This window comes from Apiospora phragmitis, assembly GCF_038363925.1.
Source record: "Apiospora phragmitis strain CBS 135458 chromosome Unknown utg000005l:1.0-4161743.0:1.0-4166827.0, whole genome shotgun sequence".
Classification (NCBI taxonomy): Eukaryota; Fungi; Ascomycota; class Sordariomycetes; order Amphisphaeriales; family Apiosporaceae; genus Apiospora; species Apiospora phragmitis.
Window position 1 is genome coordinate 2,345,715 of NW_027117403.1, and position 222,745 is coordinate 2,568,459.

The following is a 222,745-nucleotide window of genomic DNA, read 5'->3' on the forward strand; positions in this document are numbered from 1 at the left end:
TATTAAAGCCTTCGTTATTAATTAATTTTAGATTTATTCTTTAAATAATTAAAGCTTTTAAGCGGTATTTTTTAAATATTTTTTAAATCCTTAAGTAATTTTTTTTAAATAAATAACCGTTTTATTAAATAAGGTATTAAAAGCTTTATTTAGTTTTTTTATTAATAATTTTTTAATTTTTAATTTCGTATTCGTATTAATTTATTTTAATTTTTAATTATATATCGATCGGGGTATTTTTAAACGTTAACTTAAGTAATAAGGTATAAAATATAAGGTGTATTTATATTATTTTAAATAATAATAATTAATAATTAGTTTTTAAAATAACTTTTACGATTTTAAATAGTTTAATCTTTTTAAAATCTAATTTATTACTTAATTATTTAATTTTAATATTTCATTATAAAAGATATATTCTTTCTCTTTTTTTTAAGGTTAATCCTTTAACCTAGTTTAATCGGCGTATCTTTTTATTTATTATTAAAAAAAGGTAAGGTCTTATAATAAAATAATTTAAAGTTTAATTTATCCGCTCGGTTTATTTATTTATTTAAAGGTAGTAAGCTGTAAATAGTTTATATTTAACGCCGAGTTATATTATAAGTGATTTTTAAAAATTTACGATAAATAGCTTATTTTTATCGAAGATAATCGTTTCGAGTAGTTCGTATTAATTAACGATCGTTTAAAGGAATATATAAATTAAGTTATTAGTATTACTAAATTCTTTATATAATAAGAAATAAGTATATTTTATAAATTTATTTATAATTATTAAAATATTATCGTAATTAATTTTAATTAAGGGTTTTTTAAATAAGGGTAGTTTAATTACGAAATTAAACATAATCGTTTTTTACGCTTTATTTAATAATAAAATCGGTTATAATTCTTTATATAATTAATACTTAATTATTTTTATTTTATTATAAAAGTTATATTAATTAATTACTTTAATTACGATTAATTTAAAGTTTTTATGATTAAGTTAAATATTAATTCGTTTTTAAGTTTTAAATAATCCTTAATATTTATATATAAAGTATTTATAAAGTTTTTTAATAAAGTTTTCGCGGTATTATTTAAAAATATAAATCTTATTTCGGTAAAAGATAAGACCGTCTCGGTTCTTAAGGTAATCTTTAATATAATTAACGAAGTCGAGAGTTTAATTAAGTTATCGAAACTTAGTAACTTGATTGTTATTATGTTAAACGTGGCTTATAATATTTAGTTATTGCGATAATACGAGGTTATTGTCTTAGTTATAGGTTAAAATAGTTCGCGTCTCGGGTAGGATTTTTTTTAATAGTTTAATTATCGGCTTAATACGTCGGCGCGACTATTCTTATTATTTTTATAATAAATAATAGTAAGGTTAAATTTTAAAAAGAATTTAAATTATAATATTTATTTTTTATTTAGTTTTTTAATAATAATAAATATTATAAGGTTTTTATAATTAGTATAAATTCTTATTAGTTTTTTTATTTCGTTAAAATAATATCTTTATTTTTTATAAGTTTTAATAATAGTTATTAACTTTTTATTTTAGATTTAATAATTAAATTTTAATTTATTAAGTTTTTTTTTTAAAAAAAATTGCGATAAAATACGACTTTTTATTATCGTTTTATTAATTTAATTACTTTTTAATCGTATAGTTTAATACGTCGGTCTCGATTTTAAAAAGTTTAATAAAATTTATTACGCGAAATATTAGTTCGTTAAAAATTCGCTCCTTAATATCGTAAAATATTTCGGCTTTTTTATTTATTTATTAAAACGGCTCGTCCTTTTTTATTAAGTTCGTTAAAAGTGTCGTTATTTTATTAAATCCGGGGATAAAAATCTATTAATAATTAGCTAGTTTTAAAAAAGATTTACTTTTTATAGCGCTTATAAGCGTAAGCTATTTTTTAATTATTAAAATTTTCGAAGGTTTTATTCGAATCTTTTTAAAAAATACTATATATTTTACGAATAGAATTAATCGTTAATAAAATTCGCTCTTTTTTAAATTAATTAATAAATTAGCGTTTTATAATTCTTAAAGTATTAGTTTTACGTACTTTTTATATTACTCCTTATTTTTAAAATAAATTAAGATATTATTAAAATATATTATAATAAACTCATTAAGGTATTCGCGTAAAATATAATTAATTATTATTTAAAAACTAGCCTGTACGTTAATTAAATTAAACGGTATAGCTTAATACTCGAAATATTTATACTTAGTTTAAAACGTGGTTTTTTATTCTTAATCTAGATTAAGTTATATATATTAAGGAAATTAAGTACTATAAAGATCTTAACGTTTAATAGTTTATTTTATAGGTCGTCGATCAAGGGTAAAGGGTACCGGTTTTTAATAATAATTTCGTTAAGTTTTTAATAATCGATATATATACGTTATTTAAGTTTCTCGTTTTTACTCTTTTTTAAGACGAAGAGGATAAGGAAGCTTGCTAGTAATATAAATAGTTATATAATTCATTTTTTAAGGTTTTTCGTAATATACTTTTTAAGGCTTGTTTATATTCTTAATTAAGTTTATATATAGGTATAAATAAGGGTTCTTTTTTATTTTTAAAGGGTATCTTATAATTTTACCGTATATAAAACGATAAACCTATTTTTAATTTCTTATTAAAAAGAGTTTCGAATTATCGATATTTCTTAAATATAATCTTTATAATACTTAGCTTAAGTTCTTTAATAATAATATATATTTTAAATACTTTAAATTTACTAAAAAGCTATTTTTTAAACCGTTATTTATTAATTAAACTTTTTCTAATATATTTTATTAAAGTTAACTTATTTTTTAATTAATTTTAAAATTATTTACTCGTAATTAAAGTATTTTTAATATTATATCGTATTTTATAACGTTTATAATATTATACGTGATTCGTTTATAACGTTTTTTAATATTAATTAAAAGGTTCGCGACTTTTTTTATACGTTTTTATTATCGTACGTTATAAGTTTTTTATTAACTGTTTTAAGTCGATATAAGGCGTTTTTTTCTTATTATTCTAATACTAAGCTATTAATAATTCGTAATAAAATATAATTACTTTATATTTTATTATTTAATAGTATTAAATAAGCTTTCGTACGTACGTATAAGTGAGTTCCGAGTTTAATTGTAATTATATTAATATATTCTTTTATTTATATCTATTTTTAATATAAGCTATAAGGGGATTATATACCTCTTCTAATAAAATAAAAAAAGGGTTCGTACGCGTAAGTACGTAGTACCCTTTTTAAAGTAGTATAAATAGCTTTAGTTTTAATTGTTTTAATATTAGCAGTTTTTTATTTTAGCGATAGAATTAGTTTATTCCCCTTTTTAAATACGGGCCTTTCTTTCTCGAGGGTTTCGTACGGATGGGTTGCGCTAATCCGATATTCGGTGCCTGCTTAAGCCGTATAAGTAATGCTATACTTTTTTAACGTTACTTTTATTAAGTAATAAGTCTTTTTAATTAATTATTTTAATCGTTTAATAATAATAACGATAATAAGGGAAGTTATTATACGTTAACGTATATTATTTCTCGTTATAAATTAAAAAAAACGGTTTAAAAGTAATAATAATAATAAAGGTGCCGTTATATATCGCGATACGTTATACCTTATCGGGGACGTGTAAGTCTAGCTTTTCGATATACGCTTCTATATATATAATAAGGCTATTTATCGAGATTATTTACTTAAGGGCCTTGTTTAAGGATACCTTAGTAAGGGCGTTTGCCGGGTTATCTTTACTATCGATGTAATAAATATATGAGATCTCTTTTTTTATACGATTCTCGGAGGGATATAATATTAATTATAAGCTTTTTTTTATTTATTATACCTAGCTTAATTAAATAATTATAAAAAGACTTCGAATTTATGTAAAGAGTTATTAGTATATTTTAAAATCCTAAGGTTCGTATAATTCTTTTAAGCGTAGTACATAGTGTAATACCGTTATTTATATCGGAAATCGTGTCGTATAGTTCGTTAATTAATACGCTCCGTATAACTCTTTTATATTTCGTTAAGCGTTAATAAATAATATTATTTTAAATTTTAAACTAGTTTTTTATACGATTTATTTCTTAGCTTAATAAAATTAAGTTTTTAAATTAAGAAATTAAGTCTTCGTTACTTATAAACAAGCCGTCGGTAAAAATATATATCTTCGTATAATAAAGGTTAAGCGAGATATATTTTAAGCCGCGTATCGAGTTCTAGATTTATTAATTAATATGCTTATTTAAGTTCTTAATATCCTTATTTTTTAATGTTTATATTTAAGCGGCGATAAATAAGTCGTACGCTATATATGCTTTTCTTACCTATTAAGAGACATATTACTAGTTTTTATTAATAGTTTTTAAATTAATAAGCTTTAATTAATTAGCTTATCCCTTTTATTTAAAAAAGATATCGTACGATTTTAATCGAATCTTGCCTCCGTTAAATTTTATTAGCGTACTTTCGGTCAGGATATTTTTCGGCTTTATATAGAATCGTTACTTTACTAACTTTTCTCTTTTTTAAAAAAAAGGGGGCTATAGCGAAGCTAAACGTATCGTCAGTTTATATTATTATAATATCGAAAGTATTCGGTTTATTCGTAATAAATAATAAGTAGGCGTTATGTATTAAAACTATTATTTTTAAATTTTATATATAATAATTATAATACGTTTTAAATTAATAAAGTTTCGACTTTATTAATTCATATAAGGGTAATACGATTTAAAATAACGTCTTTTCTAAATATTAAATCTTTAGTTTATTAATAAACGTGCGTAAAATAGTCGGTTTAATTTATTATATAATTAAATATATATTTATATAATATCGCGTAACTTACTTTATACGTTAAAGTTTCGGATTAAAATCGGTTCGAAGGTTAGTAAGAGTTTCTAGCTTATCCTTTAGATTATTAGTAACGAAGTTAAAATAGCCTCCTTTTTTATATCTTCGTAGCCCTATATTACGAGCCTAGACTTCTCGTATAGCTTCGTAGTTTTACCCTTAATCTCTCGTACGAGCCGTGTTTTGAAAATTTTCCGGCTAATATGCTTACCCGGGTCGAATCGAATAAGTTCGAAAACTCTTCGTATAACGAAATTATTAATCTCCTCCGCGTCGAACTCTTAAAATAGATATCCGGACGAGGTAATAACGCCGTTTTATCGGAGCTTAATTATTAAGTCGTAATTCTTTTATTCATTTTTAATAAAAAATATAACGGTTAAAACGTTCCGGAGTAAATATTTTCTAGGTCGTCTCCGGCCACGTTATACGAGAGTTACCGTAATTTCCTCGGCTATCGGTTTAATATCTAAGGTATTTACCGGCTATTCCGGATCTAGTTATATATTCGGCTCGTCGTGCGGTTCTCCGGCCTCTTCTTGATAATACGGCTTAATTTAAGTTACTCGAAAGGCTTTCGAGCTATTCAAAATATTTACTCGAATTATATAGTCTTCGATAATTATTATCTTATATAGTCCGGTTTATTCTTTTTTTTATTAAATTAAAACTTTATTTCGAAGCGAGAGTATTAAAATATTATAGATAACCGGTTTATTCCGAGTATTTAAAGCTTAATAAATATCGATATCTGTATTATTTTCTAGAGTATCTTTATTACTTTCCGTACAGCTTTTTTTCGTGCCTAGATCTTTAGTAACGGTAATAAGTTCTCGTTAATATAAAAATATATTCCGAATACGAGTAAAGTAAATATTAAGCCGTCGGGGCTAGCCGTATTATTTAAAGCTTTAATAACTATTTAAAGCACTGTTTTAATATTTATTTAATAACCGAGATCCTTTTATAGAATATTAAAGGCCCTACGTAGCGGAACGTGCGCTTATTTAGCTTTACTTATTACTTAATAAGCTTTAATAAGTATTTATTTATAAATAATTCTTATTATTTATATATAGTTTCGAAATTCTATTTAAAAGTGCGTACTTAAATTATACGAGATATAATTAAAGGGTCTTTAATATATATATATTTAATATTTATAAAGGATTTTTCAAGTGTTTTATACGTTAAGCGAATATAGGAATATAATCGTTTAAATAAACGTATTCGAATCGATTACGTAAAATATGTTTTATTTATTAATATAAATAATGTTTATAATAATCTCGTAATTAAAGTCGTATTTATTTTATAACGAGAATTTAAATCTTTATAACGCCGGATCGTGCGATTAGTATTAAAAATAAAATTTATAAATCTCGTCGAGATAATAGCGGGGTCGACGTTATCGTAGCCGGCGTTCTTTAGGAACGTATAAAGCTTTTTTATACGAGGGTGTTTAAACCGTCGGTAGAGGTGTTAAAGTTATTTTTTAATGAAATATAACGTTGTTTTATACCGCCGGTATTAAAGAATAGGTGTCTTTATTTCTTAATTATAAGTAATATTTCGCCGTTTTTTTATACGATAAAATTAAAGATATTATTATAATATGTTTTAAGCCGGTTAATATTATATAACGAGAATAAGAAAAAGTTTATAATATCTAAGATATAATACTTAATTACCTTTAATTAGTTTCGTACGTTAATTATTTTAATTAATAAAATAAGCTTTAAACTTTCGAACTTAATTTCGGCGTTCCTCGAGGTTTTATTAATTTATGCGTCTAGGTTCTCTTATATGTAAGCCTTTATTTAAGGCTTTTTAACTATTGAAAGTAAGGTGGCGCTAGTATTTTAAAGCTCTTTTAATAAGTTTAGTTATATAAGTTATTAAAGTTAAATTAATTAACTTATATAATAACTTTTAAAGAATAAATATCTTTATTAATAAGTTAATAATAAAACGCGGCGTCTATTAAGTAAGTAATATTTTATCGTGCGTTTTCTAGATTAAAGTAATCGTACTCCTTTTCGTTGTTTTTTAGCTCCTCTCTATTACGATCGGCGGGTTAGTCCCTTGCGAGGTAGCACTTAAGGCGTAGAATTAAACAGAAATGACCCGAAGAGTCATTTCGAAGCTTTTGCTTTATAGCTCAGTGGTTAGTCCACACGTATTATAACACTCTCTTTTCTTTTTTTAATCTCGGACGAAATCCTTATATTTATTTTAAATAAAGAGATCTTATTTAACATTATTATACGTTTAAAAGTATTAAGTTATTATATAAGTTCGTTTTTTAATTAAATAATTTATTAATTAATAGCTTTACTTATAATAGATTTAATAAGTTCTTTATTTAAACTACCGGTTCTTATACGATAGCCTAGGTCGAAACGTGTTCATAGGTCGCTAATTTTTATCCTATCCTAGTCGTCAGCTATTATATAGTAATTTATTACTATAATCTAGTCGGTTTCTTTTCCTGCGGTTATTTATAAATCGTTTATTAATTAAGTACGTATTTATAGCCGGGTTTCGATATAGTTTTTTCGTTAAATATCGTTTTAAGAGCCTCTAGTTCGTTATTATATTTAGCGATACGCGAAGGTCCGAAAATAGCGCTTTACATATTAGCTTTTAATTAATAAGAGCTGGTGTAAGCTCTTAGAACTCCTCGGCAGGCTCGTACGACTAAGGTATAGAGAGCGATCTCTCCTTTAAATCCCTTTCCGAGGGCTCGTTATACGAATTAGAGCTTATCTAGCAGGATTTCTAGGACCTCGATAGGTTACTTCTCGGCGTTTTTACTTTTTACTCGTACGAAAGAAGTTATTATTTAATCCGTGAAATATTATTATATTAAAGTACGAGTTTATAAGGTGGTATATTTCGTCTTATCTCTTTTTAAGTTCGATATAATTAAAATAAAATACCTCTATACAGCTAGAAAAAATATCCGAGAAGATCGTATAATACTAGTTTTTTAATATATTTAATTATTAATATATTTTAATAAACATCCGTACTTTATTATAAAAAGTATCGTATAATTTACCGGTATAATTCTTTTTTTTCTTTTATACCTTTAAAAAAGTAACGACTTTATTTTAATCGATTTTATCGTTATAAATAGCTCAGCTTAAAGGGATATCGTATTTTATAACGTATGCTAAACTAGATAATCTTACGATCTAGTCCGGCGGTACCGGAGTCGGAGAAGAAAAAAGACGATATTTTATAACGCTTAAATACTTATAAATCTAGGGTTAAATATCGGGCTTAAAATATCTCGTAATATCGCGAACGATTACTTCGTATAAAGACCGGGTATCTCTCGCTTAGGCGGCGGTTATTCGATTACCTATTCTCGGGAAAAGTATAAAACATCCTCTTTTTAGATTTTCGAGGTCGGTTTTATTAAACTTACGAGTTTAGCTTTAAAGGATCCGTTCGTTAATATATTAACTCCGTGTTTTCTAAAATAATTAAAAGGCTTTTTTTAAAACGTACGGTTAATTTAACCGAACTAGTGCTCGGTTTATCCTTTGAATTCGATAATAAATAACTTTTAAAAAGAGGTCTTTTTTATTTTTAATATATAATATTTTAAGAAATATTATATAAAATATATCGTAAATAGTTTAGGTATTATTCCTTTAAAAAATACGTTTAAAGGTTCGAGTTCTTAAAAAGCGAGGTTAACGTTTTTTTTTTCTAAACTATTAAAAAATCCCGGTATTTTAAAAAACTTTTTCGTATATAAATAGTTCGAGGTTTAAGGTTATCGGTTTATTTAAGTTCGATACGTCCGGGCTTAGTCTCGATTCGCCGACCGTAATTAACTCTATTTTAATAAGGGTTATTATTTTATAAATCTTATAATAAGGTTATTTAAATATATAATTATATATAGCTTAATTAATCTCGCGTATAATTTAAAACCTAGTCTCTTCCTTATAATGTATACTCGAGAAAAGGGGTTCCTCCTCGTACGGTTAATTTAATTCGGCTCTTCCTTCGAATCTTTAATAGGCGGAAATTCTTGGGGCTCTTTAGCACGGCTCGCCTTTACGTCGATAGGGGCGTAAAATCGTTTCTTTACTCTTATTAATTTATAATCGCTACGAGTAATTATTAATTAATATTAAATAAGCTTTCGTATATATATATATAAATAAGTTCCGAGTTTAATCGAGGTTATATTACTATATTATTTTATTTATATCTATTTTTAATACAAGCTACGAGGGGTATCGTATACACCTCTTAATAAAATAAAAAAAGGGTTCGTACGCGCAGGTACGTAATACCCTTTTTAAAGTAGTATAAAGAGCTTTAATTCTAAATGTTCTAATAAATAGCGCTCGAATAATAATTTTTTTAATTTTCATTATTAATACGATATAATTATAAATTTTTTAATTATTCGTTATTAAATATAAAGACTTATTTTAATCCGCTTATTATTATTTTTTATAATAAGCGGCGTTTATTTTTTAAACGTTATTTTTATAAGTAATTAATAATTTTTTACGCTTAATTATTATATCGTTACTATCGTTTTTTTCGTTTTGTATAAAATAATTTTTAATATATTAGCGGAAATGTTTTTATATTTTTCCTTATATAAAATACTATCTTTAATATTTAAGATTCGAGTTTTTTAAATAGTTCGAAAGTTTATTAAGTTCGCTAAAATTTATAAACGTTTTATAAGTTTTTTAATATAATAAAGGGTTTTTTTATAAGGTATATATTTATATATTTTAAAAGTATTAAGTGCTTTTTTTTAAACGTTTATAAGCTCGCGATTTTTTAAGCGTATTTAAGGTATTAGTTTTTAAAATATTTCTTTTAATCTTATCTTTTTAAGTAATATTATCGTAATTACCGTAAGTTTTTTTATATTAATAAATATACGCGTCGTTTATTAAGAATTAATAGTTAAAAATCTTTTCGATAATATAATCCGGGTATAGTTACGTAGTAAGTCGTTTACTAGTCCACCGAGGAAACTATTCGTACTCGAGTTTTTCCGCGAGGTGCTTTATATAAGCGTCGTGTATATACGAGATCTATAAGAGCGTGAAGTATTTTTCGTATATAAGAGAGATTTAAAGGTCGGTTTTTATAACGTAATTACCGTGAATTCTTAAATTAAAACCGGCCGTAATAAGTACTTAGTATAAATGTTTCAAATCGAGGTAAGAGATATTAAAAATAGTTAATTATTCGTTAGTTTTTAAGTTTTTAAATTTAACGATCTCGTTTATTAACTCGTTTATTAATATACCGATTAAACGTTCGAGGTTTATTAATTATTTTAATTAGTTTATAATATTATTCGTCGAGTTATTATTATATAAGAAAGGCTGTTCTTTTCGTATTATTATAACGCTTCGGCTATAATTACTTTTAGCATTAAAAGCTTTAAGGAATTATTCGGTTCCTTCTTTATTTATTAAATATAAGGTATATTCGTCGTCGTAATAAGCTATTTAAAATAAGCTATATTATTTTATAATAGCGTTATTATTTTTAATAATTATTATAAAGGCGTCCTTTACTTTAATAACGTTAATATATTATTCGTTTAAAACTTTTCGAAAGTGCTTCTTTAAGGCTCGATATTTTTAAGCGTAATAGTCTCGCTTTTAATAATTATAATAAATAATATACTACTTTTTATTATATTTATTATATTTAGTAGCGTCGAGGTTTATAGGTTTATTATAGTAATTATACGTCGTAGTGTTCTTAAGTGGCATGCTATTATAGTAACGTAGTTATCTTATATTAGCTTAAATCCGATTAGCCTACCGTTATTACTCGCCTTACTTCTCGCGGCGTCGTTTGTATATACGAGTATTAATCTTAATAGTAAGTTTTATATATAAGAGGAAATTATTAAGGGTATTAAGCCGGCTAAGTTTTTTTTAACGTTTTTTTTAACGTTTTTTTAACGTTTTTTTAACGTTTTTTTAACGTTTTTTTAACGTTTTTTTAACGTTTTTTTAACGTTTTTTTTAGTTTTTAATAATATATTATAATTCTTATAGTTTTAATATAATTTAGTCGAATTATAATATATTAAAACTTCGGCGGTATAAAAAGCGGGTAATTTATTTTATTTAAGCGTTTTAAATGTTTTTCTTTATTTATCGTTTTTTATCGAGGTTTTAAAAAAGTAATTTAAAAGCTTATTTAAAGCCGTCGTAACTTTTAAAAATTCGTTATACTTTCGTATAATATAGTTTAATTTATTAATCGTTTTTTATAAGTTCGTTTAAATAAAGTTTAAATTAAGCGAGTATTTTATTTTTAAAAAATAAGGTAGTATAAATAACTCGCTAAGTAACGTTTTAAAACGTTCTTTTATAGAATTATTAATAAGTTTTAATTTAAATAAAGAGTTTTTAAAAGGTTTCGCTCGTTTCGTTAAAAGGTGTTAATATATTAATTTTTATACCTTTTTTAAATACGATAAGGGTTTAAATAATATTAATAATTATATAAAAGAGGCGTATTTTTTCGCGTAACTTATTAATATTATAAAGTATTTATTTTAAAGTGCTTTTAGTGAAAAGTTCGTTACGCTCTTTTTTAAGTTTAACGTAATAATAATAATAATTAGCGTTTTTTTACTAAGTTTTTTAATTCGTTTAATTAATATTTACGGTTTAAGGTTATTATTATTATCGTTATTATCGATATTTATAATAAGGTCTCGTTAAAAAATATTAAAGGTGGCGATGAGGATCTTTCTTTATCGGATAATATTATTAAGGTTAAGTATAAATATAATCCTTATAAAATTATTATTTAAGGTTTAAATAGTAATTTATAAAAATAAAAATAATTAAAATATAATAAACGTTATTTAAGTTTTAAAAAAACTTAATAAAACGTATTAAGGTTTATATTTATAGTATAAAAGAATATTTAAATGTATAATAACAATAACGCTTTTACTAATATAATATATAATAGCCGGGTTATAATATAATAATAAAGGCTTAAATAAAAAAATTTATATAATAAATTTATTAACACTATTTATTTTATTAATAAATTAATATTTAAACTAATTATTAAAATAAAAAGTATTTATATAAAATATATAAAGAATTATTCGTTATTATATATATAATCTTTTCTTTATTAATATCCCTTAGTTTTTAAAGATCTCGGGGATCTCGCGAGATCTTATCGAGCCGGCTCTTTAAATCTCGTTAAGATCTCGAGAGCTACTAACCTTTAATTATTTTATTTTTATATAATTTATAATAGTTATTTATTTTTATTTATTTTTATTTAATTAGTTTTAATATATTATTATTATAATATTAATTATCGAGGTTTTATAATAATATAATAAAGTTTATTATTATTAATAAAACGTAAGTATTAATTAAACTTTTATAAGGTTTATAAACGCCTCGAGTTATTATTAACTTATATTAAAAGATATAAATCTTAATTATATAATTAAACTAAGTTATAATACTTATTTAGTAATTAAATTAACTTTTAATAATTAAATTAATAATAAAATAAGCTTAAACTAAATTTAATACTTTAATAAGTATATTAAAACGCGGATAAAAAGCCTTTATTATTACGACTTAACTTAATTATATAACTAAGGCCCACTTATAACACGGCGCTACGATAACCCGAGGCATATATAAAACTCAGCATTAGCGCTTACGACCTACTAGTAATAACGGACCCACCTATTAGGGGCACGACGATAGTTATTAAAGGAGATAAGTAAACAACGAACAGATAGATCGGGATAAATAGATCTAGACAGGCAGATCTGAATAGATAAACCCGGACAGATGTTACGAACTGGCCTAACTGCGCGGCCAGGACCCACCCACGGCACGGCTTTATAATACCCCGAATGTACCCAAGCCTCAAACACCAGCCCAAGACCTACCAGTTAGCGCTTACGACCCACCTCGACGATAGTACCAGGTGGATAAGATAGAATGGGTAGCTAAAATAGGGTAATTATTTTAGGTCACGTAGAGATAAAATAAAAGAGCTATAGGATCACGACGCTCCTAGTGATCCTGGAGTTATAGGATCACGACGCTCTTAGTGATCCCAGGACTAGGGGATTACGGAAATAAAAGTGATTTAAAGGGATCGGTAAAAGAGAGATTAAATATATAATTACGAACGTTTCCTATATATTTTATATAAATATTATTTATTTTAATAATTAATTTAAATATTAATTTAATATATTAATAAAGTATATTATTTTAACGAATTTATTATACTTTTTATTAAGTTTTATAATTAGTTTAAAAATATTACTTATTATATTAAACGGACGTACTTGTTTATACGTTTAAATATTTTCTCGTTTTAATTAATATAAACCTTAATACGTTTATAAGGTTTTTTTTTAAACCCCGATAACTGTTCGTTATATTTTAATTGCTCTTATTTTTATAAATTATTACTTAAACCTTTAAGTAATATCTTATAAGAGTATTATAATACCTTAAAATTTTAATAATAACGGAGCTCCCGTTTAAAATAATATAAATAACTTAACCGGAAGACCGGACGTTTTTTAGCTCGTTTAGTAATTATAAGAACGAATTAATTAATTAATTAATAATAACGAGCAGCTTATTAATTAAGTAGCTTTGATATTATTATAAAGATACCGACGCTTTAAATATAAGCTTACCGCGTTATAAACTTACGACGGTAAAAAAAGGACCGTCTATAAATTCTTAACCTAAATAAAAGCGTACCTACGCTTTTATATTAAAGATTTTAACTCGGAAGCCGATCGAATCCTCTACGCCGCAGGATACTTTAAAAGGGACGTTCTCGTATAGTTTAAACCTATTATAAAAGATTATTTTAATAACCCTTTCGATAAAGAATAAGATATTTAAATACGCCGTATCTTTTATTATTATTTTATTTTTAAAAAAAAGCTATAAACTATTTTTAAAAATCCCGATAAAGCTCGGACTATAAAAAAATAACTTATATAATTAAAATAGAAAGGATTAGTTTCCGTATACGCCGCGAAGTTTAAATAAATCTTTTCGCGAACGGAATAAAGTAATAATAACGCCTTAATAATACTCTTTTATATAAAACTACGAAAAAACGTGAAAAATAAAATTAGTTAGGAAAATCGCCCCGATTAATTCGATAAATACGTAAAAAGAGTAATTAAGATTAATAACCGCTTATATAAACGATATTTAAAAAAGTCGGGTAACCGAGCCCCATAACTAAATAATAAACCCCGGGCTAATAGCGGACGACCTATTTAACGTACTTAAAAAAAGACATCCTATAGGTTACACAGCGGACCTATAAACCTCGACGCCACCTAAAGAGACGGTAAGGGTAAGCGTAAGAAGGACGTCACCTGTTATAACTATAAGAAGGACGGACACTTCGCACGGGACTATAAAAGCCCTAAGAAGACGTTTCGGCGCGTCCCTAACGGACGCCACGTTAATACTACTAAGGTAGAGGAAGCCCTAGTAATTATTAAAAGAAATAGCGCTAATAACACGCCCGACGTGTTACACGGTAGCCTATTTTAGATAGCTTGCTACGACGATAGGTACCCCGTCTACCTAGTAAATAAGGAAGGAACCGGATAGTTCCCTAAGGCCCTAAAAAAGGGAGGCCGCCCGATACGAATACTTACTATAACTAAGAGAGAACCTATAAGAAATACCGACCTCGTACTTTACGAATCGGAGGATAAGAACTCTTATTTAAAAGGATATAAATAATTAGTTAATATATTTATAAACGAGTTAGTAATAAAAGTGGCGAAACTACGAGACTTAAAAATCGACGGATAGCTTACTATTTTTAGTATTCTATCCCCTAAGTTTAAAAAATTATAATAAATATTTATTATTTATAATCTCAAATAAAGAGTATATAGTAATTATTTTATAAGAGATAACCCCCGAGTGTTTTTTATTTACGAGGTTTACTTTATTTTATTATAGATTTTTTACGTATATAACGCTTATACGGAATATTTTATAAAAAAACTAAAAAACGATTAGTTTTTTTAAAAAATTAATAAAAAACCTATTACGCGCCCTTATTTAAACTACTTAATCGGGAAAGTTAAAATTATTATCCCCGATTTATAACGAGCGTACTTATTAATATAAAAAGACCCCCGGTAACTAAGAAAATATTACTTAAAAGGGTAATATTAAATAATATACGACGAGGACCGGTATTTCGATTATGTATAGGAAAAATCCCGAGCCCTCCGATAATTATAAACGTTGCGAGAATAACGATCCTTTACCACGATTGATATTTACGAAATATATAATCCGCGTTTTTAAGAGAACGAAGAACTCCGGAACCGAGTATTTTAAAATACGAATAAACGACTACTCCGGGTAACCGATATTATTAATAGCCGTATTAATAACGACGGCGAAGTTATTTTAATTTAATAGAAATAAGTTAATAATTTCGTAAAATTATAAATAGAATTAAAGTTTATTAAAAAACCCGAGTCCTAAATACGAGAACTAGTTATAACGATTAGATTTAATATACCACCCTTTATTTATAAGCGAGCTACGTTGTACGAATAGATTCGACGTTATTAAAAACTAGTTAAAGAACGAGTTAAGTTTTAATAACAGTTAAGAAATAAATGCCGCCGAATATAGAAGGACGATATTAAGCGGAATAAAATAAGTCTTTATATATTATAACGAATAAATAAGATATTTATAAGTATATCGTATTATTAATAAACGTTAAAAGAGTTATTATTAAAACGTTATTAAATAACGGAGCGTAAAGAAATTATATCTTATTAAGAATCGTTAATAGTTTAGAATTAAATTAATAATAAAAAAACGCCCTATACCGATTTAAAACTATTAATAAAGGATTTATAACTTACGAAAATAAAGAAATACGAAAAGAAATCGCGAACCTTTCGATTAATATCGGAAAACGTTATAAACGAATTACGTATAATATTACGGAAGTATTAAAATACGATATAATATTAAAAATACCTTAATTACGGGTAAATAATTTTAAAATTAATTAAAAAATAGGTTAATTTTAATAAAATATATTAAAAAGAGGTTTAGCCGTTAAGTAGCGTTTTAAAAAAGACTTTTAAATAAACTTAAAATATTTAAAGTATATATTATTATTAAAAAACTTAAATTAAACGTTATAACGATTATATTAAGAAAATATCGGTAATTTATAAACCTTTTTAATAAGAAACTAAAAACGGGTTTACCGTTTTATATACGATAAAATTACGAAATACCCTTTAAAAAAAGGAAGGAACCATAGTTCATACCGATATATAAGCTTAATTAAAAATACGAAAAAGTTTTAAAAAAGTATATTAAAGAAAACCTCGAAAAGGGAGTTATACGACTATCCACTTCACCAGCAGGATACCCCATTCTTTTCGTTCCCCGAAAAAGCAAAAACAGGAAAAAAAAAATAGCGACTATACGTCGACTACCGGAAACTTAACGAAATTACTATTAAAAACCGATACCTACTTCCCTTAATTAACGATTTACGTAATAAGTTATATAAAGCAGTAATCTTTATTATACTCGACCTATTTAATATATATAACCTAATCCGTATTAAAAAAAGAAAAGAGTAAAAAACGGTATTTTAAATTAAATACGAGTATTTTAAATATTAAGCTATACCTTTTAAACTTATTAATATACCCGCGAATTTTTAAAATATAATTAATTATATTTTACGAAAATACCTCGATAAATTCGTAATAATTTACTTAAATAATATCTTTATTTACTCCGAAAATAAAAAATAATATAAAAAATACGTTAAAATAATATTTTAAAAATTATAAGACGTAAAATTTCTAATTAACTTAAAAAAAACGAGTTTTATAAGAAATTAGTCATTTTTATAAAATATATAATATCTTTAAAAAAAATCTAAATAAAACCTTCTAAAATATTAATAATACGAAAATAGCTTAGGCCTATAAACGTTATAAAAATTAAATCCTTTTTAAAATTAATTAATTATTACCGGATCTTTATTCCCGGATTTAATAAAATAGCGATACTTTTTATATACTTAATACGAAAAGATATATTATTTTAATAAACGGATAAAAAAGAATCGGCCTTTTAAACTATTAAGAATAAAATTCTTAGCGAATTAATACTTCGCGTAATAAATCCTAATAAACCTTTTAAAATCGAGACCGACGTATTAAACTATATAATCGGAAAATAATTAAGCTAACGAAACGATAATAAAAAGCCGCACCTTATCGTATTTTTTTCGAAAAAATTAAATAAACTAGAACTTAATTATTAAATTTACGACAAAAAGTTAATAATTATTATTAAAGCTTTTAAAAAATAGAGGTATTATTTAAATAATATAAAAAAACTAATAAAAGTTTATATAAATTATAAAAACCTTACTACGTTTATTATTAATAAAAAATTAAATAAATAATAAATATAATGGTTAAAGTTTTTATCAAAATTTAACTTCATTATCATCTACCGGAAAAGTAGCGACAACGGCAGGGCCGACGCCTTAAGCCGAAGACCAAACCATTAGCAGGACGTGCCACTAGAGACACGCACGATCTTCACCCATAACAAGGATAAAAACCTAATACTATCGCGACATATCTAAGCTACCTATAAGGTATAGCTCCACGAAGAATAGATTAAGAAATTTAAGGAATACACCCCTAAAAACACCGACTTCGTAAGCTAGGATAAACTTAGGTACCACTATAATAAAACCGATATCCCCGAGTAGTACCGAAAAGAGTTTATTAAAAAGTTTTATGCGCACCCCGCTTATAAATACTAAGGAATTTTTAAAACCTAGAAACGAATTAATAAGTAATTCGATTATAAGAATTTTAAAAAATAAATAACTAAAGTAATTAATAAGTACAACCTCTATAATAAAGCTAAGGCCGTATAATACTAGCCGTATAAGGAACTATAACTTATACCACCGCTAAATAAAGCTTAAAAAATAATCGCATTAAACTTTATTATTAAGCTACTACTATCCGAAGAACTAATAACTAAGGTTAAATATAATAACATATTAATTATTATTAATAAACTTACTAAATACACTTACTTCTTACCCTATAAAAAAATAAATAATACGGATAACCTAATATACACCTTTTTTAAAATTATCGTTAATTAATACGGATTACCGGAAATAATTATCTCCGACCGAAATAAGTTATTTACCGCCAAATTCTAAAAATCCCTCATAATACAACTTAAAATTAAATATAAATTATTTATAGCCTACCACCCGTAAACCGATAAATAAACCGAGCGTATAAACTAAACGCTTAAATAATACCTACGATACTATATTAACTATAAATAAAATAATTAAGTATAATTATTACCTATAATATAATTCGTATATAACGGTATAAATAACGAGACCACGTATATATCACTATTTAAAACGAACTATAAATTTAACCCCGACATCACTCGAACACCATTAAAAGGAGAGCTAGCACCGATAGCGACTATTTAAGTCGAAAAACTAAAAAAACTCTAAATATCGCTATAAAAAGACCTTACTTTTTTTTAAAATTAAATAAAAAAATATACCGACAAAAAATAAATAAAGGGACTTATCTTAAAAAAGGGAGGAAAAGTTTACCTCCTCCAACGAAACATTAAAACTAAACGATTTAGTAATAAACTAGACTTTAAAAAGATTAAACTATTTAAAATCGTAAAAATTATTTTAAAAACTAATTATAAATTATCGCTACTTAAAATAATACGGATACACCCTATTTTTTATACCTTACTACTTAAACTAATATTAATAAATATAAAAATCGAAATATAACTAAAAATCGAAATAAATTAATACGAGTATAAAATCAATAAAATACTCGATAAAAAAAAAGACGGACGAAGTTAAAAATACCTCGTTTAATAAAAAGGTTACCCACCGGAAAATAACACCTAAAAACCTAAAAAACACCTAAAAAATACTACTAAAGAACTTTAGAAGTTTAAGCGGCAGGAGCCCCAAAGGAAAGCAATAACGGGCCTAGATCCCTAAAATCTGCCAAGCCTAAAGAGGACCAGTTAACGTCGCCAGGAACCCCTATATACTAAAGGTTACCTATTAAACAACCTTCGTAATTTTTTAAAGCAAGAAAAATATCGTTCTCTTTATTTAACTCCTCCATACCGCGACTAAACAAATCCGCACCCCGCTCTTTTACTTTCCAACGAATCTTCCGAATCCGAGATAACCGACCAGCCGCCTCGGCGAGCTAAAACTATAATTTAGCTAGCTCAGAATAAAGCGACAATAACTTCTCGCTTACCTCCTCCTCATCCGCGTCAAACTTACGTTACTAAGCTAGGATCTTCTCTAAAAAAAAAGGCCACTAAAGAACTATCACACTAACGACTATAGCTCATATACTCCTCGTAACGCGAAGAGCGGTCCGTAATACGATAATTTAGTTTTTTATTCTTAAAATAATAAAAGTAAAGCATATCGGTAGGACGACCGTTAAGGGCAATATAATTATAAAAAGAAAAGCGCTCCCGGGCTTTAAAAATAGATTTTTTAATACGACCTAATATTATAATAAATAAATATTATAATAAAAATAAATAAAAAAGAACTTATAAAAATCTTAATATAACGGTAATTATAAATACTTATATTAATTAACCGCTTTAAGGATAAAGTAAATAAAAAAAGGGAGATAATATTATAAACTAGCCCAACTACGCGGCCAGAACCTACCCACGGCACGGCTCTACAATACCCCAATACACCCAAGCCTTATACACTAGCCCAAAACCTACTAATTAGCGCTTATAACCCACCTCGATAATAATATTAAGTAAATAAAATAAAATAAGTAGTTAAAATAAAGTAACTATTCTAAGTCACGTAAAAATAAAATAAAGGAGCTATAAGATCACAACGCTCTTAATAATCCTAGAGCTACAAGATCACGACGCTCCTAATAATCCCAAAACTAAGAGATTACGGAAATAAGAGTGATCTAAAAAGATCGGTAAAAAAGAGATTAAATATATAACTATAAACGTTTCCTATATATTTTATATAAATACTCTTTATTTTAATAATTAATTTAAGTATTAATTTAATATATTAATAAAGCATATTAATTTAACGAACCTATTATACCTTTTATTAAGTTCTACGATTAGTTTAAAAATATTACTTATTATATTAAACGGACGTACTCGTTTACACGTTTAAATACTTTCTCATCTTAGTTAACATAAACCCTAGCACGTTTACGAGGTTTCTTTTAGACCCCGATAGCCGTTCGTTATAATAGACAGGCTAGGCTAGACGACCAACCTTGGTCACGTAACGATAAGGTACGAGACGCAGCTCATTAGGGAAGCCTTAAGCAGCTCAGCGGTGCTTAGGCGAGCAATACTAATCATAATTAATTAAGCTTAATAATGCTTACTCGATTATTATTAAATAATAATAAGCAGGACTATTATTAAAAAAAGAGAGACTAAGTATATAACGATAAATAATTCCTTATATATTTTATATAAATACTTTTTATTTTAATAATTAATTTAAATATTAATTTAAGTATTAATTTAACTTATTAATAAAGCTAATAACTTTAATAACTTTATTATTTAAATCTTTTTATTAAACTAGTTTTATTATTATTTTATAAATTAAGTATTATTACTTATTACATTAATAAAGCGTTTCTTTTATTATATATTTAAATACTCTCTTATATTATTAATATTAACTTAAATAACGTTTATTATATTTATCGCCTTTTAATTATAAACGATTATGAAAACTATATTTCGGTTAAATTCGAGGAATATTATAAGAATAATAGTATTATTACACTTAATATACCTCTTTACTTTTATTTATTTATTTTAACCTTTAATTATAGTATTTTATTCGTTATTAAAGCGTATTTATTTAAAAGAAATCGAGTTATTTATTAAAGCGTTAGTAAATTATATTATAAAGTTAAAAAATTTTATTACTTTTAAAGCCGCGTATTTTATTATTTTTATAAAAAATAATATTAAATTTAAATTGAACGCATTTAATTTAATATTTTATTACTTAGACGAGATAATTAATAAGTTAAATAAACGGTTTTAAACGCTTATACTTAGCTCGTCGCGTTTAAAAACAACTAGTACTTATAACTTTTAAACGTCCTTTAACTTTTAATAAACGACTAAATTTTTTTTTATTAAAAGTAAGATTTTTATTTATTAAAAAAGTTCCTCGATATTAATTTTAAATATTATAAATTAAATATCGAAAAATATATATATAATAATATATAAAATAACTTTTATAAAAGATTAAGTATATACTTTATAAAAGGTTAATTTAAGACTTTTTAAACGTTAAAAAGTTAAAAAATCGCACGTTTAACTTAAAAAAACCCTTATTATATAAGAATCTCAAGACCTATAAAACGAGAAGAGAAAAAAAAAGCGTTTAATAACTAATAAATATAAAATAAAGGGTTCGTTAAAGTAAAGGGCGACCGGTAAAAGGCGCTATAATATCTACGGCGAGATAAGTTATAATATGCGAATATATAAAAAGGATATAAAATTAAGTAGCGAGTTAAATAAAGAATAATTTTAATTAATTTAAAGCGTTAAAGCTAAATTAATTTATATAAAAGTAATAAAATATAAAAAAAGTAGCCGATTTAATAATATAATTAATTTAGTAATAAACTATATTAATATTAAAAAAAATTAAAAAAATTATAAATAAAATATTAAAATAAATTTCGTTAATATTTATCTTAGCTTATTTTTTATATAATTTAAAAAGATTATCCTTTTTTTTTAATTTCTAACTTTAAAAATAAAAAAGATAAAAAATATCGTTTTAATTATTACTTTTAATTAAATAAGATTCTTATTCTTAAATTTTATTATCGTAACGGTATTATATTAAATGCTTCTAGATCTCGAAAATCGCACCTTAAAAGAGCTGTCCCAGGGTTTTAAGGTGTCCCAGGGTTTTGAGACTCACTGAATTCCAATTTAGTGAGCTCGCCAGTTGGTCTAAGCTCACTAGTACTACCACACCCTTGAACCTACCAAAGGGAGGGGTGTGCATGTCGTTGGCCATCACCTACCCAAGTGCTGCGCAGTATAACCGACGCACATACATCCTTATTCTTGTCGAGAAGCACGCATTTTCAGAGGTCGGGGAACTGCATTTGTTGCGGAAAAAAAAAGAAATCCAAGAATGATGTGATGAAGCTCTATAGACAAGAACCTGGCCGAGCCAAAGCCACGGTTCAGATGAAGAATATGTACCAGAATTCTGAAGAGAGCTTCATTAAAGTCTGTTTTTATACAACAGGTGTTAAGTCGGCTACCATCATTACCACTCTGAGGCACGCCCTTTGCGTACGCTTGAAGAATACCCATTTTCACGATTACCAAATACCAAAAAATATCAACTCGCTCTTTCTTCTTGGAACGCCGGTACCTTGGCAACTCCTGCTATGCCAATGCACAAAAATGCTCGAACTCAGATCGGAAATGCAAAATCATCTGGGGTTCTCCCTCTAGGTGTTTGCTTAATTACCACGTAAAGGACTCCTCCACAAAGTCAACTACGGATCGGCCGTTCTGTACTTCCCTGACAGCTTCGCGAACGTCGTCTGCCAAGGCGCCCGGGCCACATACCGTGACAGCCATGGCTCCGATCTGTTGCTCGACCTCTTTCTTGATGATGGTCATAATGTTGGGTCGACCGGAGAAGACCTTGACCGTACTGGACGGGCTCTGGATTTGGTTCGGGTTCTTCGGCCTCGTGACGAAAACTTGCATATTTAGAATGTCTCTCCTATTGTCCATTCTCAAGATCTCGTTCATCCACGGGCGGATCCATTCGAGCGCTTCGAATTCGCGTATGACCCAGACCAGCGTGATGCGCCGCGTTGCAATCGTGCCCTCATTGTAGCCATCAATGATGGGCTTGAGGTACGAAAGCTGATGTGTTATGCCGGTGGAGCCACAGAAAAGTACCGCATGTCCGTACGAATCGAGCTGGTGATGTCCAGCATAAGGCCCTTCCATGGCAGCCTTCATTGTCACTTCTTGGCCGTCCGCCAGACTGGCTTTATCAAATAGTGCGCGAGTGAAGCCGGTATGGGCGCCGATGATAAAGGACACGGCCGTGGTGCCCCGTTCAATGTCCTCTCGGGTGATGATATCATCCTTCTCAAGACTGTTCGGGCTGACTCGAGGGTAATGGGCGACATACGCAACCGAGAACGGGTGGTTTTCCCAAGGTTTGACATCGCGGAAGCGTAAATACGCATGTGTTCCTGGCCTGATCTCGGCGTGACGCGGCAAGAACAACGTCACGCGAGTGGCCTCACATGGCAAGGCAGAAACTGTTGCCTCAGTAAAGCCATTCTTGGACCAGTTGTAATAAACAAGTCGGAGCATACGGGCGAAACGATCCGCAAACCAAAGAAGGAAGATAGCCACCATCCACGGCAGCTGAGGCAGGCCTCCGGGGATCTCCGCAGTAGCGCAGTGCACCCACGTGCATATGAAGATGATTAGTGCCAGGATGATGTGGAGGTTGAGGAACGTCTCATAAAAGGCGTGTCGAAGTGGCGAGAGAGACAAGACAACCAGAATGCAAAGGGCGATGGTCCCACAGGTGCCGGAGGCGATAAAGCTGTCATGGTTGATCTTAAAGCCCACACTTTCCCACCCACCATCGGCAACCTGAACAATAGCCCAGGAAATCGTATGAATAACCGTTTCAAAGACGACCATTCGGCCCATCCATCGGTGGAGAAGATTGTACGTATCGAAGCTTACGCAGAGCATCGCGATAAGAGGGTTGTTGCGGCCGGCCATAATGATCAGAGGGACCATATTGACAGCGGCCAGAGTGCCTGAACGGCCACGCAGCTCGGCACAGAAGGAGTACTTGTTCGCGTTGTTCCAGTTCAACACGAACATGTAGACGAAGTTGCTGGCGAAATAGAGCCCCAGCAGAATGGTATGGAATCGCGACGGTAGCGTGCCAATGCTGATGGCGGACGACAGTCTGATTTCGCGGTTATGTCGCTTGTTCCAGAGGGGTGCATAGATGAGATGGTTCTTGAGACTCGGCATCCAGCTCCATTGCGAGGACTTCCAGTACCCTTGTTTGTCGGCTGGTGATGACATGGCCGAGACCTGTCGTAGCCAGGTCCAAGCTATTGCGAGAAGGCGTATCGTCAGCATCACCAATGCCAGTATACCCAAGGTCCACCATAACATGTCCTTGAAGAGCATGTTTACCGGCTGGTTCACGCCAGTGAGTCCATTGTGATAGGGTGAGATGGTGGGATTAGATCCCGCGTTTTCTGTGGCCGTAGCCATTGCGGTATCACGCAAAGTCAATATCGGCCCAGGAATTTGTATGTCCGGAGTAGCGATCCGGCGGCGCATTATCGACATGGTCTCGTTTTTTCCCCGGGGGGTGTCGTAAAGTAAGATGGTCCTCGAGCTCAAAGGGACGAACGCCTCCGAGGAATTCGGGGGACAAGGAGAATCTATACTGAAGAGAGATGGATTTGGACTAGTCCAGGGCTCATTCAAATTAGGGAAGGAAGGGCACAGTCGTCTTGGTGACCTCAGGTTATGAATGCATTGTGTGTTGCGGCGGAGATAACAGACAATGACTTGGGAAGACTCCCTTTGTGATCAGAAGCCGGGCTTTGTTTCCTCAGGTGGCGAGGTGCTGCTTGGCCGGACAAAGGATGCAGATTGCTTCGCCCTCGCTCGAACCCGGCTTAGAGTTGCGTCTCTCTCGTATTGTAGTAAGATGTTGCACTGGGAACGGGCCCGATGGTTGCCAAACAGGGCAACTGTGGGGTGGCTGATGGACGGACGGATTGGAGTCAGGCGCTCTTAATGAAAAAGAGGGAGAGGAATCTGACGTGCGAATCGGGTTGTCTGATCGGTAAATAATTTGTTGCCTGCGTGTGTCTGTATGTACGTGTCTGTAGTCGTGTGTATGTATGCAGTGTTTATTTGTGTTGATGTGATATATGGGGTGGCTGCCGGCAGTGTGTTGTTTGGTTGGCACTCTAATTACTGAGAAGAAATGACCCAGTAAAAAAGAGGATTGGTTGGGCGAAGGTGCAGCGAGCTCAGCAGGCCTCAAGAATGACTGCCTTCTTGTGTTGCAATTGCCAAGATGCCTCAAGGGAGGAGGGAAAAGAAAGAGTGGCTGCAAAGAAGCAATCTCGACTCAGAACAAGCGTGAGCCGAACGAACGTTAGGGAGAGCGAGACAAATGACGATCTACTTCGGGCCCAAACTTCGCCAGGATTTATGGTCCTAGCAGGGGAAAGCAGGTGTTTTTGGCTATCACCAAGGAATCGTTTAGTTGCTCCAGTAATCACAATAATAGAAGAAGAAGAATAAGAACAATGCAATGCTACTGTCCAATCTCGTCCCACCGAAAGAATGGCCAGAGGAAGAGGGAGAAACCGAAGAACACAGAGAACCGCGATTACGACGATCCCGAGCCGCAGCAACGGGACCAGTAGAGTTTATGAGAAAAAGGCGCCGGCCACAGATACAACCCCTGGTGGCCTAATACATGACATCCATAGCGTGGACCTGCACTTACATGTGCGCCCCTTGACGCGGACCCCATAACGATAAGTGGTTAAAAGGCCAGCGGCGATGCTGTCCAGGCACGCAGGCCTGTTGATTGTTCGATTCTAATGTACGTAAGCCTTGGTAACAGGGTAATTCTCTGCTTTTGGCGGATTTGCTCAGGTTAGCCGGGGATTGGCAAGGATGTCCTGATGGCCAATCAACCCGCAGTTTCCGTATGCACCTGTAGTAATTCCCCCCCGAAGAGAGCCATGCTTGTCAGGAGAGGCAGCCGCGGTAGAAATGATAGGCTCTGAGCCCCTGGTCGGCTCAGCTACGGTCCACCTGAAGGGATGCAGCGCCCTGAAGGCGATCCTAGTGGCCGGACGAAGCGTTGGCGCTACTTATGCAGGGGGGCGGCGGCGCTGGCGGCGGGCGGGACCTGCTTGGACGGGTGACGGTTGGCCGCCGTATTTCGTCTGGTTTTTTCGAATTGCCAGGGCAGGGGATCCCCTGGCTGGTTCTAGGCCTGCGGCCTGCCTGCTGTTTTTTGCTCACCTTGCTCTCTTCACTTTATCACACTTGCGAGAAGGATCCCACAGCAAGAGTCCGAGTTCCCACTTCTGGCTTCGCGAATCTATACGTGGTTTAAATCCATTGATAATACCGAATCATATTTTTTCCGTCAACGATGGAAGAGAAGGTCAATGGGTCCTTGGCTTCGAAATCGTATGTGCATCGACGTACTGTAGAAGTTGTGGCTGCTTTGGTTCCGGAAAATGCAAACTGGTATTAATCACGGTGTAGGAAAACCGGACACCTGCGAGACACAGCATGCCAACTGACGAATACAACAACAGCCATCATCATCATCGCGTCGTCGTCGTCTTGCATTGCGGTTGATAACCTGAGGTCAACGCAGACGGCATCTACGATCCGCCGTTACCTTCGACTACCATTTAAACATCACGGTAGGTGAACTATGTATAGCCTGGTCCCTCCCCGTGTTGTCGGGTCGAATACCACACCATAGTTCGTTTGATTGGGAGACATGGGTTAGGAATGGGGGGAGGTTCTCTTTTCAGACGGTCCAACTTCAGCCACACCCAACCTAGTCGCATCCTGGACGCAAATACTCTGAAGCGGGTCGTACCCAGATGACGTCGGCCTGCAATTATTCTATCTGCGGCACACCAAATCTCCATCTCGGCCGACGGCTATGCGCAACTTGGGGGACTTCGGACCCAACCGTCAAGCATATCTATCAGTCCACATTGTACGTTTGGGAACACGAGCCTGATCGCTGGTATTGCCCTTTGGGCTCTGGTCGATTCCATTCCATGGGCAGCGTGAACCACTGGCCCCTACCCACACAACCCTGTCACGTGGCGCAACCTCTTTGTCAGATCTCGCCAATATGGGATGCCCATGTCAGCCTCTTTCTCTCTCTTTCCCCTTAATAGCATTATCACGCGAGAAATACGGAACTTCAGCCACCGCCCGCCCCTCCTGATCTCCGGAAATTCCCATCGTCGCCAACTTCTTATTAAGTGTAATCAGTATCCTCCGGCTATGCAATGCATTGATCTTTATGTAGGTCCGGCTTTGGGCCACTACTCGCTGGAGTCTTCCAACCCTTGGTTATTCGTGATTGTGTGTGTGTGGGAAACCTCGGATATCTGTTGACTCAAGTGACTTAGGGGACATCATGTGTCAAGCAATCGGACGTTTTTAAGCATCCGATTGTGTGTGTCCCCGAGCTCACTGGGGCTTTAGGACTTTTATATAAACAACCGGCCCGCCAACCTGATGCAGCTATGCCCTCCTCGAATATGGGAGGAGCCAATAATGCGGTCACTTGCGCCCACCACAATATATTGTTTCCCACGAGGCACCGGAGTATCCAGACCAGAATATATTACCTTGGACTCCAGAGTGGGCGATTGCAGGGACATGACAGCGGCAGTGCCAAGGTCTCGGCAGACAGGCCTGGGTGGCAGAAACGACAAGCAATGCATCCCTCAGTAATCACTGGACTTGCCGACCCCGGACATACCTGATACATATCTTCGAAATTCGAACCACGCATTCATCGCGCTTGGACCGAACGCGTACAGATGGTGAGTATGTAGTATGTCGTGAAATCAGGTTGGCGAGGATTCTCGAGACGCAGGCCCAACCATTATTACCATCCTGTCCGAGTCATGCCTTTTAGAATTGAATCGAAGTAAAGAAGAGCATACTACATACATACTAACACACATACTGGTATTCCACGAACATTAAAGACGCTTACTTATTAGAGGAATACATATACGGCAGCATCGCTCAATATTTACTGAATTGAATGGGTGATCTCGATCGATCTGCTTAAAACGCTTTACCCCAAAGGTTCCCCTGTCCGTCCAGGCAGGATAAAATACACCACACACAAACCCTCCCGCAGTCACCTTCAATAGAAAAACCAACTAGGCTTAAACATCAACTTAATCAATCCCCTCCACTGATACGGCTTGAAAGATGTACAGCAACACGGGAGCGCAATTTGATGCCAATAGGCGGGAATGCATGCATGCCTAGAACCCAGTGTAATCCTCTTGGTACGAGATCTTTCTCATCTCGCCTAGACGGGCTCGGGCAGCCGACAGCGAGTTCTCGAGTTGCAGGATCTCGACCTAGACGTGACGGAGCAGCTGTTAGTAACGGTAAAATCGCATATAATAAATAACCTTGCCAAAAGAAAACATACCTGTTGCTCCATTTCCCGAACCTTGAACTCGTGCGCGCCGAGCTTGGAATAATCCACCTGCTCCTCATCCTGGCTGCGGTCCTTGATGAGGGCCTGGACCTGGCGGACCAGGGAGCGGCACGCGGCGCCGACGGCCTTGCTGGCCTCCTCGAGGCTCTCCTGGCTCTTGCTCATGAAGCCGGCCTTGACGCGGCTGGCGGCGACGAGCTGGGCGGTCGAGGCCGCCACGTCGTTGGACGCCACGATGAGCTGCTCGGGGCTGTTGCGGCTCGACAGGACGCCGTCGGCCGTCTCAATGAGCGTGTTGGTCGACGTGGCCACGGCCTTGGCGGCCGAAATCAAGCCCTCGGTCCACCGGTTGTTCTTCTTGTAGAAAGCCGTCGCTGTCGAAGAACCACGTCCGGCCTGCACAATCTCCTGCTGCGTCGCAGTAGCCGCCTTGATGAGCCGGCCGATGGCGTCCGTGATCGCCAAGGCAGCATCAAGAATGGTGTCGTTGACCTTGAGCTCGTAGGTCGAGTATCCATCGCGAGGTTTGTTCCTCAGCTTGGTAAGTCGAGCTGCCGCTGCCGCAATGGCGTCTGCAGCTTTGCTAAGCTCGGAGTCCACCAGATCAGCGATATCTCCCTTGTTGTTGGTAAGTCGGCCAGCGAGGGGCGCGAAAGTCTCAACGAGCTTGTTTAGCTTCTGCAGGTTCATCTGGACATCATTATTGCTGTTGATGACAACATCCGTCTTCTGTATAGGATCCATGCCCTCCAGGCGGAAGCTCTGCAGGCCACGGAAGAACTTAACAGTAGAGAGGGCGGCCTGGCGAGCACCATTCATCAGAGCGTCGCCCTTCTTCTCTTCGGATGCTAGTCTGGTAAGACCCTTGGTATTGCTGCATACATCCGCTGCTGCCCCGGCGTACACGTTGATTGCTTTAATCAGATCAGCGTGTGTTGCGTTGGGGCCGTCCGCAATGAAGTTATTGAAGGCTGTGGCAAACTCCATAGCGCTCGCTGACGCCTTTTCAATCTGCGACAAGACATAAGACGGGGAAGCATTCTGGTTGCCCGCTTGCATAGTGGAATCCAGCTCGTATAGAGCATCATCAACACGTGAAACACCGGCTTGCAGCACAGAGTCAATGATTTCGTTGATCTTGTCCAGGTTGGCCATGATAAGCGCGTCAAGTTGTCCATCGAGGACTTGGTCGGTATCGCCCTGGTTGAGTTTGAGTTCGTTCAGCTCGATCAAAGTCTGGTCCATACCCGCCTTGTAGACCTCAAGCTCCTCCTCCTTTTCGCGGAGTAGCGCCTCGAGGTCGGAGTCGCCATCCCGCAGCTTGTTCGAAGCTTCATCCAAAGCTCGCTGCTTCATGCGCAAGGCTTCCTCGAGATCCGACATCTCCCGGTTATACTTGGCCAGCATGGTAGAGAGCTCGTTGCCCTTTTGTCGTTCAAGGTTGTCAGCGCGGTCATTGGCCATACGCAGCTCTCTCTTGAGCTTCTCGAGCTCGTCTTTGTTGCTTCCAGTGAGACGGTCCTTGTCATGCATGGCGCGGTCTCTTTCCCGGATCATGTCTGCCAGCTCCAAGTTCTTGGTCTTGATTTCACGCTCCAGCTTCTCCCGCTTATCGATAGCTTCCTGGGCAGATGCGGCTTTCAGCTGAACGGTTTTGAATTTCTGGAGGAGATCCAAATGCTCTTGACGCAGCTGCGAGTACAGCTTCGCTAGAGCCTCATACTTGGTTCTCCATGTGTTGACTTGCTCCTGGAGTGCGCGGATCTGGTCGTCCTTGCTGCTAATCTGTTGGCCGTAGCTGTTCTGGATCTGGGCCAGCTCGTTCTCCAGGCCCTTGACACGCTGGTCGTACTGCTGGAGCATGAGTTGGTCACGCTCATACTGTGCGCGCGCATTCAGGTTTTCTTGCTCGAGCTCGGCTAGTCTGCCTTGGGTCTGCCATTGAGCTTGCTGTTGCATCAAAGCCTCCTGCTCTCTCTGTTGTTGCTCTGCCAGACGTCGCTGTTGCTCCTCGAAATCTCGCTGGGCTTGCATCTGCGCCTGCTGCTGTGCGTAGTATGCATGTTGCTGTTGTTCCTGCAGCACCCTTTGCTGCTCTTCATACTCCTTATTCTGCCTATCCAGTTCGCCCTGCCAGAACTCAGCAATCTCGGCCGGTTCTTCCGTTTTAGGCTGTACAGGCGGCGTCGGCTGTCTCTCAATCTCTTGTTTCGGTCTTGCTGGCAGAGATGGCGCTGAATCGTCTTCGGCCAGCAGGTTCGGGGGGTCTTGCGGCAGCTTAGGGATCGTGATGAGGCTGGTCAAGTATCGCAGGTTCGAGCACTCGTAATAAAATTTGACTAATCGGTAATGCTGAGCGTTATAGCGCTCACGAAGCGGTTCCAAAGCGTCGTTGTCGCCCGTCGTGGAATGCATAGCGCGCAACATGCTGGTAATGAATTTGTAGATGCCGTAGCTCTCCTGCACCAGAGCCACCAATGCTGAGATTCTGCACTCGTTGTTGCCCACATTCCGGAAATGCGAGAAGATGAGCTTCTGGAACTGTTCAATCTTGTCTTGGAGAGCCATCAGGTCGGTGATGGCCTCGTAGCCTTCATTGGGGTCGTTGATAACCTTCAAGCTGACATACTCTTCGTACTCGAACGTGCCGTTAAACTCCGGGTGCTGCTGGTGGAAAGATAGTTTTGCCAGGAGAAAGTAGACGTATTCTCGAATCAACGGGCCGTATCCTTGAACGCCCTCGCCGCCCATTCCTCGGTTCAGGCTGTCTATCCAACCACGATTTGCCATGGCTTCTCGGAGCGCTATGGGGTGTCCCTCCTGAAGGATCCTGTGGATGGTGATCAAAGCCTTGAACGTCTGGACCTTGTCGGCCATAATCGGTTGCCTATCATCCGTGATACACCAGTCAGCCATGGCTGCTGTCTATTTCGGCAGGAGGCATTTACATACACTTTCATGCCAGCCCAGAAGGACTGGGAGCTCTTGTGGTCCCATGTGTAAACAATGCAACTACGCACATGCTTTCGCTTCGGGGCGGTCTCGTCATTGCTGGTGGCTTTCTTGATGTTGATAGCCAGTTCGGCTTCGGACCTGTACAAGTTGCCAGGGTCAGCGGAGGACATTCTGATGGGGCCACGCATATACAGAGTCGGAGTCGAAAGAGACAGGTATAGTGGCCATGCAGCGAGGTGAGCGAGCTGGTAGCCATACTGGGGGTTATACGCACTTCGTGTGACCTAGGCTACGACTAGCCATGGTGGACGAGGATAGACGGTTGCACGGCAGGTGTTGCCAGGATTGTTACAATTCTCGGCTGCCCACTGTCGCTTCGGAACCCGAGACAACTTGAGGAGAGTTGAGCAAGACGACAAAAAGCGCTGAGGTTTGCTCTGTAACGTGCTCGCAAAGCTACAGCGTCTCTCAAGAAAGGGCCCAATTCATCCCACCCCTCGATAACCGGTAAGGGAGATGCGCCTATATGTAAATGGAATGTAAAGTAACGATTTAAGTAGACAAATAACAGCGGTTGGATTTGGTTGTCTGTGTTACAAGGCAACGTCAGCGTCGCTGCGAATGTGAATCTGGGACAAGACGACGAACCGGTATTGATTGGCTAATGGAAGCTTCGTCTTCGTGATGCGCATGCGCCGAGCAGTTTTGGGAGGCAACACTGACGCAGCCCGACAAGCCCAATTGTAAGTAGCCGGCCTTGGCAGAGTTCGTCCACCCACTTGCCAAATTTACCCCTTATTGGGTCCCATGCGACCATTATTAGGCCTCTACATTCATTTTGCTAGAGCTGCTGGCTGGCTGGCTGGAGCTCCAGCACGCGGAAGGAGGGGGAGTACGCAGGCACTTACCTAACCCGGCTTACTGCATGGCGCCCCCGCTATGTACAATTGATAATGGGTGGTACATCAATCTGAAGCTCCAGTTGAGCAGCTCCGGAATTGGTGGCAGAAATTCATTGATCAATGACGGGATTGGAGCTCTATCGTGAACGCCATACATAGCTGGATTATACGGCACCTCTACTCCATGGCATTCTGTTGACCACATGAACCTTCCCTCACCCGACGACAGCTGATGCTCCATCCCGAGATTTGAGCCTCTTGGCTCCTCGAAACAACCCATCCAACCGACCCGTAACTATTCACACAAAACCCGCCACCACAAGGGCGACGAGCGAAGAACGAAGCAACCGACAAGATGCGCGCGACACCGGGCCTCCTGTACAAAGGCTTCTTTAGCCGCAGCTTGGACGAGTTAAAGCGCCTGTCCAACATCGCGCTGAAGATGGAGGGGATCAAGGGCCCCTCGGGACCCCTGCCGATGCACTCGTTCGACGGCCCGGAGGGCGTGGCCGACTGCAAGCTCATGTGCGACGTGGACATCGGCGGCTACTCCAAAGCGTCGCTGGACTGGGTGCCGCCGGCGCAGCACTCCCCTCCTCCTCTCCCCCTCGACCCTGCGGCCAGCCCCCGCCGGCACATGACGCCCGCGCACGCGCGCTTCCACGGCAGCATCTCGACGGCGCTGCCGCCGCACCGCCCGGACATCCAGCGGTCCGGGTTCGCGGCGTGGCGGACGCTGGACCGCCCGCCGACGGTGTTCGGGCGGGCCGTCTGGGACATCGACATGTACACGTACCTGGCCCTCCGCGTCAAGTCGGACGGGCGCAGCTACTTCGTCAACGTGCAGACCGAGTCGGTGGTGCCCTCGGACCTGCACCAGCACCGCCTGTTTGCGCGGCGGCCCGGCGAGTGGGAGACGGTCCTCGTCAAGTGGAACGACTTCGTGCGCACCAACCACGGCTTCGTCGTCGAGCCCCAGACCGAGATGCTGCGCCAGAAGGTCAAGAGCGTCGGCATCGGCCTGACGGACCGTGTGCCGGGTCCCTTCGAGCTGTGCATCCAGAGCATGTGGGCGACCAACGATCCCAATGAGGCGGACAGCCACGAAGAAGAATCTCAGACTGCAAATGCAGCCGAAGGGAAATTGAAGAATAAGTCTGGAAAGAACATAAAATGGAGCGAAGACTGAAGAAACATGGTGTCGGTAAACATCATATATCACAGCAAATAAGCAGGCCCCCTTTGGAGGACGTATCTTTAGGATGTATACACCAATTCAAAGGGTGTAAAACTGCGGCTAAAACATATCTGGTACTGGGTACCATGTATTCATAATATCGTCTGCAACATGTCCATCACAAGAAGTACATCGATAAGACGGGAGGCTCTCGGGCCCTGTACGCTACCGTGCAGTTGACAGGATAGTTCACATGAGCTTCTTGCGTAATAATATATCTCAAATCTCCCTCAATCTTTCAAAAGCGCGGCATCTCTTCTGAGGACCAAGTATGCCGCGGCAAGGTCATTCGCCAGCTGGTTCTCACCAGAGATCTTCATAATAGTGGCTCTCTTAGCCATCATTTCACACTGCTTGTTGATATCCTCCATGCTGGAGTAGTGATTGAATGCCTTCTCAATCGCTTCGGACGCCTTCGTCATGTATTCCCTCCTCTTGTGGGACTTGGCTGGCATTGTGCCTGCCATCCCCATGTATGCATCGCCAAGGAACGAGTATAGCTTGGCCGTCATGGCCGAATTCTCGCACTCGAGGCTTCGGGGTAGGACCGCCATCAGAAGCTGGATAGCTGGCTCAAAGTCGCCCAGCGAATTGATTATATTGGCGACTGCTCCGATGGCCGGCCAGAGGTACGGGATCAGGCGGGCGCGCCATGCAACATTGGCGGCTCGGATGGCTATGGTGAAGCCCTTCTGCGGGCGGCCACAGCGGTCTAGGAGTTCGGCTTTTATGAGCAAAAGTCGTACCCGGAGGGCGATATCCTTGTGCTCGTCTCGCAATTCGGAAACCAGACCCTCGACTTTGGCGAAAGCTTCTTCGAGGTTGCCCCGTCGGATAAGACACTCGATGTGCAAGCTATCAATAACGAAAGCTAAATCCGGCTCGAGATCTTCGTCTTTTGATTGCAAGAGCTGAGAAAGTAGGCGCTCTGCTCCATCTAGGTTATTACGATGCAGGTCGCGGCGAAGTTTGATGATACCCTGAATTTGTGCCAGTACTGATTGGCCTTCCAGGCCCTAAGGGAATTGGTGTTCATCTTCTCCAACTTTTCCAAAGCTTCATCATATTTGCCCTTCAGTGCAAGCATGGAGGCTTGGCGGCAAGTCACTTTCAGCTCGTCGTCGAAGATCGTATGCCTTGCATGGCATCGGAGGAAGATCTCGCAAGTGGTTGACGATAGATAGGAGATCCCGAGTCTGTCCCATAGCGCAATACTAAGGGCGAGTTGGTTTCCCATTGAGCTTTTCATGTTCCTTTCGATTAGGATTTGAGAGCTGCGGACCATATGCTCAAGAGCCGTGGCAATGCTCTCGCCATTAGACAGTGTCATCTTCGCCTCGCTCACGAGTGCTGAGCTCCAAAGCGTCCACATGCCCGTCTCCTTTGCTTTGCTTCTAAGGAATGCCAATGACTCCTTTCCTGTACCTAACATGCTGTTCGACTCGAGCTCTCGAGTTACCTCGGGATGTGCCCGGCCAAAGTGGAAGAGCCAATTCAATGCAAAGTTCAAGCAGGTAATGTCTCGGTTCTCGCGGGCTGTAGAGACCGTCTCGAGCATAGCGGATACAGCCTCCTTGTGACACCCGAAGTCTGCCTGCAGGACAGCAAGATTCATCAAGGCGTACTGGTAGAATAGTCGATCCCGATGTTGCATTGTGTAATCGAAGTATTTATGCAAATAGTCAAAGGATGTCGAATAATCCCCTGCCCGCCAAGCATCTAGGTAACTAGAGAAGATCTTAGTCGGTATCCTGAGGTGTAGAATATGCATGAAGACCAACCTAAGGTAATGCGACAAACTCGGCACCATGTAACTGTCGTTTAGTAAGTCGTGGAATTGGCGATATATCTCCTGGGGGATACGATTGCCATATTCTAAACGTATTAGTAACCAACTACAGCACACCCTAGATCATATCTTACTTTGCATCTGCTCAATCTGGAACTCCAGAAGTTTTTCTATGTCATCGGTGCTGACAGGCAATGTAGAGCTTGGGTCGTCCCGGAGCATATCGCCATAAGCAACAGAAGCAACGGCTTCCACATCACATCCCCACGTCATTTCGCCTTCTAGGAGTACATTGTCGAAACTCAGTCGCTGGAAACTAGGGGTTTTTTTCCGGTAAAAAGCGGCCGTGGTTTGGCGGTACTTGACGAAGTCCTTCCACAGGTCGAGAGCATCATGGAACCGAAGCCTTGTGAACTCTAGCTGTGCTCTCCGTATGAATGCCCCGAATGGGGAGTTTCGAGAAAGTAGTATGACCTCCGGGCTGGGGGTGTGACTCCTAGTTCCGTATTGCGCCGGAGTTCCTCTTTGGTCTTGACCAGCAGCTCAGACCGCCGCTCGAAGAACTCATGGAGGGCATCCAGCGAATTGATCTTCCATAGCTTGTCGAGGAAAACATACCACAGGCTGCGACCAGGCATTCCTGAGGCCGCTGTGTGGGGGCTCAGGACTTTTTCAAAATCCGCAATAGAGATGACCAGGCTGACCGTACGCTCGGCTTTTTCCCACCGACTTGCTCCATTGGCGGGCTGACCTGAGATCTCGCGGTCGATCAAGTGTGAAGTGATAAAGGAGAGCACATCGACGATAGAAGATGTGGGGACTGCCTTGTCGATGTGCAGCTCAATCAGAGCAAGAAGACCTATTTTGGCCGGCGTTAGAAACCGCGACATCTTGTTGACTTTCTGCAGCAAATGGCAAGCAGAACTCCGAGGTGGCTGGTAAGTAACAGGAGTTTAACATGACATGTTCCATCCGCATGTTCATGAACAACAGCCACTTGCGCCTACAAGGGTAGTAGTGCAAATAGTAGGTCAACGATTGGCACACTTGACCAATTGCTGTTGCATACGTCTGCTTCAGCCTCCACGATGAAGACTAAACTGTTCACCGCTGCTACACAAGGCAAAAAGTCTCTGAATTATCAGAACAAAAAAACAACAGTCGGGATTGTGCAATCGCCATCTGGTTGAGGTTAGATGGTATGTAGTTGCTTTAAACTGATGCACAAAGCGCGTTCTTCCTTAACGCGAGATGGTAATATGCTTCCTTAAATGCATAGACTATCACGTGAGTAACCGTTGCCATTGAGATTAAAGCACATATCTACACACATTTCGCTTAACTGAATAGCAACTCCCATGACTTTACTGGCGTATCGAAATATCTCTTTTATGAATGATCCCATCTAAAGAAATAAAATGCACTATGGACAGCACCTTAACATGGTCACCAAGACTCGGTCTTTCCTCCTCACCACCATTAGGCGTTGAAGCCAATAGCACAGTGCATTGTCTGTTAGCAAATTGTTGGCTCGTTCCTAGGCAGTCATGGGGTACGCACGGTATGGCCCCCCATACGGCCTCCTACTAGACCTACCACGAGAACACCACTGCAAGAACGTTATCCTTGTAATCTTTTCATGTATTATTACTGGTGGGCTCTACTTCTTGCAGGCTTCATACAGCCCATACGCTTGATACATACATAGCTACGTTCCCTCGGCAGACTCTATGTGGCAAGACAGTCCCAGGGCAACGTGTCACGTGGTATCGGCCCAGAAGCAGCCCAAAGCGACCCCTGAAATTCCAGCATCCATCCGACTCACACCTCCAACCCTTTGCTAGCTAACAAACAACTGTATGAGCCCTGGTGAAGGAGATCGCTGATGCCAGTCAGGTCTAGATTTCATCAACACCCTCCAGCACGGCGCAGGCCTGGTCAGATCGGCTATCCTTGACGTGACGTTTTGACAGCAGATCCTTTAGCGCAGCATTGAAGTAATCAAGTCGTAGATTATGTACTGCGTCGAACCGAGGTCTTCCCTTCTGTCGAGCTGTCAGCCTGTTGTTGTTCAAGTATGTCCAAGGAGGCCACCCTACACTTACCAGGAGCTTTTGGTCGTATATCTGGTAGCCAGCATGGGTACCGCGAATCTAGTCGTGGCGAGATCTGTGAGTAATGCATCTTTTATCACTGTGTGGAAGCCACAAACCTTGATGACCCGTGTCTTCCAATAGTCCTCACCAGTTTCCAAGGAGATCTCCTTTGAATGCATCTGCTCTTGTCAGCGACCCTCAGGAGAAGTTTCCGAGAAGACTCACCTCAGATACACTGTTGTCCTTGACAACTCGAAACTAACATGCCGCCAGTCAGTATAGAAGGCCAGCGAACTTGGTTTTTGGGTTGATTTCCACTTACCTTTTTGACTTTGAGCAGAGCTACTCCATACTTGTCATAGTGCTTGCACCAGATAGGGTACACGGCCTGAGGCAAAATGATCTCAAGAGGGCCATCCTGCTCATCGGGCTCTTCAGTGCTATCCTCCACGGTGTAGCGACGGGTGGTGGTCAAGTCCGGCTGTCGTTGGTTGCAGAGGAAGTCACGCCACGCACTGCCCTTCTCCATACGAATCGGAGTCTGGTGGCCGCAGTAGCTGCGCCACGGGCAATTTCCATCGTCCTCTGGCAGGCAAAGCTCGTAGTTATTGCTGCTAATATCAACCCGGGTTCTCCAGCCATAGGTCAAGCCACATGAGTTGCCGGGAAGCTGCTGCCATTCCTTCTGTGCCCGGGTGTTCTTGCCCCAGATCTTGGCAATCTTCAACAGGGGGTTAAGGAGAGCCGCTGTCTCACGAAGAAGATCTCTGCTTGCTTCCAGGAGGGAGCTGTTCGTACCAACGTACTTCTCCATCAAGCGAGACCTCTTCTCTAGATGATGCCATGCGCTCTTTGTTTCCTCGTAGTGCTTGTGGAACCCTACGCGAACATCTTCAATGCCTGCAGGGAAGTACGCACGGCGCAGTACCTCGTAGCCCGGACCAAAGTCTTCACCATAGTGTCTTGAGATGATATCGACCCATGGTACCAGCTTGTTAGTCGTCTTCTCCATGAGCGGTAGGAAACCTGTAATACGTTCTTCGCTCACAGCTTGGCAATGGACTGGCCAGGCGGAGCCGAAGACGACTTTCCAGTGCCAGAAGCTACTGATGTGCTTCGTGAGAAAGCCATGCCAAAAACGTGTCTCGATCAATAAGAGAACAATGTCCAACTGACGGTCCGAGAACGGAACATCTTTGGTCATGGCAATCCACTCGGGGATCTGCTCGTCAATATCTGACATGAAGCGGATGAGGTCCTCAAAAGCTGGCGCCAGTTAGTTGAGTGCCAATGTGCTCAAGTAGATGTTGCGATATGATATGGAAACTTACCAGACATAGGATATGAGGTTTCCCTCCTGCCATTGGATATATCATCAGCAAGCGACAGCATATCATCCGTATCAAGGCCATGTTCTATGGTGATGCTTGCAACCAGCGCCAGCAAGTGCTCCTTCTCAGTGGCATCCATCATCGCAGTTTAGGTTACGATGGCTTTCTGGAGTCAGGAAGGATGACAGCAACTACTCAAGCTGTGGGATAAGTCAAGTAATGTGTCTTGATGGGGGACGACGCGGCGAGGGTGGTTAAGTAGGTAGCGCTAACTCAAGGGGGTACTTCAAAACAACAACCCAAGGACAATCACCATCGACTTACAACCTACTTTAGGTATCAACTGCACAACTGCCCTTCCTGCTCATCCGAGGCTGGATTCCCTATTGCCGAAGATGCTGATTGTCCTATTGACAATCCTCCACACATTGCAGTCCCCAAGCTTCAGCTGCTCTTAGCTGTCTGAAAACACTTCTTCATTTCACTAACACATCACTTACTCACTTGACCGACACCTCTCAAACATCTTTTCAGTTCAACTGATTTTTCCACCCTTCAGTTAAACTAATTGCACACTTCACACCTCAAGTTTCCATCTCATCCCATCACCACCACCCTGAGTTCATCTCGGTTTTGATCTCATCAATTGCTGTTGTATTTGTTGCCTCCACGTCCTTTCTACTGTTCATTCTACGCACTTGATACCATCAACATCAGTCCACTGGAACCAACAATGGCTGACCATTGGAACCAACCTGCTACTGCTGCTGCTGGACAGCAGCAGGATGATCTGAGACGAATCCAGTCCATCTGGGATTCACTGGAGCTACAGCTCAGCCTGTTCAGTCAGGTCATCGCCCTTGGCCCTGGTGTTTATGAATCTTGGAGCCCGGTCATGCGAGATTTCTTCAAGCTGAAGATGGAGTGAGTGATGATGCCGCCTCATCCACCCAGTCTTGTAATTTCATATAATGCTAACCTAATTTGTTTTCTTCTTTCCAGAGCAAGATATAGCTGCGAAGCTCTTTACCTCTCTGACTCTGGAAGTCATGGACGTGTCTTCCTTGCTCCTAGCATTGCCCTTAGCACTGAGCGGATGAGCATTTGCGCCCCTCGCCACCAAGGCGAATTGCCTGTTTTTGTTGCACACGGAGGAGCTGTGCAGGCTTCAGGAGCTGGAACGCAACAGACCGCCCAGAAGCAGTCTCTCGACCCTGAGACTGTACAGCAGATGATCCAGCAGTCTGTTCAACAGGCTGTCCAGCAGGTTATGCAACAGTCGCTTCACCATCTATCGCTCTCTCCCCAGAAGTCGACCAACGGCTACGACAGTCCCAACAATCAAGATGGCTCGCCGAAGAAACGGAAGCTTGAGCTGTCCCCGATGAAGAAGAAGATTAGAACACCCGCCAAGAACAACAACCCACACACGCCTCCTACCATGACGCATGGCCAAGGCTAGATGCCCGAGTCTGCCAATGGTAGCACTGGATATCGAGGCGAGGATGACGATGGTCACAGTGATGGTGGCTTCGTTGATACCGGGTCGAAGTATCGTAAGAAGGCCTACGCATCTGGTGGCCCTCGCCCTGCGAACTCTTTCATGCTGTACCGCAAGCATGTGCACGCAGAAGTCACCGCCCAGAACCCTGGCGTGAAGAATGCCCAGATCTGTACGTATTTGAACCTGCACACATACCCATAGGGACTTGAACAAAGCTTACTGATCCATGAACAGCTCAGATCATTGGTCTGCAGTGGCGCAACCTACCTGAGGAGGAGAAGGATGTCTGGAGGGCCTGTCAAGAAGAGGCCGCCGCCCAGCACAGTATCATGTATCCCAACTACAAGTACACCCCCAAGCAGAAGTGCGAGAAGGAGAACGACACGCCGAGCAAGGGCAAGGGTCCCTCGAAGAAGCAGCAAGACCATGCCACCTCTCAGTCCTCCTACGAACTCCCGCCGTCTCCCTCGTGGAATAAAACCTCGTTTGGAGATGTCGAGCCTGAGCCGATCAACCCGATATTGGACCAAATGGCATCAACAGGATCGAGTGAGACCTTCTTCGACCAAGCCATGGCCGCAGAGGCCCCCGTCGGTCATCCAGCCAGCACTGGCACCAGCAATAGTATTGGCGAAGCAGCCGAGGGAACCAACCAGGACCTTGCTAACGTCGCCTACGATGATTCCGCCAATGTTGCTGCGTACAATGTAGCAATCTACAATGAACCGGCCACTTACGGTGCTGGTTATGACGGCTTCAGCAATGAGTACTTCGAGATGGGCGACTGGGATTTTAGCGTCGACATTGATGCTGCCATGCGAGATTTCGATTTCAGCCTGTCGATGTAACTGGCGGATCAGTGAGTGGTGTATAGAGGAAGAAGCTTTCGGCATCTCTGTGACGGTGCGATAGTTGAACAGGAGGAACTTTCAGCATTTTTGTGACAGTGCGATAAGTTGAATAGGAGGGAGCTTTCAGCATTTTTGTAACAGTGCGATAGTTGAATAAACAGGGTCATGATGACTGGTCCGAGTCCGTTATAATATCTTTCTGTACGGCCATACGTAGAGTGTTATTCCCCTGTTGCCCTGATCCTTCACGAGGAGCTCTGCCGAATATCGAGTGCATGTAAGTTCGAGTAGTGGGGCTCGGTCAACTAGTCGTTCCCCCATTCACATTTTCATCTTGTAAACCCGCCAACAATCTGTAATAATTATTTCAAGAAAGGCCTTGCTATCGTAATATGATTTAAGGGCGAAGGAAAGTTCTGGCAAAGGCTATTCTGTACCGCCACGTACAGTCATCCAAATCAACAAAAGTTTTGCGTTAGTCAAGAGGGAAAATGGCGGGGTCTATCATCGGCGACGACTTCGCGGCCCGCAAGCGCAAGATCCTGGCCCAGCTCGCGGTGCCCGACGCCGAGTACACGGACGCGTCGCCCAAGGGCACCGTGGACGCGGGCATCCGGGACCTGATCGACGAGCTCAACGGGCTGGACGGGTTCGTCACCACCAGCAGTTGCGGGGGGCGGGTGAGCGTCTTCGTCGAGGGGGTCAAGAAGCAGAAAGCCCAGAAAGCTGATGATGCTGATGCCGAAGACGACGACGACGCGATGAAAGCCCGCGAGGAGGCTGCCAGGAGAGATGGCGATGACGGGGAGGCGGCAGCAACAGCGCCGGCGGCGAGGCCGGCCGGGACGACCTTGGCGGCGATAGGGGGCAAGGGCGGCGGTGGGAACTGGCTCTTTGTGTCTCATGACCCGGTGGTCATCACGGAGGCAAATGGCGACCAGATGGATCTGAAGGAGGTCCTTGGACTGAAGAACAGCCCCGAAGAGGTAGAGAGCGAGGGATCAGCGTTGAAAGAAGACACTTCTTCCTCAATGGCTTGCGCGAGACTCATCCACTTCAAATTCGAACCCATGGTAAGTAAACACCCGTAGAACCCAGCAGATGATAGCATTAGTGCGGAAGCTGTTGTATATGGACTTTATCTCCTTGTCAACCTACAAACACAGCTGGTTTCCTACGGTTGTCACTCTGATGGCATTCGTTTCATACCGCATTCTCATAGGAATGAAAGGATTCGCTAACCCGGCATTAGATCCTGCACGTCCTCGCCGCATCGCCAGCGCATGCCCAGCTCCTCCTACGCTGCGGTCTCCAAGCCGGATTCCGCGAGAGCGGCGCAATCAACTTGACCACAACAGCATCAGCGGGGTCAGAGACGACGCCCACGCCGATGGTGGCGATCCGCTGTATGGGGCTGACCTTCGAGTCTCTGGTGGGAATGAAAGAGGGCGATAGAGTTCAGTGCACCGTGACGCCTGCGTACCTGCGGACGCTGGTGGATATCGGCAACGAGCGGTTCGCGGAGAACACGCGGCGGATCCAGCGGTTCCGGAGCGCCGTGCTGGAGGCCGTGGCTGCTCCCCCGGCATCTGGCCCAAGGTTGAAAGGAGATGGGTCAGTATGGGAGGATGCCGAGGCGAGGCGTGAGAGAAAAGAAGGCCGAAGGGTTGAAGAGGAAGGCTGCGCTGCAGAACCAGCAGCAGAGTCACGGCCAGCCCCTGGAAAACACAGTAGTAGGAGACGATGGTGACGTAGACTTGAATCTGAATACAGCTTTCACATGAAATTGATACAACGAATGCCCGGCTCTTCTCTTGGATATAATCAACACAAACTCACACACACTTACAATGAAATATGTAGCAGCCGAGATGGGCTCCATTCTCCTGAGCCCACCTCTTTCTCTCTATAAGATATTTTTACAGGAAGGCCCGGATTAATCAAGGGGGGTTGCTAGTATCGTAGCATCGTACCATCCATCACCCACCCTGCTCTGCTTTCGTTTGATGATTCCCCTCGCCTCGCCTTCCACCAACCTCTCTTTTGCCCCCAATCACCCCGTCTCGTAATAATAAAACTCATCACTGCCGGCCGGCTTCTTCATCGCACGACCCGGTCGACCCACTCCTTCTCCAGCTGGCGCACCTGCTCCCGGAAGTTCTCGACCTCCTGCCAGCAGTTGAGCGGGCGGCGGTCGTTGTCGCGCAGGCACTCGAGGACCCCCGTGCGCGCGCGCTCGACGCTGTCGGGCAGGACGCGCAGCTGTTTCCGCTTGTCCAGCCGCGCGCGCAGGGCCTCGACCTCCTTGGACACGGTGTGGCGATTCTTGCCGCCGTCCTGCTGCTGGCCGTCGCCGTCGTCGGCCGCCGTGGTGGCTTTCTCGTACGCCGCCTTGAGGGCGGCGCTCTCGGACTTTTCCAGCTTCTTCAGCTCCTCGGCCACGCGGGCTTGTACAGCGAGCTCGAGGGACTGGGCGCGGGAGACGTCGCTCTGCGGGGTCGGAAAGGCTCAATGGGTTAGTTACTCAGGCTGCCATAAGAACGAGTGCGTCTGTATCTTGTAGGCTTGGTCCCAATGTCCTTGGCTGGGGTATGGACGGGGATGTAGAAATTGGGACCCGAAGAAGGTTGTTGTTTAATTGCCCGGGTGGAGGGCACAAAGTAACGGAGTGGTTCGTACCTCGCTGTTGCCTTGAAGACGCTCGACGACATCCTGTGATACACCTACGGGACCGGAGCTGCATACATGGGTTAGTACAGGTTGCGCAACTTGTTCGGGCCATTGGGGGGAAGACGGACGCTTTCCAGACATATGCAGAAGACTGGCCATCGGCGGCCTTGGAAGAGCTCGCACCCATGATGTGTGTGCGGTCGTCAATTGGGGGTTGTCTGGGCCGGCCGGGGAGAAAGACACTCTACGTCTATTTCGCTGGGGTTTTGGTGATGCTGCTTTTTTTGGAGGCGCAGAGAGCTTCAAGTCACTCAATTGGACTGGAATGTTTCCTAGCTCTGGCGGAGCGGTTATTTCCGAGGCTCAAAGCACAGCAGCCACTGGAGTTTGGACCTTGGGATTTTACTGTGGAGCCACCGGCGGCAGCTTCTGACGCAATGAAGTTGAGTTCCGGCTAACTTAACATGACCTCAGGTACCCGTCGCCCCCGTCGATGGGACTGGACAAAGGTTGCGACTAAAATACATAGATATGTACGTAGGTATCTTGCAAGAATGCAAACACAAAACGGACGATGTATCAAGCGCATCAAATGATCTACTACTCAAGTACAACACTATCCCACATGAACCCCCGCCATGTCGTATTATTCGTGACCTCGAACCGGATCTCGTTGTCTCCCGGTCTCAGCACCGTCCCCGCGTCAAACGGGAACTCAAAGTAGCGCCACTCGCCCGCCGTCGTGCCCGCGCGGTAGAGGGACGGGTCGTTCAGCAGGCCCGGCGCGGCCCCGCTCGTCAGGTTCCCGATGACCACGTCATTCGCCCACACCCGGGAGCTGGCCCCCGTCGAGTAGCCCGCCAGGGACATGATGAGCGTGGCTTCTTCGTTACTTCTCCCTTCCCTCTGGCATGGCGCGGGTGACTGGTCCAGGGAGAACGAGATGACCCAGCTCCCCAGCTTGGACTGCCCGAAACACCAGTCCTCCGTCTGCGAGGTGCCGACGGTGAAGCGCAGGTCGGCCGGGCACTTCTCGACAAGGCCGTGCTCGTACGGCGCGCCGCCGTGCGCGAAGCCGTAGCTGGTGCGGTCGAAGTCGCCCACCTGGAAGATCCTGGTCTTGTTCGAGACCGGCCACGCCATCGTCGCGAGCTCCGTCGTCTCCCCCGCCACGACCACGACGTCCTTCCGCAGGAACTCCGTCGTCACGTCGGCCATCTCGCTGCCGTTGGACCAGACCTGCAGCCCGTAGGCGGCGGCGCGGACGTGCTGGAACTCGAACCGGCCCTCCGCGTCCGTGTAGCCCGTGTAATAGTAGTCCGAGCACATGTCCAGCGCCGTCTTGGACTGGTTGTTGTCGCCCAGGAACATGGCGGCGTGGGCGGCCGGGCGCCCGTCCGACAGCAGGAGCTGGCCCTGGACGGAGCCGCGCTGGTGGTACGCCTCGTCCTCGAACCAGGCGTACGGCCACGCTGCAAACTCGGCCTGCGCCCGCTGCGCCGCATCCTCTCGCGACCCGTCGTTGAGATACCAGAGCCAGGGGCCCCACATCTTACCCTCGGGAAACTCGTCGACGGCCGAGACCTGGAAGTGGGTGCCGTGGATCATGCTGAGCTGAACGGCGTCGCCGGTTTTCGACTCGCGGTGAATCTACATGGGTACATTAGTAGGAGTCTCTCGTTCCCAGATCAAACAGGCCTGCAGTCCTCACCATGAGCTCCTGCTTGAGATGGTTCCCATTGTAGTAGTCCTTGCCGGCGTTGATGTACCAGCTGCCAAACCGCTCGCCGTAGACGCCGTAGTACGTCTGGGTCCGGACCCAGCTCGTCAGGTCGTACTTGGTGATGTATCCGCCGCCGCCACCACCGCCAGCTCCGGGCGTCCGCCACGTCTCGTCCTGGACCTTGTTCTCGGGCAGATAGTCGCTCAGGGGCGGCAGCGCCTCGTCCCGGAGATCCGTCTTGCCGTGCGTGAAGGTCGTGTTGTCCAGCCGCCACAGCGTGCGGAACTCGCCCAGCACCGGCAGGTCGCGGTTGACGAAGTACTGGTACGCGCCCGCGAGCCCGGCGAAGATGACCCAGTGCATGTCGCCCTCGCGCGCCGCGAACTGGACGTCGAGGTAGGTCGCGCCCTGGTAGGTGCCCTCGTGGTGGATGGACGCCGAGGTCCAATTCAGGTCACTCTGCGCGCCGTCTATGGATGACTCGCAGGTCAGGATCACGAAGAGCAATCATTGTTCATACATGGTTGCTGTGGGTTCCATTGCATATCATGACAAACTGAGTGCGGGCGGGCGGACGAACTTACTGTGGTTGACATAGTGACCTACAGCATCACCGACACAGTCGTGGTCTTTGTAGTACAGCTCAACGCCGTACTGACGTCCCTGAGTCATGTTCCAGATCTCATTACCAATGACCCATGTCTCGTTCCCGAGATCCTGGAAAAAAGGGCCCGTCGGTACCAGCGAAGGTAGTGTATAAGCACGACTGCTGCTCAGTAGCAGCGCCATAGGGGCAGCAACAGACGTAGCCCGCATGCTGGTGATCTTTCCTGAGCGTTTCCCGTTTGCCGGTTATGAGTAATAAAGCCTACTTCTTTAGATAGGTGAGAAGACTATTTCTCGCGGAAGGGGGGACATCTTCTTGCTATATAGTCCTCCCCGAGCGAGGCCTTATACCGCCAAAGTCGCAACTACTGCAGCACACTACGCAAGGAACATTGCAACTATTCGTCCGGAAACAATATCCGATCTTTAGCGACGATTTGCATAGCGGCCTCAGGGCCAGGTACAGGCTTCCCCGCATTGAGCCTAAGAGGACCAAGCATGCAAAGGCCCATCATGATATGTGGAAGAAATGCCCGGCTGTATGGGACGCTACCTGATGGATGCTGGGGTTTGTGGGGCTCTGCATATTGTTCGGGATGATCAAGCCAGGATCAGAGTAGGTATGCTACCCAGTTACCATTAGTCGCTTCAGAAGTCACCGGTACTCCTTCATGCCTGCAAGATGGGATTCATTCATGGTATTATTGTCATCTTAGATACTTTCTGCGTATATGACGCTTGCATGCTCTTACATATCCACCTCTAATCTAATTTTTGAGGTTTTGTATCTACTCTCCATCAAACGCCTGTCTGTCTGAAGCATGGCAAGTAAACTCATGGTATGGTGTACACAGTCGAATGGAAAAGGCAAAGGGGGTATAGGTTGAAAACATTACACAATAAGAACATATACACGTTTCGTGTTAACCGCGGAGAGGTGGGGTCCAAACGAGGGACTGATAAATATAAACCAAAACCATGGTCATCAAGATGGCTCAGCATGGCTGCGAAGAGAGGTTGGGCCTTCGAATCCGGAAGACGACAGAGGTTTGACGTTTTGCATCTCCATATCTTGACCTTGGACTCTGGCATTGGTGTTGCCACTGGTCTTTCGCTGTCCGAGTCGCTGATCTCCCTCTTCGTGCCGATTCTTGAACCGATAATAGGTGGGCGGACGAGGCCGGCAAAGGACTACAGCCCAATTTTTCCAAGCACTGCCCTGGGTAAAAGCCCTGTACCGATCTTTCTTCAGGAACTTGTGAGAGTTGAGGAACTCTCGCGTCGTCTCGCCCCTGGCCATAAGGAACAAGTGATAGCCCATGAGAGCTGCTGGGTACAACGTTGCGATGATTCCATAGATAAACATGGCGAAGGGCACTCGGAAGTCGTCGATGGCTGTTCCAACAGATACGTTCTCTTGGGAAGCATAAACTAGAACGTGGGCGAGCGACGCCCCGATAAGGTAAACTCCAAGAAACGTAGTGGCGGTAACAAAAGTAAAAAAGTAACGATAGTTGCGACGGCCAACACAGTTGTTAAGCCAAACGCAGTGGTGGTCCTGGGTTTCGACACAGTTGTCGCATAAGCGGCAGTGATGGGTACGTGGCGGCCGCCAGATATTGCAAGTCTTGCAGTACTTAGTAGGCACCTCCATGGCTGCGGTACTGGACTCAGCCGACTTAATCAAAGTCCAGTCGTTCATGGGAGGAGCCAGGCGTAGTGGGTCTTCATCCTCAGCCGGGGGAGGGAACCGGTGCACGTTGCGCGGCAATATCTAGGTTACGTTGTCAGTTCCATGTCCCTTGAAACTACTGCTGGGGTTCAGTATACTTACTCCTGGGTCTGAAGCTGACGCATGTACGAAGGACGACATGCTGATGTAGAAAATATAGGCGAAGACAAGAGGGATTGCCGGTGATACGTTGTTCCACAGCCAGGGGGCAGAGAAGATGAAGAACAGGACGGCGGGGATCACGACGAGCGAGCCTGTAGCGATGTTGATGGGCCGATGATGGGTATTTTGTAGCCGGCCACCCAATGCGAACACCGTGTTTCCTTCGAAATATTCATGATTTCGACCAACCCTCGGATGCCTCACCTTTGTAGACGGCTTGGTAGCCCGCTCTGCAGCAGGTAAGGGAGTCAGCTGAGGCGACGACCCACCAGACGAGAGCTTCTCCGCACCCGGCATACTACGGTTGGGTGGTATGCTAGGAGTATCCCCCTTGTTAGGCAACATGAAGCCTGACCGGAAAGACCGTGGCGACTTCCCTGGTGTTGGCAGGTTCGCACCGTTCTTATAACCCTGGCTTTTGTCGACATCCAGGCTAAGATTCAAATTCTCAGCCTTTTTCCGCTGTAAAGGGCGTACACTCTCGCTGAGACTAGCAGCGGGATAGTGATCCTGAGTAGGGCTGGTGTTTGCAGTTACCCTATCGTAAGTTTCGCCCTCCGTTGCATCAGTCCCCCTTGAAGGAGGTAGTTGATGGTGCCCCTCTTCGTCGTTCGTAATTTGGCGAGACAGCTGGCTGAGTCTCGTGGGGTTTGCCGTTACTTCGTGTTGTTGTACTACGCTAGTTCGATTCTCAGCAGTAGTTTGGTAGTTGGTCAGACGTGGCTGCTGGTTGGTGGTCGTTGAGGATCGGGACGCCCCCTCGCTGTGCCTGCAGCCTGGAAGAGCTCATAGGATGAAAGAAAGCATGCGAAGTTAAAGATGGTACATGACTTCTGCTTGCGGAACTCATCGGCCTACCGCCGGCGCCAGATGCCATCATCGCACCGTTACCGATACTCCCTCTCTGATAACCCAGGCGATGTGGCCCTGATTGCGACCAACCTCCCTTGGAATTGCCGGTTCTTGCAGTATCAGGTCGAGACTCGGACGCAATCCCGCTTCGTCGATTTAGGCTCAAGGCAGCTCTCGCTTGCTCGGCAACGTGCTCATCGCCGTCTTCCGATGCGATATCTGTCATACGGGACGAGATGATGCTAGGAGGACCCGCAGGAAAGCGCGGCATGGGAGTAAGATCGTCGCCGGTTTGGGGCCATTCCGACCGCTCGCGCGGTTCGTTTGATGTCATGATGTTATTTGCAGCAGAATGAAGTTCAGGTATAGCTTCGCCAAGTAGCACAGGGAATTCAACAGCATTTGCTGCTGGCTACTGGCATGCCGCCTTGCGTGGGTGTTCAGGCGTCACACAGTAGGTCCTAGCAGGTATTCCGTCCGTAGTGTGTTGTGTCGCAGCGTTTGTAGCGGCGCCTTTTGTAGAAACTGCCAACTCATCAAAAGGGACCGAGCTTCATTCGATTCGGTCTAGGTGGTTTTGGGCGACACGAAGCGAGAGAATTAATGTGTCGTGTTGCGAACGGGACGGGTTTGTATTAGGTGGTTCGAGGTGATTGTTGGCGACCGAGTTTGAAATTGGTGGTTGGGGGCGTGTTAAGCCGTAGAGAGCGTACGTGGTTGACGGAGATGGCTGTTTCGCTCTGCGCAGCAGAAAAGAGTGTCGGGATCCTCTGGTGGTAGTAGTAGCACTGTAGTACTGTAGTACACACCGAAGCGGATGGGATGGTGGCTGATGATTAAGAACTATGAGATGGGACGGAGTGGAATGAGAGAATAGAAGAAAAAAGCAAAGGCGTGCATGAGCGAACCAAGTCCACGATGGGAAGAAATCCGGGTTGTTCTTCAGCTCATTTGGCGATGGATGGACACGGCACGAGATGCAAGGCAGGGCGTCAAGCAAAGGCAGGCTGGCAGGGAAGGTGCAGTGAGACGAGAAATCACTTTAAGGGGCACGAGCGTCTTATTGGCAGCTGTCATGGTGGTGGTTTGGTTCGCCAATGCGCAGAATCTAGCACCTACATACGCTGGGAGTAGATGCAGTGTCCATCTCAATCTGTACCACCTTAGGTACGAAGCAAGACTACGACTATAAGTACATTAAGTAGTTACGAAATGCTAGGTATGTAGTATTATTATTCGGAAATCCCAACCAACCGTCCAGCACCCGATCGACTGGGAGATACACACTTGAAACTCGAGGCCAGAAGCAAGCAAAGGCACTCCGCGACAGCGGTTTGCATCAGGGGGCCAATGTCTTTTCGGGTGGGCTCAATTTCGACATGCAGCAAACGCGCATGGGTGGATGGAATGGACCTTTCCGATCTAAGGTTAATGCACTCCAACACAGACCCCCTTCGTTTTAGTAGGAGGGACTAAGCAGCGGTAGCAGAAGACTGGACGAACATTTCCAGTGCGGCAGTGCCAGCCACAAGGCAAAAAGGTTGGAGTGTTGGGTGGGAATTGCGTCGAACAGCCACAGCCCACCACTGAAAGCCACAACTGACGGCCCTACGGGTAAGCAGCTGTCTTGTCAGCCACGAAGGAAGCAGAGATCCCCACATACAGCCGAGAAACCTAAGCCCATTGGCCAATGGTCCATAGCTTGTTGCAAATGATCGAACCACCGTCCTTTTGTGACATCCTCAGTTAACCTCTTCCTTTGACGAAACCTGCCCCAACCCGCCGCGAACCACCCCGAGACGAGACCACTATACAACTTTCATCATGGCTTCCATGATCGCTCGACGAGCTTTCTCTACCACCACTCGCCGCCTGGCTGGGGTTGACCAGAACCTGAAGGCCGAGACGAAGCGCAACCCCGAGCTCTACGTGCGTCATATCCCGTTATAATCACAGAATCACCGACCGACCGACCGGACGATTCCCCCCACAAGCGCCTTCGAGCTCACGAACGAGGGCAATTGACGGCTTGGAATTTGAACATGTTCGCTGACTGGTGGGAACAGATTCTCGGCGGTGTCATGTGCGCTGCTCTCGGTGGTGCCGGTCTTTACTTCGGTATGCATCATGCGAATTCTTAATCCCCAACTGATTTGACGGGGACGCCTACTAATATAACTGCTTTTGGGAAGGCCGAACCCCCACAAAGTCCACATCCGAGGCCCCCGTCAACATGTCCAAGGAGGCCATGCCTTGGGAGACTGGTTCCGAGGCTGGTAAATACCAATACCACCCTGGCGGCGACCCTGCCAATGCTCCCCGGGACGCTCCTAGCGCCGTCAACGTTGTCGTCGTTCCCGACGTCAATCTCCCCAAGGTAGGTCCCGTTCCAGCTTCGGGCTATTGCATTGCTTCCGGAGTCTCGATTGCCGTTGTAGTGAGAACACGGATTACTGACAAGACTTCGCAGCGACTGCACGACAAGTACAACAAATGGGGCAAGGACGGCTACTAAACTCTCAAGGCAGAGTAGTTGAGTGAGTTGGTATCCTGGCATGCGGCACTAGACGACGCGACAGCACTGTCCCTTTGTACATACATAAACATCCAAATTCAGCATTACGTCAATGGAGAGAAAGAGAGGTCCTTTAGAAGTCGAATTTAATTTCCTAGTGTCTGGTGAGGTCTGACTCTGTTTGCTGAATAGTTGCCCCTTTTTTTCCTCTGTAATCTTCGTTTTTGGAATACCAATTCCTGCATGTATGCGGAGCACTCATCGTAGTGCTAGAGAGCCCCGACGTGGCATCTTGAGAAGCTCAGATAACGCCGCCATCCGTAAAGGCGAGCGGCATCGAATGGTGGCACATTATTGGGGGATGGTTTTTTACCTGTTCATTCGAAAGTGGATGCAATGCCATATGGTGTTGTCTATAAGTGGGTAGTTACATGTATCTTAACCCTTTAATGTGATAGCATCGTACGATTGCTTAGGTATAGACGGCAATATCTTATACAAGTATGTATTGATATATATTCGCTGATGTTAACTGAAGTGAGATCTAAGCCGTGGTTTATATACGGGTGGATATATGGGCAGATCGTGCACGGGCCATTCCCGCTTACGTTTACTGTCCGCGGAAAGTCGCGACTTGATTGCCAGGCTATTATCCTCCAGTAGCTTCAACTTGCGACAGACAATATTCCGCAACGGCAGTATTTGATATATCTCATCCAATTATACATGACTGAACAATTGGAAACAAGGTCCTGATGGCGCCGAATGTAAGGACGATTTGTATTCTTGGGGCAGTGCTTGGATTAATCTAAGTGTTTGCAGTTTCGGAGCAACACTCAGACGCGACGAGGCAACCGAGCCGGATACGTCGAACACGACGACTTTGAAGGTATGCGCGTTCGGCCTATATCCAAGCCCCTTGCAGTACTGATTTTTCACTTCGCAGGACTACCCGTTCGACAATGGCGTCAAGAGTGGGTAAGCGTCGCGCCCCCTCCGCCGGCCGAAACCACCCAGAAGAGCGATATCTGGGACGTTGAATTGCCCCATGGCATGCCCAAGGACTCGCAGCTCCTGCCACAACACACTCAAGAACTTCTCCGAGCCGCAAGGTCTGGGAGATTATACAAGCGACCTGCGCCGGTTGAGGAAGAGGATGCCGATGCCGATGCTGCTCCCGAGAAGACGGAGAAGAAAGACGAAGATCAGAGTACCAAGGGTTTCCTGATCAGGGCGTGGAAACAGATTCCCCGTAATGCCGAAGGATCAACTGTGTCACACCTCGCCAAGAGGAGAAAGAATACAGTGACATTGTCTTCGAGTCTACCAGCAGGGCTTACATCCGGCCCCACGGTGACCAAGGCCACTGTTCGTCGCGTCGATGCTGCCGGCAACCCCTATACGCAAGAGGTTACCTTGGCCGAGGGGCAATCTGTGGATGGCGAAATCATCTCCACGACGGTAGTTCCAGCGCCAAACGCAAACGTGGGTCCAGATGGCACCGCGGCCCCGACACCAGTCAAGCGACGGCCTCCACCTCCTAAGAGGAAACCGAAGGGACCTGGCAGGGGACGCAAGAAGAAGTTGCCGCTTCCTGCAAGTACGCGACCGGAACCTCCGGGCTTGCCTGGCGCGGCGCCTACTGATGGCCCTAAACCAGAAAATGCGGGAGCTGATGTAAGTCACAAGATATGAGCTTTTTGTTGGTGCAGCGCAACTAATGATTCTATAGAACGTTAAGAAGGAGGGAGCGAATGACGAGCACAATGAGCACAAGAATCAAGACACGGAAATGGGCGAGGCGGATGATGATGATGAAGGTAGCGACGACGGCGAGGAGGGTGAAGATGGTGGCGACGATGAGGAAGGGGAGGCTCCGGATACTGCAAATGGCACGCCTGCAGCCCACGATAAGGAGAGCAGCGCCGACCAAGACATGAAGAACTCACCCTCTGTTGAACCGCCAGTTATCACCGCACCACCCATCGATCCCGATGCCATGGAAATATCTGCGCCTGATAAGTCGCTATCAGCCACCGGTATCCCGCCGCTGCCACCCCAATCACATCTGATGGCTTCCCGTCTGGAAGGTAGTCCGTTAAAGAATGTCTTGTCGATTCCCTCGCCTACCGAGGCTGCCCCAGTGCAACCGCCTCGTGTGAGCCCACCCGAGGTGGCGTCAACCGAGGGCGAGCCTTCACTAGCACAGCCAACGGAAACGAAATCAGATCCAATGCCAGCTCCTGTCGAATCAGTAGAGCAACCTCTAGAGCAGCCCGTAGTGCCAGCTGAGCAGCCTGGTATCCAACAGGGTGCAAGCACAGAACCCCAACCATCCGCCGATATACATATGATGGATGTCACAATGACTTTTACGGACACTGCTGCTGAGCCTGAAGCTTCTGCAGAAGCGACTGCAGAGGCTGTATCGGAAGTTGTATCGGAAACTGTGGCGGAAGCCTTACCACAACTTGCACCAGAAGCTCTACCGGAACTCGCGCCTGAGTCTGTCCCCGAGCCTGCGCCGGAAGCTGCATTAGAAGCTGCCTCTGAGATTATGCCCGAGGGCGTTTCTGACACTGTTCTTGGAGCCGTGGCTGAGGCCATACCCGAAGCCGCACCGGAAGTCATGACTGAAGCCACGTCCGAGGTTATGCCAGCAGCAGCATCAGGAATGGAAGGGATCGAGATCGAGCCGAATGCGGAAATATCGCGTGTGGCCGAGAGCGATTTAACACCACCCAACGAAACATCAACCGACCATGCTCCTGAGCAGAAATCTGTAGAACCACAGGAAGCTCCCAAACACCAAAGCCCCCCCGAGGCTTCACAAGCTCCCGAGAAACCCCAGCTTGACATTGGGTCTCTCCCATCGGTATCAGAGCAAACGATTCCAGCAGAGCCGGTACCAGCAGCTACTTCCGAGCAGTCACAGCCTGATGCTGAAGCCCAGCAGCAGGTCTCGGACCGCATTGACCCTACCCCAGAGACTCCGGCTGAGGAGCCAGTCACCTCATTACCACCACTCAACCCTGCGCAGTCATCGGATCTTACTGTGGATCCGCCGGCAACGGCGCAAGAGACAGGAACTGAGCCCGCAAGCCCCGACTTGCTAGGTGGCCTCGAAGCCGTGCTGGATCGCCATCATAGCGACTCTAAGGAGGTTCTGAGTGGCGAGCAGCGGTCGACCGAGGTTGCTGCGGAAGCGGAGCCCACAGTGACCTCAGAGGTTGCGCCAACGAATCAACCAGAGCCTGCGCCGCCAGTTGAGGCTCTGGTCGAAGTTCCGGTTGACGCTCCGGTTGATGCATCAGTCAAGGCATCGGTAGAGGCATCGGTCGAGGCTCCGGTCGAGGCTCCGGTCGAGGCTCCGGTTGAAGCTCCAGCTCAGGCTACAGCGGAAGTTATGCCGGACGTACCACTTTCATTGCCTGCAACTGAGACAGAAATCCCGCAAGTTGAGGAAGAATCAGCCGAGAAAAAGCCTGAGGCTACCATGTAGGGATGCTGTCCGCAATAGCTCTGACTGGGTGAGGATTGGGTATGTGTGAATAGGAGGGCCATGGGCAAGAGTTATAAGGTTGATATGGTTACTGGTGTGTTCTAATGGAGTCAGTCTTAAGACTCACAGCGTAAATCAATTATGTATTTTTTTTTCTCTACAGCCGCGACTCTTCAATTCAACTGACAAGACAATCTCAGTCGCCTTGGTGTCATTTGGTGTGCAGTCTACCATGCGGTCTTCTTGCTTTGAGTCAGGGGTAAACACGATAGGTAACCTTGACAACAGTAGCCTCCCCACGCCGGGTATTAGGCATATTACAGTGGTATGTATAGCGAGCGAAGTAGAGTGAGGCCAAGATCCGGGATGGTTGCAATGATAAGAGCGAAAGTATAGGTAGCTTATTGGCAATGCTTCAATACCTTACCGACGTATATACTTGGGGGGCAGTTGGTTAAACGGGGAACTCGGCGACATTTTCTTTACAAGCAGTAATGGACAGTGATGGACGGACTCTTCGGTTTTGTTACGTACAAGTCAAGTCGTTTATAAGTGTGCATTACTTTTGTGGACTGTTCATTGCTTAGAGCAGCGTGGCTCCGTCCCTGTGTTGCAGTCCGTTACCAGCAAGTCATCCCTACAGAAGCTCATTGTATATCAACTTCGGTGCATCCTTCGCCTGTCCAACTTCAGCTATTTCTCCTCTGCACGATAAGACAAACCCTATTCTCGGTGATTTTTCGACAGACTTCAAGAGGTTTTCTGTGCGGTCACCACTGAGTATGCATTTTCGCCTATGCTCGAGGCTGTCTACGCCTTTGCGAATCCGGACTACGTCGCAGCTATATATCTGGCGGTACCATAGCTTTGCTTGTGAAATATCCTTGATGGATACATCTTCTCGGCGGAACTACTCGGACGATATCTCGATGATAGCGCGTATCTGTGCTTGCAATGCATAATCGTACTTGTCGTCAACTAGCCCACAAACGTGCATTCAAGGGCTACCTAATGCTCTCTTCATCAAGTCGCTTGACTGGTTTCCCAAAACGGGTTGCGCCTTTTTCATGAGTGTAGGACGCTATTGCGAAAGCAATTGTGAACGCTCGCAGCAAAAACTATCGTCCTTTGGGCTCTCGTGCAGCCCTACGGCAATCTAAGATGTACCAACTGCCGCGTAAAGCAAGGTATTCTGCGCAGTTGTCGTTCTAGGCCGTCGAAGTAGCTCGTATGCCATATATCTCGGCAGAGGTTCTCGGCAGAGCCATAGGGTCTAGCACAACTCATTGTCCGGATCTGGAAATTACCGTCAAAGACGATAAAGGTATAGTCTGTGTGCGAGGGAACCGAAATGAACTTCGCCGTGATTCCCAATACGGAGGGAGAATGAGATCTAGACAAATCGTAATGGTGGAATATGACAGAGCTGTTGGCAGTACCTGGCCTCTCTTGATTCAAAACACCTTGCCCGACTTCTCAACCCGCCGAAGATTGACTGCTGTTCCTTAACTCTGGTAGCAATTATCCAAGATATACAAGTGCACCTGTGTTTCTCAATCGATGCTTGATGATGTGCCCTACGCCAAACATTTGGCTTTGGCAACCTTCCGATATATTTGTGTGTGTGGGTGGGGTTTCCTAGGGAGAAGGATCAATAGATGTCTCGTAAACTTCGTACGAGCATGAACAGCTGCCAGTGTCCCGTGTAGAGGCTTGTCTACCTTCTCTGTGAGACAAATATGTCGATATTGAGACTGCATTTGTGGGAATGCCAGTCCCATTGCTTTGCCCGAGCTGGGAGACCATAGGCGCCGTTGGGCTCCCAGCTGTGTAGATGCTACTTACCTTGCCTTATCGTTTGTCACTTGACTTATAGGGGCTTGGCGCGCGACTTCCCCTTGCTCGTGTCAACGTTGACGAGGCTGGCGGCAGCATGCGCGTTTTCTCGCACTTATAGAGCAGCCAACGCCCGTCTAGAGAGACTTCCTTTCGCCTCGCCACACGCGGGTTTTCTGATCAAAGTGCAGCAGAGCTTGGTAAGGGTCACCGAAGCTTCCAGTTGAAACTGCTGTCATTGGGGAACGAGGCCGGCGTTTGGAGGACGAACATGGCTATGAGTGAGAAGGAAGAGATGGAAAGACGGAAAGAGTCATCGTGTACACGTCCACATGGGAAAACCAGATTATCAGAGCGGATAAATCAAAAGATATTGCAGTAAGCCATGAACGACGATAACCATCTCTGGTTCGTCTGAAACCATATGTATTCTGGCCTCAATAACATGGATAGGCAGCATATCTTGTAGTCTTCAGGAGGTTGAAACGGCTTTGCCGCTTCGTGGCCGTCAAATAGAACAGGGGCATCTTCACTTGCTAGAATCAAGGCGCGACAGACTCTGCTGCTCAATTTCCTTCTCATATTGCTGCCCTTGGCAAAATCGCTGCAACTTCTCATTGATTCCGAGACGCAGAACAGCACGTACGTCTCGTGCAGCTGAAGGGGTCATCGCCGCAGCGTCCTGTCACTTGGCTTACCGCCACTCGGGGGCACCATACTACAACAAACTTATTCCATCGTGTTCTTATAAGCTACCGCTCAAGCAATGAAGCAAGGAACTCTCTAAGCTCAGTATCCTACAAAAAGGGCGCCAGAGGAGCCATGGGTTTTTTCGGTCATGTCATGGCCTGGTGGATGTCTCGTCTTCAACATTCAGGGGCATTGAGTTTGCATTACGATTGCTCAGTAGGTAGACGTACCGCAAGCGGTTGAGCAGCCCGGCAGGTATTGTACTGACAGGCTCAATGAAGTTGCCGCCAGTCTTAAGTTTCCATCTGTTCAAAAACACCGAAAGTCATGAACCTGATATCAGGGCAAGTCTCACCTCGTGCGTAGCTGAACATTCGAGGGTATCAAACGGTGTTCATCAGCCGATGCCAACCATCAGCTTTCCGCATAGTACGGTATGGTCATACTGACGGGGTGCATTGTAGGCACCGATATGTTTTCGTGTCGTTCCAGTATCTAGGCAGAACCAGTCACCCCCTGACCGTCGCGTAGGGCGGTTGTCCCTCAAGATAGGCCTAGACCCCTTGCCCTTGTCCAGGCCCTACGGCTCGGGACGACTTGCGTGGGGCACAACGGTCTGATCCGACTCTGATGGGACTATCCTCACCTGATGTGAGCTGCTCACGACCAGATGGGCTTTAAACTTTCGGAGATGCGAGCCGCAAGCGTCATAACCGGGGGGGCCCCATATGTCAGGCATATGCCCCCCAGGGGCCCCATGATCTCTAGAACAGGCCAGTGATACAGCTTGTCGACCTCGAAACCCGTACACTGCCATCTTGTTCGGCGTCCAACCCATCTGATGCGGCTGTGGGTTATGTATGTGCCATTTGCTGCTTGTGGCGATAATAAGTTTTGGACCATCTTACTTCTGTCACGGCGGGTGGGGAATATATGTGCGGGCAAGTGATACTTTCCCGCCCCGTGTGGGAATCGAGCAGGTCGATTTTCCGCTCTCGTTGATTTCCATTCGTGGTTGTTTGAGGCAGACCTCAGTCAGGGGTAGGCCAGGCACCTGCAGAGTTCCCTCCCTCAGCAGCTACCACATGTATATTTACTGCGATGCAGGTGGCTACCCTGACGGTAATGGAAAATCTCAATAGATGCCATCATAAACCCCAAAGAAATAATACTTTCTCGGCCGAGGGACGGGGTGTAGGGAATTATGATGGCAACGAAGGTGTCAGTCGTCATGGAGACTTGTACACAAAACGCAGAGGAGGACCCCCGATACAACCTTTGCCATGTCGTCGGCCGATGTCGTACGTCTCCAAAAGACCACAAATATTGGGTTCTTGGAAAAGGTGCTGTGGATTTAGAAGACGCGAAGAAGTCGAGATACTTATTACTGCCCGGTCATCAGAATAAGGGAGGTTTGATTATATAAGCCCAATGCTACTGCAGGACGCGGGCTGCGTAATTGTACGTAAGAAATGAGACCCTTGTCGCTGGATGTCGGGCGCATGTATTGGCGATCTGGGGGGCACAAGCAGGGAGGAGGGGCGGATGTCGGGCAGCCGGGTAGCGATTAGATGCGGCTCAAACTTAGGCTGTCGGGGGCACTTGGGGGCGGCAAAACCTGGCTATCGGTGCAGGATCAGCCTCACAACGACGGCTGTGAGCTCGAATTCAACCCAAAAATCACGACATCGAACCGGCGGCACGTCCGGCTCTGCCAGTTTGCAGTCCCCTCTTTCTTTTTTTAGTATTCTTGTTCTTCTCGAGCACGCCATCGTCACGATTGAAGGCGTGATTGTTCGGTCCTTCCTGCCCTGCACTTGCACTTGCACTTGGTCCACGCCCCTGCAGCGCAGCCATCCCCTTGTGAGTGTTGGTGTGTGTGTGACATACCGACCGACTATCTCTCTGCGTACGCATATTCTATGCACCACTATACACACTGTTACCTAGAGCGCTGCTGATCAGGCTTACGCACGCTGCTGACATTGTACAAGAAAGCACGCCTTTGGGCACGTCAACGCACGCCATGATTGGCATATGTGCTGATGCATAATAGTGACGACCTCTGCCGCTACCGAGCCTCTCTCTCCACGGTAACAGAGCGTGGCGAGACATGGCAGATTCGGCTTCAACCCACCCGTCCGGCCAGCAAGCCGCAACCAGGTATCGCGGAGAGGGAGAGGCCGGACGAGATGCAGGAGGTGTCATCCACCCCCATGTAGATAGGAGACAGAGAGTTCACTCGTCCATCTAGCTATTCCGACTCATGGGGTTGCATACTCTTTTTAAATCAAGTTCAACTCACCAGTAACAGACAACAAGCATCGGCTTGCCTGATGAGCCCATGCAGAGGTGCGATGGCGTGCTTGCCAGCCTGCCCCATTGCAGAGAGAAACTTGTCAGGGGGTGGTTCGGTGTTTGCTTGGGCGCTGGCCATAGGTGCTTCGGCCATCTGACCCAATATCGTGCCGTCTCTACCATCCATCAACCTTCCATATCGACAGACCTAGTCGGTCTGACGCCTTATGCACGGCTGTGGAGGTCGAGATAAAACAAAATGAACACATATCGACTTCGATGATGGTGCTATTCGTGATCTACAGACGAAAACATTAGAGAGCAATGCGTGTGTCTGTAAGTACGATGATATATGGCCAGCTTATGGAATCATTCCCTAGGGGTCAGTGGGTCTCTACTGGCGAGGCAAAAGTCTGACGTTTGGGAACTTGTGGGAATTCCCCGACCAGTCTACATCCTAGGTTAGATGATCAATTGCTTATTATTTTGGCCGAGGAAATGTAAATCCCATGCCTTTTTTCTACCCTTGGAGTGGTATTATATACATGAAGCCTGACGGTCCTGAAACGGCAAGCGGGCGTTGCAGTCCAAGAACGCAAAGTTTCGGTACTTCTTCAGCTTTTGCCTTAGAAAAAGAATGGGCTTTCCCCTTAACAGCCAATCAGCGACAGAGCCTTGGGCTGCAAAGGGCCTAGCGCGGATGTCGTGATCGACTCTAACACAGCAAAGCCAAAGATCTGATCTCAACAGGGGCACTACTTGGTAAGCATCATAGGCACTCGGCTCTGAGAGTTCGAGGGAGCAATCACGCAATTCTCACACCAATGCGCAGTAGGCACACTGTAGTAGACAATAGAATGTCCAGAATTTTCCCTTGGGATGGGCCCGCATTATTCTCCCAGCACGCAATTACTAATGCCACCCACTGGGCGACTGGTGTAAGTCCCCTCCAGTCTGTGGAATTACAAACCAAACCACCAACCAGGGAACCACAGGTAGGCAACTGGAGTAGGAGTCCCGGATAGAAAGTCGAACGTCTTCTTCCCAGAGGACATATCTTCTCTTCTTCCCTCCTTTCCCATACTCTTGTTTGTCTTCCCCAGACTTATACCCCAACAAGTAAACCAATCTCCGTCCCTCCTCACGCGACACTATTTTGTCGTCATACAACGCTCTCATAAGCAAATATCTCATCACATTGCCAACTGCTACTGGCTTCCATTATAAAGAAACTGGTGTGCCCTTCACACACATTGAATATTCTTGAAGGAACAGTAAAAGGCAATTTTCAACAAGTGTCGTCCTCCCAATCTCACAAACATCCCATCACACAATTCCACAATGGGATCAACACAGATGTCGTCCTTCGCCTCTTCCCCGGCAGTCAGGCCTGTCGTAGACACCAAGTCACCACCCGCCACAGACCTCGAGTCCGGCTATGCGTCGGGAGCCTCCTCCGCCTCCGGTTCTACCACCAACCTGCCCTTGATCAGCTTGACCAAGCCACACATTCGCCACCTCAACCAGCAGCTCGAGCGTATATCGGTACAGGACCGCCTCCGCTTCGTCAAGGCCCTCTTCCCCAACCTGTACCAGTCCACCGCCTTTGGCCTCTCGGGCCTCGTGACCATCGACGTGCTCTCCAAGATCCAGGCCGAGGAGCCGGAGGCCCCCTCCGTCGACCTCATCTTCCTCGACACGCTCTACCACTTCAACGAGACCTACGACCTTGTGGACCGCGTGCGTGCCCGCTACCCCAACATTAACCTGCACGTGTACAAGCCTTCGGGCGCCGAGACTGCCGCCGAATTCGAGGAGCGCTACGGCGAGAAACTGTACGATACCGCCGCGGAGCTGTACGACTGGATCGCCAAGGTGGAGCCGCAGCAGCGTGCGTACGCCGAGCTGGGCGTGGCGGCCGAACTCACGGGCCGCCGGCGCTCGCAGGGCGGTCAGCGCGACAAGATTCCCGTGCTCGAGGTGGACGAGGAGACGGGCATCGTCAAGATCAACCCCTTGGTCGACTGGTCCTTTGCCCAGGTCCGCAACTACATCGCCGAGCACAACGTCCCCTACAACGTTCTGTTGGATCAGGGTTACAAGTCCGTCGGTGACTGGCACTCGACCAGCCCCGTCAAGGAGGGCGAGGATGAGCGCGCCGGCCGCTGGAAGGGCCAGGCCAAGACCGAGTGCGGCATCCACAACAAGAAGTCCCGCTACGCCCAGTTCCTGGAGGAGCAGGAGCAGGAGCAGCTCGCCGCCGCCCTGCAAAAGGTGGAGATCGAGCAGCGTGTCGAGGTCTCTGCATAAATCAGCATTACCAGCACCACTTCTTACCTCCTTTGATGAAGTAAGGGCCGGATATAAGAACTGAAGAATCGTTTCACGACATACACGAATTCATATTTACCCAGGAAGGGTCTTTTTGGGAATATTTGCTGCAGCATTTTCAGGAGTTGGGATATCCATTGCCCAGAACGGAGTTTCGGAGCCGGCGATCAGTTAGGCAAGCGGAGGAGTTCGTCATTTTTACTCATGTTTCTTAAAATATTGGCATCGTCGAGACCCCTTTTCCTTTTCAGATGAGTACGCCATATGGTTGGTCTGCCGGCGGGTAGCGGATAGCGAGTCAGCATCTGGCACCAAGTTAACGAAAAGCTTTCTATAGATGGAACTTGACTTTTGAAATAAACATAAACATTACAACCAAACCTACCCGGTGCTTTTATTTCGCTCTGTCCAAATGTGATCGTATGACACTGTCATGATGCAATCGACCATTTGGGAACTGCCACGGAGCGGCCCGAAAGTCTAAGGAACAGGCCCATTCAGCGGTAGATTGATAATAGGTCGCACCAGGGACCTTCGTCTAGGGTTTGGGATGGGCTGCTTTGTCGTTGCTGTATCATTTCACCTCCCAGATTGATGATGTTGAACTGAGGTCCGTAACTTGTGGATGCTTGGGTACTTGATTGGCGGCGAGTCGCAGTTCGCCCGCTTCCCCCTCCGTTCTAATTCTTTCCCGCCCATGTGACCCGCTCGCTGCTCCAATTAGAACACGACCTCCTACATACTGACCTGAAGATAAAACCACCACAGCCCATGCAATCTATCATCACCACCTGTACTTCTGATCGAAGCAGTAGTTCTGGCAATGTCCTTAAGAGAAGAGCTCTGCGTGATGTCAAATATGGAAACCTCGCTGCCCGCCTGCAACGCCAGCATGTTGCGAAACTCAACAGTATATGCTGAGAAGATGAACATGATCGATCGTTTGAGAGTAGAACGAACACCTCTTTTGCTGATGGATGCGCGGCATCTTGAATTTTATATTGGCAGTGGCTATGGTGCTTACTGATTATCCACAGCCGGCTTGGTCCTTTGTTATATCTCCCCTACTCTGCTCGTGGCGACGCCGCGGCGCAAGTCCTCCCAATGCGAGATCAAGAATGTCGTCTGAGCTCTCTCAGGAACTGCCCTGCAAGTGCCCCTTCAGTTTGCTTGCCATAGTGCGCCAGACAGGCTTGCTCAACTTTGCGGTCCAACATATCCAAAGCTCATTCTGCGGGACATCATGTCTCTAAATCCGGAGCGACTTTGATCAAGCTCAACAAGCCCCTGGTAGGTCCCGTATTCTCCAGATTAGTTCTGACTGAACCCATTCAAAGTGACTCCTGGCTGGGCCGTATTTGTCGAAATAAAGAGGCAGCTTCCCGAAGTTCCATTGAATCGTCAGTCGTTGTGCCGGTGCTGCGGGCTTCAACGTATTACACAACACCAAGTGCCGAGATCATGTTCCCACTCTTGTTGGGGCTTCCTGACTAGGCAGTGTGATGGTTTCAGTCTTGCCGTCCTGATCCAGATATTTCTCGCGGATTATCGCTTGGGTCTGATCGTCTGTTTTGCTGAGCCCGTTCCAGAACGGCAGTGACAACACCTTCACCACGACCATATTCAGGGGGAGGTGGTGGGGCACGACGAACAATCAAATCATCAAAGGGGAGGAGGGCAGTTCAAATATCCAGATTAATGCCTTTTCTTCCAACAAACAGGTGGCCGACTGGTGTAGTGGGTGCAGGTGCTTCCCCTCTGTAGGCGATTTGGCTTGAATAACCTGAACAAGAAAAAGGACCTAGGTGTTTACAACCCCCTCGGCAGGCTTCGAGTTCAAATCTAACCTATACAAAACAAAGGACTTTAGCGATAGCACGTAAACGACTAATGCCACGACACACCTGGATTGTTTTTTTCTTTCTCTTTTCCCATGAATGTGGTTCTGTTTCTTTTTCTTCTTTCCCTTTCCTTCCCAAGCTCATGGGGGGGGGGAAGGGGGGGGAGGTTGCCTTGGTTGCGGGAGCACATCAAGACGCCTCGCAGGGCCAGGATGTCGCGTTGTTCTACTTGGAGTTCGTGAACACCATTTAAACAGTTGCTATCTAAGATTCTGGCCGGCTATGAAGTGAAGCTGTAAATATTAGCCAGTGGAGGAAGGCAAAACTCAGGTCCACCTCCGATTAGAACCTCATAACACAAAACATCGAGCTACCCCTATTTGTTGTATAGGGCCAACAATACATCTTTCACACCAATCCCCTGTTGCTGGTCCATGGTATCTCAACTGATCCCTTTTGAAGTTCTGGGTATGGTATCATGAACTAGCTTGAACATCAAAGCATGACGGCCGTAAGCAGCATTTCGCACATTGCCACCCTTTTGGTGGCCTTTGTTGCCGATGGGGCCGGTTGGGTGCGGCACCGAAAGGCGACCGCTCCTGCGTTCTCCGAGGCCAACCTCTGTCCTGTCTGGACTGGAACCATCCATCGAGCCCAGCAGATGACGCGAATTTTGGCTGGTGATACCCACATAGCCAAGACGATAGATGGTGCCTGGGGAGGCATGGAAATCCCGAGTCTACATGTGATAAGCTGAGCAGGGGTTGGAAGAAGAATAGAAGGCTGTATGGGTCTGTAATGATAGTTACCTAGTCACTAACGGGTGCTCCTGCCAAATAGGCTCTGGAGGCGAGAGAAAGTTGGTTGGTGATTATACCGATGTGGTTGATGGTACCCAAAGAGGCCATGTTCCTGCATCTAACACACTCGGCTTCAAAGAGGCTTCAACACGGTCCTAGAGAACCTGTTTAAGGTGGCTGCCGTGGCCGGCTAGATCTGAGGCGAGTGAAAGTATAACGACTCCTGAAGCGGTTGTAGCTGATAACGTTCACGCTGGCGATTCTCCCTGGTAAAGCTGCCGTCACGACACACAAGGGCAGCAAGGAAGAGTCTGCTTACATGCTGAATATGTGTAAGGGGGAAAGAGCGGCAGTCGAAACAGGAGGCGACCAAAACGGCATTGAAGCAGGGGAAATGTAGTCAATGGACCTCCTCGGTAAGAGTAACCGAGCCCTTTCCCCTTTCCTTGGCCTGAATAACTAGATTGACTCGGTACACTGGCACAGACGCCCTAATTCGAGGCAACACCTTGTCGAAAAAGGATCCAGCAATGCCGCTCAGCCAACGCGCGGTGTTAGTGCCGCCCGGGGACCTGTGTCAACCTGGTCATCCATGCGGCACATCGCAATCCCAGCTACTGGCCGGCACCTGAGGAGGAGCTCATGCTTTCCGGCCTCAGCATTGGTTCCTCGAATCCATCCCCATCGGCGAGCGGGACGAGCGCTCCCGACTGGTGAGAGCCTACTCCCCATTACTCCATTCCGTCCACAGAAATGCGCCCATCTCCTACTTAGTGATGGCAGGTATGCGTGTATTGGATGGTGCAGGCCATGCTGCTGCGGCATCACAGCACTGAGTTGGCTGTCGGCGACGGCCCTTCTTCGCCCGAAGATGCCTCCAAGGCGGCAGTGGACCGTGACGAACGAGCCGTATTGTCAGAGTGGGCCGCCCGAAAGACGAGGCATTTGATGGAAGAGGGTGTAAATACCCTAAGATTCAAGATTATGGACTCAGTGCTTTTGCGCTCTGTAGAGCACAACAGCGAAGTGTTATATGATATATGATCACGTATGTCCGTATTGTAGTGCAAGTCGTGGAGGTTAGAGATTGCTTTGTACTTGCGCTTTTAACGACCTGACTTGGTTTAATACCATATTGGCGGAGGCGAAGTACAGTAAATCAGAGATATTTACATATGATATGAAACAGTCTTCTTATGCTTTTCCAAAGAGAGTGCGAACCCATCAATGCGAAATTGGTAGCCGGTAGGAAGGCATGAGGTGGGAACGAGCTACCCCTATTTCCAGTCATGGTTCATTGCACTTATTTGAGGTCAATTCAAATACGTATCTTGTGTATTTCTCTGTTTGTAAATGGGGGGTTTTCTTATAAGTAAAGCCATCTGACATACCTTTGTATCAGTTCGGTCTGTATTGATCTGCAAACGAGTCTTATCTACAGCCATGGGCCTGTATTTACCCAATGCCATTTTATCCTCCTTCCCGGCTGTTGTTCTGGTCTTCCTTCTCAGACTATATAAAATTCCAGCAAGCGGCATTGTGCTAACAGTAAGCAGTGGTGGTACGAATAGTAATGCTTCACTCTCCGTATATTATTCCTTTTCACCTTCCCCTGTCCTACCCATCTACATTTTTCTACCTTGACAAGGTGTCGGACTTGTAACCTGTTACGAGACTAACTTCCGAACTACCTCTAGTAATTCACGCTGTCGTCTCGTTCCCAGCACCCTGCATTCTGCAACTTACCCGGAATCGCCTGCAAAAGTATATAGACCTATGAGAAGGCCAACTTCGTCAGCAAGCGCACTTGAGGAAGCGCCCCAAAACGCTGAGTGCCACCCGACGCGCTCAGCACTTCGCGCTACACAGGCTCGCAGCCAGCTCTCAGATGTGCGATTATTACTGGCACTGGACGTGCTTTCAGCGCCGGAGCCGACCTGAAGGAGCTGTTGTAGATCAGCCAGTCGCGCAATGGAAGGCAGCAAGTTGTTTGATGACAGTGCAATGTCATACACAATCAAATATTTTCAATGATGATAAGACCAATGTTGCCCTCATGCCCTCCGGCGGTTTCGGTGGCATCAGTCAACGGAACGGCGAAAAGCCCATCCTCGGCAACATTTGGCCTCCCGGAAGTCGCCGTTGGCGAAATCGCACTGGCGGGCTCTCTGACCGGGATCGTGGGCCGTCAACGTGCGACCGAGATGGTGTAAGCCCGAAAGAAGGGACAGCAAGAATTACCCAAGACTGCTTTACCACGTAGTCGCATAGACAAGGCCGTGAACGGGTAAAGTTAGAACTCAGCTTCCACGAGGACAGATGCAGCTCTGAGGGTGTAGAGAACTAACGTATCGTTTCCTGTTTCCAGTCCGTCTTGTCTGCATAAGGGTGTGTATAATTTGGCCAAGCTGAGCCCAAGAGAGAAGTAGGTTAAAGCGGCGTGAGCTCTAGGCCCGACCTGGCCGAAACAAGGCAGACAGTACGAAAAGAGAAAGGCATACTACTGCTTGGTAGCGCGCTATATTTGGATGGGCAGTGAGTGCCGTTGTGCCTTAGTAGCCGGAGTCGTCCCTGCTGATCACCCTGAAGTTTCTGGTCACCTGTGACGCCATAATGATTTTGTCGTACGACAATATCCTATCGTTCCTGAACGGACCGAGTGCGTCAAGGCATTTTGGCGGGGTAGAGGAGAGTTGTACATATGGCGATGGGGCCGAGCTGGATAAGCCGCCGACGGTCAGAAGTTAGAACCCATCAATGCTTTGCACTTTCTGCCATGCGCCATGCCATGCAATGCAGCAGCATATAATAGGGCTTCTTGGGGGCTCGTAATCGGCAAAGACGAAAGTTGTAGAGTCAGACACCATATACTTGTGTGTATATCTTCGGCACGTGCTGGCTGTACAGAGGCTGTAGGCTACGAAACCCGTCTCGTCTAGGGTTCTAGGTCGCATTGTCGCGAAACAGCCAACGGGCCGGGCCAACCCACGTTCAGTTGATTGATGCAAGCAACCGCCCCGTCGGCCTAGCCGTGGTGGCGCAATGGGCATCCAGGCATCGTGGTTGGGGCCCATTCCCTCGCTTTGGTCAGCGGGACAAACACTCCTACTGCTCTGCTCTTCTAATCAGCTGTCACAACACCAGCCTCGAAAGCATCGAGGAGGATTGCAGACATTTCCGGGTCAGAAAAAAACTTATTCCCAACCTAAGACCCTGAATAAGTATATAAGCCAAATACATATCCTCACCCCGCCCCGCCCTCTTTAACCTTTCTTTCCAAAACTAGGGGTCTTCTATTTCGGCTCCCAAAGTCAATTCCCTGATCATGGCTGAAGGCAACCCCGCCACGGCTCACAAGCAGCCTCCGGCGCGACCGCAGCTGGGTGGCATGCGCAGCAGCTCCTATCTGCAAGAGCACCAGCAATACCGTGGACCTGCCACCAAACCAGAGGGCCACTTCGGCATCGACACGGTCGTCGAAGACCTGCAGACCGCCAGGATATCGCCCACCAAGAGCTTCAGTCCCTTCAACGGCGTCCCGTCCAAAGACGAGCCGCCCCGCATAGTGGACGGCGGCAGCCATGACTTCACGCACCCCAATTGCGCCGCGCCCCGGGGCCAGAAGACGAGCAAGCTGATCGCGACCCTCATGTACAAGGCCAACAAGAAGACGACGCCGCTGGCCAGCAGCCAGGCCTCGGCCAGCAACGACAACCTGCCCTCGCCGCGCCTGCCCAAGTCCGACTCGGACATCCCCGCCAACATGGCCCCGACCACCAACTTCGACGACTTCCCCCTCGAGCCGCGCGCCGCGAACGAGCCCGAGCCCCTCGACCATCTCTACGGCTCCTACATCTCGCCCATGTGCATCACCTCCTTCCTGCACTTGATGTCGACCTTCCCGCTGCCCCCGGGCTCGTCCGAGATAACCTCGTCGCACAAGTGTCTGGATGACCCGGATCATCCCCTGGTGGTGGAGCTGACGCTTTCGCCCGCGCCTGCCGAAGATTTCCTGTCGCTGGCTGACCTGCGCAAGCACGAGCTCATCTACCGTTTCGAGCGCGAATGGAACATTGACGTAGCACTGCAGAGGGGCACCCTCTGGAGGCGGCACCCACGACTGGTCGTCTTTGACATGGACAGTACTCTGATTACCCAGGAAGTGATCGACCTGCTTGCGGCGACCCTGAAAGACCCGCCGGATCTGGCCCAGCGGGTCGCTGACATTACGCACCGCGCTATGCTGGGAGAACTGGAATTCGATGCCGCCTTCCGGGAACGCGTGCAGCTCCTCAAGGGCCTGCCCGTGAGCATCTTCGAGCAGCTGCGCCCCGTGCTCGACGTGACGACAGGCGTCCCCGCCCTGATCAAGGCGCTCAAGCGCCTGGGTGTCAAGACGGCGGTCCTGTCGGGCGGCTTCCTGCCCCTGACCAGCTGGCTGGCCCAGGAGCTGGGCATCGACTACGCGCACGCGAACGAGGTCGTCATCGACAACGCCGGCCGCTTCACGGGCGAGGTGCAGGGGCGGATCGTGGGCAAGGAGCGCAAGCGGGAGCTGCTGCTGGAGATCGCCGCGAAAGAAGGCATCGCCCTGAACCAGGTCGTGGCCGTCGGCGACGGCGCCAACGACCTCCTCATGATGGACGCGGCCGGGCTCGGCGTGGCCTGGAACGCGAAGCCGCGCGTGCAGATGGAGGCCTGCGCCCGGCTCAACGGCGAGAGCCTGCTCGACCTGCTCTACCTGTTCGGATTCACAAGGGAAGACCTCGAGACGCTGGCCGAATAGGAGGAGGAAGAAGCAGAAGAGAAGATTTTTATGATTAGAAACAGATCCAAACGCGCAAGATCCGGGCCGTAGGAGGTAGGTTCCATGCGGCGTGGCGTAGATAAGCATCCGCGCCAAATACTTCTCGCTCTTACAATCAAGATCGTGAAGAATGAACCCCCCTACTCTTTTTTCTGGTGACTCGAGAAGGAATACTCGCTTATGCTTTTTGGCCTCCTGCTACAGGAAAGTCCTCCTTTTCCGAGAATTGTGTACTGTACAGATTAGAGAACATCGTATAACTCCCCGACCCATCACGAAAAATATCAAGTTGATTATATACGTCTGTGATTTTGTATAGTTTCTCGACTTTCTGAGACTGCCAGGCACCTTTGTTTCTCGTTCAGAAACGGACGGCCTTCGTAATAATAGTGACTTTGATAAACGACATTCCAGGTGATACAGATAGGATCCAGAAGGATACGAGACATTGCTTGACTCACGGAAGCAGAACTACGGGTTACGTTGATATAGTGAGGTCGAAAGGCAACACTTATCTTGTAGCTGCTCGTTTATTACACCTGACTGCCGGGCTTATGTAACGAGGGGCTTTTTATACGCAGCATGGCATGGGGAAGCTTTACTCTACCCCTTTACCAAGAAACTCCCTGCTTAGCCCCTTTTCTAAATTCCTAGCGTCAGTCTTTCTTTGCTGTCTACGGACTCTGGCAAAGACTCGTCAGATTCCGTTTTGGAGTGGCTATCTTTACCTTCAACCCGATCTCTGCGTCCAAGTAAATGCACTCAAACTTGCCAAGAGAGATTCTTTCGAGAATGATTTCTCTTTATAGCAAAGCACTGGACACAGGCTCAACACAGAGCGCAGGAGATCACCTGCCCAACTGGTGGTAATGATAAGCAATTAAGGGGGGCGAGTAGCAGTATATGTTCACTTCACTTAAGAACTGCCTAATCATTCTTGTTATCACTTTCATTGGAAGCAGTCATCGGGCGCAACTCAAGCGAGCAAAAGGCTTATTTGGATTACATGGCACAAATTCACGTGATCATGCAATCAATAACAGAACAGACACGTGGGGCAAAATCAGGTGACCAAATGGCTCGGAGATTGGGATTCTTGAATATCTTGTTCATGCTGCTTCAGCGTAACAACGCCTCTATAGACCCTTAGTCCACCGTAATATGCGGAGCAGGCCTGACAAAGACTCCGTGTTGAGCAGCGGCAGCCCGTGGGAACCCAGTGCAGGAGATCCTTTGGTCTGCAAGACTACTAGCTCCCTCATCGCCACTTTGTTGCAGGCCCCTATCGTACATCCTTTTAGTACACCCTGCAAACGTGGAAGAATATCTCTTCGTAGCTGTAGGTCCAAGGCGAACTCTCAAGTCCAGCTGCACAGTTTTGTTAGCCTTCGGGGTTTCTCATTTCAGTTGGGTCAATATTAGTACGCACCCTTGCTCCTTTGTCCGCGCAATGTCGCCTGACTTGCCATGTTGCTTGCCCTATCAATATCATGTTAGAGCAACGTAGATTTTACGAAAGTATGGTACTTCGCAACTTACCTCCATGCCGCCTTCCACCACTAACCGGTCGAACTGGAAGAACTGACTGACGACGGTTTGACGCTGCATGAGTTTGAGTTAGCCAGTTTCCCAAGCCCTGCTTGCTGCTTATATTGTATCCCATCCCCTTCCCGGCCCCCGACAAGAAGTTCCCGAGCGTTGCCTAGAGCGGGATTTTGCCCCTCAGGTGCCCCTCCGAAGACGGGCGATTTCCACCTCGCAGCCATATATCGCAACCACATCCTCTTGGACCAGAGAAACCGAGCCCGGTAGAAATGGGGGGAAAAGCCGAAGGGAGAAGACCTACCTTCAGCATCTGTAGCTCCTTCAAGCCCTTCTGCATCAGCTCCTGCACCTCGCGCGGGTCCGCCACGCTCTTGTTCTCGTGGAAAGCATCGACGGTCCGACGGCGGGCGTACTCGCGGAAGTTGTAGGCCTGGAACTGGCGGCCCTGGCGTAATAATGAACGGTACTGTTTCCGAGATAGCCGTAGTTAGCGGGTGACCTTGTTTCACGAGGGCCTCCAACGCCGTGGAGCAGACGCTCGTGGCGGCGCAAGCCAGCCAATACGGCGATGATGTGAAGGCGGCGCTCTGGAGGGGACCACCACTGCACTGCACTGCTACTTACTAATGACCGAGCTTGTTGTGGGAGGTCGCCCTTCAAGGCGGAAACGATGGGGCCGTTGGTCGCCATCGCCGCTAGCAACTCGTAGGCGTTTGGTTTGTTCGTGGGGGAGAAGAGGCGCGATGGGGTTCCAAATCAACAGAACAGATACAGAGCTCTATGCGCTGAAAGCTATGTCGAAATTGGGGGGAATGATGCAAAACGCTGCCGTCAGTTGCACACCTGATGGCAAATTCCGTTGGCGATTGATAACTGTAATGGTACTCCAGTACCTAAAATTCTTAGCGTCGGCGGCCTGTCTTCGGTCGCCGCTCGTCATCGCCAAGAGTCCGGGGATAAGCGGCTATACACCGAGCTTCCCATCATTCATCGTTGTAGCGCCTTACGTACACAATACTTACCTCCGAGCATCTCGGGGCAGAATAGAAAGCCACTACTCTTGACCCTACACTCATGTTGTTTTGTCCTCTAATTAGAATGATGTTCCTTATGCGGCTGTCTACTTGGTGCCCCTGACAAACATCCATAGACAGCTCCAATAGACTGTAACGAGAACCAATAAGCCCATCATCACCACGCCTTGCCTGAGTTGGAACCAACTCCTGAAGCTGCGTAGATCTCCGGGCTGTACCTTCAAATCTGATATCGAGATTGCAAATGCAATGCCGCTCCGCGACAGGGCCTATGGCGCTATGAGTATATTGTTATAAACATGCTCTTCCTCCATGCTATGCTGGTCTGGTAGTGATATGGCGAAGCTGGACTCGCTGGCCAGCCTGGGTCGGCAACTAGGCCCAATCCCTCCAATAGAAGACATTTATGTAACAATAAAGGCTGCCTTCCTTCCCGACGTGAACGACCAGGAAACCAATCCTTTCCTCCCTCCATAGTCCCGGTTTTAGATTCTCAGTTGGTATTTGGCCTGCAGCCACTCCTACGGTGCTGTTGCCTTTTTTACCAGGTCTGCTAAAACATCCTCGAACACTATGTAGTGTTTCTCGATCTTCTTGGCCCGATATTTCGACTCGTCGCCGGGCAGGTATTCAAGATCGTCATCGTCATCGGCGATTTCACCAATCTTGGCCCATTCGGACAGGTGGACCCCCTCTCGGTGTCTCTGGAAGTTGTCGTTATAGCACTGAGGAGAACAGAAGACTGACTCAACCTTGAAAGCCTCAACGCATTCTCGGCACAGAACAGTGATACGGTTGTCTCCATCCATATCCACGTCTTCCTTTTGTAAGTCTGTGCAGTGCTCTCCCGAGGCGCACTCATGTGCCTCGTTCCAGTGCGTTTCCTGTCCATCTTGTGAGTAATAGAAGATTGCTAGGGAATGAGATACGTACTTCTCCTTTTACGCTACACTCTTCGGCTGGGCAGAAGAATGTTGCTTCCTTTCGGATCGAGTAGTTTTCCGCAAGCACGTCACATAGTGGACATGACGTGTAGTCGCCCGGAATCGTCTGTGAGCAGGCCTGACATACTTCCGAGACGTCTTCGACTGCAGCGGCGCTCAAGGCTTCCTGCTTAAGTTTTGCCTTCTTGGCCTTGTCCACTTCGTGAGCCGCTTTGGCCCTACGTAGTTCCTCTAGTTTCTTCTGAAGAGCCTGTTTCTGTTCCTGGTTTCCTTTGCTGGCCTGGCGATCGCGAAGCATTTCACGGATAACGTCCGCGATGGGGGTGCTATTACGAACCATCTCAATATACTTCTGTGACTTGGCAGTACCCTCAGTATCGTTTCCGGGTTGAAAGAAAATATCAACATAAGCCTCAGCTCTCGATTGAGGAGACTTGGAAGTCTTCAGTCGTTCCAGCAAATCATCGAGGGATTTCTGGTTACCGCTCACATCCTCGCCTAGGGCATTTCTGAATTCCGGAACAAGCTCCTCAACGGGTATGCTGCGGTCGTTCAGCTTTTGTTGCAGAGCCTTGGCCTCGGCTGGTGACTTGACGGCCGACTGGAAGCTCAGATTCTTGGCTTTGTCACGGAACCATTCTCGCTTCTCGTCAGATATCCTCTGCTCAATAGTCTTGAGGTCTGTTTTGTACTCGTGGGCTTGAGTGAACAAAGTGTCGAGATCCTGAAGAAATAAGCGCCTGCCCGAGAACCATTCCTTGGTGGCCGAGTTGAGATAGCGATCGCGCATCCTGTTCAGGAGCCTCGGCCAACACTCGGTGCATTCAGCGACATGTAGCTTGTTATGGTCCGCCACACACGCTACATGTATTGCTGTAACATCTTCTGCACATGACTGCCTCTCCTTCTCTTGGGTGAGAACCTCATCCCAGGGCTCCAACATGCTGATTGGGAGTATGCTAAACTCGATTGAACACCCAGCTCAATGTTTGAGAGGCGAGACTGCCCTGGCAAACTTGTTGCAGTGCCAACCTTCGGTAGGCCGTGTTGCTCAATAAACTTGCTAGCTTCGGAGGGCTTTGAAGCAAGCCAACGCTCAACGGGGCCACCACTCGATGGGCGTTATGTAAAAGATATTGAGTTAAGAGTAAGAGCACCGAGAGGTTATCGTGCTTATACTTAACTGATAAGTAGAGATGGACATCAATTGAAAGCGGTTGTCTTGAGCTTGAGACCAGGTAGTTTGGTCTGCTAAGAAGGTTGGGATAGGGTCCAAGCTTGCGCCACACATGACCTCTAGCCACAGCAGCTTTCACGTAAAGGGAGCAGCAACCAAGAAGAACGAACCAACAACTTACAGTCCGTCGCATCCAGGACATCGCAAGAACTGATATTCTGCAGACAACATGGTAAGTGTCTCGTGTTCCCATCCCAGTCGTCCTGCGATAATTCTCTATCATGATATCATGTTTCAGCATATTCTATGCAGCCGTTTCCCCGTCTTGTCGCATCGCAAACTAACAAACCGTGTCTCGTCCCATTCTAGGCCGACAAACTTCGCACCCAGCAAGAGCTGGAGCGCCTGCAGGCCAAGTACGTCGGTACGGGCCACCCGGACACGACCTCGTGGGAATGGCGGACCAACATCGTGCGCGACACGTACAGCTCCATCGTCGGCCACCCGTCGCAGCTCGCCTACATGAGCCTGGCGCTCAACGAGCCCTCGGCCAAGCTCCGCGCCCAGCTCCTCCGCAAGATGGTCCAGCCATGCGGTCCGCCGCCTCCCCGCGAGGACCAAGAGATGTACATGGCGCCGCCGACGCCGCGAGCGCAGGAATGAGGAGGGAGCTCTTCTTGATGAAACGGATAGGATGAATAGCCCAAAGTCATGTTGGATGAATGGCTTAGCGCGAGCAACGATTATTACTACACCAATGCGGTCGTCCCCGCTGGATACAGAAGGAAGCTACACGGCAGGCGCTTACAGCGAGTAAATTGATCCGCAGCGACAGCAGCCGGATTGCGTTGCCCTGTTCAACTGCTTTGGTTACATACGAGGAGAAAGCGACGCTACTGGGGATGAAGAGGGTACGGGCACCTCCACGGCAAAATAAGCTTGTATTTGCGTTTGGCTTGAAGGAATTACGAGTGTCACATGTGGAAGAAGACAACAGTGGAAAGAAAAGGAAGTAATCGCTGTGAGGACAGCTATGTCCTGTAATAGCAGCCATGTTCTCCGGCGGGTATAAATATAACACATCAACCATTGTGTTCCTATTCCTGTAACGCCGTCCAGAAAGTCCATTCCAACGCCAAACATGATATCGCTAGTCGCAAGAAATTGCGACGTTGATATGGAAACAGTATACCCGTATAATTATGCACCACCTGCATCGTCAGCTTGTTGCTGCAGCCCAAGACTTCTGTCAAGCTTCTTCTCGAAATCGTCGGGTTTTTCTGGTCCCCAAACCGTTCTGATGAAGCCAGCAACGCTCTCCGGGGAAATTCAACCTGGCCTCTTGAGCCCACGTACCATGTCACGGTATCCTCCTCGCCGTGGTCCGACTTCTCCACCACCTTGTCGAGGTAGCCTTGACGCACAAGCTTGGCAAGGACATTGTCCGTCTTGTCCATGGGCAGGTTCTGGGAGGCGTTCATGCGTGTGAGCTGACGCTTCAGCTTCATGTCGCTCATTTCACCGCCGGCGAGGTGAATGATGGTTATCACAAACGAGTAGAAGCCAACATATTCGGCCTCTTCGCGGGCGCTCGGCGCTCGGGACGGTGCAATGATTTCCGGTGTCTTATACTGTGCTGGTATGGTCGAGACCAGGACATATTGTCTCGATGAAGTCGCACCGGTGGCTTTCCTAGCTGTAGCTTCTGCTCAGAGTAGAGCAGTCAGCTTCTATCTGGCGTCGAACAGTCTGGGGGCAATTGATGCGATGGGGCACTTACTCTGCTTCTCCTTAAGTGTGCGCTTCTCTTTAACTGGTAGTTCTTCCATCTCCATGCCAAATACTTGACGCAATTGGAGCTGAGCTCCGTCGAAAATGCTCTTGAAGGATCTCAAGTTGCTGCCCAGGACCTTTTCTCTTATACCGTCCCTCTTAATTGGTATTCTAACGTGCTCGCATGCTAGAGCGTAGCGCACTAGCTTCTTGGTGAGCTGGGCTTCGTCGCCGCCGCCTCCCATGCTGACATCGCCGTCTTCATCTTGACTCGAAGCTTCTTCGGCGTCGGACTCGATTTGGCGACGAGATCGTCGCCGGGGCTCGTCATCCTCGTCGCGACGGCGTCGCTGGGTTTGCGTCGGCATTGTAAGTCGAGCGCCTCTTGGGTGGAAACAATCAAGGTGATTTGGTAGAGCTGCTCGATGGTGCAGAAGTAAGACTGGTGACTGAAGATACACCTAACATGACTTCCCAAGAAGACTCGGGCGTAACTTACGACGTGTGCGTAAATTATGCGCAAGTATCGAGTCCTTTACACGTCGGGTACTACGGAGTACTATCAATCCCATTGGCGTGGAGGGGCAGCAACCGCGTTGCGCGTTCTACTGTCGGGTTCTTAATCGAGAAACCCTGGTCGCAGCCCCACAGCTTTTCTTATCGCTCCACCTTATCGTATAGCTTCAGCAAAAAGTCTCTGCGCATTTTGACTCTTCATGGGCAGAGGTCTTATAGACTTGGAACTAGTCAGGAGCGTTGTTGAATGCATTCCTATTTCTTTATACTCGATTATGTTCCTTAGTTGGTCTTCATGATATCACGAAACGTCTCCAGGGGTGCGATTTGCCTGGGGTGCCGGCTACGGCTTCTCAGTCAAACCACCCGACCTCGATATCCCCATGCCATAACACAATATACTGCTGCTACTGACTCAAGCCGGAGACACTTTCAAAGATGGAGCAAAAGCGGCAAGCTTCTACACCGGCCAGACAGGCATGACCAGACTCATAACGGGAAACGCGAAAGCCCCAACGAAACCGAGCTTGCGACCAGCACCCGGAACAAATCATTCTACAAGTCCGACTTCTTTACGACGTATGATCCGGGCAATGACTCCAATAATTATGATTCGAGACGGGAGTCGGAGGGAGGCCCCTTCACTTTCAAGCAGGTGAATATCAAGAAGAGACACAAGTCTCGCAACAGGCTGCTTAAAGAAGCATCGGAGAGTCTCGGCTCGGATATGCTAGGCAAGCCGGCTTATGCTATTGTCATGAAAGATTTGGGTCTATACAAGAAGACGCGTCGCGAAGGGGTCGAAAACACTGCCACTTCCCAAGAAGAGTCATCGCAGCATGAGATTAAAGCCTTGCTCGAGAACCAGGGTGAACCTGTTACTCCCGAGGAGGTTCGTGCTAATATCGATGGCCTCTGCCCAGAGTCGGAGACCTACCTTCCCGAGAAAGAGTTCCGCAGGATACAACACGAGCTCACCGAAGGCTTCCTGAAGGCCCAGCTTGCCGACTACATCGACAGCTTCAAGGCCGCATTAGAAGAAGCAACAGAGGCCGAGGCCGAAACAGAAGAAGTATCAGAGGACCAAGCTGACGAAATCGAGGCCGAGACAGAAGAAATATCAGAGAACAAACACAAAGAAACAGAGCTCCAGAGCCAGGCTACAGAAGTTCAAGACGACACGGGAGTTCAAGACGACACGGGGGTTCAAGACCACACAGGCTCGGAAGAAGCCAGCCCTCAGGGTAAGGAGGAGTTCACCGCGCCCGCTCCGACATACCCCTGGATTAGCGGAATATCACCCTGGGTGCGACTCAACTCGGAAGAGGTGGCCGCTGGTGGCCTGCCAGAGGATGCGGATCGACACCTACACGGCTATGTCTCGGAAAAGGCCTCCGGCAAAGAAAAGCTTGCTGTGCGCATCATGCGTGAGTGCTGGGGCCTGCATATCGAGGAACTCATGGGAGGGTTGGGCGAGGTAGAAGTCAAAGTGCGCAAGCTTGAGCTCACGATTCTCACGCGAGGAACGCAACGTTTCCTCAAGCTCCTCAGTGATAGATTCCTCGACCGCGGCGAGAGCATGGAGATCTTCAAAAGCAGGAACACGATCCGCTTCGTCTCCACCCGGCCCAAAGCCGAGACATTGATACATGAGCTGGATACAATTCTCCGGAATATCAGGACGCGCCACTTCCCGGTCATTCTAGTCGCTGGTCAGTACGATGTGCTCGATCCGCTCTTACTCGAGGAGGTCGGTCGTATATCCAATACGTATGTCAAACAGAGTCACAGTACGAAAAGGGTAAGTTCCAGTAGATCCTATTCTTTTGACCATGTAAACTAAACCTCATATTCTAGATAAGTATAACTTGGATTGAATCCAGAGGCCCCAAGGAGTCAGAGTATGACGTGGAGGACCTGCGGCACGTGGTGATTCGTCTTCTCTTGGCTGCCCTTAAACCAGAGGTCGCCCTGTGCAAGTTGTATGAGCCAAAACAGGAATTTCCCACGGGCAGCTTCCTAGTTGACGAGTATAACCGCGAGAAATGGAGCTGGAAGGATAAAATGGGCAGATGGGCTCGGTACATAAACCCACCTGGAACGCAGGATGTTGCGCCTCACTTGTCTGATGAACAAGACCCTCTCCCTGATCCACCCGTACAGCTCTTACTCACTGAATCGCCGGTACCACTCCCCGAACAAGACGATACTGCACTGCAAACCACGCGTAGTGTACTTGGTCGAGGGTCATGGAAAGAATCACAGATAGCCGACCTAAAGAAGGCACAAATCGATGTGCAAACACCGTCAGAACGGTTCCCTCATCAACCGGTCCGTTGGTCTCCCGAGGTGCACACTACCACCTCGGCCACTTTTGGTCACGTTCTGCTGGACGCGATGGCCTTGCCGGCACAGGCGCTCATCCGGAGCTTGAGGGAACCAAGGCCCATAAATCTTCATACTCCCGCATCTTCTCGCCCATTGTTCTGCACCCTATGCAACTTGCCGCGCTCTATGGCGGGGAGCCGTTCTCGGTAGAGCATACCATCCTGCTCCGCTTCTCGCCCTCGCCCTCCACAAACCCGGCGTTCCCTGAACACCCCGGCCCGCCCCTCGAGCTCCGGCTCGCCTTGACCGACAGCGACCAGCCGGAAATCACCGGCGTGCATTCCGTGCGCGCCATCACCGAAACCCACTTCCACGACGTCATGCTCCCCTCGTCGCCCGTCGACGTCCGCGTGCAGCAGCAGCGCGTCGCCACGCTGCAGGGCCACCCCGACGACCTGGGCACCTGGCAGCCCCTCGAGACTTTCCTCAAACGCGCCCGCCTCGACATCGCTAACGGCAAGCTCGAGATGCCGTCGCAACAGCGGTTCCAGATCCCGGCGCGCCTCTTCTACAAATCCCACCCGCCCCCCATCTCGCCAACCCTGTCCGCCAAAGCGGCTCACAAGGAACAGAGAAAGCGCGATAGGCAGGAAAAAAGGCTCCAGAACCGCAACCCCGTCAAGAAGAACGAACCCATCAGCATCCCTACACTTTCATGGGCCTCGAGCTGCACCGCGCCGTCAGCGTGCCGTTCGAGGGCCACACCTTGACGTACACAAGCATCGAGGCCGGGCAGAGCGGTGGACGTCGGGCTGAGCTGGCGATTTCGCCTACTAGGCCATCTAACAACGTTTTTGCAGCTGAAACCAGCGAGGCGTTGAATCAACCGGAAGGGCAGGCACGCATGAGTGACTTCTTGAATCTCATGTACAAAACAGCTCGGACTGCACATCTCTGGTCTGGATTTTCTGGATGACGGAAATGCATTGAAAACAACAGGTTACTAGGCAAAGGAGCGAGGCAGAGGCAAGGGGACCAGCTGTATTATTATTATGTTGAGACATTGTATATCAGGGCATGGTGTGGTGGGCTGTACGAACGCTGTACGAACACTGTAGAAACCAATTTACGACTCTAGAATAAGTGATAAAACTCCACATCCTCCTCCTCTTAGTATAACGTATAGCAGCATTACGACAATAAGCTACTACACTACGGGATCCAAAAGAGTCACGTTGGTGATCAATGCATAGGTAAGCAGCTCATAGGCAAGCAGCTATACGGCCAACAACATCAATCTTGATTCCACAGCAAATAGAACTACTTCATATAATAGCAGAAAAGGCAATTAAGTTTCAGACCACTTGTCTATTGACTCTATTTTGGTACTACAAGCACACTATGGAGAAGTTTTGTCGTGAAAAAGTCCATAACCCTTCCCTTCATATCTTTGTTCCCCATAAGTCAAATCCCAGTGATCATCGCAAGAGGCAAGAAGATTCGTGACGTTAAGTCGTGTCGTGATGGAGCATTACAAGCTGAGCCTCAGAAGGCAGAGCCAACCACAAGGAGGAAGGAATTAAATGTGTTAATACATTTATTTCTTGCCAGCCTTAGCAGCAGACTTGGTGACCTTGCCGGAACCGGCAGCGGCCTTCTCAACGGACTTGATGACACCGACAGCGACGGTTTGACGCATGTCACGGACGGCGAAACGACCCAGAGGAGGGTAGTCGGTGAAAGCCTCAACGCACATGGGCTTGGAGGGAATCATCTTGACGATGGCGGCATCACCAGACTTGACGAACTTGGGGGAGTTCTCAACCGACTTACCAGTACGGCGGTCGATCTTCTCAAGAAGCTCAGAGAACTTGCAAGCAATGTGGGCAGTGTGGCAATCGAGGACGGGAGCGTAACCGGCACCGATCTGACCAGGGTGGTTGAGGACAATGACCTGGGCGTTGAAAGAAGCGGCACCCAGAGGGGGGTCGTTCTTGGAGTCACCGGCGACGTTGCCACGACGGATCTCCTTGACGGAGACGTTCTTGACGTTGAAACCAACGTTGTCACCGGGGAAACCCTCGGGAAGCTGCTGGTGGTGCATCTCGACAGACTTGACCTCAGTGGTGACGTTGGCGGGAGCGAAGGTGACGACCATACCGGGCTTCAGAGTACCGGTCTCGATACGGCCGACGGGCACAGTTCCAATACCACCGATCTTGTAGACATCCTGGAGGGGAAGACGGAGGGGCTTGTCGGTGGGACGCTGGGGAGAGTTGATAGCGTCGATAGCCTGGAACAGGGTCTTGCCGGTCTTCTTGCCGCCAGCCTTGGTCTCCTTCTCCCATCCCTTGTACCAGGGCATGTTGGTGGAGTCCTCCAGCATGTTGTCGCCGTGGAAACCGGAGATGGGGACGAAAGCGACCTCCTTGGGGTTGTAGCCAACCTTCTTGATGAAAGAGGAGGTCTCCTTGATGATCTCCTTGTAACGGGCCTCAGACCACTTGGTGGTGTCCATCTTGTTGATGGCGACAATGAGCTGCTTGACACCGAGGGTGAAAGCGAGCAGAGCGTGCTCACGAGTCTGGCCATCCTTGGAGATACCAGCCTCGAACTCACCAGTACCGGCGGCAATGATGAGAATAGCGCAGTCGGCCTGCGAGGTACCAGTGATCATGTTCTTGATGAAATCACGGTGACCGGGAGCGTCAATGACGGTGACATTGTACTCCTCAGTCTCGAACTTCCACAGAGCAATATCGATGGTGATACCACGCTCACGCTCGGCCTTGAGCTTGTCAAGAACCCACGCATACTTGAAGGAACCCTTGCCGAGTTCGGCGGCTTCCTATTACTGGTTGTCAACATTGATGTTGCAAATCCAATTGAGGACTTTTCGGATGTTGGGCCCGTGCTCGGGTCCGTGTCAAATTTTGAAGTGAAAGTGGAGACACAGGGTTTAGTTGCCCCTCCACGATAAGAAAAATCTCAATGGAGGGGTCGACTCTGAGGGCGGGGTGAAGAGGGACAGCGACGTGTAGGCCAGCAGCGAATGATGATATGGGAATAGGCAAATGGGAAATGGTGGAGTAAAACTAACCTTCTCGAACTTCTCGATGGTACGCTTGTCGATACCTCCGCACTTGTAGATCAAGTGACCGGTGGTGGTAGACTTGCCGGAATCGACGTGTCCGATGACGACGATGTTGATATGAGCCTTCTCCTTACTGTGTGGCGATGAGGTTAGTGACCATATCATAGAGTCAAATGGCTTCTCGGTGTTGCTTACCCCATGATGGCGGTGTTGGATGATTCTCGAGAAGTGGTTTGTTGTTATTTATGCGTTGTCTGGATGCTGCGAAGGGAGTCGAGTTAGTTGAGTTGAAGACAAGATTGTGGTAATGACTCCTCAAATTGATTTGTTGATGGGAGGAAGATGGAAGGCAGAAGGTGCTTACCTTTAGATGCACAGGTTGTGATGCTTGATCAACGGTAATGTGCGACGAAGAATCGAAGGGGAGAAATTGACAAGAGCTTGAGGGAAGGGTTCTGCTTATGAAGTGTTTCTGAGAGATCGAAGCGGGGTTGCATCAGTGTGTGGCCTTGGGCAGTCAATTTTTTTCCTCTCTCTTCTCAGGTTGGCCCGCACACAGCTGGAATTGTGAAAATTCCCCTCAGCCCCTCCTTCTGAAAATTGTTTTTTTTTAAGACAGACCCACTTAGATCAGCAAGGATACCTCCCTTGGCTGCTTGGTTGCTTCCCTAGCCGCCGCCCAAGGGCCAGGTCTCAGTACTTTCTGATTGGTGATTTCTACGTAGTAAAAACAAGTACCGCACCGCCACCTAGGTCTGGATCCGTGCCACAAATGGAAGGGGAGCCAGGTACGGAGTACTTTAGGCAGCTTAACTTGATACACGAAAAAGCTCCTACTCTACCAAACATTTGCCATATCGCCTTGTGCCGGCCTGAGTCACCGGTTTGCACATTGTGTTGCGGCCCAAACCCTTGCCCACCCAAAAATTTCGGTTTTCCCCTCCATAGCCCACTCGACGTCATCTAAGGCAAGGCCTATCCGCAGCTTCAGTAGTAACCCATTATTTGAAATATGCACACACACAATGGATGAAGTCAAGGATATTTGCAACTGATATGTAGATACATGGTAGCTATGTGCGAGAGAGTCGTATCAGACTGGATTCTGACTTTCCCATCTACCAGTCCTGCCACGTACCTCATTGATCGGCGTTAAACGATTTTTCTCTCTCTCGTCTGATCACCCCTCAATCAAGTGGCCACAGCCTTGCAGGAAATAGGCCAAACACGACTAGTTGCCAATTTCTCTCTCCACCCCACTTCCTAAGGTTGGCATTGCGACAGGCACATTGCATGTCTTAGAATTTACCCAATGTACACTTCTTTTCCCCGAAGAGTGTAGTAAACTATTCAAGAGCGTTATCATCTTGACGTGATGTATGTACGCAGACAAGCAATAATGCAAAGGACTGATTCGTCATCATATGTATTAAGATTGATTGACACCCCGGCGAGATTTGGAGGCCGTGGAGTGATTGAATGTTCGGTGATATCACTTGCTGGTCTAAAGGCTTGCGCCACAGTCAGTGATGTCCAAACATTCGGTCAGTCCCTCGAGGCGCCCATCGATAGGTATGCGCTACATACATCCTACGTACTTAGGGGAATACATTATGCTGCCCTGCCCGCAAGGTTGGCGCTTGTGCTTGCCGCTCTGTGGGCCAGCCCATAGAACCCCTCACCTTGCCATGATACGGCGAAGTAAACATGTGTACCGCTGGGAAACGAATTTCCCCCAGCAGTAAATTGCCCAAAGTGGCTCAGAGACGGGTGAGATTGGTTGAAAATGTTTGTTCTCCTAGCAACCAAGACGTGCGTTACCGTGTCGAGAACCGGAGTCCTGGGACTCCTGCCGACATGCCACCAACCACATTGTGCACGCGTACCTCAAGCCGTCGCTAGGTAGGCCCATGAGATGGGTAATTTTCCCAGCTGCTGCGCTCGTGAATGCATCGGGCCGGCTTATCGTCTCCACACCCCGTGACCCAGTACGGAATCGTTGCTAGGGGCTCGAGGTGGGCATCAAGTCCAGCAGCCTGGCAGCATGACCTGACAAAGGATGAACAAGGGAAACTCCCAAATTGGCTCCCAAATTGGGAAAGACCCATCATCCATGCCAAACGTAACATCAAGGAGCAAGCATCTGGTTCGGTAGGACGGCTATCAGCTAACCCCCCACGCCAATGCGCATGTTAAGACGGTGATGAGCTGGATCATCGACGACATTCTCCGTCCATTGCAGACGGCAATTGATGCCTTGAAGCGGCACGTAGCTGGCCGGAATCCCCTTCACGTGGCTTTTCTTCACGTTGATAGCGTCGATCAAAGGCAGGAAGTCAGGAACTCTGGGTTCTTCCTACTTCTGTAAGGGTTTAGAGGGCAGAATACGGTCTGAATCACAGGGGACGGCCAGTGACATCTGCAGGGCTTCTATTTTCTTGTTAGGAATTGATGAGACTCGCCCTTTGCCCATACATTCACTAGGTAGAGTGGCTGTTAAGTCACCCTGTAAGCTTCTGTGCCCGGGTGAAGTTCTGCTCTGTCTTGCTGGCGAGAACCAACTGCAACCATGCACATGGCTGGTTCGCGGTCACTAGGATGACATGTATGTTACAGTTGTGAAGAACTAGTTGAGCTCTTCTTCAGAATTTGCCTTATCATGACATGGGATCTGTTGACATGGATTGTCAAACATGGTTTCCGACGTATGGATCCTGCGAAATGGCAAGACTCGACTGGTCTTGCGGCCGTACCCTGCCATCTCGGTACTGCATCGTATGTGAACGGCGCGAACTAGATATCAATCAGGCTAAGAAATTACAACGGCATCCAGGGTATCCTGTCACAACACATCCGCATGAAATTGCTCGCTCTCAGGGCTCCGACCACTTGTGCCAGAGTAGCAGATCCCGAACGGTAGTAGAGTACCTTACCATCAAGTATAAAAGCTGTGCATTATATACGTGGCGGACATTAACCGAGTATGGCCACTCTCGCGCTATCATGGATAGACTCATTCCTCTGAAGGGATTTGTCCGGCGTCGGTGATATTCCACGCTCTACGAGCAACGGCTGCGTAGCGATCTGGCAGTGAAAGATACTCTGTATATCGTCTAGATTCTACGTACACGGATGCATATGCTGTTCGTTATTGGCTGTGGGACCTGTCGACTACAGTAACTGTGTCAATCTGGAGTAGGAGAACTCGCTGTTGGCTCTCGCTTCTTGCTTCCTGTCGGTTATATCGTACAATACACTGCTGTCTCTCCTGTTCCTGCTCGAAAGTAAGGGAGCCTGCAGGATGTAAGAGGCGTCTCGGACTATAGTCGCTGTGAATTCTGCGAGAAAACGTTGGTCAAGACGCGATTTATACCACAGAACACGAGAGGAGTCACGTCCCTTGCTTTTGATGGGAGTTTGGCCGCCACGAGAGCACGCGTTGAACATGTTGCAGCTTTCCATTCCACTGTCACATGCGTAGTTCATGTTGGAGGCTACACATTGGCTCTCTTTGATCGGCGTACTTCCAATATCGCTGCTAATCTGTCGTCAAGACTGCCGCCACTGTTGAAGGCGGAGCAGGCCACTAGATAGTAGCAACTTGCTCTGGGCTCGGCTTCAGAATTTATAATATTCCCCTGGTGGCATGTGTTTCTGGTCGATAGCATTACATTCCTGCAGAAAGAAAAGGGTTTCAGTGATAGTCATCAGACACGATACTGAACTGGGGTCGATTTCCACGTATGCTCGTCATGTTAGAAGCAAGGTAAGATAAACCTCAGTACTTTTTCCATAATGTGCTTCTTGGCCTACCTCCTTGGGAGAGGCTGGGCCACAGTGACCTTGTGGTTGGGGAGCTCTGACTTACCTGCGATATTGAGATATGAGCATAGATCGATGGATGGTACCATATTCAAAGCAAGTCTGTTTCGCCGGCCAAGTAAATCATTTTGGCGCAGTTGAAATGGAATAGACAGGCATTTAACTTGGATTATACCCTGTGAGCCCTTTGAAGTATCTTGATTTGTGTGATCTTTAAAGAAATTCCGTTCTATTCCCGTATAAGATGCTCTTCACCTTTCCATCATCTGGGACCTGGTTATGGAAATTACCGTTGAGTTAACCACAGAACAAGTACAGCCAGCTTGACTACACGCCCCCTTTGACTTGATCCCGCCAACTGGACTACTATACTAGCCACTCTGATCACGGTCTAGCTGCCCATTATTCCCGTTTATAATATAACGAGTTAAGAAAAGGGGCCCTCGGTAGCTTTTCCTCCTACCGAGTACAAAGCTTGAGAATGCTTAGATTAGCGGGAGTTGCTTTCCATACTCCGTACCATACTTGATTAACTACATCATCAATTATGTCACTCAACCTGACATTGCCACCACGTCTTCCGTCCTTACAATTGGCTGGACGATGTGCTGTGGCATGACAATTGATATATATCGGGGCTCCAGTCACTCTCTTGATCGTTGTTCTTTCTCAAAGGAAGGCTAAGGGATTTTGCAAAGCACACCAACACATAACATCTTATCGCCGCCACCCGCATTGTAATGCATTGGGGATGTTGAATTTCTCACTTTCTAGACTGGAAAGCCCAAAACAAAACTTCCAATAGCTTTGGTTTGTTCAATGTGTACTGCTTATTTTCCCACGAGACGAAATGAACACAGGTTCCTCCCCTGGTTGATCACAATCTACTTTACGGAACACCTGTGGTCATGATGCTCAATCTCCAGCTCTGCTCACTACAGATCTTGAGTACTCAAATATGTACGGTAAAATGTGATATCCATTGTCTATTGCTAACTTCCCTTTCCCCCCTAACTTCGATTTGATGCCAGGTCTGCACAGCAGGAGACCGCCGTCGAAAATTAACCAGAAGTCGACATTGTACCCCCTCGATATCCGCCTACAATTACAACATACAAGATCGTGAATCTGGATGTGACATCTCCCTTTCTCTACTTTCAGGATGCCAAGCCAGTCCATCTTTGAGGATACCACTTCAGCAGTCATAACTTCGAATGCTGTGAATTGTGTAGTAAACCACATATACGCACCACTCAAACAAACCTACCTACGCAATTTCATGTTTCTTCCGCCTGGTTATTCCAAATAATTCTCTGAAAGTGCACCAGGTCCAATACCAGATTCCTTACAAAGTCTACAGACGAACCGGCAGTGCAAACGATGCATACAAATATTTTACTTCTCGAGTCCACCAGGCCCATTACCAAGATGACTACCTGATGAGCTTCATTGCCATAGAAGATGCCGAGCCAAGCAATTCACCTGCACGATCCTATCCTCCATACCAAAAGCTTTACTATAATATTTAGTATTCGACACTCCGAGCATGGTCACAAGCAAAGAAGCATCTACATGCCAGAGCTATGTGCATATGTCAGCCGGATTCGCCGTTGTAACAAAGAGCGAAGCGTGACTCTCTGTACCTATATGGCGCTTCAAGTAGTGGCTGCACTCAGAGCAGGAATTCTACCCGCCCTTCAACGTTGTTTCTTGTCTTGCATGAACTACGCTCGACTCTCACAGGAGTGCTCGTCAGGAGTACCGCAAGTATATCCCCAGATAAATATCAGCCATCAATAAGTGTTCAATGAGACTAATAAACATGTCTACAGTTATTCTTCAGCTCTATAAGACCACATTGAACCGAACCTCGGCAAACCACTCATAAATATCGGGAACCAATAACAGCTTCATGCCTCATACCTACGTCCATCTCGGCAATATGACCAACCGCAGGAGCAGTTCTAACATCTTACGGCTTTTGAGAGCTGCAACATCCTCGTGGAGGAAGGAAGCAACCCTTGAGATTTTATTAGTAAGGATACAATGCTGCTTTCTTACTGGACATCTGCACGTGGAGATCAGATCAGCAGAGACACCTACATGACTGCCGTCTGTGGCAGGGAGTTGGAATGTCAACCAACATGCAACGATGCCAGATATCTTGAACAGTTTCTCCAGAGCCAAGACAATGCCATCTTCCTGGCTTTCTTTAGGACAGAACGGGGCATATGGACATTGAGCAACCCGAACCCGAACCCGAACCCTGGGTTATTATGGTCTAAATCATGAACAGCATACCGAGTATTCCAGTAGGTAGTTAGAAACAGGTCATTATAAAGACCATAATGACTTCAGCCCGTCCTTAATAGTTTATCAAGTCATTAGCCTAGAGCTTCTTGTCCTCTTTTTTACAGCTCCCTTTTACTTAAACTTACTTAGTTAACAGCACAACCACTTTTGTAAGTAGCTAAGATTGACATGAATTTGTCTTTTAAAGGAAACCACCCCTTCGCTGGTTTGCACTCGTTCTCTTTTCGGCATTGGCAATGCCAAGGTTACAAAACTATTTCCATAGGTCAAATTATCCATGATGAGACCTGACTTCTCCTTTGATTGCTACCTCCAGAAGCTTCGTACAAAAGAGATTTGGTCTGCTTCTCACCGAGTAAGAGGCTTCCTCATCACTACTATAATTTCACACTGTCATACATATATAAAGTGCCACTCAACTATACACCCTTGTTGATCCGTCCTCTGAGATGATAGTAATTTGTTTATTCCCAGTTCGGTCCACCAGAGTCAATTGTGATCATTTGGTCAGGGTAAACTAAACAGATCCAGTACGCCCGTAAGAACAGCATCACCAATATAACATAAGCTGAAGCACCACAACACAGTCTTCTGCTAAGTGGTCACTGATTCAGCAATCAATGGTATTGCAAATTGCGTCAGCAAATGCATTTCGACTCATTGGCTATATAGCTTTTTATTTCCCATTTTCAACCCTTTGCCGCAGCCAATAACTACCTAATCAAGAGGATATAGAACATTCACATTCGGCATAAAGGGGTATGTGTTGGGTGGGGGGTGAAGGAGTGTATTGTCTGATCTCCTTGGCTATCCATCTCCTGAAGCCCGGATGAAGGCTGGGTCTTTATAGACCTAGTCAGAAGTGGACAGCGTGTCTATAGAAGGATCTAGATACATCTGGAGCCTGGTAGACTTGCAGAGAAGTGTGGAGAGATATCTCCCAACAGTATGTCTTTCCATTTCCACCTATCATCACTCCGAATCAGCCAATACAACCGAGTCAACGCACAATGTTATACACGAAGCAGTTCCGTCCAAAATCTCGGAGCGTTCGGTCTAATAACTCGAAGCAACTTCCGTTCAATAAATCAAAGCAGTCCACTCAGATACTTCGAGTTACAATATTCTGCAGGCCTTTTTACTGAGGATTCTCAAGCCCATGAGTGTTTCAGGAACTGATATGAAATAGCGCCTTTGATGTAGCCAAGATCGCAGACTCAACAACCAAGAGGCCTTAAAGGACCTTCGCTTTTCACAAGCCCCCCTGATTCGGATGCCATTGTACTTCCAATCAAACTTATAGTTAGCTATGGCTTTTGAACTCTCCTCGTCCCATAATGCCACGCCTCCGACTCCTCCTTCCACTACGTCACTGGCTTTAGTTATGACCCACAAGCAAGCCTTAACTGTCAGGTCCTTGCAGCCCTGTCACGACATATGTGCACGCCTTCTATGACGGCCGGTCATACAGTCCGTATCCCGTGAACAAATACCGTCTACGCATAGATATACCAAATAAGTAAAAGTTTTGTGTTCCCTAGCTGGCAAGGCATGACAGCTTCTAATGTGGTAAACGTTTAGTCACGGTCCCATGCCGCCTTTCACCATCAAAGCCCCTTTTGTGCCCGCGATGCTCATGCTAGCTGTGTTCACCGAGTTGAATGGCATGCCTGTCTTCTGTATAACTTGATACTCTTACTAAACTCCATATCCTGCACATGACATTGCAGTACCTCCTATTCAGTAAAGTCTATCACATGCTGCTAAGGACGAACTCTCTAGAGTAGAACTTTCCTGATGAGGGTGTGCCGCTCTTGAAGGTCGTTTTGAGATTAGAGTAATTCCAGTGGTATATAGTCTACAGTATAATACAGTGCAGAGGAGCGGCCTGGAATGCTGCCCTTTGTGTGTGTGTGTGTCTGTTCACAAGGCCCAGCCGGTCCCAGGTGCTCACTCGGTGAAGCTTTGGGACCGAAAGAACCCTATTGGCCCACCTGCCCCGGGCCTCATCGGCGCTTCGGGGAGCTCGCGCCCTGAAGGCGCCCCCTATCAGCCCCGGCCTTGTTGGCGCTCCGGGGGCCGCGCCCCTTGTTGGTGCTCCTGGGGCCGCGCCCGTCGGTCATAGCTCCTGCGTTAGTGTAGACGATGTCATAGTCGTGGGCAAGGTACATAGCGACCTCTTAAGATCGTGGTCCCACGGGTTAAGCACCCTAACTCAGTCATGCGATCAAACCTAAGAGTTTCTTCGATTTTCTGACTTTCTGAAATTTGTTGAAGTTACAACAACAACAACAACAACGCAATTAGTAAGTCTACGATTTCTTTTCTTCCTCTCCGTATCCCAACACACATCACCATCTCTACAAGGTAAGATTATTCCTGCCCTCCCTCGCCCACATCACCGCCTCTATCTATGTATATGCATAGGTATTAGCGGCCAGGTAAGGGTATTCGTCCTCCACTCCACGCCGCCCAAGATGGTAAGCTGGGATCGAGACGACCTTCTGTTGCGCTAGGTTGTTCAGTGGATCACTGCCTGCCTTGAGAAGAGGTGGGTTATGGGGTTTGCTGGCGGCCACACGCTGTACGAAACCATGCCCTCGCCTATCTTTAGCGACCAGTCCCTATTTGAGTCCCCTATGGTTAGCGACCCAGCTCCCCTATCCTACCGACCCAGTCCTCCCACTGCCTGTAACTTGGTTCCTTTGCTCCAGTATAAAGCTCCTCCCACTTGGAGTTCCAAGTCCCTCCTCCCCTCCATACTTCAGTCTCACTCCCCAGTGCCCTTCTCGTAAAAATTCTTTCCCCATCCCCCCAACAAACACTGGGCCACAAGACGCCAATACCAAAGATTGGTTCGACTTTTTTGTTTGCGCTCCCTTCCTCCATCAGCCCAGATTAAATACTAATCATATTGTATCTCCAGCCTCAGTGTCACAGTTGTTACGCTTCTCACATCTTTCAGGTCGCAAGTCAGTCCAAGGTAATTTTTCATTTTCCCGCAGTTGTTTCGTATCTGTCACTCAGTCGCCTGCTCTCCTGCATCGTCGTTCGAGGCGTGTTTCGTTTTCTCTGGCATTTCTCTTTCTATTCCTCGAAGCCATTCCTTTCCCATACATTACCCGCTCAGACTCCCCTGCGTTGCACCATCTTCCTTCACGGACTGGAATAGCCCACAAAGGTAATATCACGTCCCAGTCTGGCTTCCACGATCTCTTCCTCCTCTACAGACACGCCCTTCTTGTCCCATACATCATCACACGTTCGCACCTCCTTCCACCTGCGTCGTAAGGTATGCCTTGATGAGCTGGAACAGCTCACGAAGACGATATTACGTCTTAATTTGGTTCCTACATCTCTTCTCTTCTTGTACAGCCACAGCCTTTATTTTCCATATACCGTCTTACACTCATAATTCCATCTGCGTTCGCAAAATCAATCCTTCATGAGCTGGAGCAGCCCACGAAGACGATATTACGTCCCAGTCTGGATCCCATATCTCTTCTCTCCTTGCACAGGCATATTCTCCTTGTCCCATACATCATCACACATCCTCCTCCCATCTGCGGTCGCAAGATCTTCCTTCATGGGCGGCAACATCCCACGAAGGTGATAATGCGTCTCAGTTTGGCTCCTACAATCTTCTCTCCCTCTATAACCAAACACGTACATCTGTACCTTCCACTCTTCAAGTTGTGATTCATTCTCTATGGCAGTTGGCTGTACCGCTCGGTGGGATTCATCACGCGGTCCTTGCTAGCTTGCTTCTATTGGGATTGTCTACCAATATCCATACAAGTCTCATCCGTTGGCTCTTCTTCAGTCCACTGACTTTTCGGTCGACAGGAAACTCCAACTTTGCTGAGTTTTCGCTTTTTGACTTGTGAGTATTTTCCCCCTTCTCTTTTTCAATTTTCCAGTCAGATAATCTACGCTGTCATGGTGGTGTTTGTCATGGGCTCCTTGTATTCTTTTGCCTGTCCTCTTGTCTTCCCCCATTCCCCTGTCATGATCCCACGGTATGCTGGCTTGTCAGCCTACGTACTTGCTTTCCTTCTACTTTATTTCACATTTCCAAATCATCCAAGTACTAAAACGTATGTTAGAAGAGTCACCAGACCAAAAGAACCAAGTTCCGCGGATCTGTGAGTATCGTTCTTTCCCTCCCCCTTTTCAAGTCCCTACATTTCTGTATGTTTATTTATTAGACTTGTACTGACCTGCTATCTCTCCAGTTCCACGAAGGCAATCATGTCTTCGAATCATCTTGGTCGCGCCTCTTCGGCTGACGTTGTTGGTCGCAGCCCTCAACGTCTCATGCGCACTTCCAGTGCGCGCGAGAGAGGCTCGCCTGGCGTCATGTCAACTACCTCAAGCTCAGATGGTACGTATCATGAGAATTTATTTGATTCACTGCAATGTTCTTTCCTTTAACAAAGTTGGCCCTTGAGGCCACGATCTTTTCCTAAGAAACCACCCGTCACGCCCATCTGGCTGAGAACACCGTTCCAACCAAGACCTGTAGCCTCTGGCCGGTTGATATTTTTCTTTATTCGCATTTCTTCATTGCTGGTACATAACACTGACTAGATAATCTCAGGTGGCGCGGCTCTTGGTTCTCACATGGGTCGAATGAATCTTGGAACTCGTGTTCCCGACTTGCCCACGGGCATGACCATGGCCGATGACCCCTTCGGAAGTTTTGCGGATCTTCGCCATTTTGATCCCTACGAGGATCAGCAGCGTGAGCAGCGTCAGCAACGTGAGCAGCGTGAGAGCCGTGAGCAGCGTGAGAATCGCCGCTCTCGCTATTCGGACTCTGTCGACGCCCAGGTCTTTTACCCAGCTTCGTCGTGTGTCTTTGTAGCCAAGTAAGTCTTGCTGCTTAACTAGTATCGTTTAGCAGCCTGTTACTAACTATCTATCTAGCTTGCCCGAATCCATGGATAACGTCAAGCTCGAGAAGGAGCTTGGCGACAAGTTCGGCGAGTGGGGAGCTGTGTTCGTTAAGATTAGACGGGACAAGAAGAATATGCCGTATGCTTTCTGCCAGTATACAGTAGGTTATCTCGAAAAGCATTGTTCCGGTCCACCAACTAACGTGATATGTTCAACACAGAACGACAGGGGACGCGTCGAAGGCCATGGCCAACGGCGCAGGTACGATCTTCCAAGCACGCCCTTGCCGCGTTGAGATGGTTCGTGCCAACCGTAAGTTTACCTTTTTATATCCTCACCAGCCTCGAATATTATTAACCTGGATCTAGGGACCTTCATCCTCCGCAACTACGCAGGTGGAAGAGTCACCCTGGATGAGGCCAGAAAAGTCTTGGAGCAGCATGGCGCTGTGGGCAAGTTGGAGGAGATCAGCCCCGAAGTCGCTGAGTCCCACGGTATCCACCAGGGTATAATGGTTGAATTCAAGAACTACGATCCGGACCGTGACATCCAAGCAGTAAGTGCCTTTACCCTCCCTGTAACGAGCTACGTGCCTTTAACTGACTGTTTCTTTATAGACTTTCCGCCATCACGCCTTTTACCGCGTTGTGGCACATGACGTTCATCGGTCTCGTCATGCTGAGCCGACCACCGACTCGGATTCCGTCTACCAGAGAAGGTACGAGCTTGACCAGCGCTCCATCTTCATCGGTAATTTGCCTGAAGATATTGAGGGCCTTGAACGCGAGGTTCGTCTTCTTGCTGGTGAAATCGGACATGTCATAAATGTTCAGGTAATCCGGAAGGATGGTCGTCCCGGTAAGTGATGCTTCGCACTATCCGGTATATGAAGAATGCTAATGTTTCCATCGTTGCAGGTTACGGCATGAATGTATTCGCCTTCGTCGAGTACGCCCGCGCTGAGGTGGCTGAGATGGCAGCGCAAGACTTGGTGAGTTTCCTTCCCTGAGTCGGGTAGCACCAGCATGATAACATTGACTAACTATTTCCAGTCGGGTCGACGAATCTTCGGCTGTAGAATTCGCGTAGAGCGAAAGGAGACTCGACAGCCTGGCGGTGAGAACCGTCGCGTTCGGGTTACAGAGTTCCTGCCGCGATCCGCTGCCCGGGCTGAGAGCCCTGTCCGTTTGGCTCCCAGACAGCCCAGCCTTTACACACCCCGTCGCGTGGAAACCATCGGCAACGAGGCTATCGGAAGCATGCCCCCTCCAGCTGCAATGACGATGCCAATGAGCCCAATCACCTCGCTGTATCCGTCCTGGTTCCCTTATGGCAGCCCCAATTATACCACGGCCCCTTGCATGGCACCTGGAATGGACGGGGCTTTCCCGCCACATCCCCAGTTCCTCCCGCCCTCTATGTCTTGGGCGACGCCCTATATGAGCGACCCCAACTTGGCTCCCCACGCCTACTGGACGGCTTACCATCATGCCTATGGCTCAGCTGGTGTCTCTGTCCCTCCTCCTGCTACGCGTGCTCGTGAGGCGGCAAGTGACGAGAACCGTGCTCCCGAGCAGCCCCGTTCCGAAGACTCTTAGGTTTGTGCTGGTTCCCTTCATATTTGCTGAAGACTTGATTACGTCGCCTGGCTTTGACTTTTGCTCCGGCAGTTGAAGCCGTAGGGTCGAATCTTGTTGTCATGCAGAGGAATATACGGTGCTGGATATGCCACGGAGATTCCGCGACACTTTGGCCCATACCATTTCTGCATACCAGTGTTTCTGGGAATGACTTAAACTTCACAAATTTTGACGATGTACAATAGAGAGAGTTTTCACGCAGGTTAGATCCATCCTGCACACAGCATGAATAGCATGCACCGCAACGAGAATTGCCAGACATAGATAGACGAAAAGCAGCTATGATCCCCCCGTGTATTACTTTCGATGCCAAGGAACGACCCGAACGGTGACTGATCAGAGAGCTATCGAGCTGCGGCTATTTAGAACAGGTAAGCTCGCCCTCTGTAACATGAAACCTATACCTTCGAGAAGACGCCTGCAAACTGGATCGTATATATTGAGATATTCGAAGGCGTTAGGTATGACGATGCCTTCTTTCTGGGTGTATTACATACCGTGGCGGCAGCCTGCTCCGTTGCAAGTCTTTCGTTTTTGCTGGGCTGACTTGGCACTGAATCGAAATTATAAAATAACGCATCGTGTCAGACTGCCGCCGTATAACAACCTTGGAACGAACTTGACTCTTACCAAGGAGCACATTCAGCTTTCGGGGCTGAATGTAATTCAAGTCGAAAGTCTAGACTGTTCCTGACTGACGATCTGTCGAGGATGGCCTGTTTTGGGTTGCACCGTTCTCCACACTAGGGGACAAAATGGATAGCGTCACGGGCGATTCCCCGCTATACCGCGAGGCGCCAACGACGTGCCGCGGAGCTAAAGAATATTTTCTCAGGTTATTAATCCTAGAGTCGCCCATCGCCCTCCTACAACCGTCGAATCAGGAGCTTCAACTGTGGTTGGGAACACTTATATCTGCGAATAGCAACTCTCAGATTCATTATTCACTCGTTGCGTCTTGGGCGCAATTCGTTGTGCTGAGAATGGGCCAACCGTCGTTCGAGGCATCGAATGCCATCCTCTACGTTACCTATGGCGCCTTCCTGTACGGACCGGACTGATCTTCGACGTAGAGGAACATTGCACTGACTATATCTCCAGAATATTGGGAACAGGGCTGGCCGTAAAGATGTGGAATCAGCCCAAGGCAGATTTCCTTTCTGGCAACAGAACTCAGACGGGTCAGAAAACAACGAAGAAGATCGCAGAGTTGAGAGCCTGCAATATGTCTCACAGAAAAGATCTTCATCGAGAACTATCCCTGTGGAAAGTGCCCGCGCGCTAACTATGCCTACAGCCTTTCCATTGGCCCTCAACTTCATCGCCGCTGGTAAGTAGAGGCGGAAGCTATGTTGACTTAACCCCCAAGCGAATCATCTCCTTGCCGAGAGCCCCCGAGCGGTAGCACAGCTTGATAAAAGAGTATCGATAACCCGGACGCCTGCATGCGACGACGATGCGGCGAGTTTGGGGACCACCCGGATGAGCAAGATCAGTATGAGATCTAGAGTGACGACGACGACATGAGCAAACTGACCACTAGGTTCGTACCCAAAATGAAGATGGTTTCTGTCTCTCTATCTCTCTTCTTTGGGCATCCAAACTGTCTAAAGTTTTGTGAGAGAGGCAGAAAGCCGCGGCTCACTACGGGCGCCGATTCGAAACAACCCCTGCCTTGATCCAACCTTCCCTGGTGGCGTCCATCGCCGCAAGCGGAAGGAGATCGAGAAAGGGAGTTGTGAAGATGAAGCTGAGATTGTACCGTAATTACTCGATCAAGTTAATGCTTGCGTGGGAAAAGTGCTGCCGCTCTGATGAACCCCCCTTGTTCTTCTCCCCTGTTCTAGTTTTGCTAACCGTTGCATGCTTTGGTGTGAATCTTCAGCCATGGGCTCTGGAATCCTCTTTTCATACCCGCAGTTGGCCACGCTGGCTGGCCTTCAGGGTGTCATTGTCTATGCCATTTCCACGTCTCTACCGCTGTTGGTCTTTGCCGCGCTTGGTCCTGTTATCCGGAAGAAATGCCCAGAAGGGTTCGTTCTTACGGAGTGGACAAGGCAGCGATACGGCATCGTCACAGCGCTGTATTTGAGCTTCCTGACGCTCGTCACATTGTTCCTCTACATGGTGGCAGAGCTTTCGGCGATAGGGCAAGTTATCACTGCGCTCACTGGCGTCGATGAGCTGCCGGTTATCATCGTGGAATGCGTCGTGACGACGATCTATACCTGTAAGTTCGTTCACCAACGTATTGGGAAGCTCTATACTAACCATTTGGGTGGCCAGCGATCGGAGGATTCCGAATTTCCTTCCTCACCGACAACATACAAGGCGCTATGATCGTTCTCCTGATCATCATCGCTACGATCACCATCGGAGCCAAGACGGAGATCAAGCGGGAGCTGATCGAGTCTTCCGGCCTCCTCGAACCGAACCTCCTGGGTTGGCAGCTCCTCTACATGTTCCCCGTCGCTATCCTGACCAACGACTTCTTCCTCTCCAACTTCTGGCTCCGTACCTTCGCCTCCAAGACCGACAAGGATCTCTGGGTTGGCATCAGCATCGCCATGGTCGTCATCTTGATCGTGCTGACGCTTGTCGGCTGCACTGGTCTGATTGCCGCGTGGTCTGGTGCCTGGCCCGGGGACCCGCCGCAAGACGGCTCCGTCGCCTTCTTCTTGCTGCTCGAGCAGCTGCCGAACTGGGTCGTCGGCATCATCCTCGTCATGGCCGTCACGATGAGCACCGCCGCGTTCGACAGCCTCCAGTCTGCCATGGTGTCCACGGCCTCCAACGACCTCTTCCGGAACAAGCTCAACATCTGGTGGATCCGCGGCGCCGTCGTGGCCATCTTCGCGCCGGTCGTGGTCATCGCGCTCAAGGCCCCGAGCATCCTCCAGATCTACCTCATCTCGGACCTGCTCTCGGCCGCGACCATCCCCGTCTTGGTCCTGGGCCTGATGGACCGCTTCTACTGGTGGCGCGGCTTCGAGGTCCTGGTGGGCGGCCTCGGCGGCATTCTGACGGTCTTCATCTTCGGCACCATCTACTACGGCGACGCCAAGCTGGGCGGCGAACTTATCCTGCTCGAGCAGGGCCTGTACACGGCTGACTGGGGCGCGTTCGGCGCTTTCGTGGCCGCTCCCTTCGGCGGGCTCATCTGGGGCTTCCTCGCTCTCGGCGCGAGATTGTCATTTCAGTACCTGATGGCGAAGAAGAGGGGCCACCGATTCGATGCCCTGGATAGACCTCTCATTGTATCCGGCTCTCGATCCGACCCCGACGATGACACGAACTCGGTCAGCGTTCAGCGCGAGGAGGTGGGCGTTTCGAAGACCACCGGCAAGTTCTTCTAAGTCCTACGACATTGTCGAAAGAATACGTGGTGGGAGGGTGGGACTCTAAGAAGTCCGGGGAATACAGGGAAGGGGGTTGGACGAGTTTACGCAAGGAGGGGTGGATACGGACTGTATATGGCAGGGCAGGAGTCAGGCCGGCTCGATGTCAGTATACGGAAGACACGAGCGTGCGAAGAGCGTAGACGTTAGAGAGACTAGAAGTTGTGGCAGCTTTGGGGGTAGCTGTAACCTCCATTCTAGACATATACTTCTTGGGATCACAAGTGTACTGGGACCAGTACTCAGAGACAATATAATCAGCAAGCATATCCACTTTACACATGTTTGGGCCCGTTGGTTAGGTCTCCCTTCTCGAGAAGTTGGTACAAACATATAGCAACCGAAGAGACCCAAGAACCACGAAGATAGTCCTTGGGATGAACTTCAAGTTGCACTTTGAACACAATGGGCAGAGGGGTTTGTGCAGAAAACGCCATATAAGCAACAGTTAGAATGCTGGTGCTGTAGTGAATAAGAAATGGCCGAGCAACGAGACAAATTGCCTCTCATAATCTACAACCATGTTCGGGATAGAGCCCAGTTGCCGACGGCCAGGACCGAAGCACAGCTGGTTATGCTTCGCCCAGAGATCCCGAGCTGGTCCCGGCCAGGGGAGATAGCATCGCCATACGTTCCGTTACCAACTACTTCAGTCCTTGCCATTCTCCGGTTCGAAGCATTGGGAATTACACTCGGTCGCATATATGGGCGAAATCCGACAGCATTACAAGAAGAAAGGCAGTGTGGGAAGGGGGCGAAGTTAATATTGTCAGAATGCCTCGAAAGCGACGTGGAATAATGGCCGGTTCAGATACTGTATATTGATGGACCAACCGGTTGTATGATTTGCATAATAAGTTGAGCTGACCGTGATTGTGAGACGAAGTGTGATATATTTCGAGATGGTATGGTATGCTAAGTCGACAGGTACAAATGCCATGGTCTAATACGGTCAGGGACTTGTATTCCGGCAGATACGAATATAAGCTAATTCATCACATATATCGAAATGAATACCGACATCTATGCTGCTTCCGACCATACCACAGGTGGTTAAAGAGCTACTGTGTTGGTGGATGCTGGCTACGCAGGTTAGGGTCCATGATTGCCAATTCTGACATCCTATTCGGCCTTCTTCTCTGTCTGGATTAGATATTGATGCTTGAGCGTCTCGGATAACGTGTAGGTGCTCTATGCAACGTATTCCAAAGCTCGAGCCAGGGCTTAGAACCAGGTATCCATATCGCTCCAGAATCTCTTGCTCCGACCCAATATTTGAGCTCTCGAACGCCAGACGTGGGCTTTCATACGACATATCAAGCCCTCCACCTTTTCGATGCCAATGAACTTTCATGTAGGCATGGGTGATGGATAAAGAAGGCAAAGTCGTAGGGCCCTTACCTCTGGGTCTGCCGGCTATGGTGGTGGTATTGGAGAGGTACTAAGTGAAGGAGGGGCTGGTAAGAAACTGATATGTCAGAAAACACCATAATGAGAGTTGGACTGGTATCTACCGGCAAGGGCTTGCCACCTGATGGGTGGGCAAAATTCGAGATCCGGAGTTGGCAAGAGTTGAAAGCCGAGAGTAATACAGCACTGGTGGTGGAAAGTGGGTGTTATATTGAGAGGAATGCCGAGGCCAAAAGAAGGTTAAGAATCACTGCCCTGAGCAAAGCTGTCTCTTCCAACAAGACGACCGTTGAGGAAGGGGTAAAGGAGAAGAAAGACAAGCAGAAGGTGTAAGAGGAGGTGAGCGTAGAGCTCAATACGACAGAGGAGCTCATCTCCTTGGGACAAGACTTGAGAAGTGCTGTAAGGCCAAGGCTGCTGTCATTGTGGGAGTTAAGCAGTGTCGAACCCCCTTTCCTCGGCGTACGGCGGGTATGACATGGGATGGGATACATTGTCTGACTAAGCTGTTACAGGTCGTGGTAAACAGGGGCACTCAAAGGCGAGTTTCTTGCTAATATTTTGCTTACTCAGTTCCTACTAACCCATATAAGCAATATTAATAGGTATTCAATGTTCACCTGAAGAAGATTGCCGGGCCGATGAACAAGATCAACAATCTCGGGCGGTGATGGATGGGCGTATGGCTATGGCTTTAATTGTTGGGCACATGGTTCGTGTTACCCTCTTCATGACCGCTCTGAAAGCATGGGCGCTGGAGGCTGTTTGGAAATATAAAAACCTACCCAGTTCTGCCCCATGATTGCTTCGCGATTTTGGCGCCGACTCTGTATCCATATGTACAATTTTTCGGACGTTCCAAGGGTGGCATGGCCCTGGATGAATCCTTGGGACCCTCGGAAGGGAAAGGAAAACCGACTCTTCCGGTAATACCAGCAAGGAGATGCGGCTGAGACTTTTCTGTACCACTATACGGGACCTGACTTATATACACTCCAGGTGCATCATGCGTTGTTGCCCCCGTTTTGTAGTATAGGCGAAGCCATATAACTACCACACACCTCGAGCATCAACAGATGGTGGCGACGGGGAGATCAACATTCGCAGTAGCCGGCGGCGGCAGTAGCAGCAACACCCTCGGTCAACTCCTTGGCGGCGACGACGGCAATATCCTCCTCGATAAGGAGGTGGTCAGGGGCCATCCCGCGGAAAGGGGCGTCGTCTCAGCAGCCGACGTTTTCCAAAGCCCCAGAACCAAGACACGACCCCGAGAGTCGCCGCCAACTGGACCATTACGGAGATCCGGGTCGATCCAGTGCCAACAACAGCCAGAGGAACCCAGCTGAATGATGTAACTCGGTGGGAAACCAGACGCAAAATCTCAAGAAGACCTGGCCATTAGTCTACAGTTCACTTCACGGATCATCTGAGTCATTCCTTGAAAGCCGGTGAGTAGTCTTTGCTTTGTAAAAGATTCTCATTTTACTATTATGCGTCATGGTTTAAGTGGTAGTAGTCTTGTAGTTTCGACAAGCACACCATCACCCATACAGTTACAAGATTTGTACAACAGTCCAATATCTACATATTTTACAACGCCCTTTGCTCTATTGACAGCTCTTCAACCCCGCTCATTATCTATCTGGACGACTCGTCCAGACAAGATAGATTTCCTTTCAGTAACATCCGACCACTCCCCAGATCACTTTTGTTGCGCGTTTTTCATCACCGATTCCTCCGCCTCCGTGGTCTCGAGGTAGCTCTCAAGCGTCGACTCTTGCAGCGTACCCAGACCTCCCACGGGGTCTGCTCATATGTGTTGGTGTGGTCCACTCGGGTGGAGAGGACGAGGTGCTCGAGCATGGGCTTCTCGGTCACGACCTTGGGCTTGCCGGGGACGTGGCGGACCATGCGCTGGACGCTGGCAATGGAGACGACGGCCTGGCGGAAGGCCCTCTGGGCGCCGCTGGGGGTGGGCATGACGGCCATCTTGTCCTCGGCGATGCGCGGGTACGAGAGGGCGCTGCGGTACTTCACCAGCTCCCACTCGCCGCGGTAGCCGCGGGGCCGCGCGTCGATGATGCCGGCCAGCTTCTGCCAGAGCTCGTTGGTGCAGATGCGGCGGAGCGCCTCCTTGTCGCCGCGGGCCAGCGCCTCGTTCATCTTGAGGTGGAGGGCCTTGGCCGTGGGCAGGATGACCTCCCGGCGGATCTTGAATTTGGGCCGCGACCTCCAGTCGGGCAGGGAGGCGATCTTGAACCCCAGCAGCGTCACGTAGTTGTAGACGCGCGAGGAGGTGGCGATCCAGGCCATTTTCAGGAACTTGGCGGGCGACCGCGGCCACCGCGAGAGGGGCGGCGCCACGAAGGTCTGGGGTAGGAGGAAGGCCATGTTCTCCACGCCGAGCTCCACCGTCCTCGACGAAGAGTCATCGCTCGTCTTGAAGCGGTTATATTTCGGGACGGCCTTGGCTCGGAGCGGCGAGGACATGGTCCTGAAGCCGCGGGTGGAGGGGCATGTTGTCGGTGGCGCGCATGTTCTACTACTCCTGCTACCGCTGCTGCTGCTGCTGCTGATACTGCTGTACCTGAGGCACAAACTAGGTATTGTGGCTCTGTAGGTCGGTACGGAGGCGCGGAGCGATGGCAGCAGCAGCCGGGCGACCTGCTTCGTAGCCATGGCAGGAGAATATATATGGGTTTTCGTTGGCGTCGAGAGTTCGTATAACCGTGGAATCGGTCGAGCGTGGTTCTTTCGAAGCTCCGAGCACGCAAGAGAGCCTAGCTGTTTGAGTGCATGGGGTGCCTCAAAGGGTATCAGACTTTGGTCCACCAGAAAATCCAGGTGAAACCAATCAATTGGAACCTTGGGTCTCTTTGATCAACGAGCAGAGAGAGAGCCGTGATGTCCAGTCTGCTCCTCTGGCCGTCCTCGGTTCAGTCCGAAGCGGAAAAAATTAAGATGGAGACACTCAAGTACGGAGTACACAAGGCGGCCATTAGAGCGCCGGCCAATGAGCATCCCCCTCTGAAGCCCCAAGCCCCCTGCACGTTCTTAAGGTTCAATCAATTGATTCAATTCCAGTCGGGCCTCTTCAATCAATAAGTCCCAATTGCCAAGCGAGCAAAGCCCAGGTCCAAAAGGTCGGTGGGTTTGGGAGCCAAACGGAATGACCTCACAGCTCATTAGCGCTGCCCAATTGCCATGTCAATTTGATTCAGTCTGGGGGACCTTGGGGACCTTGCATTTGCATGCTTCCTACGTAGTATATGACTATTGATGTGAGTAGCAGGTATACTTGCATACATACCCTTTGCTCTTGCTGTATATTTGATTTGATTTCAGGGACTCCTTTTTTTCTGTTTTGTTTGTTTGGAAAGCGTATGCCATAATATCATTCTTGGCGGTCGTGTGCCCATATACCTCCAAACGTGCTCGCTCATCGCTCCTGTGTCGTCTTCTGACAAAGAATATATTTCCCCGGGACCATCCAGTCACTGAACGTCATCATTGGGTTGCATTTGGAACTTTGCTGCTGCTACCACCAGGAGAAGAACTTCCCGACGACCATATATCCTCTCCCCAGGGTTCGGCAGTCCCCTACTTGCCCGGGCGGCCAATTGATGGCCACCCTGTTCTCAAGGTCCTGGACATCGCAGTCGAACGGCAGTATCAACAGTGCCAATGCCCACACCACCACCACCACCACTGCCACCAAAAACCACATCAACAACCACCGCCCGCCGTCGTCGTCTCGACACGAACAACTACAACAAGATGGCTTCGCCACGATAGCACGCACCTCGTCCCATGACGAGAACAATCATCATGGCCATCATCACCTGCGCACCTCGCCCGTCGTCCGCGCTGGCTTCATGCAGCCCCGCATCGCCGTCGTCCTGGACGTGCCCCGCGTCTGGCACCCCTTTCTCTTCATCTGCCGACTCCAGTCCATTGCCCCTGCCCTGTGGTGGGGTCTGCGGTGTGCCTGCGCTTTCTTATATCCGATTTCCTCCAGAGTCGAGACATTGCCCAGTTCCTGGGGCTAGACTACGGCAGTAGTGGTGGCAGTGGCATACTGGATTCAGCATCCGACTCGGTGCGCAGGCAGGTCAGGACGGAGCAGAGGCTGCGGCTGACCGAGACTGCGCTGTCTATGATATGGGTATGTAACGAGCTTCCTAGTCCGTCAGCAACTTTGCTAACAGTTTCTCTCGAAAATATGCAGTGCGGCGCCGGAGCCTACCTAGCCTTCATCTTCACCGACTGCCTCATGTCCCGCTGGCTGCTGAACTACACCCCGCAAGCGACCATCGTGCGCCTCTTCGCCCTGACGGGCATCTACTTCTACGTCTCGAGCTGGACCGTCTACCTGCTGGGCGGCAGCGACGACCCCTCGATGCTGCTCCCCGCCTGGATCGGCATCGCCACGACCCTGACGGCCTGCTACCACGTCTCGCAGCGCAAGATCAACATCCGCAAGGAAACGTCGGCTAGCATCAGCGTCTTCTCCATCGCCAGCTTCATCAGCATGGCCGCCCTGCTCTCCCACCATCACATCAATCGTCTCGAGTACCCCGATGTGCCGCTCTTCGGCGTCCTACAGAGGGCCGCCGAGTTGGGCGGTTGGATCGTCGTCAAGGTCTTGGACGTGCGCGACCGGGACGGGCTGTAGCATGGCTGACTGCTGCTTGCTGTTGCTCCGGAGCACGTCTCATTTACTTTCCATCTACGATTTATTGTGCTTGACCTCGAGGCGTTGTTGGTTGGTGCCGGGTAACATAAAGGGGCTTTCATGGAAGAGAAAGGGCACGGCGTTTGTCGCATTTGGTGATTACATATATACCCCGACACTTTAGGCATTTTATGTTGCAGATTACACAATTCATAAAGTTGCAAGGGCCAGGCTTCAATAAAGAATGAGGGCGCCCATGATTCGGAGATTCATATCTGTATTTTCATTCGTACCTAAATAATGTGCTTGCAGGATCGAGAAAAGAGAGGCTTGCAAGTCACTTGCCAATCAACTTCCGGTGTGTCCCTGCAAAGCGCCAAGCGTACTGCCGAAGCGGAGTAAAATAGATACGCTGAGCACGAAATCTCAAGAACTCCCGATGCAATTCCGTAAAAGTCCTGTCGTATCAACAGGGGGGTATCATGCCGGATCCGTGCCATGTCCGTGAAAGAAACGCCTCTCGTTAATGATCATAACCGTGCCCACTGCTAGTTTGGTAGCTAGCCAGCGGCGCTTGCCGCCCAGCATAGGCTAGCGAGACATCGTTGCCCAGCCATCAAGTAGCAGTAAAGGCGTGATAGGATCGCGACGAGGCAGATGACGATTCCAGACCGGGACGCAACGGAGGCACTGAGCAGAGGCTTAGAAACCGTGGACCTTGATGGTCTTGGGATCAAGCTCTTAGACCCTCCTTCTTGTCGATGAGGAACTCCTGAACATCCTTGCGCTGATCACCCTGAAGCTGAATTACTTCACCCATCTCGGTGTCGTTAACGATGGTGCCATTGCAAGCTGCATAGTAGAGCCGGGTTAGTGCATGGAACCGACGGATTAGGCCGAAGCATCAACTCACCAAACTTCTTCTTGATGACCTTGAGAATCTTCTTCTGGTCGAATTTCTTGGGCAAGCCCTGAACCGTGGTCAGGGTCTTACGTCCATTGCGCTCTAAATTAAGAATGATGACATTAGCTACTGGGGTCGTTCGGGGGAAAGGCTGCAGATGCTGGATGATGCAAGTCGTAGTGGGGTTGTTTGGTCAATGAGGGGCTTGTCAGATCGAGACGCCTCGTCCCATTGCCGCACGTGAGACGTATAAATGACGAGATATCGAGTTGAAAGAGAGCACGCACGTTGAATACGAATATGGATGTAATTCTGCGCCTGTTTGGATTCTCCGGTATCCTCGTCGGCTTCGGCGAAGGGGTCTGCACGAAAGTAATTTGTCAGTCCAGTCACCATAATAACACACAATCATTCGAGGTTTCGGGGAGACGCGGGTTGGAGGAAATGGGGAGCGAGCGTCTTGTTGGACGCGGCCTTGCATCGCAGGGTCGCACAGAAAGAAGCGGGAAGCAGTGGAAAGTGGCACCGGGGCGGTGGTGATGGTTTGCTAGCGACTTTCGACTTACCGTAGGTCTTGAGGTTTTCGATGGACATATAAAGCGAGTTTTCCGGGGTAAACTGGGGAAAGGGTTTTGTATTGAGGGGTTGTCGAAGTGGTGCGACGGACGGATGATGAGGTCTCGCGGATGGCTTGTTGTCTTGCGGTAAGGTGGTGATGAAGTAGTTGCTGTTGCGTAGTGAAGTGTGAGAGAGTGGGAAGAAAAGTGGAAGAAATAGTTGATGTCGCGAAAAGTGGACAAGGAGAAAGTTGATGCTGGGAATGGTTCCTTATTCAGTCAGAGCTGCTTCGTTGTTGTTGGTGGGTGGATTGATCAATGAATGAAATAAATGGGGATGATCAATCAGTTTCGCAGACTCCAGACAAGGCCTGAAGGCTTTTAGGAGAGCAAGAGCGACCAGCGACCAGGAGCCAGCAGCAAAGCAAATGGCGGGGAGGGGGCAAGCGGGCAAGCTGGGCATGTAAGCCTAGCTGGGCGGTCACCCACCATCAGGCGGGAGTGACTCCTGATTAGCGGGCCAAGAGTTGAGGCCCTTCTGTTTGGTGGTCTGGTTCTCCGGATCAGCAACAAAGCAAAAAGCACTCGACTGTACGGAGTACTTGATAAGTACATACTGAGATATTCTTCTCAAGACAAGTGTCAGCCCATCTGCTACCTAACCAATTGCAAGATGGCATGACTCAAATCACTCGAGAGAAAGACTCTCCCCAGGGTTGAGTCATGTTCTCTGGTCAAGTTACGCAGGCTGATTGAGATCATCTCATGATGCTGTTTGGCATTGGCAGCTCGAGGTACATGCCAACTAAACGTATGGCAAGCCCAATCGTGTGTGACCAGCCTCGACCAGGGTGGGGCCTAGTCAACTCCAAAAAGCCGCATCTAGAAGGGATGGCAAAGTGACACACGCACACAATGGATATATGACTGGACCGTTCTATATCCCATATCCCGGATTTCGACACATTGAGCTTCCATAGCCGAGAGCTTCCTCCCAAAGTGCCTCGTCTTAGACACACAAGGCCAATTGTAGAATCCATAATGGGGTTTGAACCAACAGAATTCGGGAGCGATGCCGAGCCACTCATCCAGGACCTCTCCGGGGTACCATGGACCCCCCTTTTCTGGCACGCCTGCACCTTCAATCCTACCGCATTTACGGAGGTAATGATGAACCTCATTCGCAACCCAAACATCAACTCATCTTGGCTTTTCCGGGCAGATGTGCTTTACGAGAACGGAAGCGTCCTGGATGAGGCCTTGGACTCGGTGTCAGTGCAGCCACGGCCTGCCAGCTTCGCCGGTTTCGACCTGGAACAGAGCTTGGTCCGAAGACTGATCCCGCGAAATACTTTACGCGACGAGCCTCTTGACCAGACATGTCTATTCTACCATACTCGTCAGCCAGGTGACAACGAGCAGTCCATGGTCATCTACATTCCGCATGTCTCCTCACCGTCTGAAATGCCCTTTTACCACCCGGCCGTCCGGGGCGTCGCCTTCTTGCATGAGTGGAACCGCAGCGACAACACAGGTCGAGTCTCTACTCACTATTGTTACTTCGACGATGTAGAACGTTCGCCAAAGTTGGTGAGAACTGCTTTCCACCTCTTATCAACCCTCCACAAGCATGGCCAAGGCACGACGAAAGGCTACGTCAAGCGCGTCCACCATGATGTCGTCGTGCCTCAGATTCCCATGCAGACCACCTATGCCAGATTAAAGAAGAAGTACGCCCGCAGGCTGATCGACACCTGGGCAGAGGTAACCGACCCAACCAAACATGTGTTTGAAGATCTAGGCATTGCCGCCTTCCTGATTGAACTCTGGAGACAGATGTATCAGGGGGAGGCTTTCCCGGGCTTCGTTGACATTGGCTGCGGCAACGGACTTCTCGTGTACCTGTTGAGACAAGAGGGCTATGAGGGATGGGGGTTTGATGCTAGGCAACGGAAATCCTGGGCAAACTACAATGCCAAGGGTGAAGCAACGTCAGACGCGGAAGATCTGCCATGTCTGCGGGAGCATGTTCTCTTGCCTTCCATCATAACGGCGAGAAAGGAGGCGTCAGAATTCCTTGATCATGATACATCCGACCTCGATGTCAACAGCCTATTGCATGATGGGCTCTTCCCCAAGGGCACGTTCATTATTTCGAATCATGCGGATGAGCTAACGCCGTGGACCCCTATTCTTGCAGCGATCTCTGACTGCCCCTTCATGATGATTCCCTGTTGTAGCCACAACCTTACGGGGGCGAAGTACAGGGCCCCCGTACCAAAGGGTGTTGACAAGTCGAGTTCAGCATACGCTTCACTCGTCGTTTGGGTCTCTGGTATTGCAGAGGACTGTGGATGGGAGGTTGAGACGGAAATGCTCCGCATACCCAGTACTAGAAATACTGCCATGATTGGAAGAAAGAGAAGAGCGAGACTCTCGGATGTGGAACTTGATGAAGTGGTGCAAAAATATGGAGGCACAGCAGGTTATCTCGACAATGTCATGAAGCTCGTTACAGTAGCACCCAGATCTCATTGATATATTGGACCGTCCCATAGCTGGCTGGCTAGATGCAATATATATAGTCTTTGAATGAATCCCATTTTGCATCATTTCGTCAAAGTAGCGTGATACATGATCATTGGAAATCAATTAAGCTGACATGACCACCAGGGGGCGTGGAAGCTAATTGTGGATTGAGTTTATGCCTAGTGATTGGGTGCAAGGGGATGGGATAGTGGGGCGACCTATCCGAATGGACAACTGTCGCGGCTGTCTTCAACTCCAAGGAGTCCTAGTTCACCAGATAATCCTATACAAAGCCACCGCTTCTTCAACCTTCGTCGCTCCCATTGTCCGCCGTACCCTCGCCCAACATGAGCTACGGCAAGAAAGACGAAGATGCAGACCTCGGTCTGGTCAAGGTAGACCGGACCCAGGTATTCCAAGAAGGTGCGTACCCAATTGAGTCGGGGTCGCTTTGCTCCTTGATCTCGACATGTCCTCGCCCATTCTCTCCTTCTCTCCGATACTGCATACATGGCCAAGGACGCATGGCTAAAGTGTTCTTCCAGCTCGACTGTTCAACAGCTCGCCCATCCAACCCCGAAGATGTCGTATCCTCCTCACCAAGATCGCGCTCCTCCTCTACACCGGCGAGAAGTTCCCGACCAATGAAGCCACCACCCTCTTCTTCGGCATCTCGAAGCTCTTCCAGAACAAAGATGCCGCCCTGCGCCAAATGGTTCACCTTGTTATCAAGGAGCTCGCATCCTCGGCAGAAGACATCATCATGGTCACAAGCACCATTATGAAGGATACCGGAGGAAGTACCGACGCAATCTACAGACCTAACGCTATTCGAGCCTTGTGTCGCATTATTGATGTAGGTTGGGCTCGTTGAGACATTGCGGATTGGTTCTGTTCTCCTGCTAACGCTGGTCAATCTTTCAGTCTACTACAGTACAGTCCATTGAGCGTGTCATGAAGACAGCAATTGTGGACAAGAACCCGTCCGTCTCCTCGGCCGCCCTCGTTTCCTCCTACCACCTTCTCCCTATCGCCAAGGATGTCGTCCGCCGGTGGCAGTCGGAGACGCAAGAGGCGGCTGCCTCGACCAAGTCATCTAGCGGCTTTTCCCTGGGATTCTCATCATCTTCCAGCTCGATGCCCGTCAACAACTCTACCATGACTCAGTACCATGCCATCGGTCTCCTATACCAGATGCGATCGCACGACAAGATGGCTTTGGTCAAGATGGTGCAGCAGTTCGGCGCCCCTGGAGCTGTCAAGAGCCCCGCCGCAATTGTGATGCTAGTACGACTTGCTGCGCAACTCGCCGAGGATGACCCTCAGCTCCGAAAGCCCATGATGTCGCTGTTGGATGGCTGGCTGCGTCACAAGAGCGAGATGGTGAACTTCGAGGCTGCCAAGGCTATTTGCGACATGAGAGATGTGACAGACGCCGAGGTGACCCAAGCCGTCCATGTTCTGCAGCTGTTCCTCTCATCTCCTCGCGCCGTCACCAAATTCGCGGCTCTCCGCATCCTCCACAACTTCGCCTCTTTCAAGCCTCAAGCTGTGCACGTTTGCAATCCCGATATTGAGCTTTTGATCTCGAACAGCAACCGATCCATTGCTACATTTGCGATTACTACACTCTTGAAGACGGGCAACGAGGCTAGCGTAGACCGCCTGATGAAGCAGATTACTGGATTCATGTCTGAGATCACCGACGAGTTCAAGATTACCATTGTGGAAGCTATCCGAACTCTCTGCTTGAAGTTCCCCAGCAAGCAGGCTGGCATGTTGGCCTTCCTCAGCGGCATTTTGCGGGATGAGGGTGGCTACGAGTTCAAGAGAGCAGTCGTTGAGAGCATGTTTGACCTGATCAAATTTGTGCCCGAGTCCAAGGAGGACGCGCTGGCTCACCTTTGCGAGTTCATTGAGGATTGCGAGTTCACAAAGCTAGCTGTGCGAATCTTGCACCTCCTGGGCTTGGAGGGCCCCAAGACGTCGCAGCCTACCAAGTACATCCGTTATATCTACAACCGCGTGGTTTTGGAGAACGCCATCGTACGAGCTGCGGCTGTCACTGCCCTGGCCAAGTTTGGAGTTGGACAGAAGGATCCGGAGGTGAAGAGCAGTGTTGACGTGCTGTTGACAAGATGCTTGGACGACGTTGATGACGAGGTGCGAGACCGTGCTGCTCTCAACCTGAGACTGATGCACGAAGAAGATGACATAGCCGAGCGCTTCGTCAAGAACGGTATGTCGAGAGACCCGGTTCATATTCGAGACGGGTTGCTAACAAAATCATAGAAAACATGTTTTCACTCCCATACTTCGAGCACCAGCTCGTGATGTATGTAACATCAGACGACAAGTCTACCTTCGACTCGGCTTTCGACATCAGCAAGATTCCCGTCGTCACTCGGGAAGAAGCAGATGCCGAAGACCGCACCAAGAAGCTCACGGCTACTACGCCATCCCTCAAGCCACCTAAGACTGGTCCTTCGAAGGCTGCACCTGGCGGCGCGGAAGCGCAAGCCTCCGCTGTTGCTGCCGCTCAAAAGTATGCGCAGGAGCTTATGGCCATCCCGGAGATGAAGGAGTTTGGTAGCGTACTGAAGTCGTCACCTGTTGTTGAGCTGACGGAGGCCGAGACCGAATACGTCGTCTCTGTCGTCAAGCACATCTTCAAGGAGCATATTGTTCTGCAATACGAGGTCAAGAACACGCTTCCTGCTACGGTACTTGAAAACGTGTCGGTGGTAGCGATTCCTGCTGATGAGGAAGAACTCGAGGAAGTCTTCATCATCCAGGCGGAGAAGCTGCCCACGGATGAGCCGGGCAAGGTATATGTGGCATTCAAGAAGGTCAACGGTGAAGGTTCCCTGCCTACGAGCTCGTTCACCAATATCCTCAAGTTCACCAGCAAGGAGATTGATCCGTCGACCAATGAGCCCGAGGATTCGGGCTACGACGACGAGTACGAGGTCTCCGAGTTCGACCTGGCAGGTAGTGATTACATCGTTCCTGCTTTTGCCGGCAACTTTGCGCACATCTGGGAACAGGTGGGTGCCTCGGGGGAAGAGGCCGAGGAGACACTACAGCTTTCAAGCGTCAACAGTATTGCAGGTACGTCGTTATGGGATAGAGAGGGTCGTTTCAACAGGCAGGCTAACAAGTTTACACAGAGGCAACGGAATTATTGGCCAAGACCCTTTCACTGCAAGCATTGGAGGGAACGGATGTGCCTATTAGCCAGACAACACATCAGCTCAAGCTTCTGGGCAAGACGGTGCTGGGTGGACGCGTGGTGGCGACGGTCAGGATGGCCTACTCGTCCAAGTCTGGGGTGACGACGAAAATCACGGTGCGCAGCGAGGAAGAGCACGTGGCGCAGATGGTGGTGGATACGGTTGCTTAATGATTTGTGTTGGGGAGGCGTTTTTGATGCAGCAAAATACGATGCAGCGATGTCTAGCTGTTTTCTCATCCAAGACATGCATCTTTAGATCTAAGATTCTCGAGCCGTTGGGCCATGCAGTGCCGACGGGCTGCGGGGGAAACACCAGCACCAGCAGACGAGGGCAAAGGATAGACCAAATGAAGAATATTGACACCGAAGCTGTGACTATAGCTGTTACCCAGTTACGAAAGTTGTGACTCCCTTCCGTGCATGTGACAGGCATCTAAGCCGAAGCCAGTTAGCCTGTCGTCAGGGTCTCGGGCACGGGTTGCTTGCTGTAACGCGCGCACGGGATCGCGCCAAGCGAAAAGGCCAAAGCCGGTTTATGGAGCCTGGGCTAGGGTTGGTTGATCTTTCCAGTCCTAATCCAATGACGTGTTTGTCTAATCGAAAATGTTTCTTTCCACTTGATCACCTCACATCCAGAGGAAGCAGAAGCTGAACAGAAACACCTCCCTTCCGCTCCATGAAACACGACACTTACGTTCTAATCTCGTCCAAATACCTAACATAATAAAAGGACGGGTCCCCGTTCTCAACCGATAGTTTAATAGCCCCGATTGCCGGGTAATACGTGTCTCGAATCAGGACGTGAACCGATGTGGATTGAGACCACTTGTTGATACTATTTGATACTTCGAGTAATAGTCGGACTATCCTTTTTTTGTCACTCCTACACATCCATCAACCAACTCCCCTCCCCTCCTTCTCGTGGGATTGCACAGGCGCCGTCGCCCACAACCGCCAGCATGGTCTACGTCCGTCAGGAGCGTCTGCCGAACCTGAAGCAGTACAAGTACTCTGCAGTCGATCGCTCGCTCACATCCAAGTACATCCTGAAGCCATTCTACACAAATGTCGTCATCAAGTGCTTTCCCATGTGGATGGCCCCGAACCTGATCACCCTGCTCGGCTTCATGTTCATCATCATCAACTTCTTTACCCTGCTGTGGTACAACCCTTCGCTCGACCAGGATTGCCCGCCATGGGTCTACTATTCCTGGGCTGTGGGCCTCTTCCTTTACCAGACCTTTGATGCCGTCGACGGATCGCAGGCGTGAGTAGCTCCCTGTTCATTTCCGATCTGCAACTTGCGGCACAGCTGCTTGTATCTGGAGCATGTGAACTAATCTTTCTTGGATCCATCAGGCGGCGAACCCACCAGAGCGGGCCCCTTGGCGAGCTCTTTGACCACGGGGTGGATGCCCTCAACACATCGCTCGGGGCGCTCCTCTTCGCCGGCAGTCAGAACATGGGCCAGACGTGGTACACAGTCGCGACCCTCTTTGCCTCGCTGCTTACCTTCTACGTGCAAACCTGGGATGAGTACCATACCAAGACCCTGACGCTGGGCATAGTCAACGGACCCGTTGAGGGCGTCTTGATCTTGGTCAGCGTCCACGCACTCACGGGCTACATGGGCGGCGCCAGCTTCTGGAAGCAGTCCATGCTGGCTACCTTTGGCGTACCCGAAACCCTGGGTATTCCCGACCTCATCTACAACTTCAACTTCACCCAGTGGTACATGGTTCAGGGTACCGTCGTGCTGATCCTGAACACCGTCGAGAGCGCGCGCAACGTCATCAAGGCGCGACGTGCACGGGGTGACCGCAGCCGTGGCGCCCTCAAGGGCCTGGTCCCCTTCTTCGGCACTTGGGTCCTGGTCGTGGCCTACCTATACCTCCAGCCCGTCATTCGCACACAGCATCTGGTTCCCTTCGTCATCTTCTGCGGCCTCGTCAACGCCTACAGCGTCGGTCAGATGATCACGGCGCACCTGGTCAAGCTCCGCTTCCCCTACTGGAACGTGCTCGTGATCCCCCTGGGACTCGGTGTTATCGACTCGATCGGCCCTCTGCTCCAGCAGCATGTGGGCTGGGCCTCGGGCTGGCCCAGCGCCCTGGGTGACGGCGTGTACCAGGTCGCCTTCATGTTCAGCATGCTGGGCATGGCCATCGGCGTTTACGGCAGCTTCGTTGTCGATGTCATCGTGACCATCTGCGACTACTTGGATATTTGGTGTCTCACCATCAAGCATCCCTATGTCGAGGGCGAGGAGGAGAAGAAGGCGAAATAATCTGTTCATCAAGGACATTCAAGCCGCGGAAAGGATGGACATAATGCCACACACGAATAGTTCTTATGATGAGTAAAGGAGGACCTTGAGATGATGGCGTAACACTGGCACAGGCGCGTCAACGAATAAGCAGAAAGCGGTTGCGCGCAAGCACTCATGAGGAAACGAAGGGAACATATAACATACAATGGAAGTGCCACCACGAAAGGGGGCAAAGGGAGATGATGGGGTGGGCTTGCTTTTACTGTCCTGTCATATGTCTTGGCGAGATCAGGCAATCTTCTACTAAAGACACGTTGTTCTTCTGTTAACGGGTGGGGGACACCATGGCATGGTGGGAGGCTGGTTATGAGGACAAATGTTTGAGATACCACTTATAGTCGGATAGACTCAGGAGTTCAAGCGAGATCACGAGTACTTAATTTTATATACTTATGGATTTTACTTGGAATATGCAGGAGGTCCTTACTGTCTGGAATAGTGATCAACGTCAATTCGATGGACAGAGACGCTTTTGCTTATGATTTCCACGAAGGCCTGTATGTAACCTCTAACCCTGCACAGTCGTGTTCAGAGGTCCAATGCCGTCTCTGGTAGTGGCCGCCTAATATAGGAAACAGACTAACGTATAGGTACATTTCTTTGCGTGTGGGGAACGGGCTATACTACGCACGATCACCGGGGAAGAGCTCTCAAATCCGTATTCTTAGGTATAGTTGCAACTATGTTGTTACTGGTATGAAGGCTAATAAGGGGGCAGGCCTTGGGGCTGTTGAACGGCCGCCAGCCAGTTAATGACCTGTTTTGCAGGGTTATATCTTGCCTGATATCTACACTTGAGTGGATATCATAAACAACATACTGCTAATCGCAGAGGTCCAGGCAGCAGCCCCCTTTTTCGGCCCCCTTGACGAATAGGAGTAGATGAGCGTTCCCCTTACAATATACAGCGGCCCTACAGATAGTAAGTAACGAACGGCCTAGGGAGCAAGTATCTTCTACAAAATGGAAAGCCTGGACTGGACGGGGCATGGAAACTGTTCGGCAGCAAGATCCGATAACCTAGTACTTACCGGAAATGCAAGGGGCTGATCTGGGGTGTAATAGCCTATGTTGGGTTAACCAACTTCATGCTCCACAGCGTCTCATGATGCTTAGAGTTTTTCTTAGACTGACTCGGTCCTTGGTCGATTAGATGCTCCAATATCACAGTATCCGAACTCATCCATCACCTGTCCAGTCCCGACAGGAGAGCAAGCATGAGAGGGTGGTAATTAACACCCAGTTGGGATAGGATAGAAAAGTGCTATTCTCCCCCGTATGGTTACCACTCCTCACAGCTGCGCTTACTGACTTCCAGAGCGACGGAGAGTATAAACCGCAAGTGGTACAAGTATATAGCAGTATGTTACATACAGGTGTACAAGAACAACTTATTTGCTATCGCGAGATCGCTTCAGCATTGACTCACTCACTCACGTATTTTTATTTTCCATGTAAAGCACGTACGTGGATGCAGTACTCTCCCTTTTTTCCTTAAATGCAGAAGAGGTTTGAGAAAGAAAGGCAAGAAAGCCAACCAAGCCGCCCATGTTCCAAATCCCAGAATTCCAAGATGTTCATCCGTCCTTATCCGCATCTGCGGTCTAAGCCCAAAGGATTTCCTTTCCAGTCACATGAGCTGGAAAAGTATCAAGTAAAGATACACGATAAAGCCAAAGAACACCAACACCGTGAAATCGAAAGGGCCCCCACGTGTGTGTTGAAAATACCATCGCACACATCAAGTTTCAGGGCCAGGCATCGAGTCCGAATCGACTCGGCCATTCTTTACCACAAGACCGCGAATACAGCAATAAGTTACAAGCGTTGCTTTACCCTGGGGGCGCTTTCCCTCCATGGTGCTGAAGAGGCAATCAGACTCCAGCCACAGAGATCTGGATAGCTGGGGGAGAGGGCTAGCAACTCCGGGGATATCATGTCGGCCATATGCCGTAAAGTCCAAAGAAGAAAAACACAGTGTGGCTCAAAGCCTGTCCCAATCATCAACCCATACCCCGTTAAAACTCCGGGTTCCTACAACCAGGCCTAAGGCATGGTTAGGAGGCCACCAGTGCCCATTCGTCTCGTCGTTTCGAACACCATGGAAAGTGGCGGCGTTTCCGTCATAGCCGTCGTAAGCGTTCTTGACAGAACGCCAAGATTGCTCATATCAGCTCATCGCTCCCGCTAGCGACGCTTTCGTTGATTGCTTTAATGATGGCACGCTCTTCGAAGACGGGTCCCTGGCCGTCGCACTTGGCCTGGGACTTCAAGCGCTCGCTGACATCGCCAAGGTCCACCAGTCCCCTCTTGAATAATTCGTGGCTGATGATGAAATCCCAGGTAGCACCGGCCGCCAGCAAGCGCTCGCCAGCCTCAGACTCTACCACGCGATGGCTTGGCGTCTTGTTGGTATGGTTCGCCAGCAAGTCCGAGTAGAAGTCGGTGGGGTTGTAGTGCATGGGGCCTGTCGTGGTGGTGACGGCTGCTCCGGGTGACATGGAGCCGTTCGGTCCCTGGACACTCGACGTGGCACGCAGTATCTCGTTCTCGGTGCTCATTTTCTGAAGATCACGCTTGAGCTTTTCGTTCTCTGAAGCTGTCAGGTGTTGAGTCGCCTCGAGCGAAGCCAGTTTGGCTTCGAGATCTTTGACATGTCGCTCCTTGCGTTCTCTGAAAGCGCGTTGGCTGTAGACAAGTTAGCCTGGAGACTTGAGACGGTCAAGACACGGATATATTTGGTGGCAAAACATACGCCGCCCGGTTCTGCGCCTTGCGTCGGGATTGGGCAGGCGTCATATCCTCATCATCCGAGTTTGAACCATTGTTGCCAGGGTCTGACTTGGTCAGGGGTAGAATATCGGCTTGCTGGAGACCTTTGTTCGGGTTTGCTACATTCGATGAACCTTGGCCGTGTAAAGAATGTGTCGTCGGCGGAGTCGGCGGCCCGGGAGGGAAGGTTTGCGCTGGTTGCTGATTGAATTGTGCATATTGATCGAAGTTCTGCTGGAAATGATCGGGGTTTTGGAATCCATCGAAAGTCTCCTGTTAGACCACGGGTCTCGCTCGTCAGTATCATGCGCAGGAAGTATATAGCGATGAAGCCAAGGACAGTTCGGTGCTGGGAGGGGAGTACGAACCGGTGGAGACTGGTTGTTGAACTCCTCTGATGCGGCCGAGTTCGAGTGCGAAGGGGTCAAGGGAGGGATGCCTATAAACTGGTACGATGGCTGGTTCTGCCCGTAAAAGGGATGAGAGAAGTTCATGGTGACTTGTTTGGAAGATGTTTCAACGATCTCAGGTCTACTTTGGAGCAGCAAGACAATGGGTGGTGGTTCAAGCAGAAACGCAGGCACGTCAAAAGATCAGCTGGAGAACGGCGCCCCGTTTGCTTATATTCTCTGTCCAGTGGCAAGCAAGCAAAGAGAGCGATGGATGGGTCGGGGTTTTGATGGACAGACAGGGCACCAAGGACGAAAGGGGGGCGGTTGTACTCTGTGGGTTCTGTCTTCTGCCGTGTACTTGCCCATGTGAAGTGCCGGATCCGAGTTTACGCGCATCCATCAATTGATATCTGCCCGCGGGAGAACTTGAAATATAGCACGGGTATACTCTAAATCCCTCGAGGTATATACGTAGTACTGGACAAGGATATAGTTGAAACACGTAGAGAAGAGGTAGAAGAGCGTGGAACAAGGCAGAGAGGTACCTGAAGATAGCGCAGTACCTGCCCTGAACCTGAGCTGTCTATCTGGGGATTAAGGTTGCCGTCCGTCTTTCTAGACCAGACCAGGGTGGGTGTCAGTGAAAAAAAGCAGGGTCGGTTGTCGGACCAGTAGCGACTACAACCAAGGCAGTGCGCCAAACAGCTAAGACCAAGCCTGAGTGGGGATCCAATCCAAGCCACATGCGACTTCCAAATAGACAACGACGGTTAATGGAACATCGGGATGCATGCCCTGTAATCCAGACCCGGCCGTTGTTAGCCACGGTGTGCCCATGGCGCGATGTGGCCCTTCTCAGCCGCAACCACTCCTGCTACTCCTCCTCCTCCTACAGCTTGCGACTTGTGCGGCTGGCTGGTTGGCCGCTCCAAAGAAACCAACGAGATAACTGTTCTTTCTGGGGGATAAAATAAATCCAGTAGATACTCCCATTTTGCTGGAATGATCGACCACTCGTCTATCATCATTTTGGTGTTCATTGATTGGGCCAATGATCTGGAAGCTGACTCATCTAGGCCTCGTGCTTCCACCTTCAACAACACAGCTCTGCTTGATCCCTACCGCAGCTCAGAGACGCGCACCGCAGTTTCTATAGTCCCTCCGTTTTCAGTACGGTCCGTGAGTATACCGTTGCGAGTCGGCATTTCGAAGTTTAGTGTGTGCTGCTATCGAATGTAAAGACTAAGCACTGTGTAAGATATCATTCCCCTGGTCGAGTCAGAAGAAGGGCTGGGCTGGCATTTGAGAAACGGTGTAGGTTTTAGAAGCCGGTACTGGTGATCGTCCTTGTCGCACATACGTTCTTTCTGCCGTCGAGGTATCCGGGGCTTGTAGGAGAACGCCCTCATCCATTCCAAGCACAGTCTTCGGGCTGGGTGAGTGGTCAAGGCAGTGCTGCTTACGTTCGCTGCCTAGGTCAGCCGCGCCCTGAAGATGACACCTATGGCGTGGAGATGTCTGTTCAGATACATGTAAGTAATATGCCGTGAGTAATGTTTACACTTAGTTTCCGCCGACCTCTTGGTGATCCTCCGTCATTTTTGGAGGCGTGTCCGTGATGAACTCCGGAAAGGGGGTAGAATACTTAGCTTGGAAGTGCTGGGACGAGCCCTCCCTTACGGGAAATGGCACATCCTCAAATCCGATCCTTGATTCGCCATTGTTTCTGTAAACAATTAGAGCGGCTACAACGTATTTCTAAACCCTGCATCCTATCTGGTACTCTTGCGGCATCTACTACGGCCACCCCTTATCCAGCAAGGCTGAGATCCACACAACTCGAAGCAATAAGGATCGAATAGGTACGTGATCCCATAAAATAGCAGGCGCATAGTTGCATAGCTGCGTAGTGATTCCGTTGGGGGTCATCCATCATCTTTAACAGGTTCTCGATTTTATTGATGTTCCCCCCTTATATCTCACTTAGCTAGCATGAGGCAAAGAAGTCAAGCTTGGATTGTGCTGGGAACGGCTTACGCATTTTGATCTATCGCTGGGTCTTGTTGGCAAGCTTTTCCATGTGGTTAGACATCTTCAAGGTGTTCCAAAAGCCACCCTGAAGTTTACGGGCAATACTCACAGTTTGGTGTCGGCCCATCCCTCTATAAGCTAGGATGGTTCGATGCGTGAATACCTTACCTACCGATAAAGACTGAACGTGACCTGTTGTATATTCGTCGTGATGGTAGTTTCACGAGTAAGTCTGTTCTAGGAATCCCGACGTCCAAATAGGGGCTATCTATTGAGCGATGCTCGCCGTCTAGAAAAGGTGAAGATATCGTACGGAGTCCGTATTTCCCCTATTCTTCTTGGGTACGTACTCGAGCTGATGTGTCCAACGTAATGGAGCTTGGCAGCACAATCTGAAGCCTACCTGTTGTGTGCTCCATGCTGGATGACTACACGATGAATCGATGTTTGTTCGTTTGTCCAAGGGCACCTGGAGGCTAGGGGTCGTCTTATCGCGTCACACATAGTCAAATGGATGGAAAGCAAATCCAACCACGCTTTGAGGAAACTCTCCAGTCTGATGCAGTTTCAACTCAAACAAGAACCCACTGGGCGTCTTCCGTACCTGCTCTCTTCTCAGCGTCCCCCCACAAACAAAGGGCAAGAGCAAAAGGCATCTGTGGTCTATTCGTAAGTTTTAAAGGATTCAGTGTGGGCAGGTGCGCGCCGAATAATCGGATTGGGTGTTTCGCGTTGGTTTCCTTCCTTCCTTACTACCTACAATTTGCTACAGGCCCTACATCTCCAGGCATTGATAATGTTCTTTCGCGTTTCCCGAGTCAACAGCTCAGCTAGCTAGGTTCTTACTCCATCGTCCTCGCCATACAGGTCCCTTCACTGCACTCACGGTTCAGCCATCTACTTTTTAGGAAGGAGGGCATATGTTCCATACGGGCAAGAAGTCTCCTCGTCTTGGACCTGACCGTCTTGGACCTGAAGATACCATACATCATTCCATTGGGCATCTGTAACCTTCTTGGTCCCCAGGCTACGACCATCGTCAGCAATTCACCGACGCTGCTGCCAGCCAACCCCGTAAGTATGCCCATTCCAGCCAAACTACCTCGAATCATTTGTTCATCCCAGATATTTCAATTGCAGGCACAATCTGTTTGAGACCACTCGCTTGACTCTTGTGTCTTCATTGCCCGCCCCACCAGTTTGTTCCTTGACACCAGGAAAGCTCAAGGCAGTCATGGATACATCAAAGCAACCACACCAGGACGCCCATGTCTACACTACTGTGGGCTCCATTTACAACCCAAGTGCAGCACCGCTCCAGCCTCCCACCCGACGAGGTAGGCCCGTCAAGTGGCCACCGTACAACGAACTGGCCAACACCAAGTCTTCCCTCTCTGGTCTATCCCTCGCACATCAGACGCGATCCCCATCCAACACTGCTCCTGCTAGCAATCTGCTACATTACTCTCCTCTACAGCAGAACTCGGAGCGAGCTATCAGTCCCATGACTAGCGCCTCGGACACTTTTGCTAGGATGTCTGTCACTGGTAGCCATGGAAGCAGAGAGCTGGAGGACGACGAAGATGACGCCGGCGAGGGGGCTGAGAAGCTGAAGGTCATGTCCGTCAAGACTCTGACAAATCTGGCTTCCTATCCAAACCCTATGCAGAGGCAGGCTCAGAAGGTACTTTCACGAGCACGTCCAACAGCCAACACTTTGGCCACACTACGAGGGGCTCGATCCGATCCCGTGTCTGTTGCCGGACTTCTTCAGTCAGACGGCACCAGCGAGTACTCGTATAAGCCTATAACACGGCCCACGTTTGACTCGATACTTTCAAAGGGACCAGGAGCCCCACAGCCGTTGACAGCCGGGCCCCCAGGTCCTCGCCGATTCAAGTCTTCGGCCAACGAACAAACCTCCGGTCAAGTAGCCTCGGCATACCAGCAACCGCAGACACAGATTGGAAGTATTGCCACTTCACAGATTGCCGGTCATCGACACTTGAACCCTTGGGGCAACGACAACTTTACCCCGTCCCCAGAAACGATGTCGCGGTCTCGGTCAAGGCGGCCATAAAAGAGACAGAACGTCGCAAGATCACTGACACCTTGACTGCCCAAGAAGCGGCAAAGTACTACATCCACAATCTTCCATCGGATTTCGACTACTTGACCAAGGCCATTGCTCCCGACTGGCAGAATGATTCCCTTCTGAACCGATTTGGCCAGTCTAAGAGACGTTCAAAGATACGTTCCCCGGAGGAAATCGAGGCACACCGAGCTAAGATCGACGAGATCTGGTATGCCGGTAGTGACATGATGAGCAAAAGTGTGACCGAGGCTCGCCTTGAGAAGAATCGCAAAGACCTTGAGCGAACCATTGGAATCCAAAGTGGACCATTCAAAAAAGGCAGAACATACTACCCTAAGCTCAAAATCGAGGAGGCAAACCGCATTCCAGCGAGCGAGCACTCGGTACCTCTCATCAGCATGGCTTACCAGACCCTTCTAAACCATCCCGAGTTCAACAAAAACTCAAAACTTCCCAGATTCCCTGACTTTCCTACCTACAAGTGATAACTGCGTACACTGTCGGTGGTTTGCCGCATGCCTGGGCGGTAATCCCTTACGCAGGCTGGATGAGACTCAGAATACAGTGTTGGAACAACGCAGAACTGAATTTCGCGACTCAATATTTGGAGATGGAGAATCGTTTTGGCCAACGCGGTGCTGTGTTGGCTTGATTGCCCTTGGTCTAATTCTTGGAACACGCTTCCTTTTCACGTCTCTCATGGCGAACAACAGCGATGGCCTGTTGCCTCATTTCACGTTGTATTGGTCACGATACCTTCACAAGCTCATGTGAAAGTCACAGTACCTAGCCGACATAGCGGTCGAATCTTCCAAGGAACTCACAGCATACAGATCTTATACATCAAATCCAGGATGCTTTCTCTCGGGAAACCAGTATCCTGAAAAAAAATCAGTTGTAAGATTGGTACCTATAGATGGATCAGGACCAATGTATCGGAGTCCATGGCTAAGGGAGCTACAAGTGGTCAGAGGGGCCAAGAATGAGGCAGAGCTTCGGGAAGCATTTTTGCAGTATTTCTTCATTAGTTCAGTACTAATAGACTGAATGTGTCTCTTGGAAAAGTTTGATGTGCATAAGTCTTTTGTCCCATGTTGAACGAGCCATACATGCTTTCGACTCACCGGTTTCTCATGAAGTAATTTGGCAGGCACATTATTGACCAAAACTTTCCGCTTGAACATGGCACTTCTTGTTTCTGGTGAGTGATGGATGGTGTGATGTATGTTCTGTGCGGATGAAATCTTCCCATTGGCAGGCGGCGAGTTGAAATTGAATATGGTAGTGCCGGAACACGGAAAAGAGTCAGTTGTGTAAAGGAGCCCACAGCTCTGCAATGTCGACTCATTTGCATGAACGAGAACGGGTAACTTAATGATGGAGAAAAGTCATATCCTCTTGGTCTTCGCTGTCGCTATTGCCAACAGCAACTGCAAGATGAGCGGATTCAACTCGACATCGCTGATGCTGGTGGTAGCATCGTATAAGAACAAACCATCGTGGCATCGGGGTTATCCCTGATCTGCCTCAGCCCTGGCTCGGCAAACGGCCTTCGCAGCTTTGTTGGCGGTTTTCGTCCGTGACACATCCCGGAGCCCACAAGCCGCAGCAAGCAGGACAAGACCTATTGGACGGCAAAATGTACCTATTTAATACGGTCGGGCTGGCGTGGGCCAAACCATTGGATGCAAGCAGCTCGGCTCGTCACCCATTCCGAGCGGAAACCGACACCACCACGGGAACGACCAGCACGACACTGTCGTTCATACCACTGCGAATGCCTGCTTTGTTCCAAGCCTGGGCCAAAACTCCGATTCAACCTGGAGCGTCTCTCAGTCCCGGCATAGCAATACCTAGTAGATAGCTAGGTAGGGTACACACGGGAGAGCATCATGAACACAGACAGATAAAGTTGGACTCGCCAGAGTTTTTATTTCGTATCTACTACAGGATATGGATCTCTTCATCCATACCTCGGATCCTGACGAAATACAATAATTCAACACAAGCTAGCAACGCCCTATTGCTAGTTGGATCCCCCCTTACACCAGCATCTTAACAGTGACACAAAAATAACACAACTTCTTCAAGAATCGGTTCCAATGATAAATCTTCTTCCAACGACAACACAGAGAGACCAATCATGCTTTGATTTTAATAACCCATCACCAAAAAAAGTAGCTCTGCTTCCCCAAGCTCGTCCAACTCTCGCGTGGCTTTCTATTTGTTTTGCTCGCCTGCCAAACAGATTTTGGGTTTCGCATTTCACCAAAGCAGCCACAAAGTAAAATCCTAATTTGTGGAGGTTTTCATCAGAAGGAAGACAAGCGGTGGAACAAGAAAGATAGAACAATAAAGGAAAACGGAATGCGGCCGTCGTAGGACCTCGTGATCTGCGTCCCAGCAGTTTGTGACTGTCTAAGACATGAAAAAAGGGGATGGAAAGGAAATGGTATCGTGTCGCCAAAAACCGCCTCCCTGGGTATGTAGGTGGCATTAGATAAAAGCCTTCCAACAGCTCTCAATATGGGTTGAGCATAGGAAGAAGGCTGCTCGCCCTAGACGGCAAACTCGTCCACAATAAGGCGCGACTAAAAAGTCAGAAGAAGGACTGAAGGGGGTATGAGTTGTGAAGGACTAGAACCGGAAATGACAAGGGCCGAGGGTCGTAAGAACGTGCGGGTGCGTCTGATAATCATCTCAGAGTACAGTGCTCTCCAGAGCAAAGAAAAAAGCTCGCGCAAGCAACATCAGTTCTTCGTAAGACCCTATCGACGACGGACCGAAGGCTGGTTCTGCTTGAGCCGGCTCGTTCTCCAGCCCTCGTACCATTGCTCCCGGCTAAGCTCCCGGAGCTCGCCACGCCAATCGCCAAAGACGGCATCCTTGAGCTTAGTAAAGTCGCAGTGCTCCTCGTTGTACGGATCGGCGAAACCCCACGGGAAGCTTCGTCCAATGACACCAGGCTCGTAAAGGTCAGGACTGATGATGGACATGGGGAGTATTCCAACTTCATCGCTTTCTTCCACTGACGGCTTACTCCGGTGTCCCGAGGCAGTAGAGCGTCGCTTCGGGTTGGGGGAGACGTGCTGCCCTGAATGGGGAGGCCATCCTCATTTTCACCCTCGTCACTCTCGGCTTCATTCGACGTCTTGTCGTCGTAAGCATCCTCGGCATCCTCGTCTTCATCGCCCTCGTCGATTCTGCTAGAATCCGGCGTGTCGTCGTTGTCAGCCTCCAGACCAAGTGCCTCCAGAGGGTCCATGTTGGATTTCTTCAGGCTCGCCATAACGGTCTTTTTGAGTACAGTCATGTGAGCTGCTGTGATGGTATCGGCCTTGGATATCACCGGGATGATGGTAGTCTTGCCCTGTAGGATCCGCATGACCTGAAGATCCAAGTCTTCATCAAGTCCGCCAACAATGCGCGAGGCATCTCCATGCTTCCCGCCGTGGCCATTGAAGGTCGACGTGGACTTGGCAGCAGTTTCAATGTTGCGGTCCAGCCTTGTGGGGTCAAGGATAAGAAAGACAGCGTGGATGTGCGTATCCTGTACGCCAGGCGATCTGACCACCTTCATCTCTTCAGCAAAAGTCTCCTCGAATTTACTCTCCATGAACGCAGACATCTCCCTCAGCTGTAGATCAACCACGTTCTTCTCTAGACCCTTGGAATCCCATAGTGTTAAACCAACTCGTTCTCCGTCTATTTCGCTCTCGACATAGTGAGGGACAAAATTGCCCGATGAGGCACCTTTAGCAACGAACTCCTCGTCGATTTCGGTTGCTCGCTGCGAGCGTTTCTTGGGTGGTAGAGCCAGGGCGGTTTTGAGAAATTCTAGAAACGACGTCTTTCCAGAGCCCCGTGTCCCAACAATCAAGATGCTAGAATATGATGTTAGCCAAATGAAAACGGTGAACACGGCATTGCCCAGTTCGAGTGTGACGCAGACGAAGTGGGCTTCGGCTTACTTGAAAGGCGTAGGATCTTTCCGTCTACGAACTCGTCTGGGACTGTTGATCGTGCTGATGGCGCTGCTGGCATAGCTGTACCGGCCACGATGAGTCATGCTCTCCGTCCGGGCATATGGATCGACATAGTTGTTGTTGGCAGGTATCGGCGGCACCGGAGGTGCTGCCGAGGAGATGGAGGGACGGCCGGGGTCCATTGATGATCGACCGGAGGCAGGATATTGGTGTCGGAGTTGCTGCTGGTACTGTGAGGTAGGATGATAGGAGTGTGGATGTTGGTGTTCTGCCCGACCAGAGACTATGGCGAGAGAGTCTGGGCGCATGTCACCTCCGAATGATTGTAGTGCGGGAGGCTGTGCACCATTGTAGATATCGGGAAGGCGAGGTGGGGACTTGGGAATGGCTTCCCTTTGCTGCTGGTCCTTCTGATGCTGTTTCCGTCCTCCCTTGCCAAGGTCACCGGATTTGCTACGACGGAGTAGCATTCCGAAACTGGAGCGGCGAGGCGGCTCGCTCATAGTTATAGTCTGTTGGGGTGGTGTAGGTTGTGGGGGCATGAACCCGTAAGTTTCAGCCCAGAAGCAACGTTCGGTCCTTGGTGATTTTCGAGGAAAGTCGCTCGCGTAGGGCTGCCTACTTCCGGTCTATTGCACTGTGCTGACGTAGAAGCCGCTTAGCTGCAGGAGAGCACGTTGGCGAAGGATTGATCCAGTACAATCACCGATGTTTTCAGATAGTGACGAAATAGCGTGGGGGATCGCAACTCTCTTCCTCAAGCATAAACCATGAACGAACGTGTCTTAGTTTCCTTCCTTTGTACCTTTTCCGTTTGCCCAAATCCCTGTTGGTGCTTTGTCAGGGCTCGTGGGTTATGCAAGAGTGTTCCAAAACGAGACAGCCCAGCTGATGACTTGCCGAAAGTCTAAAATCTGCTCGGTGAGGGTGTTTTGAGGGCAATGGCAAGCAGTGATCTGAAAGTTCAAGGCCGCCTGCAACTGATACAAGAAACAGAAACTGTTCACTGGGAGATGTTGGCCTGGCGCAAAGGCAGTCAAAGGTTGACTCGTTAGGTGCTTCAGAAGGCTTCGGTTATCGAGCGATGATGCCAACTACTGGAATCAACTTGAAAGTTTGTATGCGGCGGTTTGCGTGAAGCTCGGAAGCCCTGGAATCTGCGTCATGTCAGTCGTTCTGTCTAAAAACGGTGTTCAACAACGGCAATCCGTGTCGCTGATGCCACACCACTAGTTCGAACGGTTGGGGCAGCTAGTTAATGATTGGTGATCTGGTTGGATTGTCTCTCCCCATCCCACTACCGTTGGATCCAGTGGTAAACGGGTTTGTCTCTCTTCTTTTCTTCTCCCGCGCCCACGCCCATTGCGGCCGGTATGCGCGAGTCTGCAACACGAACACATTCCTCAAGCAGCTCCACTCAGGACAGACGGAAGCGCGATATGCGATCTGCTGCACAGATTGAGTGTCGTGACGCGCATACCCGCGGAACAGTCTACGTTGCTCCTTCTTCTGCGGAGAGAGTGGGATGGTATGTAGCTTTCGGTAGTGGGATGCAGAAAGGCTACGACCACTTTCGCATGGCCTTGTCTCTTTCTTGCGCGCATCTCATGTTGGGATGGCACCAAACCTTGGGAGGACTCGCCATGTACATGCCGGGATGAACTTGGCGTGCAGGAGTCAAATTGGCAAGAGCCACGCGGTGCAGCAGGAAATGCAAACGTAGGGAAAGGAAATCGGGCGAAGCACCAACCTTGAGAGACAGAGCCGCGTTTGCGCAACCTGCTGAAAGCCGAGGGAGGGAGTGGGTTGCTGTGAGCGCAGCACCAGCGATAGGCACCGAAGGCAAATGTTGTGACCGTGAGACAACGGCGACGGGCGTTCGTTTACAACCGCTAGGGTTCGTGTGGGAGATGATCCGACAGATGGGCAGTCGGATTGATAGAGATAAAAAGTCGACGGCGACGACGAGGGGGGGAAAAGAAACGAACAAATGCAGGTTTCAGATGCAAGCAGTGTTCCTGTCTGCTGCCTATGCAATAATAGCTTTCCGTCCTAACCTTAGCACGGGACCCTAGACTTGGACTGGGGGGTGTGGACGGGTTGTTTGTAGATTGCGGAGGGCCTACGTTGAATTGGACCGACTGGGACTGGTTAGAACAACAGACAAGCAGTGAGCTTCTAGATTTAGCCAGCCCACTTACGGTAGTGTCGTAGTAGGCACTCAATGGGCTGATTCAACTCCGTGCGGTCGTAGCCAACGGGTAGAGGGCGAGCGAGCAGAGGGAGGTAGGTCTGTGTTGCTTGCAACTACTACTCTCTTGCTTTGCTAGCGCAGCTAATTACTCGGGGGAAGAAAACGAATGTAGTGAAGGCAATGTTGGTTTCGAAGGTCGGGGGGAGCAGCCAGTCTCTCTTGTTTTTTGCTTAGTCTTCGTCACGGAAGTCGTCGGAGGAAGAAAGGAAAGGCGAACGAATGGGATTTTCATTCTCATTTCACGAATTCGAGAAAAAGGAGACAAGACTGCATGGAGTACGTATGACTGGGAGCTACGGAGTATGATGATGATCCCAAACAGGCTTGGCCCAGCTTTCTTTTTGGCGCCCACGTCCCTTCATTGCACGGCTCAGACAATCGATTGGATTGGCAGATTGGACCGTGGAAAATAAGAAATGTTCCGAGGAACGACATCGTCTGGGGTGTGTGCGTTTGCTTACTGTCTACTGGCACAGAACACCACCACGAACGCGAATGCAATACGACCACTGGCCTGCAAAAGGACTGGATATGAAGGGATTGATGAGCGTTGCAATGCAGTCTGCCAGCCACATGCTCGCTAGTATCACCTACGGGACCGTCTGGAGTGCTAGTACTGTTTACTTTGGCGCATCCTACTAGTACAGTAGGACAAGCTGGAGGACCATTTTAGAAGTATTCCCACCACGCGACGTTCGCTGCCCTGGTGCCCATCCCTGCCGTCTAAGTCGTCAGATGTTTCTCCCACAGCCAACCCTATTTCTGCAAATAGTAAACAACGCTGATTAGACTTCGAACTCTCCCGAGGCCCATATGCAAGAGATGCCACATGACGAGTGGGCATAATCAATCGCAATACGAATACAGCATCGTCGATTGGATAGAAGGCCGTCGCCAGAGGCTACCAGCTTGTACGAGCACACAAGCAGCCGACGCTCTCCGCGTTAGCACTGCTGTAGACAGCTACATGTATGTACCCAACCTATCAAAATGATATCCCTGTTAGCCACCACCTGTACACTGTACTACAGACTAGAAGGCACACGATTAAAGGAATCTGTCGCCGGTCGAGCCCCTTTTAAAATGGCAGGCCACTGAGATTGGAGGAATCCACCTCTCTGGAGAGAACCCACGAGGAGCACTGGACCCCTGGTCAATGCCTATGGGAATGGGACTAATCAACGCATCTTATCGATATCCTTGTTTCACGTTTCAGAATTTCCAAGCTTTCCCATTCATCAATCAAGAGGATGCGCAGCGGCTGAGAGTCCATCACCCGCCAATCAACATCGATCACATGCGCCGTAAAATACCTAAACATCTTCTGGGGGGATGAGCAAGAAACAGCCTACCGGCAACAAAAACCAAAATATATTCAAAAGCATCACCGTCACAGATCGGGTCTAGAACGAGAACACTCATTCAGTGCCAAAGTTTAGGAAGGAAGGGCAATTGAAGGGAGCACACAGACTCCATTTCATCTTACCAGAGAACCCACTCAATTAGGTGATATGGATATTTGATGGTACCTGCATTAGCTCCGAATGCAGTTACCGACCTAGACGTCCTTTCTCGGTGGAACCCTCAACGCTACTACTATAAACAGCAAATGGCCCGTAAGCATCGCGGGCCAATCTTGTAGGTAGTAGTATGTATGTACATAGATATGAGCGGTGGGCCGACATCCGAAAGGAGCATCGTCTGTGAAGAATAAACGCTCCCTTCTGGACTGAATTGGCTCAGTGACATATATATGCATGCAAAGAAATCGTTCGTATGCCGATTAAATGAAACTGGCTGCTGGTATATTTCACGGGTAGATCGTTCTGGCTTGCGACGTGGCAGAACTGCAGCTATCCGTTCAACCAATTCCCGATCCCGGTCCCTGGCCTTGACGCTTGGCCAAGTGCTCGTGTAAGCTGTATCGCGATGCGTAAAGGATATCTTACGTTTGAAAACGGATTGCATTTATAGCCATGGCAATTACGTTGATTCTGGATGGTATCATGCTCTATCATCTTATATCTACTATTCTATACACGCCCTTGAAAAAAGCAGAAAGAACGCGTTCCAGCACAGGTCTTAGCCGTCAAACACGTCATGCTGCAAATCAAACCCCATGTCGTTGGCCATGTCCTTCATCTTCGACTCGAGGACATCCTCCATGCCGCCGCCGTACCCGAGCCACTGCCGGACCTTGAACGTGTAAAACGCGACATCCGTCGCAAGCAGTACCGTCTTGAACAAAAGATGCCGCCAGGCGTTGGCTAGCCGCTCCTGCCACGGCAGGTTCGGGTCCTGGAACAGGCTGCGGCTCGCCCAGTTGCCCATCATCTTGATGCGGTTGACCGGCGATCCCATGAACTGGTTGTTGCCCTGGACGATGCGCAGGTTGCGGCCAATAAAGATAAGCTCCTTGGGCCACTTGTCCTCGTCGGCCAGCATGTCGCGGATCCCCTGCTTCATCCGCCTCTGCATCTCAAAGTGCCGCTCGGCGGCCGTCTTCCCGTCGAGGCTTTCGATGATGCCGTTCTTGGTCTTATTGTCGCCTCCCTCGTACGGCTTGAGTAGTGTGGCGCTGGCAAAGAAGTCCGGCGCCTTAATACCCCATTGCTTGCTGACCTCAGCGATTGTGTCGTTGTCGAAGGTCATGAGCGACTTCCAGAATAGACTATACTGGTGCCTGAAGTCCGGCGACATGTAGACGTAAAGCCCATGATCGATCAGAACTACCTCGGCGTGACCTGACGGCAGTCGCCGGATGAAGAGATTGCCTGGATGAGGATCGCAATGCACGACTCCCCATTTGAAAATTTGCGCCGAGAAGAGATCGACTATTGTGGTCATCACCTCTTTACCAGTCAGCCCAAGCCCCCCCTTTTTGTTGCGCCCCCTCCAGGTCTCACGATCGGGCTTGAGGTTCGTCATTCCCGGGTTTTCGTGCAACTGTTTCCGGACAAGGTCCATATTGGGTGGGCTGAGCTTCTCTCCATGCACACCAGGAGATCCTTTGCCATGGCCGCCTATCCAGCGGCCAGTAGTTGCCTCCTTATCCCATAAGCGCACGCCTTCTATCCACTCCGTCACCAGAATTCTTCGTGTTGTGAATTCGGGGTAGACTGTTGGAACATAGACTCGGCCCTTGAGACTCGGCTCCGAGTTGATCAGCTTTCGCATGGTCTCGGAGTTCCGCGCTTCACTCTCGAAATCAGTTTCGAGTTGAAGCCGCTCTGTGATGAATGGAACCACACTACCAAGAGGTAGATCGAACCACCATGAGTATACTCCCATCACCACCCTGCGCAATATTAGCTTTTCATCACACATAGATGGGGTAACCGAGGCTTCTCCTTACTTGAATGCCCATAGATCCCACCCCTATTTGCTTGGCGATCTCGGGTTTCTGGATTTTGATGGCGATTTCCCGTCCGTCTGACAGCCGTGCCCAATGAACCTGAGCAACACTGGCGCTCGCGCGCGCTCTCTTCTCCATCAGGCCCTTTCCTTCTTCTCCCGTGAAGCTCACACCGAAGACTTCTTCTGCACTCTTGCCGCCGAATTCCTCGCGAATCACCTTTTGCACACCTTCCCACGAGCCCTGTGGCGCATCGTCGAACATGCGGGCGAACATCTTCTGGAACTCAGGAGGTAGCACCGCGCTCTGCATGGCGATCGCCTGGCCGATCTTGAGGTATAAGCCTCCGTTGTGCCGCAGCAGCTCGAAGAGGCGCTCCGCGCTGCGGCGGTGGAGGTCCTCGATGGTGCCGACGAAGGGGCGCGCGCGGAAGTTGATCTTGTAGTCGAAGGCGACGAACAGACCGTTGCCGAACGTGAGAAGCGAGCGGCTGATGCCCGCGGCGAAGGCGACGCGGTCGATGAGGTAGAAGGTGCCGCCCGCTGTGGCCAGGATCATGAAGCGCCGGAGCCACTTCCGTCCGCGCTTGAAATCGCGCGCGACTTTCGGGTCCCCCAGCGACTCGGGTGAGGGCGGCCGCAGTGGCTGGAACTGACCGCCATTGCTGCGTGTCGATGCTTGCCGGCTTGCGTTGGCACTTCTTACATTTCGTACCAGGGGGGAGGTGATGATGTTGCGCCTTCGAGACTTGGTGGCGGCCTGGGACAGCCAATTACGCGATGACGTCGTTGAGCTTGCAGAAAACGGGCGCCTGCCGAGACCAGCTATGCTTGCACGAAACATATCTATTGGCGGTCAAGGGAAAGACTGCTGAATTTTTGATGGTAATTAGTCTCTAAGAGAAGCCCTACATAATTGTACATCTGCTTCGAGAAAATAAAAGTCGAAAGTTGATTGTTGATGACGGTTTCTGTTCTGATCTCGTGCGCCTACGGGCCAGCCCAACGAATTTGGCTCGGACTTGTCCCTAGCTTAGGCCGACCGAGCTGACTAACCCCATTCTATCGGAACCGATCTCATATCCGGCTCAAACCGGACTTCGGTGAAAAAGAAGCATTATTGGCCACGTTGGAGTTGAGGCCATAAATCTTGACGCGATGCTAATGGCCATTTTGGGGAGCATTCAGGAAATTCTTTATCTTATCTAAACCACCATCTAGATCTCTATACGTTAGGTAATCGAACACCTCCTGAATATGTAACTACATTCGAAGATACAAAGATGGAGATTTCATCATTCGGGGTTTGGGTGACGTGTACCTAATGTATTATGATCATTAATTTCGATAAAAGCAAGTTTGTAGCTCGCATAGACGTGTGGCCCTGCTATTACGGATCCCGCCTCGGTTAGCATCAGGATGCGCTCAAACCTGGCGCAATACCTCTATAACGAACAGATCATATGTCTGACCTGTTCTATGACCTGCACCCTTTTCTGACTTGGGATGCTGAGCATCCGACGATCGTGTTAAAGAATCGCTCTTATGAACCCACCAGATCTACGACACGTTGCGCGTCTACTAACTATAAATATTCCTGATTGACATCGAAGGGCTGTCACAAACAACGAGGGGCTGGCAGGTTGAATTCGGCGCATAATGTCCGGAGAACGGCCACTTGTGTCAGAGGCTTATTTCAAAGGCGCCTTAGGTCATACTGTAAGTCCACTAGCCCATAATACGTTTCGCGTATAACAAGAGCGTTGCCAATAGACAGCTGGCGGCAGGGCGGGTTGCCCTATATTTAATCAACAGAGACTAAAAAATTGCTTGATTGGCAGCTGTTGGTTGCAGTAGGCATGGGGCGGTGTCACCTGGGTTTCCACATGCAAGTCTTAGCTCTGCCTCAGACCGTTTCCGAATGAGCTGGAGTTCGGGGTTTTTTGTGACGCTAGAAAAGTTGGGCCCGAGTCTTGGAACGCCTGGTCCGAAGCATGCCCAATGCTTGATAACTACATGTCGATACATAGATCGTGGAGGCACCTCGCAGCGCGAAGAGTATAGTAAGCCGCTTGGAATGTTTTCCTCTATGCTGGTAGGAAGGCTGGTTATGCTTGCAGCTGAGTAGATGACCGTTCACGAGTCATACGACAGCTGCAGTTGGCCGGATAAGACGGGTTCCCAGGGGGCAGCATTCAGTTGGTTCGCCTGGTATCGGCGGGGACCTTTCCCAGACTGGCAGTTGACATTTTACACATTCTCGCGGGGAAGAACACTGACTCAAAGTGCCTGGGGAAAGTCACAATCGGAACAAAATTTTGCTGGTGAGGGTAGGAAGATTGTGCCAAGTGGCATTTCAACGGCGACTATGACAGTAGACGGCTGTCCATTGACCGCGAGACCAGTCTATCCGGTATGCCTATGCTCAACTCTCTTGATTCAGGCCAAGTAGTGAATACGAGGATCGATAGGGTGTCAATCATACTACCTACTACACGAAAAGGCGCGGTTTTCGTGAGCTATAATCGCGAGTTAGCCCTCATGACACCCACGTGCGGCCGGATGCATACAATGTATCCCGTACCTACCACTTCTTTTTCGATTTTAGCCTAGAGGCATGGGCATATGGGATGTCGGTACCGGTTTTGTTGATAGGGGATGCACCAGATCCTGTTTTCCAGTTATTGCACTCATTAAGTACATAGGAAGCGTAAGTAGAGGAGAGGGACAACGTCAACATTGCGACACATAACATCAAATAAAACAACGCTGAGCCCTAATGAACCTTGGGGGCGTTGGTGTCGAAATTGACCATTGTACTCGTAACACTGGCGCAACAGGAACGGTGGTGCCGTCGAACCTCAACTCTAAACTAACAGGGCGTTTTGAGTTGTCTTCCGTTGACACTGCCAGTTACCGCTCGCCATCGTTGGTGAATCGGAGGAAGAGATTCAATCACTGATTGATGCGCAACGACGTATGAGGTGTGCCTGGGGTACAATCAAACATTCTCAAATCTTTCCGGATTAGACTTCCTGAGCGATTGTTGACCTCTGACTTCTTGTTCTCCCCTGTAACTGGGCAGTGCGAGGGATACCTACCTATCTAGTATCTCCAAACATTGGAAGATAATCAGTTTTAAGCAGCCAGGGCTTGTACCGCTATCTCCTCCTACCTTAGCCATCCTAGTCGCGTAGAGTCTACAGCTTACGGTGATTCTCCCGCCAGCAAATCGATGCAGGGCATGCGTGTCTGAGTACATAGCCTACTCCTTCAGGATACTTGTACAAGTATGTCATGTCATGTATGTAGGTATGAACCGTGTTGGATATGACGGGATATTGAACCAGCCATCTTGATTCAAGTGCATGAAGTATGTCATCGAACACGGTGGTGAATCAAATCGGAAGCAGGACAAGCCTATCAGCAACAGAAACGCGGGACGAAAAAAGCTCTCAGTTATTTTGCCTCGATCAAATACATTTCATGTCTGATGTATGCACATAGCCACAGCGGAGCGCAAGCGACTCGGGCGATTCCATGGGCTCTTGCATCGTTCTCATGCATTAGCAAGTCCACTGTGCCCACCGTAATGGAAGCGATCAGGGGTGGAGACAACGATAGACCTGCCTGGCTCGTCAGAGGGAACATTGGAATCCCCACTAGGCCAGGTACCCAGTCAAACTGATACTGATTTGGGTCTGGCCTGGGCATCCCTGGGCATTCATTCGCACGCACGATACGGTCGGGGGCACTCTTCCCACCCCCCATGCCCCCCCCCCCCATTTCGGCTCTCTCCAATCTTCCAAGACCAATCTAAACCGGCTTGCTTGTTTCTATTCCCTTTCATTTCAGTCAGTCGCTCGCTCAACCTCGAAACGTACCTAGACCTGACTTGACCAAAGGGCTGGCACTGCCACATTCCTAGGTGTAACCAGTCCGCCACCCTTCCAGTCTCGTCCAGCTCTGTTTCATCTCACATACGTCCAAAGTCCACATGCACACACACACGTCGACACACTCACTCACACTCATTCTCATTTCGTTGCCTAGAGGTCCTATTCGAAACCTTTCCGTCAGTTGATCGATCGGTTGTCCCAGGGCTTGTTCTGTGGTATTGCGACTCGAAGTAGTACAAGTCGAAATTTAGGGTTGGGGAAAGTGCTGGATCACGTCGACTATCGGAAACCTACGACTCGACTGTCGGTGTCGTTCTTGATTGAATGGGCAGAAACTAATTGCTTGGTTGAGCCGCGGAAATATCTGGAAGCAGGATTGGAGAAATTCATTGAAGAGAAAATTGGAAGCAACATCAGAACGACGCGCACCCTATGCCGCAACTCTCGTAGACGCAGTTCATCACCACGATCGGCGCCGACAGCATCTTCTACATCGACACCTGGAATTTTCCCCGAGTACAGGTGCACCACAAAATCGAGTCCTACAGCAGATATCTCCCTACTTCAGCGCGACTCTTTTGAGTCGGCGCGCTCTTTACCGTCGCCACCATGTTACGCCCCGCGACACCGTTAACGATCCTGCTATTCGCAGCATTCGCTATGCTCCTGCTGTCTGTTCTTTCAACCCCCATCATCAAGGCCATACCTTTAGGGACGTTCAAGGGCACCAGCTTTGGAGTGTTTGGCTGGTGTAGAGGCGATACGTGCAGTGGTATAGAAATTGGATACGATGCCAGTGCCATTGAGGCTGCCAAGTCGGGCGATTTCGATCTCCCCAACTCGGCGCGAAGCACCCTCTCGGCTATCCTGATCATTCACCCTGTCGCCGCCCTTTTCACCCTGATCATGCTCATCATGGCAGTAATTGCTCATATGCACTCGCCTTCTCATTCGTCTCGATACCTATTGGCACTGTTCATTTTTGGTATACTCACTTTCTTAGTTTGTCTCCTTGCCTTCCTGATCGACGTCCTCTTATTCGTTCCTCATATGGCTTGGGGTTCATACATTGTCCTGGCCTCTACCATTTTGGTGGCTTTGAGCGGTCTGGTCTCGTGTGCTATGCGCCGTACTGTTGTTAGCAGAAAGGCCAGGAAAAAGCGAATCGCGGAGAACGCCGAAATGAGCGGCGAGAATTACTATAACCGCAACGCTCAACAACCTGTCCCTACTACAACGCCGGCCTCGATGCAACCTACAGTCCCGGTTGTAAGTGGTGCCAATGGACCTAGTGATAAGCTGCCTTCGTTTGCTACTTATGAGAAGAAGGACGATCGCAGCAGCGATGAGCGTATCCCTCTAACTTCTTCTTCGCCTTCCCAGCGGTCGCCAAACAATCCTCCTGTCGACATGCATGGCCCACCTAATGCTGTCTACGGTGGGGGCCCGCAGCGCTCAGGATCTAATCCGTCTCTCCCAAGAGATCAGTATGGAAATACGATCCAACCTCCTCAGGGAGCCTATGGTGTAAGGCGTGGACCATCCCAAGAACGCATGAACTCTAGAGGACGAGGTGGTGGTCCTCCACCCGCAGGCGCTCGTGGTCGAGGTGGCTACGGCAGAGGAGGTTATGGCTACGGTCCGCCCGCCGGTGGCAGAGGAGGTTACGGTGGACCAGGACGTGGCGGCTATGGACCTGGTCCGAACGGACGAGGAGGCTACGGACCACCGAGAGGAGGCTACGGTGCTGGGATGCGAGGAGGTCGGGGCCCTCCGCCCCCTAATTACGGCGGCAACGGGGGCTTTGACCGCCGCCCGCCGCCTGGTGACGCATACGGTGCCTATGGGCCGGCACGCAACGGATCTCCTGCGCCTGGAGTGCCTTATGGCGCGAATCCTTCAATGCCTAGTGTATCGACTGGAAATACGGGGACAGGAGGCTTCGAAGCTTACAATCCTGACCGAGTCAGTGAATTGCCCAGAGCGGAATCTCCACCCCCTTTACCGGGTACTGATAAAGATACTTCAGGGCCAGTGGGTCAGGCAGTAGAAATGGATGCTGCTACTGGCAGCCCTTCTCATGCGCCGCCAGGCTTTGGCCAGTTCAATGGTATAAGAGATAGCGACGCCGACGTGGCCGGCATGCTTGCGTTGCAACAGGCGAGGGTTCAAAGACACGACACTTACATGAGCGAGGCGTCAAGATACAGCCAGGACGAGTATGTTTTCCCCCAATCCGTATTTCTTCAATTGGCAGGTGATCACTAACCGCTTTGACAGCCAATACACGCCACCCCGACAAGCCTGGAACCAAGGCCCGGGGAGAAACTCTCCCAGGATGCCTTCGCCTCTCAATATTGGCTCACGGGCAGCAGAGCTCGCTTCTCAGACTCCCCCACCCCCAGCCCCAGCTGCCAGTGACTCAGGAAACTACTACGAAGATGTAGATCCGCGCTTCACCGAACCCCCACCGCGAGCCCTTCAACCCGGCCCGGCCCCACTGCGTGACCCTATGCATGAGCCAAGCTACGATGATGATATGCATGCCGCAGCTGGAGCTAGGAGCCCGGCGCCTTCGGAGCGGTCCAACTTTACGTCCATTTCCCAGAGAGGTATCAATCCCCGCTACCAACCTCCTGCAGGCTACGGTCCAATGCCATCACGAAAACTAGCGAACCAAAACGAGGTCAATGTTCTTAACAATAATCCTGATTTCGAATTGGGTCCTGCTAGGAGGCCCGGTGGTGGTGGTGGTGGTATGCCTGGAGGTGCCTATCCCGGCTTATAAACAAACGCCACATGGTTAAATAACAGACGCCTTGGGGCCATTCCTTTCGTGATCTACTCTTGCGATGCCCTTACTCGTTCTATCAGGGACATGCTCCCTCTTCTTTGACTGGAATCACTCATACGTACCACTCATCTTCTCACCAACTATACGACCTTCTCCTCGCATCAGAATCTGTTCCAGTCTATTCTGACGACGAGCAAATCTATACTCTTTTCAAGTCATATACCCCCGGTCTCTTGACGACTATTTCACTCTCTGCTGAGACTCATCTCGGCTTTTTACGTTTTAAAACGATTCTCATGATTTGGGAGCAGCGTCTTTCACTTGCATTGTGATGCATACGTGTCTAGAAAGCGCAATCCGTTTGCGAGTGTCCCTTCATCTTCATTGGCAGGTTCAAGGTGTTTACATGTGCTCCCTCTGCTTCTGGCATTGGTCTGAGCATTTAAAAGGGGCGTTGAATTTCGAGTCATTAACCTTTCGTACCTAATGGTATAGTACATTTGTCTTCCCCAGCAGACGAGCCGAGGGAGCTGGGGTTTGGATGGAAAAGCTTGGTGCAGTGATATAATTGGCAAAGCCTTCTACGGCTCTGCCCTGCTTTGCTTGCAGATGCACATATTCGTATATACACGCATACATGGGTGTGCGTGTATTCGCGTACGACGATGTTGGAAACGCAAAGCGTAATAACATGAGCGCGCACACGCATAGTACCAAGCAACCTGTAATTAGTTGACATCTGCATGTAGTCGCAAACGTACTTACTGCGGAGAAGTGCAGGTGCCCTTGTTGGGCCCTGCAAAGCGAACGATTTTCACATCTTTCGACATAATAAAGTCACATTTTGAAGTAATTCTCGGTTGTAATGTGCTTTCTCTCGATCGTGCCTCTTCTGATTGGGCCTAACATCATTGGCATCCTGTCCACTTAGGCCCGAGTCTCTTACTGCAAATTCATCCATGCCTTCAAAAGGGGTGAACGTAACACCTTGTAAGCCAGCAGCCAGGAGCTGGTGACAGAAGAACCCGCCAGCTGAATGCGATTGGACGTGATCAGCCACCCCGCAAGTTGTCATCGTGCCTGGTACCGGGCAGTGGAAAGGGGGATCCTTGATCCTTCCAAAACCGAAACGAGATATTCCTTTTCGAAGGGTATAAGTTGTCATGGGCTGGGGCGGCACAGATACAAGCAGCACTCCACCGAGACTAGTAGCTTGAGGTCAAGTTTGCGAGAATGGTCTTGTCAGGAAAATCTGGTGAAACTTCATGCGCTCCGCTGTTGGTTGTGGTGCGTTCTGTTGCCGTGTTCACATTCGTGGTGGGATTGTATGGGCGTACGTTCACCTGACATGGCCTGGTGTTTGCTTATTGCTTGGCTGAATACTTACATGTACCCAAAGAGTTGGGTTGGTGAATTCGTTGCGGGTACATCATAATCGTCGTCAGAGTGCCATATTCACACTGCCCCTTTCTCTAATCGCCCAGAGACATGCCCGATGTTCGTGTATAGAATCGCCATGACAAATCCTTGAAGCTTGCGACTTGCCTGGGATAGAGAAGGTGGTCGAGACACCCTATGATGCTGGTGGTGGCTGAACGAATGTGAGCCGAAAAGAATAACAAACCACCACCTTCATATATTTCCTCCCAGTAGGTTGACTTGCGAGGCTAAGTCACGACTGCTACTTGGCAGTAGAGTTGTGAATATACGTAATGTCGCATTCGTGTCCTCGGGACAAGTGTCGTTCAGAAACTCTGCCCAAGTTCGTCGTCATCTATGGTGGAGGCCAGGCTCTGGTGGATTGCTGTCACGTCACATCTGATATACTAAGGACGACTTGCCAAGCCGTTGCGATCTGATCTCAGGGATCATCAGGGCGTGCCGGGCGTGCCATAACCGCAAGGTAGAGCGCGCTCATCACCAGCCGTAGTCGCAGCGCTTCTACCCCCAGGAACAACGTAATCATAGTAGGCGCTCCGAAAAGCTATGCTGTCCGTCGAGGGGCAAGGGACTAGGGAAGGGCTTTGGGTATGACGATTGAGTCCAGCTTCTCAAGAGGAAAGAAGACGAAAAGGAGGAGACAACTCCTCTGTACGACAAGGCTACATCCAAGGTGAAGGTTGGATCGGCCGATGAAATGAGGGAAAAGTGAGAAGCAAAAGCTGTACGCTGGTCTGGTACATATTCCGGGCAACAGGGGCAGTTTTTAAGAGGCGTTATGGTGGATTGCAACACGATGTGATGTGGGCGTTCATATATCATTATTGACTTTTATCTCGGCTCTATTCATCATCAGTCTTCGGCCTTGCGGTGCTCTCTCCTGGTAGTCTACAAGAACTGGCACTTCATCATAGACGCCTGCGGCCAGCTCGCAGACACTGCAACGACTGCCGTAACCCATCAAACATGCACTCATCACAGCAACTTTCCGAATGCCTGCCTTTCATATACATGTAACCGAGACATCAAGTGGCACAAAGACAAAGTTGAGTCGTTGGGTATTGGTGACTTTTTTCTTTTGTTCATGATCCTAAATGCCATGCTCGTAGAAAGTCATCAGTCCAGTTCGGACCAGACCGGACGAGATCCATACTCGTAGAACCCCATGCAGATGTGAGTAAAAAGCAAACCGACCGAAGACCCAGTGAAAACGCAGCACAACACCCCCAAGCAACCGTATTCCTCTAGATAGTCGTCTCGTAGGCCAGGGGAACAACGGTCTCGGGCTTGTTGTCCTTCATGGAGACGACGTGAGCCTCGCGGGGGGCAACCGGCAGGCGCTTGACCTGGACGGGGTTGCCGTCGGCCTTGGCCTGCTTCTTCAGCTCGGCGTTCTTCTTGACGCGCTTGATGAAGTCCTCACGCGAACGGGACAGCTGGACGTGCTCGATGCGGAGGTTGATGCGCTTCTCGATGTATCGGTGCTTCACCTTCTTGTAGATGATGACACCGACGGCGCTCTTGGTGACGTTGTAGATGACGCCGGTCTTCCCGTGGTAAACCTTGTGGGGCATACCCTTCTGAACAGCACCGTTTGCCTTGATATCCACGATATCACCGACCCTGTGGCCAATTGTTAGAATTCCGCGTGTGCTCCCATTCCAAGTCGAATCGCAACGTACTTGTACTGGCGGAGGTATGTGGACAGCTGGATCATACCCTTCTGCCGGAAGTTCCGGGAAAAGGCATACTGTAAGACAGAAATTCATGTCAGCGATATTGTCCTCGGGTCATATTCCATCTATCGTCGTCCGCATTGCATTGGATTTCTCGAAATCTCCAACCAAGCCAAAACATCTTCTAATTTTTTGTATTTTCTTTCGGAGTTGAACGTACTCTTGTACCAGCGCGGAGACCTGCAGCGTGACCCATCTTGACGGTGTTGTGGTGTCGTTACTGAAGGGGGGTGGTGGTGATGTTCGGTTCGTGGGATTCTGAGATGATCGAACTTTTGCTGGACTAGGGATCTCCGCAGGTAACGGGAATTTTGGCTGGTAGGGCCTCTGGAATTTTTGTGGAAGACACGAAAGCCCGCTTGCCTGGTCTGTGCGGGGGGAGGTCTTGGTCTTTCCCACCTTTGCAAGCAGAAGCCCCAACTAATGAACTAGACTGGACCTGGTGTTAGGTAAGCCGCTGTGCCTGCCAGCCATTGCCAGCTCCCACTGAAGCCCATTTCACTTGCCAGACGAAAACCCTAGACCCACCCTTATCGATTCGGCGCACCATCCACCACACGAATTCCGTCGCTTTTGCACTCACTTTGCCTGCGCGCTGTGCCAATTGTGTGTGGGTTTGGCTGGTCACGAATTTTGGTGCTGCTGGTCCTGCCTGTGGTCCTCTTTTTTTTCCATCTACCTCACGACACTTCGCACATATCCCACCTTCCCTCTTCTTCACATCGTCAATCTCCTCAACCGAAGAAGAAAGACAGCAGCAACGTCGTAAAAATGGCGCCTCTGTCTTACTCCAAGACTGCAAAGGTCCCCCGTCGCCCCTTCGAGGCCGCCCGACTGTCAGTATTCACCGGCCAATGAGCCAGAGCTTGTTCTCTGCTTAAGTCGTGATGATCAACGAAACTGACTTTGGTATTTTCCCCCATGTAGTGACTCCGAGTTGAAGCTCGTTGGCGAGTACGGTCTGCGCAACAAGCGTGAGGTCTGGCGTGTCCAGCTCACCCTGTCCAAGATTCGTCGTGCTGCCCGGTAAGTGTTACTCTACACCTTTTACTCCAAAGTGGCAATTAGGACTTTTTCCACGGGGATATCAAATGCTAATAAATCTTGCTCCTCCAACAGTCAGCTGCTTACCCTCGACGAGAAGGACCCCAAGCGTCTCTTCGAAGGCAATGCCCTCATTCGCCGCCTTGTGCGTGTCGGTGTCCTCGACGAGTCCCGCATGAAGCTCGATTACGTCCTGGCCCTGAAGGTTGAGGATTTCTTGGAGCGCCGCCTCCAGACTTGCGTCTACAAGCTCGGTCTCGCCAAGTCCATCCACCACGCCCGTGTCCTGATCCGCCAGCGCCACATCCGCGTCGGCAAGCAGATCGTCAACGTCCCTTCGTTCATCGTCCGTCTCGACTCGCAGAAGCACATCGACTTCTCTCTGACCTCGCCCTTCGGTGGCGGCCGCCCCGGCCGTGTCCGAAGAAAGAAGGCCAAGGCTGCCGAGAAGGGTGATGAAGGCGAGGAGGAGGAAGAAGAGTAAATATCTCTCCCCTTACGATACTCCTAATGATTTTCATGAGGATCTTTAACTGGGCAGGAGATCCGGTCATCTCTCATACAATGAGCACGGGGGCTTGTACCATCCATAGCTCAAGGCGTTAGGCCAGGGGATCACGGAATGCATGAAAAGTTCATCACCTACAATGATACTATACTAGATTTTTGTTTTGATTTAATGTGATCGACGGTTTCACAGCCTTGACTCTGCTATCGTGATTGTGAAGATTAAATTTGATATCTAGACGGCTCTAGGCTATTGAACGAGCTCGTCCTTTCCCAGAAATTTTGCCATTGGATCAGCTGCTGCTGTCCGTTTCCTTCTATACTCCTCCATTTCTTCTTCCATCATCTCCTCTGCCGTACGCTTCTTAGCTACGGGCTTGGGTGGTTCTGCCTCCTTTTCACGAGCAGCCTCGGCATCTTGATCTGCTTGCTCCTCTACTGTAAGATTGCCTCCCGTCCTGTGTTGCTCAGCCAGCTCCCAGGCCTTCTTGCCCTCCTCTCCAGTGCAATAGCTGTTTTTGACAAAGGAGTGGCAGCAGGCGTAGCCCCATTTGAAATTTGACCACCAACTGCCCCATACCGCAGTATGATTGTTGACAAAAACGTCCTCGGCGTACTTTGATTTGGCGGCAGCCTTGGGTGCTCCTTTGATCAAGCCGGCTTCGTCGTACTCGACAAAGTGCTCCGACTCCGTGACCGCGACGTCCCGCAGCTCGGCCGGCATGCTGTGCTCCTCGCCGCCGTACTTGTCGGCCAGGGCCTTCAGGCGCTCCGCGCGCTTCTTCTCGGCCTCCTCCCGCTCCTTCTTGCGGTAGAACTCGCCGGCCGTCGGGTTTGCCTGCAAGTGCTGGCGGGTGTCGCCCGCCTTCTCCTGCGCCTCCCACGCGTAGCGCGTGGCCTGCTCGAACTCGGCGGCGTCGCCCGAGGCCCGCAGGTACCCTTCCTCGGCGAACAGCTGCGCCGCCTTGTCGGCCGTCGCGCCGGCGTCCACCATCTTGCGGGTCTTGGGGTCGTATTTGGCCGACTCCAGGTCCAGGTTCAGGAGGTACTTCGCCGTGTCCTCCCGTAACCGCAGCTGCCGCGTCGCCGTGCTCTGGTGCTTGCTCATATCCGACTCCTCGGCGTACTTCTCGCCGGCGTTCTGGCCGTCCTCATCCTCGCCGTCGTCGTCTTTGTCCTCGCCGGTCTTGCCGCCATCCTGTACTTGCTTTCGCAGCTCGTCCATCTGGTTGTAGCGCTCCACGACGTTGCGGTACTCGCGCGGGTCGTAGCCGTTCCAGCGATCGCGCTTGGCGTCCCAGCCCAGCTGCACGTCCTGGATCACCTCGTCGGCCTGGATGTCCTTGCCCGTCCACTTGGCGCCCTTGGCGCGGGGCCGGCTCAGGCAGTCTTTGGCCTTGTGCGTCATGGCGCCGCAGTTCTCGCATGCGCCTTTCCGGTACTTGGTCGCAGCGGGGCCGGCCTTCCGGCCGCGGTCGTACCATTTCGAGGTGTCGTCCTTGTTTTTCTGTTGCTGCAGACGCTGATGCTCTAGGTAGTCGGTGCTGTCGCCTGTTTCCTCGCCGGCGTAGAAGGGCCGTTTGCTGATGAAAGACGGGATGTAGACGTTCTCTTCTTTCGATGCGGCCGAAGCCTTGGTATGGGCGTCGTTCCGCCGGGACGGGGCGGTGGCGGCGGCATGATGAAGAGGTTGGTTTGGCGAGAACAAAAGTAGGAACAGATGTGCAAAGCGGTAATGGTTGGCCACTAAGATGCCAACGTCCAGCTCAGACTGTCGGAGATACAAAAGTCGTAGATGTTGAGAAGAAGAGTAAAGTGAAGTTCCAGAATGTGGCTGGTGCCTGCAATGCATCTTGGTAACTAAGCCAAGAACTTTAAAAGCTGTGGCTGGAGTTCAGGTTGCCACCTGACAATGCGATTGGCTAAAGCGCGTGTAACTGCTTATGAGTGACGGGCGCGTCGCACCTCTCGATAAACGGCCGAAACAAAGCACTAATGGCAGTAATTGACGGTTATCTTGGTTTAGACGACGAAATACTGGGTTTGTTTTTCTTTGCTGCGTCAACTGTATGCTTGCCGGAACTGTCTATATGTGGCATTCGTCGCCATCATGGACGTCTTCCGCGTGCGACTGAATTGCATAGACCATTACCAGACAGCCCCCACCCAATATGACCCGCAGCTCCGGAACGGTGTCCATCCATCCCAGGCCCAGAAGGAACCAAAGCTTCCTGTCGTCCGGGTCTTTGGATCGACGGAAACCGGCCAGAAAGTGTGTGCTCACATCCATGGAGCTTTGCCGTATCTCTACATAGAGTATGATGGTAGCTTATTGCCTGAAGATGGTATACCCCCTTACTCCCAACCGTACGAGCCATGAACTGCTTTTTTTCTAATCATCAAGTGCAGTCGGTGCTTATATCTATCGTTTGCACCTCTCCATCGACCATGCCCTGGCGGTGAGCTACCGGCGTAATGTATACGCCGAGGATCCCAAGTTCGTTGCCCGGATCACTCTCGCCAAGGGCATTCCCTTCTATGGCTTCTACGTGGGCTACCGGTTCTACCTCAAGATATACATGCTCAATCCTATGGTCATGACGAGGTTGGCCGAGCTGCTGCAACAGGGCGTCATTATGAAACGGAGATTCCAGCCATATGAGGCACATTTGCAGTACCTCCTACAATTCATGACCGATTATAACCTTTACGGCTGCGGCTATATCGAAAGTCGCAAGGTATCTTTTCGTGCCCCTGTACCGCGCCATGATGACGACGAGAACTCGATTCATCTATGGCACAGCCAGTCCGTCTCAGCTGCTTGTATCACAGATAGCTCAGATCTCCCTCGTGCCAGCCATTGCTCTATCGAGGTCGACATATGTGTCCAAGATATCCTCAACCGGCTTGAAATCAAGGAGAGGCAGTTGCATCACGATTTCGTTGAGAGAACTCATCCTTTATCACCGGACATGAAGCTCGTGCACAGTATGGCTGGCCTTTGGAAAGACGAAACCAGACGTCGGAAGAGGAGAATGAAGAACCCAGCACCAGGGAGCAGTCCTTTTCCTGCCGACGCCCTTATCTCCATGTCAGCAGATCCTCGCAATTCTCAGGTACCTGGATGGATTCATGAAGAGGAATACCGGGAACAGATCGTGGACATGGTTCGGGAGGAAAACCGGAAGGGTGATGGAACCCAGGTCACCTTTGACAACTTCGTGAAGCCAATTCCGTTGGAAAACACTGTCAACACGCTTTTGCAATCGGTAGAGGACCTCTATCCGCAAAACCTTCGCCCGTCTCTTGGCCTACCTGTATTAGAGGCCGGTGCTGAGGTGCAGCCCGCGAGCAGCATTATTGTTGATGATCAGCAAATATTAGCGAACACCATGGGTGACGATGGCCTGTTCCCGGACGACTCGGACGAAGAGACTCTGCGAACCACAAAGACATCCACAAATTCTGCAGTAGGGCTTGGGAGCCGGACGAAAATTAAAGGAAGCCCGACAAAAACGACGCCCCTGGGTTCAGGGGCGCGGAACAATACCATCCTACTGCAACCTTCTAACCATTTAAGTTTCTCAACTTCCACCCAGAACAAGCCCTATATAGGCCCTGATGTGCCGGAAGGATTTCCCGAGGGTGTCTACGTCAGTCGGCTAAAGTCGGGCAATTTCTCCCTATTCCAGTGTCGAAGAAACTGTTAGAAACCGCAAAGGAACATGGACTTGTTAGTAAAGTTACGAAAGATGTAAACTTGGATGTATCTCTGGATATGACCACGAAACGGCCCCCAACTCCGTCTCAAGGTGAACAGCACCCGAAACGTCGACGCGTAGAGTTTTTACTGGATCATGAGGGCCAGACTCCAGGGGTTACCAAGAACTCCTCGCATGATCAGACCCCTGCAACGATTAGCCAGTCTATTACTCAGGCATCTTCGCAAGGGACACAGGCCAAAAAGAGAAGCCAAGGCTTTGGGGGTGGTACCAACCAAACTCTCAGCTTTCCAGTTGTGAAAGATCCAAACGATCCGAGCACGCGGCTACGGCTTAGCCAACAGACCAGCTCTCAACAGAGTCAGGACAGCTCATACAAGAAACAAGTGACATTGGACTCGCTACCACCTGGGCATAACAGTTCGTTGGACAAGAGTCTCGAGCCGCCAAAGAAAACATATGACTTCCCGTCTCAAAGCATATCGAAGGCGAATGAAGTGACTTCAAGTATTGATGTGGGCTGTACACCAAGACAAAATGCCCATTTCTTCATCTTCGCCACGCCACCACCTTTGGCCAAGGATGTTCTCGCTACCATGCAAGACAACAATCTTCCCGACGTCATCTATCAAGATGCATATTATAGCAATGATAAGGACGTGCCTCAACGTACCCGTGAGTACGCAGGACAGGAATTCCGCTTGGAGAGTAACACCATCCCTTATCTCCCGGACTTCGATGAAATGGGTGGCTCTGCGGCAACCTTTGGCATCAAACTTGAGCACTCTGCTCTTAGGCCATCGGATGAAGAAGACTACAGAAGGAAGCGGCGGGAATGTAGTCTTCGAAGTTGGGAGTTTGCTCAGCCACCGCCTAGTTGCGTCGAGGTTGAGAAGTGGTGGCGGGACAGGAAAGGCGACATTGATAGCAAAGAACCTGCCTTGCAGATTCAAGACGACCCAGAACTTAAGCCTTACCTGTCTCAAATCGAAGGGGCCACACTCAAGAACAAACACGGCTTCAAATATTCTCAAAAGAAGAAGTCTACAAGTGTTCAGTTCGAGGCACAGTACATGAGTACAATGAGCTTGGAGGTTCATGTCAATACGAGAGGAAGGCTAGTACCCAACCCAGAAGAAGACGAGGTCCAGTGTATCTTCTGGTGTTCCAAGTCGGATGAACACCTCAATTCCAGTGATAGCAAGACGTCAGATGTCCGGTCCGGCATTATCGTCGCATCCGAAGACGGTCTTATAGTTGAAAGAATACGGAGCCAGACGACTGCCGAAATATACGAGGAGAGCTCGGAACTGGATTTGATGGTGCGGATGGTTGAAATAGTCCGGACGCACGATCCCGATATCCTTACAGGCTATGAAGTTCATGGCAGCTCATGGGGTTATCTCATCGAAAGGTCCAGGTTTAAATACGACTATAACCTATGTGACGAGTTCTCACGTATGAAGGTTCAGTCCTTTGGCCGGTTTGGCAAAGAAGCCGACCGTTGGGGATTCAATACGACGTCTACCATCAGGGTCACTGGCAGGCATATGATCAACGTCTGGCGCGCCATGCGTGGCGAGCTCAATCTACTACAGTACACCATGGAGAATGTGGTGTGGCACTTGCTCCATCGCCGAATCCCACACTACAACTGGAGAACCTTATCAGACTGGTACATCAACAACAGACCACGCGACCTGGCGAAGCTCCTTCGTTACTACCTGACTCGAACCAGACTCGATATCGAGATCCTGGAGGCCAATGAGTTGGTTCCGCGGACGAGCGAGCAGGCCCGTCTTCTTGGTGTGGACTTCTTCTCCGTCTTCTCGCGAGGTTCGCAGTATAAGGTCGAGTCCATCATATTCCGGATTGCCAAACCTGAAAACTTCATTCTGGTCTCCCCGGACAGAAAGCAAGTTGGCGGCCAAAACGCTCTCGAGTGTCTTCCTCTGGTCATGGAGCCACGAAGTGCGTTCTACAACAGTCCGCTCTTGGTATTGGACTTTCAGAGTCTGTATCCGAGTGTGATGATAGCATACAACTACTGCTACTCAACCTTCCTCGGCCGTATCAACAACTGGCGCGGTGGTGCGAGCAAGATGGGGTTTGCAGACTATAAGAGACAGGATAGGCTCTTAGAACTGCTCAAGGATCACGTCAATATTGCCCCCAATGGTATGATGTACAGCAAGGCCGAGGTCAGGAAGTCATTGCTAGCAAAGATGTTGACCGAAATCCTCGAGACCCGTGTAATGGTCAAGAGTGGGATGAAGCAGGACAAGGCCGACAAGACATTACAGCAACTCCTGAACAACAGGCAGCTGGCTCTGAAACTTCTCGCCAACGTCACGTATGGATACACTTCGGCTTCCTTCTCAGGTCGTATGCCCTGCTCCGAGATCGCCGACAGTATTGTGCAGACTGGGCGGGAGACTCTAGAACGTGCCATTGCCCTGATCCATTCCGTGCAAAAATGGAATGCCGAGGTTGTCTATGGAGACACAGACTCACTCTTTATCTACCTCCCAGGTCGGACCAAGGACCAGGCTTTTGACATAGGCGAGGAGATTGCTAAAACGATCACCCACATGAACCCTCGCCGATCAAGCTGAAGTTCGAGAAGGTGTACCATCCCTGCCTGCTGCTGGCCAAGAAGCGGTACGTGGGATACAAATACGAATCGCGCGATCAGGTCAAGCCCGACTTTGATGCCAAAGGTATCGAGACGGTCCGCCGCGACGGCACCCCTGCTGAGCAGATGATCGAAGAGAAAGCGCTCAAGATCCTGTTCGAGACGGCCGACCTGAGCCAGGTCAAGGAGTACTTCCAGACGCAGTGCCGCAAGATCATGCGCGGTACCGTCTCAATCCAGGACTTCTGCTTCGCGCGCGAGGTGAAGCTGGGCACCTACAGCGACCGGGGCCCGCCGCCGCCCGGCGCGCTGATCTCAACTAAGAAAATGCTCGAGGACGCGCGCGCCGAGCCCCAGTACGGCGAGCGCGTGCCCTATGTCGTCGTCACGGGCGCGCCGGGGGCGCGGCTCATCGACCGCTGCGTCGCGCCCGAGGATTTGTTGAGTGGCCGCCACGCCCACCTCGGGCTCGACGCCGAGTACTACATCTCCAAGAACCTGATCCCGCCGCTCGAGCGCATCTTCAACCTCGTCGGTGCCAACGTCCGCGGCTGGTACGACGAGATGCCCAAGGTGCAGCGCGTGCACCGGATCGACAACAACGCCACCAAAGGCGGCGGCGGCCTCTTGCGCAAGGCGACGCTCGAGTCGTACATGAAGGCGGCCTCGTGTCTCGTGTGCGGCGCCAAGACGAACCCCGACCAGAACAAGAACAAGAACAAGAACACGTATGGTGCGGCTGGCACCGCCGCTTCTTCCTCTTTTTCCATCTCCATGTTGTGCCTGCGCTGCCAGGGACGGCGCCACGCCCCGGCCTCGATCCTGAAGCTTCAGGCCCAGCTCGCGGCCGAGGAGCGCAAGTTCGCCGACGTCCTCAAGCTGTGCCGTAGCTGCGCGGGGCTGTCGCTGCTCGACGAGGTGCCCTGCGACAGCAAGGACTGCCCCGTCTTCTACACGCGCATGAAGCAAGCGGCGCGGTACCGCACCGAAAGGGGGCTGGTGGGACCCGTGGTGGAGGCGTTGGTGGACGAGGTGGAGAGGCGGGATTTACTGGAGTGGTGAGGAGGGTGCGATGGGGATAGACCACGCGTAATAATGATTAATACAGAGAAGGACCTAGGATATCGTACATGCATATGGGTTTTTGGGCTAAGCGGTTTTGGCCTTCCACATTGTATTTTCAGGGTGTAAGATGACGGAAGCAAGCAAAACACCAAGAGTGACAGGCTCTAATCTTAAATGCGTTCACTAGAATTACAGCATCTTCGATTATAACATAAAAAGAGATGGAAAGGAACACGGGAAAGAAAGAGTAATATAAAACAGGAAAGGTGAAGGGGAAAAAAGAAAAAAAGCTAGGTCCGCCCTGCGTCAGGATCGAACCGTACGAAAATCCACCCCAGAAACACGAGCCTCGAGTATTTTTTTCTAACCGCTGCCTTTTACACTGGGAATAGGTAAACGCCGCAGCAACCACTGAGCCATTGGCCCCAGTGGCGGTTGGAAGAGGAACACTCTGTTTTGACATATGAACCCCTCTCAACTTCGACGAGTCTTGGTAGTTTATTGGGAGTTGAGCAGCTTAGGTACTTTAGATTATTTCCTCCAGCGTTATTTCCCTCGTCGTCGTGGTAATTACAGACGGCACAATGTCATCTCTTGGTTTTCTCTACCTGACTATCGTAGCGAACTGCTTGCTACCACCCTGCACCGTCGAGTCCATTTCCTCGACGAGCACAATTCACTACTGTCCTGCCGGTGAAAATCCTCCTCTTGTGACCTCCAACATGCCAGAAGATGTTGGGCCTTTGGAGCTGTTGACTGGTGCATCTCCACTGTACGAAGCTTCGTACAGTGATATGAGATAAGGCTGGACTTCATGAAGAAGAAGACACGGCACGCCAGTCACCTCCGTATCGGCTGTGACCCCTTGTAACTTAGCTCGTATGGACAGCGAGTGTTCGAGCTTGGCCATAACTGCGAATCCTCTCAGCAACGCGCACTGATTGGGAGCACCTCTTGCCCGTTCTTATGAACCTCTTCGTGCTGGGGGAAATCCGTGTGGATGATAGGATGCTCGCCCCATGCCCCAGTATTCCATATGTTTCGAATGTATTGACTGATGCCAGCATTCTTTTGCTCACCCAGCTGCCGAGTTTCCGTTCCAGTCACTACTCCAGATGAAAGTTCCACAGCGCCACTCGGTATTCTTCTCCTTCTGACCCGAAGGACCGATAGGCCTGAGAGCAGATGTAGAAAGACCGGCCACAGTTGACACCAGGCTTCTTCGTCACAAGACTTATGCAATCTTGGCCGTGCTCGCACTTCGGGACCACTCGCTTGCCGAGCAACTTCGACCAGGACTCCTTGGACTCAATCGGGTCGATAAATTTCGCTGGATTCGCTGGCGGTTGCGTGGTGTCTGTATCAGATTGTGGTATCCCCTCGGTCGTGGGTTGGACCTTAGTGGCTGACAGGCTGGGGGCATCCATGGTTCCGTCCATGCCATTGGGGCTGTTAGCATTGCTATCATCCCCTGGACCAGGTGATTGATCAGTAACGCTTGTGGTCTTGGGCTTGAAGAATCCCATGAGACTACTTTGGCCTTTACTCGTGGCGGCCTCTTTACCCGAGGCCGTTTTAGCCTTTTTCTGTGGCTTACTGCTGGTCGAGGCGGCAGACGGTGTTCGCTTCAGACCGCTTGCTGAGCGCTTAGCTGGCGACGCGGCTGAACTGACCGATTCTGGCTGAGAAGATTGGAGTGTGTCCCTCGCCCGAATAGGTGAAGGCAAGGATTCTGGCACAGTCGTATTTTGAGTAGATGGTTCTACGCTGATGGGGGTCGCAGAAGGCTTAGGTGTGCTTGCAGGTTTCTTGGAGAACATGTCCTTAATGCTCCGTCGTCGATCGAACTGGGGATAAGTTTCGCAGACAGAGGCAGCAGGTCTTTTGCCGTCCACTCCCCTAGACGCTGTCCATCCTGGAACATTCCCTTGGGGTTCAGGAGATCCTTCAGATGGACGTCTTTGCCATCGACCTGAACCACGTCACTGAAGGTGGCGTAGACTGGGCAGTGGTCTGAGCCCATAAGACCCTCTTGGATGTTTGCGTCCTCAACCCATGATTTCATATTGTCACTGCAGAGAACATAGTCAATGCGGCTGCCGAAGTTTCCAGGCCTATGGTTCTTCTTGGTCTCCCAACAAGTGTACATTTCCCTCTCGTGTGGGATGGAAGAGTCTGCCAAGATCCCAGAGTGCTGGTTCTTCTCGACCCTCGTCCCTCTGTCCATGAACGTCTCCCTCAAAGACCAGCTGGTTGAAGATGCGGCGTGAGGGCGTCGAGAAGAAATCTTGCATAGTCATGTCTTCTTTCCGTAGTCGTTCGGCCAGGCCGGCAGTATCGGCGCCAGACCTAACAACATTCAGATCCCCGGTGAGAATTACTCTTTTGCCAATAGCAACGAGGTTGCGAATTCGCACATCGAGGGCCTCGAGATAGCCGAGCCTGAAGTCATCCCTACTCTCGTCTCGAGTGGCCGGACTGTATGTTCCGATGAGTACAAAGGCTGGAAATTCAAGAATGACACAGCGGCCTTCACAGTCGAGCGTGGCGTCGTCAACAACACCACTTAGCTGGCCCGGGCGAGGATAACCGCCAATCTGTTGGTCCTCGGGAAGCTCACAGAACTTGGTCGTGGAGTTTGGCGGGCATAGAACGCCCGTGATGCCCTCTTCGGCGCGGATAGGTGCGCATACCGAGTTGCGCGTGTAGATGGCCACACCCGAGTAGCCTTTTTTATGCTTGGGCAGGCTGAAGAAAACATCCCAGCCGGGCACGAGGACCATGTCATCTTGAAGATCCTTGCGCTGGATTTTGGTCTCCTGCATCACTACGATGTCGGCCTGTAGTATACCAAACATGTACTGTTCACTTTCTTAGTATGCGTTGAGAAAGAGGTCAAGTGTTGATTACCTCGAATGTACGGTTTTCCCGCCATGGCTGGTACCCAAATGGGTTTCTGTCCTATGGTCAGACATGATACCTTCAAGGAGATCAGCCAACATCATGTCTTCTTACCTGATGCCGTTCACTGCCATGAATATACATTAGAAGCTAGTCTCTCGGAGAGTAGTGAGAGTGGGCCTAATAAGCTTACCGTTCCATGAAGTGATACGGACTCCCATATTGCCGTGTAAATATGCTGTGTTGCGATGTTGGCCGTCTTGTGCATGGGCATGGTATCATAGAAAACAGGCCCTTCTACGCCCAGGCAATCTATAAAGACCGGCGCCAAAAGAGCACCCTCACACGTTACAAAGGGGTGGGCAACTTCCCAAATATTTCGTTGGGATACTGAAGTAATAGAAAGCAAACGTTGTTACTAGTCCAAGTCCATGGCAGTTGAGAGGGGTGTCGCTAAGGTTCAATTCAAGTTAAGTTCGGGAATGGTTCACGTTGGAGATGCGATGCGCATCAATCCGATCGATCAATGATGCAACTGCGTCACTGGAAACACCAAAGCGACGCGGGCTCAGCTGACCGAAAGAGACCTCCAAGAGCGAGTGGTACTTTACGGAAGTACCACTTAAACTTAACCTGTTTTCTGCCTCAGGCACCACCACCCATCCTTCCGGTTTTGTGGCCCAAGCTTTTGCGACAACCGAGCTTTGAGGATATTCGTGAGTCCAAGATCGAACCACTTCAATTGCTACACTCTCCATTGCAAAACCTCCTCGTTCGCACAACTGAAGAACCTCTCCACTCCAATTGATCCACGACCACGATCTAAAAATGTTCGCCCAACGTCAGCTCTTCAAGGCCGCTCCCCGCCTGTCCGCCCAGCTGCGCAACACCGCCTTCCGCGGCAACGTCCAGCGCCGATTGGCCTCGACCGAGAACGCCTTCGTCAAGGAGCGTGAGGCCGTCAAGGAGCATGCCGCTGCCACTACTGGTGCGTATACTACTTCTTCCTCCATTCGGCCCTGTCCTCCGACTTCCCCCTATCAACCAACGACCGGCCTGCTAATATCATATGTACATACAGACCTCTGGCGCAAGATCTCCATCTAGTAAGCCATGACTAACTCACCCTTCCTTGCGGCTTCACCGGCAAATACTATGACAGCGATGTACCGATGAAACGAACAAGTCTCCAGAGCTGACCAAGGAATTACGATATAGTGGTGTCATCCCCTGCGTGATCCTGGCCGGCCTCAACGCCTACAACCTGTGGTCCGAACATTGGGAGCACTGGAACCACCAGCCCCCGCTGGAGGAGCGCGTCGAGTACCCTTACCAGAACATCCGCACCAAGAACTACCCCTGGGGCGACGGCGACAAGACTCTGTTCTGGAACAACTCCGTCAACTACCACAACAAGGACAAGACCGCATAAATCAGACGATCCGATATGTTCTATCTCTATTCGTCCCGTACACTCGCTCCCTCAAGGGATGATGATGTGACAGTGGCGTAGCAGACGCCATCAGGGAGGCCTAGACGAGAAAGGGGAAAGGGGAGGGGGTGCGGATGCTGTGACCTATCCGAAGACAGAAAGACAAGCAAACCCAACAAATAGAGCGATGGAAACACGATGATTACTGGTGGTGTAGACCTGAGGATTCTGAACGGCCGCGCGTCAGAAATTACATGGCCATAACTGGCTCCTTGTATGTGTGATACCTGTAGATATCTCTTTCCTTTTGTCCACAGGCAGAGAATTCAAACGAAGCGAATTCAAACGAAGCCGCGAGACCTTGAATAGTACTGAGCCGTAACTGCCCTACTTGATCAACGCTGTAGACCAATATATCGAAGAATAACTAACAGAGATGGCCGGGTTATACAGCAATATAACGCAATAGGTCATGTCATTGTGACGTTTGCTACAGCTGCGAGTCAAACATGAAAATTACAAGTGGTAGCCGAGTATACGCTATGAACCATAAGATATACATACTAATATACTTGCTTACACTATATTCGCCCTTCCCCCTTCCCCCTATATGAGTGAATTCTACGGCCCGCTCCCTTACTTGACTACAGTCTCAAGTGTTATTGTTTGTAAAAGTCAAACTTCTAAGTCAACAGGTCCGTGTGTGTATTGTATCTATTCTCGTCTCGTTTCACTCGAGAAGCATCTCGTAGAAGGAATGCCAATGTGTTCCCCCGAACGCCGGATAGAACCTAGCCGGGGGCGGCTTGCTTGCTTGTGTATATGTGTATGTAGCAGCTCCGCTGTTTATCAATCCAATAAGGAACCGTCAGCCCCCTAATGGTATGTGTACCTGTACCCGTATTACCCCCCCTGGTTCTATTGATCTGATTCAATGGAATTGCCAATGAGTATAACAGCCAACCAACCAACGGAACCCCGTAACACCGTGACAATGCAAACTCGACTCAAATCCTCCTACCAGTGATCAACGACAACAACAGTAATTAGCTATGAAAGAGCCATGGTCGCTGCCGCCGCCGTATCTGCCATCCTCCTTGATTTATCACTATCTGACACCTCTTCGGCGGGTTCGTCCTCTTCCTCTATGTCGACCTCCCTGAAATCCGGGTTCTCTAGCCAGTTCGCCCAAGCCTCTTCCTCATCTTCGGTATCTGGTGCGACTCTGCGTTGTGGAAGATCGGGTGGTGTCCGGGCTGTTCTACGCTGCGGAAGATCGGGCGGCGTACGGGCTTGTCTCTCACGCTCCGTCTGTATTTGATGAGGCTCGGCGAGACCCCGTGTTACTGTTGCTGACGTTGGACGAGAGAATCCCGAGGAGGCGTTGTCCTCATCTGCAGCATCCTCTACCCACGCATGCTTAGGGCCAACGGCCGAAATTGGCGCCGCGTCACCGTGTTCATGCTCATCATACCCCTCTTGCAGCGGCATCAGGGGTGAGTTGGGCTGCGAGTCAGCTGGCACCTCGACAACCAAGACATTCTCATCTGTCCCACCTTCATCATCCAGGTAGGCCTCCGACTGGCGTCTCCGCCGGGGGAGCGGAGGAGCGGGCACTGGACGACGAACGGTCTTCACCTGGTCCACACTCGTCGTACTTTGATTTCGGGATGGAACATTGGGGGGCTGGATGGGACTCCGCTTGGGAACCGGGATCGGGGCCACTTTAGAGGACCTCCTCTCCGGGCCCGGCAGAGGCGTGCCCGGCGGTGGCAGAGGTTGCCCGCGACCCATGGGTTGGTTCAGGTCCACCGCTGGGGGGTCGGAAAGCTTCCGTCCGTCGGGTCCCTGGCCGTTCCGGCTTTGGAGAGCGTTCCAACCCCACCTCTTCGCCGTCGCCGCGGCGTTGGACACAGCTGCCAAGGTGGTGCCTTTCCGTTCAGGCGTTCCTCCACCATTGGTGGAGGGAGTTGGAGAGGTCTCTTTTCGGGTGAAAAAGTTTCGCCCAATGGAACCGGTGGTGCTCTTGACCGAACCTTTAACCGACGGCGCTGGCGAACTACTCCCCGCACTGTCGATAGAGGATGCGGTATTCCTACGCCCCATGGGTGTAAGTGTCTGTCCAAAAGACCCATCAGCAGCAAGCGAATCTGAAGATGGAGCTTCAGGCTTGTCTGCCACTGACTTGTCCGCCATCGAAGCTTGTGAGAATTTCTTCACAGGCTTCTGATCTGGCGACGATGGCGTCGAACGTGCAGCAACGTTGGCCATGACGCGAGCAGCCTCTTCACCGCCAGGACTGGCTGGGGAAGGCTTGTACGTTTCCGCATTGGTAGGATCGGTACTAATGATTGGGCTCGAGGCCGAGTATGAACCTTTACGCATGAGACGGGGAGCTTCAGCTGTAGGCTGGTTGCTCTTTGTATCTAATGCCGTGGTGGATGCAGATGCTTGTTGTGAGCTAGTCGGTGGCGGCTTCATCTTGTTTGTCCTTCTTGCCCAGAAACTGTTGGAGGATGAGTGGTCATTCGGAATGGTGTGGCTCTTCTCTATTCCCGGAGCCACCTCAGGAGCAGCAGCCGATGAAGGCGCGCCTGTCTCCTCAATATGAGCAACTTCGTCGACATCGCCAAGAGCTGCGGCAATCTCCTCATAGTCCTCGAGTGCTCGACGGCATCGTCTCCAGTAAAGATTCCTCCTCGCCACTCCTTGTGCTCTGTTTTGGAAAATGGTATGTCGTCCCAAAAAGGGTGCACCAAGGTTTCCGCGAAGACCTCCTTGATGCGGTTCTCGATCTGGCGGAGAATAACGGTATAGGTGATCTGCCTGGAGCTGACAATAGGCTCAATGCTCATCTCGAGCTTGGGCATGGTCTGGAATGAGAACCAGATCCGATTGCTCGGGGGCGGCTTGATCTTGAACAAGATATGCCCCTCGAGCTTCTTCAATACGGCCGCGATTTCCAGGTTGACTTCGCGCGCCTTGAAGCGAGGTCCCAGGTCAATCCTAGCTGTCGCAGCAATGCCAAGACGTGTACATCCTGTATACTTAATATCGGCTTCCATAACGAACTCTCCTTCGACGGTAAGATCTCTCAAGCGCGGATTCGTAATATAAGGTGCCGCATCGCCCGTATCGATATCCTGCAAGCTGATCCGGGTCAGGAAAGACGGACGCTTGACCCGAGATATCTTCTTCGTGATCTTTTCCCGAATCAGATTTTCCAGGTCGCGAGTCTTGTATACGCTCAGAAAAATGCGACCGAGTAGCGCATTCAGCCATCTAGTCTGCATATGCTCCTCAGAAGCATGTAGTCGTTGCACGAGCGAGATGATATCTTTGACATCGAAATGCTGCGGCTGCGGCGCCTTACTAGTGGCGCCGAACACATGCTCCTGATTTTTTATCATGGAAAAGTAGAAGTCCTCCTTGGCAGAGCAGTTTTCAGAAAACAGGTAGAAGGGCTTCGACATCTGCGTGTCTGGGCTCAAACCGGCCGTACTCTCCTTCCTAGTCAAGCACAAAGCATTCCTCTTTATGAACAGTTCGCCCTCGGGTGTCTTGTCGCCCCCAGAGTATATACTGATGTCGTGATGGGCGAGCGAAATGACATGTCGCACCTCGAGCTGTTCCTCGTCGTCGAAAAGCATCAAATGGCCGTGTCTGATCAGGAAAGGTAATTGTGGTCAGCAGAGGAACAGGATAAGCAGCTTTGCCAGGGAAGTGGAAAGGGGCCATCCTACCTCAGCACGACGTAGAACACGTTCCCAGCCTTCTTAGGGCGAAGACTGGCGCCGCTGTTCATATCAGGACCCGTGGTCTGCTTCCGGTCGAATATGGTCTGGTACATGGCCTGGTAAACGCTTCGACTTGGGGCAGCGACAGTAGTTGAGCCGATGGGAGTCGAGCGCTCTATGGGCTTCGCATTGATCCCCATAGGGACGTATTCACGGCATACTGCGAAATAGCCGGCCGCCATATCCGACGCATCGGCTGGCCGCGATTTCAGCTCATCCTTCTGCCCCTTCAAGGCCGCCTTCAAGTCGGTCGTGTCGTCGCCGGGCTGGACGATGCTATCGGAGTCGTCGGTCTGGGTCTCCTGGGCATGGTCGCGGACGGGGAGGGTCAAGTAGGCATGCAGCAGGATCGTGGCAAGTACGAGCGGGATGAAGGTTACACCACCCAGCAGGTAGGTTAACAGGAATCCGGTCCAGCTGCCCATCTTGGCGCTGCCACAAAGCCGCTGGCGGAATCAAGGTCTATTGAAGGCAACATGAAAAGAGTCGCGGGGGTCATGGACGTCGGCGCGTTTGGTTGTTCGTTACTGCTACAGGCGACAAGAGCAAAGATTACATGCCTACTGAGACGGTGGGTAGCGATTCGAGTAACGATGGCACAGGGATCAAGCCAAGGGAGACAAGACGAGGCAAGACACAGAAGATAGGGATTGATTGCGCAGGAATGGAATTATGGCCTCATCTAAAGTCAAGTAAGGTGCTATGGAATGCAAGATTGCCAGAGCTGAGCTGGCGTGACAGTAACAGTACTACTAGTAATCGGCGGCAACAGCAACCAGCCAAGAAACCAGATCAGACCAACGTCAGTGGGTGAACGAGCCAGGTGTGGGGTAAACGGCCTGCCGGGACTGTCTAAAACTGGACCCCGATCATCCTCACTCAGCCCACCAAGCCCAAGTAACCTTAACACCTGATTTTGGGTCGCAGCACCCACTGACCCTGACATGCAGTACTCATGAACCACTTGACCCCTAAAGTTTCAGTATACACTTATTTGTTCCTATTGAGGATATTAATAAAACATAAAATGAAAGTCATTATAAAAATGGATCCTTATATATACATGTATATTTATTGTACATAGAATATATCTAAGATATATTGAAGTACAGTACCTAAACGCTCCGAGGGTATCCGTGAACAGAGTAACTGACAGACTCCTCCCACACTTGAACGCCTGTATCAATCTTCTGCCTGCCAAGCGAAGAATCCAACAGCAGCTCACGGTTCTAGAAATACATTTGTGGGTATTTTCTTTCCGTCCTGCCTAACATCGAAATCATCCTCCTTACGGTCTGGGTTGAGGCCAAGCTTGATGAGATGTTGCTTTTCCTTGTAGCCAAGAACTACATCATCGAAACCGGACCATAGAAGAGATCTGCCCTCTAGGGTCTTCACCTTCTCATTACGTGCCCTGTCGCGGATTTGCTGCTGGGATCGCCAAACTTCATAGCCCTGTATCTCTTCTAGGGCAGACCACGAGCATCCATGCTTTTCGATGTTCTTAATAAGCTTTAACCTGTCATGATCCGACCATGGTACACGCTTTTGGGGTGGTCTCGCTTTGTGCTGTCGTAATTCCCCCTTGTTGGCTTTGGCGCGTTGGGTGAGAATGGCCAAATCGGCAGGCTGTAAGCCTTCTTGGACAGCATGCTCGTCGGGTTCGCCATCAGATATTCCAGACCGTGATCTAGACGGAATGGTGGTGGGTGGTGAACGCCGAGAGGGGCCAGTGGCAGTAGGTGATTTCGAAAGCCGAGGCCTTTTGGCATTGAACTGCTCAATGGTATTCCTTTTGGCGGCGATTTGATCGTTGTTCTTATTAAGCATCGCATTCGTCTCAAAGGGATCGTCATCGACGTCTTCCTCAACAGAAGATTCCACACGAGGTACCGATCGCTTTGATATGCTGCGATGGTGGACTGCTGGCAGGGAGCTGGCCGGCGGAGCCGACCCATTCGGTCTGCTGCTGCTTACAACCTCATCGGCCTTCAAAGCCAATATATTGTTCCGGAGTTGTTGGTTAGATATCGGCGCCGCGTGCGATGATACTAGCCTATTAGGAGTTCCATGTGTCACTGAAGCTTCATCTTCATCGACGTCCTCATCACCGGGGAGGTAGCTTTTACTACAAGTTGTCAGTAGGTACTCAACAGGTTATATGCATTGCACTTTGTATAGCTTACGACACCTCTATCCCTGCTGTGTGGATGATGGGCTGTCCAACTTCGGAGTCATCATCTGAAGCGTCGGAAAGGCTCTTGCTGCCAAAGAGTCAGTGTCTTGTAGGCTTGTGAATGTCGGAATCTGGACTTACTCAGCCAACGCATCTACTCTGCGAATGGGTTGTCCCTCTTCAGAATCCACCTCTGACTCTGACTCTGACTCTGGTTCATCGTCGTCTTGACGAACCATTATCCCTGAGGATCGCTCCGAATCTCTCCATCATTGTTTGGTGCTTCATCGTGCGTCGCGGATCTTATGTCTTCCTCATTCTGAACTTCCGGGGACGTGGGGCGAACAGTTTTTCGGATGTTGTCTCGGCCCAGACAGCAAGCTTTTGGGCGAGTTGCTCCACTGGATATGCAGCTTCCATCCTGCTCTGTGTCTTATCACGTCTCTTCTCTGACAAATAACCGTCCAGCTGCGTCATGCGAGCCTGGTATTCTTCTGTTGATAAGCCGGGAACTTGGGGGCTGGTAAGGGGCTTATACGGTCCTTGCGAAATGGCTTGCTTCGCGGCTTTACGCGATTCAACCTTATCTTCGCAAAATACCCTGGTGGCAAGGACATACGGATCTTCGTTTATCTCCTCGCGTATCAGGCTGGTCAGGTAACAACAGCGAAGTGAAAATGCCAAGTCAATCTGCCTAGCAACCTTATCCTCATCTTCGCGAGGTGCAGAAAAATCGAATACCCAAGGGAAATTATTCGCAACCTTGTCTATAATTTCCTGTGGCTTTCGCGGATCGAGTGGCGTGTCCAGAAGATATGCCAGCAAAGTGGCAATATTTGACGTGCATATGGCGTGGTATGCATTATTGGCAAAATTTTGGTCTTCATGGTTCTCGAGTACGCGGTGAAAGCGCAGAACATCGACAAATAGTTCGCCTTCTCGCAGAATAGCCTGCCGAGCAGCTTTCAACAATGCAAAGTGGATTTGCACCCTTGTCGCAGGCTGATCTCCATTGTTCAGCAAGATCAAACTCTTGTAGAGTTCAGAGGTGTGTCGTTGGATCTCTGGAGTCACATATCCCAGTATCTCGATGACTTCACTGCCTTTGTCTTCTCCGCCTGTTGCCTGTTGAAGAGCATACGGCTCTGCTTCCTCTGATCCTTCCAGTGCAGACCTATTGACCCTCTTTTTGGGAGGTGAGACTGAAGACACCTAGTGAGTGAAATGCATCTTCTCTCGCGACTCATGATTCCAACTCACAAAAGCTATTATGCCCCGGCATCGGGCTTCCTTCTAGGTATTCGGGCTCATCCTGCCCGGCTTCCGAGGGCAGGAAGATGGTACTGGCATCTGGACTCACCCGCGGTGCAAATCGACGAGTAATCGGAGATGCATCTTTTTTCACGGGGTCGACCGATATCTGCTCCTCACTCTGCTCCTCATTGGAGGGTGCACCTTGTGGTGATCGCACTGATTGCGCTGCCGTGGTGCTGGATTCGGCCTTCTCTGCCTGCTGTTTTGCTGGTTGACGCGTCTTTCGCGTCGCCCTTGTTTGCCTGGCAGATGACGATACACCCGCGGCTGCAGCCGCTTTGGACCTGGTGGACGGCGCCATACACAATCAGAGGGAACAAAATGATGCCAGGCAGGCTGCAGCAGTCAGTGAGCTTCTGATTTTGAGAGGTTGTGTGAATAATAACATAAGTTTATTGGCCATTCAAAGCGGGCACGGACCTTTAACTACCATCAAAATTGAATTCAGGTGAGGCTCTGAAGAGGTGAAAACGACGTGACGATTCCTACCTCGCAAGTAACGGCTACTGGAATACAGAGTGAAAGCGACGTGAAGGTAAATAAATATTACAACCATTAACCGTATGTTCTTGGATCAGTAGGGCAGGAACAGGGGTGAGAATCAGTTATCCTATGGGCTAGTCCATTATGCTACATACGACCCCAAGGTATGTAACAGCTCCCTGCTGTAGGCACCATACTTGTAAGTAACACAACATTCTATTCAATTGTACAAATGTGGTGAGTCCAGGATGACAGTGATGTGTCTATCTATGTATGTCTAGTCCATAGACTGACCGAAGAAAAAGGGGTTTCTCTCATAGAAGTTTTACGACTTGTAAGCTGAATTCCATTACGGAGTAGCAGGGCTTGTAGCCTGTATTTCAGCACAGCCTCCAGAGGACATCAATCTCCATGTTCCCCCTGTCCTGATCGGGGAAACTTGTCTGCTTGGCTTGCCTAAGCCAGACATGGCTGATTGCCCCTGCATCAATCAAAACTCATTTGGGGACTACTGCCGTAAAGGTCGTACTATCTCATGCATAACACGTATTCTTCATACGTAAGGTAAGGTACGTTCAGCTCGAATAGGGTCAGCATAGTGTACCTACGGATACTGTTCAACAAAAAAGTTACTGCAGGTGGCAAGGGAAAGTTGGAAGGATGGCGCAGTCGTCCATGCATCTACAGTCGTGTCTCCCTCCTGGAAACTTGAACTTACTTGAATTCAAATACATAACCTAACCTACAGCCATATCTCCTTTGGCTGCCCGTAATCGTAATACCTGCTTCGTCCGATTTGACGTGCAATTGCCTCGAGTTCGAGTCGGCCGCGTGTCTCATTTGGAATTCCTCAATCAATCAATCGCGGCTGGTTTTTTTGGAGGGGAGGTCTAGGCCACGAGTCCACTACGACTACGCTACTCGCGACTCCCGTTATTAGCACAGACCCCTGCAAGTATCAACTCAATGGGGGCTTCTGGTTGATTTCCAAGTCGAGCTTTCATCAAGACTTCCTCCAGACCAACAGGAAGTAATCCAGTCCGACTTCGATTCTCTCTTGCTGTTGTGTGTCCGTCTTTTATTCATAATCATTTATTGCCTGCTGCTAAGCCTACTACATACCTTCCTTCTCTTCATACACGGCAATTGAGACATTTCTGTCACAACAGTCACAACCTTCCCCAAAAAGCTCCTAATTCGAACCCAAACCCATCATTGTTGTCCCCGGTCTGGACACTTTTTGTTCCTTCCACCATCGGCGATTCGACAGCTCGACGGTTCTTGCTACGAAACTCTTCTATCCGACCCGTTCATCACCGCCACAATGAAGTTACGGCAGAAGCACGCGCAGCTTCTGCTTCTCCTGCTTCCCGCTCTCGCTATAGCCTCTTCGACCCCGGATGCAACGTCAGAGAAGGAAGTCCGCGCCGCGATAGAACGTGATCCCGTCACTGGTGCTACTGGTGCCTCGTCCGCTTCAAAACCTAAGTACGATGTCGGTACCAAGGATGCTCCCGTGGACGGAAAAGATGGAAAGCCACATGAGGGCCCCTTTGTCGAGCCAAAGAAGGTCGAAAAATCCGACCCTGCTGCCCCGAAGAAGGAGCTGCCTTCCCTGAAGGGCGCGCCTAAGGACCACACTGTATACGGGGGCAAAGAGGTTCCCCAAACGAACGACGGCGTCATGGACGACCGGGACCACCTGCGGCCGAAGCAGGGGCACCACCGGCACCGAGGGCGGTGTCAGTGAAAAGGACAAGGTCCGCAAGGCCAAGGAGGGCAAGACTGGCGAGAAGGTCGAGAAGGTGCCCGAGACGCCGAAGGAGAAGCCCCCTCTGCCCCATAGCGAGCAGGAGAAGATTTCCAGCGACAAGGGCACCAAGAAGGAAAAGGAGAAGGACGTCAAAGACAAGGACGATGTCCAGAAGACGCCTGAGCAGGTCGCAGGTTTGGAGAAGCCCACGGATCTTCCCGGCAAGTTCCGTGACAGCGCGAACCCCCTTCCTAAATCAGCCAACAAGGACCACCTCGATGTATCCAAGCCCAAGACGAAACCCGCGAAGGATTGGAAAGACACCGTCGAAGATGGGAGCGAGGGCATTATCCAGCCCTTCCACTCCTTTGTGCTGTCATTGGCTATGATCCTATTTTCGGAGGTCGGCGACAAAACATTCCTCGTTGCTGCCCTCATGGCCATGAAGCACGATCGCATGGTGGTTTTCACCGCAGCCTTTGGCGCTTTGCTGGTCATGACCTTCCTATCTGCGATTCTCGGCCACACGCTGCCGGCTCTGATCCCCAAGAAAATCACTGCTTTCCTTGCCGCCGGACTCTTCTTCGTCTTTGGCGCCAAGCTGCTCCGCGAGGGTATGGCCATGAGTCCTGATGAGGGCGTCGCTGCTGAGATGCAGGAGGTCGAAATGGAGCTGGCGGAAAAGGAGCATCAGGCCTTGAAGCAGGGACGACGCCGATCATCTGTGTATGCCATGGAGATGGGTCTTGGTCGCAACCGCAAGTCCAGATCCAAGTCCCGGTTTCCGACGCCGCCCCGTAGCCCCTCGACTTCGCCGGCTAGAAGCCCGTCGCCTCGTGGTGGCATCGCGGGCAGCATCGGTACTGGCATGTCCAACCTAGCCTCACTTCTGCTGAGCCCGGCGTGGGTGCAGACATTCATCATGACCTTCCTGGGCGAATGGGGGTGATCGTAGCCAGATCGCAACCATTGCGATGGCGGCCGGTCAAGACTACTGGTGGGTCACCCTGGGCGCTCTTGTTGGTCACTCCATATGCACTGGTGTCGCTGTCATTGGTGGGCGCGCCATTGCTGGCAAAGTCAGCATGAAAGTTGGTAAGTTGTGCTATTACTCAAATTCCCATGTTCACGAAGTCGAGCTAACGAAATACCAGTCACTGTCGGCGGAGCTCTGGCTTTCCTGGTGTTCGGTTTCATTTACCTGTTCGAAGCTTTGTACGCTTAATTTGGCACGGTAACTGCATATTTGCTACGAAAAGTCGACAGCCGGCGACAAGATGTTAAGGCTGCGATGCATTATATGTCAGTATATGACCAGCACCAACTACCTAGTGTATGCCCAAATATTGCGTGGGTTACGGCCTTTTATTTATTTTACTTCTATACTAACGCGGCACCTGGAGGGGAAGGGATACCCTGATCTGCAAGTTAATGGAAAGCGAGAGCTATGAACGTTACAAGCATGGGGCGGAGTTTGGAAAATATATACAGGATCCTCCGGCTGGGAAAGGCGAGCTGGCTGGCGGTGCAACCATGTCTTTTTCATTATATGTCTTCATACCACGCTTACAAATATTTGCATTTTCGCGAGACATTCATTGTACAAACATTGAAGTCGAAATAGCGAGCGGAGGCCGCCCCCATATTCTTACCCAGGAAGAAGGCAGGGAGGGATCTAGCAAGCAATGTCGCCCAGATAAAGAAAAGAATCAGTTGTACTTCCAAAATACGGTCTGCTCGGGCCCAATGAAAATCCAGTAGTTCCTTGACTTGCTCATGATCGGACTCCGGAAGTCGAATTCAGCGCTCTCCCTCTCACTCACGATCTTCTTGTTTTGTCTAGACCGCTGATTAGAGTTGACATTTGTGATCGGAGTACCGAAGCGGTGGATGCACTAATGAATCTGACTTGGACCGCCTCGGCGGTCGGTCTTTTACGTGTGACCCCACGTGCGACGCTGCTTCTTACTTGCCGCGGACACGGGGATTCAGATACGCGACGATGGGAGGTCCGGGGCGTGCCAAAACGCTCTGCCTCTCTCAAGTCACAGTAAAAGAGAAGTAGGCCAATGTGGACGGTACACACACATCTTACACCTGTCTGTGTCTCTGACCGCTCGGTCCTGGATTTCCACAGCCTCACCCATCCACACTCGCGGAAGAATAGCTCCAGGAGTAAGCAGGCTATCATGTGTGTGCGTGTAAGTACCTACCCCCTGACCGGCCGACATGTTGTCGATGACGGGATAAGAAAAAGCAAGGGGGGGAGAGCAACAAGACGAGGCAGGCATAGAAAAGAAGAAAAAGTCAAACCCTCTTCTACCCGCCGTCCCATTATCCATCGACCATCATTGCTTGCTTGCGATAGGTACCCCGCACGCGGGACCCCCAAATCCCCCAAACATTCATCCGAAGCTACCGTGACATCCGCCGTAGAGTCTATCTTCACGTCGATATACAAAAGGTTGACTGTTTGTGTGCCTTTCTCCCGGGTCAATGCTTTCTTCGCCTGTTCTCACGTAAGACAGGAAACAACACAACCTGCCAGGAATCGTATTGTTGCTTTTTTTCGATTGCAGCACGGGAACGCACACACACAATCCCGGCAAACATATTATTCGTTGGTATCCGTATATATATAGGAGTACAGCATTCCCGAAACCCGAGAAGGCCTTATCTTCAAAGCTCTACTCTATAAGAAGGTATAATACTGCTAGGCAGTCCCACCAAGCCATTAACAGTCCCCCATGGCGGTTACACGATAAATAAGCACCAAGCAACACAAGACAAGCCCAAAGTAAGCAGCAACCATGTCGCAGCTCTGGTCCAAGCAGCCCGCGTCCCCTGCGGTCAACGGCAGCGCCGGGGCGCCACCCACCACACCACCCTCGAGGCGCCACTCGACATTGTGGCCTCGCCCATCACGGGGGGGCGTCAGCGCAACCCGGGCCGCCGCTTCGCGCAGATTGTCAAGCTGAAGCCCGAGTGCGTCGCCGAGTACAAGAAGTGCCACGCCGCCGTCTGGCCCGAGGTGGCGCGCCAGATCAAGGCTTGCAATATCCAGGACTGTGAGTAGTATAGTACCGCGCGGTATCCCTCCACTTTTCTCTTTTCTGGTCAGATGACTAATACGAACAATATGTGATTCCACGTACTACAGATAGCATCTGCCACGACCCGGAGACGGGCATCCTCTTTGCGAGCTTCAAGTACGTCGGATACGACTATGCGGGCGATATGGAGCGGATGCGGGAGAATCCCAAGGTGCGCGAGTGGTGGGCAATGACGGATAGCTATCAAGAGGTAAGGAAGCACCCACTGTCATATTTAACATGCCTCATCTTCATCCCCTTCCCTTCCCTTCCCGACCCGTAGGGCGCAAACTTGTATATCTGACTTGGTGTAAACAATCGTAGAGCATGGTCCCGGGCGCAAAGAACAGCGAATCCGGTGAGCCATCGTGGTGGAAGCCAGTCGAGGAGGTTTTCTACCAGGCGTAAAGGAAGGGGTGGTCGTAAAGCAGAAACAATGAAGGGGGAGTTGCCGGGGCACTATATAGAGATATCCCGGATACCAAACAAACAATAGCATAGCGTAATGCGACTCCGATGTTCTTTAAGCAGGCATCCGCATCTTTTCTTCCTTAGCACGGTGTCCCAGACTCGGTGGACTTTATCTCGCTGTTGCAGGTGCACACATCCGCATCTAGCTCTTCCAGCTCCCAAACAAGCCCCCGAGCAGCGCACCAGGCCCACCCCCTCCACCTCCTCGGCCCCCGTGCCGCCGCGCCTCGGTCCGGATCCACTCCTCGAGCCAGGCGCGGTCGCGCAGGCGCTTGCCGTCGACGACCTTGGTCTGGGTCATGGCCTCGCCCGCGTCGAAGCTGAGCAGCGTCGGGATCGAGTTGATCATGTACGTGAGGCCCAGGTTCTCGGCCATGATGTCGGGCGAGTCGACCTCGACCTCGACAAGGCCGACGCCGCCCTCGGCCTCGCCCACGCCCGACCGCACCATGTCCTGCAGCAGCGGCTTCACCACCCGGCAGGTGCGGCACCAGGACGTCGTCCAGAGCGTCAGCAGGGGCGTGCGCGACGACGAGGAGAGTTGCAGGTAGGTTTGGAATGCGGCGGCGTTGCGGACGCTTGTTGGGGTATGTCAGTTTCCTTCCGAGTTTCGTTGGTTTGACCCCTACTTTTTCTCCGTTCCTCGTACGTTGTAGGTGATGAAGGTGGACTCACGTATCGTAGATTTGGTTCCTGGTGTTGTGCTGGCGCGAAGTCGAGAAGGCGGCGCGTTGTTGCTGTCGAATGGGCTTCGCCGCGAGACCCTTCGCAGCCGAAGTTATCGACAGGGTGGGTCGCAGTGCAACGCGCATGATGTTGAGGTTTGCCCAGATTATTGATAGAGTGCTCAATTGAGAGCACCAAGAACGATAGACCGTTGAGAGTTGGGCCAATGACTTGAGTGTGGGTTACTGGCGGGTAAAGTTTGTGAGATCGGATGAGGTTTTGCAAGCTGTAGAACAAGCTCGAAAATGACGTCGGACTACTATACTGATCGGCAGGCCGACTCTTGGCATGGAAGTGTGCCAGGGGGCAGGGATATAATTATTGAAACGCCTGGCCCCTGTAAGCGCAACCTCAGCCGCCTAAATTTTTGATTCGGGCAAAGTTTACCACATGCAGGGGAGGAATACGGGTACAAGCCGAACATTTTATATATAAAGGCAACAAAATTGAGGTTGTCATTAAGTCATTCATCGCTCATCCTACCTAGGTATTCCTTCGTAACAAATTCCCCAACCGGAAAACGCCGGTACATACTTATGTACTTATGTCCAAAAGCTCTATACTCTTGAATGCTTACTATAATGCTGAACCAATCTTGAATGCTCCAGTAAACGAGTATGCACCGACTTGGAGACATCCTGTGTGTCTCCTCCACTATGCAGTATGCAACAACCCTGTCTGCCCGACCCAATGCAAAACCCCAAACGTAACGCAACGCAACGCAACGCAACAATAGCTTGTGACAGTCTTGCAATGAACGCCACCACCCATCTAAAACTTCTCCATCATATTCTTGCGGACCGTCCACATACGCGCTCGCTTGCCGTAGATGTACATCGGGATTGTACTGAGAAGGCAGATGAGCTGAATGACACCGATCCAGATGAAGACCGATTTGGCCCCGTCGTGTGTGAGCCATTCCGTGACGAACAGACTGAAGACGAGGCCGTGGAAAATGTTCTTGCTGAAGTTGAGCGTAACCAGGGCCTCGCCCGCATACTGGCGGTAACTGTCCACACAAAAGGTGATGGACGTCGTCGACCCGAGACAGCATCCAAACGAGACAACGCCGAAGAAGACAGTGGGGACTATCCACGGGTCATTCTCGCCAGCAGACCAACCGAAGCCCATGAGCCCTATGACGGTGGTGATGGCGATCGGTATTGCCATCACCAGGCGAAACTCGGGTTCGTACAGGCCACCGTTGCGGCGGGCCATGGCCTTCACAATGACATCGCTGACTCTACCAGCCACAGCCGTGCCCAGGACACCGCCAATGAAAGGCGACAGGTATACCAGACCGGTGGCCAAGGCGCCAAACTTGTAGGTGCCTTCCCGGTAAATGATCGCAACTGACTCCGATATCACAATAAGCCATCCTATGGAGCATGCGTAAACTACCGAAGACCAGAGCACAGCCGGGTAAGAGAAGAGAATGAGGGGGCGAACTGCTGCCTTCCACCACTTATCCGGGTTGAGTCGTCCATGGTAGATCTGGAGATGCTGAGCGAAGGTCTTGGGGGGTGATTTGCGGAGAGTATGTGTGTACATCTGCCCTCCCGTAGTGGGCATGTTTGATATGGACATCTTCTCGCTTGCCGCATCCCCGCCAGCTGGCGTCGCAGCGCCGCTAGCTCCCCGAGAAGCCAACGCGTTTTGTAGTTGCGGGTGTAGCTGAGAACCTGTATGGGCGGCAGAAGTACTTGGTCCCAACGCCTCATGTACACCGTGTTCGTTTATGGTCTCTTCGTGGTGATGATGGTGGTGATCATCTTCTACCTCCGCTGCAAAACCCACATGTTGGGCGGTTTTTGGTCGTGGATGTGGCGACTCGCTTCCACCGACTGGCCCATGCTTCTTCTCGACAGCTTTCTCGGCGTTATGTTCGACAGCATGGGGCGTTTTGCTGCCCACGTCGTGTGACAGGCGCGGAACCATATGTCTAGACGAGCGTCTACTGAATAAGGAGGGTCTTTTGGGATGGGTGCGATCCCTTGGAATCGGGTTCGGTCCCAGAACGTCTCGGGGACGAAGACGTATAGCAGAACACCGCAAAAGCCAACAACGATACTAACGATCCTGTATAGTAAAAAAGCGGTTAGTGTCAAATAATCAGCGACGGTTAGGGATTGCTCGTCAATGCTTACCAGAAGACCCATCGCCATCCGAGGCTTTGTATGATAACAGCGCTGACCAATGGGATCAAGTTCTTGCCGCCAAGGAGTAGCAAGGTATAGATTCCAATGCGATAGGCTCGTTCGTGCAAGAAGAAGATTTCTGCAATTGTGGCGGATGGCAGGCATTCTACTGGGCTCACAGCAATACCCTGGAAAATTCGGGCAATGAGGAGCGACGTGAAGCTCGGCGAAAGCGCACACCAGACTGCCGAGAGGATGAAGATAACGGCACTAAACAGGTATACTGGGCGTTTACCGTACAAGATGGCCGTGGGGGAGAAAGAGAACACTTCCGATGCCGAGGCCCATCATGTACAACCCTGTCGTCAGCGAGACCCGGGCAACTGGTACGTTGTAATCTTTGCGAGATGTCAGCTTTGTCAATTCTGCTTGTAGTATCGTAGGTAGGCTTACCTTCGGCTACATTGGTGAAACCTGCTGCTATCAGAGGAGTAATACCACCTCCCACCATGCAATATAACCCGAGAGACAACAGAGCGAGATCTCGCCGCCATGAGGCCCAGTTGAGAGGATCATTGTGCGAGTCATCGGGTTGCGGCTCTAAAATGATTTGCCCATCCTTGGTCATCTTCTTGTCGTCCTCTGGCGGAGGCGGCGGTGGTTCGTGAGGAATACCTGTAGGTAGAGAAGAGTGAGAGGTCCTTGCGGGGGCGTTTCTCAGACCTAGAGGCTCATTTCGGCCTTGAGCGAGGAGCAAAACAGAGCCTGGTGGGTTCTGTTAGAAAGTGCGCAAGTCGCGAAAGATCTGGGCCATGGACTTACCAGGCACCTCTATTGTCTGCTTGTCGTTCAGCATGCCCATATTCCATGTTGGGTTTCGGGACTTTGATCTGGGCTCTTCCAACTCGGCGGATTCCTCGTCTCGCCCAGTCTTCTTGGAGAAAAGCCCATTCCACGGGCGCCGCTGGCCCGCGGATTTCTCCCCTGCCATGGTGTCTGCGAAGGCCGTCCCTATACCCGGAAGGTTGAGGCCAAAACCGTACTTTCTGATTGGTTCAGCTGGTGTGCAGAAGCAAACCTTGTGTGTCGAGGGGGAATAACGTTTGTAGGGGAAAATGAATATTCTAGGAAGCTATACAGGAAGAGATGGGAGGTGAGGCGGGTTTGAGTTGTCCTAGGTAAAATGAGGGCGATCGGAATATTATATAAGTATTCAATATTGAGTAGAGTTGTTCGTCGTGACAGCACTATTAGGTATGCAGGAAGCGATAAAGTAGTCAGGGGTGGTTTCCAAGAGACTTGGCGTTAACGAGTCAGGTATCGGAGATCTACCTGGCAGGCTGGGGAAGTAGGCAGTTGGCTGGCTTCCAGCCGACTTGAGTCACCCGCGAACCTTCTAGCCGCAATGTTAACGTCAACTGAAGTTGAAGTTGCCCAACAACCGGGATGGATTAAGGTTTGGTCAATGCAGGGAGAGCGTGTGCGTGTGGAATAGAGTAGACTGGAATGGTAGTCGCTAAACCCCCTGCTGCAGGTATGATGCAAGTTGCAGGCGTGAGAGTGTGAGTATGCGGTGGTAAGGCCTGGAAGGAATGCAACAGGGCAGGCCGATCGATGCAGCAGCTTAAGAGCGCAACGGTCCAAAAGCCCTACCAGCGCTACAGAGAGCTAATGTCTCATAACGGTCGTCTATGAAACGACGGTAAGCCAGGTAGCAGGTCAGCAGAGTCGACAGGTGTTGTTGGTGACCCATGTAGGCAGATAATGAGCATACATACATCCAACTTATGTCCGGTTTAGGTGGAGTATATATAGCGAGGTGGTCCCGACTATCTTGAAAGCTCGACCGGCCCAGGCAGGCTTTCTTGGCTCGGGCCCCCCTGCGCCAACAGCTTAAGATAGATAGACCTGGAGAATCTGGAGAACGGCTCAGCACGTGCGACAACAACGCTTCACCGCAAGTTGATGATGCTAAGTCGGATAACGAGCAGGAAAGGGACAACGGACGAGAATCAAGAAAGACGTCCAGATAAATATGTTGGAACATGCTTCGGCCCAGTTGGTACTTTCTCCGGTTGTTCCCTCCACTCTTCAACATATTTGCTATCTTTGAGATACATGTATGTAGTAGTATGTACGGCACTTACAAAGCAGCGGGACACCCGCAAGGGATGTCGCTGTCCAATCACCAGGTTGAGAGCTGGGAATGTGTGATCTGCTTCCCATTAGCACATCCACCCGGAATGCGGTCAGCATGGTCAGCAGGCCATTCTCACATGCGCCGGTTACTCTTCCCTCTCTTTCGCACCCTCTCTAGACCCCGTATTCTCCATCGAGCCAGCCGCTAGTGTAGGAGGAGGCGCATGAGCCCATGACATGGGTTTTGCTTCCGGCCGGAAAACAGGGTGTGGGGGGCTGGAGGGTTTAGCAGATCCAACAGATATAGCACTGAACTGAGGAGGGGTGCTGGGGTGCTACGTCGTGACTATTCCCATCATCCATGATCTTGCATAGAGTGGTAGAGGTTAGAGGTTGACAGCCCGCCACCCATGCCTACAGGCATCTAGGCCCTCCGTATCTCCGTATGACGGCATCTCGGACGCAGCAACCTTGCGTGCTGTGCGATGCCGAACGGCCTTTCCGCTGCACGTAACCTTTTTTCCTCTTTGTTGTTGTTGTTGTTATGCAACAGCCTAAGTAGCTACTACGCATATCTTGGGTTGCCACTGCGCCAAAGGAGGTCATCGTGCGGTATCAGATGCAATTCGGCGGTTGTTAGCCAACAGCCACCGAACGACAATTTCTAAAGGGCCCTTTCTCAGTGTCCAACCCCCAAACATGGACACACTGTAGAGGCCCAACCAATGCACCATGACGCTGAGCCAAGGACGAGATCCACCCCAGTTTGCCTACCTTCCTTGAAGACCTGAAGGCTGAAGTAACTATCCTGGTATTTTCGATACTGCTTGATGGATGACCAAGACCGCTGATTCGCTTTGACGGTTCAGTCGTACATGTATTTTGATGTGCAGCCGGGGTACTACCACGTCCAGCAACTCTAATATGACCAACGTGGGCCGGTAGTACTAGCAATGCTAGCAGTATAAGCCTGCGTTTTCGTTGGGCAACATACAGACAGATCAAGCCAAGAATATCACGATCTTTGGAAGAACCCCCCACCGCCATCTGCACTTGCGCCCAGCCCGCCGTTCGATTTATTTTGATTTTATTCGGCGCCTATCTCGTCTGGTCTTTTTTGGCAGTTCCCTGCCTTGTTGGCACCCTTCGCGCAATGATCCATCCAGCCCCGGACACATAGAGGAACTCTTTTTTTTCCTGTGGCACCGCGCTTGGAACGGACAGTGGGGCGCATCACGCATGTTCTTAGGGCTCTACTACTTGATAAAAGCTAAGAGACTGTGCAATATACCTGCCCGAGCCGGTTTAGATATCCAAAGCAGCGATCAACCTCAACTTGCTGGAGAAAAGGAACTGCTGGACGATCATCTCCCACCCCGCGAAAGATACCTATCACGCCACCGGTAATCACTCGCACATACTGAGTCAAGACCAACCTGACCGCCGTGTCAGCCCAGGAAGCCGGACTTTTTCTTTCTTTCTGCTAAGGCCAAGCAGCATGGCATCTCGGACGCCACCATTATTGGAGCCCTATCTCGGCCTTCCTCCGGAGGCATCCCTGATTGTGCTCACCGGTGTCCTGGGCGCCAGCACCAACTGGCTTGTCCAGCGCTACCTGTGCCGTTTTCTGGCATCCACCTCTGCTGCTGACAGCAACGCGCAACGGGCCGCCGTCGGTGAAGAAGGAGAGTCCTCCCCCGACGACGGCGATTCCGTCAGCGTTGTGCTGGTAAGCTTCCTTAGGGACTATGCATTCTGGAAGGAAGGCGCAGGCAGAATCGGAGTAGATCTGGATGCCTCCTCCAAAAAGGGCAAGTTCGTCTTCGTCGATGGACTGAGTAGACTGTTTTCAGGAGGAACGGCGCACGGCGGCGCTTCTGTTGATGCCAGCGGCAAGGTGCTGTCGGATTCAACGTTGCACGAGTTGCGCAAGCAAGTGACTGGAGTTGTCACGCAATTACGGCAACAGAGCCAGAGTTCCAAGATTGTATTGATACTGGATAGTCCAGATCTGCTACTTGCAGCGGCGGGCAAGGCTATGACCGGGGCAGCACTACAGGATCTTTTACTTGATATAAGAGAGGTAAGTGTATGCAGGCTGATGGCACGTAGTAGGACTAGTATTAATAGAAGTATTCTGATAGGAAGTCCATTCGTCAATCGTGACACTGGCAGCGGACGAGCCTCTGCTTTCGGCCCAGACGACTACCTTGGAAAAAGAACATGCTGCCTTTGCCATTTCTTTCGCCCATGCGGCTGATATGATAATCAGTCTGAGGATGCTTGATACAGGGACAGCAAAGGACGTGAGTGGAGTGCTCAGAGTAGCACAAAGAGGCTCAAGTGCACACATGGGAGAGGATCGAGAGTTGTTGTATTTTATTGCTGGCGATGGGGGTGTTCGTGTATTCGAACGCGGGCAATAAATCAACATCAAATATTCGGTCAAAGGCAACAGGTTTCAGAAACTCCAGTAGATACCTCTTGACGCCGTGATACTAAAGCAGATGGACATTGTCATCACATTTGGAAGACCGAATTGGGTTTTGTCCTTCCCCATCCACAACAGCGCACCAGATAGCGTGTTTCATGGAAACATCTTGTCGGTCGTAGATTCTTTCGTATTGCCGTGACACTCATCAAATGCCTCGAAAAATGCAATTTTTGGTCGGAATTGCTAGCGTAACATGCCCTCCTTCTTCGTCAGGCAGAGAGACCTCGTGGGTCCCGGAAATTCAGTCCCAATGATGCAATCCTTATCACGCCAAACGGCCTTTCGTAGTACCATGATGCAAACCCTCAGAAGTCACCAATAACGTCCATCTATGCCTTCAGGGCCGGGCCCCGGGCGTTCTTTTGCATGCCGGTCTGGAAGCCATTCTTGAAGCGGCGAGAAACTCCGGAGAGGTACTGCATGCGGCCGGTGCCGACGGTCTTTCTGCGCTTGGCCTTCTCGCCCCAGTTGTCTGCATCGCCATCTTGTCAGTAAAACGTCCGTCGCGTGACAGCACCAGGCCTGACCCAGTCGTTCTCCTAGCGAGCTGAGTTGTCCAGAGCCGGCAGGACAGAGCAATAAACGTACACTTTCGGGTCTTAGCAGCAGGGTAACCGCAAGAAGCGCAGGTGTGCTTCTGGATGTGGAGCGATCGACGTCCTGTAGATGAGAGTCCTCATGTCAGTCCAACTGATATTCCTTTCCCAGCATGATCGAGGTCCCAATGACTAACCGCATCGTCGGCACAGAGTGTGCGTCTTGTTGTGGCGCTTGCCGAAGCTGGAAGTTCCCTTGGCTGTTCATCGAAGTCAGTAAGTCTGGTCGCACTCGTTTCCAATCGGTTGTTTCGTTCGGTGAGCGTGGGCTACTAACTCATTTTGAGACTGCAAAATCAGAGGGAAAAAATGTCAGCAAGCGAATTTCCCTCGAATTGAGAGTTCGAATAATGGCGGTTTCGATGATGTACATACCTTCTTGCTAGATGTTACCCAACGAGATCTTGACGAGGTGGTGGGATGCTGGGGGGTTAGTAAATTGTTCTGGCGTCTGCTCAAAATCCGAAAGTTTTTGGCATAGGTCAGTCAATTTTGTTGGAGTTGAGGTAGCGTGCGTGTTGTGTGGGATCAGGTGACTGCCCCAATCCAGTTTTTTGGCTTAGCTGAATTCGGCAAAGTGCGACTGAGCCGACGAAAGGTCAGCCGGGCAAGTGCCCACCACCTGCCCCATGGCCAAAATGTCTCTCCCAGCTGGTTATTCAACAAAGAGTACTTATGCACATACTAAGTACGCTATACCGATTAGATAACGGAGCTGCCCCGCACCATCCTAAGTCATGGTTGGATAAGAGGATCTCACCATCGACCCTTCCGAGGTCGGGTACAACGCAAGTAGGCTTAAACCTATGCCAGAGTAGCGGCTCATAAAGGATTGACTTGTTGACTTCAATCAGTGAGTGTTCTATTTGACATGTTGTCCGTTGAGAAGCTGTAGTCTGCTAGGTAGTATAATATACAGAAGTTTAATCTGTTCTGAGGAATCATTGCGACTCTTTAAGGTACAGTACATATTCACATTGCCCCTCCATCAGTTCCAGTGCTGACTGGGGGTGTCAGCGCTCCAGCACGCCCTTACTGCGCGTGCCTCAGTACCATGTGACGACACCAGCTCAACTACCTGCCCTGGGAACTTCATTTCCGTCATGAATCAGCCTGCCTAAGTTGCAAGTAACAAAGACTCCCATTCTACGTCGCGTATTATCATTGTAATCAACCTCACAACCTTTCATTCCTGCGCTTGCTCTCTCCTTTAACAAACAACGTTAAGACTTCTTCTACACCTCATTGTAGTGCAAGTATCCTCCTGCACAACAATAACACCAGCGTTACTAGGCACCACTTACACCTACCCCTCCAGCCCTTCTTTGTTGTACTTTGAAAGACATCTCCTTGAGATCCGACGACGCGAGACGACTCGACTCGTCTCGACCTAACTCGGTAATTACGGGCACATAAACGCCTCCACATCTCTCCGTCACGATGAATCTTCTTTACTCGACGGTCAACACCATCCGGGACAAATATACGCCCGTGTCGCACAAGTCGACATTTCGCAAGACGGGTCAGATCACACCCGAGGAGTTCGTAGCCGCTGGCGACTATCTCACCTTTAAATTCCCGACATGGCAGTGGGCCTCCGCCGAGTCTGACGCCCAGCGTGCCAACCATTTGCCTGACGACAAGCAGTACCTTGTCACGCGCAACGTCCCTTGCCACCGGCGGCTCGACGATAACTTCGCCGGGGATGCAGGTCACGAGGAAGCGGTTGTCGGCGACGGCGACGACTTCAAGTCCAAAGGCCAAGGAGATGATGACGACGGCTGGTTGCGCACTGGCGGCCTCAGCAGCTCGCAGCCACTGAAGGCCAAAGAAGTCCGGACGGTGGATGACGCTGGCAACGTGGGCGACATCGAAGACGATGACGATATTCCGGATATGGAGGACGAGGACGATGATGAGGCCATCATTCGCGACGCAGACGCCCACAAAAGAAAGGGGTAAGTTACGACTATTGCAAAGATTCCTAAAAGCCAAATATGCGAGGGTCGATACTAACATCACCTGCTGCTAGTGCCCGCCGAACATACAATCTCTACATCATGTACTCGCCGTATTACCGTACACCTCGTCTATACTTGTCGGGCTACTCCGACGGACAGCCACTTGCGCCTCAGCTCATGATGGAGGATATTGTCGGCGATTACAAGGACAAGACAGTGACTCTCGAGGATTTCCCCTTCTTTGCTAGCAATGTTAAGATGGCAAGCGTCCACCCTTGCAAGCATGCGTCCGTCATGAAGACTCTGCCAGATCGTGCCGACGCCGCCCTCAAGATCCGTCGCGACAAGATGAAAGCTGGCAAGAGTGTTGGCAATGATGCCGGCATGGAGGGCCTGGCCGATGAGATTAACAAGCTTGACGTTAAGAGCGCCGAAGCAGCTGCCGAGTCTAGTAATGACGATTGGGAGGAAGTGGAGGCTGAGGACCCCGAAGTCGCCATTCGGGTTGATCAGTACCTCATAGTCTTTTTGAAGGTGAGTTGTTACTTTGGGTCAATCCTGATACTTTCTGATCAGTATGCTAACACTGCGGCTTCAGTTCATGGCCAGTGTCACCCCTGGCATAGAACATGACTTTACCATGGGCGTGTAGTTTGTGTTTGTTAATCAACGCCCTTTGGCCCTGGTTCTGTATCATGGTTACCTGTACGCCAGCGCGCAAGATACTTTTACGGCGTGGCTGATGTTCTCTGAATTTACTCAGGCGTTTTGGTGCTTGGATGCTCGAGGATCGAGTCAACTTAGGCATAGAGCAGTCTGATCGGTTGGTTGATTGGCTAGAGCGGAACACAGCCTGTGAATTGTACTCAGTACATATACTATCTCGTAGTGATGATGATCCCATTATCATCAACTGAAGGTGTCTCTTACATGCAACCGTCTTTGTGTCTATGTGCTTGCATACTTGAGATTATCTAGACTTACGATATCTTCAGGCTTTACTTCGTAGTCAATGGCTTAGTTTGCACATGGTTAAGTGCCTAAGTACTTGATGATTCGAAGCCGCATTGATGCAATACATATCAAATTTTCATCTTGGCATAGCAGTAGTTTTATGAACTTTCGATTCGATTGTCTTCGTCTCGCATATCTAGTATCACTGATATCAACTGTTGCTCACATATGTAACTTCAGCAACGTTCCGCTGTGTACATTCCTGCGGACACATCCTTTTTATATACCAAAAATCAAAACCAATAAATGAATACCTTTTTGGAAAAAATAACCCAAAACGATCAACGCTTAATGCGTCTTATCCCCTGTCGCCTTCCCCGTCACCTTGGAAGTATCTTTGTCCGACACGCCGCCGGCGCCATCTGCCAACGCCAGCTTCTCGCCATTGGCATCGTTCTGCAAGCCCGCGTGCGAGGCCGACTCGTGCACGGGCACCTCGTCCTCGCGCCAGAAGTCCTTCTTGCCCGACGCGAGGCGGCGGGTCCAGAGCGGGAAGATGCCGCCAGGGATGCGCCAGGTCCAGGGGTCCTTGAGGTCCTTGTCGTGCGGCACGACGCGGCCGCCCGAGGCCTTCTCGACGAGCCACACGACCGAGTTGATGAGGATGTACGAGCACACGCCGCCGATCAGGCCGTTGGCGATAGAGTAGGTGAAGGGCATCAGCGCGATGGTGATGAAGGCCGGGATCGCGTCGCCCATGTAGCGCCAGTTGATCTCGGTCACCGACTTGACCATCATGGAGCCGACGAGGACCAGCACGCAGCCCGTGGCCCAGGGCGGGATGGAGGCGAAAATGGGCGCGAAGAAGACGCTGATGAAAAAGCAGATGCCCGTCGTCATCGAGGTCAGACCCGTCTTGCCGCCGTCGCTGATGCCCGCGCCCGACTCGACGAACGCGGTCACGGGCGGCGTGCCCAGCAGGGCGCCGATCGAGATGCCGATGGCGTCGACCATGTAGGCCAGCGAGGAGCCCTCGAAGTCCTGGGTGACGGGGTCGATGAGGTCGGCGAAGTGCGCCATCGAGTAGAGGGTGCCGGTGCAGTCGAGGATGTCGACGTAGAGGAAGGTGACGAGGGCGAGGCCGAACTGGCCGCCATACTGCGCAATGTCCCACTCCTGCACGACGAGCGTGTGCTGGATCTGGTGGAAGTCGACGACCTTCTTGAAGAAGTTGAACGCGTCGTCGCCGACGGGCGTGTAGGGGAAGTAGGTGATGTCGGTGGTGCGGGGCCAGCTGATGATGGAGACGAGCGTGATGCCGGCGATGATGGCGCCCTTGACGCGGTACATCATGAGCAGGACGGTCAGGATGCCGCCGCAGAAGATGCCGATCCACATGGTCGGGTTGCGCATCTTGCCCGAGTCCGGGCACATGCCCGGGTCGGCGTCGCCCGTGCCCTTGAGGCCGGGCAGGCAGCCCGCCAGCTCCAGCGGGGTCGACTGGCCTCCCACGATCAGGCCGATGCCCTCGCTGTAGGTCAGGCCGATGATGGTCAGGAACAGGCCGATGCCAACGCCCGTCGCCAGCTTGATGGAGCGCGGGATCGCGCGCGCGAGCCACTGGCGCAGGCCGAAGAGCGCGAGGGCGAAGAAGATCCAGCCCTCGACGAAGATGGCCGTGACGGCGACTTGGTAGGGGCACCGTGCCGGTGCCGTGGTACCCAACGACGGTGTAAGCGAAGTAAGCGTTCAGTCCCATACCAGGAGCGAGGGAGACCGGGCTATGAACATTGAGTTAGTCCTCTCACCCCCCTTTTTTCATTACATGACTAGCATATTGGTGTCACCGCCTCGAATTACTTACAGATTAGCAAAGAAACCCATACAGAAGGAAGTCAGCGCGGCGATGGCTGCCGTAGCCGTGACCATATCGCGCTTGACCTCGGCCGCGCAGAGCGCGTACTCCTCGTTCTTCGCACAGATGGGATCGTCGGGCTCGCCATGGCACACACATGTACCACCAGTGTCGGAGACGATGGAGGCGTTGACGGCGATAATGTAGGCCATGGCAAAGAAGGCGACAATGCCGGCCCGGATCTCGGTCGTAAAAAGGGACCCCTTGCGCGATTTGGCCTATATTGCGTTGAAAGAGGATCCATTTAGCAAATCCGGACTTGTCTCACATACACATTGCGCGCAGAATATCGCCACCATATCTGACCCATCTCACATACTCGAGAGAGTATCGATGGATAGATATAATGGCGACCACCCTGCGACAATGAAAGTAGAGAGAAGAGATGAACATACATGGCCTGAGCCGTCCAGCCGGAACCAGCGACCGACCGGGCCGCCCGCCACCTTCTTGTTGAGGTTCTCGAGCCAATCCATTGTGTCGACTGTGGCGGATATAGATGTTTTAAGTTACGTCTCCCCTGTTATTCGTTGGCTGCAGTGATCGTGTAGTATAGTCCAAGATACGACTATAAACTCGTGCGCGCCCGAGTCGCGGGTAACCGATACCAAAAAGAAGACCAGAAACGCAACTAAGCCAGGGAGCTACAGCTCTTATAATAATGGCAAGGGAGACAGACAGATGATGACCACAGTCGACCAAGCTAAGGGGTTGTCACGGCCTTCGCAGCGGAGGAAGGGGTATCCTACAAAATCATCGACCCATCTACAATTTTTTCCCAGAGCTACGGGAGGCGGGAAACTCCAATATTTAAATGCATACACACATGTGAGAACGAGATCACCCAAGAAAAAAAGTAGCTCGATGGGTACCCGCCCAGAAGCGAGGCCGGGTTCAGGTTCAGGGTCCAGGCCGAGGCCAAGGCCGTCGAGGTGTCTATCACATACTTGCTCTATGGCACTGGTACTTGGTCAAGATAGACTAGGTTCGAGAGCAGGCTCCGTAGAAAAGAGGAGAGCTTGCCTGGGCTACCATTCACAGCAGCCAGCATGGTTCCGGGGGGCAAAAATGGCAAGAGAGCAGGAGGGAATAAGCCGTTGTAGGCGTTTTCGCCAAGATAGACCGGGGTCGCAATGTGTGTGGGCTGGAGGGAAAACTCGTCTACAACTAATTGAATGAGATAATGCCGTTGGGCGGCTCTCGTCCACGAAGGGCGAGAAGTTTTATCTTTTGGTGTCTTGGCGATGAGACCGAATCCGGGTCTAGTCTCCGGGAGGCTGAGACCATCCCTCTGTTAGTGAGGCAGGCCAGTTGACAAGAGGGCTTCTCCGATGGATGCCTTCTTCATCGGGTGTTTCTAGTCATCATGCACGCCTCATCATCCAGAAAAGGCAACGACAACGGCTGAAAACATTATTGATGTTGTGCCACCATACACACATGCAGCGGCTAACATGCAGTCTTGGCAGATCCCAGAGTGTGGGATGTGGGGGTTGAGAGTTGCCATAGGGCTTTCCCACTTATAACCTTGGGCTCTATCCTATCCTAGGTAGCCTAGGGAAGTACATTGATTACCAAATTGTTACCACAAAGTCATACGAGGAATAGGTGAATGTTCTCAAGAGCTGAGTCACAGTCCAGTCCTCTATTGTGCTCTCATAGCAGCTAAACAGGCGTTTTTCTCTCTCTCTCTCTCCCTATTTCCTCCGACATCGTCTCATTCACCTTGATCCGCCAATCTCTAGCTGGAGTTTTAGTGAGGGGAGATTGCGGGTAACCCTCACTGGATGCAACTGATACGGCGGTCCCTCCCCACTTTGTCACTCGTCCCGATCTACTGGGACCTCCAACACTCTCAGCTCGGCGAACAAGTCGCGCACGTAACAGAAACTGAAAACACGCGACACCCATTTCAGCTGCACTGCAGCATCTAAACTAAGTTTCGAGCTACAGCAGTGCATACCTCATACATGCAGTGGGTGGATTCAGCTCCCGAATCCTTATCACCTCCATTCAAGCCGATATCAAACAGATCAATGCATTCATTGTACAGTATGTGCGCCTGCCGCTAACCCCAAGAGAGACATCAAATGTCCGGCTATCATGGCCTTGACCAATGAGCGAATCGGCTGGGGCCCGATGCTTATCAGTTCATCCACTGGGATCGTCACGCTATCGACTTACAACTGCCATTGGCAACACCTACATATGTCATATGTAGGTCAAGAAGCATGGCATTTGAGGCTGGCTTGGCTGAATCCGCCGAACACCGTCAAGCTCACACATCAAGGGAAATATACCAGCCTCTATAATTCGACTAGACAGAGCTTAACTCGACAGTTGCATCCGTTGACAACGGCACCTTCCAACCTCCTCTGACTTTCTGTAGTCCCGAGGTCGTCACCGTGTAGTTTACAGAGCTGGACGGCGTTTCGATCCAAAGGACGGCAGCATCAGCTTTCGGAACCCCTCCAACTGCGACAGCAGGACAGAAATACTGCCACCTGCTTCATAGCTAAACTCGCTGATAATCCCAGCATCAATGTTTAATAGCACGCCAAGAGGTCCGATAAAGACCCGTCTCCTTACTGGATCGCCCGTGATGACAGTGACCCTGCCTCCTGATTCGATCTTCAGGCTCCCGCCGAACGCCACGAGCCCGATCCCGCCGTCCTCGTCTCCCATGTCGGCCACATAGGTGCCCGACCCGAGCGCGAGGCCGACAAAGTTGGGCCCGTAGTCGCCGCTGTAGCCGTCCCACTTGAGCGTGTCGGGCCACGAATGGAACGAGGCGGACGCGAACCCGTCCGCGTGGATGCTGCTCAGCGGGCCGCTCACGCCGCCGTACCCCGCGCGCAGCAGGTAGGCGTCGGACGGATCGTGACGGAACGCTGAGAGCAGGACTAGCGAGTTGAGCCCGGAGCCGTAGTGATGAATCTGCCGCTCGATCCTCTGGAGCTTCCCGCCGTAGCTGGTCAAAGGGGTGACTCGATATCAGCAAGAATACTATTGTACTTTACAGGGGCAGAAGAAAAAAGGGATGGGATGGGAATAATAAATAAGGAGAAGGAGGTGAGTAGTACATGTTATCCCAGTATCGTCTGGCATTGCCGTTCCAGCCCCAATGTGGTACCGCGGGCATGAGCCCGAGGTACGCTGTTGACAGTCTTGAGTGCTGTGTTCTCGAGCCGAAGTATCTAAGCAGTCAACTTGTCAGAAATGTGATCATCGAATTGTACACTCAGTGGTGTGTTGGCCACACATTCGTGAGCGAACTTACTTGGTCCAGTAATAAACGCCTTCTTGGCCCGTCGAGTCCCACGCCATCTCGCTGCCGAACGGTACCTCTTCCGAGTTCCACTGCGTGGCCCGAGAGCGCATGCTCTCCTCCAGCGAGCTTGCCTTCGACGCCTGCCCTTCTCGCTTCAGGTCGGCCAGGATCTCCCCGAAGACGGTCTCCCCATCAGACCAACGCGGCTGTATCCAACGTCGGACTTCATACTTCTCATAATCGTCTGGTACGCCTGGTTCAGGTAGAACTCCCACGCGTGGCTCCGCGTCAGGGCGGGATACGCCCGCGCGACTCGGTACAGCGCCCAGTACGTCGCGGCGACATGGACATAGTCGTACGCCCGGTCTATCGCGTACGACGCCTGCTTGTTCCAGGACCACCAGACGGACCAGTCGAACGACGGATTGTACTGGTACCCCGGCATCTGGGCGGGCTCGTAGAGAATATGCTCTTGCGCACGGCAAAGTCGGCGGTCTGGATCGTCTTCCACAGCACGCCGTCCACGAAGCTCTCGAGCTTCGCCACCTCGGCGGCGCTCGGCTGCACCGCCTGCTTCACGGCCGCGGCGAGGAACGAGCCGGCCCCGCCCTCGTCGCTGAGCCCGGCGACCCACGCGCGCGGGTCCTGGGCCACGATGGCTTTCGCCTCGTAGTCGTACGTCATGACCGAAGGCGCCCGGCCGAACGGGTCCGACGTGTCGTTGAACCACTGCTCCGTCGTGGAGAAGTGGCCCAGGTCGCCGACGGCCTCGGTGCCCCGCTTGGTGATGTAGTAGTGCACCGTCTGCAGCTTCCCGTCGCCGTACTGGATCTCGAGCCGGGCGCGGCCCCAGGCTGAGCCGCCAGGGGTCACTGAGTACCTCCCCGCAGACTGATTCGTGACTGCCAATGCCTCCGATGGGCTCACCGTGACCGATTGCACCTCTGATGTGCTCTGCAGATACAGCATGGCAGACGACCCCTGCGAGATGATGTAGCCGGGCACGCCTACCGCGACTGGGGTTCCCGTGGACCGGATGACCGCGTCCAGCTCGCGGACGCCCTCTTTGGCCACCGAGAACCGCAGACCAAACTCGAGCGACTCGCCAGGCTGCAGAACCCGCGACGAAGGCGCATTCCACGGTTCGACGCCAGTCCCAGCCCACTCATTCTCGGCCCACGCCTTGGTGAGTACCTGCCACTCGTACAGCCCCTCAAAGGTCTGGCTCCCGTACGCCGTCTGCTCGTCGTAGTGGCTCTCTTGTAGGTTGCGGTACGCTTCCATGGGCGTGCTGCTGCTGTTGTTGTTGTTCTTATTGTTGTCGCCATCACCTAGTAATAAAGGGGTGACGACGAGAGCGGGCCCGCTCCCTTTGGTCGGCGCGACGCGGATGTGCCCCGCGTGCATCCCTATGTAGGGGTCCGACAGCGAGCAGACCGCGGCCATCTCGGCCGTCGGCCGGCCCGTGAAGATGCTGTTGAACTCGGTGGGGAAGCCCAGGCTGCCCAGCTCGAGGGCGACGGGGCCGGAGTTCCGGATCGTGAAGCGCAAGCCTAAGTCGCCGCCCGATACCTCGGTCCACCGCCGCGTCACGTTGAGCGGGCTGCCGCCGGGCAGCGTGGGCGTTAAGATGGAGGTGGCCAGGGCCCCTTCTTGGTCATCATTCGTCGCCCCCTGCAGCACCGGCTTGCGAGCCGCGGCCGAATCGCCATCGATCCAGCTCCCACCACCGCCAGAGGCGGAGGCCTCGCGGTAGCGGTAGGTGATGTCACCCCAGTGGTATTGGCCGTTGCGGGCGCGGTAGCTCAGGTAGTCGAAGGGCAGGAAGTCGAACGAGTCGCCGGCGGGCTTCAGCGAGACCAAGACGCCGGCGTCGCGCACGAGCTTGAGCTCGAAGCTCTTGGTGGTCAGGTTGAGGTATCCATTCCTCAGGCCAATATCATCGTTATTTTGGGCTATGGCTAGTGGGACACAAAGGAGGCCCAGTAGTGCGATAAAGAGGCTGAACATGTTGAAATTTAAGTCTTGACGTTGATACCCGTCTAGTAAAACATGTTATAGCATGAGTCCTCTCTGTTGAGTGCTGCAAAGCGACAACATCTTAAAGAGATCCTCACTCTCAATCGATTTCATTCAGGCAGATTGCCCCTCCCTATCATATCCGGCCCGTTTGAGGCTGTATTCGGAAGGTCGTAATGTAAGTGCCGACAGGTCAACATCTGTAGGTGGGGCAGCGAGCAAGTGTGCTCTTATCAACTCCAATTCCGAGGTCATTTCCCACAATATCAAGCAACTGTATAGGAAGTCATGTAAGATACCAGGCCCGGATGAGCTATTGACTCTGATTGGAACGCTTGGAAGCAAACCGGGGCCTGCCCTGGATAGAGTTGGGGTAATACTACATCACATCTGACCCAATCAAGAAACAGGTGTGCCCCCCATTTGAGGAAGTTCAAAGCTCGCCCTGCCAGCTTGTTTGACAGGGAACACCCAGTTGTTCATCAAGTCGAGCGGAGCCGACAACTTAAAAACAAAGTTCTAACACGGGGTCGATGAGACGGGTAGAGATCGCGATAAATATTTACTGCTGCCAATATATATATAGAAACTTTTATATGCAATCTTTGATGCGGTAATCCTTTTTCCAGCATCTTTTCCCCCTTTAATGATACAACTGCAAGCGAGTGACGAAGTATATGCAAGAATCGAAGAATTGGGCCAAACTCCAGCCCCTATCCCCTTTTGTCCCTTTCCCCCTAATCTCCCCAACCTCATCTCACCTCAAGAGATGAATTGGGCTTTCGGATAGAGCAGCTTGAATCCAAGAGGCCGTTGGCTTCTAGGACTGCTTGGGGTTGGGAGCGCAGTTGGGCCCAACACAGCAGGTGATGTGACCACTCTGGCAGAGACCCCAGGCATCGGCATCGCCGTCTTCGACGTAGGTCCAGGCCGCGTGCTGGCAGGGACGGAAGAAGGGCGCGGCCTGTGTAGCGGACTTGTCGTCACGCAGCGGATTGACACAACCGCCTTGCCCGTTGTTGTTCTGTTTTGCCGCGCACACCAAGATGGTCAGAACACACGAAACCCTGGGGGCTGGATTCTGAGTCGGGGAGGATTAAGGAGTCAACTTACGGCGCACGTGTTCAGGTTCCATAGGTTCTTATTGCAGCCAGTAACGACTTTGTTGTCGCAAGAGCAGACGGTGCTAACCGAGAAGCCGTTACTAGATCATTGTGCCAATAGTCAGTCAGTACACATCATCATGCTGTGGCTCTGCGAGACATGTTTCGCCCTGATATAAGATCCAGTGGCAATACTTACACGAAGCTAACGTCAACGTCGGCGACGGCGTAGCTGTACCCGCCAGGGATCGCGTAGTTGGCCTCGATGAGGGTGATATCGTTGGTGAGCTTGTAACCGGACGGGGTGATGGCAACGTTGCCGATCCAGCCAGTCGGAACAGCGAACTCGGCCTTTCCACCAGCAGGAATGACACCGGGGTTGGCGTTACCGGAGACCATCGGAGGAGCTATGTAGTGATGCAACACATGAGTCAGTAGATATCCACGAAGATAATCCCGTTATATATTGACCATGAGAGGAATGTTTTGGGCCATGTCAGTGCAGATGTCAGTCTTCTGCCAGGAAGTAGAGAGAGCTCGCCACGATTCATGTTTCTGATCTGTAATGAAATGGTGGGTTTGAGACTTACTGCTTGGGTCACGGGCATGAGAAGTCGAAATAGGCCCGTCCCTTTTGTTAGTAATGGTGATGGTCACATACTTGGGCCCCGGTCCCAGCATAGCCCTGAGAGAGTCCGGGACCCCTGGCGGAGGGGTAGGCCTGGGACCGAGCGTGACCAGGCCGGAAGGGGATAACTCCCTCGACTCCGGTCACCGCGGGCAGGACTGCAGAAGCCAGAGCGCTGCCGGCGAAGGAGATGAATAGCGAGGTTACTAGAACAGCAACCATTTTGTAATATGAATATTGTTGTTGATATATGTAAGGGGTGTTTAGATTCTGAGTTTGCTTTGTGAACTTGAGAGGCAATACACTCGTGGCAACAACGCTCGCTTTATATACTTGAAATTCCACTCGATAGCTCGTACCCAGGCCCTCGGACGATGCCTTCTGTTCTCATGATCCCATACAAGCTACAAGTTACCAGCGTCGAGGCACAAGCGGGTGAGCGTTGAAGGCCGCCATAAGCTCCTCAACATAGGGGAGCGAGCATCTCTAAACGGCAATTGAATGGTCACCATGAGGGGATTTGGAGGTTCCGATCATCCTACTGCGGTGCAGTCATGCATCTTCAACTTTTCAAGCCTATTTGGGAAACTCAGGCTGTAGGGCCTTGAAGGTGTTACGATACCTTTTCACATCGCCATGTTCTGGGCGTGGGAAACACAAAATGGCTTGCAAGCGAACTGAAACATAGTGGTTACTCGTCTGAGAACGATCCATTTGGGGCGTCAGCGATGCCTGGAGGGATGGGGTCCAAGCAGCTGTAGCTAAGCGGAGGGCGGCTTATCCAAGGCGCAATACCAACACTACCTCTCATGCGAACTCTGTATGACGTAGTTTGGAGCTGAGCTCTTCAGAGGTAAGTAAGCTAAGGAGTAGGCTGTAGTACCTGGGCAGTGAGAGAGAGCTTACATTACACGCCCTCGAAGTACGGAGTGGCATTGTTCGTGAGCATGGGCTTGGCCATGAGGCCGGGAAGCCTGCTTTACCCCCTAATCACCATGACGGGCCTCAGCTTCACAGATCGTCTTAGCATGGGCATGAGGCTGAAAAGAGGAAGCTTGATCTTGGCAACGTCTTTGACGTGCGGGCGAGCGTGTCTCGCCATGAGTTGTCGACTCAATCCGGCTGAATGCGACGTAGCATAAGCTCAGATACCCTGTCGCCGATTTCACCGTTCCTGCATGCAGGACTGATTTGGAAGTGAGATTTCGTTCCTGGCACAGGAAACATCCGACTTCGACACGGTCAGATGCAGGGGCCAAGGTCTGGAACCCCTTTGGGCTCACTTCGCTCGCCACATAATCGAAGACGGAGGATCCGCGCAATATCCACATCCAGACGCGTCCAGTCCTCCTTCAGCGAATGCTTCGCTTACGAGTCACCATCTAGAAGGCCTAAGGCCAGGTCCGTACGGAATTCGGAGAACTTCGACCGTATAGTAGTCGACGCTGAAAAGCCCAATCGCTGCACGAAACGCAGGCGGATAGATACGGAACTCACTGTAACGAATAAGGTACTGATCATCGCATGCGTATATGGAGCTTTCGTTGACAGTGCCTGTTTTTAGCAACATGCCCATACCGATTAGGTGAGACGCAAGGAATCGATAGTGCAATCGTGACCTCAGCAGCATGGCGATGTGTGATCCTACAAAATGGATTGTCGGCTAGAAGGAGCCTCAAGAGAGTCACGCATACATCGAAGAACAAAATAAGGAAGGATGGGAAAACAAGGAACTTAGCAAGAAATTACCAAAAAGAGAACACCGCCCCCTAAGCTGAGCAAATTCCATTTCTCGAGAAGGAAGGAGCAACCCAGGCTGTCCCGTTCAGGCCAAATCAAGTCCAATAACGTGACTTTCGACTTACCACCGACGCGACACGCTCCTGGTCGAACCACGCGGCTGTTTAAGCCAATCATAAATCAATACATATTTCGCCGCACGTGGTGACGGCCAGGAATATGAGCGAAGATGCCATCGTAGCCAACCGAAGAAGTGATGCGTAACGTAGAATGTATCTCAAGCAAGCTACACCTAAAGGAGATGCGCTGATATATCGCGAGGACCACGGCTAATATGGACCGACCTGGTATACTAGCCTCTGATTACTCTTGGCTACCGTAAGTTCAACCTCGAGGGACTCGGTTTGCCTTAAGATGTAGTTGAGTTTGAGTGCAGTGGTCGTGCTGGGCACGTCCCAACAAGATAATATGGCAGAATCATCGAGCAGCCCAGGCGGGTTCGTTTGAACGAGAGTACTGTGTTACTTTACGTCTGTGGCGAGCTATACGGCTTGTTTCTCAGTCAGACTTGATGATAATAATCCGTTCCTTTGGACCTGGCCGCGGGTGAGCAAACGCATACCTAGCGATAGGTCTTCTTGCCGATGGAAATCCTAAGATGGCCACTGCCACCGCGCGATATCACACTGTCCATCTGGACATTGTATCGCCCTAAATATCGCTTCAACTTACGGTCAAATGAGGAGAAATCGATCCGCCTGCTCTACTATTTCCCATGTTAGCGGGGTCGCTCGGGGCTTACCACAACACTACTGCCACCCTTGCTGATCTGACCATCCACTCTCACCTGATAACGTGTACTCCTGTTCGAAGCCTGGTTCAAATCGAAAATTACATCTAGCTGTGAAGAACGATTCGTGGGCTGAGAGGGGTTTGGTCCCCTATTCCATGCATCTCAACTCCCCTCCTCGAACCTTTTCAGTCATGCGAGACCCTACCTACTTAGCCTAGTACCGGATACCTTAGGTAGCAAAAGAGCTGGCGACTTTAGAAAATCCCGATGGGCCTCACTGGCCGGTGTCAGTAAGACGTACACACCATCCGTCAATGTAGAACAAGAAGGTGTCTGGATGAATGACTGAGAGGCGCCAGTCCGAAACCCTTCTATATGCCATGATTCGGACGGGGCCGCTTCCCTCACTTCTCCAGGACTCTTCCACTGCCCACGGCCAAGGTCCTATCTGCGTTATTGAAAGCCTTGTTGGTTTGTCGGTTCCCTAAGCAGATCGTAAGCGATTGTAGTATATAGCAAAAACGCCATAACGAAACGACGAAGCCCCTATTGTGTCTCCTTTGAAAAGGGGTCTGGGACGACTAGACAGGCAAAACCAAACAAGCAGTCGGACGTTCGCGAGTGCTGCGGCCAACAAGAAATCGTACGTCCGGTGTGGTCCGCAACTCCCCCAAGCCCCAGCGGCAAAGCGAAAAGATGCTCGTCAGAGGTCTGCTACTCTCTGAGTCGTGAGCAAGTCAACAACGAAGAACGGAATCAGAAGTTTGTTGCCTTACGTCTGTTGTTAAGGGTGATTCAAACCCTGTCACCGCAAGTCTCCGTCAATGACTCAAAAGAGCCATGCGAACGACGTTCACGTGAAACAATCTTCGTGACTCGCCGGCGCAGGATCTGGAATATAAATCAACTATCTGAATATACCATGGCCTTTCCCATTGCATGCAACTTCGAGACGTTCTCGCTATGATTGCGATGTCTGCCTTGTGGTATCGTGTTCGCCCGCCCGCCGGCTTGGCCAATCGCCAATCGGCTACTTGCTGGCATTTGACCCCCTTTTGATATAACTGCCGGACAAACTCCCAAAATGAGATGCAGCACTCTTCGACTTCCCAAACACGATCAATCACGTCGGGTGGCTTATGCTGCATGCCTAGACTTTGTTTGACGAATGGTCCAAAGACGAGAGATAATTGTGTTCCATTTACCCTATACAATGTGGTGATGGTTGATGAGGCTGCCCAGTGAAACAGCGTAGCCACTGCTGGGTCTCTTTCACCAGCAACTACTTTCGTATGAGGGGCCTGCCTTTCGTGGAAGGAGCATAGGCTGATAGATGTTTTATCCAGTTTGTTTAAATTCAAAAGTGGTATCATTTCATCCTTGCTTGATCTTGTGTTTTGTTACCCTGCTAAACATATACCTCCAGGGGCCAATGCTCCCAACATAGAGACAACCAACGCTTATGTTATGATACAGTCTTCCCACAATAACGTCGGATATCTGGTCCCCTGTGAGGATTCTATCAACGGCAGGGACTTTGTTGTCTGCCATTAATGCCCCTGCCATGCTCATACGGGGTGTACTATCCGTCGCCACTCGCTCGCTCCTGTACACAAAAGAAAAGCAGCGGTCTGCATGTATGAGGTGTCCAGGGAAGGGCTTGAAATGCGGCAGCAATCGTAGAACGGAAGATCTACTGTACACCGAAGCCCAGAACTCCTTTAAACCGCGCTTGCTATTGATAAGACAATAATGACCGCTTCATCAGGCAGCAGCCACTGTGGTCATCGAGAGGCGGTTTTTCTTGGCTGCCTTGGCTTTGGCGGCAGCAGCTTTCTTTGCCGCGTCGCTCTCTTCTGTCTTTTGAGAGAAGTCCTTCCACTTCCTCCAACCGTCGAAGTCGATAAGGGCTTGCATGCATCCCCATTCCATGACCTTTCTCTCCAGCCACACGAAGTTGACAGGCTATAAGTCGGTCGGGTAAGCAAGAGTGACCGGAACATACTTGGTGAGAGCGGGAAAAAGGAACGTACCTTGGTCAAGAAATCATTACAGCCAGCAGCCAGAGCTTCGTGTCTGTCGCTCTGCAACGAACTTGCCGTCAGAGCGACGATGATGACCGGGCTCTTAAACATTTCCGTGTTGGAAAGCTTATCCTCGTCAGCAGGCTCCGCCTTCACGTCCTCGGGAGCGCTGCTCGCCGAAGACGAAAAGACGCCGATGGAGTTGACCTTTTCCAGTCGTCTAATTTCGCGTGTAGCCTCGAGGCCGTTCATGACAGGCAGTTGAATATCCATGAGCACCAAATGGAAACCACCATCTCTCCACTTGGTGACGGCGTCGCGGCCATTCATGGCCGTTTGCCACCGCACCTTCAATCTTTTAACAAAAGCCTCGAGCAGCTTCAGATTAATAATGTTATCTTCGACAATCAACACGTTGATGGGTGGAACTCCGCCATTCAGCATACCCGGCGGGAGCGAGGGATGGTCCACATTCTTCTTACTCTTCTTGGCTCGAGCTGAAGGGCGAGGGGAGGATATCCGCGGAGGAGGGGGAGTTTCCACGCGTTCTGGGATGGGCGGTGTTGGCATGGGCGGTGCGCTCGGGGCCTGATGGGGGTGCGGGTGATGGTTGGAGGATTGTTCTGAAGAAGCAGCTGAGTGAGTCCTTGATCTGGCTGGCCTAGAGGAAGAGTAATGCGTACCAACGTTGGCCGTTCCAGGCGCCGACGTGTGTTGTACGTGGCCGTTGGTATTTGCTGTGGAGATAGGAGAAGCTGTGTGCAACCGTTGTATCTTAGGACGGGCCGCTCCGAGTCTCCTGGAGCTACCAGGTGAGGGCAGAGGAGGTAGCTGTCCATTACCTAGGATTGCCATGGATGGAGGCAAGTGGAGGGTATGCGACCCGTTGGTGAGAGCAGTGCCGACTGGTGCCGGAGCCGTAGCTAAGCCATGGGAATGAGCAGGTGGAGGGTATGGCGGGAAGTAATCAGATCCCGACTCATGGGGCCGGTCGTCAGCGTAGAATCGGGGGTTGGGTGAAGCCTTCGGTGTGCGCCGGGTGGGTATGTCGATCAGAAGGGCATCGTCAACCGTCTGTCCTCCCGTAAAGTAGGCATCGAGTGTCCTTCCCATAGGCTCGTCGGGTTGTAGAAGACGTTGATTCTGGTCCCGAGGGCAGACTCGGAGGGTCAAGTCGGGAGCGTCAAAGTTGCGGCCTAGAGAGTTGGCATATTTCCGCAGGATTAGCTCGCGCACGTCGTCTACCAAGTCGTCCTCGTTGATTGTGATTAAGGTCGGCGAGGCGCCAGGGCGCTTAACCCAGATTTTCCTGGTCACCATGGTTCCGCTTAAGGGCAGCAGCTGGTCCGGATCTTCGACGTTATAACCAGCGTCCTGCGCATGTCCCGAGTTGAGAAGGGCTTTGATGAGGGTCGTCTGCCGAGTCGGGACGATGCTTTGCTGTCTGCTGATGCCGGGCCGAGTAGCGCCGGGCGATAGGGGTAGTCGCGGTGAAAACTGGTTGAGGTATGTAGAGAGCGTCGGTGTTCCTACATCAGGGCTCAGAGGAAGTTGCACGTCGTGGTCGGCGTTGTTTTCGTCGATGGGGATGTCGAGATTGGGTGGAGGAGCGGCACGGGTGGGCGATGCAAGTGCAGGTGACACGAGGTCAGGTGCAGGTGCAGGAGATGCAAGGGCTTGGCGTGTCGGGAGCGACGGGTGTTCGGAAGTAGTGATGGCAGTAGCAGCAACGTTGTCCCGCGTGGTGGGCGACGCGGGGTGTTCGTTGATACTGGGGAGATGGTGGTTGTTGGTACTGTGACTGTTGTTAATGGCGGCCGCCGTTGATGGTGGACTGCTAAAATCTTGCCGATCAATGCCCGACTCAGTGGTGTGATTAGAGTTAGGACTAGCTAGCGTCTCACCACCACCTCCGTTGTCCGTAGTATTTGGTTCGCCGCCGCCGTGAGCCACCACCATCCCGTCGCTAATATCCTTTGCCTCTTCTTCTTCTTTCTGGCTCCTGTGGTCGACTTCGCTGCAGCGTGATTTTTCAGGGTGCTGAGGTGTTGTGGACTCGGTAGACCTAGTCGTAGATGGCCTGCGCTTGGGGCTGGTCAAAGAGCCACGATCTCCATAGCCGAGGAGCACGCGAGGAGAGCGAGGAGAGCAAGGAGACTTGTTTTTGTGATGGTGCTTCCGATCCCTGCTATTGTCCGCGTTCTCTTCATCGTCGCTGTGTTCGTTTACGTCGCCCGAAGTATTGGTGGAAGAGGCCGCATATCTCGAATGAAGGTCGCGTGTTCGGCTCGAATTTTGGTGTCGCAAACTTTGGCCGTCGCCGCTGCTGGCTCTACTCGATGTGACTGAAGGGGCAGTACTATTTCTCCTCGTAAACCTGGCTCTGATGCGCGCCTTGAGGTCGACCATTGGTAACATCTAATCAGATGTCTGTGATGCTTACATGGGATTTATCCCACGGCTGTGGTTGCAAATTAAAAAAAAGATTATTAAGAAAAAAAAAGGACAAACTGAAGAAGCTCGATTGCGTGCAATGCAACGCCAGCAGTGGAACAAGTAGGTCTCGAGTCGAAGGCAAGTTGCTACTGCGAAGACATCAGATGATTCTGGGTCTCGGCCTTGACTTGTTGTCGGTCATTTACAGGTCAGAATACCAACGGAGGAAACAGTCAACATTCATTCACATCCTTCCTAAGATTACATATTGCACCAAGGGAGCTACGATGAAGATCAAAAAGAAGCCTGAGGGCTGTCTGCTCCGGTTAATGGGAACTCGGCAGAGCCAATTGTCTAATTGCATTGGCTCGCCCAACGCCGGCGCACATGCTCGCTGCAAGGATGCGTATAGATATGCCCGCCGCGTTGAACAGCTGGCGAGCTTTGCTTGGGCACCATGGTTGAATAACAACAATAACATTACATGGGACGTACGATTGTATTTCGCACAGCGCGTTCCCCGTTTTGAGCTCCGTCCCATGGCGCCCCACGCGGCCACGACTGCTATCCTTGCACCCCATTCGCCCCCGACATGATCCTTTTTACTTTTATATAGACAATGTACAGGACAGCTCATAGCTGACTTTTCTTTTCTATTTCCAAGACCGCGCACGTATGCCCAGTCATGCCTTCTCTCATCGCTCATGAGTTATCAGCATGGCTCACGACGAAGGCAAGGCAAGGCGTCGACTCAATAACTAACTACACAGCAAGACAGGTATTGCTTGGGCCTGTTCAGGCATGGAAAGTCGACAGACGATGGTCTTGCTGCTAAGACCCCTGCATATTGGTTGTCAAATCTTTAGTCGACCCCACCAGTCCACCTCCCATAGTGGCAGAGTGGCCACCTCTCGACAAGCTCGGGGCATAAGCTCGATCTCTCACAGCTCTTCCGATCACAGGGAGACGCAGCATGGAATTATGCAGCCGTGGCCGTAACAAGCAATTGCACATTTCTTCGGCGAGGGGACTCTACATTGCATACATTATTGTGTAGATACATGATCTGATCTGTACGTACTCCGTAGATACTGTACCTAAGAAAAGTCCCGAGAAGTGCCCCAGTGGACAGACAGCCCTACGAAATTCTACTTTTATTCCATGTCCCAAGAACTGCTGTCAATTTGATGAAGTCATAGGGTAGAAACTACCAATTGATACTGTACCTCTGCCTCTTTTTTTAGACCAGGAAACTCCCTTCGCATAGCGGGCATAGCGGGCCGCTGAACGACACTTGAATCAGGTACCTGCAAATATTCACTCAAAAACGTTTATCCGAGGTGGATCTTCCAGAACAATTTTCCAAAACGACTGGCCGCTCTCCGATTAGCTTTTTTGATACAAAACTCGGCCATTCCCTTGCAAAACCAACTTGAAAAATTCTTTTTCTGTCCCTTGGGCCCGGATCGGTTGGCAGTTGATCTGGTTTCTACTCAGGCACTGTCATGCCGCCGAGGATTCCCACCAAGCCGAGTGCCTCTTCGGCCTCGGCGCTGGTGCGCAGCAGCTTTGTATCGCCATGCACATCGCAATGTCTGCCCAGCTGTAGAGCTGGCTTCTCTACAACACCGAGTCGAGAACGCAGTACGATTCTGCGTCGTGACTTCATGATGTGGCTAAAAACTAGAGGGGCCAAGTACCGTCACCCCAACCCCGAAGGTGGCCCCAACTATCTGGCATCGAACACACCCTTCCCCTTGAACCCTCAGTTCCGAAGCGACCGTGTACTAGACGAACAGGCGCGCGAGTTGATTTGGGAGAAGGTCATGAAGAAAGGCGAAACTCTCAAGGCCGTCTCGGCTGAGCTCGGCGTCGATCTGGCCAGGGTCGCTGCCATTGTGCGGTTAAAGGAGGTGGAAAAGGATTGGATATCAAAGGTTCGTCTCCCATATTTGCAATCCTTTCCTACACGGCCTCACTTCCATGATGATATCCAACAAAAATTCGATTAGTCTTTAAGACACATATACATGGTTACAATCTGTTGCGAGCCTCTCTGATCTCAACTCATGGCCTTGATCTATTCAAAACACACGCTACCTTCTCTTGGCCTCAATGCTAACGCAGAACTTTTTGAATTAGGGGAAACGATTAGCAACATCTTACTCCAAGGCTATTCTGAATATGCTTCCGCTCAAGACCTTCAAACCCGGAGTGGAGAATCGTCCTCTTGAGGCCATTAACGAGATACATATCCATACGGCTACTCAGAAACAACTCTTCTGGCCTACGGCTGAGTCAAGACAGTTCACCCGAGAGGATGCTGCCAAGGCTTTCCATGCGAAGATGTTGTCAGCGGATAAGCGAGTGCCCCATCCCGAGTTGATTCGGATGGAGAGAGACCTGCTTCGGGACATGTCCCCTGATGAGGCCAGGGCTCGCTTCATCAGTGCTGCAGAACAATCCGAGCGTCAGGCTGCTGAAAAGCAAAGGAGGAAGGCCATGGATGAGGAGCAAGCTACTAAGAAAGTCAAGACGTCGCGTTTCGAGTTCCGATTCAAGGAGGTTGATTCGGAGTTGGTTGGCAAGGACGGTCGCGCCCCGAATGTGGTAGGCTGGAAGTACGGTATGCCGCATTACGACCGGAAGAAGGGTCTGGTCAAGATCCCCACCAGCGTTCCTTAAAGAAATTAGGTGTCAGTCACCATTTGTTGTATCATATAGCGCAAGCCTGTACGAGCTGTATATTGGAGTTCTGGGGTGTAGATACCAAGCGTGGGCGGGCATGGATGGCGTTGCTACACGTCTTTGCATCTATAACCGAGAAAGGGTATACTAGGGTCTATGTACCCTGCCTTTGTACAAACACCAAGTCCAGCCACATCTATGGGTGCGACGGGACCTTAAAGAAATCAGAATAAAACACCCAAACTCCAACTACGAACTGTGGGCAGCCTTGTCCACGACCAAGTTCTTTCTAAGTTGCTCAATGCCTTCTGGTGTGATGAGGCCCAAGTCGACAACGCACTTCTCTACTGAGCCGTAGTTTTCCCGTATCCAATTGAGGTGTACCTGCATATTCCGTGGACTATTCGCGCGAGTCAGTCAACCAAATTCAGACTGCAGCTGCAAATAGGAGGGCCACTCTTTTGAGGCGGCTGAAAGATGCCGTCGCAGACACACTCACTTAGCACTAATCATACGCCAGGCGCCAGCACGGTTATTCGCCATCGCTTGATCTCGCAACAAGAAGTCCATGAGCTCCTCGTGCCGCGACTTTAAGCCGGTGTCGGTGAGATGGTACTCGGCAACGACAGTCTCGTCGTCGACGCCGCAGAGAGAGAGAATGAACGCGCAAAGCACGCCCGTCCGGTCTTTGCCCGCCGTGCAGTGCATCAATATCGGTGACGGGTTGTCCGAGGAAGAGAGGTGGGTCAGTATCTTCTCATACGGCTTGTCGTTGCTGCTGGCCGCGAGAAGGATGTTTTTGTAGGCTTCCAGAAAGCCTCGCTTTGAGAGACGGTCCGGTTAGCTAGGGCGCATCGAGGCAGCTGGGCGAACCAAGATCTTCTTCACCTACATCGGACTCGTCGCTATACTGCTTGAAGCGCAGCGCCAGCGCCGTCGGCGAGGAATCCTGGTCTCTCCATACGGGGGCGAAGACCCTTTCAGCGCCTTCCCACTCCTTCACCTGCCGCTGCCCGCCCTCTGCGTCCTTCTATATCGTCGATGGGGAATTAGCATACCAAAATTGCTTATACCCGTCCACACGTCACGGGGGCACAACCCACCTTGATCTCGTCGAGGGACCGCAGGTCATAGACCTTCTTGATGCCGAGATCCCGAAGTTGCTGGACCCCTTCATCGGTCACTTTCGAGGGCTCGGAAGACCGGAAGACTACGCCGCGCTTGATGGTTTTCCCGGGCTGCGATGGGATGGGGTGTGGCACGCCGCCTAGGTCCCGGAAGTTCGGGAGCCCCGGGATGTTGATGAAGGGCGGCGGCAGTTCTTCTTGGGCCGTTGCCGCCATTGTGACGAAGTACTACTACTACTACAAAGTGACAGGTAAGGCAGGTATAAAGCGGGTAATGAATGGGCAGCAGGCTGGCTGTTGGTGAGAACTAGAGACTCCTTGGGTTCGCCGAAATCACAACGTTCGAAAATATACAGGTTGGGTAAGCAGGTTAGCTGTGTTCAGGGAATAGGAACGGACTTATGGGCGACATCGGGGGTAGGCCCGAGCCGATCGTTTGTTTTATGAAGTCAGGCGCTCTAACTGCGGCACAGCAGCTGTACATGGTGAATCAATACGGAGTACATGTACGCATAATTGTCAGGGGAGGGGACCGGATGATTGGAAGACATGTGCAAGTTCAGCACTTAGTCCATTCAGTGTACGGATACACATGGTGGAGCCGATTGAAGGAGTTTGCAATTCTATGGTCAATGGTCGGGTTGTTGGAAAAGACGAGACCTGTGCCTGCGTTAGGTAGACGTCGATGTAGCACATTACACGACTGCGGGCAGGCTTCGCAGGCCCAGGTCATACCATATATGTTATGAGTTCCTGAGCAGTGCATTCATTGTATAAAATATACTAAGCCAAGCAAGCCACCCCTTGGCTGCAGTTGATCACCAGATAATCCGTAGAGTGACCCCGCTGCTCACCTCATTCTCATTCCAGCCCCTCTCTGGCAACCCGCTTGCCGCACTTCCTCTACCTAACCCAACAGCCATTGCAAGAGTCGACTCAAGCCTTTCCCGTCCCGCGAGGCCAATTGGTCTCAATGTAAGCCGTATGGTTCCCTTTTTGGACTTGCTTGCATACAGTCTTGCTCCGTTTCTATTCTGGCGCTGTCCTGTGGGTGAAACTCGAGGCCAAATGCAGTGAGTGACTGGCTGACACCTTGTAGCCTCCTCTACCATGCTCTCCGAGTCATGGGTTCCTAAACCCAACTTCACACCTCGACTTGAGCACTGTTTTTCTACTTCCCACTTGCCGCCCACCAAGAAACATATCCTTGACATAGCCCGTCTGCACAAGTCATTTCCCTTTCCGCCGATTATGCCCTCTTTCCTCACCGAACGAATGCTACTTCTGCTGCCTATGGCAGTGGGGGCTAGTTTGCTTTGCCAGCTCAGCTTCAACGGCAGTGTATTGCAGAAAGCCCGGGCAGCCTCCAAACCCTTCCATGTGTGCCTGCTGCTAGGCGGTGGCGTGGACGCGGGAAGTCTCAAGGCGTTCTGTTCGACGATTCTGGTAGCCTTGGAGCCCCATAACGAGGTACCACTGGGCTAGCCTCTGGTGCGCGCACCGTACGCCTGGGACGCCGGGTGCAAGACCTTGCGAGCCTTACGATTTCGCCCAGTCCAGTCATTGAGACTGTGATGAGGCTCATTGCTGTCTTTTTCCTCTTCGCAAGCCTGACCACGGGCGTAGGTATTCCACACCGCCTCCATGCGGCTCTGGCTTCCGGCGATCTTATATGTCTCGCTTGCAGAACTGGATCTGCAATGCAAATGCAGTTTTCCCTGCCCTCTCGCAGAGTACCACCGCATAAGTATTCCTAACATGGGGGGCAAGGCGGATGCTTCAGACAGAGTTGCCTAGCAATTGAAGTGTGTATGCGTGTAAAAATGATGAAATGTAGGGTATTCTGGCTCCGGAGCCGAACATCTAAGGTGATAAGCTGGTGGTATAAAGGAGATTGAGTAGCCTGCCCCGTGCTTTCCAAAGGAGAAAAAAAATGGATTCCTAAATTATTTTCCAACCCGATGATTTAGAAACCCTTCCACTGCGCCTCTTCTGATCGTATACTGCCTTCATCATCTCGTACCGCGGCGATACAGACACTCTACACGGTCTTCCTCCAGTCAGATGGGTTGTGCCTAGTGCGGACTCCTCCTATGATGGGCTGTGCCACGACACTGGCGCCGTCTCCCTAATCCTGAGCTACCTCATGTATTAGTAATATTTCATTGTCAGGTTGAGAGCCAGCCAGCCTGGTACTTACACTATCCCGAGTAGGTCCCGTCGTTGAGGCCGCGAGGCCGTTGACAGAAAGGACAATAGGCGTCCAGCGCGACAGAGTTGTTTCCACCACCACATTTTGACTGCGACTGGGTTAGCAACATGGCACCAGGACTTCTTCTCATCACTTACACAATTCCAGCGGAGAATCTGGTTCTGGGTCGTCGAAGAAGTACTCTTGCCCTTCGATCCGATGTGAACATCCTTGGTATGCTTCTTGCTGTCATGGTGTTTGCTGCTGCTACTCTTGCGGCCAGTCATTTTGAAGATGACTTAATGGATATAGTGCTGAGTACGCTTGGTCGATGTCGTGAAGTTGGGTTATTGCAAGTTATCAGATGAGTGCCTCCCTTATTCTGTCTGTCTTCCTGATCTTGATACTGCTTTTTTGATGGATATTCCCGAACTTATACTGCAGCGTCTCAAGGCCCAAAGTCGACTTGTACTCGGGGAGGACACACCGAAGTTTCAATGACTGCACTGCTATGTGGCTCTGGCAAGTCTCGTGACCGGGACGAAGCGAATGAGAAGTCCAACGCCGGGGCGAGGCCACTTTCTTGAGGTCTGATGTCCAAATCCTAGACGATGTGCCTCGCGGGAGGATTTTGCCAGACCAATAAGCATCGCAACAAGGCTATTTTCCAGTTTTTCACCGCGGGAGACGCAGCGGGATGCTGTTTTGTAGTATTTCTGGAAGCCATGGGTCCCCATTGGGCGTAAATCGCCGGATAGTGATAATATACTGGCCAGTTGTTCCATAATCCTTTGGTGTGATTTGTGTCAGTGGCCACAAAATTCATCGAATCCGATAATACCATTGGGTAGCAAAGCAGATAGGAGATTTTCCAGTTACGGACACGGGGATCACACCTGGACCATACCCGGTATTGAGAGGAAGCATGTGTGTTGTAATGGGGTTGTATGCTCCATTTTGCCTCCTTCCTTTCTGAGGATTACTCCTGGCTGACTCTGGGGAGCCTACCATGGCTGAGCTATCATATGGCTTCACCTCGCCTTGCCTCACATAGCTTCGTATACTGCAGTAGAGCTGAGCATGTCTTTGGACATAGTCCTGTCTTGTGACCGACGTTTCCACAGTTCCGGCGTACTCGAGGGCAGACTCAAGAAGCGGTATCAAGGGGCTTCGCAAAGCTCAGGGCGGCATGACCTCGTTTCCGTGCTGTTCTTGCGTCGTCTTGGCCAACCTTGCTGCCTTCCTACCGAATGGGCGACCGAGCAGTACAGAGGAAGGCCCCCATTATCACATATGCTGGAATTTGACTCGGCCATGCCCCTCCTCAGCCTGGTAGCTGAGCCAGGGGTGAGATGGCTTCGCCCTCAAAGAGGCTTCACTCTTGATTCCTTGTAACGCCCCTCGTAGGCTTTATGTCTGACTAGGCATGGTGGTAGCTCATCTTGCTTTCAGACTGCCCCATGGATGGGCTCCTGTACTGGCATGAGCCAGTATCATCCGCGGTTGGTGACACCAACATTGCTGGTCAAGTGAGCCCATATGTCCTTTCATCTGCCATCTGCCCTCTGTCTTGTCGCCACCATAACAAAAGCCGATGGAGCCCCCATATGGGACGTGTAGCTCTAGGCATAGTTGTCTTAAGTTCATTATTTTCGTTTCTTTGCTTCCGTATCGTTGTTGTGTCTTGGCAGGTCTGGTATCATCGGAGGGGTTACCAGCCCAACCAATGTTGGGTTTCGAGCAACGTTGTGCCTTAAGATCCAGGCATCGAAAGTCTGTCATTTTCCTTACTCCATCCTGTAGGACCTCCTTCGACCTGCTGTACCACTTCGAAGACGCAGGAACGTCAAAGTCGAGTCGAGTGGATTCTCTGGTGTTCTTATAAACACGGTCTGCGATGCGACTGAAAGCCAGCGCGTGTTGGTCCACGTCACGATTTCCGTCATGCGGCTCTGTTTCAACATAGTTAATGTACCCCGCCAGCCTAATATTGGTGTTATGCCAGTCGCCTGAAAGGAAGGTGTTGGCGTGCGCCATCTTCGCCCCATCCGTGTTGGGGATTGCAGCCATCAGGAGTGACTGACGAATCAGCTTCGTTGTTTACAAAACTTGACATAAGTGTTTCATGTCGCGTTCAGCGCCGTCCGGAATATACGAGAACATTTGAGAAGGAAGTCAGGTCTTCTGTTCTAGGACTGATAGCTCCTGCCATGATGACGACCACGGTCAGCTGAGTCGCGTACACCACTTCGTCCTTGGCTGCACCTATGGTGAACAGCTGAAAGTCCAAGCCAGTCAAGAGATGTTGCTAATATGCATCATGGGCGGTCATATGGAACGGTCGGGCGGTTCTACCTCGGGATGTTCTCAGATATGCTAGTCAACTGACGGCTTCTGCTGAGGCTCAGGAAGGGGTCTCTGGCGGCTCCGCAAGAGGGATAACCCCTAAAGATGCCGTGAACGAGTCCAAAGGCCTCGGAAAGTGTACGAACCATGATTGAAGTATTCGAGACCATTGACCCCTGGAATCCCTACGACAGGAGAGAGCTATGGAGGTGAGCTTTTGCCTGATGGAGAGATACATGGATATTATAACCCATTGAAGGTCGGCAACCCCTGAGCTCCAAAATGCAGCAGACTTTCAGGATAGAGGGATCGGGCTGTTATAATAAGGCTCGTCGCCGAGCTTCATGAAGCCTGCACACTGCTTACTATGTCTGCGTGCCCATGTGCAATACCAGCGAACATATTTTAAGCATTATGCTGATAAAAAAATTACTTAATCAGACGTCCCTATTAGCAGATGGCCATACTGACTTTCTCTCTGCGGTGAGCTCGATCAAGACTTAAGGGCTTACCGTCCAAGAGGTGTTGCACTTTGGCCCCAGCACAAATACCCCCTAGGCTGCATTTTCCGGCGTCTCCGGCCTTCGCTTACGGAATCCTATCACGACACGATCAATTCCGCGAGAGGGATCTCCAGGAAGTCATAGCGAGCTTCTGAGCGACAAACGGCATGTAGCCACCTCGGCCCAGGAGATGTTCTAAAGTAGTAAAGCCCGTGTGTTACAAATTTAGCGACGACCGTCATCTTCATACAGGCAGAGACAGAGGCATATAGGGGTGCTCTGGCGAACGAGCCAGGTTTAAATCCGCTGGTAGGTATATCCTTTCAACCTGTAGCTATCAATCCTACAGAAAAGAAAAGCTGGTGTAGGCTATGCCTTTTGCCCGGCATAATCTCGCTGTAGGGACCACGTTGATTTTCCCAAAGCAAAGCTGAGCGAAGAAGCCAACGAAGGCAGGGTTATTTGTGGCAGTCCTACATTGATTCAAACCAATTGTACATTGGCCTTATTTCTCAAGGCGTGAGCAACATTGCATCCCGTTAAATCGGCAAACAGGATGTTCCATATGAAATCTAGGATGGTCGTGGAACGAGCTCAGCAGGTATGTATTCTCAGATAACAACAAGCATCCTCTAGAAAAGAAGGAGTTAGTTTACCATGGAAGACTGTGCCCCAGTAAACAAATAACTTTTGAGCCTTTAAGGAATCTCAGGGGTCACTAGTGACTGCAGCTTTGTTGTTACTCAGCTACAAAGACCATAATATAACTCAGATCGCCATCGACGTTATTGTTCTTTATTGAAGTCTTACGGTAGTATGTTCCATCTCGGTCACTGAAGAACAAACCCCTTGTATCTCGATCCTATTCTGCCAGTACTTATAATGTGGGATGAAGCCTGGTCGCTTGAAATGGCCCCTTAAAAGATCAATAAACGTCACCTGATAAGAAAAGCGCAGCAAATCGGAGCTGCACAATATTATTTCGTCGATACAGATCAGCACGAACCTATTAGGAAAATGGGTTGGCAGATCTTCCTGAACGAGTTCGCTTGCGGATACTTCGAAATCCGGCGTTCCGTCGAGACCCCGTCGGTGGAGCTGCCGAACAGCGGCCCCAGCGTCAAGATGAGCCTTCAGGTGCTTTCCGGGCGCTGCAAGAAGTGTCCCGGAAAGATTGCACGGGCATCGTCGTCTGCTACAGCTGCGGGCACCCCATGGCCGCCGGCGTCAGCATGTGGCGCTGCCAGCAGCAGCAGCCGGGGAGAGGACAAGGACAAGAACCACAGCCACCAGCATCCGAAGTACCTGGCGGTGCCGCTCCTGGAGCCCTGCGACCGGGACTGTTGCGACAAGAAGATTCGGCTGAGGGAGATCCAGCCGCTGAGTGCGAGCAAGGTCAGAGAGCTCGAGGCTAAGGACTACTCGCGATGGGCGCCGGTCATTCCTCCGCGCACCTGCTAAGAGAGGTAAGGAAGGTATTGAGCAAGGACAGGCAGATTGAGGTAGGTATCCGTATGATGAAATGCCGGGGGCGTGTAGGTGCTTGCGCCTTGCTTGGACTTTTCCGAAATACTGAGCATTATTTAGCAGGAACCTTCTCTCGGTGCTGTGCGGACCATGCGGACAACATTTCTCGAGATGTATCCTGATTCCTGAATCCTGATAGGTAGTATTAGCGTAAATGGTGGATAGACCGACAACACACCAATTTCTGACGGGTATGCAAAGCGCTTAACAGAATCCCCTAATTTAAGGCCAGACAGGCTGACAGGGTCTCGCGAACCGCGCCAGTGACGTCACAATGCCGCCAGGAATCATGGAAGTAGAAGTTCCGCTAAATGAAGGCGCGAAAAAAACCACCAAGAATTGAATGTACGACATCATTCCCTGTCCCCTCTCCCGCATCCTCTCTCTCCCTTCCTTCATTCACGACCAGAGCGCTGCAGAACATACTTAACTAGGACGGGCTGCTTCGTTATATTCTTCGCATGCGACAGTAGGAACAACACCATATTGGGATAAACAGCCAATCTCTGTTTTAATAACGCGCGCATACGCGATCCGGGTTTGCCAAGATGGGTTTCTTCGGAATGACCCTCGCATACATTGCATTCACTATCCTGCACTTTTTCCAGTTCGTCCTGGCGCTTGTCGTCTGTGGCCTTTATGGAGTCGATCTCGATCGCGCCCGCAAGGCCGGCAAATACACTGATGGCAAATGGGTAAGTCAAGTTCCCGGTCCAACAAATCATTCGTGAGTGCATCGCACCACATCTGGCCTTAGCCATGCTGCGAAAGCGGCATTGCTTGCTGGATCAACCCTTGATATAAAATTGCATATTCAAGATCCGTCGACTAACACTGAATTCCAGGTCTTCGCCGAAGTCGTGGGCGCTCTCTCCGCCCTGACGGCCATCCTTTACTCGGTCCCCTTCATCCTGCGCTTCGCCGCGGTTCCCGCCTGGAGCTTCGTCATCTTCGTGCTCTGGGTCGCCCTCTTCGGCCTGTTCGGCAACATGTACATCAAGGAGGACGTCGAGGGCAACGGCGACGTCCAGCGCATGAAGAACGCCGTCTGGGTCGACCTCGCCAACATGCTGCTGTGGTTCATCGGCACCGTCGCCGGCGCCGCCTACTGGTGGGTGCACAAGGACCGCAAGAGCCGCTTCACCGGCCGCGCGGAGCTGGGCCGCGGCGCCTCGGTCCGTTCGTCGGGATGGAAGGCATAGATGATTTCACGTCATCTGCTTGTTGGAAGAGACAATGTCTGGGGAGGAAAATCATGAAGAAGGGGAGGAGTGAAGGGGAATCCAGCGAGTATGGTTTGGAAATGATGGAAGCGAATGTCGCTTCGCAGCGTGGTCAAACAACACTTGCTTATTTGGCGTTTTGCACACGATACCACGAAAATGACGGGCATGTTTCACGCAGTCTCGAACATATACCATTTGATTTTTTCCCCCTCGGAAGGTTTTGCGTTCTGTTAGGGCTACGAAGGGGAATTACATGAGAGGAGAACTTTGTCCCTATAATAATTTAATACCGTCAGCGCTATCTTGATTTACCCACAAACCGCAGTATCGACTTTTCGGCTCGGTATCCGCTGTTGTCCGCTGTAGCGCTTGAATCAGGCGCATCTTACGAGTCCAAACTCTTCTCAGTCTAGGTAGCGAGAGCGGAACGGTGAAATGTTCTGCGCCTTCTGGAAGGTGGAATATTTATCTCTGATTCCACACTAGACACACTCAAAGACTAGATGAGGCTGTTCGTCAAATGCTTGACTACAGATAGAGGACATGAACGCAGGGCGAGTCAACCAGATACCCACATGCGGGCAAATTTAATTCGGGATACAAGTCTGCTGCTATATCCAGACAGTGATAATCTACATCAAACGAACCTGATGATTGTCGATGTCTTACAGTAGTGCTAATGTGCTTATTCATGTAGGCGTGACTTCATGTGATTTTACGTACGGTGTATCGTCATCATCTAAAGAAACCCGGCGCTGCGCTCATTTGCGCTTTGCGTCGAACGCAATCAAACAGGCGAGAGGATTTGAGATGGTGCTATGAAATGCATGGTCATCATAAGCTTAAGAAAAAGGCCGGCGGCAATGGCGGAAAGCCTAGTAAAGACGAAGATGCTGGGATGATCGTTGCCCATTTCAGGGGCGTCGTGAGCGGACGGGGGGCGCTTTCTCCATCCTATGTAAGGCCAAGGGTTCCTTCTAGCGCGCGTGGGCTGTTCACGACGTCATTAGGGGATCCGTCGCGCCGGCTAAGCCCAACGACAGTCACATTGGCAGATTGACAACCTGCCTGACTCGCGAGAGCGAGAGAAGGGAGAAAGAGGAGACAAAGGCAAGGGTCTGAACATGGGGAAATCTGAAATGCGGCGGAGGGTGACATCTTGAACCTAGCCTTGGCCCACCTGGAAGAAACGACAACGACGCCAAAACAGCCTGCTTGCCAAGGCTTGTCGTCGCTCCTGCCCAATTCCACAGGGAGCAAATAAACATGTCGGAAGAACCTCCACCAGAGCCATCTTCTTTCGAAATTTTGCCTCCTCCGTGGGCTTTTGATAGAGTTCTCCCGACAACTCTACATCATCGTTGCGCATCGTTGGGCACGGAATGATTGACGATCATTCCCACACTCCCTCCTTGCCCCCCTGCAAGAGGATTTCTGAGAGGATGGTCCCTGCTGCCCCCGACTTCTTCGGCGGAGGGCTAACCTTGTAGAGTGCTAGTACATAGTCCCTAGCGAGCGTTGATCAGCGTGATCAGCGCCGGGCTATCATGGAGGTACCATGGAAGAGAGAAGCGCCCTTCTCGCACGAAAAACGAGAAAGATTAGGGGAGCTTCGTAGCTGCTGGTTTACTGGCAAGTTGGGTTTGGCAATGAAATCCGACATTAACCTGCCAGCTGCATCGCACTGCAGGAGTTGCTGTTTTGGGTGTTTTCATTTCGCCACTGGGACATGGCTGGGGTGGTTTCGGCTCTTGTATGACGATATATGAACATGACTGACCCAAATAACAACGAGACCACGCTGCCACGACCAGTTTGTGGGTGTGCCTCAGGAGAACATGGAACGACATCTGAGGGCAGCGCCAGCAGCCAACATGAGAGTTGCCGACGGTAAACGACCGCTATCTGGCTCAGAACACTTCGAAGAAGGAACAGCGCTGTCGGTCTCGCTCTTTTCTCTTCCCTCCTCTCTCTCCTTCAATCAATACGATTGCCTCCACCCTTGTACACCTGCGATAGGTACGTACTGGTAAGCCACGTATGTATGTAGGCGTATGCTATTGATTCAGCGATTAGTCTATCTTCAAAGATAGATAGCCGAGAAACGATTTACATAGACTAAGGAACCCCGGCGGCCTCTTTCCTTCCCGTCTCCAAGATAGATGCTTGTCGCGGATTATGAACATGTTTCAGCATAGCCAGAAACGTAGTCCATGTGGGGAACGCCATGAAACTCACCTGGGCTCTCTACATGCATGTGGCTGGTGTATCAGTAGGTGTATCTGGTATCCCCAGCATGCAATTTGAGGAAGTGGTCGATCAAGAGTGCAGGTCCCATTGAAGAGGGTGACTCGTCATATGCAGGCGCCGAGCTAGTAAGTAGGAGCCAAATACATTGGGAACATTGCACATATCATCAATTGCGAGTGTGTAGAGCACAGTACCTTGCTGAATTGGGAGACACTGGCTTTGACCGTTGATGGAACCGAGGGTAAACAACGTGAATCATTCAGAAGGCTGCAGGCAAGTCAAGGAAATTTGCCCTGGACGAATCCCACAATGATGCATACCTGGTGATGGGATGCTGACCCCTCGAACCATCTCGCCTTCACACCAATCAGCAGAGGACCCTGGACCGAGTATGATGACATTCAGCGAAACCTAACGCCAAAAGAGGCTCGGCGGGAGGCAACTCTTGGAATTTCAAGCGGCCGGCTGGCGGGAGTCGGGCGTATGCCCAAATGGATGGGTCAGAGGTTCGCGATTGGGTAGGATTGAGCCCGGAGTGTGAGAGTGTGGGTGTGTGAATGTGTGTGTGTGTGTGTGGTTGAGATTTGATGGTCTGTTACTCCGTAGTCTAGTTGGTGATATGTATCTACGGCAAAGTTCCACTGCTCATCCCCCTTCTCCTCTTCTCATTTCTAGGGGTCCTCTCAGCTCGCTCGCTTTCGACGTGCTAATTTCTGCACGGATTTCGAAGTTTGGGTGCGATTTACGGCCGGCCGATAAGATCTAGATCATATAGAGTAAATGCGCAACGTACGAAGGATATGATCGCCGCAGCGAAAGCAATACCTCGCTAATTCGCCGTCGAGATAGTAACCTTACAGTTAGTTCATCCTTTTTAATGTCGCCTCTTTAACGATTTAACGAACAGCAGTATTGTATGAAACCGTGGCCATAAGCCCTGTCAGATAGGTAGATGCATGTTTGTAGAGTATGTACTTGACTCAAGTCCGGCCTTGGTAAACTATGCCTGAGGGTATGTACATATTTATGTCTGGTCCATTACGTAAATGAATGCCCAAGGAGAGTTTGAATAAGATCCTCAAGTCGGCTTGTTATCTATCCATTGCAGCTTCAACATATCATTGAGCAGCTCTTTCTTTGATGAGAGTATATTGCATCCTCGAGCTGGCAGTTCCCAGAGCCCGCCTGCAATCTCCCTGCTTGCATGTCCCGACGCATTGTTCCTACATGATTCTGTCCCAGGGTGTGTAAATTACCTACATTACAGCGGGCAGGTGGCAGCTGCAAAGGCCGCGAGGCATTACTGTGGTTACTTTGATATTTCTTGTTCTCTTTCCTTTCTTGGTCTCCAGTCCCAGCAGTCCCTCACCCAAATGCGGAGCCAGTTCCACACCCGAATCCCAGATATGCAGTGGAGCCGTACAAGCGCCTAACGACGACAAGCCAGGTTGAATTCTGAATCACTCAACTCACAAAAAGGCACGCAAGAGCTCTGGGCATCCCTGGGCATCTTGCGGTATGAAATTCTCGGGTTGCCCTGTCTATTTCATATTTCAATTTACTTGCTCACAAAGAGAGTCTGGGAGAGGGCAATCGAGCAGGCAAGCAACATCGACACCAACCGTCAACCAGAGTTATTGCTGCCTCGAGCACGCAGAGACCCTTCATTAAACCAGCGCTGTCGACTGTGCGGTCAAATCTATTACTGCCCTCCACTTATTACAGTACACCACATCCACATCCTCATCCACACACACTCCTACTGTACACCATACCATACAGTACAGTCGCAGCTACATTACATACGACTAGGCCTAATCGCTGTCTGCGGCTACCCGCAAGGTTGTCGCTGTCGTTGCTGCTGCTGTTGCCCACCTGCCCACATGGTCACGCCTTCAACACAGAAACAACCCAGGCAGCATCATTTCCTATACTCGGATCTCGTATCGTATCACTGATGTTTGACACACCTGTTTTTGTGCAAGGCAAAGTGCTCTTACTCCTCGGGTCATCTGGGAGGAACTTGCTATATTTAGATATACTCGTTGGCTGTCACCCAGAACTGCCTGTAACAGAACCTCGCCCATTTACACTGCATTCCTCAACCTTCAGTTCCCAGAGCAATACTCGCCAGCTTGACAGCAGTTTTCTGTTTGCAGCACCACCAATATATAGAATAGAGAGCCGCCTCAGCAGCCGTTCCTTCCAGCCGAAGCCATGGCGAGCTTTGGTCGTTCCCTCAAGCCCCCGTCGTACTTTTCGGCCATGGGGCGACGTCCAGGCATGCCAGGACGGTCGTTGTCGAACAGCACCGAAGCTTCGTCCGCGCCAACGTCGCCGGGCGACTTGAACCCCGACGAAGTCCACTTCTCGCCCAAACCGTCTCCCGGTCCAAGCAACTCGAGCCTATCTCGCCGCCCCGTCGATATGCACCCCAAAGGTCCCGGTACGTGTCTCTCTCCTTTCCTTTATTGATTCCCCTGGACTATGCGAAATGACTATACACTGCCCTTTGCCCGCTTTCGATGGATGGTCGTGTGTTCGCTGCACTTTGCCATTTTGAGTCAAGCGACCCGTGCATTCCAATCACACTCCATAGCCTAACCAAACAAACCTATTTACTCTCCATTTCGCCGTCGGTCTCGTGTCGTCAAATAAAGGGTGACACCAGAACGGTATGGTGGCTTTTCCGACCATGCCGTTCTTGCCGAAGCCGCTACGAGGGCGGGCAAAGCTGTCCAATCCGCTCCCGAACCGGGCCCGATATCCGACAGAGGGAAGGCTTGAACGGTGATGGGTGGAAAGACTGTACTTGGGAATCTGGGATCTGGCGTACCAAGGACCCGAGAAGTACAAGTATTTCTCACTAGACTGGCACAGCTGAGCCGCCTGCTGCTAGGTTCGATATTACCTAGGCCGCTCTCCCTCCCCCGCTGCCCGCTGCCCGCTATACCACCCAAACCCTTGCCTTGGCTTGCTGCTTGCCTTACCTAGCATTTGCATCGCCCTTTACCCAGCGGTTACATTTGTTACTGTTAGTTGGCTCAGCGGGGTTACTCATGCCACGCCATGCCATCAGCACATACATACATATCATCCTCCTCGCTCGCTTCGTCGTTAGGCTGGGGGGCACCCACATCATGAACCAGGGTCTTGGTCGGGGTTAGGTTTTTTAGGAGGGGACTTTCTTCATCTAAAGCCAATCCAGGGACCGCGCTTTTCTTCAAGCCCCGTCCGCCGCCTGGCATGGGATTCCAAGGTTTCCCCCCTTTAGTGGCCTGACCTTTTGCATGCTGTTTCCGCCGCACCTTAAATACCGTCAACTGTTCGTTTGCGTCATGTAACGATGCTAAGGCCGTTCGACAATACAGACGATGCACCCTTGGACACTGCAACTGACTCGTCTATATTACTAGACTCCCCCAAACCAGTTCGCAGTCGCCCAATCGCCATTGAATTGCCTGTCCCGAAGAAGATTATTTCCAGCAGCTCGTCTGTTTACACCCCACCTGCCCCATTGTCGGCTCGTGGTGATGCTCCTGGGTAAGTCCCGTTCCCGTTTCCTGTCAATCATGCACCCTTAAACTCTATTGTCCAAGTTTTGCACCGTTTCATCTGCACCGCGACGGGTACTGCTACTGGTTGACGCTGTGGTGTTTCGATTGGATGAAGCCATACACATTTGTCAAGGACATTTATATTGCATTCATCCGCTGACTTTTTGGTAAATGTGCAGTGCCTACTTTCCTTTCCACGAAGAACAGAGTCGGGTATATCACAGCCATCCTTTTCACTCAGACGCTTCCGAAGCAAAGCAACGGTCAATCCAACGAGGCACGCGGTCCAGATCACCTGAACAGCAACCCGACTCAGCACCTGTGACTGGTCGAGCGCCCCCAGCAGCCGTTGCACCAATGCCGTTCACGAGACCTGATTCAGCGTCGACGGCACCTTCACCAGCCATGAGCTCGAGCGGCGCCAACACGCCAGTGACTTCGTACATTCCCAGCGGGGTTCATGCCAGCCCCTTACCAATGGGGAAGTACTACCCTTCTAACTACGAGGCTCGAAAAGAAGAAAAGCGGTCGCAACATCCACGACCTACAGCTCCAAACCCTCAATCCATGAGTGTGAAATCAGACACTCAAGTTCCAATGTACCGGCCAGACACATCTTCTTTCATGGGACACTCGCGGAATGAGTCGGAAGCCAAACGGAGGCTGCAACAATATCAGCGTGATATGATTGCCCAAGCGACGCTCGCACTCAATGGTGGGAATGTTAATGCGGCGGCCTTGAATGCGATACAACTTCGCAACATTGGTTTCACGAGTGTCACCAAACCGAACAAGCCTCGTCTTGAACCCCTTGGAAGCCCCGGCCCTGTCACCCCTATGGAGCTAGAAAGCACCGATGATGGCTATATTGGGGCTCGTGTCGCCTCGTCTGGAGATAGCGCGCAGATTGAAGAGATCGCGCGTGCCATCCGAGCAGACGAAGAGAGAAAGCGACGTGAAGGGGCGAGTTCACCCGCAGTCGAGCTGACGAGCTGAGTCTTGCACAGCTATATTCCTATGCCAGGGCAGATAGTTGGGCGCCTACAAGTTCACCATATATACCCTTCCGACTAAACCAACCAAAAAAATCCAACAAGCATTAGGAGATTACCTTGCGCGACTTGCTTGACAGAAGCCAACGGGGTCTTGGACATCCCCAACTGACCTGTTGATACCAGGCAATTATGGAATGATGGACCAAGAATTGGATGGCCGTGTGATCGTTTCTTGGTTCACTGGCCCTTCGATTTTCTGTGCAAAGCACCGACGGGCTTGACGTATGTGGGGAGGCGGACAACGCCGTTGGGAACCCCAGCATTTATGGGGATATTGCTTGGTACGGTGCAGTCGATGGATCGAGCGTTTCTCACCCTTGAGAGCAATTCGATGCCTTCGACCTTCTCCCACCCCGCTTGAAGTTTGTCGTTACGGCGCACGCTGCGCAAGAATATGGTCCCCGGATGCCGGATGGACATCATCTTGACTTTGATATCTCAGTTTTGTTTTTCTTTGCTGTTCTACGCCTATCTAAGGAGGGGAGAGAGGTGGAAACGGATTCAGTAAAAAGCTGGCACCCATTGCGGGCTTGCGAATCCGTAGCAGAATGATTGAACTTTCTGATTCAGCTTTCGCTATAGACTTTCAACACGGAACAATTTCGTGTCGCTGCTTTGCTGGGTTTAGATGCATCGTCACCACTTTGCCTCGCTACGAAATCACTACATTTAATTGGTGCAGGTATGCGTAGGATAGAGGAAATGGAAAGAAATGAGCCGGATAAGGCATCACATAGAATGGAGGATCTAGGGCTAAAGGAATTCCTGGGTATGCTGCTAATAATAGTGGTAAGAATACTTAAGTATATTATAATTAGATAATATAAGGTAACGTAGTCCACGGTCTAATTAAATATACGGTTTAATTAAACACTTTTTAAGACCTCGTATAATAAAATATAAATTTATTTAATTATTACGCTTAGAATTAATTAAAATAATTTAGAATTATTTTCGTTAAACGCTTTTATATTATTTTAATAAGTACGAGTATTATGCCCGGGCTCTCTATAGATTTTATAGCGTTATAAGCGCGTCTTAAATATTTTTATACGACTATTCTTTTTTACGATTCGTTTTATAACTATTTATTAATATTCTTTTAAGACTATAAGTCTTTTTTAACTTATATATAAAGTGATCTTTTATTTTATAGCCGGTTTTTTTTCGTACGGCGGCGCCGGCTAAATATTTTATTTACTTCTTATAATGTAGTTACTTTATTTTTTAAAAAAGCGAGCCGGTATATAATTTATATTATACCTTTTATAATTTAATTAAGTTTAATAAAAATGAATATCGAGGAGTTATTTTAATATTATGCGATTCGATTTTTTACGTATTTAGTTTAAGACTAAGTTATAATTAAATTATTTAAGGGTTTTAATTCTTAAGGTATAAATAGGCCGAAAGAGGTCGCCGGAGGCGTCGGCGTACGTAGTTTTATATTTAATTATAAAATAACATGTTTTAAATTATACGGTATAAGTCCTGCCCCTTAGAAACCTCCTTAGATATTTAAAACGGTGAAAGTCGCCTGGAACGCTTTTAAGAACACTGGTAAGAAGTCCTCCTTTAAGATATAAATAAGATACGCCTATATAATATAACGAACGTTATCTAAGTTTTAAAAGAAACCTAGTAAAACGTACTAGGGTTTATGTTTAATAATACGAGAGAGTATTTAAACGTGTAATAAAAGTCCATTTTTATTAATATAATATGTAATAGTTATAAAAATAAAGGTAATTAAGGTGTATAAATTTAAAGATATTTATAATAGAGTTATTAAAGTTATTTATTTTATTAATAAGTTAGATTAATATTTAAATTAATTATTAAAATAAAGAATATTTATATAAAATATATAAGGAACGTTTATTATTATATATTTAAATTTTTTTTTATTAATTTCCTTAGCTTAATAGTTTATTCTTAATTTAGTTAATAATTTTTTAAGCTTTCGAAGCTTATTAGCTTAGTAGCTCATTTTTTTTAAACTAGTGATCCTGTGATCTATTACGTAACCCGTATAGTTGTTCGCTTTCTTAAGTATTTATTCGTTTTATCGCTAATCGTGGTATTTTTATACGAGGCGGCGATTAGTCGTGAAGTATAAGTGAGTTTATATTAATATAACTAGCGGTTTTATTAATATTAATAATATTATAACTTAATTAAGGTATTATAATTTTATATTATTAATTAATAGGTTTAGGCCGTATAATTAAGCTAACTTATAATATTATTCTTTCTTTTTTAATTATTTTATTTTTAAAATATTAAGTCTTTATAAATACCTTAATCTTTTTATACCGTTAAGTTTTTAATAAGTTCTTTTATTTTTATTTTTATTATAATATATTATTTATTATAGTGTTTAATTATATTAAGAAATTTTTTCGTTATTTTAAGTTTAAGAAAACCGAATAGCGTTATAATTTTATTACGCTTATTAACGAGTTCGGCGTCGAGGTTATACTTTATTTCTTATATTCGTTTCGAAAATAAACGTATTATTACGACCTGGCCTAACTATACGGCCCGGAACCCACCTTACGGCACGGCCTTACGATACCCCGGACCTTTATATAAAAGACCTAGCATAATTCCTAGCTATACTAGTTAGTAGAACCCTACTAATTAGCGAAACCCTACTAGTTAATAAAGCCCTATTAATTATCGCGACTTTATTAATTAACGAGACTAATTATAATAATAATTAGTATTATGTAACGAACGCTATCAGGGGTCTAAATGGAAACCTAGTAAGATGTACCGAAGGGTTTATGTTTAGTAATACGAGAAAGTATCTGAACGTGCGATAAAAGTTCGCTCTTATCGATATAATACGTAATAGCCGTAAGAATAAATATAACGTAAGGTGTAAACGACGAAGTTATTTATAATAAAATTATTAAGGTAATATACTTTATTAATAGGTTAAGATTAATATTTAAATTAATTATTAAAATAAAGAGTATTTATATAAAATATGTAAGGAACGTTTATCGTTATATATCTAATCCTTCTTTTATTAATTCCTCTAGCTTAGTAATTTATCCCTAATTTAGTTAGTGATCCCCTGAGCCTTTAGGCTTACTGGCTCAGTAGCTTACTCCCCTTAAACTAGTAATCCTTATAATCCGTTACGTGACCTCCGTCCTTTATTCTTTTTACTTAGGAGCCTATCCGGCCTATCGCTAGTCGCGGAGTATTTATACGAAGCGTTAATTAATCGTAAAGTATAGGTAAGTTTATATTAGTATAGCTAGCGGTCTTGTTAATATTAATAATATCGTAGCCCGGTCGGGGTATCGTAATTCTGTACCGTTAACTTATAAGTCTAGGCCGTATAATTAAGCTAGGTTATAATATTATCCTCTTTTTTTAATTATTTTATTTTTAAAGCGCTAGGTTTTTATAAATACTTTAGTTTTCCCGTTTCGTTAAGTTTTTAATAAATTCCCTTTTTTATTTTAATTATAATACGTTATTTATTATAATATTTAATCGTATTAAAAAATCTTTTTATCGTTTTAAATCTAAAAAAACCGAATAGCGTTATAACTTTATTACGTTTATTAACGAGCTTAATATTAAAATTATACTTTATTCTTTATATTCGTTTTAAAAATAAGCGTATAAAATAATAAAGGGTTTAAATCGTTATTATAAATACGTTCGCCTTAGGGTATCCTGTAACGGTTCGGGGACGTCCATATCGGCTATTTTTCGTATTATAAACGAGTCTCGTCGCCTTTGTACTACCGAGTAAAAAGCTAGCGACTCGTTTCGTTAAGCTAGCAAAGCTTTAGAACGGGTTTATCGGGAGGCTTAAGAGGCTTTCCTCCGACTAGAGCGGATTAGGGTTCAACGGGAGTCCTTAATGACTCGTAATATTAAGATAACGAAACGTAGCCTCCGTTCCCTAAACGAGTTAAAAACGTAAAAACGTATCGAGTCTAAAACCGTAATTAACGTCTATAATTTCGGCGCGTTTAGCGTAATCGACTAGTTCGAGACGGATATTAATTTCTCGCTCTCGTTTTTTCTTTAAACTTTTAAAGCTTTTCTAAAATATTCTCTAAATATTTTTTAAATTCTTAGGTATTATCTTTTAATAAGTATCTTTTCTATTAAACGAAGTATTAAAAGCTTCGCTTTTTTTTTTGTTTATTAATAACCTTCTTAATTTCGTACTCGTACTAATCTATTTCGATTTTTAAAGGCTAGTTTAAATAATAAAATATAAAATATAGGGTGTATCCGTATTATTTTAAGTAATAATAATCGATAATTAGTTTTTAAAATAACTTTTACGATTTTAAATAGTCCGATCTTTTTAAAATCTAATTTATCGCTAAGTCGTTTAATTTTAATATTACGTTATAAAAAATAAACTTTTTTTCTCTTTTTAAAGGTTAATCTTTTTAATTTTATTTTATTAGCGTATTTCTTTATTCGTTCTTAAAAAAAAATAAAGTTTTATTATAAAATAATTTAAAATTCTTTTAATTTTTTAACTTATATAATCGCGATTAATACTAACTCTCCTTTTAAGGGTTATTTAATAATCTCTAAATTATACTTATAGTTTACCAGGAATAATAAAATACGTATAGTTTCGTTATTTACGTTATTATATACGAATTACGCTATAAGTAATAATATTACCTAATTATTTTATTTATAATTAACGTAATAACGTAAATAATATTTTAAAGCTTAATTTATTCTTTCGGTTTATTTGTCCGTTTAGGGGTGGTAAGCCGTAAATAATTTATATTTAACGCCGAGTTACGTTATAAATAACCTTTAAAACTTAGCGGTAAATAGTTTATTTCGATCGGAAATAATCGTTTCCGGTAGCCCATATTAATTAATAATAATATAGAAGAAGGTATAAACTAAATCGCTAATATCGCTAAACTCTTTATACGGTAAAAAATAAATATACTTCGTAAGCTTATCCGTAATTACCAGGATATTATCATAGCTAACCTTAATTAATAGTTCCTCCGATAAGGGTAGTTTAATTATAAAGTCGAGTACGATCGTTTTCCACGCCCGGTTTAGCGGTAGAATTAGCTATAATTCTCCGTACGGTTAATATCTTACGGGCTTAGTTTTATTACACAGGTCGCACTTATTAATAATCCTGGCTACGGTTAGCTTAAGTTTTTTATAATCGAATTATTTAGTAATTCGCTTCTAGGTCTTAAACACTCTTTAATGTTTATACGCGGGATACTTATAAAAAATTTTAATAAAGTCTTCTCGGTACTACTCGAAGATATAAATCTTATTTCGATAAAAGATAAGTGTAACGAACGGCTATTAGGGTCTAAAAGAAACCTAGTAGAACGTACTTAGGTTTATATTAGCTAGACAAGAGAGTACGTAAACGTATAGACGAATGCGTCCGTCTAATATAATAAGTAATATCTTTAAACTGATCGTAAAACTTAACTAAGAGTATAATAGGTTATTAAAGTAATATGCCTTATTAATAAGTTAAATTAATATTTAAATTAATCGCTAAAATAAAGAGTATCTATATAAAATATATAGGAAACGTTTATCGTTATATATTTAATCTTTCCTTTACTAATTACTTAACTTAATAACTTATCCTTAATTTCGTTAATAATCCTTTAAGGCGTAGGCTTATTAAATTAATAGTTCTTCTAGTTCTGAGCTAATAATTTAATGATTTATTACGTAACATAGTTGCTCGTCGCGGCCTCTCGATACGGTCGTATATATCCATCCTCTTTTAATTATAGTTTAGTATTGCGGAACGTTCTTTAGTTAATTATTATTCGTAATACCGATCGTGGTGAGTCTTAAATACCTATCCCGCCTAGTCGAGCAGGTACGCGCCGCGGGGTATCGTGGTACCGTTTTTATAAAGTAGGTTTAAGTCGTATAATTAGGCTAGGTCGTAATACTATCTCCTCCTTCTTATTTATTTTATCTTTAAAGCGTTTTTAATTATATAAATATCTTTATTTATTTATCCCGTCGGGTTTTAATAAGTTCTTTTCTTATTATTTTTTTAATAATATTTATTTATTATATTAGGTCGTATTAAGAAATCCTCTTTTTTCGCGTTTTAAATTAAAAAAAACGGAATAACCTTATAACCTTATAACGCTTATTAACGGATTTAGAGTCGAGGTTCCTCCTTATTCTTTATGCGCACCGCGAAAATAAACGTGCAAAATAATAGAGGGTTCTAACCGTTATCGCGAATACGTTCGCCTCGACTTATTTTATAATAGTTCGGGGACTTCGGTATTTACTATATTACGAGTAATAAATAAATCCTGCCGACTACGTTTAATTAAATAAAAAGCGAGCGACTCCTTTCGATAAATTAATGAAGTTTTAAAGCGTGCTCACCGGGAGGCTTAAAAAGCCTTCCTCCGTTTAGAAAAGATTAAGGTCTAGCGAGAATCCCTAGTTACTCGTGGCGCTAAAATAGCGAAACGGGGCCTTCGTTCTTTAAACGAACTCGAGGCGTAAGAGCGTGCCGAATTTAAAGCTATCGCGAACGTATACCAATTTGGAGGCTTTAAAATAATAGACTAGTTTAGAACGGACGTTAATTTTTCCTTACTATCCTTACTTTATACTTCCGAAGCGCCTCGGCGACGTTCGCTAAATGTTTTTTAAGTTCTTAGGTATTATTTTTAAATAAGTAACCCTTTTATTTAACGAGGTATTTCCACCCTCGTCCTACTCGTTTTTTAAAGAGGATAGTCTCGATTTCGTATTCGTATTAATCTGTTTCGGCTTTTAACTATATTTTAATAAGTATGTTTTTTAAGGCTAGTTTAAGTAATAAAATATAAAATATAAAATATATTCGTATTATTTTTAATAGTAATAATCGATAATTAGTTTTTAAAATAACTTCTACGATTTTAAATAGTTCGATCTTTTTAAAATCTAATTTATTACTTAATCGTTTAGTTTTAATATTTCGTTAAAAGAGGTAAACTTTTTTTCCTTTTCTTAGAATAAATCCCTCTATCCTCTTTTTATTAATATATTACTTTATTCGTTTTTAAAGAAAGGTAAGGTTTTTTTATAGCGATATTTAGAGCTTTTTTAGTTTTTCGATTTAAATGGTCGCTATCGGTATTAACTCTCCTTTTAATTAAGGTCGGGTAATGTTTAGATTAAACCTATAATTAGCTTTAAAAGGTGATATACGCGTGGTCTCGTTATCCGCGCTATTATATACGAACTGTGCTATAGGTAATAGTCGTACCTAATTATCCTATTTATAATTAACGTAGTATCGCAGGTACTATTCGAGCGTCTAATTTATACGCTCGGTTTATCCGTCGGTTTACGGGTGATATGTTATAGATAGTTTATATTTAACTCTTAATTATATTATAAGGGATTTTTAGAATTTAGTAGTAAATAGCTTATCTCGATTAGAAATAATTATTTCTAATAAACCGTATTAATTAATAATTATTTTAAGGAAAATATATACGAGGTCGTTAATATTATTTACTTCTTTATATAATAAAAAGTATATATATTTAATAAACTTATCGGTAATAATTAATATATTATTATACTTAACTTTAATTAATAGTTCCTCGAATAATAATAACTTAATAATAAAATTAAGTACGATCGTTTTTTAAGCTCTATTTAATAGCGGTATAGGTTAAAGTTCCTTATACGGTTAATATTATACGGCCTTAGCCTTATTATAGAGGTCGTAATTATTAATTATTTACGTAACCTTATTTTTAAGGTTTTCATAATCGAATTATTTATTAATTCGCTTCTAAGTTTTAAAGATTCTTTAATATCTATACGTAGGGTGCGCGTAAAATTCCTTAATAAACTCGTCTTAGTATTATTTAAAGATATAGATTTTATTATAACGGTATATAAGCCCGTTCTTAATATTAAGTCCGTTCTTAGCTTAATTTATAAAGTCTAGGGTTCCGAAGTATTTCTCGAACTTCTCGATCTATTTTTTATAAAATTATACTTTATAAGTAGCTTAAATATATCGTAACGGTATAAGGTTTCCGTCCTTATTATATATTAAGATTATACGTATCTTTAATAATATATCTTATTAATAGTCCGATTATCGGCTTAAAGCGTCGGCCTTATTATTATCGCTTCCTTTATAATAAATAATAACGAAATTAAATTGAAAAAGAATTCTAACCATCGTATTTATTGTTTATTTAACTCTTTTCTAGTAATAAACGTCGTAAAGTTCTTATAATCGGTATAAACCTTTACTAATTCTTCCGCACTATTTAAATAATGTCTTTATTCTTTAAATATTTTAATAATAATTATTAACTCTTTATTATAGATTTAGTAATTAAGTTCAGGTCTATTTAATTTCTTTAAAAAGAATACGATTAGGTACGATTTCCCGTTATCGTCCCGTTAGCTAAGTTGCCTTCCGATCGCGTAATCCGATACGTCAGTTTCTATTTTAAAAGGTTTATTTAAATCTGCTATACGAAGTACCGGTTCGGCGCAGATCAAGTCCTTAAGGGTTTAAAAGGCTGTTTCCTCTATGTTTATCCATCGGAATAGCTCGTCCTTCCTAGTTAGGTGCGTAAGGGGTGTCGCTATCTTGCCAAATCCGGGAATAAAAATCCGGTAATAATTAGCCAGTCCTAAAAAGGATCTAATTTCGGTAGCGCTTATAGGCCTAGGTTATTCCTTTATTATTAAAATTTTAAAAGTTTTTATTTAAACTTTTCTTAAGGATATTACGTATCTTATAAAGGTAACCGTTTTTTAGTGAAACTCGCTCTTCTCTAGATTTATTAAGAGATTAGCGTTTCGTAGTTTTTAAAGTACGAGCTTAACGTACTCTTTATATTATTTTTTATCTTTTAAATAAATTAGGATATCGTTTAAGTATATTATTACGAACTTATTAAGGTATTCGCGTAATACGTAATTAATTATATTTTAAAAGCTAGTTAATACGTTCGTAAGTCCGAACGGTATTATTTAATATTCGAAATATCCGTACTTAATACGGAATACGGTCTTTTATTTTTTTCTTTCCTTAATACGGATTAAGTTATATATATTAAATAGGTTTAGTATTATAAAGATTACTATTTTATAAAGCTTATTGCATAAGTTATTAATTAAAAGAAGTAGGTACCGATTCTTAATAATAATTTCGTTAAGCTTCCGGTAATCGACGTATATTCTTTATTTCTTCTTACCGTTTTTATTCTTTTTAAAGGCGAAAAGAATAAGGTATCCTATTAATAACGTGGATAGTCGTATTACTCTTTTTTCGAAATTCTCCGTAATATACTCCTTAAGTATTTCCTTGTACTCTCGATTAAGCTTATATATAGGTATAAACTATAATTACTTCCCTTTTTTAAGAGGTATTTTATAATCCTACCGTATATAAAGTAGTAAACCCGTTTTTAATTTTCCGTTAAAGAGGTTTTTAAACTACCGGTACTCTTTTAATATAGTTATCGTAACGTTCGGCTTAGGTTCTTTAACGATAAAATACGCTCTAAATATTTTAAGTCTGCTTAGGGGCTTTTTTCTCGAGCGCTACCTAATAATTAATCCTCTTCCTAGTATTTCCTACTAAAGTTAGCCTGTTCTCTAATTAATTTTAGGATTACTTACCCGTAACTAAAGTATCCCTAGTATTATGTCATATCTTGATACTTCCGTAATATTACACGTAATTCGTTCAGAACGCCCTCCAATATTAATAAAAAGGTTCGCGACTTCTTTCTTAACCTCGCTATCTTCGTACGTTATAAGTCCTTTATTAACGGTCTTAAGTCGGTATAAGGCGTCTTTTTTTTGCCATTCTAATTTTAAGCTATTAACGATTCTTAATAAGATATAATTTCTTTACGCTCCGTTATCGAATAACGCTTTAATAGTAATTCCTCGGATATTTATTATTAATATAATATGCTCGTAAATGTCTCGTTTATTTATTAATAAGTATAAGGACTTATCTTATCCCGTCGGATATCGTCCTATTATAATCGGCGGAATTCGTTTCCCGGCTATTGCTTTTTATGACCGGGGTTTCCTCGCGTCCCTTATTATCGGTATAAATTCGCTCGTTATTTAGAAATAAACGTAGGCGTAAATAAATATATTAATAGTAGCGTAGGTTCTAATCTTATAATTATTATTAGTCCTCGTATTTAAAATTCTAGTTCGTTAATAAATCGTAACTTATTTTTTTATTAGTAAAGGATAATAACCTTTTTATTATTATTAATTTAGTTTTTAATAATCCCGTTAATATATAATACTCGTCCGTCTGTTATTAAAAAACGGCGGTTTTTAAAATTTTTTATCTCGTTTAATTATAATTTATACATTTTATATACGCGAAATAGTAAATCTATTCTAAAGGTTTATTAAGATTTATTAAAGGTACGAGCTTATAGTTTGCGTAAAGCTTGTAATTTTTCCTAGGTATAAACGAAGTATCGGTTTTTTTCGTAATCGGTCCACTCTTGCTATTTTAAGTAGCACCGTTATAATTATTAGGGGTTTTTTTATATTAATAAGTATAAGTATCGTTTATTAAGTATAATCGTTTTAATTTTTTTAATTATATAGTTTATATATAATCGAGAAATAGG

General features: G+C 48.7%; 62 protein-coding genes across 62 annotated transcripts; 31 read left to right on the forward strand and 31 right to left on the reverse strand.

Moving 5' to 3' along the window:
- Nucleotides 1–22,589: 22,589 nt before the first annotated feature.
- On the reverse strand, nucleotides 22,590–24,395 carry PG994_004742 (ferric reductase like transmembrane component; the record flags this gene model as incomplete). The annotated part of the gene is made up of 1 exon (XM_066856151.1): nucleotides 22,590–24,395. One exon carries the CDS (start codon nucleotides 24,393–24,395, stop codon nucleotides 22,590–22,592), a length of 1,806 nt encoding a protein of 601 aa, XP_066718318.1.
- Nucleotides 24,396–28,198: 3,803 nt separating this feature from the next.
- On the reverse strand, nucleotides 28,199–31,505 carry PG994_004743 (uncharacterized protein; the record flags this gene model as incomplete). The annotated part of the gene is made up of 3 exons (XM_066856152.1): nucleotides 28,199–28,297; nucleotides 28,372–31,267; nucleotides 31,333–31,505. The coding sequence occupies 3 exons, from the start codon at nucleotides 31,503–31,505 to the stop codon at nucleotides 28,199–28,201; spliced, it is 3,168 nt and encodes a 1,055-aa protein (XP_066718319.1).
- A 1,087-nt stretch (nucleotides 31,506–32,592) lies between these two features.
- Nucleotides 32,593–33,426, forward strand: PG994_004744 (Complex I intermediate-associated protein 30; the record flags this gene model as incomplete). The annotated part of the gene is made up of 1 exon (XM_066856153.1): nucleotides 32,593–33,426. The coding sequence occupies one exon, from the start codon at nucleotides 32,593–32,595 to the stop codon at nucleotides 33,424–33,426; it is 834 nt and encodes a 277-aa protein (XP_066718320.1).
- A 278-nt stretch (nucleotides 33,427–33,704) lies between these two features.
- On the reverse strand, nucleotides 33,705–36,153 carry PG994_004745 (uncharacterized protein; the record flags this gene model as incomplete). The annotated part of the gene is made up of 5 exons (XM_066856154.1): nucleotides 33,705–34,400; nucleotides 34,454–35,201; nucleotides 35,256–35,349; nucleotides 35,398–35,669; nucleotides 35,738–36,153. The coding sequence occupies 5 exons, from the start codon at nucleotides 36,151–36,153 to the stop codon at nucleotides 33,705–33,707; spliced, it is 2,226 nt and encodes a 741-aa protein (XP_066718321.1).
- A 1,008-nt stretch (nucleotides 36,154–37,161) lies between these two features.
- Nucleotides 37,162–38,829, reverse strand: PG994_004746 (uncharacterized protein; the record flags this gene model as incomplete). Its single annotated transcript, XM_066856155.1, has 6 exons — nucleotides 37,162–37,308; nucleotides 37,369–37,416; nucleotides 37,476–37,538; nucleotides 37,585–37,617; nucleotides 37,682–38,625; nucleotides 38,691–38,829. 6 exons carry the CDS (start codon nucleotides 38,827–38,829, stop codon nucleotides 37,162–37,164), a joined length of 1,374 nt encoding a protein of 457 aa, XP_066718322.1.
- A 594-nt stretch (nucleotides 38,830–39,423) lies between these two features.
- On the forward strand, nucleotides 39,424–41,042 carry PG994_004747 (uncharacterized protein; the record flags this gene model as incomplete). The annotated part of the gene is made up of 4 exons (XM_066856156.1): nucleotides 39,424–39,614; nucleotides 39,693–39,957; nucleotides 40,153–40,363; nucleotides 40,429–41,042. The coding sequence occupies 4 exons, from the start codon at nucleotides 39,424–39,426 to the stop codon at nucleotides 41,040–41,042; spliced, it is 1,281 nt and encodes a 426-aa protein (XP_066718323.1).
- Nucleotides 41,043–41,536: 494 nt separating this feature from the next.
- Nucleotides 41,537–42,795, forward strand: PG994_004748 (methyltransferase TYW3-domain-containing protein; the record flags this gene model as incomplete). The annotated part of the gene is made up of 2 exons (XM_066856157.1): nucleotides 41,537–42,118; nucleotides 42,298–42,795. The coding sequence occupies 2 exons, from the start codon at nucleotides 41,537–41,539 to the stop codon at nucleotides 42,793–42,795; spliced, it is 1,080 nt and encodes a 359-aa protein (XP_066718324.1).
- Nucleotides 42,796–43,145: 350 nt separating this feature from the next.
- On the reverse strand, nucleotides 43,146–43,902 carry PG994_004749 (uncharacterized protein; the record flags this gene model as incomplete). Its single annotated transcript, XM_066856158.1, has 3 exons — nucleotides 43,146–43,535; nucleotides 43,725–43,782; nucleotides 43,844–43,902. The coding sequence occupies 3 exons, from the start codon at nucleotides 43,900–43,902 to the stop codon at nucleotides 43,146–43,148; spliced, it is 507 nt and encodes a 168-aa protein (XP_066718325.1).
- A 413-nt stretch (nucleotides 43,903–44,315) lies between these two features.
- PG994_004750 (uncharacterized protein) lies at nucleotides 44,316–46,254 on the reverse strand (the record flags this gene model as incomplete). The annotated part of the gene is made up of 3 exons (XM_066856159.1): nucleotides 44,316–45,365; nucleotides 45,427–45,908; nucleotides 46,023–46,254. The coding sequence occupies 3 exons, from the start codon at nucleotides 46,252–46,254 to the stop codon at nucleotides 44,316–44,318; spliced, it is 1,764 nt and encodes a 587-aa protein (XP_066718326.1).
- Nucleotides 46,255–47,029: 775 nt separating this feature from the next.
- Nucleotides 47,030–49,124, reverse strand: PG994_004751 (palmitoyltransferase ERF2; the record flags this gene model as incomplete). The annotated part of the gene is made up of 3 exons (XM_066856160.1): nucleotides 47,030–47,818; nucleotides 47,879–48,714; nucleotides 48,797–49,124. The coding sequence occupies 3 exons, from the start codon at nucleotides 49,122–49,124 to the stop codon at nucleotides 47,030–47,032; spliced, it is 1,953 nt and encodes a 650-aa protein (XP_066718327.1).
- A 1,490-nt stretch (nucleotides 49,125–50,614) lies between these two features.
- Nucleotides 50,615–51,305, forward strand: PG994_004752 (uncharacterized protein; the record flags this gene model as incomplete). Its single annotated transcript, XM_066856161.1, has 4 exons — nucleotides 50,615–50,719; nucleotides 50,857–50,908; nucleotides 50,983–51,167; nucleotides 51,261–51,305. 4 exons carry the CDS (start codon nucleotides 50,615–50,617, stop codon nucleotides 51,303–51,305), a joined length of 387 nt encoding a protein of 128 aa, XP_066718328.1.
- A 755-nt stretch (nucleotides 51,306–52,060) lies between these two features.
- PG994_004753 (uncharacterized protein) lies at nucleotides 52,061–54,807 on the forward strand (the record flags this gene model as incomplete). The annotated part of the gene is made up of 4 exons (XM_066856162.1): nucleotides 52,061–52,072; nucleotides 52,128–52,194; nucleotides 52,252–52,982; nucleotides 53,038–54,807. The coding sequence occupies 4 exons, from the start codon at nucleotides 52,061–52,063 to the stop codon at nucleotides 54,805–54,807; spliced, it is 2,580 nt and encodes an 859-aa protein (XP_066718329.1).
- A 6,165-nt stretch (nucleotides 54,808–60,972) lies between these two features.
- On the forward strand, nucleotides 60,973–61,941 carry PG994_004754 (phosphoadenosine phosphosulfate reductase; the record flags this gene model as incomplete). Its single annotated transcript, XM_066856163.1, has 1 exon — nucleotides 60,973–61,941. One exon carries the CDS (start codon nucleotides 60,973–60,975, stop codon nucleotides 61,939–61,941), a length of 969 nt encoding a protein of 322 aa, XP_066718330.1.
- Nucleotides 61,942–64,305: 2,364 nt separating this feature from the next.
- Nucleotides 64,306–65,647, forward strand: PG994_004755 (uncharacterized protein; the record flags this gene model as incomplete). The annotated part of the gene is made up of 5 exons (XM_066856164.1): nucleotides 64,306–64,548; nucleotides 64,842–64,935; nucleotides 65,090–65,156; nucleotides 65,218–65,316; nucleotides 65,434–65,647. The coding sequence occupies 5 exons, from the start codon at nucleotides 64,306–64,308 to the stop codon at nucleotides 65,645–65,647; spliced, it is 717 nt and encodes a 238-aa protein (XP_066718331.1).
- Nucleotides 65,648–67,928: 2,281 nt separating this feature from the next.
- PG994_004756 (phosphoserine phosphatase) lies at nucleotides 67,929–69,389 on the forward strand (the record flags this gene model as incomplete). The annotated part of the gene is made up of 1 exon (XM_066856165.1): nucleotides 67,929–69,389. One exon carries the CDS (start codon nucleotides 67,929–67,931, stop codon nucleotides 69,387–69,389), a length of 1,461 nt encoding a protein of 486 aa, XP_066718332.1.
- A 1,379-nt stretch (nucleotides 69,390–70,768) lies between these two features.
- Nucleotides 70,769–71,645, reverse strand: PG994_004757 (uncharacterized protein; the record flags this gene model as incomplete). Its single annotated transcript, XM_066856166.1, has 5 exons — nucleotides 70,769–70,778; nucleotides 70,840–70,889; nucleotides 70,950–71,012; nucleotides 71,257–71,421; nucleotides 71,580–71,645. 5 exons carry the CDS (start codon nucleotides 71,643–71,645, stop codon nucleotides 70,769–70,771), a joined length of 354 nt encoding a protein of 117 aa, XP_066718333.1.
- An 865-nt stretch (nucleotides 71,646–72,510) lies between these two features.
- On the reverse strand, nucleotides 72,511–73,723 carry PG994_004758 (uncharacterized protein; the record flags this gene model as incomplete). The annotated part of the gene is made up of 2 exons (XM_066856167.1): nucleotides 72,511–72,873; nucleotides 72,923–73,723. The coding sequence occupies 2 exons, from the start codon at nucleotides 73,721–73,723 to the stop codon at nucleotides 72,511–72,513; spliced, it is 1,164 nt and encodes a 387-aa protein (XP_066718334.1).
- A 616-nt stretch (nucleotides 73,724–74,339) lies between these two features.
- PG994_004759 (uncharacterized protein) lies at nucleotides 74,340–74,773 on the forward strand (the record flags this gene model as incomplete). The annotated part of the gene is made up of 2 exons (XM_066856168.1): nucleotides 74,340–74,342; nucleotides 74,480–74,773. The coding sequence occupies 2 exons, from the start codon at nucleotides 74,340–74,342 to the stop codon at nucleotides 74,771–74,773; spliced, it is 297 nt and encodes a 98-aa protein (XP_066718335.1).
- A 537-nt stretch (nucleotides 74,774–75,310) lies between these two features.
- On the reverse strand, nucleotides 75,311–76,251 carry PG994_004760 (MAGE family protein; the record flags this gene model as incomplete). The annotated part of the gene is made up of 3 exons (XM_066856169.1): nucleotides 75,311–75,425; nucleotides 75,467–75,815; nucleotides 75,891–76,251. 3 exons carry the CDS (start codon nucleotides 76,249–76,251, stop codon nucleotides 75,311–75,313), a joined length of 825 nt encoding a protein of 274 aa, XP_066718336.1.
- Nucleotides 76,252–76,349: 98 nt separating this feature from the next.
- Nucleotides 76,350–79,497, forward strand: PG994_004761 (uncharacterized protein; the record flags this gene model as incomplete). Its single annotated transcript, XM_066856170.1, has 4 exons — nucleotides 76,350–76,387; nucleotides 76,877–78,200; nucleotides 78,257–78,583; nucleotides 78,631–79,497. 4 exons carry the CDS (start codon nucleotides 76,350–76,352, stop codon nucleotides 79,495–79,497), a joined length of 2,556 nt encoding a protein of 851 aa, XP_066718337.1.
- An 827-nt stretch (nucleotides 79,498–80,324) lies between these two features.
- Nucleotides 80,325–82,021, reverse strand: PG994_004762 (translation elongation factor EF-1 alpha; the record flags this gene model as incomplete). The annotated part of the gene is made up of 3 exons (XM_066856171.1): nucleotides 80,325–81,575; nucleotides 81,828–81,954; nucleotides 82,017–82,021. The coding sequence occupies 3 exons, from the start codon at nucleotides 82,019–82,021 to the stop codon at nucleotides 80,325–80,327; spliced, it is 1,383 nt and encodes a 460-aa protein (XP_066718338.1).
- A 10,612-nt stretch (nucleotides 82,022–92,633) lies between these two features.
- Nucleotides 92,634–94,453, forward strand: PG994_004763 (Nucleotide-binding- alpha-beta plait; the record flags this gene model as incomplete). Its single annotated transcript, XM_066856172.1, has 7 exons — nucleotides 92,634–92,827; nucleotides 92,886–92,993; nucleotides 93,076–93,167; nucleotides 93,197–93,411; nucleotides 93,473–93,713; nucleotides 93,773–93,846; nucleotides 93,908–94,453. The coding sequence occupies 7 exons, from the start codon at nucleotides 92,634–92,636 to the stop codon at nucleotides 94,451–94,453; spliced, it is 1,470 nt and encodes a 489-aa protein (XP_066718339.1).
- A 1,025-nt stretch (nucleotides 94,454–95,478) lies between these two features.
- Nucleotides 95,479–97,851, forward strand: PG994_004764 (uncharacterized protein; the record flags this gene model as incomplete). Its single annotated transcript, XM_066856173.1, has 5 exons — nucleotides 95,479–95,540; nucleotides 95,597–95,676; nucleotides 95,793–95,825; nucleotides 96,381–96,725; nucleotides 96,782–97,851. The coding sequence occupies 5 exons, from the start codon at nucleotides 95,479–95,481 to the stop codon at nucleotides 97,849–97,851; spliced, it is 1,590 nt and encodes a 529-aa protein (XP_066718340.1).
- Nucleotides 97,852–100,379: 2,528 nt separating this feature from the next.
- Nucleotides 100,380–100,649, forward strand: PG994_004765 (uncharacterized protein; the record flags this gene model as incomplete). The annotated part of the gene is made up of 1 exon (XM_066856174.1): nucleotides 100,380–100,649. The coding sequence occupies one exon, from the start codon at nucleotides 100,380–100,382 to the stop codon at nucleotides 100,647–100,649; it is 270 nt and encodes an 89-aa protein (XP_066718341.1).
- A 379-nt stretch (nucleotides 100,650–101,028) lies between these two features.
- PG994_004766 (uncharacterized protein) lies at nucleotides 101,029–101,982 on the reverse strand (the record flags this gene model as incomplete). The annotated part of the gene is made up of 1 exon (XM_066856175.1): nucleotides 101,029–101,982. The coding sequence occupies one exon, from the start codon at nucleotides 101,980–101,982 to the stop codon at nucleotides 101,029–101,031; it is 954 nt and encodes a 317-aa protein (XP_066718342.1).
- Nucleotides 101,983–102,926: 944 nt separating this feature from the next.
- PG994_004767 (uncharacterized protein) lies at nucleotides 102,927–103,978 on the forward strand (the record flags this gene model as incomplete). The annotated part of the gene is made up of 3 exons (XM_066856176.1): nucleotides 102,927–103,285; nucleotides 103,324–103,468; nucleotides 103,532–103,978. The coding sequence occupies 3 exons, from the start codon at nucleotides 102,927–102,929 to the stop codon at nucleotides 103,976–103,978; spliced, it is 951 nt and encodes a 316-aa protein (XP_066718343.1).
- Nucleotides 103,979–104,711: 733 nt separating this feature from the next.
- PG994_004768 (uncharacterized protein) lies at nucleotides 104,712–105,476 on the reverse strand (the record flags this gene model as incomplete). Its single annotated transcript, XM_066856177.1, has 4 exons — nucleotides 104,712–104,830; nucleotides 104,892–104,984; nucleotides 105,170–105,244; nucleotides 105,449–105,476. The coding sequence occupies 4 exons, from the start codon at nucleotides 105,474–105,476 to the stop codon at nucleotides 104,712–104,714; spliced, it is 315 nt and encodes a 104-aa protein (XP_066718344.1).
- A 1,004-nt stretch (nucleotides 105,477–106,480) lies between these two features.
- PG994_004769 (uncharacterized protein) lies at nucleotides 106,481–107,977 on the forward strand (the record flags this gene model as incomplete). Its single annotated transcript, XM_066856178.1, has 1 exon — nucleotides 106,481–107,977. One exon carries the CDS (start codon nucleotides 106,481–106,483, stop codon nucleotides 107,975–107,977), a length of 1,497 nt encoding a protein of 498 aa, XP_066718345.1.
- Nucleotides 107,978–108,222: 245 nt separating this feature from the next.
- On the forward strand, nucleotides 108,223–111,371 carry PG994_004770 (coatomer subunit; the record flags this gene model as incomplete). Its single annotated transcript, XM_066856179.1, has 5 exons — nucleotides 108,223–108,391; nucleotides 108,514–108,824; nucleotides 108,893–110,207; nucleotides 110,261–111,079; nucleotides 111,139–111,371. The coding sequence occupies exons 1-5, from the start codon at nucleotides 108,316–108,318 to the stop codon at nucleotides 111,369–111,371; spliced, it is 2,754 nt and encodes a 917-aa protein (XP_066718346.1). The 5' UTR covers nucleotides 108,223–108,315.
- Nucleotides 111,372–112,162: 791 nt separating this feature from the next.
- PG994_004771 (CDP-alcohol phosphatidyltransferase class-I family) lies at nucleotides 112,163–113,490 on the forward strand (the record flags this gene model as incomplete). Its single annotated transcript, XM_066856180.1, has 2 exons — nucleotides 112,163–112,470; nucleotides 112,563–113,490. 2 exons carry the CDS (start codon nucleotides 112,163–112,165, stop codon nucleotides 113,488–113,490), a joined length of 1,236 nt encoding a protein of 411 aa, XP_066718347.1.
- Nucleotides 113,491–115,697: 2,207 nt separating this feature from the next.
- Nucleotides 115,698–116,798, reverse strand: PG994_004772 (bzip transcription factor; the record flags this gene model as incomplete). Its single annotated transcript, XM_066856181.1, has 3 exons — nucleotides 115,698–116,220; nucleotides 116,288–116,577; nucleotides 116,673–116,798. The coding sequence occupies 3 exons, from the start codon at nucleotides 116,796–116,798 to the stop codon at nucleotides 115,698–115,700; spliced, it is 939 nt and encodes a 312-aa protein (XP_066718348.1).
- Nucleotides 116,799–119,961: 3,163 nt separating this feature from the next.
- PG994_004773 (Coatomer subunit) lies at nucleotides 119,962–121,307 on the forward strand (the record flags this gene model as incomplete). The annotated part of the gene is made up of 2 exons (XM_066856182.1): nucleotides 119,962–120,652; nucleotides 120,715–121,307. 2 exons carry the CDS (start codon nucleotides 119,962–119,964, stop codon nucleotides 121,305–121,307), a joined length of 1,284 nt encoding a protein of 427 aa, XP_066718349.1.
- Nucleotides 121,308–123,590: 2,283 nt separating this feature from the next.
- Nucleotides 123,591–125,311, reverse strand: PG994_004774 (uncharacterized protein; the record flags this gene model as incomplete). The annotated part of the gene is made up of 3 exons (XM_066856183.1): nucleotides 123,591–123,788; nucleotides 123,863–124,706; nucleotides 124,794–125,311. 3 exons carry the CDS (start codon nucleotides 125,309–125,311, stop codon nucleotides 123,591–123,593), a joined length of 1,560 nt encoding a protein of 519 aa, XP_066718350.1.
- Nucleotides 125,312–129,144: 3,833 nt separating this feature from the next.
- Nucleotides 129,145–131,260, reverse strand: PG994_004775 (uncharacterized protein; the record flags this gene model as incomplete). Its single annotated transcript, XM_066856184.1, has 3 exons — nucleotides 129,145–130,292; nucleotides 130,348–130,360; nucleotides 130,418–131,260. 3 exons carry the CDS (start codon nucleotides 131,258–131,260, stop codon nucleotides 129,145–129,147), a joined length of 2,004 nt encoding a protein of 667 aa, XP_066718351.1.
- Nucleotides 131,261–134,924: 3,664 nt separating this feature from the next.
- PG994_004776 (uncharacterized protein) lies at nucleotides 134,925–137,103 on the forward strand (the record flags this gene model as incomplete). The annotated part of the gene is made up of 2 exons (XM_066856185.1): nucleotides 134,925–136,534; nucleotides 136,596–137,103. The coding sequence occupies 2 exons, from the start codon at nucleotides 134,925–134,927 to the stop codon at nucleotides 137,101–137,103; spliced, it is 2,118 nt and encodes a 705-aa protein (XP_066718352.1).
- Nucleotides 137,104–139,793: 2,690 nt separating this feature from the next.
- PG994_004777 (60S ribosomal protein eL21) lies at nucleotides 139,794–140,574 on the reverse strand (the record flags this gene model as incomplete). The annotated part of the gene is made up of 3 exons (XM_066856186.1): nucleotides 140,446–140,574; nucleotides 140,232–140,299; nucleotides 139,794–140,172 (listed from the first exon to the last, which is right to left on the reverse strand). Exons 1-3 carry the CDS (start codon nucleotides 140,479–140,481, stop codon nucleotides 139,794–139,796), a joined length of 483 nt encoding a protein of 160 aa, XP_066718353.1. The 5' UTR covers nucleotides 140,482–140,574.
- A 482-nt stretch (nucleotides 140,575–141,056) lies between these two features.
- On the forward strand, nucleotides 141,057–141,813 carry PG994_004778 (40S ribosomal protein uS4; the record flags this gene model as incomplete). Its single annotated transcript, XM_066856187.1, has 3 exons — nucleotides 141,057–141,121; nucleotides 141,213–141,311; nucleotides 141,405–141,813. The coding sequence occupies 3 exons, from the start codon at nucleotides 141,057–141,059 to the stop codon at nucleotides 141,811–141,813; spliced, it is 573 nt and encodes a 190-aa protein (XP_066718354.1).
- A 273-nt stretch (nucleotides 141,814–142,086) lies between these two features.
- PG994_004779 (pre-mRNA-splicing factor SLU7) lies at nucleotides 142,087–143,688 on the reverse strand (the record flags this gene model as incomplete). The annotated part of the gene is made up of 1 exon (XM_066856188.1): nucleotides 142,087–143,688. One exon carries the CDS (start codon nucleotides 143,686–143,688, stop codon nucleotides 142,087–142,089), a length of 1,602 nt encoding a protein of 533 aa, XP_066718355.1.
- A 258-nt stretch (nucleotides 143,689–143,946) lies between these two features.
- On the forward strand, nucleotides 143,947–149,255 carry PG994_004780 (uncharacterized protein; the record flags this gene model as incomplete). The annotated part of the gene is made up of 5 exons (XM_066856189.1): nucleotides 143,947–144,181; nucleotides 144,246–145,306; nucleotides 145,436–145,489; nucleotides 145,558–148,047; nucleotides 148,170–149,255. The coding sequence occupies 5 exons, from the start codon at nucleotides 143,947–143,949 to the stop codon at nucleotides 149,253–149,255; spliced, it is 4,926 nt and encodes a 1,641-aa protein (XP_066718356.1).
- A 1,109-nt stretch (nucleotides 149,256–150,364) lies between these two features.
- On the reverse strand, nucleotides 150,365–152,433 carry PG994_004781 (uncharacterized protein; the record flags this gene model as incomplete). The annotated part of the gene is made up of 4 exons (XM_066856190.1): nucleotides 150,365–151,088; nucleotides 151,127–151,413; nucleotides 151,490–152,119; nucleotides 152,353–152,433. The coding sequence occupies 4 exons, from the start codon at nucleotides 152,431–152,433 to the stop codon at nucleotides 150,365–150,367; spliced, it is 1,722 nt and encodes a 573-aa protein (XP_066718357.1).
- Nucleotides 152,434–152,987: 554 nt separating this feature from the next.
- PG994_004782 (cytochrome c oxidase subunit VIa) lies at nucleotides 152,988–153,591 on the forward strand (the record flags this gene model as incomplete). The annotated part of the gene is made up of 3 exons (XM_066856191.1): nucleotides 152,988–153,147; nucleotides 153,241–153,265; nucleotides 153,378–153,591. 3 exons carry the CDS (start codon nucleotides 152,988–152,990, stop codon nucleotides 153,589–153,591), a joined length of 399 nt encoding a protein of 132 aa, XP_066718358.1.
- Nucleotides 153,592–154,641: 1,050 nt separating this feature from the next.
- Nucleotides 154,642–157,813, reverse strand: PG994_004783 (phosphatase; the record flags this gene model as incomplete). Its single annotated transcript, XM_066856192.1, has 3 exons — nucleotides 154,642–156,249; nucleotides 156,348–157,254; nucleotides 157,335–157,813. The coding sequence occupies 3 exons, from the start codon at nucleotides 157,811–157,813 to the stop codon at nucleotides 154,642–154,644; spliced, it is 2,994 nt and encodes a 997-aa protein (XP_066718359.1).
- Nucleotides 157,814–158,609: 796 nt separating this feature from the next.
- On the reverse strand, nucleotides 158,610–159,803 carry PG994_004784 (uncharacterized protein; the record flags this gene model as incomplete). Its single annotated transcript, XM_066856193.1, has 2 exons — nucleotides 158,610–159,516; nucleotides 159,706–159,803. 2 exons carry the CDS (start codon nucleotides 159,801–159,803, stop codon nucleotides 158,610–158,612), a joined length of 1,005 nt encoding a protein of 334 aa, XP_066718360.1.
- A 64-nt stretch (nucleotides 159,804–159,867) lies between these two features.
- PG994_004785 (uncharacterized protein) lies at nucleotides 159,868–161,179 on the reverse strand (the record flags this gene model as incomplete). Its single annotated transcript, XM_066856194.1, has 2 exons — nucleotides 159,868–160,766; nucleotides 160,825–161,179. The coding sequence occupies 2 exons, from the start codon at nucleotides 161,177–161,179 to the stop codon at nucleotides 159,868–159,870; spliced, it is 1,254 nt and encodes a 417-aa protein (XP_066718361.1).
- A 1,506-nt stretch (nucleotides 161,180–162,685) lies between these two features.
- Nucleotides 162,686–166,614, forward strand: PG994_004786 (uncharacterized protein; the record flags this gene model as incomplete). The annotated part of the gene is made up of 8 exons (XM_066856195.1): nucleotides 162,686–162,931; nucleotides 163,020–164,017; nucleotides 164,070–164,209; nucleotides 164,269–164,329; nucleotides 164,381–164,416; nucleotides 165,836–166,182; nucleotides 166,275–166,417; nucleotides 166,531–166,614. The coding sequence occupies 8 exons, from the start codon at nucleotides 162,686–162,688 to the stop codon at nucleotides 166,612–166,614; spliced, it is 2,055 nt and encodes a 684-aa protein (XP_066718362.1).
- A 205-nt stretch (nucleotides 166,615–166,819) lies between these two features.
- PG994_004787 (uncharacterized protein) lies at nucleotides 166,820–167,489 on the reverse strand (the record flags this gene model as incomplete). Its single annotated transcript, XM_066856196.1, has 2 exons — nucleotides 166,820–167,255; nucleotides 167,353–167,489. 2 exons carry the CDS (start codon nucleotides 167,487–167,489, stop codon nucleotides 166,820–166,822), a joined length of 573 nt encoding a protein of 190 aa, XP_066718363.1.
- A 685-nt stretch (nucleotides 167,490–168,174) lies between these two features.
- PG994_004788 (MFS-type transporter) lies at nucleotides 168,175–170,532 on the reverse strand (the record flags this gene model as incomplete). Its single annotated transcript, XM_066856197.1, has 4 exons — nucleotides 168,175–169,309; nucleotides 169,551–169,824; nucleotides 169,995–170,306; nucleotides 170,364–170,532. 4 exons carry the CDS (start codon nucleotides 170,530–170,532, stop codon nucleotides 168,175–168,177), a joined length of 1,890 nt encoding a protein of 629 aa, XP_066718364.1.
- Nucleotides 170,533–173,178: 2,646 nt separating this feature from the next.
- On the forward strand, nucleotides 173,179–174,106 carry PG994_004789 (uncharacterized protein; the record flags this gene model as incomplete). The annotated part of the gene is made up of 2 exons (XM_066856198.1): nucleotides 173,179–173,763; nucleotides 173,825–174,106. The coding sequence occupies 2 exons, from the start codon at nucleotides 173,179–173,181 to the stop codon at nucleotides 174,104–174,106; spliced, it is 867 nt and encodes a 288-aa protein (XP_066718365.1).
- Nucleotides 174,107–174,503: 397 nt separating this feature from the next.
- On the reverse strand, nucleotides 174,504–175,051 carry PG994_004790 (60S ribosomal protein eL37; the record flags this gene model as incomplete). The annotated part of the gene is made up of 4 exons (XM_066856199.1): nucleotides 174,504–174,646; nucleotides 174,763–174,834; nucleotides 174,908–174,970; nucleotides 175,048–175,051. 4 exons carry the CDS (start codon nucleotides 175,049–175,051, stop codon nucleotides 174,504–174,506), a joined length of 282 nt encoding a protein of 93 aa, XP_066718366.1.
- Nucleotides 175,052–176,210: 1,159 nt separating this feature from the next.
- PG994_004791 (autophagocytosis associated protein- active-site domain-containing protein) lies at nucleotides 176,211–177,383 on the forward strand (the record flags this gene model as incomplete). The annotated part of the gene is made up of 3 exons (XM_066856200.1): nucleotides 176,211–176,728; nucleotides 176,803–177,265; nucleotides 177,330–177,383. 3 exons carry the CDS (start codon nucleotides 176,211–176,213, stop codon nucleotides 177,381–177,383), a joined length of 1,035 nt encoding a protein of 344 aa, XP_066718367.1.
- A 650-nt stretch (nucleotides 177,384–178,033) lies between these two features.
- On the reverse strand, nucleotides 178,034–180,076 carry PG994_004792 (uncharacterized protein; the record flags this gene model as incomplete). Its single annotated transcript, XM_066856201.1, has 4 exons — nucleotides 178,034–179,373; nucleotides 179,447–179,466; nucleotides 179,550–179,818; nucleotides 179,996–180,076. 4 exons carry the CDS (start codon nucleotides 180,074–180,076, stop codon nucleotides 178,034–178,036), a joined length of 1,710 nt encoding a protein of 569 aa, XP_066718368.1.
- Nucleotides 180,077–182,012: 1,936 nt separating this feature from the next.
- Nucleotides 182,013–184,881, reverse strand: PG994_004793 (uncharacterized protein; the record flags this gene model as incomplete). Its single annotated transcript, XM_066856202.1, is given in 5 exon segments — nucleotides 182,013–182,571; nucleotides 182,684–182,797; nucleotides 182,881–183,077; nucleotides 183,089–183,340; nucleotides 183,352–184,881. 5 exon segments carry the CDS (start codon nucleotides 184,879–184,881, stop codon nucleotides 182,013–182,015), a joined length of 2,652 nt encoding a protein of 883 aa, XP_066718369.1.
- An 829-nt stretch (nucleotides 184,882–185,710) lies between these two features.
- PG994_004794 (uncharacterized protein) lies at nucleotides 185,711–186,843 on the reverse strand (the record flags this gene model as incomplete). The annotated part of the gene is made up of 4 exons (XM_066856203.1): nucleotides 185,711–185,914; nucleotides 186,004–186,094; nucleotides 186,193–186,400; nucleotides 186,651–186,843. 4 exons carry the CDS (start codon nucleotides 186,841–186,843, stop codon nucleotides 185,711–185,713), a joined length of 696 nt encoding a protein of 231 aa, XP_066718370.1.
- Nucleotides 186,844–190,918: 4,075 nt separating this feature from the next.
- PG994_004795 (response regulator mcs4) lies at nucleotides 190,919–193,587 on the reverse strand (the record flags this gene model as incomplete). Its single annotated transcript, XM_066856204.1, has 2 exons — nucleotides 190,919–191,119; nucleotides 191,188–193,587. The coding sequence occupies 2 exons, from the start codon at nucleotides 193,585–193,587 to the stop codon at nucleotides 190,919–190,921; spliced, it is 2,601 nt and encodes an 866-aa protein (XP_066718371.1).
- A 1,532-nt stretch (nucleotides 193,588–195,119) lies between these two features.
- On the forward strand, nucleotides 195,120–196,299 carry PG994_004796 (mitochondrial 37S ribosomal protein mS45; the record flags this gene model as incomplete). The annotated part of the gene is made up of 2 exons (XM_066856205.1): nucleotides 195,120–195,551; nucleotides 195,757–196,299. 2 exons carry the CDS (start codon nucleotides 195,120–195,122, stop codon nucleotides 196,297–196,299), a joined length of 975 nt encoding a protein of 324 aa, XP_066718372.1.
- Nucleotides 196,300–196,551: 252 nt separating this feature from the next.
- On the reverse strand, nucleotides 196,552–197,645 carry PG994_004797 (tyrosine-protein phosphatase; the record flags this gene model as incomplete). Its single annotated transcript, XM_066856206.1, has 4 exons — nucleotides 196,552–196,702; nucleotides 196,802–197,124; nucleotides 197,195–197,332; nucleotides 197,406–197,645. 4 exons carry the CDS (start codon nucleotides 197,643–197,645, stop codon nucleotides 196,552–196,554), a joined length of 852 nt encoding a protein of 283 aa, XP_066718373.1.
- Nucleotides 197,646–199,748: 2,103 nt separating this feature from the next.
- On the forward strand, nucleotides 199,749–200,207 carry PG994_004798 (uncharacterized protein; the record flags this gene model as incomplete). Its single annotated transcript, XM_066856207.1, has 2 exons — nucleotides 199,749–199,938; nucleotides 200,074–200,207. The coding sequence occupies 2 exons, from the start codon at nucleotides 199,749–199,751 to the stop codon at nucleotides 200,205–200,207; spliced, it is 324 nt and encodes a 107-aa protein (XP_066718374.1).
- A 3,279-nt stretch (nucleotides 200,208–203,486) lies between these two features.
- PG994_004799 (uncharacterized protein) lies at nucleotides 203,487–203,930 on the forward strand (the record flags this gene model as incomplete). Its single annotated transcript, XM_066856208.1, has 1 exon — nucleotides 203,487–203,930. One exon carries the CDS (start codon nucleotides 203,487–203,489, stop codon nucleotides 203,928–203,930), a length of 444 nt encoding a protein of 147 aa, XP_066718375.1.
- Nucleotides 203,931–204,544: 614 nt separating this feature from the next.
- Nucleotides 204,545–205,198, forward strand: PG994_004800 (Uracil phosphoribosyltransferase; the record flags this gene model as incomplete). The annotated part of the gene is made up of 2 exons (XM_066856209.1): nucleotides 204,545–204,691; nucleotides 204,842–205,198. The coding sequence occupies 2 exons, from the start codon at nucleotides 204,545–204,547 to the stop codon at nucleotides 205,196–205,198; spliced, it is 504 nt and encodes a 167-aa protein (XP_066718376.1).
- A 4,491-nt stretch (nucleotides 205,199–209,689) lies between these two features.
- On the forward strand, nucleotides 209,690–210,259 carry PG994_004801 (uncharacterized protein; the record flags this gene model as incomplete). Its single annotated transcript, XM_066856210.1, has 2 exons — nucleotides 209,690–209,918; nucleotides 210,144–210,259. The coding sequence occupies 2 exons, from the start codon at nucleotides 209,690–209,692 to the stop codon at nucleotides 210,257–210,259; spliced, it is 345 nt and encodes a 114-aa protein (XP_066718377.1).
- A 559-nt stretch (nucleotides 210,260–210,818) lies between these two features.
- PG994_004802 (uncharacterized protein) lies at nucleotides 210,819–212,025 on the forward strand (the record flags this gene model as incomplete). The annotated part of the gene is made up of 2 exons (XM_066856211.1): nucleotides 210,819–211,015; nucleotides 211,209–212,025. The coding sequence occupies 2 exons, from the start codon at nucleotides 210,819–210,821 to the stop codon at nucleotides 212,023–212,025; spliced, it is 1,014 nt and encodes a 337-aa protein (XP_066718378.1).
- Nucleotides 212,026–212,261: 236 nt separating this feature from the next.
- Nucleotides 212,262–212,507, reverse strand: PG994_004803 (uncharacterized protein; the record flags this gene model as incomplete). The annotated part of the gene is made up of 1 exon (XM_066856212.1): nucleotides 212,262–212,507. The coding sequence occupies one exon, from the start codon at nucleotides 212,505–212,507 to the stop codon at nucleotides 212,262–212,264; it is 246 nt and encodes an 81-aa protein (XP_066718379.1).
- Between the last annotated feature and the right edge of the window lie 10,238 nt (nucleotides 212,508–222,745).